The sequence below is a fragment of the Loxodonta africana genome, chromosome Y, assembly GCF_030014295.1.
Source record: "Loxodonta africana isolate mLoxAfr1 chromosome Y, mLoxAfr1.hap2, whole genome shotgun sequence".
NCBI classification, from domain to species: domain Eukaryota; kingdom Metazoa; phylum Chordata; class Mammalia; order Proboscidea; family Elephantidae; genus Loxodonta; species Loxodonta africana.
Window position 1 is genome coordinate 12,949,401 of NC_087370.1, and position 288,358 is coordinate 13,237,758.

The window sequence follows — 288,358 nt, forward strand, 5'->3', positions numbered from 1 at the left end:
TTGGAGGCTTGTAGACAAGGAAAAATAAAGTGTTAGAAAAACAAACAAAAATGTCAACGATAAATACTACATCTGGTGAGACCTGGTGAAAGAAGGTAGGTGAAATTAAGGCATTCCTTAGAACAAAAGCTGAGAGCATTCATATCCACCAGATCAGGCCTAAAAAAGTCAAACTTTTAGATTGGGTTGGGGGAGGAAGGGATGAAGAAGTGGAGAAGAGGAAAGGATGCTACAAAGTAACTTTAACCCATACACAGAAAAGTCTCCAGGATAATTGCACAGGCAAGTATAAGGACTAGTATTAAGATACATTTGCTTGATGAGTCTATTATTTTACAAAATTATTATTGTGCTTTAAGTGAAAGTTTACAAATGAAGTCATTCATACCAAAATTTATATACACTTTGCTATACACTCCTAGTTGTTCTTCCCCTAACGAGACAACACACTCCTTTACCTGACCCTCTATTTCCATGTTCATTCAGCCAGCTTCTGTCCCCCTCTGCCTTCTGAACTCCCCTCCAGATGGGAGCTGCCAACATAGTCTCATGTGTCTACTTCTTCCAAAAAAGCTCAGTCCTAACAAGTATCATTTTCTATCTTATAATCCAGTCCAATCCTTGTCTGAAGAGTTATCTTTGGGAATGGTTCCCATCTCGGGCTAACAGAGGGTCTGGGGACCATGACCTCCAGGTTCCTTGTAGTCTCAGTTAGACCATGAAGTCAGGTCTTTTTACAAGAATTTGAGGTCTTCATTGCACTGCTGTCCTGTGGTTCCTCAGGGAGTCTCTGCTGTGTTCCCTGTCAGGGCAGTCATCAGTTGTAGCAAGGCACTACCTAGTTGTCTTGTCTCAGGCTTATGAAGTCTCTGATTTATGTGGCCCTTTCTGTCTCTTGGGCTCGTAATTACCTTGTGTCTTTGGTGTTCTTCATTCTCCTTTGCTGCAGGTGGGTTAAGACCAATTGATGCATTTTAGATGGCTGCTTGTAAGCATTTAAGACCCCAGACTCTCCAAAGTTTTATGGAGAATGTTTTCTTAATAGATTTTATTATGCCAATTGACCTAGATGTCCCCTGAAGCTTGGTCCCCAAACCTGTACCCCTGCTCCTGCTGGCCTTTGAAGCATTTGGTTTATTCAGGAAAATTCCTTGCTTTTGGTTTAGTCCAATTGTGCTGACCTCTCCTGTATTGTGTGTTGTCTTACCCTTCACCTAAATTAGTTTCTTGTCTACTATCTAATCAGGGCCCCCACGTGTCTTTCAGTTTGTCAAGCGTGTTGCTGTGATGCTGGAAGCTATGTAACTGGTATGGTGATACCACAGGGTCACCCATGAATGACAAGTTTCAGCTGAGCTTCCAGACTAAGATACACTGGGAAGAAGGGCCTGGCAGTCTATTTCGGAAAAGCATTAGCCAGTGAAAACTTTATGAATTGCAGTGGAACACTGTTTGATATAGTGTTAGAAGATGAGCCCCCCAGGCTGAAGGCACTCAAAAGAGGACTGGGAAGAGCTGCCTGCTCAAATAAGAGTCAACCTTAATGATGTGGATGGAGTCAAGCTTTCCAAACCTTAATTTGCTGATCTGCCATGACTCGAAGAAACACCTACAAACATCCATTAATAACTGGAACCTGGTACGTACAACATATGAATCTAGGAAATGAAATAATCAAAAATGAAATGGAACACACAAACGTCAATATCCTAGGCATTAGTGAGCTGAAATGGACTGGTTTTGGCCATTTTGAATGGGACATGCATACAGTCTACCATGCTGGGAATGATAACTTAAAGAGAAATGGTGTTGCATTCATTATCAAAAAGACCATACCAAGATCTATCCTGAGGTACAATGCTGTCAGTGATAGGATAATATCCATAAGCCTACAAGGAAGACCAGTTAATACAACTATTATTCAAATATATGCACAAACCACTAAGGCCAAAGATGAAGAAATAGAAGATTTTTTATCAGCTGCTGCAGTCTCAAATTGATCAAACATATAATCAAGATGCATTGACGATTACTGCCAATTGGAATGCAAAAGTTAAAAACAAAGAAGAAGGATCAGTCATTGGAAAATATGGCCTTGGTGATAGAAACAATGCCGGAGATCCACTGACAGAATTTTGCAAGACCAATGACTTCTTCATTGCAAGTACCTTCTTCACCAACATAAACGGTGACTATACACATGGACCTCGCCAGATGGAGCTCACAGAATTCAAATTGACTACATCTGTGGAAAGAGACGATGGAAAAGCTCAATAATCTTCAGTCAGAACAAGGCCAGGGGCCACCTGTGGAACAGACCATCAATTGCTCATATGCAGATTCAAGCTGAAACTGAAGAAAATGAGAGCAAGTCCACGAGAGCCAAAACATGACCTTGAGTATATCCCACCTGAATTTAGAAAACATCTCAAGAATAGATTTGACACATTAAATGCTAGTGACTGAAGACCAGATGAGTTGTGGGGTGACATCAAGGACATCATCCATGAAGAAGGCAAGAGGTTGTTGAAAAGACAGGAAAGAAAGAAAAGACCAAGATGGATGTCAGAGGAGACTCTGGAACTTGCTCTCGAATGTCGAGCAGCTAAAGCAAAGGTAACAATTGATGAAGTAAAAGAAGTGAAGATTTCAAAGGGCGTCTCGAGAAAACACAGTAAAGTATTATAATGATATGTGCAAACACCTGGGGATGGAAAACCAAAAGGGAAGAAAACTCTCAGTATTTCCCAAGCTGAAAGAACTGAAAAAAAAATTCAAGCCTTGAGTTGCAATAGTGAAGGATTCCATCGGGAAAATATTAAATGATGCAGGAAGCATGAAAAGAAGATGGAAGGAATACACAGAGCCATTATATCAAAAAGAAATAATCGATGTTAAACCATCTTAAGAGTTAGCATATGATTAGGAACCAATGGTACTAAAGGAAGAAGTTCTAGCTGCTCTGAAGGCATTGGCGAAAAACAAGGCTCCAGGAGTTAACGGAATATCAATTGAGATGTTTCAACAGATGGATGCAGCCCTGGAGGTGCTCACTTGTCTCTGCCAAGAAATAGGGCAGACAGCTTCCTGGCCTACTGACTGGAAGAGATCCAAATTTATGCCTATTCCCAAGAAAGGTGATCCAACCGAATGTAGAAATTATGGAACAATATCTTTAATATCACACCCAAGCAAAATTTTGCTGAACATCATTCAAAAACGGTTGCAGCAATATATTGAAATGGAACTTCCAGAAATTCAGGCTGGACTCAGAAGAGGACGGGGAACCAGAGGTATCATTGCTGATGTTGAACGGATCCTGGCTGAAAGCAGAGAATACCAGAAAGATGTTTACCTGTGTTTTATTGACTATGCAAAGGCATTTGATGATGTGGATCATAACAAATTATGGATAACACTGTGAGGAATGAGAATTCTACAACACTTAATTGTGCTCATGAGGATCCTTTACATGGATCAAGAAGCAGTTCTTTGGAGAGAACAAGGGGATACTGATCGGTTTAAAGTCAGGAAAGGTGTGTGTCAGGGTTGTATCATTTCACTATACCTTTTCAAGATGTATACTGAGGAAATAATCCGAGAAGCTGGACTATATGAAGAAGAACGGGGCATCAGGATTAGAGGAAGACTTATTAACAACCTTCGTTATGCAGATAACACAACCTTGCTTGCTGAAAGTGAAGAGGACTTGAAGCAGTTACTAATGAAGATCAAAGAGCACAGTCTTCAGTATGGATTGCACATCAACATAAAAAAAACAAAAATCCTCACAAATGGGCCAATAAGCCATATCATAATAAACTGAGAAAAGATTGAAGTTGTCAAGGATTTCATTTTACTTGGATCCACAATCAACAGCCATGGGAGCAGCACTCAAGAAATCAAACAATGCATTGCCTTGGGTAAATCTGCTGCAAAAGACGTCTTTAAAGTGTTGAAAAGCAAATATGTCACCTTGAAGACTAAGGTACACCTGACACAAGACAGGGTATTTTCAATCTCCTTCTAAGTATGTGAAAGCTGAACAATGAATAAGGATGATTGAAGAATTGATGCCTTTGAATCGTGGTGTTGGCAAAGAATATTGAATATACCATAGACTGCCAAAAGAATGAACAAAGGAATGAAGAAGTGCAACCAGAATGCTCCTTAGAAGCAAGGACAGCATGACTGCATCTTACTTTGGACATGTTGTCAGGAGGGATTAGTCCCCGGAGAAGGATATCATGCTTCTCAAAGTACAGGTACAGCAGAAAAGAGGAAGATCCTCAGTGAGGTGGATGGACACAGTGGCTGCAACAATGATCTCAAACAACGATTGTGAAGATGGTGTAGGACGAGGCAGTGTTTCATCCTGTTGTCCTTAGGGTCGCTATGAGTTGGAACCGACTTGATGGCACCTAACAACATCTAATTAGTGAGTAGCCCTTTCCCTCCATTCCTCCTCACTCTCATAACAATCTAAGAATACTTTCTTCTGTTTAAACTATTTCTTGAGTTCTTATAATAGTGGTCTCCATTTTGTCATTTTGCAACTAATTTCACTCAGAATAATACCTTCCAGATTACTCCCTGTTATGAAATGCTTCACAGAATCATCATTCTTCTTTATCGATGTGTAGTATTCCATTGTGCGAATATACTATAATTTATCCATTCCTCTGTTGATGGGCACCTTAGTTGGTTCCATCTTTTTGCTATTGTCAACAGTGCTGCAACGAACATGGTTGTGCACATATCTGTTCATGTAAAGGCTCTTATTTTTCTAGGATATATTCTAAGGAGCAGGATTGCTGGATCATATGGTAGTTCTACTTCCAGCTTTTTAAGGAAGTGCCAAATTGATTTCCAAAGCGGTTATACCATTTTACATTTCCAACAGCAGTGTATAAGTACTCCAGTCGCTCCACAACTTCTCCAACATTTACTCTTTTGTGTTTTTTGGATTAATGCCAGCCTTGTTGGAGTGATATGGCATCTCACTGTAGTTCTGATTTTCATTTCTCTAATGGCTAATGAGTATTTGTCAGCTTTCTGAATGTCTTCTTTACTGAAGTGCCTACTCATCTCCTTTTTTAAACTTATTTTTTTAATTGGTTTATCTTTTTGTTGTTCAGTTTTTGCAGTACCTTGTAGATTTTAGAGATCAGGCGCTGATTGGAACTGTTACAGCTAAAAACTTTTTCCGAGGCTGTGGGTAATCTTTTTGCTCTTTTAGTGAAGTTGCTGGATGAGCATATAGGTACTTGATATTTAGGAGCTCCCAGTCATCTAGTTTCTCTTCCGCTGTTTGTGCATTGTTAGCAATGTTTTGTATACTGTTTATGCCATGTATTAGGACTCCTAGCATTGTCCCTATTTTTTCTACCATGATCTTCATCATTTTTTATATTTAGGTCTTTGATCCATTTTTAGTTTTGGTGCACGGTATGAGACATACATTTGCTTCTTTTTTTTTTTTTTGCAGATGGATATCAGTTATGCAGGCAGCATCTGATAAAGAGACTATCTTTTCCCCATTTAACTGACTTTGGGCCTTTGTCAAATATCAGCTGCTAATATGTGGATGGATTTATGTTTGGATTCTCAATTCTGTTCCATTGGTCTATGTATCTGTTGTTTTCCAGTACCAGGATGTTTTGGCTACTGTGGCAGTATAATATGTTCTAAAATCAGGAAGTGTGAGGCCTCCCACTTTGTTCTTTTTTTATAGTAATCCTTTGCTTATTCAGGGCCTCTTTCCCTTCCCTATGAAGTTGGTGATTTGTTTCTCCATCTCATTAAAAAATACCTGGAATTTGGATCACAATTACAATGTATCCGTAGATGCCTTTGGCAGAATAAACATTTTTATAACATTGAGTCTTCCTATGCATAAGCAAGGCATGTTTTTCAATTATGTAGGTCTCTTGATTTCTTGCAGAAGTGTCTTAAATTTTCTTTGTATAGGTCTGTTACATCTCTGGTTAGATTTATTCCTAAATATTTTATCTTCTTGGGGGCTATTATAAATGGTATTGATTTGGTATCTTCCTTTTTGGTATTCTTTTTCTTGGTGTAGAAAAATCTGATTTTTGTATGTTTATCTTGTATCCTGATACTCTGCTGAACTCTTCTATTAATTTCAGTAGTTTTCTTGAGGATTCCTTATGGTTTTCTAAGCATGACCATGTCAACTACAAATAGAGATACTTTTACATCTTTCTTCCTTACAAATCTGATGTCCTTTATTTCTTTATCTAGCCTAATAGCTGTGGCTAGGACCTCCAGCACAATCTTGAATAAGAGTGGTGATAAAGGGCATCCTTGTCTGGTTCCTGTGCTCAAGGGGAGTGGTTTCAGGCTCTCTCCACTTAGGATGATGTTGGCTATTGGCTTTGTATAAATCCTCCTTTTGTTGAGGCATTTTCCTTCTTTTTCTATTTTGCTGAGAGTTTTTATCATAAATCGGTGTTGGACTTTGTTAAATGCCTTTTCTGCATCAATTGACAAGATCATGTGGTTCTCTTTTATTTATATGATGGGTTACATTTATTGTTTTCTAATGCTGAACCAGCCCTGCATAGCTGGTATGAATCCCACTTGGTCATGGTGATAATTATTTTTTTGATATGTTGTTGAATTCTATCGGCTAGAATTTTGTTGAGGATTTTTCCATCTAAGTTCATAGGTTTGTAATTTTCTTCTTTTTTTTTTTTTTATGGTGTCTTTACCTGATTTTGGTATCAGGGATATGCTGGCTTCAGAAAAAGAGTTTGGGAGTATTCCATCCTTCTTATGCTCTGAGATACCTTTAGTAGTAGTGGTGTTAACTCTTCTCTGAAAATGTGGTAGAACTTTCCTGTGAAGCCATCCTGGGCAGGGCTTTTGATTGTTGAGAGTTTTTAAATTACCTTTTCAAGCTCCTCGATTGTTATTGGTTTATTTAGTTGTTCTACCTCTGTTTGTGTTAGTTTATGTAGGTAGTGTTTTTAGAAATTCATCTATTTCTTCCAGGTTTTCATATTTGCTCCAGTACAATTTTTTTGAAGTAGTCTGATATGTTTCTTGTAATTTCAGTTGGGTCTGTTGTAGTATCACCCATCTCTTATTTGGGATTTTCTTCCTCTCCTATTTTTCTTTTGTTCCTTTGGCCAATGGTTTATCAATTTTTTTACTTATTTCAGAGAACCAGCTTTTGCTTTTGTTAACTCTTTCAATTGTTTTTCTGTTCTCTATTTCACTTAATTTTGCTCTAATCCTTACTACTTGCTTTCTTTTGCTGCCTGAGGGTTCCTTTTGCTGCTCTCTATTTGCTCAAGTTGTAGGGAAAATTCTTTTCGATGTGTGCATTTTATTGACATAAACAGACCTTTGAGGACTGCTTTTGGTATGTCCCAAAGGTTCTGCTAGGAAGTATTTTCATTCTCACTGGATTCTATGAATTTCTTTATTCCATTCTTAATGTCTTCTATAACCCAGTCGTTTTTGAGCAGAGTATTGTTCAGTTTCCAATTTATTTTCTCTGTTTTTTTCTGCTACAGAGTTCTGCTTTTATGGCCTTATTGTCCCAGAAGATACTCTGCAATATTTCGATGATTTCAATTTTGTTAAGGCTTGCTTTATGACCTAATATGTGGCCTGTTCTACAGAATGTTCCATGTGTGCTGGAAAACAACATATACTTGACTACTGTTGGATGCTGTGTGTATGTCTAAGAGGCAAAGTTGATTGACTGTGGCATTTAGATCCTCTGGGTTCTCATTGAGCTTCTTACTGGATGTTCTGTCCTTCACTGAAAGTGGTTTGTTGAAGTCTCCTACTATTATTGTGGAGCTATCTCACTTTTCAATGCTGTTAAGAGTTTGTTGTATGTATCTTGAAGCCTATTATTGGGTGCATAAATATTTAATGTTTATATTCTTCTGGTATATTGTCCTTTTATTCATTATACAGTGTCCTCCCTTATCCTTTGTGGTAGACTTAACTTTAAAGTCTATTTTGCCAGAAATTAATATTGCTCTTGTTTGCTTGATACATATTCATTCCCCATCCTTTCAGTTTGTTTGTATGTCTAAGCTGTGTCTCTTGTAGGCAGCATATGTACAGACCATGGTTTTTTAAGTCCATTCTGCCACTCACTTTTTGTTGGTGTATTTAGTCCATTTACAGTCCACGCAATTACGGACAGGTATGAGTTTACTGCTGTCATTTTGATGTCTTTTTTTTTTTTTGTCTGTTCTTGATGGTTTCTTTTTCCCACTTAATTTTTTGTGCTCAGTTTATATGTTTTTTCCTCTTATTCTTTGATTTTGGTTTTACTGTTTTTTTCTTGTATTTTATTTTGATTTGTAGGATTATTAGTATTCTTTGTGGTTAACTATTTCCCCTGTTTTTCTAAGTTTAAACCTAACTTTCATTTTGCATTGACTTCTATGACTACATTTCTTAGTCCCTCTTTATAGTTTTAATGTTGTCTTCTTTTACAAATGATATTGACATTGCTGTTTCCCTGTTTTCAGCTTTTTTAGTCTTTATTTTTGTGATTTCCATATCTGTGTTGACATCTGGTTGCTCTGTCCTGTGTTCTAGTATTGGGTTGATATCCGAAATTCTTGATATGCTAACCAGAGAGCTCCTTTAATATTTCTTATTGTTTTGGTTTGGTTTTTGCAAACTCCCTGAACTGTTTATCTAGAAATGTCCTAATTTTACCTTCATATTTGGCAGTTTTGCTGGATATATGGTTCTTGACTAGTAGTTTTTTTTTTTTTTACCTTCAATGCTTCATGCAAGTCATCCCATTGCCTTCTTCCCTGCATGGCTTCTGCTGAGTAGTCTGAGATTATTCTTATTGACTCTCCTTTGCAAGTGACTTTTTATCCCTAGTGTTCTTAAAATTATCTTTGGTTTTGGCAAGTTTATGTCTTTGTGACTTTCTTTTAACATCTACCACCTTATGTGGAGTTCAACGAGCGTTTCGGATAGGTATCTTCTCATCTTTCACAATTTCTGCCAACGAATCAATTCTCTCTGTATTTTCTATTATTCCTCCCTGTTCTGCTGCTCCAGTCACTCGTAGGTTATTTCTCTTGGTAAGAGTCCCACGTGATTCTTAGCGTTTCATTTTTTAAAGTTTTTTATCTGAATATATTGCTGCCAAAGGTTATCTTCAGTCTCACTAATCCTGCCTTTCAGTTCCTCTTTCTACTAATTCTGTTAATTTTATTATTAATCTTCTGGATTTCTGATTGCTGTCTCTCTATGGATTCTTGCAGCTTATTAAATTTTTCATTATATTCTTGAATAAGCTTTTCTTCAGCTGCTTTATCGGCATGTTCCTTGGCTTGTTCTGCATTTTGCTGAATCACCTTCCTGATGTCTTAAACACTTCTGTATATTAATCTTTTGTATTCTGTATCTGGTAATTCCAGGACACCTACATCTGGAAAGTTCTTTATCTTGTGAGCTCATTAAAGCAATCATGGGCTACTTTACGTGATTTGATATTGACTGTAGTCTCTGAGCCATTTATAAGTTATTGTATTAGCTTATGTTTCCTTACTGTATCCTAGCTTCTTGCTTTGTTTTGTTTTGATAGGCACAAATAGGTTACTTGAGTGAGCTAGCTTATTTTCACCTTTGAAGCTCCGACATCCTGTCACCAGATAGCTAGAGCTGTTATCAGGCGTATCAGTCTACTCCAGTCATTTTTCTTGTATGAATTCAGCTCAAGCGTCCAGGTAGCTGATCATCAAGTGTGTGGTACAGGTTCTCTCCTACTGTCTTAAATCGGCAGGAGTGATTGGTGTAGGTACAGGTATCAGGTTGCAGCAGGGGGTCACACACTGAACAAGGCAGGGGGCTGACAACTGTCCTGAGTGTCCGTGAGGAAACAATGTCCCTGTTCTCTAGAGCACACTGGTGGTTGGGTCCTGCAGGCATACCATGGGCACCCAGTGTTTTTGGCTGTCAGGACAGAGATATCACTATCCCCGAGCCCATCCTGGGTGGCTAGAAGATGTGGGTGGAGCCACCAGTCATTAGGCCCCTGATGTGGGTAGGTGATGGCCCTGTTTAGTAGGCAATGTGGTGTCAAACATCAGATACCAACCTCTCCACCGAACAGCCGAATGGTTGCAGTGTGCCAACAAGGGCCTATTCCCTTCAAATGAGCCTACACAGGTCCAAGCAGGGATGAAAGGTATTCAAACTCTGTGGACTGTTATGCCTGGACTGGAGCTGATTCTGTCCTGATCTCCTCGGCTTAGTGGACCTGGCAGATTATCTTCTCCCCCAGTTGTGTATTTATTCCTTCTCCAAGGCTGGGGGAATGGCTCAGTGTGCAGCAGGACCTATCTCAGGTCCAGGGAAATTGACAGCCACTGAAGCTGGCTTGGGGGATGGAGGCATGGTAAAATAAACCCAAGTACTTAGCTTTTGCTAAGAGTGCCATTCTCTTTCTGAAGTTGTGAGCAGGCTGTGCAGCTCACTGTCCTCTCTGAGGCAACTGCATCTGGAATGCTACCGCCAGCCCTGCCACGGTCACTCCAGGGAATGGTGCCAGAGGCTTCTCAGCGGTTCAGGTCTGGCAAATCCTTGCCGCTTCTCAAAGGCTCTCCCTCCCTGACACTCAGTTTTCTCACTTTGCTCGTGATGTTCAGGGCTCCTAGCCTGTCATATATACATCTTTTCACTTGTTTATTTGGTTTTTACTGTAAGAGGGGTCGTCGGAAGCATCTGAGTAGTCTGCCATCTTGGCCCTGCCGTAGTGTGATAATCCTAATTGTTATGTTCTTCATACTTCATAATGACAAATGCATAAAAAGTAAGTATAAATGTACATAACAGGGCACATGATATATAAACATGTAACTGATAGAATGGTGGGATAGAATGGTATAGGTACAGAGTGTGCTGTATGTAACCAGAGTTGGGATCACTTTAATCTACAATGTTACTAATACAAGAAGTTAAATGTAAGATTTATAGTAACCACAATGAAGACATCTAATAAATAAGTGGAATAAAGAGAAATGAAAATGGATCACTACAAAAAAGCAAGAGTACACAAAGTTGGCAGTGTTAGAGGATGTATGAGACAAAGCTTCAAGATACAACAAAAACAAGTAACAAAATGGCAAGTGTTTGCTGTCTGTACTTACAGTAAATGTAAACAGACTAGACACAGCCATCAAAAGGCAGACAGTGGCAGAGTGAATTAAAAAAATCACCCATCTATAAGCTGTCTACAGCACACACATTTTAGACCCAAGGATACAAAGAAGTTCAAAGTAAAAGAAAAAACATTCCATGCAAATAACCAAAAGTAAGTTGTGGTGGCAATTTTAAAACCAGACAAAATAAAGTCAAAATGTGATAGAAGAGATACATGTTAACCCATTGTTGCTGAGTCAATTCCAATTCATAGCAACCATGTAGGACACAGTAGAATTGCCCCACAGAGTTTCCAAGGTGTGGCCAGAGGATTCAAACTGCCAACCTTTTGGTTGGCAGCCAAGCTCTTAACCATTGCATCACCAGGGCCGCAGAAGAGATAAGGATATTATACAATAACAGGGTCAATTCATCAAGATTTAATAAATATATATACACCTATCATTGGAGCCCCTAATATATAAAGCAAACATTGAATTAACTGAAGAAACAGTTCTACAATAATAGTTGGAGACTTCAAGACACCACTCTCAATAATGAACAGAACACCTAAAAATAAGATCAATAAGTAAACACGGACCTGAGTGACCAACCAGATCTAATGTACATATTTAGAGGACTCCACCCAATGACAGCACAATATACTTTCTTCCTTAGTGTAAACAGATCATTCTATAGATCATATGTCAGGCCATAAAGCAAGTTTTGATAATTTTTAAAAGATTGGAATTGTACGAACTATTTTCTCTGATCACAATGAGTGAAATTAAGAATAACAAAGAAAACTGGAGACTATACAAATACATAGAAATTAAACAACAGACTGTTAAACAAAAAATGGGACAAGAAATAGATGAAAGAGATATAAAAAAATATTTAGAGTCTAATGAAAATGAAAGCTTAACATATCAAAACTTATGGGATCCTCCAAAAGCAGTATTCAGAGGGCAGTTTATAGGTGTAAATACTAACATTACAAAAGATGATGAATCAATAACGTAATTTTACAACTTCAGGAATTAAAGAAAGAACAGCAAAGCAAATCTATGGCAGTCAAAAGGAAATAATAAATGAGAAATGAAAGCAGGGACATTACAACTGACACAACACAAATAAAGAGTCTGAAAAATGCTAATGAAAAATTGTATGCCAAAAAACTACCTAATTTAGATGATATGGACAAATTCCTGGACACATAAACTACTCACATTGAATCAGGAAAATATACTAGACCCATAACAAGTGAAGAAATTATATCAGTAATCCAAAACCTCCCAACAAAGAAATTATGGACCAGTTGGCTTCACTGGGCAATTCTAGCAAACATTTGTAAGAAGTGAGCCCAGTCCTTAAACTTTTTGAAAAAAGAGCAGGAAATACTTCCTCACTCATTCTGTAAACCTAGCATTGTCATGATACCAAAGCAAGAGTAAGACACCACAAGAATATGGCTGCCCAACATCCCTGATGAATACTGCTGCAAAAATCTGTAACAAAACCCGAGCAAAGAATTTGAAAATATATCAAAACAATAATATATAGTGATCAAATGGGATTTATCTCAATAACACAAGAGTGGCTCAACATTAGAAAATCAGTATTAACACACCGCATGAATAGAATAAAGGAAAAAGAACTACATAATCATTTCAGTCAGTGCAGAAAAAGCATCTGACAAAATGCGACACCCTTTCATGATAAGTACTCAAAAAAGCTAGGGATAAAAGGGAAACTCCACAAAACAATAAATGCCACTTATGAAAAACTCACAGCTAACAACATATTCCATGGAGAAGAACTAAAAAGCTTTCCCTGTAAGATCAAAAACAAGACAAAGATGCCTGTGCTCACACTGCTATTTAATGTTGTACTAGAAGTTCTGGTCAGAGCAACTAGGCAAAAAGAAGAAATACAAGTTCTCCACATTGTGAAGAATAAAACTATCTCTTTTTACTGATGACCTGATCCTACATATATAAGAACACACCTAAAATCCACAAGAAATCTGCTAGAGAAGATAAAGTGAATTGACAAAGTGGCAGGATACAATATCAACACACAAATACGAGCCAGGTTTTTATACATCAGCAATAATCAAACTGAAAATTATATTTAAAAAAAATTCCATTTACAATAACAACTAAAACAATACCTAGGAATAAATTTAAGCAGGTGGTGAAAGCCTTGTACAGTGACAACCATAAAACATTAGTGAAAAAAGTTAAAGGAATCCTAAATAAATGAAAAGACATGTCATTCTCATGGTTCAGAAGCATTACATTGTGTTAAGAGGTCAATACTGCCTAAAGCAATCTATAGATTCAAAACAATATTCATCAAAATTCCAACAACCGGGAGGTGAAGCCAAGATGGATGAATAAACAAACGCTTCCGGAGAGCCCTCTTAGCAACAAAGACCCAAAAAAACTAGTGAAACAAGTATATTTGTGACAAGCTGGGAGCCCTGAGCTTCAAAGGCAAGCTTAGAAAACGAAATGAGGGCAGGGGAAGGAAGAGACTGTTCAGAAGCAGAGAGGAGTTACCGGACCTGAATCACGGAGAGTCCTCAGGCACCATTCCCGGAGCATCGGCGGTAGGCTGGTGCTAATGTTTGGCCGCAATTTCCTAAGGGAGAAGCAGCCAGCCACACAGCCTACTCACACCTCCGGAACCTGAGAACGGCGCTCCCAGCAAAAGCTAAGTACTTGCATATAGTTTAACGCGCCCTCCCACCCCGAGCCGTCTTCAGCGGAGGAATCCCTGAGCCTGAGATAGGCCCTGTTGAACACCTAGAGCCATTCTCCCAGCCGTGTGGAAGGAAAAAATTTGCAATTGAGGGGGAAAAGATAATTTGCTAGCTCCATTAACCCAGGTTGCTTAGGACAGAAGCAACTCCTGTCCGGGTATAAACCGTCTGTGGACCTTGAACACCTTTCCCTCCTGCATGGACTTGAGTGGGTCTCTTTTGGGAGAATAGACCCTTATTGGCAAACTCCAACCATTTCATCTGTGAGGTGAAGAGGTGGGTGTTTGATGTTTGACATTGCTTTGCCTATTAAAAAAGGTCCACACCTACCCATATCAGGGACCTAAGGACCAGTAGCTCCACTCAGGTCACCCAGCCACCTGTGACAGGGGTTGAAAGACAACTGGTACGTCCCAGTCCTTACAACCAAAAACTTTGGGTGCCCATGATCTGTCTGCAGAACCCATCCACCTGCACACTCCAGGGAACAGGGACACATTTTCCTCAGAGACACTAGGGGGTCAGTTCTCAGCACCCTGCCTTGTTCAGAGCATGACCCCCTGCTGCAATCAGATACTGGTATATACCCCAATCACCCCTGCACCTCTAAGACTGTAGGACAGAGCCTGTACCACACACTTGATGATCAGCTACCTGGAAACCTGAGCTGAATTCATACAAGAAAACTGAATGGACTCCTAGACTGATATACCTGATAGCAACTCTAGGCAGCTGGGGACAGGACATCAGAGCTCCAAAGGTGAAAATAATCAAGCTAGCTCGCTCAAACCCATAGGAGTATACCAAAACAAAACAAAGCAAACAGCTATGACACAGTAAGCAAACGTAACCTAATACAATAACTTATAGATGGCTTGGAGACAACAGTCAATATCAAGTCACATTAAGAAACAGACCATGATTACCTCAACAGACTCTCAAAACAAAGAATCCGGCGATCTTCTAGATGAAAGTGCATTCCTGGAATTACTAGATGCAGAATACAAAAGTTTAATATACAGAACCCTTCAAGACATCAGGAAGGAAATCAGGCAATATGCAGAACAAGCCAAGGGAACAGAGAGAGCCACTGAAGAAATTAGAAAGATTATTCATGAATATAATGAAAAGTTTAATAAGCTGGAAACATCCACAGACAGGCGGCAACCAGAAATTCAGAAGATTAAAAATAAAATTAGAGAATTAGACAACTCAATAGAAAGTCAGAGGAGTAGAACTGAGCAAGAAGAAGCTAGAATTTCTGAACTCGACAAATCACTTAGCAGTAATATATTTGAAGGAAAATCAGATAAAATAATTAAAAAAAAAAAAAAAAGAAAAAATCCTTAAGAATTATGTGGGACTCAATCAAGAGAAATAACCTATGAGTGACTGGAGTACTAGAACAGGGAGGAGTAACAGAAAATATAGAGAGAATTGTTGAAGATTTGTCGGCAGAAAACTTCCCTGATATTGTGAAAGATGAGAAGATATCTATCCAAGATGCTCAATGAACTCCACATAAGGTAGATCTTAAAGTCACCAAGACATATTATAATCAAACTTGCCAAAACCAAAGATAAAGAGAGAATTATGAGAGCAGCGAGGGATAAACGAAAAATCACCTACAAAGGAGAGCCATTAAGAATAAACTCGGACTACTCGGCAGAAACCATGCAGGCAAAAAGGCAATGGGCTGATATATTTAAAAAACTGAAGGAAAAAAATTGCCTGCCAAGAATCCAGCAAAACTGTCTCTTAAATATGAAGGTGAAATTAAGACATTTCCAGATAAACACAAGTTGAGGGAATTCATAAAAACCAAACTAAAACTACAAGAAATACTAAAGGGAGTTCTTTGGTTAGAAAATCAATAATATCAGGTATCAACCCAAGACTAGAACACTGGGTAGAGCAACCAGAAGTCAACCAATATAGGGAAATCCAAAAAAAACAAAGCTATTAAAAGAAAAAAAGGGCTCAGAACAGGGTAACAGCAATGTCATTATATAAAAGAAGACAATATTAAAATAATAAAAAGGGACTAAGAAATGTAATCATACACTGTCCATATGGAGAAGAAGATACAGTGATACAAAGAAATAAATATTAATTATAAATTTAGAAAAATAGGGATAAATAATAAGGTAACCACAAAGGAGACAAACTATTCTACTCATCAAAATAAAATACAAGGGAAAAAAAGAGACTTAGCAGAAACAAAATCAACAACAAATATGAGGAAAGGAAAATATACAAAGAAAATCTACTCAGCACAAAAAATCAAGTGAGAAAAAGCTGTCAACACACACAAAAAGACATCAAAATGATAGCACTAAATTCATACCTATCCATAATTACCCTGAAAGTAAATGGATTAAATGCACCAATAAAGAGACAGACAGTGGCAGAATGGATTAAAAAACAAGATCCATCTATATGCTACCTACAAGAGACACACCTTAGAGACAAAAACTAAAACTTAAAGGATTGAAAAAAATATATCAAGCAAATGACAATCAAAAAAGAGCAGGAGTGGCAATATTAAAAAAGAGACTTTAAAGTTAAATCCATCAGAAAGAATAAGGAAGGACACTATATAATGATTAAAGGGACAATACACCAAGAAGATATAACCATATTAAATATTTATGCACCCAATGACAGGAACACAAGATACATAAAACAAACTCTATCAGCATTGAAAAGTGAGATGGACAGCTTCAGAATAATAGTAGGAGACTTCAACACACGACTTTCGGTGAAGGCCAGGACACCCAGAAAGAAGCTCAATAAAGACACAGAAGATCTAAATACTACAATCAACCAACTTGATCTCATAGACACATCTACATAACATTCCATCCAACAGTGACCAAATATCTTTCTTTTCTACTGCACATGGAACATTCTCTAGGATAGACCACATATTAGGTCATAAAGCAAGCCTTAGTAGAATCCAAAACTTTGAAATATTACAAAGCATCTTCTCTGACCATAAGGCTGTAAAAGGGGAAATCAATAACAGGAAAAGCAGGGAAAAGAAATCAAACACTTGGAAACTGAACAATACCCTGCTCAAAAAAGACTGGATTATAGAAGACATTAAGGATGGAATAAGGAAATGCAGAGAATCCAATGAGAATGAAAACATTTCTTATCAGAACCTCTGAGACACAGCAAAAGTGGTGCTCAGAGGCCAATTTATATCAATAAATGCATGCATCCAAAAAGAAGGGCCAAAATCAAAGAATTATCTCTACAACTTGAACAAATAGAGAGCAACAAAAACGCACAGGCACCAGAAGAAAAGAAATAATAAAAATCAGAGCTGAACTAAATGAAATAGAAAACAGAAACACAATTAAAAGAAAATTCCAACAACCTTCAATGCTGAAGTGGGAAGGCCAATTCTCAAATTTATATGAAACTACAAGAGATCTTGCATAGCCAAAGCAAACCTGAAAAACAACAAATTAGGACTCATGTCACAAACTCAAAACAGAGGAAGATACAGTAATCAAAAACAATGCTGGTGATACAGACATATAGAGTAATATAAGAGAACTGAGAGCGTAAAAACGAACCCACATGACTTTGACAAGCGTGCTAGGTCCACCACTGGGAAAAAAACAGTCTCTAATAAAATGGTGATGTGGAAACTGGATATTCACAAACAAAAGAATGAACCTGTACCTGTACTTCACATAATACAAAAAAAAGGAACTCTAAATGGGCCAAAGACCTAAACATAAAAGTCAAAATCCTAAAATATCTAAGAATATGGGGTAGCGCTTAAGACCAAATTTTTAACAACAGATACTTAGATATGACACCAAAAGCAAAAGCAACAAAAGACAAAAAGGATCTCATGAAAATAAAGCATTTTTAGTTATCGAATGAGTTTTGGTATCAAGAAAGTGAAGACTCAGTCCCTGATGTCTAAAGTCTACATGATACTGCAAAAACTCAAGAACAAAAAGACAAATAACCCAATTAAAAAATGGGCAAAAGATATGAATAGACACTTCACTCAAGAAGATATTCAGGTAGCTAACAGATATATGAGGAAATGTTCACAATCATTAGTCACTAGAGAAATGCAGATCAAAATCACAATGATATTTCATCTCACTTCAACAAGGCTGGCATTAATCCAAAAAACACAAAAGAATAAATGTTGGAGAGGCTGTGGAGAGACTGGAACACTTACACACTGCTGGTGGGAATGTTAAAATGGTACACCCACTGGAAATTGATTTGGCGCTTCCTTAAAAAGCTAGAAATAGAACTACCATATGATCCAGCAATCCCGCTTCTTGGAATATATCCTAGAGAAATAAGAGCCTTTACACGAACAGATACATGCACACCCATGTTTATTGCAGCACTGTTTACAACAGTGAAAAGATGGAAGCAACCAAGGTGCCCATCAACGAATGAATGGATAAATTACGGTATATCCATACAATGGAATACTATGCATCAATAAAGAACAGTGAACAATCTGTGAAACATTTCATAACATGGAGGAACCTGGAAGGCATTATGCTGAATAAAATTAGTTGCAAAAGGACAAATATTGTGTAAGACCACTATTATAAGAACTTGAGAAAAAGTTTAAACTGAGAAGAAAACATTATTTTGTGGTTTCGAGAAGGGGGATGGGGGGAGGGGGCACTCACTAATTAGTAGATAAGAACTACTTTAGATGAAGAGAAAGACAGTACACAATACAGCGGAGGTCAGCACAACTGGACTAAACCAAAAGCAAAGAAGTTTCCTGAATAAACTGAATGCTTCGAAGGCCAGTGTAGGAGGGGCAGGGGTCTGGGGACCAAGGTTTCAGGGGACATCTAAGTCAACTGCATAATAAAATCTATAAGGAAAACATTCTGCATCCCACTTTGAAGAATGGCATGTGGGGTCTTAAAACGCTAGCACGCAGCGATCTACGATGCGTCAATTGGTCTCAACCCACCTGGATCAAAGGAGAATGAAGAACACCAAGGACAGAAGGCAATTACGAGCCCAGCAGACAGAAAGAGCCACATGAACCAGAGACTACATCATCTGGAAACCAGAAGAACTAGATGGTGCCTGGCTACAACCGATGACTGCCCTGACAGGGAACAAAACAGAGAACCCCTGAGGGAGCAGGAGAGCAGTGGTATGCAGACCCCAAATTCTCATAAGACCAGACTTAATGGTCTGAGACTAGAAGGACCCCTGTGGTCATGGCCCCCACGCCTTCTGTTGGCCCAGGACAGGAACAATTCCCGAAGCCAACTCTTCAGATGTGGATTGGACTGGACAATGGGTTGGAGAGGGATGCTGGTGAGGAGTGAGCTTCTTGGATCAGGTGGACACTTGAGACTATGTTAGCATCTCCTCCCTGGAAGAGAGATCAGAGGGTGGAGGGGGTTAAGAGCTGATGAAATGGACACAAAAATAGAGAGTTGAGGGAGAGAGCAGGCTGTCTCATTAGGGGTAATTGGGAGTGTGTAGCAAGGTGTATATGGGTTTTCGTGTGAAAGATTGAGTTGATTTGTAAACTTTCACTTAAAGCACAATAAAAATTACTAAAAAAGAAAGAGAACTGGGATTGGAGAAAGGAGTGGAAATGGAGTGACAGGAACAAGAGGGCACCTGAGGACTGAGACCTAAGATCTGTCCTTGTTCCAAGGGTTTCTACTGTTTGGAGATAAAGGGCAGAATGATTGGTACAACAAGGTAAATTACTCCAAAGTTGAGCATCTTGGCTATGACTGTTAACTAAATGAACTTCTGTTTCTACATACGATTTCCGAATTATCTAGGCTATCACCTTCAATTCTTCCAAAGGACTTCGGTCTCAGAGAGATTTCCTCCTTTTATCCATCCCAAACTTTTCTGAGTTCTGTTAATGCACCCTCTATAAGAAAACCAACAGATAGTTGGTTTAGTCATGCCATTTCCATGTAAGCAAGTTCAGACAGTTGAATGTTACACACCCAGGTTTGGGGTAAGGGAGGGGGCAGGGTGTATGAGAATGGTGTCCTAGTAACACTCATTTTATCAAGTTGGGGCAGAGCAGTGCACAGGTGTGTGACAGGCATTGCAATATATTTGGAGCTTATGAACAATCTAATTATCCAGCTCAAGGTCCAGTTGACAGCCAAGTCCCAGAACTTATAAAATAGAAGGAAAAAAAAAAAATGAATGAAACATAACCCTTGTATAAATCTAATTATAAAAGGCTGATGAGGGAAAGAGTGACCTGTGAAAAAAAGCCGTCATAAAAGTCCACATAAGTAGTTTGGAACATGATTATATAAACTGGAACAGGAGTAAAACCCACAGGCTTTTACACCAGACAGAAATGACAGTGTAGGGAAAAGGAAGGCTGAATGAGTTTACCTTCCCTATTTATATTCCCCTGGTGTTCAGACAACTACTACCTGGTAGTTCTGTACCGATTTTTTAAAAAAGCAACTTTTTTAAAATTTTATTTTTGTGGTAGGGGAGGGAAAGAGGTAATTCTCTGCTTCTCTTTTTTAAAACTGCAAAAACTCAAACATATTTGGTTTGTCTGTTTAGTATTTCTCTCCAACCTGGGAGGTGAGTTCCAAAACCGAGATATTGGCATTGGCCACATTTGGATTCAGGAGAGGTATCTGGATCTACCAAGCCTATCTCCCAGAGCCAATTGTTCACAAGTCTCTGGTTGATTCTGGGTATGCAGTGTGTGACAGATGACAGGAAATAAAGAGACCAAGTCAAATCCTCCCCTTGTCTTCATGCATAAATGCCCAAGGAAGACCACAGGAGCTGTGTGTGCATAAATGAAGGACACAACTGGACACATTGATTATACAACCAAGGCCCTGCCTGGAACGTGACATTTGAAAATTATGCCCATTTAATCAAATATGACCAGATACTTTCAAGGAACTAAGATTGACTTAACGGAGTCATCGCTTACGAAGACATCTTGGGAATACTGCTCTGGTTCCTGACTTTGAAGGTGCCCAGTGCTGTAGCAACACTTAAAAAAAAAAAGTGGCATACTGCTGCTTAAGAAAATACCTCTCAAGGGGAGGGAATGGTTGCCAAACAAACTTAGAAGCAAGAAGAAAGCCGAGTAAAAGAAGCTTAATTGCTGCTTGGAAAGGAAAGTGAACTGATGATCTAATTGCCCATTTCCATCTCTACTATCCATACTCCAATTCATGGCGTAAGAACCAAAAGAACCCGGTTTTTTGCTCTGTGGCCAGCTCATCTTCATCTGTGTGGAAGGGTGATGGTCTCCCTCAATTTAGGAGCGCTCACTGAAAAATTAAAATTCTTTTCCACTCCAAAAGGAAAAAAAAGTGAAAAGACGACCTATAAATTGGAAGAGCATTATTGGAAGCCAGATGGCAGGTAAGGGCTTAATATCCAGATTATCATAAAAAAACTCCAACAACTTAACAAAAAAGACAACCCAATCAAACACTGTGCAAAGGACTTTAACAGACATTTGACCCCGAAAGAAATTCAAATGGACAGCAAGCACATACAAAGATGCTCAATGTCATAAGGGAAATGAAAATTAAAACCACTGTGAGGTATCTCGGTTTATACCCACTAGCTCACAACTGGCACAATACAATATATAAACTGTTCCACATTCCACTGTGGTGAGTAGCCTCTGGGGTCTTAAAAGCCTGTTAGTGGCCATCTAAAATATATCTACTGATCCTTTCCTGGCTGCAGCAAGGAAGAAAACCAAACACACAAGGGAAAAGATTACCCCAAAGGACCAATGGACCATAAGTACTACAATCTCCCCCAGACTGAACCCAGCTCAACTAGATGGTGCCCAGCGACCACCACTGATAGCTCTGACGGAGATCACAACAGAGGGTCCCAGACAGAAGAGAAAAATGCAGAACAAAATTCAAATTCACAAAGAAAACAAAAAATGCCAGGCTTGCTTGCCTGACAGAGGCTAGAGAAACCCCAAGAATATGGCCCCCATACTCAGTCCTGAAGTCACTCCTGACGTTCGCCTTTCAGAGCAAGCCCCCCAAGCATGTGTCAGTTTGTTGTACTGTGGTGGCTTGCATGTCGCTTTGATGCTGGAAGTTACTGACACCAGTATTCAATTACCAGCAGGATTACCCATGGTGGACACGTTTCAGCAGACTAAGACGGACTAGGAAGAAGGACTTTGCAATCTACTTCTGAAAAAATTGGCCAGTGAAAACCTTATGAATTGCAGAACACTGTCTGACAGTCCCGGAGGACGAGCCCCTCAGGTTGGAACGCACTGAAAATACGCCTGGGAAACACCTGCCTCCTCAAAGAAGAGTCAACCTTAATAATGTGAATGGAGTCAAGCTTTCTGGACCTTCATCTGCCAATGTGGCATGACTTAAAATAAGAAGAAACAGCTGAAAACATCCATTAATAATTGGGACCTGGAATGTATGAATCTGGAAAAGTGAAAATTGTAAAGAACGAGATGGAATGCATCTGCACTGACATCCTAGGCATTGGTGAGGTGAAATTGACTGGTATTGGCCATTGTGAATATGACAATCATTTGGTCTACTATGCAGGAAATGGTAAATTAAAGAGGAATGGTGTGTTTATTATCAAAAAAGAACCTTTCAAGATTTATCCTGAGGTACAGTGCTGTCATCATAGGATAATATCTATATTCCTACAAAGAAGACCAGTTAACACAACTATTATTCGAATTTACATACCAACCATTATGGCCAAAGATGAAAACGTTGAAGATTTTACCAACTTTTGCAGTCTGAAATTGATCAAATATGCAATAAGGATGCATTGATAATTACTGGAGATTAGAATATGAAAGTTGAAAAGAAAGCATCTGTAGTTGGAAAAATGGCCTTGGTGATAGAAATGACACCAGGGATCACTAGACAGAATTTTACAAGACCAACAACTTCTTGATTGCAAATACCTTTTTTTCAACAACTTAAATGGTGACTATACATGCAGACTTCACCAGATGGATTACACAGGAATCAGATCAACTACATCTGTAGAAAGAAACGATGGGAAAGCTCGGTATCATCAGTCAGAACAAGGCCATGGGCTGAATGCAGAATGGATGAATTGGTCACAAAATCAAGTTCAAGTCAAAGCTGGAGAAAATTACAACTGAAGGTTTTTACCAACTTCTGCAGTCTGAAATTGGTCAAACATGCAATCAGGATGCATCTATAATTATTGACAATTGGAATGCGAAAGTTGGAAACAAGGAAGAAGGATCAGTCATTGGAAAATATGGCCTTGGTGACAGAAACAATGCTGGAGATCGAATGATAGAATTTCGCAAGACCAAAGACTTCTTCATTGTAAATACCTTCTTTCAACAACATAAATGGCGACTATACACATGGACCTCCCCAGATGGAACACAAAGAAATCAAATTGACTACATCTGTGGAAACAGATGCTGGAAAAGCTCAATATCATCAGTCAGAACAAGGCCAGGAGCCAACTGTGGTACAGAACATCAATTGTTCATATGCAAGTTCAAGCTGAAACTGAAGAAAATCAGAACAAGTCCATGAGAGCCAAAATATGAACTTGAGTGTGTTCCACCTGAATTTAGAGACCATCTCAAGATTAGATTTGATGCGCTGAAAACTAATGACCGAAGGCCAGACAAGTTGTAGAATGACATCAAAGACACTGCTATTCAATATTGCGGTGTAATTTCTAGCCAGAGTAATCAGGCAAGAAAAGGAAGTAATAGTTATACAATTTGGCAGGACTAACTAAAACTGTCTCTCTTTAAAAATGACAAAATCATACAGGCACAAAACCCCTAAGAATCCACAAAAATGCTACTAGAGGTAATAAACGAATTCAGCAAAGTGAGGATGGCAAGGTCAGTGCACAAAAAATCAGTGAGATTTTTATACACCAACAATAAGCAATCTGAAGTGGAACTTAAGGATGTAATTTCTTTTGTGATAGCATCTAAAAAAAGAAAAAACCTAGGAATTAATTTAACCAGAGAGGTAAAAGACCTGTCCACAGAAACCATAAGAAATCACTGAAATTAAAGAAGACCTAAATAAATGGAAGGATACTTCATGTTTATAAAGCACAACACTTAATAGTGTCAAGATGTCAATATTACATAAACCAATCTATAAATTCAATGCAATAACCATTAAAATTTAACAGCATTCCCCGCTGTTCCCTGCAAAGGGCCCCATACAGCCAAAGTAATATTGAAGAAGAACAGCGCAGAAGTGCTCTCACTTCTCTAACTCAAACCGAAAACCACCAAGCCCACGGCCACTGAGTTGATTCCAACCTACAGGCACCTTACAGGGCAGAGCAGAAATGCTCGTTAGGGTTTTCAGGGAGATGCTGCAGGACTTCAACTGCCAACTTTTTGGTTGGCACCCATGCTCTTAACCACTGTGCCACCAGGGCTCCAAACATATTATAAAGCTAGAGTTATCAAATTAATCTGGAATTGGTATAATGATAGACACAAACCAATGGAATAGAATTAAGTGTGCACAGCTATGGTCAATTAATCTTTAACAAGGAAGCTAAGTCTATCAAATGGGAGAGTAGTCTAATAAATGGTGCTGGGACAACTGGATTTCCCCATGTAAAGGAATGTAGTTAGACCCATACTTCATACCATATAAAAAAACTAACCCAAAAAGGATCAAAGGTCTAAATGTATGACCTAAAACCATACAAGTCTTAGAAGAAAACACAGGAGACGTGCTTCAGAACTTAGTCTTCAACAAAATATTCTTCGATATGACACGCAAAGCACAAGCAACAAAAGGCAAAAGCAGGTAAGTGGGATGTCATCAAAATGGAAACTTCTATACATCAAAGGACTTCATTAACAAAGAGACAGCTTAAACAACGGGGGAAAATTCTGGGAAGCCATATATCTGATAAGGGTTTAATATTCAAAATACAGAAAGAATGTCTGTAACTTAATGAAAAAACAAAAAAACTCACTGAAAAATTGCAAAGGATCTGAACTGCAATTGTACCAAAGAGGATATACAAATGGCCAACAGGCACATGAAAAGATGGTCAACCTCAGTAAATTAAAAACCAAATCCTTTGCCACTGAGGTGAGATTCTTAATCACAGCAACATTATAGGGCAGAGCAGAACTGCTGCACAGGATTTCCAAGGAGCGGCTGGTGGATTCAAAATGCTGATGTTTCGGTTAGCTGCCTAACACTTAACCATTGTACTATCAGGGTTTGCAGACTGCCACATCTTTCTCCCTCCCATCAGAGCTGCTGGCTGGTGGGTTCGAAAGGCCCAACTTTCAGTTAGCAGCGGAGTGCAGTAACCCCTACATCACCATGGCTCTTTTATTAGATACTAAAACCTACTGCCGTCAGGTCAAATCCAACTCTTGGCAACCCTATAGGACAGGGTAGAACAGCCCCATAGGGTTTCCAAGGAGCAGCTGGTGGATTCAACCCGCGGACATTTTGGTTAGTAGCCGTAGCTCTTAACCACTATACTACAAGGGTTTCCTCATTAGATATTAGGGAGATGCAAATCAAAACCATAATGACATGCTACTTTATTCCTACTCAGATGGGTAAGATTCTAAAGATGGAAAATTAACACGTTGGTAAAAATGTGGAGAAACCGGAAACCTCATTGATCCACTGGTGGCGGGAATACAAATTGGTACTGCAGCTGTGGAAAACAGTTTGGCAGTTTCTCAAAAAGTTAAACATACAGCTAGCATATGATGCAGCAATTCCAGTCTTAGGTATTTTCCCAAGAGACCTCAAAGCAGCAACATGTTTCACAACAGCCAAAACGTAGAAACGACTGAAATGTGCATCAATAAATGAATAGATAAACACAATGTGGAATATAGGTACAACGGAATATTACTTAGCCATACAGAGAAATGAAGTCCTGATATATGCCACAATATTGAGGAACATAAAAAAAAAGTATGCTGAGTAAAAAATGTCAATCACAAAAGGACAAATATTATAAGATCTCACTAAGATGAAGAACCAAGAAAGGTTAAGTATATAGACATGAGAGTTTAGTAGAAGTTATCAGGGAAGAAGGAAGGCAGAATTGTTTAGGAGACATTTTTTTGTTTATGGCAATGGAAAATTTGGTAACGGATGTAAGTGATGGCTTTGCAACATGATGAATGTAATTGGTATCACTTAAGTCTATACATGATAAATGCTGAACTGGCAAATGTGGTTATCTATATTTTTATGACAAAAAAAGGAAAAAAAAGACTAGTTCTTCTAAAACCCAAAGAATACAATTTATACAGAATGTTTGGGGGTGGGAAAGTATGTGTATGTATATAAATATACATACATATTTCTAAGTGATTTTGATGGGTTTGATTTTCATTTCCTAGCCTCTCCTATTCTTGATAACATTAGCAGAGGAAATACAACTAAGTTATTCTCGAAGTCCAGATAAATTCAGGATGTTCAGTTTATATTAATTTTAGCAATAAATTATCTCAAAAATAGTCAAGACAATAAAATTTTGATTCATAATACAAATACAGAACCAGTTAAGAAAATTTTGGCTGTATTCTACAATTTCTAGTATTCTATGTAGAATACTATCATTTGTTTCCTTATGATTGAGTTGAGATTTTCATTTGACCAAAAAAAAAAAAAAATGCCATGTCTTTTATTCTCAATAACCTTTGGATAAGAAATTTATAAAACAATCACTTAAAAAGATTAGCTGTTAAAAGGTCTAAGTAGCACTTCTGTTCCTTAACAGAAATAGAAATGCAATTATTTTCTCCCAAAATTATACACAAGTGATGGTTAATGCTAGTAGATATCCAATATTCAATAAATATTACCTAATAAAGTATCTCCAGGCTTTCTGCCTTCCATCTCTTTACAGGAAGTCAACTCACTCCAGAATTGTTTGAAAAAGATGTTTCATCAATGTAGTCAACAAGATATTTCACCAGAAAGGATTATAACCTCTCTTTAGACAGTTACATAACTCCACTTACAGCACTTTATGAATCTTCACTAAAGCTCCCTGTAAAATTCTTCAAAAGAACCATGTAATGAAATGAGAAAATTAGACAAATTCTTCAGAAAGTAGAGGTAGAAAAGCAAAGTGTTGTTATGATCAAATGAGATAATAATTTCATTTGAAATAAAAGCTTTAATAGAACTTGTTAAAATTTACTAGTAATATGAAATTTGATTGCCCCCTCCAGAACTACGTGATACAAGTAGGAAACCACGGTATTTCAAAATCAGTTTAAATTTAAAAAACAATTCTCTTAATATATTTGCACTCAAAAATAGAGCCTGTTATTCTGAATCTGTTTTTTTCATAATAAACTCTAAATGATAAACAAGATTTATTAAGACTATATAAACGTATCCTTTGAAATCTTACCTTCATTCACTATTTCTTTTTCTATTATTTTAAAATACATTTACCAGCGATTGTTTATCATTGGAATAACTGCAACTTGACAATAAATCAGACTGAAAGACATATACTCAAAAAATAAGCATAGTTTTGTAAGCAATACTTTATGGTTGACACCACAGACCTAACTAACATAGATATGAAAATTTAAATCTTAATACAATTATGTATTTGGGCTTCTATATATATTATATATACATATCTAAATATATATAAAATATATGTAATCAGATTTGAAAGTTAACAAAAACTGGGCCTTTACATATTTTTTAAAACTCAAACAGTGGAAAACCCTTAAAACATTAAACAATTTTAATAAAAAATTTTTGTACAACTCTAAGCGGTTTTATTTACACATAGAAAACGTAAGGAGTAGTGTTTAAAATTACAAAACTCCTCAATATGTTAAAGCAGGTAAATCCAGAAAAAAAATAACAACATCCCATTCACAAATATTTCAAGCAATAAATATCTGTTTATAAATAGTGTAAATTTATATCAAGATTAGAAACAAAAATCACACAAATCTGAAGTTTATTCTTTAATCTATGTGCAATCCATTATTTTTGTGTCTTGTTAATTAATTTGTTTAAAGTTTTATTTCAGAACAAAAAATGGAAACATCGTGGCCTCAAAACAAAGAAAAACAAAGTGGTAAAAAAAAAAAACTTGTCTCCTAATTTTTCACATGGAAAAAAAAAGGTTTGTCAAAGAAAGACTTAAAATTATTGACTATCATACAAGGAAATGACCAGCTAGGGTAATATTTTTTCATAGGAAAACTCTTAAAGGACAAAATATTGATGAACACTAATTTATCAGCCCAGAGCAGAGAAACATAAAAAAAGTTTTCTTCAAGTCAGTAGTCAGTACGACATTGCCAGTTTTGTCAAATATATACAAAATACAGCATTTTTTTTTTTCTGAAGTTCGGCTGGATGAGCTTTATGAGAGTCTTGGAGCGGGGGCACTGTTTTCCCCTATCCAGAAGGCTGAACACGCTATACTTGGAAGGTTGCATAGAAAGAGCTTTTAATCATCAGTTTTAGGAAACAGTTACAAAGACCAGTGGTTCAGAACTTTTCTGAAGAGCAGAAAAGGTCTCATTTAATATTCATGAAAAAATATTAAGATGAGGAGGATGATAATGAAGAAGCCTAAAAATAAAAATAAGGCATGTTAATTGTTTTGGTATATAAATCCTTAACAGAGTTCTCTACCTCATGGCTACAACAACATACTTTAAACACCAACTTGCTAGAAAATTCTAAAACCCACTAAATGATATAAAGTACAACTGCCTTTACTGTCTCCATCTAGATGAACCCTGAAACTACTGCCCTGAGATAATCTTTAAACCTTAAACAAAAAAATATTCTCTGAAGCCTTCTTAAAACCAAAGAATAACTTAGCTGAATTTGTAAAGAACCGTTGAGCATTATGCTCTTTTAAGATTTATACATATGAGATGAAATTGACAACACCAAGTCGAAAGACTAATTAGGAACCTTAGGAGGCAGCGCAGTGAGTTTGTTAATGCGGGAGGAACAACTCAGGAAAGGAGGGTGACAATAGTGGTACAATGTAATCAATGTCACTGAACTGTACACATAGAAACTTGAAATGGTGATATTCTTGTGCGTGTTATCAACAATAGAAAAAAATTATTTTAATAAACAAAATGTAGAAAAATAATTTTAAAATTTCACTAGTGACTGGCACATTACATGTCTTAGCCAGATTATGTACGTACATACATGCTGTTGTTCTTTGGGGCCTTTGAGTACATTTTTGACTCACAGTCACCCCACGTGACAGAGTAGAACTATTTCGTAAGGTTTTCTAGTCTGTAATCTTTACCGGAGCCGAACGCCAAATCTTTCTTTGGCAGAGCACTGGGTGAGTTCAAACTGCCAGCCTTCTGGCTGGCACCCAAATGCTTGATTACGGTGCAGCCAGGGCTCCTTTGTATTCGATACAGCCCACGTATTTTTTTCCTTCTTCAAGTACTCTTGAGGATCATTCAAACAAAATTACAAAAATGTCGGACAACAGACATTGTAACAATAGCAACAGCTCATGAACTGTCTGTTTTCATTGACAAAGCTATCAATTGCTAGAATTAAATGATGTCCCAAGCAAGTTCTCTTTAAACTGAAAAACCATGCAATTCACCAGTTTCTGAATTTTATTTCATCAGTCTTACATGCCATATTCTTTGGTCAACCTCCAGCAAGTACTTTGACAGTTAATACTTTCAGTGAGGACTCTATAATTCTAAAAGCGTAACTACATTCAAAACAGTCACTTATTTTCTTTTATCCCTATTAAAAAAACAAACCAAACCTGAAGCTGTCCAGTTGATTTCGACTCATAGCAACCCTATAGGACAGAGAAGAACTGCCTTATAGGGTTTCTAAAGCATGGCTAGTAGATCCGGACTCTGCTATCAGGGCTCCATAATCTCTAGAGCAGGATTAAATAACCTCTATAGGAAAGGTAGCATGGTGGTTAAAAGCTATGGCTGCTAATCAAAAGATCGACAGTTTGAATCCACCAGGTGCTCCTTGGAAACTCTATGGACAGTTCTACTCTGTCCTATAGGGTTGCTATGAATCGGAATCGACTTGACAGCAACAGGTTTTATAGGGTTGCTATGAGTTGAAATAGACGCCATGGCAATGAGTTTTGGTTCACATACAAAAGTTTCTTTAGTCAAATAAAGACTTATAATAACTTAAAAGTAGCAAAGATTTAGAAATTAATTATTCTGACTATTGTTTAGTCCATTCTCACCCAGAAGGAAAAGTGATAATCTATACTGATTTCATACGATAAACTACTTGGAAAGGAGCCCTTGTGGCACAGTGGTTAAGCTGCTAATCAAAAGGTGGGCAGTCTGAATCTCAGTCCATTCCTCCGGAGAAAGGTGCAGCACTTTGTGTCTGTAAAGATCATAGCCTTGAAATCCCTACGGGGCAGTTCTACTCTGTCCTACAGAGTATGAGTCAGAGTTGATTCAACAGCATCAGGTAAACTACCTGCAAGTATGAGGCCGAATATGAATATATTCCTTCATACAGTATCTAATGAACCAAAAAAAAAATTATCATCTCCTAGTTACCAAGAGCAAGGAAAACACAGTTAACTATGTGCTCACATACTGAATTCACTTACTAATGTAAACTGGTCATAGACTTGCATCAGGTCGTCCATTTTGTACTGTTCTAGCACCACAAATTTTTCTAGATTTCCACTTGTTTTTCGTGCACAATCTTGGCAATGTATTATGTAGGTCTTTTGAGAATTGCTCTCACTGGTGACAAACAGCAGATCAAAAACTTCCACCTATTTTATACAAGAGGAAGACATTAAATAAAGAGTGGAATTCATTTTATCACTTTAATATAATGTAATATAAGGGTGTAATTCTACTTTATATGGAATTATGGAGCCTTTTGGTTAAATGAAGTATTTTGTTAAACAAACCAGGTCTGTATATTTGACACACTAGATTTATAACATATCCAAAGACATGGATAATGTTATTTATTTAGATATTAACATAAGCAGTTTAAGCACTGTAACAGCCAGCTAAAACCTATTTCAAAATTTGATAAAGACATCAGTACATAATCAGAGGAAAATGATCTTTATTTATTTTTACTTCTCTATGGCGGTACTCATAGTTTACTGTGTTTGGATGTCTGTGTTCTCCCCCAGATTGAGCTCCACAAAGATAGAGGTTATATTTTATTCATTTTCGGACATCTGGAGCATATCATAATGCTTCATGTTAACCAACACTAAAAGCAAAATCAACAATAACTTGTTCAGTGAACATAATCTCATTATTTTCAAGATTAGAAGATGAATACTAGGTGAATAACAAAAAGTGTTCTATTCAAAGCCTCATATATTAAGGAAGACAAGTACAAAAACAAATGTATTCATTAACACTGATGTATCTTAAGAGGCAATAAGTGCATCTTCTATGGCAAGAAAGTGCTAAAGGTTCAACCAGGATAATGGGTAATACTATGGGCTAGAGTAGTTTATGCCTATTCCCAAGAAAGGCGATCCAACCAAATGTGGAAATTATAGAACAGTATCATTAATATCACACACAAGCAAAATTCTGCTGAAGATCATTCAAAAACAGCTGCAGCAGTATATCGACAGGGAACTGTCAGAAATTCAGGCCGATTTCAGAAGAGGACGTGGAACCAGGGATGTCATTGCTGATGTCAGATGGATCCTGGCTGAAAGCAGAGAATACCAGGAGGATGTTTACCTGTGTGTTTTATTGACTATGCAAAGGCATTCAACTGTGTGGATCATAACAAACTATGGATGACATTGAGAAGAATGGGAATTCCAGAACACTTAATTGTGCTCATGAGGAACCTGTACATAGATCAAGAGGCAGTTGTTCGGACAGAACAAGGGGATACTGATTGGTTGAAAGTCAGGAAAGGTGTGCGTCGGGGTTGTATTCTTTCACCATACCTATTCAATCTGTATGCTGAGCAAATAATCCAAGAAGTTGGAGTATATGAAGAAGAACGGGGCATCAAGATTGGAGGAAGACTCATTAACAACCTGCATTATGCAGATGACACAACTGTGCTTGCTGAAAGTGAGGAGGACTCGAGGCACTTACTGACGAAGATCAAAGACTACAGCCTTCAGTATGGATTACACCTCAACATAAAGAAAACAAAATCCTCACAACTGGACCAATAAGCAACATCATAAGCGGAGAAAATACTGAAGTTATCAAGGATTTCATTTTACTTGGATCCACAATCAACAACCATGGAAGCAGCAGTCAAGAAATCAAAAGACACATTGCATTGGGTAAATCTGCTGCAAAGGACCTCTTCAAAGTGTTGAAGAGCAAAGATGTCATCCTGAAGACTAAGGTGCGCGTGACCCAAGCCATGGTATTTTCAATCACATCCTATGCATGTGAAAGCTGGACAATGAATAAGAAGACTGAAGAAGAACTGATGCCTCTGAATTGTGGTGCTGGTGAAGAATAATGAATATACCACAGACTGCCAAAAGAACAAACAAATCTGTCTTGGAAGAAGTGCAGCCAGAATGTTACTCACAGGCAAGGATGGCAAGACTGCATCTTACATACTTTGGACATGTTCTCAGGGGATCAGTCCCTGGAGAAGGACATCATGCTTGGCAGAGTACAGGGTCAGCAGAAAAGAGGATGACCCTCAACGAGGTGGACTGACACTGGCTGCGGCAATGAGCTCAAGCATAACAATGATTGTAAGGATGGTGCAGGACCCGGCAGTGTTTCGTTCTGTTGTGCATAGGGTTGCTGTGAGTCAGAACTGACTCGACGGCACCTAACAACAATAACATGGTAGTCTTCAGATATTAGAAAGATACATATTCATACTTCTAAAGTGTAACAGCTAATTACATTCTATTTGATCTCATAATGATTTATTTTGTTCATGTTATGTACCATTAAAATAGCCAATAAATTTAGTTAATCTCAGGATTACAAAATTTCAAGGGTTACAATGTACCTTCACTATCCCAGCCAAGTGATCCTTTGGTGTCTGCTTTATTTTTTCATTGACAAAAAAACTCATGTCATCTTCTAGTAGTTCTTTTAAATTACCTGACTTCACCATGTTCCCATTACTATCAATAGGGAGTAACAATATACTCATGTCCTGAGTGAAAAAATTTGGAAATTTTCAATTTATTCCCCATATGACCCAACTGCCCTCCTAATTTTACTAATGCTTTTGGACTTCTTCCTTTCTTTTACATTCCCACTGCTGGGTTCTAGGCCCTTATTTACATGTCTTAATTAAGACCATTCCAATAATCTCCCAACTGATTCCTTTGCTTTCTATATCCACTCTCTCCAATTATCAATCACTTCTCAAATATATCATCTTGACTTAGCTTCTTGCTCAAAAACTTTCAATGGCTTCTGTCACTTCAGAATAAACTTCAATTTTTTAAAACGAATTTAAGATGCTCTGCAAAGCTATGTATCACCTACCCTTACAGATAAAATAATTTACACTCTCTTATTTTCTAGCCAATTGGACTACTTTCCTCAATACACCACTCATTTCCCCACTTCCATACTTCTCCTACAGCGTAATGATGTTCTATAAACCTCCAATTTTTGCGGCCTACTGAAATCATACTCATTTCAAAAGGAGGAAGTCAAATGTTAACGGTTTTGTGAATGCATAGACCAAAAAAAAAAATCGTTTTCCCGGGCCCGTAACAGTTTCCATGTATGTGCAGCCTTCACATTCATCATCGCTCATGTGCATCACAATCAGTTATTTATAAACTTGTCTTCTCCAAGTAGAATGCAAGCTCCTCTAATGCAGGTGCCACATTTTTATTACCTTTTACAAGTCTTGGTCCCAAGAGAAAGTTGACAAGTACATTATAAAATGAAACAGAGAAAACTTAACAGTGGAGTGCTTGAGCTATACTGTACTAAATCTAATTCGATGGCATCTGTGTATTTATAGATTCAGTTTAAAATCTCAGGCTCAAATGATTATCTTCTGTTAAAGACCTATTAGATGAGTATCTCTGTAGATAATACTTCTGGGCTAACATAGTTAATAAAATATTTTACCATGAGATCAGAATTTAATATAACAGCTATAATAATAATTCTAGTAAAATGCATTATGTAGAATTACAGGCAAAAGTAAAATTTAAAACAAAAGCAAAAAATCTGAAGCCATCCAAACCAAAGGAACTGTCGAGAACAGTTACTCACCTCACAAATGCTACAATAATGAGCTGGTTCATCTTTTGTCCGCCCATGCCATATAATCTCTTTTCCTGAAGCAATAAGAGCTTCCCTCAATGTCTGACATTGCTTTAGAATTTTCAGAAGACAATACCTATTATAGGGAAAAATTATTTGTGACAGCAACTGAATATTCTCAGCACAAAAGTACACCAACTAAAAATAACTCTGAGGACCTTGGTTCTAGACTCCATATACACAATCATTTTTTTCTTATTTCTCATCTATATCAGGCCTGAAAATAACAATAATAAAACCTGAGAACTGATATTTGAATAAAAAAATACAATGACTTTAATCTATAACTCGCCTATAACTTAAAAATACAATCTTAATTTTGGGTGTGATTTGAGCAAATGAGATAGCCTCTTTAAGAGTCAATTTCCTCAACTTTCAAATAAAGGATGTGAATTCCAGGTCAGAAGTATTGTGAGTGTAATAAGGCAAGAAGGCACTGTTTCTATCTGGACACTCACAAACAGTGTTATTTATGTAATTGGCTTCGAAATTTTGAGACCATGAACAGAAAATTACTTATGGATTTAGTCACTACAAGATACAAAATTAGCTTAACAATAACACCACAGGAAAAAAGAGTATCATGTGTTTAATTTTAATTTCAAGGTTGTTGTTAGGTGCCACTGAGTTAGTTCCAACTGTCAGCAACTCTTGATACAACAGAACAAAGCACTGCCTGGTCCTGGACCATTATCACAATCGTTGCCATGTTTGAGCCCACTGTTGCAGCCACTGATTAAACCATCTTCTTATGGGTCTTCATCTTCTTTCCTGCCCTCTATTTTGAAGGTAGTATAGTGGAAATCTTCATTAAACTAACCGAAACCCTTCATGTAATTTATACCTTTCCTACCTATACTCATAGCTTGGATGCTATCAATATATGGAATTCTCACAATAGTGTTAACTTTTCTCTAATTTGCTGTCACTTAGCTAAAGTTTCTGTGCATCTTAAGTATCTCAGGTGTTTTGTTTCCTAAATAAAAGGAGGGGTGGATGAGATGATTTGTAAGGCACACTGTAACTCTAAAACTCCTGATAATGAACTAACCTAAAAACCAGGAAATGGATTTAACAGTTGAGTGTTTGCAAACAGTACAATCCCTGAGGATCTGGGTCAAACTATCTTAGAACTCTTTGAACAACGACACTGTTACTTACTTAGAATTAGTTATTATAATTATATAACTTAGTATTTGAAAGAACTGGTAACACATAATCAGTATTTAAAGGTGTCTTCCTTATCTGTAAGCTTCATTAGAACAAAAAAAGGCTTTATCTGTTTTGTTAACTGCTAGAGAGTAAGTACTCAATGAACATTTGATTATTAAAAACTAAGTAGTTTTACAATAGGTTTAAGTAACAAAAGATTTAATCTCCCTTAATTTATATTTCCTTGCTATTTGCTGTTCAAGTGGTGGTTGTTCATTTTTCACCAGAATACATGCAAATAAACCTAGAGGAAAATAGCTTTAATAACATACAAGAAACCCATTTTGTTAACAAGCACAAAACAATATCAAGTCTAATGCTGCATGATAAATTCCTTAAGTATCACCTAAAAAAACTCAATTTCAGTTTGGGATAAACAATTCTTGAGCTTTCACGTTGTTTAAAAACAAAGTCTTGCTTTAGTCTACATTTGGATTTTAAAGTGGAAAGCTTTGTTGGGTGTGTGTGTTTGAAAGAAGCTCCAGAGGCAGCAGTAATAACACAGTCCATGGCAAAAAGAGAGAAAATATAACAAACTATACCTATAGCTAGCTTCTGCTCCCACGCCTGTCCCATAAGATATCACCTCGATACAGGTATGTCACTGCATGTTTTCAAAGAAAGGATTCAAAATTTAATCTGTCACATGGAAAATAACACCTGAAGCTTCAAAAATGCTTTGGTACTTTTGTAAACTGCTCTATGTTTCTATGTAGGATGCTTAATACCATGCAAAAGACATGGTATCATGTACTTGATATAAATTATGCCACACAAGTCTTATAATAACTTAATTCTTGAATTTTCTCTTCAGTTCATTCAGTGTAAGAAATATCAAGCGTGTTCTTCCATTTTGGTTTTCTAATTGCAGATCTTCGCACATTTCATTATAATACTTTATTCTGTCTTTTGGAGCCATCCTTTGAAACCTGTTTAGCTTTTTTATTTCACCGTTTCTTCCATTTGTGTTGTCTGCTGAGCTACATTGAAGAGCAAGTTTCAGAGTCTCTTCTGGCATCCATTTTGGTCTTTTTTTTCTTTCCTGTCTCTTTGAAGACCTTTGGCTTTCTTCATGTATTATGTCCTTGATGTTAACCCACAACTCTTCTGGTGTGTGGCCATTGGACTTTAATGCATCAAATTTATTTTTGATATGGTCTCTAATTTAGGTGGGATATACTTAAGGTCATACTCTGGCTCTCACAGACTTATTTTAAGTTTCTTCAGTTTCAACTGTTCGTAAGCTTTACTCCATCCACGTCATTAAGGTCAACTGTACTTTAGGAGGCAGCTCTTCCCCAGTCATCTTTTGGTGCCTTCCCACCTGGGGGGCTCATCTTCCAGCACTATATCCGACAATGTTCCACTGCTATTCATAAGGTTTCCACTGGCTAATTCTTTTCAGAAGTAGACTGCCAGTTCCTTTTTCTGAGTCTTAGTTGGGAAACTCAGCTGAAACCTGTCCACCATGGGTGACCATGCTGGTATCTGAATACTGGTGGCATAGCTTCCAGCATCACAGCAACACACATGCCCCCACAGTATGAAAAACTGACATGTGCGAAGTGCTGAAAGATGAGCCCCTCAGGTTGGAGGGCACTCAAATGATAACTGGGGAAGAGCTGCCTCCTCAAAGTAGAGTCAACCCTAATGACATGGATGGAGTTAAAGCTTTTGGGACCTTCATGTGCTGATGTGGCACAACTCAAAATGAGAGAAAACAGTTGCAAACATCCATTGATAAATGGAATGTGGAATGCACCAAGTATGAAGCTAGGAAAATTGGAATTTGTCAAAAATTAAATGGAACACATATAGATTGATATCTTAGGCATTAGTGAGCTGAACTGGACTACTATTGGTCATTTTGAATTGGTCAATACTATGTCAGGAAAGGCAACTAGAATAGGAATGGCACTGCATTCATCATCAAAAAGAACGTTTCAAGATCTATCCTGAAGTACAATGCTGTCAGTGATAGGATAATATCCATATTCCCACATGAAAAGACCAGTAAACATGACTATCATTCCAATTTACACACCAACCAATGAGGCCAAAGATGAAGAAATTGAAGATTTTTACCAGCTTCTGCAGTCTGAAATTGAACAAACATGCAATCAGGATGCACTGATAATTACTGGTGATTGCAATGTGAAAGTTGGAAACAAAGGACTGGTAGCTGGAAAATACGGCCTTGGTGATAGAGATGATGCTGGAGATTGCATAACTGAATTTTGCAAGACAAATGACTTCTTCATTTCAAATACTTTTTTTAATGACATACACAGTGCCTATACACAGGTATCTCGCCAGATGGAATACACAGGAATCAAACTGACTTCATGTGGGAAGAGACAATGGAAAAGCTCAATATTATCAGTCAGAACAAGGCTAGGGGCTGATTGCAGATCAGACCATCAATTACTCATATGCAAATTCAAGCTGAAACTGAAGAAAATCAGAACAACTCCATGAGGGCCAAAACATAACCTTAAGTATATCCCGCCTGAATTTAGAGACCATCTCAAGAATAGATCTGACATGTTGAACACTAATAACCGAAGACTAGATGAGCTGTGGAATGACATCAAGGACATCATAAGTGAAGAAAGCAAGAGGTCATTAAAAACACAGAGGAGAAAGAAAGGACCAACATGGACGTCAGAAGAGATTCCGAAACTTGCTCTTGAACATTGAGGAGCTAAAGCAAAAGGAAAAAATGATGAAGTAAAAGACATGAACAGAAGATTCCAAAGGGTGGCTCGAGAAGACAATGTAAAGTGCTATGATGACATGTGCAAAGGCCTGGAGATGGAAAACCAAAAGGGAAGAACATGCTTAGCATTTCTCAGTCTGAAAGAACTGAACAAAAAATACTAGCCTCGAGTTGCAATACTGAAGGATTCTATGGGGAAAATAGTCAAAGACTCAGGAAGCATCAAAAGAAGATGGAAAGAATGCAGAGAGTCACTATACCAAAAAGAATTGGCTGACGTTCAACCATTTCAGGAGGTTAACATATGATCACAAACTGATGGTACTGAAGGAAGTCCAAATGACACTGAAGACATTGGTGAAAAAGGCTTTGGGAATTAAGGGAATGCCAATTGAGATATCTGAATAAATGGAGGCAGTGCTGGAAATACTCGTCTATGCCAAGAAATCTGGAAGACAGCTATCTGGCCATAAGATTTCCAGTGTAGTTTCAACCAACAAGGCCATATTTTCCAACTACTGATCCTTCTTTTGTTCCACTTTCAAATTCCAATCACCAGTAATTACCTATGCATATTGTTTCCATGTTTGATCAATTTCAGACTGCAGTTTGGGGAAAATCTTCAGTTTCCTCTTCTTTGGGATTAGCAGTTGGTGTGTAAATTTGAATAATAGTGGTATTAACTGGTCTTCCTTGAAGGCATATGGATATTACACTATCACTGACAGATTGTACTTCAAAATAAATCTCGAAAGGTTCTTTCTCATGAGACAGTGCCAACTCGACGGTAATTAACAACAGTAACACTTTTGCAATGCACTATGATGAGAAAAGTACATAAAACCACAGAAGATGGATTTTTTTTTGTATTTTAGGAAAAGTGTGAAAAAATGATTTCAGGAAGTAGAAAAAAGGAAACTATTTTACTTTTGAAAATAAATCTTATTTCAGGATATAAACATTTTTTCATGTGCTTGAACAAAAGGCTACATGACAAGGCAGGAGATAAAATGGTTTCTGGGCTGGGTAAACCACAAAAAAAGATTCTGATTGAGAACCTGCTACATTTGAAGTTACATAAAAGATTCTATGCTAGACAAATTCCCATTGTACAGACTGGGATTAAGAAAGACTGGAAGAATGAATCTTTTTAAGGAAGGATGTGATCATAGAGCATGATTTCTCTCAGGGTATATCCTGAAAATATGCTTGGAATATCAGAACAAGAAGATAATGAGAACAATGATGATGAAGATTATTTTCCATAGCAATGAATGCACAATACAGATTCAAAAATTATTTATATACACGTCACAAAAGATATAACAACTGTAACAGACAGTGTGCCATGGATGTTAAAAGGAGGAGGTCAACTTCTGGTAGTAATCTGGTAGGAGGTAATAACCCAGGAAGTTTTTATAAGCTAAACTTGTCATTTTACAAATGGGGAGAAGACAGTAGTTTACAGAGAGGACTCAACATAAGCAAATGTCTGAAGGCAGTAAATATCGGGATTATTTAAGGAGCAAACAAATGCCGACTTTATTCTGAGTCTAATGATTCTTATTTAATTTGATAAACACAGTCATTAATGATTTTTGGGGGTAGGTGAAAAATAGGAATAAAGCTGTAATAAAATAATTCAGTGGAAATTAGGACAACACTGGATTTTTCTCTCAACATTCTGTGGACAGCCTAAACTCTCAAAATGTTAATCTGGAGACAGATATTAGGTTTGATTTTAGATAGAAAGTTGGTCTGACTCCATGTGGTACTTTTTAAATCTTTATGACAATAATCTCAGTCTTGAAGTATTAGAGATGGTGTACAAAATTAAACAATACCAGAGATGCCTTTCCCAGTCTACCTTACTGATAGAGCTGTGAACTAAAGGTGAACCTGGTATGTTTTTGTGAGCTCACTAAGCTCTCCTGTCACCTGTTATACCAGGGATATGTGCACCAACATTGAGTTCCTGTATGTCAGTCATGCATTTAAAAGTACTATTTAAATGACCCACATGGGTGAAATATTCAACTGGTTTGTATTTTTTAATTGTAAAATGTATAATATATGGATAAAATAATACCTAAATATTTGCAAAAGTAAAAATTGAAGAAAAAAAAGTTTTAACTTTGAAAAGAGACCATCTAGCCTAGGATGTCCCTAATTGCCCAATGATAAGAATCATCTGGCCCATTATGAAACAGATTCCCCAAAGTCTTAGAATTTACTGGATATATATATATACAGCCTGGAAAATTAAAAAGAGAACTAGGTGATTAACATGATCAGGCAAATATGAACTAATCCAAATACCTTACTTTTTATATATGAAAACAGAAAACTGTATCTGAATTTTTCAACAGAAACTGATACTAGCTTTTATGAATCACCACATTTTTATGAATAAGGCCTCAAGAAACCAGAGAGTCAAGTATGAGGTTATGGCTACAAGTAGAGAGTTAAAAGCCAGGTTGCCTGGATTTAAATCCCAGCTTCTTTTTTTCTGTGCCTCGTTCCCCTCATCTGTAAAAAGGGGATAATGGTATATATCTTACAGTGCTGTTTTAAGACTAAAAATACTAGTATGTACGGGAAGCTGAATAATGGCCTCTCAAATACACTGACCAGTTTGTGCTGAATGTTTTCACTGGGACAGTATTTCTCAGATTTAAAGAATTTATTATCAACCACGAGTTTATATCTTGTCATTAATTCTTTGGCAAGTAATTGAGGATAGATTTACAATACTAGTATTGCATTTTCTACTTTATACCATTCAACTGATATGCTCCTCTTAAGTTTAAGTTTTTCTTAGGACAATGGGCTCCTTATGTTTTTGACATATTGTAATTTTTACCCAGACGATCATTATTTTTCTGCTTAAACTACGGGATAGCATTTTCACTATAACTTCTTTCCACATTTTTTTTGTTTAACTTAGATGCATTTATGTATTTATTTGTACTCAATTTCACCTGGAGCTCCCCCCCCTTTTTTTAATACTTCCTTGCAAAACGTGAAATTATTTTGAGATCTGATTGTATTTCACATTATTTTAAGATTTCTGCTCCTAACTTTAGGTGTCTGATGCTTAATAAGCATCTCTTTCATCAGTGCTCCAAAACTGTATGTTCACCAGCCAGTAATGTTTTTATTCGTAATTTCTTTCATTTAATGAATATTAGAGTGCTAATTATAAATCCTGTAGGTTTATAAATACTGAATGCAGATTACAAGGGAGACAGGGAGGACAGTGAGGTCTGAAAGATAAAAGACAGTGCATGCAAACTGAAAGATTTAAAAAAAATGTAGTTACAGATCTATTGGAGTCCAGAGTGTTAGGTAAGTTTTTGTGGGCTATGTTTTCTGTGAGGAATGTAGTTTTTATGAAGCGTGGAGACACACAGGAGAAAAGAGTAGAGAGGTTCCTCTAAGGGGAAAGAATGACTCAAATATCCCTTTGGGTTTTCATGTCAAGTAGGTTCTAGACAGTCCAGTACTGAACGCTTGGTACTTAAGACTAGTAAGCTCTATTCTAAAAGCTTTACAAACAATGTATTAGTTACCCTAACCCCAGACTACTCGTCTAGTTATAGGCCAAGCCAGGATTTTAAAATATCCACATTATGCAGTATGGAAACATCTGTTTATAGCTGTGACACTTCTTTGGGGCAGTACTAAGTGTGAGGAGCTGCAAACGCAGAACTACCCCAAAACAAATATTATCCCATGTTATTTTACTCCTGTTACTTGACAGTAACTTATTGACGTTCGGCGATTTGTCTGTTTGGCTCCACTAGAATTCAAATCTCACGAGAACAGAGACTGTGTCTTATACCCTGCTGTTATCTATCCTAAGTGCCTAGTATACTGTCTGGCATAGAGTTCTAAGTTCTTAAACACTTCTTAAATGTAATTTATTTTGAACAAGTCATCAGTAAATCTAGGGCACTGATGCTAAATAATACATTGTGGCTGATACACGTGAATAGTTTTCAAAGAGTTATAGCTGAAATAATAACCACAATGAACTTACTAAATGATCATAAATTTGGATACTCTGATTACATTAGCAGTTTTGAACTAAATGCTCTTTACTTGCTTCCCGTGTTCCCAGCCCTCCTACCCCACCCACAGTCCTCTCAACCCCATCCTACTCCTTGGCCCACTAAGTAGACACAGACTTATGGAGACACAGTGTGTGGCAGCTAGTATTCTGCTGCATAGGGTTTTGGATGGTCTTTCTTCCGAGGGACCTCTGGACTTGAACTCCCAACCTTTTGGTTAGCCAGAGGACTCCTCTAAATGCTCTTTAAAATCCAAATGTATACCCAAAAATGAATGAGTTACTAGATAAAACAGTGCATTATTAGAGTGGCCTCACAATTTCTGTTTGAGCATGTTTCTTAGAATAAAATTTTGAATTTAGATTCAAAATTATTTTTATTAAGCCAACGCTACATCCAAAAGTACCAGTCAAATAAATTTGGGAAACACTATGTATCTTGCTCACTCATTTACAAAATACATGAACACATATAGGCTTCGAAGGGACTTACCAAAAAAAGAAAGGCAAACAGGCTGGTTATTTTAAAATCTGTAATTTCCCCTATTTCTTCAACCAAAATTTCCCTTCACTGGGGATGTGGAGTGTGTGAAACGCAATTTGGGGAAACACTGCTATGTAGCACTATTTGAAAATATATACACTAACTAGATTTATAAAATAGGACAGAAACTATATTAGTAAATGGGAATTTAGTAGCATGTTTTTAAATTACGTGTATCTATTAAACTTTAACAAGTGCTTTAAAACACTAACAAAGGAAAGGATTTCATTAGAAAGGCTAGAAAATTTTACCATTTTAATCAAACCTCTATTTTAAACGCTAATTTCTCCGTACTCGTAACTACTACTGTGATATCATTACTACTCTGTTGCTGAAGGCAGACTTTCAATATTAAAACTAAAATTCTTCTGGGAAATCAGCCTGTTAGAGAGGAAGTGAAAGCACAGCTCTGTGAATCTACTGGTATAGGTTCATGCATGCCTTTAGTCTCCTCATACCATAGATAATCATGGAGTATTTCCAAAGGAAAAAAATATTTCTTAACATGTCAATTGCCTAATAATATTCTGCCAAGACTTAAGGGCGATTTTATCACTTGATGTCAATACAATTCTATGGGTAAAAAACATATTGAACAGTTAGTTAATATTCCACCCCCCAAATAAAGGGACTACAAAAGTTTTAGAAAGCACTTACTTAATCATTTCAAAAAGCTTTGGATCTGAGACTTTGATATTTCGTGCCATATTCCAGGAAAGATGAACCATGGGTACTACTGACTTCACACTCTGCAATTTGTTCCATTCATAGCGTTCCACTGCCAATTTATACTGGCAGGCTAGAGGGGAGGGAAAAAAAAAACACATACAAAGCAAGTCAAAGTACCAAAGAATATGAAAATAACCATTATCACCCTCTCAGGCGACATCTTCAACACCATTTATAAGAACGTCAAAACACTACAACATGGTTACATTTTATAACCATTATGAAAAAAGAAACACAAAGGCCAAAAGCCAAACAGATATGCTGTACAGACCACATACTACAGGCTAGGCATTACACTAGACTCTTTTTATACCTTATCTCATTTCGTCTTTTCAAAGCTTTATTGATTTTGAAATCTTCATTTTACAGGTAAAGAAACACAGTCTCCAAGAGGTTTTAAAAAGCACCCCCAAGGTCACAAAGTTAATACTGGCAGAGTCAACTTCCACTTTGTAGGTCTTTCTAGTTCCAAAACCCAGGTCCCTTACCTTAATGTACTGAATGGTTTGACATACTAGGGCAGCTGGTATCACATAGCAAACGAAATATTAATTCTGAAGAATAACTACTCTCCTTTGCTTTCTTCCATAAAAAGCTTCCTTTATAAAACAAAACACGCCTTCTAAATTACCAAAATTATATCCTTTATGTTTACAGAGAAATTAATATATTATTTGTCAAAATCAATCCTCTTGAATTTCTACTGGTTAACTTAAACTTACTGTCCATACTTACAAATAAGATTTTGTGCTAGGAGACACACTGAAAGTTTTTAATAAAAATATCAAAAATACCATTTGGAGACAATCCTTTAAAAATAAAGTTCATTAGTGTATGACTTAAAATACCTGTAAGTGGACCAACATTCCACGCAATATTGTTGCACCAGCCAACAGCCTGAACCCAATGCACAGTGCCTGCATTAATCCAGACCAAATCTCCAGGTCGCTGAATGAACCTATATACAGGAACATTTGCTTCATAAAGATCTTCAAGATTGGGCCACCAAGAACTCATTAGAAAATTCAAATTATTTCTGAAAAAAGAATGAATAATGCTATAGATCAAAGATCTTAAGAAGTCTCTTCAAAGATGAACAGATAATCTCAAAAGCTTAAAAAATGCTCTCAAATTTTATTTCACTTAAAAGTAACAGTACTGCAGTAAAAACTGCATCTATAAAAAGTGAGGGACTTAAAAGGTAAAGAAAGGTCAATCCTGAGGAAAATTAAGTACAGGTGAGTTATAGCTAACTCATCCAAAGATCAGATGTTGTTGTTAGTTCTGTGAAGTCAATTCCAACTCATGGTGACCCTGTACGCGCATAGTAGGATTGCTCCATGGGATTTTCAAGGCTCTGACATTCCAGAAGCGGATCGTCAGGTTTGTCTTTCGAGGGACCGCTTGGTGGGTCTGAATCACCAACGTTTTGACTAACAGTCAAGCACTTAACCATTTGTGCCACTCAGTGACTCCAAAGATCATTACCATAACAAACTTACTTTCACAAATTTCAACAACACCCTAAGTTTGAACTTGCTATTACATATACTCATTTTAACATCTGTTTTTTTTTTTTTTGGATAAAGATATTTTTATTTATCCTATCTGCCTGAAAAGCCTCTTAATATACTCAAAAAAACAAAACAAATTCCACCTAATCAATTCCAACTCACAGTAGACATATAGGACAGAAAAGAATTGGACCACAGGATTGCCACCCCCACTAGTCTGTCAGTTTGCAGTATCATGGCTGCTTCTGTGTTGCTGTGACACTAGAACATATGCCATTGGTATCAAATACCAGCATGGTTACTGAAGGCAGACCAGTTTCAGCTGAGCTTCCATGGTAAGTCAGACCAGGAAGAAGGACCGGACAGTCTACTTCTGGAAAGCATTAACCAGTGAAAACCTTATGAACAGTAACAGAAAATGCAGGGAGATGAGCCCCTCAGGTTGGAAGGCACTCAAAACAAGACTGGAGAAGATCTGCCTCCTCAAAGTAGAGTCGCCCTTAATGACATGGATGGAGTAAAGCTTTTGGGACCTGTGTTTGCTGATGTGGTGCAACTCAAAATGAGAAGAAACAGCTGCAAACATCCATTAATACTCGGAACCTGGAATGTACAAAGGATTAATCCAGAAAAATTGAAAATCATAAAAAATGAAATGGTAACACACAAACATCAATATCCTAGGCATTAGTGAGCTGAAATGGACTGGTATTGGCCATTTTGGATAGGACAATCACATCATCTACTACACTAGGAACAACAACTTGAAGAGGAATGGCATTGCATTCATCATCAAAAAGAACATTTTGAGATCTAACCTGAAGTACAACGCTGTCAGCGATAGGATAATTTCCATATGCTTATAAGGAAGACCAGTTAATATGGCTTTAATTCAAATTTACACACCAACTGTTAAGGCCAAAGATGAAGAAACTGAAGATTTTTACCAACTTCGGTAGTCTGAAAATGATGGTGCATGCATCGGGATGCACTGATAATTACTGGAGATTGGAATACGCAAGTTGGAAACAAAGAAGAAGGATCAGTAGTTGGAAAATTTGGCCTTGGTGATAGAAACGATACTGGAGATCACATAACTGAATTTTGCAAGACTGATGACACCTTCATCGTAAATACCTTTTTTCACTGACATAAACTGCAACTATACACATGGACCTTGCCAGATGGAATACACAGGAATCAAACTGACTACACCTGTGGGAAGAGAAGATGGAAAGGTTCAATACCAACAGTCAGAACAAGGTCAGGAGCCAACTGCGAAAGAGACCACCAGTTGCTCATATGCAAGTTCAAGTTGAAATTAAAGGAAATTAGAACAAGTCAAAAAGAGCCAAAGTACACCCCTGAGTATATCCCACATGAATTTAGAGACCATCTCCAGAGCAGATCTGACACACTGAACGCTAATGCCTGAAGACCAGACAAATTGTAGAATGACACCAAGGACATCACATATGAAGAAAGCAAGAGGTGATTAAAAACACAGGAAAGAAAGAAAAGACCAAAACAGATGTCAGAAGAGACTCTGAAACTTGCTCTTGGACATCAAGTAGCTAAAGTGAAAGGAAGATGATGAAGTAAAAGAGTTGAACAGAAGATTCCAAAGGGCATCTTGAGATGACAAAGAATGACAAAGGTAAGTATTAGGATGACACATGCAAAGACCTGGAGATGGAAAACCAAAAGGGAAGAAAATGTTCTGCATTTATCAAGGAGAACGAATGGAACAAAGAATCCAAGCCTCGAGTTGCAATACCGAAGGATTCTATGGGGGAAAACATTACATGACGTAGGAAGCATCAAAGGAAGATGGAAAGGATACACAGTCACCATACCAAAAAGAACTGATCAAGTTTCAGCCATTTCAGGAGCTATCATATCAGCAAGAACCAATGGTACTGAAGGAAAAAGTCCAAGCTGCACTGAAAGCACTGGTGAAAAACAAGGCTCCTGGAATTGACCAAATATCACCTGAGATGTTTCAACAAAAGGATGCAGCCTTGCAAGTACTCACTGGCCTATACCAAGAAATTTGGAAGACAGCTACCAAACTGGAAGGGATCTATGTTTATACCTATTCCCAAGACAGGTGACCCACCAAATGCAGAAATTATTGTGCAACATCATTAATATCAAACACAAGTAAAATTTTGCTGGAAATCGTTCAAAAGTGGCTACAGCAGTATATCGATTGGAGAAAGCCAGAAATTTAAGCCAGATGCAGAAGATGATGCAGAACCAGGGATGTCATTGCTGATGTCAGATGGATCCTGGCTGAAAGCAGAGAATACCAGGAAAATGTCTACCTGTGCGTTACCGACTATGCAAATGCACTTGACTATGTTGATCATAACAAATTATGGACAACACTGAGAAGAATGGAAATTGGAGAACACTTAATTGTGCTCATGAGAAACCTGTACACATATCGTGAGGCAGTCATTTGCACGGAACATGGGGATACTACGTGGTTTATGGTCAGGAAAGGTGTGCCTCAGGGTTGGATCTTTCACCATACCTATTCGATCTGCATGCTGAGCAAATAATCCAAGAAGTAGAACTATATGAAGAAGAAGGAGGCATCAAGATTGCAAGACTCATTAACAACCTGTATTACGCAGATGACAAAACCTTGCCTGCTGAAAGTGAAGAGGCCTTGAAGCACTAACTGATGAAGATCAAAGACTGCAGCCTTTAGTATGGAGTACACCTCAATAAAAAGAAAATAAAAATCCTCACAACCGGTACAATAAGCAACATAATGGGAAAAAGACTGAAGTTGTCAAGGATTTCATTCTACTTGGATTCACAGTCAAGACCCGTGGAAGTAGCTGTCAAGACATAAGAAGATGCACTGCATTGGGTAAATCTGCTGCAAAAGACCTCTTTAAAGTGCTGAAAAGCAAAGATGTCACCTTAAAGGCTCAGGTGCACCTGATCAAACCCATGGTGTTTTCAGTCGCCTCCTATGCACGTGAAAGCCAGACAATGAATAAAGAAGACTGAAGAAGAATCGACTCCTTTGAATTGTGGTGTTGGAGACGAACAGTAAATACACCATGGACTGATAAAAAATGAACAAATCTGTCTTGGAGGAAGTGTAACCAGAATGCTCCTTAGAAGCAAATATGGCAAACATAGGGTCTGACATACTATAGACACATTTTCAGGAGGGATCAGTTCCTGGAGAAGGACATAACGCTTGGAAAAGTATAACTAAAAACCAAACCAAACCCGTTGCCATCAAGCCGATTCCGATGCACAGCGACTCTACAGGACAGTGTAAGAACTGCCCCATAGAGTTTCCAAGGACAGCCTGATGCATTTGAGTTGCCAACCTTTTGGTTAGCAGCTGTAGCTCTTAACCACTACACCACCAGAGTCTGCAGGTAAAGTAGAGAGTCAGTGAAATAGAGGAACACCCTCAATGAGATGGACTGACACTGTGGCTGCAACAACGGGCTTAAGCATAACAATAATTGATTGTGAGGACGGTGCAGGACCAGGCAGTGTTTTGTTCTGTTGTACTTGGGGTCGCTGTAAGTTGGAAGTGACTCGATGGCACCTAACAACAACTGAAGAAAAACCTAGGGTTACCAACACTGTAAATCTTTACTGAGGCAGACTACCAGTTATTTTTCCCATGGAGTGCTGGTGGGTTCAAAATGCTGACCTCTCAGTTGGCAGCCAAACTCTTTAACCACTGAGCCAACAGGGCTCAATTCTTATTATCTAGGAATTAGTACAAAGCAAATTCAGGGAGGGGATTACATGAAGTCAAATTCATAATCAGAATCACTATGGCACATGTACAACTAGGACCATCCCTCAATTTCTGAGAGGAAATAAAAGATGGAAATCATCCTCTACTACTATTTCCAACACTAAGAAAGATAGAGGTGGAAAATGACTGTTTCTGTAAGTTTTCAGTAATTCACTGACTAAAGCCAGGCAGTTGAAACAAAATTTATCAAAAGAATATTCACACATGTACACACACTCACAAGCCACCACCATCACATCATTACCAAACACAAAGCAGATCAGATCACTATACTTTTACTTTAAATGATAGGTTTTTCCCCCCTCCTCCTCTCCTTCATTGAAAGGTAAAGAATTTTAAGAGAAGAACAAGTAGCCCTGGTAGAACAATAATTAACTGCTCAGCTGCTAACCAGAAGATTGGCTGTCTGAACTCACCCAGGAGCTCCTTGGGAGAACAGACCTGGTGATCTGTTCCCAAAGTATCTGGTGATCGGCTTTCTTAAAGATTACAGCCAAAAAAACCCTATGGGGCAGTTCTACTCTGTCACATGGGGTCTCTATGAGTTGAAATCTGCTAGACAGCACACAACAACAACAAGGTGGTTACACGGACAACATTTTCTACAAAGAATAAAATAAACCTTTAGTACTTTGGATTATACTTCCTCAAGAAATTCCTACATTTTGTTTTAAACAATATGATAAAGTTGATCTTATTGTCTATATGTAACCTTATGCTCATACTTATTTTCCCCTAAAAATGCAGGATTATAAAACTGATAATAATCGAGGAATAAAAAATTGCTCTCTTCAATGTCAGCTTTCAAAAGAATCACCAGTAAAGCATCTGCTCCCCAAAGAAAGAGAGTGCTCAAGGAGGAAAAGTCCTATTTCACTCATGCACTGGCAGCATAAACCTGGAGAAAGATTTCTATTAAAAAAGAAAAGGGAACACAAAGAGAAACCTGAATAATCAACAGCTAAGGCGAATAGAAAAGAGCCCTAGTGACACAGTGGTTAAGCATTCAGCTGCAAACTAGAAGGTTGCTGGTTCCAATCCACTAGCAGCTCCACAGGAAAATGATGTGGCAGGCTGCTTCTGTAAAAATTACAGCCTCGGAAACACCATAGGCCAGTTTTACTCTGCCTCGTAGGGTTGCTGTAAGTTGGATTTGATAAAGTTACAATGGGTTTGGGTTTAAAACAGATAAATGAAGCTTTTATTCATTTATTTTTTAAACAACTGAATCAGGGCTAATTTTGAGATATATTTTGCTAAGAGTCATAAAATAAACCATAGAAATTATCAGTATCAGAAACAATGATCTTATGCAAAATAAAATTAAGGGTGAAATACAAAGAGCAAGTTTGACTTCTGCAACTTAGGTAAATGAATGTACCCTTTCATTCTAACTTGATATTTTTATTATTTCCAAGTTCAAACTTATTGGATATCACTTATTTCCAATGATTTTTAACTGAAGACATCTCTCTACTGGAAAGGAAAGACAGCCAGACCCAGAAAACAGCCACTTCCCATTCTGAAGTAATGAACAAGGAACACTGAAATGGAAAAATAATTTTTTTTTTTATACAGCAAGACACAAAAATTACCATTTCTTGTCTGTAGATAAGAAAACTTTTGATTAGAACTATCATCATTTTGCCGCTCTGGTGGCACAGTGCTTAAAGAGCTTGGCTGCTAATCAAAAGGTCCGCAGTTCAAATCCACCAGCTGTTCCTTGGCTCCTCGGAAACCCTATGGGGCCATTCTACTCCGTCCTCTAAGGCTGCTATGAGTCAGAATCCACTCAACGGCAACGCTAATGGGCCGTCATATCCTTTTACAATCATGATGGGCACCTTTTAACTAAATAAAATACATTTACTGAAGACTCTCCAAAACTCTAAACCAAACTAAAAATTGTCAGATTGGTATGTGAAATAGTAATTCACAATTATTTTTTAAAATCTTACATGTGAATATATTATGAGCATTTTGTCCAATTTTTCATTATATCGTATGTGTAAAGTACCCATATATAATTTACACATGGTTGCAGTTTTCCACCAGTCTCTTTAACAGCTCAGAAAATAACATGTGATTGGTCTTCTTGTTAGTGGACACTTATATATGTAAACTGAATTTAAAAAGTTAACATATGCAAGCTGGAACTTAATTTTAGAATTCTTGCCCTTTCTAAAGCTAATTCAATAAACCTAATTTTTTCCTTAAGTCATCTTGCCAAATGACCATAGATTTATGAATCAAATTTCTTTCAATTAACAAAAAAACAATGACTTTGCATCCTACCACAATATTTCCTATTATGTACTTTGTATGCTACTATAGAATGGCTTCATGGCATTTTAAAGTATTTCAGGTAGCATAAAACATACAGTTTGCAATCAAGTACTTTAAAATAAAGTTTCTGCTGAACAATGATTAAAAGCTGACAACTCTTCAGGAAATTTCAGCATTGCATCTCTTTTATAAATACTATTTTCTTACAATTATGGTAAAGGGCAATTTAGTTCAGAAACCTACTTCTCACAGAAGTAATTCAGAACACCCCAGTAATCTTCAGGAACAACAAACCATTCACAATCACCTGGACCAATATTTATGTTAACAGAACAGAAGTTGTTATTTTCTTGGTGACCTGGAAAATAAAAGGAAAAGCTGTTATCACGCTATAAATTCTGTGGGAAAACGTATCTTTAAATCACTGGATTATTGGGAGGACTAAAAGAAAAATGAATGCTTAGATAGTGACTATTATATGACAAGCAACAAATACTAGTTACAATCATTACTACTTCTCCCTGTATACATGACTCCTCAATTGCCACTAACAGTATTAAAAGAGGTAAAGAGGTATGGTTTCCAAAACATAGCTGCTCCTTTAGCTGCCTGTGTACATCTCTGTTGTAGTATCCCAATTTAGAGTTGGCACAAACTGTAAACACTTACAACTCTATCTCCCACCACTGGTAGGTAGATTATATTGCCCATGGCACGCGGCTTTTATAATTACAATTAGAAATACTGGGAACCCACCACATATCTACTAAATAAAAATGTCTTAGCATAGGCTCTGAGAACATCTAAACTCTCCAGAATACACTTAAACATAATGTCAGGTTGTGAACTGTTACAGCAGTCAGTATTTATTTATTTATTTAGCTCCATGAATGAAACCCACTACTTGTCTGTCAGTTTGCCCTACTGTGGTAGCTTGAGTGTTGCTATGATACTGGAAGCTATGCCATCGGTATTTGAAAAACCAGCAGGGCCACCCCTAGTGGACAGGTTTCAGCCGTTTCCAGACTAAGACGGACTAGGAAGAAAGGCCTGGCCTTCCAAAAATGAGCCAATGAAAACCCTGTAACAGAGCACTAACTGATACAGTGCTGGAAGATCAGTCTCTTAGGTTGTAAGGCAGTCAAAATATGGCTGTTGACCGTAATGATGTGGGGAAAATAAAGCCTTCAGAATCTTCATTTGCTGATATGGCATGACACAAAATGAGAAGAAACACCTGAAAACATTCATTAGTAATCAGAACATGCAATGTATGAATACAGAAAAACTGGAAGTCAACAAAAACGAAATGATGTTAGCTGAATTGGATTGGTACCTGCCATTTTGTCATATATCCCACTATGCCAGGAATGGCAAAGTGAACACGAATGGCATTTCAATCTTCATTAAAAAGAACATTTGCAGGTCTATCCTGAAGTACAACTCTGTGAGTAATATCCATACACCTACATGAAGACCAGTGAGTATGATTCCTATTCAGATTTATGCACCAAAAATGAACGCCAAAGATAAAAATATTGAAGACTTTTATGACCTTCTGCAATCTGAAACTGTCTGAATGTGCAACCAAGATGTACTGATGATAACAGGTATGCCTTAAGTTATCTACTGCTCCTGTAACAAAAGTAAGTAGATGGCTTTAACAAACAAGTTTATTCTCTCACAGTCTAGTAGGCCAGAAGTCCAAATTCAGGGCATCAGCTCCAGTGAGAGGCTTTCCCTGTCAGTTCTGGAGGAAGGTTCTTGTCATGAGTCTTCCCCTGGACTAGGAGCTTCTCTGTGCAGAAACTCCAGGTCCAAGGGACATGCTCTGCTCCCAGCACTGCTTTCTTGGTTGTATGAGGTCCCTTACTCTCTGCTTGCTTCCCTTTCATTTTATCTCTTTTAAGGTAAAAGGTGGTGCAGACCACACCCCAGGGAAATACCGTTTACATTGGATAGGGGATCTGACCTTAGTAAACATGTTACAATCCTACCCTAAACTTTAATGCAAAATTACAATCACAAAATGGAGGACAACCACACAATACTGGGAATCATGGCCTAACATAGTTCACATATATTTTGGGGGACACAATTCAATCCATGACAAGGTGACTAAACTGGGAAAGTCTGAAACAAAGAAGAATGATCAGTAGTTGAAAATATGGCTTCAGTGATTGGAAGGACACCAGAAGTCACATGCCAGAGAAACTGTTTATTCATCAGAAACACTTTTTTGTAATAACATAATTTGACAACTATACACATGGACATCACCAGGCTGATTATACAGGACTTAAACGGGCTACAGCTGTGGAAAAGATGATGAAGCAGCTCAATATCATCATCAAGAGTAAGCCAGGAGACAACTGTGGACCAGACCATCAACTGCATCAGTTTCCAGTGAAACTGAAGCTGAAGAAAATCAAAGCAAGACCCACAAGAGCCAGTGTGATCTTGAGAACATTCTGTGTGAATTTAGATGCCGTCTCAAAAACAGATTTGAAGCACTGAACACTAACGACCAGAGACCAGTAGAGCTGTCGGAAGATATCAAGGACACTGTACATGAAGAAAGTAAAAAAACAGTCATAAAAAAGATGGGTGGGTCGGGGGGAGACCAAAATGATTGCCAGAAGAGACTCTGAAACTTGCAGGAGCACAGAGTAGCTAAAGGAAACAGAAGGATGTAGTAAAAGTTGAACAGAATATTTCAAAGGACAGTTCAAGAAGACAAGGCCAAGTATTACAAAATGTGCAAAGACATAAGGTCAGAAAACCAAAAAGGAAAAACACAATCAGCATTTCTGAAAGAACTGAAGAAAAAATTCAAACCACTAGTTGCAATATTGAAGGATTCTGTGGGCAAAAAATGAATGACACAGAAAGCATTCAAAAGAAGACAGAAGAAATACACAGTCACTGTACCAAAAACAGTTGGTCAAAGTCCAGCCATTTCAGGAGGTAGCATATGATCAAGAACCGATGGCACTGAATGCAATACCTAAAAACAAGGCTCCAGGAATTGACCAAATACCAACTGAGATGCTTCGAGCAACAGGCACAACACTGGAAGCCCATAACAAGAAAACTGGAAGACAGCTACCTGCCCAGCCTAAGAGAGAGCCATATCTGTGCTCATTGCAATTAGGAGCGATCAAGCAGAACACAGAAATTACCTAGGAACATCATTAATACCACACACTAGCAAAATTTTGCTGAAGATAACTTAAAAATGACTGTAGCCATACACTGACAGAGAACTGCCAGAACTTCAAGCTGGATTCAGAAGAGGATGTGGGAAGAGGGATATCATTTCTGACGTCAGATGTGTCTTGGCCAAAAGCCAAGAATACTAGAAATATGTTTATCTGTGTTTTATCAACTATGTGAAGGCATTTGGCTGTGTGAATCATAACAAACTATAAATAACTACAAATAATGGGAATTCTAGAGCACTTAATTATGCTTATGTGGAACCTGTACATGGATTAAGAGCTGGTTGCTCAAACAGAATAAGGAAACCCTTCACAGTTTAAAACTGGAAACGATGTGTAGCAGGTTTGTATCTTTTACACCTCACTTACTGAATCTATGTGTGGAACAAATAATCTGAGAAGCCAAACAATGTGAAGCAGAACATATCATCAGGGCTGGAGGAAGACTCATTAATAGCCTGTGATATGCAGGTGACACCACCTTACTTGCCAAAAATGAAGATGACTTGGAGTACTTATTGATGGAAGTCAAAGCGTTCAGTGTGGATTACCCCTGAATGTGAAGAAAACAAAAACCTCACTACTGGATGAATAAACATCAAGATAAATGAAAAAAAATGAAGTTACCAATGATTTCATAACACTTGGGTCAACAACCAGTGTCCACTGGAAGCAGCAGTCAAGTAGTAAAACACTGCATTGTACTGGAAAAGTCTGCTGCAAAAGACATCTTTAAAGTTTCAAAAAGCAAGATATTATGTTTTGACTGAAGTGTGCCTAACCTACGCCATGGTCTTTTCAATGGCTTCATATGCATGCAAAAGCAATACAGTGAGAAAGGAACACAGAAAAACTGATGCATTCCATTGTGGTGTTGGCAAAGAATACTGAATATACCGTGGACTGCCAAAAGAACAAACAAATCAGCCTTAGAAGGAACCAGAATGTTCCTTAGAAGCGAGGATGGCAAGTCTTTGGTTCATTTACTTTGGACATGTCACGAAAAACCAATCGCTAGAAATGGACATCATGTGTGGTAACGCAGAGGGTCAGCAAAAAATGAACGAATCTCTCAATAAAGTGGATTGATCAGGTTGAAGCGAACATACCAAAGATCATGAAGATGTTACAGGACCGAGCTATGGTTTGTTCGTTATACATAAGGTCGCCATGAGTCAGAGCACATAAACAGGAACTCAAAACTGCATTTCTCTGAATTAAATTTAGATCTTCAACACTGTCTGAAGGAATTTCTTGGAAAAAATATGGTATGTCTTAGTTTGTGCAATTTAATTCACCCAAATTCTTTTAGGCACAATTGACAAAGAGGCAATCTATTAAGTTTGGTTTTTTTCCTTTAGATTTTAAAGGAAAAAAAAGTAGGACTGCCCCCAGAGGGCCTCCAAGGAGCAGCGGGTGGATTCAAACTGCAGACCCTTTGGTGAGCAGCCAGAGCTCTTAACCACAGCACTGCCAGGGCTCCAAGTTTCTTTTGAAAAATTTCAAATTAAAGAATTTTCCAAATGAAATTAATTTTATTAGAGCAAGCCTTAAATTATGTATAAGAAAAACAACAAAGGTGAACTTTTTGCCCATTAGTAACAAGATATTAGTGACCGACAGGCACCGTATCTTATGACTTACCTAAATTAGTCCATTAATTATCCACATCTTTTTACTTTACCCAATTATTACTGATAAGCATCAGAGAACTTAACTTCTAATAATGGTCTGAGAATAAACATCTCAACCTTTGGGTTCTACCTCTGAATGTACATAACAATCTCGGAGGACCTTATTAAAAAATACTGATGCCTGGTCTCCAAACCCTAGACTTAATCAAACGTGTTTTTAAAAAGAATTCCAGGAGATTACAATAAGTAGATAGAGTTGGGAATCCTAAATTATCTAGAAACAAGCTCTACCTTGGTTTTTTTTTTCTTTTTTTAATAATTTAGTTCATTTTATTGTTTTCGTTGAGAATAAACATGGCAAACATACTACAATCCAACAGTTTCTACACGTACAAATCAGTGACACTGAATTTTTAGTTGTGCCATAATTCTCACGCTCCTATTTGAGTTGTTATTGTTGTCCCTATAGATCTGCCTAATCTTTTGATGAAAGATGAACCTCGGGAGTAACCTCAGTACTGAGTTAAAAGAGTGTCCAGAGATCTTATTCTCAGGGTTAATCCAGTCTTTGTCAGACCAGTACGTCTAGTCCTTTTTCATGAGAGTATTTCTGTTTCTATTTGGGAGCCACTACTGTGGGTGGTGGTAGCCAGGCACCACCTAGTTGTTCTGGACTCGGTCTGGTAGAGGCAGTGACAGATGTGGCCCATCAGTCCTCTGGACCAATCTTTCCTTTGGGCCTTTGGTTTTCATCAATCTCCTTTGCTCCAGCTAGGATGAGACCAGTAGATGTATCTTATACGGCCACTCACAGGCTTTTAAGGCCCCAGTTGCAACTTACCACAGATGGATATAGAACATTTTCTTTAGAGACTATTATACTAATTGAGCTAAATGTCCCCCCAGACCATGGTTCCCAATCCTCAGACCAGTAGCTTGGTCTCTCAGGGTTTACAATTTGTCCGTGAAGCTTCTAGGATTTTGCCCTGGTCAAACTGTTAAGTATATACAATCCCCAGGATCGTATACACAATCCCCAGGATTGTATATACTTCTTGCCGTTCACAAGAGTCACCACTCCTCTACCATCCAGCTAAGGTCTGTCCTCCTGAGACCTCCTCTCCCTCCTAACCATCAAAGATTGTTTCTTTCTTTGTGGAAACATTTTCATGTGTTTTATAACAGCGGCCTCATACAGTATTTGCCCTGTTGTGACTTACTTCACTCAGCATAATGCCCTCCAGATTCCTCCACGTTGTTGAGATTTTTCATAGATACCATGATGTTCTTTACCATTGTATAGTATTCCATTGTGTATGTACCGTAGTTTACCTATTCATCTGTTGATGGTCACTTAGGTTGTTTCCATCTTTTTGCTATTGTGAATACTGCTGCAATGAACATGCGTGTGCATCTATCTATTTGTGCAATGGCTCTTAATTCTTTCTCTAGGATATATTCCTAGGAGTAGGATTGCTGGATCCTCTGGTATTTCTAGCTTAAGAAAGTGCCATATTTTTTTCAACTGGTTGTACCATTTAGCCTTCTGACCACCACTGTATAAGAGCTCATATTTCCCCGCAACCTCTCCACCATTTATTTCCTGCTCTTTTGACTTGTTCCAGTAATATCAGAGTGAGATGGTATTTCACTGAAGTTTTGATTTTCTCTAATGGCTAGAGCAGTTCAAATGCACCAGATGCTCCTTGCAAACCCTATGAGGCAGCTCTGCTCTGTCTCGAGAGGGTCCTAAAAGTCTGAATCGACTCGATGATGGCAATGGGTTTGGCTTTTGCTTATTCTGTCCTTTCTTCTGGTGGCTGTAGGCTTCTTTTGCTGTTCCCTATTTGAGTTGCAGAAGTGGTGGATTGTCCTAAAAATTTTAGAGATTAGATCCTATCGAGTATGTCACAGCCCCCCCAATTTTTTTTCCAGTCTGTAGGTTCTCTTTTTTACTGATGTGGTGAAGTCTTTTGATGAGCTAAGTATTTAATTTTTAAGAGATTCCATTTATCTAGATCATCTCCTGGGTGCTTGTGTATTGTTAATTATGGTTTGTATACTGTTTATGCCACATATTAGGGTCCCTAGTGTTGACTCTCTATTTAACTCCTTGATCTTCATAGTTACTGGTTTTATATCTAAGTCTTTGATCCATTTTGAGTTAGTTTTTGTGTATGGTATGAGGTATGGGTCCTGTTTCATTTTTTACAGACAGACATCAGTTTTGCCAGCACTATTTGTTAAAAAGAGAGTCTTTCTCCCATTTAGTGGACTTTGTGCCTCTGTTGAAGATCGGGTAACCACATATAGATGCATTTATAACTAGGCTCTAAATTCTTGTTCCACTGGTCCACGTGTCTGTCATTGTACCAGCACCAGGCTGTTTTGACTAACATAACTGTATAGGTCCCCAAGTGTCTGTCAGTTTGTTGTACTGCGAGGCTTGCTAAGGCAAAATAAAGAAATGACAAACTAGAAGAGCTGAAGATTTCAAAGGGTGGCTCGAGAAGACAAAATACAGTATTACAATGACATGTGCAAAGATGTGGAGATGGAAAATGAAAAGGGAAGAACACACTTTCTGTTTCTCAAGATGAAAGAACTGAAGGAAAAATTCAAGCCCTGAGTTGCAATATTGAAGAATTCTGCAGGGAAACTACTAAACAACACAGGAACCATCAAAAGAAAATGGAAAGAATACACAGTCACTATACCAAAAAGAATTGGTCAATGTTCAACCATTTCAGGAGGTACCATTTGAGAAGGAATCAATGGTTCTGAAGGAAGAAGTCCAAGCTGCTCTGAAGGCACTGGCGAAGAACAAGACCCCATGAACTGATGGAATATCAATTAAGATGTTTCAACAAACCACTAGAAGTGCTCGCTCATCTATGCCAAGAAATTTGGAGGACAACTACCTAGCCAACCGATGAGAAGTGATCCATATTTATGCCTATTCCCAAGAAAGGTGACCCAACTGAATGCAGAAATTATTTAACAGTATCATTAATATCATATGCAAGTAAAATTTTGCTGGAGATGATTCAAAAGCAGCTGCAGGAGTATATCGACAGGGAACTGCCAGAAACTAAGGCTGGTTTCAAAAGAGGACGTGGAACCAGGGATACCACTGCTGATGTCAGGTAGATCCTGGCTGAAACCAGACAATACCAAAAGATGTTTACCTGTGTTTTACTGACGATGCAAAGGCATTCAACTGTGTGGATGATAACAGATTATAGGTAACACTGTGAAGAATGGGAATTCCAGAACACTTAATTGTGCTCATGAGGAAACTTTACATAGATCAAGAAGCAGTTGTTCAGAAGAAACAAAGGGATACTGATTGGTTTAAAGTCAGGAAAGGTGTGTCAAAGTTGTATCTTTCACCATACCCATTCACTCTGTATGCTGAGCAAATAATCCGAGAAGCTGGACTACATGAAGAAGAATGGGGCACCAGGATTGGAGGAAGACTCATTAACAACCTGCATTATGCAGAAAACACAACCTTGCTTGCTGAAAGTGAAGAGGACTTTCTTACTAATGAAGATCAAGGACCACAGCCTTCAGTATGGATTTCATCTCAACATAAAAGAAATATCCTCACAACTGGACCAATAAGCAAAATTATGATAAATGGGGAAAAGATTTTAACTTACCAACGATTTCATTTCACTTCAATCCACAATCAACAGCCATGGAAGCAGCACTCAAGAAATCAAAAGATGTACTACATCAGACAAATCTGCTGCAAAAGACCTCTTCCAAGTGTTCAAAGGCAAAGAAGACTAAGGTGCATCTGAACCAAGCCATGGTATTTTCAATTGCATGTGAAAGCTGTACAGTGAATAAGGAAGACAGAAAAACTGATGCCTTTGAATTGTGGTGTTGGTGAAGATTATTGAATATACCACGGACTGCCAAGAGAACAAACAAGTCTGAAGTAAAAACAGAACACTCTTCAGAAGCAAGGATAGTGAGACTGTATCTTACATACTCTTGTCAGAAAAAATCAGTCCCTGGAGAAGGACATCATGCTTGCTGAAGTACAGGGTCAACAAAAAAGAGGAAGACCCTCAATGCGGTCTATTGATACAGTGGCTGCAACAATGCACTCAAGCTAACAGTGACTGTGGCCTTAACAGCAGCAGCAGCTGGATATTAGGCTCTGAGATCAATGCAAGGCCTCCTACTTTGTTCCTTTTCTTCAATAATGCTTTACTTATCTGAGGCCTCTCTCCTTTCCAAATAATGATTAGTTTTTCCTTATTAAAGAATGTTGTTAGTATTCAGATTGGGATTGCACTGCATTTGTAGACTGCTTCAGGGAGAAGCGACATTTTCACAATGCTGAGACTACCTATCCATGAGCATAGTGTCTTCTTCCACGTACACAGGATTCTTTTCATTTCTTGTAGTAGTGTTTTTGTTTCTTTGTACGGATCTTTTACATTCCTGGTTAGATTTATTTCTGAATATTTTACTTCTTTAAGGGCTACTGAAAATGGTACTAATTTCCTTTTCACAGTCCTTTTTATCGGAATATAGGAGTCCAACTTTTTTTTTTTTTTTTTTTTTAATGTGTATCGTGTACTCTGGCACCCTGCTGAATCTATTAATTCCAGTACTTTTCTTGTGGGATCTTTAGGTTCTCTACCTACAGTATAATATCATCTGCGAATAAGATAGTCTTACTTCTTCCTCACCATTTTGAATGCCCATTAGTTTTTCTTGCTGTGCTGCTGTAGCTAGGGCTTCCAACACGATGTTAAACAGAAGTGGTGATAAAGGGCATCCTTGTCTTATTTCTGTTTTCAAAGGGGATGTTCTCAGCCTCTCTCTGTTGACAATGATGTTGGCTGAAGGTTTTGTAGAGGTGCCCTAACTATGCTGAAGAATTTCCCTTGTATTCCTATCTTACTGAGAATTTTTAATCAAGAATAGGCATTAGACTATCTACCTGCATCGACTGAGATGATCATGAGATTATTTACTTATGTGGTGAATTACACTAATTTTCTAATGTACCAACCTTGCATACCTTCTATGAATCCCACCTGTTTGAGGTATAACATTTTTTTATATGATGCTGAATTTTATTGGCTAGAATTTTGTTGTGAATTTTTGCATCTATATTCATGAAGGAGATTGGTCGGTAATTTCTTTTTTTTTTTTTTTGGTATCTTTGCCAGTTTTGGTATTGGATTATGCTGGCTTCATAGAATGAATTCAGAAGTTTGCCTTCCTTTTCTCCATTCTGAAATAGTCTGAGTACCACTGCTGCAACCTTTTACCTTTATGTTTGGTAGAATTCTCCAGTGATGGCATCAGGGTCAGGATTTTTTTGTTATTGTTGAGAGTTGTTTTTATTACTTTTTCAATCTTTTCTCTTGGTATGGGTCTGTTCAGATTTCCTACCTCAGTTTGCGTTAGTATAGATAGGTAGTGTGTTTCTAGATATTGTCTATTTCCTCCAGGTTTTCAAATTTGTTGGAGTATAGTTTTTCATAGTACTGTGTTATGATCCTTTTTAATTTGGTTAGGTCTGTTGAAATGTACCCTGTTTCATTTCTTATTTATTTGCATTCTCTCCCAATTCCTTTTGTCAATTTGCCCAAAGGTTTCTTGCTTTTGTTGATCCTTCTGAAGAACCAACTTTTAGTTTGGTTGATTCTATTGTTTTTCCATCCTTTTTATTTCTCCTCTAATTGTTATTGCTTCCTTTCTTCAAGTGGCTGTAGGTTTCTTTTGCTGTTCTCTATTGGAGTTGTGGAGCTAACATTTTAATTTTGTCCCTTTCTTCTTTTTTGATGTATGCACCGACTGGTATAAAATGATGGGAGCACTGTGTTATCTGTGTTCCAAAGGTTTTGGTATCATGTGTTGTCATTCTCACTTGATTCTAGAAATTTTTTTTTTTATTCCATCTTTGATTTCTTCAATATGCATTGGTTTTTAAATAAGGTGTTACCCAGTGTCCATGTATTTCAATTTTTCCCTTGATCTTCCAGTTACAAATTTCTACTTTTATGGCATTGTGATGAGAGAAGATGCTTTGTTTCATCTCAATGTTTTGCATTTTATTGAGGACTGCTTTGCAGCCTACGATGTGGTCTACTCTAGAGAATATTCATTGTGCATTGGAAAAGAACGTGTACTTTGCTGCTGTTGAATGGAGGGTTTTATGTATGTCTGTGAGGTCAAGATGATTGACTGTGGCCTTATGATTCTCTGTATCTTTGCTCAGTTTCTTTTTACATATTCTCTTCTTTACCAAGAGTGGTGTGTTCAAGACTCCTACTATTATTGTAGAATTGTCAATTTCTCTTTTCAGTGCTGTTAGGCTTTATGTATTTTGGAGACCAGTCACTGGATGCATATATATTTATTACGGTTATGTCATCATGATGGACTGTCCCTTTAATCATTATATAATATCCTTCTTCTTTGTCTTTTACGGTGGATTTTGCCTTAAACTCTAATTTCTCTGTGATTAATATTGCCATTCCTCCTCATTTTTGGTTGCTGACTGCATGATATATTTTCTTTATCCTTTGACTTTTAATATATTTATGTCTTTGTATCTGAGGTGTGTCTCTTGTAGAAAGTACATTGATGGGCCATTTTTTTTTTTTAATCCATTTTGTCACTGCCTGTGGGGCACATACATTTAAGCAGTTTACATTTACTGTGATTATCAATGGCTGTGAGTTTACAGTAGTAATGACATTTTCTTTGTTCTTCTTCCTTTCCTGAGTTCCTTCTGTTCATGAAATTTCTTTTTGTTTCTCTATGCAGATTTTGTGTTTACTGAGACTTCATGTTTTACTTAGTCTGATGTGTAGGTTTTTTAAGTCTTTGTGGTTAGCTTGAAATTTATCCTCATCTTTCTAAGTTTGCACCAGACTTTTATCACTTGATATTGCCCTGACTTTACATACATTTGAATATTCTACATTCATACTATGTATTCCCCCTTTTTTTGTTCTACCATTGTCAATTACAGGTTGACGTCTCTAGTTTTGTGTTTTGAATCTTTTACTTTTGTTTTATCCTTGAGAGTTCATTACCTAAAAGTGATTATTTGGATGATATTGACCTGTGTTCTAGTTTCAGCTTGTTGTCTGACGTTGTTGATTCTCTAACCGAAGGCCTCCCTTTAATAACTCTTCTAAGGCTGGTTTGATTTTTACAAACTCTCTTAATTTTCTGTTTATATGAAAATGTCCTAACTGTCCCATCATATTTGAGAGTTTTGAAGGATGTGTTATTCTTGGCTAGCAATATTTTTCTTTCAAGGTTTTATATGTATTCTCCCATTGCCTTCCTGGCTGCAAGATGTCTCCAAAATAATCAGAGCTCACTCTTACTGTTCACCATTTGCACGTCATTTTTCATTTTTCTCGAGCTTTCTGGACAGTCTTTCGTTTTGGCAAGCATGATTATGTCTTGGCGTCATTCTTTTAGAGTTTATCCCATATGCGGTTTGTTGAGCATCTTCGATGGCCAGTTTCTATCCTTCATGATATAAGGAAACATTTTTTAATCGGCAAACTTTCAATCACCCTCTGTTTTTCATTTTCTCCCTGCTTAGGAACTCCAGTTAGGTAGACATTTTTGCTCTTGATTGTGTTCTATACAGTTCGTAAGTGGCATTCATGGATTTGTCTTCAATTTTCCTTATTCTGTATTGGATTGTTTTAAATTTTCTCCTAAAATAGTCTATTACATGGTCCATTTTTTAGATTTTGTTTATCTTTTGGATTTCTAATTTGTTTTTTATGAATTGGACAATCATATAGTCTCCTACGCTGGGAACGAAAACTTGAAGAGGAATGGTGTTGCATTCATTGTCAAAAAGAACATTTCAAAATCTATCCTGAGGTACAATGCTGTCAGTAATAGGATAAAAACCCATACACCTACAGGAAAGACCAGTTAATAGACTGTTCTTCAAATTTACACACCAACCGATAGAGTGAAAGATGAAGAAAGAGAAGATTTTTATCAACTGCTGCAGTCTGACATTGATAGAACATGCAATCAAGATGCATTGAAAATTACTGGCGATTGGCATGCAAAAGTTGGAAACAAAGAAGAAGGATCAGTCGTTGGAAAACATGGCCTTGCTGATGGAAACAATGCCAGAGATCGAATGATAGAATTTTCCAAGACCAACGACTTCTTCACTGCAAATACCTTCTTTCACCAACATAAACGGTGACTATACCTATGGACCTCGCCAGATGGAACACACAGAAATCAAACTGACTATATCTGTGAAGAGAGATCATGGAAAAGCTCAATATCATCAGTCAGAACGAGGCCAAGGGCCAACTGTGGAACAGACTATCAGTTGCTCATATGCAAGTTCAAGCTGCAGCTGAAGAAAATCAGAGCAAGTCCACGAGAGCCAAAATAAGACCTTGAGTATATCCCACCTGAATTCAGAGACCATCTGAAGGACAGATTTGATGCATTGAACACTACTGACTGAAGACCAGATGAGCTGTGGAATGACATCAAGGGGATCACACATGAAGAAAGAGGTCACTGAAAAGACAGGAAAGAAAGAAAAGACCAAGATGGGTATTGGGATACTCTGAAGATTGCTCTCAAACGTCGATCAGCCAAAGCAAAATAAAGAACTGATGAAGCAAAAGGACTGAACAGAAGATTTCAAAGACAAAGTATTATAATGACGTGTGCAAAGAGCTAGAGATGGAAAGCCAAAAGGGTAGAATACGCTCGGCATTTCTCAAGCTGAAAGAACTGAAGGAAAAATTCAAGCCTCGAGTTGCAACAGTGAATAATTCCATGGGGAATATATTAAACGATGCAGGAAGCATCAAAAGAATATGGAGGGAATACACAGAATCATTATACCAAAAAGAATTAGTCAATGTTCAACCATTTGAAGAGGCGGCATATGATCAGGAACCGATGGTACTGAAGGAAGAAGTCCAAGCTGCTCTGAAGGCACTGGCTAAAAACAAGGTTCCAGAAATTGATGGAATATCAATTGAGACGTTTCAACAAACAGATGCAACGCTGGAGGTGCTCACTCGTCTACTCCAAAAAATATGGAAGACAGCTTCCTAGCCAACTGACTGGAAGAGATCCATATTTATGCCTATTCCCAAGAAAGGTGATCCAACCGACTGTGGAAATTATAGAACAATATCATTAATACCACACGCAAGCAGAGTTTTGCTGGAGATCATTCAAAAACGGCTGCAGCAGTACATTGAGAGGGAACTGCCAGAAATTCAGGCCAGTTTCAGAAGAGGACGTGGAACCAGGGACATCATTGCTGATGTCAGATGGATCCTGGCTGAAAGCAGAGAATACCAGAAGGATGTTTACCTGTGTTTTATTGACAATGCCAAGGCATTCGACTGTGTGGATCATGACAAATTATGGATAACACTGTGAAGAATGGGAATTCCAGAACACTTAATTGTGCTCATGAGGAAACTGTAAATAGATCAAGAGACAGTTGTTCGGACAGAAGAAGGGGATCCTGATTGGTTTGAAGTCACGAAAGGTGTGTGTCAGGGTTGTATTCTTTCACCATACCTATTCAATCTGTATGCTGAACAAACAATCTGAGAAGCTGGACTATATGAAGAAGGACGAGGCATCAGAATTGGAGGAAGACTCATTAACAATCTGCATTATGCAGATGACACAACCTTGTTTGCTGAAAGTGAAGAGGACTTGAAGCACTTACTAATGAGGATCAAAGACCACAACCTTCAGTGTGGACTGCACCTCAACATAGAGAAAACAGAAATCCTCATAACTGGACCAGTGAGCAACATCATGGTAAGAAAAGATTGAAGTTGTCAAGGATTTCATTTTACTCGGATCCACAATTCAGAGCCATGGAAGCAGCAGTCAAGAAATCAAAAGACACATTGCATTGGGTAAATCTGCTGCAAAGGACCTCTTCAAAGTGTTGAAGAGCAAAGACGTCACCCTGAAGACTAAGGTGTGCCTGATCCAAGCCATGGTATTTTCAATGACATCTTATGCATGTGAAAGCTGGACTATGAATAAGGAAGACCAAAGAAAAATGGACACCTCTGAATTGTGGTGTTGGCGAAGAATATTGAGTATACCACAGACTGCCAAAAGAATGAACAAATTTGTCTTAGAAGAAGTACAACCAGAATGCTCCTTAGAAGGATGGCAAGACTGCGTCTTACATACTTTGGACATGTTGTCAGGAGGGATCAGTCCCTAGAGAAGTACATCATGCTTGGCAGAGTACAGGGTGAGTGGAAAAGAGGAAGACCGTCAACAAGGTGGACTGACACAGTGGCGGCAACAATGAGCTCCAGCATAATACTGATTTTAAGGATGGCGCAGGACCGGGCAGTGTTTTGTTCTGTTGTGCACCTAGTAGCTATGCGTCGGGACTGACTTGACAGCACCTAACAACAACAATAGTCTATTTTGATGCTTTATCTGTGTTTTCTTTGACTTTGGCTATGTTTGGTTTTGTCTGTACTTTCCATACTTTTGTCTGTGTTTTCCTTGATCTCTTTCCTATCTCCTGGAGAGGCCTGGAGACTTCTGAATTCCCTCACAGATAGTTCCAGTGCCTCTTCTTCTACTGGAAGATCAACTGGTGCTTTATTGTAGCTACTTCCTAGAGCCATCTTGTCCTGCTGTTTCCAAGGGATTCAGGTATTTTATTTACTGATCATAGATTTGTTTCATCCTGTTTTTTTGCTGTTATGTCTGGACAGTTGGGCCAGGCATGCTTCGCTGCTTGTTCATCTGTGGGCACGACAGTTCTCACCACCTTGTCCTGGTGTGCAGGGCTGGCATCTCAGCTATGGTGCAGCAGAGTAGGTCCAGCAGGAAGGGAAAGGATGGAGATGGGTAGCTTCTCTTTTCATCTTTTTGGTATTCTCTTGATGAACAAAGGCTTTTAGTTTTTATGAGGTGTCATTTATCTATTTTGTCTTCTGCTATTTGTGTTTTTCTTATTATATTAGATATGTAGGAAGGAGAGCCAACATGGCACCCTAGGCAGACACACCATGCCATCACCCTGAAACAAAGATCTGACACACTAAATAAAACAGATATGAACATGAATCCTGGAACCCTATGCATCAAATGAAGGGAGAAACGACTAGATCAAACACCAAATGGGAGAAGAAAGCAATGGAAAACAGAGGAGGCGAGATATAAAATGGAGGTCCTTTTCCAATTAACACAGCACAGCACTGTCATCTTGGAGCACAACCAGCAACAACCCCACACAGGGAGTACTAGAAGGCAACTCCAGTGGGCTCCTACCTGGTAGAAACAGAAACACACTTTCCCACCCTGCCCCCTTCTTGTGAGCAGAAGCAAGAACTCTCCCATCTCACCACCAGGGTCCATATCACAACCGCCTCCCCCTGGCACTTATCACTGCTTCCCACCACACAGCTTTTTATTTCTCTTTCTCTCCCCACCCCCACCTAGCTTGTCTGTTACCAATCCCATTCCCATGAGCTCCCATCACAGCTAGAGAGCCACCAACCTGCTGCTGCCTTGGGTCCACTTCACTGTGCCGTTTTTCTTCCTTTTTTTTTCTCCCTCTCACTTAGCCATATACACCACCTCCACCCCTGTCAACTCCCACCACATCATCATTTATCTTTTGCTTCTTTTTTTCTCCCTCTCACCTATCCCAGTATACCACCTCTCCCTCATTTCTGCAGGATGCCACCACTAGACACCCACTGGCCCTCCATCTGCCCAGGCCCCAGCAGTCATGCCTTTTTTCCCCTCTATTTAACCTCGTATGCTATCTACCCTAGACTCCCTTTCACCTAGCCGAGTACATCACATCCACCCACTTCTTACTGGTCCCCACCATGCTGCCATGGCTACAGACCTTCTGGCCTGCTGCTCCCCTGCCCCTACCTGCCGGTTCCATTTTTTTCTTTCTGTTCTCCCCACCTCTACACCTAGCCCTGTAAGCAGATTCCCTTCCCTTCCCACTGGTCTCCAGGTCTACCCTGTCCCCTCTTGCTGGCTCTTGCCATGCCATTTCCCACCTTTTTATCTTCTTTGTTCTTCTGTCCTATCCCTGTAAGTCATCTCCCCCTGTAAGTCAGTAGCCTCTGCTGCGCTGCTGTGGATAAAGTGCTACCGGCCCACTACTGCCCTGGGTTGGCCCCGCCCTCACCTGCTACCTCTCCACTGCACTGTCATTTTTTTTTTTTAGATCTTTCTTTTCTACCTCAACCTAGCCCCATACTCCACTTCCTGCCCCCTTCCAGCCAACCCCTAGGTTGCCCACACCCACTCATCAGCTGCCCTTTTAACTAACCCCCTTCTCTTGCTTTTATTTTTCTCTTCCGCCCCTCACACCCTATCCCCATATACCACCTTTCCTGCTAACCCCTGCTGCACTGCTGCAGCTCAAGTGTCCCTGGCGCTCAGGGCCACAATGAAACCAGGACTTCACCATACCTTCCCTCCCACCACAAGACTGGCTGCTGAATGAAGGGAAGTGAGCTCATACCATTCCCTGTCCAACACCCTTGCCAATGTGGTGAGGGGCTAAAAATGCTCCCACATGCTGGACTAACATCAGGACGCAGTCAGCGTCTGCTCTGTCCACTCTCAGCCAGTTCACCAAACGGCATACAGTGAAGCAGTGTCATGTACCTACAGCTGCCCTGCCCACCCAGGAAAAGTACTAAGAGGTATCATGCCCACACACAAGCAAGCAGCAAAGCACACCTGGCCCACCCGCCCTGATGTATCAAAACAAAAAAGCAATGTAAACAAATGTACAATCGATAAATAAGGAAAGTAATATCTTAATGTGTCAGAGACAAAGACAATATCAAAACATAAAAAAGCAGGACATGCTCCCGCAAGGGACCAAAAAAAACAAAAACAAAAGGAAACAGATAATATTCTAGAAAAAGAAAATGCAGTAGTGGATTTACCTGATGTAGAATTCAAAAGATTAATACCTAGGGCTTTCCAAGAGATTAGGAAAGAGATTACAGAAAACACGAAAACAAGGGAAAAAAATTGGCAAAATCAAGGAAAACAGACAAAGCAATACAATAATTGAGAATAATACAAGAACAGAACAAAAAAATAATTACAGATCATATAAAGACAGTAAGTAGAAATCTAAAAGATAAACAAAATCTCAAAATGGACAACTCATGAGAAGGCTTTACAATCAAATCTGAAACAGAAGACATAGTAAGACTGAAGACAAATCTATAACCTCCCACTTAATGTTTGAGAATGATCCACTCTTAAAAATAGGCCGAACAATGTTGCACCTGCATTTTCTTCTAAAAATTCTATGGTTTTAGTTTGCTTAGTTACGTCTTTAATTCATTTTTAATTTGTTTGTGTGTTGTGAGACATAAATCCAGTTTCATTTTTATGTATGTGGAAATCCAATTCTCCTAAAACCATTTATCGAAGAGACTCTTCTTACTAATGGACTTAACACCATTGCCAAAAATCAGCTGATCATAATTTGTGGGTTTATATCAGACTTTTTTTTCTCTGTTTGTTCTTAAGCAGCTGTGGTTTTCAATCCAAAATGCTTAACACTTCTTCACTCCTTTATTACTGTGTATTAGGCAATTAATACTGCCACATGTATTACTACACTGTAACATTAAAGAAAAAAATTTTTTTCTTAATTACCAGAGCATATTCATTACATCATAACAAGAAAAGTAGCCTTCAAATATAGTACTTTGAAGGTTCAGTGGAAAGTGAATTATTTTCTTGAAATGACTACACAGCATTGTGGTTTTTATACAATGCCACTACTGCTGTCACAAACAACAGCAAGCCTGTTGCTATCGAGCTGATTCTAATTCTCAGGGACCCCATGTGAAAGAGTAGAGCTACATCATAGGATTTCCTAGGCTGTAATCTCTACAGGAGGAGGTTGCCACATCTTTCTCCCAAGGACTGGATAGTGGGTTCAACCTGCCAACCTTTCAGCTGCTGACATTACCACACTCAGCATTCATCACAATATTTCCAACTTGTAAGAAAACAATGAACAGTAAAATAAGAAAAATTAAAACGGTATTTCATAATGGCAATGTTTCTTCACAAAAATAAAAACAAAAAATAAGGCTGCAGCCAAAGTAAGCTGGCTAGGCAAAAAAAAAACTATTTACTGAGGTGAGTTAATTATGTTTGTTTGGTGGTAGTGAGTTAAGACATTTCTAACGAAATAAAGTGATTTAAGATTATTTAGTCTTTTGGCAAGAAAAGCAGCTTGATGAAGGAACTGGGAGCAATATCAAAAGTTGGGCAAATAATTTTGGTTGGCTTTATTTGGCTCTTGATTAGTCAACAGATATTAATTACTAACCCTAATCAATTGTTTTGTTTGAAGCATCAATGCCAAATGTAAAGTGACTGAAGAATGAGTTTCCAAAACATCTTGGGGCATGGATGAACCTGAAGGACATTATACTGAGCAAATTATGTCAATCACAAAAATTTAAATACCACATGTTCTCACTCTGATGAGACGAAATGCACAAAAACAGAAACAATCAAACATTTATTAGTGGTCATCAGGGCTGAAGAGGAGAGGATTTGCTTTCTATATAATAAAAATTTGCTATTTTTCGTGACAGGAAAGGTATTAAGAGTAGCATGTGCACAGATTGATGAAGACAAACATCATCAAATGGCACGCAAGAAAGACCTTCTGGTAATTGCTGTGGCATATGTAGTTCTGCAACACCTGCCACAAAAACTAAAAAATACATGTATAGGTATAAATGTGTACATAGGTATACGTATGTATACATATGCATATGTATGTGTATGCATTTATGTGACTGTATACATATATGTTGTTGCTGTTAGGTGCTGTCCACTTGGTTTCAAGTCATAGCGAGTCTATGTACAACAGAATGAAACACTGGCCAGTCCTGCGTCATTTCACAATCTTTGTTATACTTCAGCCCACTGTTGTACCCACTATGTGAATCCATCTTGTTGACAGTCTTCCTCTTTTTCCACTGACCCTCTACTTTACCAAGCATGATGTCCTTCTCCTGGGACTGATACCCCCTGACACGATGTCCAAATTATGTAAGATGCAGTCTCGCCATCCTTGCTTCTAAGGAGCATTCTGGTTGTACTTCTTCTAAGTCAGATTTGTTCATTCTTTTTAGCATCCATGGTATATTCAATATTCTTCACCAACACCACAATTCAAAGGCGTCAACTCTTCTTCAGTCTTCCTTATTCATTGTCCAGCTTTCACATACATGTGATGTGACTGAAAATACCATGGATTGGGTCAGGCGCACCTTCGTCTTCAGGGTGACATCTTCGCTCTTCAACACTTTGAAGAGGTCCTTTGCAGCAGATTTGCCCAATGCAGTGCGTCTTTGGATTTCTTGACTGCTGCTTCCAGGCTGTGGATTGTGTATCTGAGTAAAATGAAATCCTTGACAACTTCGATCTTTTCTCCGTTTATCATGATGTTGCTCATTGGTCCAGTTTTGAGGATTTTTGTTTACTCTATGTTGAAGTGCAATCCATACTGAAGGCTGTGCTCTTTGAATTTCTTAAGTAAGTGCTGCAAGTCCTGTTCACTTCCAGCAAGCAAGGTTGCATCATCTGCATAATGCAGGTTGTTAATGAGTCTTCATATAGTCCAGCTCCTTGGATCATTTGCTCAGCATACAGATTGAATAGGTATGGAGAAAGAATACAATCCTGACGCACACCTTTCCTGACTTTAAAACAATCAGTATCCCCTTCTTCTGTCCGAACAACTGCCTCTTTATCTATGTAAACGTTCCTCATGAGCACAATTAAAGTGTTCTGGAATTCCCATTCTCGCAGTGTTATCCATAGTTTGTTATGATCCACACAGTTGAATACCTTTGCATAGTCAATAAAACACAGGTAAACATCCTTCTGGTATTCTCTGCTTTCAGCCAGGATCCATCTGACATCAGCAATGATATCCCTGGTTCCACACCCCCTTCTGAACCCAGTCTGAACTGCTGGTAGTTCTCTGTTGATATAGTACTGCAGCTGCTTTTGAATGATCTTCAGCCATATTTTACTTGTGTCTTATATTAATGATAGTGTTCAAGAATTTCTGCATTTGGATGGATCACCTTTCTTGGGAATAAGCATACCTATGGATCTCTTTCACATATATTCAAACTTTGGTTAACTGCTCAACGCTTAACAACTATACCACCAGGGTTCCAAATAACAATTAAGGTAGTATTTAATTAGTGTTTTTCAATTTCTTTTTCCTTTTCAAATAATATTTTATGCTGTTTTTGGAGAAGGTTTAGAGAGCAGTTTAGGTTTCTCATTCAAATTCTGGACAGACTGTTCAGTGACACTGATTGCGTTCTTCACTATTTATGAACATGCTCAATATTTCCATTGCTGTTGTTCCTTTTCGATTAGTCTAGTTTTGCTGCCACCTGACACGTTTATCTTTATTTTAAAATACTTGTTTAACATTTGGATTGGCATGGGTGATTTTTTTAATGGAATTGGGAACTCACAGATGATACTCTTTGTGAGCCATACCCTGTTACTGTCACCTAGGGACAGTTTCTCAGTGCAGTCAGGGAATCCTCCAACCTCAACTGGTTCAGAAAGTCTAGTTTTTGTTTTGTCTTAGGAATTTGACGTATTATACCATATTCTCTCATTCTATCAGGATCTGTCCTTTGTGACCCTGATCAGAATGGTCAGTACTGGTAGCCAGGTACCATATAAGTTCCACTGATCTTATCTTAGAAGAAAACATGGTTTGTGCAGACTATTACTCCTACAAACTAGTTTCTTCTTTGAGTTTTTTTTTTCTTTTGCTGTAGACATGTGAACACTAGTAGTTGTATCTTAGATGTGGGCTTGCAAACTATTACATAATTTCAAACTATATTAATAAAAATGAATAAAGCCCATGGTTACTGACTGTATTATTCATCAGCTAATTCTTTATAGGAAACATGTAATCTATTGTGTGTCACTCATGGAGTTAAGGAACATCAGTCCCATTAATTTTTTTTAGAAACGGAAGCTGAATATACTGGTCTGCCTTACTACACAGCAGATCAATGGTGAAATTTTGTCATTTTTTGAGCTAAGGGCTGAAACTGAAATTTTTCTGAATGAGAAGAACCACCATCAACCACTGTTAACTGAACACTGACTGACCTTGGAAATTTTGCTCCAAGCTTAATGTGTCTTAATGAATTGAACCTAAACTTAAAAAACAAAATATGTAAACTTTCACTTAAAGCACAAAAATTATTAAAAAACAAACAAAAATCCAAAACCCAGGACTTATATGAGAAACTTATATTACAGTTATTTTGATAAGTATTATTTTTTGAATCTTAATATCAAGCTACTTTATACACTTCCCATGTTGTCAAAAGTTAAAGAAAGTACATCTTCTTTTCCACAAACATGTGAATCACATTTTATTTCCTCAATCTACAATTCCATCATATTTTCCCAAAATTCAATGCAAGTGTGGAAAAAATTTCTGCCTTTCAAAAGTCATTTGATGGTACCAGTAAAAATGATTAATCTGCAATGTAACGACACTAGAAAAGCAAGTTTCAAGTAAAGAATAGAACAGGACTCTACATATGCCTTCTCTATAAACTATAAACAAGTAATTAATATGCTGAATTAGAATATGCTGATAGATTGTTATCAGTAATTGTCAGTAGTTATCTGTGTGAAAGGAGAACCTGGTGGCATAGTGGTTAAGAGCTCAGCTGATAATCAAAAGGTCAGCAGTGTGAGTCCACTTCTTGGAAGCGCTGTGGGACAATGCCACTGTCTCACAGGTTCCCTCTGAGTCAGAATCTATTCGACAGCAGCCGGTTTTTGTGTGTGTGTCTGTGTGTGTCTGTGTGTCTGTGTGAAAAGACATTTTCAAGGACAAAATACATAAAACTCTCATTATAGAACAGTCTTAAGAGATGTACGTTTATAGTTGATTTTGATACGGAAAACAAACTTTCAATGACAGTTATGTAAAATGCCCTTCCTCCAAAATAAATATAAGTTTTCTGAATACCAGACCTGTGTTACACAAATGTAGTTAGTTATTATTTATTTTTAGTTTCATCAATAGAATTTCATGAGAATTAGTTTTCTTTTGTTATATAAGTACCTACATAATATCCTCAATTTGAACATAAAGCTTACTTTATCATTTCACCCTCTGCAGAAAAAGCTTGCCACAATCTCATTATGGAGTTGTGAATTATATTTTTTAAAAATGAAACCAAAAGGAGTAAGTTGGAAAACACCAGTGTGTCATATATTGTAAGTATAGCCCACATTTTTGTTATATACAGTAAGAACTGCAGCTCATGACATACTTCTTACTGTAATTGTGGTTTAAAATTTTTGAAATTTACTGTCACTTTGCAGTCAATGGAATAAAGAACAAAGATTTTAAACTGAACTAAGTTTCTCTTCATTCACTGGGTACCCTAATATCCTCTTTAATTTTTCCGACTGTCTTGAGCTTTACATATAAAAATAAATAAAAAACACATTGGAAAACAAATGAATACTCTTAAACTTTCACTTCAGACATTTGCATATAAAGTAATGAATCTAATGTTATGGTAGGAACAACCTTTTTGGCTTTATTCATTATAAATGGGGAGAATCTGATTCTCCATGCATGTTTCACATTTAATAAATTCTATTATTTCAGTTGAACAAACTGAACATGAAAATCACCTGGTGTTCTGCTCCCTGGAACTTTCATGTACAGTTGAACCGTATTCATGCCCACTATGGTATGACCAACATGACTTAGAAGATTTCCTGCTGATACCACACGTACAAAAGCAGGAAGTTTAGTGAGCTCGTGAAGCTGCAATTTCCACCTGCAATCAAATAGCAGAATGAGACTGAAATCTTGTTGCAAATATTTGCAGCTGGGCTGGGAAGCACTTCCTCAAAAACAATTTTATAAACATTTTACCTTTGCAATGACCAGATATTTTTTCCAAAGAAAATTTTCTAACAAGTAATGGTAACTAAAAAAATCATAAAAATTAATAATCTAATAAATAAAAGAATTTATCCTCTGTATTTAAATTTTTTAGATTAGCATGCAGTAGGATTTTGGTACTCTTAATCATCAGGGGTCGCCAGGAGTTGAAATTAACTCAATGGCAATTGGTTTTTGTTTTTGGTAAGAAGAAAAAAAATCTAATTATAAAACCCAGTTAAAATAATTTAGGACTGCTATGATTTTGAGCTAAAACTTGTATGTCTATATAAAATGAAAAAATAATAAATGATGGTGATAAATAACAGGAAAATCAACAATTACCAATTCAGCAATGTTCTTTTCAGTTCATGAAAACAGTATTGGCATACTTACTTTTTGTCATCTGAGAGGTCAATGTTGGTTCCGAACTTTATGGTTTTAAAAGGTACTTTCCACTTTCTTCTAGAACTTAAAAGAAGTGAAAATTAAATACATGTCTTTTAAACGAAATACTGAGTAGACATGAAAAGTTACTTACCTATCTGAAGATGTGGATTCATTATCTGAATAGTCTTTATGGTGAGTCTTTTTCTCATTTTCTTCCTACAGATTAAACAAAAAACACTCCTGTTTAGATTTCTGTGAACAGACTATCTCCCCATAATACATCTGAATAAAATGCTCACATATACCTGAGTGGCAGAGCTCTAGTGGCACAGTGGTTAAGTGATATGGCTGCTAACCAAAAGGCTGGCATTTCAAATCTACCAGCTGTTCCTTGGAAACCCTATTGAGCAGTTCTACTCTGTCCTATAGGGTTGATACGGGTCAGAATCAGGTCAAGAGCAACAGGTTTGTTTTGGTTTACACCTGAGTGCTACTTAATATGTTTTGAAACTAAGTTTCTCTGGGCATATTTCATAAGCAAGTATCTTCAAAACCACATTAAATAAAAAACCAAACCCAAACCCACTGCCGTCAAGTCAATTCCGACTCATTGTGTCCCTACAGAACAGAATAGAACTGCCTCATAGGGTTTCCAAGGACTAGAGCTGCCAACTTTTAGGATAGCACCTGTATCAAATAACCACTGTGCCACCAGAGCTCCACATAAGGCCCCAAGAAAGATAAAGTTCAATAACATATTATTCTGCATTCTCCATTAGCCACAAAATTAATAGTAATCAGGAATTACGGTAATTTTTAAGAAAAATGTATACCCATTCTAAATTTCATGTAAATACGGATTTAATTTAAAAATGATCTCAAGGTAATTTGAGGGAGAACTGAAAAATAAAAGACCAGGTTATGAAAAAATATAAAATTATAAAAAAGAATACCCTTTGAAAAATAATACCAAATACCTTACTTGAACAGTTAAAGCAATCTCTGTTTTTCCCTGTAAATGTTCTTCTGTAAAGGGGATCTTTTTGATTATAATCCTTACCCCCAATTCTACAAATTATTTAAGAAAAACTTACAGCAATTTTAATTATAAAGGCTAGGTAGAAAGTTATGGTACGAATTCTAAACTTGCAGAAAAGATGTATCTCCAAGTATATGCATTTTGTTCTTGTTGTTAGGTGCTGTTGAGTTGGTTCCAACTCATGGTGACGCTCTGAACAATGGAACGCAATGCTGCCTGGTCCTGAGCCACCCTTACAATCGTTGTCACACTGGAGCTCACTGTTGCAGCCACTGTGTCAATCCACCTCATTGAGGGTCTTCCTCTTTTCCGCTGACCCTGTACTCTGCCAAGCATGATGACTTTCTCCAGGGCCTGATGCCTCCTGACAACATGTCCAAAGTACGTAAGACGCAGTCTTGCCATCCTTGTCTCTAAGGAGCATTCTGGCTGCACTTCTTCTGAGACAGATTTGTTCGTTCTTTTGGCAGTCCATGGTATATTCAATATTCTTCGCCAACACCACAATTCAAAGGTGTCAACTCTTCTTCGGTCTTCTTTATTCATTGTCCAGCTTTCACATGCTTTTCACGTGACTGAAAATACCATGGCTTGGGTCAGGTGCACCTTCGTCTTCAGGGTGACATCTTTGCTCTTTAACACTTTGAAGAGGTCCTTTGCAGCAGATTTGCCCAATGCAATGTGTCTTTTGATTTCTTGACTGCTGCTTCCATGGCTATTGATTGTGGATCCAAGTACCATGAAGTCCTTCACAACTTCAGTCTTTTCTCCGTTTATCATGATGTTGCTCATTGGCCCAGTTTTGAGGATTTTTGTTTTCTCTATGTTGAGGCGTAATCCATACTGAAGGCTGTGGTTTTTGATCTTCATTAGTAAGTGCTTCAAGTCCTCTTCACTTTCAGCAAGCAAGGTTGTGTCATCTGCATAATGCAGGTTGATAATGAGTCTTCCTCCAATCCTGATGTCCTGTTCTTCTTTATCTAGTCCAGTTTCTCAGATTATTTGCTCAGCATACAGATTGAACAAGTATGGTGAAAAAATACAACCCTGGCGCACACCTTTCTGACTTTAAAACAATCAGTATCCCCTTGTTCTGTCAGAACAACTGCCTCTTGATGTATGTAAAGGTTCCTCATGAGCACAATTAAGTGTTCTGGAATTTCCATTCTTCACAGTGTTATCCATAGTTTGTTATGATCCACACAGTCAATAAAACACAGGTAAACATCCTTTGCATAGTCAATAAAACACAGGTAAACATCCTTCTGGTATTCTCTGCTTTCAGCCAGGATCCATCTGACATCAGCAATGATATCCCTGGTCCCACGTACTCTTCCAAAACTGGCCTGAATTTCTAGGAGTTCCCTGTTGATATACTGCTGCAGCCGTTTTTGAATGATCTTCAGCAAAATTTTGCTTGCATGTGATATTAATGATATTGTTCTATAATTTCCACATTTGGTTGGATCACCTTTCTTGGGAATAGGCATAAATATGGATCACTTCCAGTCAGTTGGCTAGGAAGCTGTCTTCCATATTTCTTGGCATAGACGAGTGAGCACCTCCAGTGCTGCATCTGTTTGTTGAAACATCTCAACTGATACTCCACCAATTCCTGCAGCCTTGTTTTTCACCAATGCCTTCAAAGCAGCTTGGACTTCTTCCTTCAGTACCATCGGTTCCTGATCATATGCCACCTCTTGAAATGGTTAAACACTGACTAATTCTTTTTGGTATAATGACTCTGTGTATTCCTTCCATCTTCTTTTGATGCTTCCTGTGTCATTTAATATTTTCCCCAAGAAATCCTTACTATTACAACTTGAGGCTTGAATTTTTTCTCCATTTCTTTTAGCATACACACCCGTAAACACACCTTCTCTGCTGAATACATGCACACACACAAACACATACATATATGCATTTACACATGATAGGAGGAAGGTTAAGACTATTTCTCATCATGCCTTTGTTTAGTTCTTATTTGTTAAACTCACGTAGTTAAAGACACAAGAAAGAATATTTTTATACGTTATCTGACACAAGTAAAAACATCTACATAACACTAACAAAAAAATTAAATGATAAATTAAAATGGGTGGTATTCTTCCAACAGGGTGCAAAGAATGGGAAATTCAATGGGGAAAGAATAGTCTGTATTAAAAATGTTGCTGAAACAACTGTATCTCCAAATTCAAAAGAATGAAGTTGGGCACTAACTCACAACTTATTAAAAAAACTAAGAGACAAAAAATATTTAAATGTAGTAGCTAAAGCTTGCCAGAACACATTCATGACCATCAATTAGGCAATCATGATAGATATGACACCAAAAGTACAAGGAATCAAAAACCATGGTTGCTGTTGTTGTTAGAAACCTTCTAACCAACTTGACTCATAACAACCGCATGTGACGAAGTAGAAAGGCCCCATCAGATCTGCTAAGCTGTAATCTTTATGGGTTTGGAACCCCAGGTCTTTCTCTCATGTAGGGGCTGGGTAGATTTGAATTGTCAACCTTTTGGATAGTAACCAAGTCTGAACCATCTGTACCACCCAGGCTTGTAATTGTTTCTGTTAGGTGCCACTTAGTTGGTTCTGACTCATGGTGACCCACGGGGACCTGAATGATACACTGCATGGTCCTGCACCATCCTCACAATCGCTGCTATGTTTGAGCCCACTGTTGTAAACCTATCTCACTGAGGGCCTCCTGCTTTTTCACTGACCTTCTATATTACTAAGCATTATGTACTTCTTTAGGGACTCGCCCCTCCTGATAACATGTCCAAAGAATGGGAGACTTCTAAGGAGCATGCTGGCTGTGCTTCTTCCAAAAAGGATTTGTTCATTCTTCTGACAGTCCAAGGTATGTTCAATATCCTTCACCAACTCCGTAATTCAAATGCATGATTTCTTCGTCTTCCTTATTCACTGTCCAGCTTTGCATGCATATCAGGCAACTGCAAATACCACAGCTTGGGTCAGGCACACCTTAGTCCTCAAAGTGACATGTTTGCTTTTCAATAGTTTAAAGGCATCTTTTGCAGCAGATCTGCCCAATGCAACGTGTCTTTTGAGTTCTTGACTGTTGCATGGATACAAGTAAAACAAAATCCTTGATAACTTCCGTATTTTCTGTTTATCATGATGTTACTTATTGGTCCAGTTGTGAGAATTTTTGTTTTACCTTGAAGTGTAAACCATATTGAAGCTTGATCTTCATTCTTAAGTCCTCTTCACTTTCAGGAAGCAAGCTGTTTCATGTGCATACTGTAGTTTGTTACTGAGCCCTCCTTCAATCCTTATGCCCTGTTCTTCTTCATATAGTCCATCTTCTCATGCTATTTGCTCAGCATACTGATTGAATAAGTATAGTGAAAGGACATAGTCCTGATGGACACCCTTCCTGATTTTAAACTCTGCAGTATCCCCTTGGCCTGTTCAAAGAACTGCCTCGTGGTCTATGTACAGATTTCTCATGAGTACAATTAAGTGTTCTGGAATTCCCATTCTTCACAATTTTATCCATAATTTGTTATGATTCACAGGCAAATGGCTTTGCATAGTCAATACAACACAGGTTTATTATCTTTCTGAAATTCTCTACTTTCATCCAGGATCCATCTGACATCAGCAATGTTATCCCTCATTCCACATCCTCTTCAGAATTCAGCTTAAATTTCTGGCAGTTGCCTGTCAATGTACTCCAACAACCATTTTTATATTATCTTCAGCAAAATTTTTTACCTGTACGTCATACTGATAGTGTTCAATAATTTCCACATTCCACTAAGTCACTTTTCTTTGGATTTGGCACAAATTAATTAGACTGCCAAAACTTAAAACTTTTTGTGCTCTAAAGGATATCATCTAGAAAGTGAAAAGAAAGCCCAGAGAATGAGAGAAAACATTTATAAATTAAAGCACCTGTCTTGGTCATCTAGCACTGCTAGAACAGCAATACCGTAAGTAGATGGCTTTATCAAAGAGTTTATTTTCTCACAGCCTAGGAGGCCACAAGTCCAAATTCAAAGCGTCAGCTCCAGAGGAAGGCTTTCTTTCTGTCAGTTCTGGAGGATGGTCCTTGTCATCGGTCTTCCCTTGCTCTGGGAGCATCTCAGCACAGGAACCTCAGGTCCAAATGACATGCTCTGCTCCTGGCACTGCTTCTTGGTGGTATGAGGTCCCCCTGTCTCTCTGCTTGCTTCTCTCTTTTGTATCTCAGAAGAGGCTGGCTTAAGACACTATCTAATCTTACAGACCTCATCAATAACTTTAGCTAATCCATCTCACTACATCATAGTGATAGGATTTACAACACAGAGGGAAATCATCTCAGATGGCAAAATGGTAGACAATGAAACAATACTGGGAATCATGACCTAGCCAAGTCGACAGTTATTTTTTGGGGGGGATATGATTCAATCCATGACAGCATCTGACAAAGGGGCTTGTACCTATATATAAAGAATTCTTACAACTCAATAATAAGAATGCAGATAGGCCAATTAGAAACAGGTAAAGGACCTGAACTGCCATCTCTCCAAAGAGACACAAAAAACTTATCAAAAGATGTTCAATATTAACACCAGTCACAACGGAATGCAAATCAAAACCATAATAAGGTCGTACTCACACATTTTACAGTAAAACAGATGGAAAATGGCAAGTGTTGGTGACTTGGTGACCTTGCAGAGAAAAAACCCTCATATTGAGAATTATCTTCCTAAACAAAAACATTCCAGAAATAGAAGCACTCTAGGAATTACTTTCTAAAACATTTTTTTAAGATAGTAATTTTATTTCTGTATAATATATACTTTATTTTAATTAAGCTACAGGTTTGTTTAAATGTCTATACTTAAGTTTGTAAGCTTATAGCACATAAAACTATATAAACTAAACAGATGGCTATAAAAGCAATGTGCATTTTTAAAACTCCAAACTAATCTAAAGAAATAAATACTTACCCTCAGTGATTCCTGGAAGGAGGAAGCCTGGTACTGGGCATATTTAGCAATTGTAGTGTGCGATCTATTACTTTCACAACGCCAAATTTTCTTTGTTCCAGTTGGATCCCAGTTTTCATCCGATGGCTGCAACAACTGTGTCCTCACTTCTACCACGTGTTCATTGTTGGCTTCTACCAAAGTTTTGGTAGAGAAAAGTCCAAGGTCTTAATAAACAAATAAGTTTTGTTAATAAGTAAAATTTTATTTGCTCTAATTAGTACTTCAAAAATACTCTTTTTTTTTTCTTTTAAAGTAACACTTTATGTAACTATACCTTCACCCCAAGAATGCTCCAAGCATGTGATGACAAATTTGCATTTGTATTTGCTGTTTCTGGCTGCCATGGAGTCTGCCCTGACTCACTATGATAAAACATATGCCCAGACCTGCACCATCCCTATGATCAGTTGTGGATAAGACCATTGTGATCCATAGGGTTTCACTGGCTAATTTTTGGAAGAAGATCATCATTCTGACTCGTCTTTCTAATTCATCTTAGTCTGGAAGTTTTGCTGAAACCTGTTCAGTATCATAGTGACTCATCTGCCTCCAATGACAGCATGCAGTGATTTTGTATGAGGTGCACTGGTAGGAATCAAGCCTAAGTCTCCCAAATTAAAGGGAGGAATTCTATCTCTGTACCATCTGAAACCCTGGATCCAATCAGCAAGCTACAAAGAGAGTTGTGGTACTTATGTTGTTGCTGTTAGGTTCCATGAGGTCTATTCTGACTCACAGGGAAACTACATGACAGAGTAGACCTGCCCCACAGGGTTTCCTAGACTGTAATCTTTACAGATGCAGATTGCCAGGTCTTTTCTCCTGTGGAGTTGCTGGTGGATTTGATCTGTCAACCTTTCAGTTAGCAGCTGAGCTGTAAACAAGCATTGTGCCACCAAGCTTCCACTGTTGTACTTATAAATAAGATCTATTTTCACCTACATTTTATATTAACAACTCCTTTTAATACCCAATCTAAATCGCTGATGCTATTGAATCAAATTAGCCAAATAAGTAAAAAGCTACCATAAAATTTCTGACAATTAATATCACCATCTATTTGCATCATGAGTTAAAAGTGTGCTAAATATATATTTATATAAATATACCCCATTAGTAGTATACAGAAAGCGAAAGCGTGAGTGCTCAAGCTTACATGCACCGGGAGAACATTTAGATAAAAACTCAAAAAAACTGGGGCGAAAAATCACATTGGATTTTGGGCACCGTCTTAAAAGTTAAAAGATCCTCATAGAAATGAACAAAATTTTCTCTACCCCCCAGCCCTCTCACTCTTTTTGAAAGCTTACCTAACTTAAGAGCTCCAGCAAGGCCACGTATTACTGTAACAGGGTTGTTTGGATTTATACAAAATTGATGTAATGGAGGAAAGAAGGCATCACGTTTATTTTCCAACTGTAAAATGAAAATATTTTGTTTATTTGAATAGAAAATGACTACTTAAATATCACCCTGCAAATTTATGTTCTTCATCAATCTGCCATGAAATTTGAAAATGTAAAAATTGTAATGCATTGTAATAACTGATAGTTTGTTTATTATTATGACATTTTATCACTACTCTTTCTGTGAAATTATAGTCGGTAGTAGCCATATTTCTCTCTTAAACAATACATTTTAAAAGTGATTCATTTTGCAATGTTACCCATCTCTTACATCAAACTAAGATTCATCAAATGATATTTAAATATTTTGGCTGTTCAAAAGTATTTTCCAAGTGTACTAGCATTATCTTGAAGTGACAGAGTAAGGTTTAAACTTCAGTATCAAAATGTTTTAAATACCATAAAATAAAAGCTGAATAAGACCTAAAAAAAAAAAAAAAATTAATTTTACATCTGTTCTTCAGTTTAAAAGATTTATTCTCATCTCTTACCAGGGCCTCCCTTACAAAGTAAGCTATCAAATGTTAATTCAGTAGAGGCTGAAAATAACATCTTACAAAAAAGGACAATAACTCCAAAACAAACTTACATACAGATGCAAGATTATTTTTATTCATTTTTTAGTACACAATGTTTTTAATTTGTTGTTTAGAGATGGGAGACAATGGATGGTAAGCAGAAACTATTTGTGAGAGACAAAGGAGTTATGTTGATTTAACTCATACCAACGTTCTGTATCAAATGCCTAAATTTCAGACTAGTCAAATAGTAGTTACATTCAAACTGGAAATTGAAAATACCTGTACTTATTTTATTTAATAAAATACACATATTTATCCTCTCAACCACTTTTTTTGTAGTAAGACAGAAAACATCCTTTTTGTGGGAGCATAAAAATTAATTTCAAGGTACATAAAATTAGTGGGTGGCAGAACGCAGATTTAGAACCCTGTTTACTAAAAAAAAAGGGCACAGAAAAAAGCCACTTGCTACACTCTTTCCTATGTCCTCATTTAATATTTGAGAAGACATTTTAAAAATGCTCTTCCCAAAATCTTTTCTAATATCACAGCGCTCAGCAAACTTTTTCTGTAAAGGTCCACATAAATATTTTCAGCTGACTACATGGTCTCTGCTGCAGTTACTCAGATCAGCTTATGTACCACAAAAGCAACTATAGCACCTACATAAAAATAAATGAGGTTGGCTGTTAAAATAAAGCTTTCTGTATAAAAACAGGGCAAGGGAAAAATTTAGCCTTTGTTTAAAAACTGTTGTCATTCCCTGGTATACAACACGTTTATCTGAAAATACTGAAGCTGTATCAATCAATTCAATATGCATGAAAGTGCACAGGCATTGATTAGTAATATATTTGCCAAAGACACACAATTTCAGACACTGGATCACTTCCACTTAGTCAATTTAGACTTACATAAATACTAGGTGTGGGTGGATTCAACTTGTCCTTTGGTAAGGGGGGATATGGTGAAGATGGTGGTTTTGGAGGTGGACATTTATCCAACAATATAGTACTATTTGACAAGCCATTTTTACCAAGATTCCTTAAAAAGAAAAAGTAGGACAAACAGATTAGCTGTTCATTTTGAAAATTGGAAGTAAAAACAATTTCAAAGCTCTAAATTAAGTACTAAAGTACAGAACACCTGCAAACTGACAGTCATTCTAACAAATTTGGAGCCGGTAGGTAAATAACTAAAAACAATTGTTAAACTCAACAAATATTCAGTTTGACATCTTATACTTTCTAAGAAAAAGCTAAACAAAATATATGTATCACATAAATTATAGTCCAAATTCCCCCTTCTGTTCAAAACTGACCTATTTCTCACCTGAAGAACAAACGGTACTTCAGTTTCCTCCCCAAAACATTTCACCATTAAATTTTCTCCATTAATTGTCAAAACAATAAGTAAGACAAACAAAGGCCTAGGTAGCAATATTATCGTAATAAGATTAAGTCTCTCTTCCTACATTATATCTTGGCAATTATTTGCAGAATACCTTGTGATAACTCTCATACCTAAAAAGACCTTTTATTTTCTCTTCTCAGAAATAATTTTCTGTACAAGCTTCAAACTAAGCTTTACAGCTAATTATAAAAATAGTTAAAGCATTGTATATAGTTACTATCCATTCCCACATTGCACTAATTGTTACTTAACAATCACAGTAATTTAATAGTATTTGATTTAGTTCTTTCCCTCTAAAACAATGCATCATATTTGCCAAATTATAAATTCTTAAAATGGGCTAAGACTACAAGAATACCTCACTGCACTTTGCTTTATCACATTTTTTACTGAGAGTTTGCTGCAACCCTGCATCAATTAAGTCTATCGGTGCATTTTTCACAGCATGGGCTCACTTTGTGTCTATGTCACATTTTTGTAATTCTTGCAATATTTCAAACTTTTTCATTATTACTATATGTGTTACGGTGACTGTCGTCACTGACCTTTGATGACACTATTTTAACTGTTTTGGAATGTCACAATCCACACCCATGTAAGACTTTATTGATAAATGTTGTATGTGTTCTAAGTGCTCCGCTGACTGGCTGTTTGTCTCTCTGCCTTTCTTTGCGATTCCCTATCGCCTGAGACGTGACAATACGGAAATTAGGCCAATCAATCACCCTGCAATGGCCCGTAAGCGTTCAAAGAAAAGGCTATGTCTCTCACTTAACATCATAAGCTAGAAATGTTTTAGTGAGGAAAGCATGTCCAAAGCCAAGATAGGTCAAAAACTAGGCTTCCTGCAACAAACAGTTAGCCAAGTTGTGAAACCAAAGGAAAAGTTCTTGAAGGAAATTAAAAGTGCTACTCCAGCGAACACATGAAAGATAAGAAAGCATAATAGGCTTATTACTGACATGGAGAAAGTTACAGTGTTCTAGATAGATCAAACCAGCCACAAAATTCCCTTAAGTCAAAGCCTAATCTAGAGCAAGTCTTCACTCTATTCAATTCTATGAAGTCTGAGAGAGGTGAGGAAGCTGCAGAAGAAAAACCTGAAGCTACCAGAACTGGGTTCATGGGGTTAAAGGAAACAATCCAATTCCATAACTTAGAAGTACATGGTGAAGCACCAATTTCTGATGCAGAAGCTTTAACAAATTATCTAGAAGGTCTAGCTAAAAGAACTGATGAAGGTGGCTACCCCAAACAACAGATTTTCAATGTAGATGGAACAGCCTTATACTGGAAAAAGATACCATCTACGACCATCATAGCAAGTGAGGAGAAGTCAATGCTTGGCTTTAAAGCTTCAAAAGACAAGCTGACTCTCTTATTAAGGACTAATATAGCTGGTGATACTACGTTAAAGCCAACGCTTATTTATCATTCCAAAAATCCTACTGCCCTTAAGAATTATGCTGAATTGACTCTGCCTTTGCTTTTTAAATTGAACAACACAAAGCCTGGATGACAACACATCTGTTTACAACATGGTTTACTGAATATTTTAAGCCCACTGTTGAGACATACCACTTAGGAAAAAAGATTCCTTTCAAAATATTACTGCTCATTGACAGTGTACCTGGTCACCCAAAAGCTCTGATGAAGATGTACAAGGAGATTAATGTTGTTACTATGCTCGCTAACATAACATCCATTCTGTGCTCACAGACCAATGAGTAATTTTGACTTTCATGTCTTATTATTTAAGAAATATTTTGTAAGATTACAGCTTCCATAGATGGAGATTCCTCTGATGGACCTGGGCAAAGGAAATTGAAAACCTCTGGAAAGGATTCACCATTCTAGATGCCATTAAGAACATCTGTGATTCACAGAAGTAAAAATAACAACATTAACAGGGGTTTGGAAGAAATTGATTCCAACCTTCATGGATGACTTTGAGGGTTCCAGACTTCAGTGGAGGAAGTAATACAGATGTGGTAGGAACAGCAAAAGAACTGAAATTAGAAGTGAAGCCTGCAGATATGCATGAAATTGCTATATTCTCATAATAAAATTAACAAATAATAAGTTGCTTCTTATCGGTGAGCAAAAAAAGGGTTTCTTGAGATGGAATCTACTCCTGGTATAGATGCTGTGAACACTACCGAAATGGCAACAAAAGATTTAGGCGATTATACAAACTCAGTTGATAAAGCAGGGTTTCAGAAGATTGACTCCATCAACATCCGGGCAACAACATCCACCAGCAAAAAGATGATGACTTGCTGAAGACTCAGACAATGGTTAGCATTTTTTAGCAATAAAAATTTTTTAATTAAGGTATGCACAATGGTTTTTAGACATCATGCTATTGCACACTTAATAAACTACAGTACAGTGTAAACATAACTCCTGTATGAGTTGAGAAACCAAAAAATTAGTGTAACTCACTTTATGTGATATATGCTTTAATGCAGTGGGCTGGAACCCAATCCACGCTATCACCAAGGTATGCCTGTATTCCCAAACTTGAATTCTTCTTTTAGTGTAACAATATAAGAAAAGATTTCTAAATCCTTCAAATTTTAACAAACTCAGAAAATCACCAAAGTATACTCTTAAATCTTTCAAACCATTCAAGGTACAACTAACTTGTCTCTAGTAATTAAATTAAAAAAAAAAAAAACAACCCCAATTTGTTAAAACAGAAAAAAAAAGTGCTCTTAAAATACTAAAATTTCAACACTATGCAGAATGAAATAATTCAGCCATAGACGGAAAAATATTGCATGATTTCACTGGTGTGAAACATCTAGACCAGACAAGTGTATCAAGACCAAAGTTTATTAGTGGTTATCTGGGCAGGTAGGAGGGAGGGGGCAAAGAACAGATTCATTGCATAGGGGACAGTGGGCTGCTGTTAAGGGTAATGTGAAAATCTGGAAATGGAAAATGGTAATATTTGAACAACATAATAAACCATTGTGATACAACCACTGTGGAACATTTAAGCCGATGCCTTTGAGTTGACTGCAACTCATATATGACCAAGCTTGGGTAACTGATTCGTACACATAAAGAATGTTGAAGTGGCAAAAGATTTGTTAAATATATATTTAACTCAGTAAAAAAACTAAAATTTCAGATAATCTAAAAACTACTCTGGAGAGTAGAAAATACACCAGTCTAACTGCATGTAGTACAGATGAAATTGTTTCATAACAAGTTATAGAATAATACAAGTTGAAGCAAAATTACTGTTCATGATTTTGATATATTGAAAAATTTTGTAACTCGGCCCTTTTTTAGTTTGTCTAATAATAACTAAATCTTGACATGTGATAGCTACAGACTTTAGAGACATATTAAATAGCACCAAGGGCATATCACCTTTTTTTTTTTTTAATAACTATGAAAAAAGTGCTTGTGACAGATTTTGAAGTTATAAAGAGAGAAATGCAATTCTCTATTTTTTAAGTAAAAGAACGAGAAAATATGACACTAAAAATTTTAGCTTAGATAAATATCTAATACCTAGAATATATATATAAGACTTCTACAGCTCACCAACGAAAAGACAACCCAAACCAAAAACTGGAGAAGGGGCATAAACAATTCATTGAATAGGATATTTAACCAAACCAACACATACATGAAAATATGCCTACCATCATTAGCCATCATCATTGTTGCTGTGTGCCGTTGGGTTTATTCTACTCCATGGTGACCCCATGTGACAGAGTAGAACTGCCTAATCAAAAAAAAAAAAAAAAAAGAAGCCTATTGTCTTTCCGTCAGTTTCGACTCATAGTGACCCTACAGGACAGAGCAGAACTGCCCCACAGGGTTTCCACAGACAGCCTGGTGGATTCGAACTGCTGACCTTCTGGTCAGTAGCCATAGCTCTTAATCACTATGCCACCAGGGTTTCTGAACTGTCCCACAGGGTTTCCTAAACTGTAATCTTTACAGGAGCAGATTGCCAGGTCTTTTCTCCTATGGAGCGGCTAGTGGGCTCAAGCTGCTGACCTTCTGATTACCAGGCGAGCACCTAACCACTGCACCAGAGAGATGGAAATCAAAACTACAATGAGATACCATCTCACCCATACTAAATGATGAAAAAAGCAAAAAAACAGCAAATGTTGGTGAGGATGTGAGGAAACTGGAACTCTTACCAACTGCTGGTGGCAATATAAAACGGAACAACCATTGTAGAAAACAGTACGATGATTCCTCCAAAAATAAATATAAAAATTAGAAATAGAGTTACCACATGACCCAACAATTCCACTTCTAGGTGTACACACTCAGAACCTAGAAGCAACAACGTGAACAGACACATGTACAATGATACTCCTTGCAACGTTATTCACAATAACAGGAAAGGCGGAAACAGCCTAAGTGCCTATTAACAGATAAATGGATATATAACAAAATGTGGCACACACATACAATGTCATAGTACTCAGCCCTAAAAAAAAATGAATTCCTCATAAATGCTACAACATGGATGAACCTCAAAGACATTATGCTGGGCAAAATAAGTAAATCACAAAATAACAAATACTGTACAGTTCATTTATATGAAATAACATGGATAGAAATTATATAGAGACTAATGGTTACAACTGGTTACCAGAGTTACGGAAATAGAGAATCACTCTCTGGAAAGTAGTAAACGTTTGTATATGGTAACAAGAAAACTGGCATCAACTAAAGGTAATAGTTACACAATCCGACTTATGCAGTTGTTATCACTAAACTGTACACACAGGAAAAAAAAAAAAGGCAAATGAACTGTTTTATATAATTTCACAACAGGAGCCAAAAACCACATAAATGCTACAGCTGTTGTTACTGCTAAGGTATAACTAAACATTACACAGGGTTCATTTTCTTGGTTCAAAGGTTTAGGTTCATCGTTTCATAGATCTATCCAGTCAACTGGTCTAAACTGTTCTAGCTCCTAGTTTGGTGAGTAGTTGCTCATGTTTTAAAAAGCTGCTGACAGCCACCCAAGACACAACTGGTCTCTGTTCAGTTGGAACAGCAGCAGCAGCAGGAGACTTGGGAATCAGATGAGGAAACAGCTGGCAGGTTTAATTGCCTCTGTGAACTACCACCTCCTCTGCCATGAGACCAGAAGAAACGGATGGTGCTTGGCTACCATTACTGAACATTTTGATCCAGGAGCTCACAGGTGGATCCTGATCAAAAGGAGATAACTTGCAGAACAGAACTTCAAGTTCATATGGAAACCAGACTTAATGAATCCACTGATACTGGGGAAACCTCGGAAATGACTGCCTGGAAATAATGTTTAAACCCTGAGCCAAAACTATCCTACAAAACTGCGATTAGGTTCAAGAATGGACTGGAGAAACCCCACAAGTATGGCTCCCAGGCACCCTTTTAACTCAGTACTGAAGTGACTCCTGAGGTTCAACTTTCAGCCAGAGATCAGGCAGGCCCATAAAACAAAACAAGACTAAATGCGCACACCAGCCCAGGGGCAAGAACAAAAAAGCAGGAGGGGACAGAAAAGCCTGGTAACAGAGAACAAGACGTCAAGAAGGGCAGAGTGCTGGCACGTCATGGGGTAGACAACCAACATCACAAAACGACGTGTGTATTAACTGTTTGATAAGAAACCAATTTGCTCTGTAAACCATCTACAAGTACAATTAAAAAAAAACTAAAGTTTATTTCAATTAATAAAATAACACTTTATAAAGAATTATCTACATGAGTTCATACGGACAACAGTTAATGTAAAGCACAGATAAAATTTTAAGGAGCAGAGATCTAAATTAATGGTGATGAAACAGTATGATTAGAGGTAAAATGGTGATACAAGCCGAAGTATGTAACCAACGTTATGGAATTACACATGCAAAAATTGTGAACAGATGTATGTTTAGTTATGTATATTGTCACCAGAAACTAAGTAAAAAACAAGATATTGATATTTAACTATCAATTAAGTTACCTAAGTTTCACCGTCTCTCCACAAACTGATGCCCCACATTAACTCCAAAGAGTTAGATCTATTTTAAACATTTAATTTAATATAAAACTGGTCCTAATTCATAAACACAACAGAAATTTTCCTTTTAAGACGTATAAAATATCTGGCTGAAGTTCATAAAGCAATGATTCGAATAAGACCGCTAAGCAAATGCAAGAGTCAATTATAATCTCAAAAATTTGATTCAATGTTTGATTTATAGATCTGTCACTTTATATTTTACACAAAATATAATTCAGATTACACGAAGTTTGCTTTTAAGCAGGAGATGGCATATTTTAAGAGATTTAAGATATGAGTCACGTATTAAAACTAATAGATATAAGCCAATATACAGAAATACATAAAAGCTTGCAAGCAGCCATCCAACAAGAACAAAACCCCAAATCCATTGCCCTTAATTCAATTCTGACTCATAGTAACCCTATATGACAAAGTAGAACTGTCCCAGAGGGTTTCCAAGGTTGTATCTTTATGGAGGCAGACTGCCCCATCTTTTCCCACAAATCAGATGGTAGGTTTCAATGACCAACGATCTGATAAGCAGCTGAGTGCTTAACCACTTTGCCACCAGGACCCTGTAGCTGCCATCCAACGTACAACAATTGGTCTGTATTCACCTGGAGCAAGAGAGGAAGGAGAGTTTGGAATTGAGGGAGGATATAGAATGTGTGGCTCCATAAATAACTCCTCCTTTCATGTGAGACTATAAGAACAGAATGGTGCCCAGCTGCCATTACTGAACATTTTAGTCAAAGATGCTACAGAAGAATCCTGATGAAAAGGGGGGAAAATGTTCCAGAAATGTACACTTTCCGAAGCCACTGAGGCTGGATGACCCCAAACTACTATCCTGAGATAACCTTTAAACCTTAAAGCTCTAAAGAAAAACATACCCTGAAGTGTCCCTTATTAAACTAAACATAGTTTCACTTAGTTAGGAATGTCTGCCTTGAGCATTGTGGCTTTTAAAGAACTATCTCCAAGGGGTCAAATTCGCATAGCAACTCAAACAGTTGGACAGAAAACTTACCCGTGCTTATGTTAATGGAGAACAACAATTTAGAAAAGAAGGCTGAGAATGCTGCATAGCTCAAAGAATATAATCAATGATAATGAATTGCGCATACAGAAGCTGTTGAACTGGTGCTCAGCAGCTTGTTGAAAGTATACTTTGAACAGTAACAAAAAATACAAAATAAATCACTTAAAAAAACTCATCAGTTTAGAAATTAATCAGGATCACAGAAATTGGAGGATGTTCACAATATCACGGACAAGTCAGATGACATCAGAATTTATCTGAAAGCACTTAAATGCATGTGTTTGACAAGGTAGGCATTATACATTTTTTTCTCTTAAAATATACTATCAAACCTAATGCAAACAACAGGGCTGTCTGAGTCAAGCACTGGGAGCCATCACAGTGAGGACCAGAACATCCTGCTCAGTGGTATACCAGGGACTGGAAAAACTACACTAGGCAAATAAGTTTTATCAAGGTTAAAACTGAAATACATTAATATGGGTGTTTTCCCTAAAGATGTCTGACAAGATGGCTTCTCCTAAGAATGTGCCAAAAGATGCACAGACAACAACACAAATCCTTAAGGTATGTGGATTACAGAATATAAGCCAAGTGATATGTATCAGATACTGAACTTTTCTTCTTATATGTAACTAAAATTCTCGATGATACAATTATTTATTCAAGTCATGCTAAAAAAGTTACTGTTTGATGTACATGATGTGCAACTTACAATTCAGCGTAGTGCTGATCTTTCCTCACTCCTCCCCTAATAGTTTTATTAGCTATTGCAAGGCAGAAAAACCAACCCCCTTTGACACTGATCAAGTCACTGAAGTGCAAGACTGCCACCTGAGAGCTACTGCTTAACTGCTCCAAATTACAGACTTACATCGTTACAATAAAAAGGCATTTACTTCTGCTGAAAAAATAAATTTTGTGGCTAAGTGTTGGTTCAGTTACTAGTAGATCTAAGTATTTCCATAATAGACACACCAACTCCCAAACCATATTTTTCCAACTAAAGTAGGCACTCCAATATCCCTCACAGGCTTTATAGTACAGATGCACACTTCACAGCCCCCAGGGGTAAATGCACCAATTCCCACAACACTGGCAGATCAGAAGGTTCTGACTAATCCATTACTCATTGATCCAAAAACATTCTTATTACCACTAACACAGTGTCATGGGTTGAAGTGTATCCTCTAAAAATATGTGTCAACCTGGTTAGGCCATGATTCCCAGTATTCCGTGGTTGTCCTCAATTTTGTGATTGTAAATTTACATTAAAGAGGGTTAGGGTGAGATGTAACACCCTTGGCTCAGGTCAGATCCCTGATCCAATGTAAAGGGTGTTTTCTGCTCCTATACCACATTTATCTTACAGGAGAGTTGGGGACCTTATAGGACCAAGAAAGCAGTGCCGGGAACAGAGCACATCCTTTGGACCCTGGAGAAGCTACCAATCTGGGGGAAAATTGATGACAAGGACCTTCCTCCAGAAATGGCAAAGACAGAATGCCTTTTCCTGGAGCTGACACCCTGAATCTGGACTACTAGACTGTGAGAAAATTAATTTCTTTGTTAAAACCATTCACTTGTGGTATTTTTGTTATTGCACACAGTGTCATAACAAAATACTATACCAGTGAATAATCAAATGCATTCAAAGGAAAATGTGAAGGTGACAATGATGAAGAAGGTGAGGATGATGACTGCTGATAATCTGTAATATAGCTTTGATGCACATACGATACATACTGGTTATGAATCCACCGAACTGAAATTAAACATGAAGAAGAATTCAACAACAGAAGAAGTGGAAGACTACTCATTAACAACTTGTAACATGCAGATTACACAGCCTTGCTTGCTGAAAGCAAGACGACTTGAAGCACTTACTAATGAAGATCAAAGACTACAGTCTTTAGTATGGCTTACTACTCAGTGGCTGCAACAATGGGCTGAAGCATAACAACGATTATGAGGATGGTGCGGCAGGACCGTGCACTGTTTCTTCCTTTTGTACACAGGGTCACTATGAGTCAGAACCTACCTGACAGCACCTAACAACTATCACAAGCTGCATGTTTTTAAAAAAACTTAATTAGTATTTAAAAAGGAAATACAGTTAGCATATACTTCAGCTCAGATATCGGATTATCTTTATAGGGTTACTGATAGTATTTCATCAGTCTTTAGGTGTAAAAAATAAAGTGGTCATTCAACAATTTGAAAAACAGTAAAACAAAACAGGATTATCAACCACAAAAACAGACTATCTGTTAAACACTTATGTATCCTATATTTTCAAAACAAATAATTAAACTTTACTGCAAAAAAACCCAAGGCTGGGGGAGATACAAAATTGAAGAAGCAGGTGAAAAGATAAAGCATTCTTCCTGCTACAAAATCCAATTCTCAACCTTTAGTTAGCTGTGTATTAGAGAAATCAGTCACTATTAAAACAGTAGTTAAAAAATAGCCTATTTTAATCCCAAATTCTTATAGAAATACCAGACTTAATGGTCTGACTTGAGGCTACAGGGACTCCAGAGGTCATGGTCCCCAGACCTTCTGTTAGCCCCAAACAGGAATCATTCCCGAAGCCAACTCTTCAGACAGGATTGGACTGGTCTGTAGGATAGAAAATGATACAGGTGAAGACTGAGCTTCTTGGGCCAAGTACACACATGAGGCTGTGTCGGCAGCTCATGTCAGGAGGGGAGCCAAGAGGGCAGAGGAGGTCAGAAGCTGACTGAATGGGGGTGAAAATAGACAGTGGAGGGAAGGAGTGTGCTGTCTCATTAGAAGGAGAGCAATTAGGAGAATACGGCAAGGTGTATATAAGTTTTTACATGAAAGACTGACTTGGTTTGTAAACTTTTATTTAAAGCACCGAAAAAATTTAAAAAGATGCCAAAAAGAGAAATAGCCTGTTTAAAAATAGCTTATATAAATTTACTTCCAATTTTACCCACATCATTTGGTAGAGAAATGAAAAGGTGCTGTATAAATAAACTCAGCTGTAATTCTTTAGTCATGAAGCTTCTTAACCAGGAACATTAAATGTCTTGTATCTACGTTCCTTCTTTCCACTTCCTTGAATTCTCAGGCTGCTCTCCAGTACAGGCTACTATCAACAGAACAGAATGACCCCCCACCTGACAATTATCATTTGCCATCCTCACTCCCTCAGTCTCAGAATAATTTTATCCCCAAATTTTCAAAACCTGTTTCCCCTCCCACTTTTTCCTCTTTCTCCACCCTCTCTGTTTCAAAAAATAATCTTCCAATGCTAAACTCAGAGCAACATTTACTGAGATAATCCATGGAATCACAGTGGTCTGCATTATTCTGAAGAAACTAGTTCCTTTTAGACACTTGAAGCCAAAAATAAATCTCTAAGAATGTATTTGACTAAGTAATGCTTACATATATTTCTAAAACGAGATGGAAAATTACAATCTTCAATTCACAAAGATTTATTAAAGATACCAGTTTCAATTTTTTTTTACACAAAAAATTCTTGGCATTATTCTATTCTAATGTTCCTACTCTATGCCACTGGAAAGCACACATTATATAAAAAGAAAAAAATTTAATTTCATCTTAGAAGTTCATCAGTAACATATATTTAATGCATGATTCATGGTATCTTTTAAAAAATACTCCAAATAGCTGAACATCTAAACAAAAAAAGAGAACTCTCAGATTGAAGAAAAGAATTAAGCAAGAATTGTTCTGAACTTCGAAATGTAAAAGCTATATTAATATTAAATAAATGATCGTGGTCGCAGATTAGAAATGATTTTTATATTTGTTAATATGATATTTACTTCATTGTTATTTCATTTCAACCTAAAACTAGAAAAATTTTCGAAAAAGCTAGTATGTCATTATTCAAACTTAAGATTTTATGTATTAAAATACTATAGAAGGCCAGGTAGTGAAGTGCTCTGTGGGTTTTTTGTTTTTGTCTTTCCCTAACCCATTCTCCTCACCTGAGAGAAGCAACTACTAAAAACCCAGGGACCAAAAATCCTTCCCTGACTTCCCTAAATTGGAATAAAAATACAGAACCAACTCCAACCAAGCATATGAGATCCACAGTCTTGGGCTTTCATCTCTGTAGGGAACAAGGTGACTATTATAATGCAAAGGCGATTCTGATGGACATCTGAGTGTAACTGTTTTAGCAGATTACTGGAAAGACAAGTTTCCCAGGTCTGATATCTCTACCTATTAAACAGAGCCCTCACTGACCCACAACGGGGAACTGAGGGCTGAAGCTCCACCCAAACCACCTGGCCTTCTGCCACAAGGGTCTGAGGATAGTGACACCTACCAATCTGTGGAAGTACATGCATTGGGTGCCTAAGGTACAGTTACAGAGAACACCCACTGAAGTGCTCAAAAATGAAATAAGGCAATCTACACAACAAGCCAAGGAACACACTGATAAAGCAGTTAAAGAAATCAAAAAGATTATTCAAGAACATAGTGGAAAAATTAATAAGCTGCAAGAATCCATAGAGAGACAGCATTCAGAAATCCAAAAGATTAACAGTAAAATTACAGAATTAGACAACTCAATAGGAAGTCAGAGGAACAGAATCGAGGAATTGGAATGCAGAGTGGGGGAGCTGGAGGATATGGCAATTGATACCAATACAGATGAAGAAAAATCAGATAAAAGAATTAAAAAAAATGAAGAAACCCTAAGAATCACGTGGGACTCTATCAAGAAGAATAACTTCTGTGTGATTGGAGTACCAGAACAGGGAGTGTAACAGAAAATACAGAGAGAATAGCTGAATATCTGTTGGCAGAAAACTTCTCTGACATCATGAAAGACGAAAGGATATCTATCCAAGATGCTCATCGAAACACATAAAAGATTGATCCAAAAAGAAAATCATGAAAACATATTACCATCAAACTTGCCAAAACCAACAATAAAGAGAAAATTTTAAAAGCAGCCAGGGATAAAATAAAAGTCTCCCACAAGGGAGAATCAATAAGAATAAGTTCAGACTACTCAGCAGAAACCATGCAGTCAAGAAGGCAATGGGATGACATATATAGAGCACTGATGGAGAAAAACTGCCAGCCAAGAATCATATATCCAGCAAAACTTTCTCTCAAATATGAAGGTGAAATTAAAACATTTACAGATAAACACAATCTCTAATTTGCAAAACCATACCAAAGCTACAAGAATTACTAAAGGAAATTGTTTGGTGAAAAAAACAGTAATATCAGATACCAACACAACACAAGGTCACAGGACAGAACACCCTGATACCAACTGAAATAGGGAAATCACACAAAAAAATTAAGATTAATTTTAAAAAGAAAAAAATTCTCAAAATGGAATCATTGAAGTCATTATATGAAAGATCACAATAATCGAAAAGAGGGACTAAACACAGGAGGCACAGATCTTCCATATGGAGAGGAAAACAAGGCTATATAGGATGATACAATTTAGGTTTTTACTTAGAAAAATGGGGGTAAATATTAAGGTAACCACAAAGAGTTCTAACAATTCCATAATTCAAAATAAAATAAAAACCAAGAAAATCATAACGACTCAGCAAACATAAATTCAACTACTATGAAAATGAGGAACACACAATTTACAAAGAAAAACGTCTCAGCACAAAAAAGTAAGTGGAAAAATGAAAGCGTCAACAACACACACAAAAAACCATCAAAATGACGGCATGAAACTCATACTTAGCTATAATTACACTGAATGTAAATGGACTAAATGCACCAATAAAGAGAGAGTCTCAGACTGGATTAAGAAACACGATCCGTTTATATACTGCCTACAAGAGGCACACCTTAGACTTAGAGACATAAACAAACTAAAACTCAAAGGATGGAAAAAAAAAATATCAAGCAAGCAATCAAAAAAGAGCAGGAGCAGCAACATTAATTTCTGACAAAATAGACTTTAAAGTTAAATCCACCACAAAGGATAAAGAAGGACACTACATAATGATTAAAGGGACAATAGACCAGGAAGATATAACCATATTAAATATTTATGCACCCAATGACAGGACTGCAAGATACATAAAACAAACTTTAATAGAACTGAAAAGTGAGATAGACATCTCCACAATTATTGTAGGAGACTTCAACACACCACTTTCTGGCAAGGACAGCACTTCCAGTAAGAAGCTCGACAGAGACACGGAGGACCTAATTGCTACAATCAATCAACTTGACCTCACAGACATATACAGAAGACTCCACCCAACAGCTGCAAAGTGCACTTTTTTTTCTAGTGCACATGGAACATTCTCTAGAATAGATCACGTTATTAGGTCATAAAACAAACATTTGCAGAATTCAAAACATCGAAATACTACAAAGCATCTTTTCAGACCACAAGGCCACAGAAGTAGAAATTAATAACAGAAAAATCAGGGAAAAGAAATCAAATACTTGGAAACTGAACAATACCCTGCTGAAAGAAGACTGGGTTATAGAAGACATTAAGGAGGGAATAAAGAAATTCACAGATTGCAACAAGAATGAAAACACTTCCTATCCAAACCTCTGGGACACAGCAAAAGCAGTGCTCAGAGGTCAATTTATATCGATAAATTCACACATACAAAAAGAAGAAAGAGCCAAAACTGTCCCGACAACTTGAACAAATAGAAAGTGAGCGACAAAAGAATCCATCAGGCACCAGAGGAAAACAGATAATAAAAATTAGAGCTGAACTAAATGAATTAGAGAACAGAAAAACAATTGAAAGAATTAACAAAGTCAAAAGCTGGTTCTTTGAAAAAATTAACAAAATTGATAAACCATTTGCCAGACTGACTAAAGAAATACAGGCAAGGAAACAAATAACCCGAATAAGAAATGAGATGGGCCATATCACAACAGACCCAACTGAAATTAAAAGAATCATATTAGATTATAACAAAAAATTGTACTCTAACAAATTTGCAAACCTAAAAGAAAAACACTACCTACCTAAACTAACATCATCAGACGTAAAACAACTAAATAGTCTTATAACAAAAAAAGAGATTGAAAAGGTAACCAAAACACTGCCCCCGCCCCCTCAAAAAGCCCTGGCCCGGACGGCTTCACTGCAGAGTTCTACCAAACTTTCAGAGAAGAGTTAACACCACTACTACTAAAGGTATTTCAAAGCATAGAAAATGATGGAATACTACCTAACTCATTCTATGAAGCCACCATATATCCCTGATACCAAAACCAGGTAAAGACACCACAAAAAAAGGAAATTACACACCTATATCCCTCACGAACATAGATGCAAAAATCCTCAACAAAATTCTAGCAAATAGAATTCAGCAACACATCAAAAAAAATAAATGAATAATCCACCACAACCAAGTAGGATTTGTACCAGGTATGCAAGGTTGGTTCAATATTAGAAAAACCATTAATGTAATCCACCATATAAATAAAACAAAAGACAAAAACCATATGATCTTATCAATTGATGCAGAAAAGGTATTTGATAAAGTCTGACACCCATTCATGATAAAAAAAACTCTCAGCAAAATAGGAATTGAAGGAAAACTCCTCAACATAATAAAGGGCATCTACGCAAAGCCAACAGCCAACATTATTCTAAATGGAGAGAGCCTGAAAGCACTTCCCTTGAGAACGGGAACCAGACAAGGATGCCCTTTATCATTGCTCTTATTCATCATCGTGCTAGAGGTCCTAGCCAGAGCAATTAGGCTAGTCAAAGAAATAAAGGGCATCCGGATTGGCAAGGAAGAAGTAAAATTATCTCTATTTGCAGATGACATAATCTTATACACCGAAAACCCTAAGGAATCCTCCAGAAAACTACTGAAACTAATAGATGAGTTCAGCAGAGTCTCAAGTTACAAGATAAACATAAAAAAATCATTTGGATTCCTCTACAACAACAAAAAGAACATTGAAGAGGAAATCACCAAATCAATACCATTCACAGTAGCCCCCAAGAAGATAAAACACTTAGGAATAAAACTTACCAAAGATGTAGAAGACCTATACAAAGAAAACTACAAAGTACTACTGCAAGAAACTAAAACGGCCTACGTAAGTAGAAAAACGTACCTTGCTCATGGATAGGAAGACTTGACATAGTAAAAACGTCTATTCTACCAAAAGCCATCTATATATACAAGGCACTTCCGATCTAAATTCCAATGTCATTTTTTAATGTGATTGAGAAACAAATCACCAACTTCATATGGAAGGGAAAGAAGCCCCAGATAAATAAAGCATTACTGAAAAAGAAGAAGAAAGTCGGAGGCCTCACTCTACCTGATTTTAGATATTATACAGCCGCAATAGTCAGAACAGCCTGGTATTAGTACAACAAGAGCCACACAGACCAATGGAACAGAACTGAGAACCCAGACATAAATACACCCACATATGAGCAGCTGATATTTGACAAAGGCCCAGTGTCAGTTAATTGGGGAAAAGATAGTCTTTTTAACAAATGGTGCTGGCATAACTGGATATCCATTTGCAAAAAAATGAAGCAGGACCCATACCTCACACCATGCACAAAAACTAACTCCAGATGGATCAAAGACCTAAACGTAAAGACTAAAATAATGAAGATCATGGAAGAAAAACTAGGGACAACATTAGGAGCCCTAATACAAGGCATAAACAGAATACGAAACATTACTAAAAATGACAAAGAGAAACCAGGTAACGTGGAGCTCCTAAAAATCAAACACCTATGCTCATCTAAAGACTTCACCAAAAGAGTAAACAGACCACCTACAGATTGGGAAAAAATTTTCAGCTATGACATCTCCGACCCATCTCTAAAATCTATATGATTCTGTTAAAACTCAACCACAAAAAGACAAACAACCCAATCAAGAAGTGGGCAAAGGATATGAACATGTATTTCACTGAAGAAGATGTTCAGGTGGCTAACAGATACATGAGAAAATGCTCTCGATCATTAGCCATTAGAGAAATGCAAATTAAAACTACGATGACATTCCATCTCACTCCAACAAGGCTGGCATTAATCCAAAAAACACAAAATTATAAATGTTGGAGAGGCTGCGGAGAGACTGGAACACTTATACACTGCTGGTGGGAATGTAAAATGGTACAACCACTTTGGAAATCCATCTGGCGTTTCTTAAAAAGTTAGAAATAGAACTACCGTACAACCTAGCAATCCCACTCCTTGGAATATACCCTAGAAAAATAAGAGCCTTTACATGAACAGATACATGCACACCCATGTTTACTGCAGCACTGTTTACAATAGCAAAAAGCTGGAAGCAACCAAGGTGTCCATCAATGGATGAATGGATAAATAAATTACAGTATATTCATGTAATGGAATACTACGCATCGATAAAGAACAGTGATGAATCTGTGAAACATTTCATAACGTGGAGGAATCTGGAAGGCATTATGCTGAGTGAAATCAGTCAGATGCAAAAGGACAAATATTGTATAAGACCACAATTATAAGATCTTGAGAAATAGCATAAACTGAGAAGAACACATTCTTTTGTGGTTACGAGAGGGGGGAGGGAGGGAGGGAGGGAGAGGGTTATTTACTGACTAGATAGTAGATAAGAACTACTTTAGGTGAATGGAAGGACAACACTCAATACAGGGAAGGTCCGTTTAACTGGACTGGACCAAAAGCAAAGAAGTTTCCTGGATAAACTGAATGCTTTGAAGGTCAGTGGAGCAAGGGCGGGGGTTTGGGGACTATGGCTTCAGGGGACATCTAAGTCAATTGGGAAAATAAATTCTATTAAGAAAACATTCTACATCCCACTTTGAAGTCAGGTGTCTGGGGTCTTAAATGCCTACAAGCGGCCATCTAAGATGCATCAATTGGTCTCAACCAACCTTGAGCAAAGGAGAATGAAGAACACCAAGGTCACACGATAATTATGAGCCCAAGAGACAGAAAGGGCCACATGAACTAGAGACTTATATCATCCTGAGACCAGAAGAACTAGATGGTGCCCGGCCACAACTGATGACTGCCCTGACAGGGAGCACAACAGAGAACCCCTGAGGGAGCAGGAGAACAGTGGGATGCAGACCCCAAATTCTCGTACAAAAATACCAGACTTAATGGTCTGACTGAGACTAGAAGAATCCTGGCGGTCATGGTCTCCAAACCTGTTGGCCCAGGACAGGAACCATTCCCGAAGACAACTCATCAGACATGGAATGGACTGAACAATGGGTTGGAGAGAGATGCTGATGAGGAGTGAGCTACTTGTATCAGGTAGACATTTGAGACTGTTGGCATCTCCCGTCTGGAGGGGAGATGAGAGGGTAGAGAGGGTTAGAAACTGGCAAAACGGTCACGAAAGGAGACTGGAAGGAGGGAGTGGGCTGACTCATTAGGTGGGGAGTAAATGGGAGTATGTAGTCAGGTATATATAAGTTTATATGTGAGAGACTGACTTGATTTGTAAACTTTCACTTAAAGCACAATAAAAATTACTTTTAAAAATATTATAGAAGTATTTTTCTGATATTTTAACCAACTTTCATTTAAGTTTTAGTAATTTTTGCAGGACATTTATGAGAAAATGTGTGAAATTAAATAAAGGCCATAAAATAAAAACACAACTTAAGGTAGTAAGGTGATGAAAACGGTCTAAAATTGACTGTGGGTGCACTTATCTGGCAATATGGTAAGCACCATTAAACTGTACACTTTAAATGGATGAATTACATGGTCTGTGAATTCCATCTCAATAACAATATTTTTTAAGTGGGTTAGTACCTGCACAAAAGAAATATATATATATATATATATATATATATATATATATATATATGTCTTCATAATACCAAAGAAAGACAATGTTTCTGATTCTTTGACTCTTATTTATTGAGTGAAGCGGACAGGGTGAGACCTTTCCTTATAAATCTCTGGGTTCTCGTTCTAAGACTAGCAGAATATGGCTAACTCACCAGAGTGGATTACAGTTAATCCCATCTCTCCATTTTCCCTGGCTTTCCTCCTTCCTCCTGCCCACTTTACAATCTCTTATAGAGACAAGCAAAGTATTTGCCTAAATGAAAGCAAATACAAACCTTAATAATCAATGAGATTCATTCCTATTTTCACATTCAACAGAGCTGATCAAACGTTAAACAGTAGAATTTCCCAAGCCTCGATATTTTCTACCAAATGTGATTTAATCCATTGTTTTGTTTCAATCCTCAGGATAAAGTAAATCACACTAAAGCTGACACTCTGGTAACCACTACAAAGAAGTAACAGTATATAGAGACTCTCATATTAAGTAGCTTATAAGAATGTTTTTCTTGGTCTTAATCACTGGCAAGCAGCCATCTAAGATGCATCAATTGGTCTCAACCCACCTGGAGCAAACGGGAATGCGGAACACCAAAGACACAAGGTAATTATGAGCCTGAGAGACAGAAAGGGCCACATGAATCAAGAGACTACATCAGCCTGGGACCTGAAGAGCTAGACAGTGCCCGGTTATAATCAATGACTGTCCTTACAGGGAATGCAACAGAGAATCCCTGAGGGAGCAGGAAAGCAGTGCGATGCAGACCTCAAAATCTCATAAAAAGACCAGACTTAATGGTCTGACTGAGACTAGAAGGACCCCAGAGGTCTGTAAGCCCAAGACAGGAGCCATTCCCAAAGCCAACTCTTCAGACAGGAAACGGACTGGACTATAAGATAGAAAATGATACCGGTGAGAACTGAGCTTCTGAATCAAGTAGACACATGATACTATGTGGGGAGATCCTGCCTGGAGGGGAGATGAGAGGGCAGAGGACGTGAGAAGTTGGCTGAATGGACACGAAAATAGAGAGTGGAGAGAAGGAGTATGCTGTCTCATTAGGGTGAAAGCAACTAGGAGTATATAAGCAAGGTTTACAGAAGTTTTTGTATGAGAAACTGACTTATTTGTAAACTTTCACTTAAAGCACAATAAAAAAATTTTTTTAATGTTTTTCTTACTGATACACTGATAAGTTACAAGGACAACATTCAAGTATTACAAAGCAATTTATTAAACTGTTACTTTAGATGACTGACTGTGTCACCTTTTACATATTTCCCATTTCTTAAAAGATCTAAATTATACGTCAGTTTCCCATCTGGTCAGTAGTTAACCATTTTCATTCTGTAATAAACTTTCCCACACTAACCTGCAAGCCTTGAGAACTTCAGCTGAGCTGGGGTATATAGACACAGACATTGACGGTATAATCTGACAGCTGGGTTTGTAGCTAACCAGAGGCAGGTCTGTTTTTATGGAGCTCTGTGAGTCCTTCAGCTCTCCTCCATTAATTGTGTTTAACTCATTGTGAGAACAGTTAAGGCTGGTAACATTGTGAGTTGCCTGCTCAGTGGATTTCGGAGAAGGTGTTGCCGTAGAGATGGCTGAAGATGGTGAAGAGGCAACAGAATTTTCAGTCTTTGTATGAGTAGGTGGGTGGATGTTATTGACTTTATCACAGGTTCCAGTATCCACAATGTCACTGGCTTTTCTAATCAACAAGGTAGGTAGCTGAGGATTGTCTGAAATTAGTAAATTTGGTGATGCAGAATCTCCATGGTCAGGACTGGAAACAGCACCTGCTGTTGTTACCTGATGGACATGATTAGAAAGTCCCTTGACACTGGCACGGCCATTAGGTGTCTCTCCAGCAAGCCTGTTTGTTTCAGGCAACAAAGATGTATTTCCAGGATGCTTGCTCTCTTTGGTAAAGGCAAGGCCTTGTTGTCCACCTGAGGTAGCGATATGAGAGGAAAGATGACTGACAGCAGCCGCCTGTGTTACTGCATTGCTAGGCACAGTAGGGTGTCCATTCTGAGTGTAACTGCCAACTGCCTGGAGATACTGGGAAGGCCCAGGGGAAAAGAGAGGTTGTTCACTGTTAGGACCTGCCAAACATGAACTCTGACATTTATGAAGCCCCTAGAAAAAGAAAAAAAGAAAACTTGGATTAAATCTAGTATTATGCAAGCTCAGAATGCACATACAAAAGTAAGGATTAAGAATATTAAATAAAACAAGTAAACCAAAAGTAAACATCTAACTATACAAAATACAAAAACTTATAAGCTATAACCATAAAATATCTATAAAGATATAGCAGATAATATTTGTAATTTTAGGTTTGGCAAGAATTCTTCTACATTACAGCAAAAATGAAATTAAAAAGTTGGTGGAAGAATTTCATTAAAATTAAATGTTTTTGTATTCAGAACATACTAGTAAGATAGCAAAAAAAGGCCAGATAATACATGATAAATGCAAATTCTATCTGAACTAGAATTTGTATTTAGAATATACAAAGACCTTTACATCTTAAAAACAAGCGAAGAAAAATCTCAGAAATAAAAATGGCAAATATGTATGTGGAAATCATTACTTATTATGAAATTACAAATTATAACTTAAAAAAAAAACTACGTAGAGTCATAAATTGGACTTTCAGCTTGTACATGGCACTCTGAACAGATGCACATCCCATTCCCCACAAAATCACCAAGAAAACAACCAGAAATTGGTAGATTCAATATTCAGAGGACTTCAGCAAACACTAAATCAAGAAAACTAAACTTTTAAATAGTAGGGAAGTTTTGAAATTCTAAAGTTTGCGTTTCTCCATCTCTCTGGTTCAATGCCTTACTCATCTTAAAAAGGCACTACCAGACAAAAGTGCTCCCAGACTGACACGATCTCTGTCTATGGAGTAAGCAGAAGAGACTTTGCTACTGGGTTATTGCGTGTACCTGTTCTGATCTATTCTAGAAAAGGATGCCCAAAGAGATGGAAACAGGGCATTCCTCTCAGTTTGGCCTGCTTGAAGCTCAATGCAAGTAGGGAAGGGGAATCAGTAGGTAAAACCCGAAGGCTATCACTGGCTCCAGCTACCTGGTACTGAACACTCTGACTGCAGTCTAATAGGTCAAGCAGAAGCTAGAGAGAAAGTTTCTTCAAAAAGCTGAAGCTTTCAGAAGCACTGTATATAGGTGGGAAGTGAGAAAAGAATATGTATGAGCAGGGCAAAATGATTGCAAAGATAATATCTATAAAAACCCTATACTTTATCTCTTGCTGATCCTTTAGCATACTACATGCCAGCCTAACTGCTGAATAAGAACACCAACACAGAGTCAACACACAAGACTGGGAGAAGGTTTCTTCACCTCCTGAGTACAAAAAATAATAAGGCTAGACAAAGAAACAGAAAAGTTAATACTATGTGAAAGAACACAATAAAGTAACAGAAAGTGCCACATGTTGACCAGCAAATGAACATTTAAAGAAAAAAACAAGATAAGTCATGCTCGAAAAACTAAGACTTAGAAGGCTTATTAATAACTAAGATGTCAATATAACACAAAGCAATCTATAAATTCAAAACAATCCCCACTAAAGTTCCAATAGCCTACTGAAAGAAATGGAAAAGGTTACCTTCAATTGAAATGGAAGGGCAAAGAACCCCCAAGAGCTAAAGCAATCCTAAGAATGAAGCAGAAAGACTCACACTTCTTGACTTCAAAATATACTCTAAAGCTACAGTAATTAAAAGTTTATAAATGGTATAATGGAGTCCAAGCAGCACAATGGTTAAGAGCTCAGCTGCTAACTTGCAGGTGGGCAGCTCAAACCCAGTAGCCATTCTGTAGGAATAAAGATGTGGAGATCTGCTTCCATAACCTTCCAGCCTAGGAAATCCTACCAGACACTTATAATCTGTCCTATAAAGTCACTAAGTGTCAGAATTTATTCCACAGCACTTAACAACCAGTATAATAATACAAACATAGAACAATGGAATAGAATTGTTCTAAACATCTGTGGTCATACATCTACAGTCAACTGATTTTTGACAAAGGTGCTATGTCCATTCCTAGAGAACGAAAACTCTCTTCAATAAATGGTTCTGGGAAAACTGAATACTCACATCCAGCCCTTATATAAAAAAAGAATCCAAAATGGACCAAAGTCCTTAAGACCATAAAATTCATAGAAATGTACGTAGGTACCAAGCTATAGAGTCTAGCTTTTTGTGATGGACTATCTGATAAGACAAAAAAAGCCTGAGTGGCAAAAAGCAAAGCAGATAAATGAGACTTCATAAAAATTAAATAAATATAAAAAAAGTGAAAAGACAGCCTACACAGTAGGAGAAAATCTTCGGAAACTATATATTTGAAAAAGTTCTAACATTCAAAATTCACAGAATACCTCCACAACTTAACAACAAATGACAAACAGCCCAATAAAAAAATGGGCAAAGGACTTAAACAGACATTTCACCAAGGAGAAAATCCAAATGGTCAACAAACATGAAAATACAATCAATGCCACTGTTGTTGGGTGCTGCTGAGTTAACTCTGACTCACAGCAATCCCATGTGACAGAGTAGAACTGTCTCAAAAGGTTTTTAGGCCGTAGTTTTTAAGACAGCAGATTGCTACGTTTTTCTCCTGTGCAGCAGCTGGGTGATTTCGACCACCAGCTTCTCGATTAACAGCTGAGGGCCTGACTGCTGCACAACCAGGGCTTCCTAATTAGCCATTCCAAAAACCAAACCCACTGCCATCGAGTCGATTCCACCTCATAGTTGACTCTACAGGACAGAGTAGAACTGCCCCATAGAGTTTCCAAGGAGTGCTTGGTAGATTAGAACTGCCGACCTATTGGTTGGCAGCCATAGTACTTAACCACTACGCCACCAGTGTTTCCAATTAGCCATTTGGGACCTACAAATAAAAACCACAATGAGGTACCATCTCACACCCATAAGAACAGCAAGGATCAAAACAAACAAACAAAACCTCAAAAATACTACATGTTGGTGCATATGTGAGAAACAGAAACATCATCCATTGCTGCTGGGACTGCAAACTGGGACAGCCATTCTGGAAAACTTTGGTGGTTCCTTAAAAAGTTGAACACAGAACTACCACATGACCCAGCAACCCCACTCTGTGGCATATGACCAAAAGAACTGGAAGCTGTGACACAAACAAACATACACGAACCAATGTTCACTGTGGCATTTTTACAACAGCTAAAAAGAGGACTGAAATATCCATCAACTGAGAAATGGATAAACAAAATGTGGTACATACATACAACAGAATATTCCGCAGCCATAAAGAGGGGCAAAAACAAAAACATGAAGAAAACAAAAATCCTCACAACTGGACCAATAAACAACATCATGAAAAATGAAGAAAAGACTGAAGCTGTCAAGGATTTCATTTTACTTGGATCCACAACCAACACCCATGGAAGCAGCAGTCAAGAAACCAAAAGGCACACTGCACTGGACAAATCTGCTGAAAAGGCCTCTTTAAACTGTTGAAAAGCAAAGATGTCACCTTGAAAACTAAGGTGCACCTGACCCAAGCCATGTTGTTTTCAATCACCTCATACGCATGCAAAAGCTGAACAATGAATAAGAAAGACAGAAGAACTGATGCCTTTGAATTGTGGTTTTGGAAGAATATTGAATATATGATGGGCTGCCAGAAGAACAAGCAAATCTGCCTTGAAAGTAGTACAACCAAGATGCTTCTTAGAAACAAGGATGGCGAGACAGAGTCTTAAATGCTCTGGACATGTTGTCAAGAGGGGTCATTCCATGGAGGACATCATGTTTGATAAAGTAGAGGGACAGTGAAAAAGAGGAAGACCCTCACTGAGATGGACCGACACAGTGGCAGCAACAATAGGCTCAAGTGTAACAATGTTTGTGAGAATGGAGCAGTACCAGGCAGTGTTTCGCTCTGTTGCACACGGTGTTGCTATGAGTTGGAAACGTCAACAGCACCTAATAACAATAAAGAGGGATAATTCCTAATGTACTCTACAATGCGTATAATCTTAGAGGATATCATACTGAGTGAAGTAAGTCAGACACAAAAAGACAGATATGGCATAATATCACTTACATGAAATATAAATTACATAGAAATCCTAAGTAATAAGTGGTTTTCAAGGGTGAGAGGGATAAGGAAAGTGGGGGTTTATGCTTGGAAGGCACTGCATGTATGTTAATGATGGTGAGATACTTTAGAACAAGTTAACAAGAATGATTGTACCACTTGAAGAATGTAATTACTGTCACTAAAGTGTATATGTAAAAAATATTTTATGTATATTGCTATAATGATAAAAAGAGAAAAGGAAAATCAAATAACTAAAGAAAAAGTACATGAACGAAATCAGAACACCAGTTAAGAGAAACACCGTCAAAAACAACCCAAATAAAATTGCTGGAGCTAAAAATTATACTAACTGAAATAAAAAATTCTCTGGAAGAATTAACAGCAGCTCAGACTGGGCAGAAGTAATAACCAGCTAACAAGTTGTTGAGAAAATTGAAATTGAGTCTCAGGAACAAAAAGAAAAAGAAAACAACAGTGAAGAGAAACCAAGGGATTAGTGGAAAACTAACAGGCTAATTAATATACACATTGTGGGTGTCCCAGATGACATCTAAATTATAGGAGGATTTGTGGAATTCTTCCTATCCAAGGATCCACGTACACAGCAAGCTCAACAAACTCGAACTTGGATAAATTCGGAGATTCACACTGAAACAGGTAATACTTAAACTCTCAAAAACAGTAAGAGAAAACCCTGAGAGCAAGAAAACCAAACTGTCACATAAAAGTGATTCTACTGCATTAAGTGTGTGTTTCCCCTCATAAATTCTGGAAGCCACGGGCTTACAAATTAAAAGTGAGTTCTTTATCAGGCAAAACAACCCTTCAAAAATGAGGGGAAAATTAAGACATTTCCAGAAAAACAAGAATTGACAGCCTTTCTGTCATCTAGACCTGATCTACAAAAAACGCTAAGGGGAGTCCTTCAGATTGAAATACCATGACTTTAAACAGTAACTACAGCCATATAAAGGGGAAAAAAAAAATCCCAAAGTCAGTTTCACGAGCAAAGTAAGGGCCACTGTTCTGTTACTTGTGGATTTATGTCACACATGATTTAAAACAAAACATAAAAAGTCATAAGAAAAATTAAAAATTTGTTATTTGGCACAATTTATAAGAATATAATATTGACAACAACAACATAACAAGGGAAAGGGGGCACAGGAATAAATTTTTCTTTGAAGTTGGATTCAATTTAAATTAGGATTTTATTAATTAACAATGTTAAAATGTAATCCTGAAAGTTGACAAAAGAAAATATACTTGAAAAGAGAAGGAATATAAATGAGTCATTATCAAAAAGTCAACTACAGAAGCTGCAAACGTAAAATGGCAGCATAAAAAACAGTGCACTCCTGTAATCCCGTAACAGATACAGATAACAACATGTAAAAACTGATGGAATTGACAATCTTGGAACACTGCCGTTGTTGTTCAGTACTGTCAGACTGGTTACCGCTCACAGCAATCCTCTGTATAACATAACCAAATGCTGCCTAGCAGAACATGTACTGCGGTTATGCTTGAGTCCTTTCTTATAGTCACTGTGTTAATCCACCTTAATAATGGTGTTACCCTCTTTTCTGGTAGCCCTCTCGCTACTCTACCAAGCATGACTGCTGCTGTAGTAGTCAGGTGTCCTTGAGATGGTTCCCACTCTTAGCGACTCTTAAGTAAAACAAAACAATACACTGCCCGGTCCTGCAACATACAGCTGTTGCCATGTTTGAGCCCATGGATGCAGGCACTGTGTCAGCCCATCTCACTGATGGTCTTTCTTTTTTCCTTGTTCCTCTACATTACCAAGCATGATGTCCTTCTCCAGGGACTGATCCCACCTGATGGCATGTCCAATAAATGTGAAACAAAGTCTCATCATCCTTGATTCTAAGGAACATTCTGGCTGCACTTCTTCCAAGACAGATTCGTATGTGCTAGCAGTCCATGGTATACTCGGTACTCCTTACCAACACAATAACCCAAGGGCATCAATTCTTCTTTGGTCTTCCTCATTTATTGGTAAGCTTTTGCATACGTATGAGGGAACTGAAAATACCAGGGTTTGGGTAAGGTACACCTCAGTCTTCAAAGTGACACCTTTGCTACTCAACATTTTAAAGAGGTGTTTTACAGTAAATTTGCCCAATGTATCATCTGATTTCTTGACTGCTGCTTCCATGGGCACTGACTATAAATTCAAATAAAATGAAATCATTCACAACTTCAATATGTTCACCATTTGCCATGATGTTGCTTATTGGCCCAGTTGTGACAGTTTTTCTTTACGTTGAGGTGTAATTCATACTGAAGACTGAAGTCTTTCATACTCATCAGTAAGTCCTTCAAGTCCTCTTCACTTTCAGTAAGCAAAGTTGTATCATCTGTATATCACAGGTTGTTGGGTCTTCCTCCAATCTTGATACCAAAATCATCTTCATATAATCCAGCTTCTTGGATTATTTCCTCAGCATACAGACTGAATAAGTATGGGGAAAGATACAGCTCTGATGTACACCTTTCCTGACTTTAAACCACACAACATCTTCTTGTTTCGCTCAAGCTACTGCCTCTTGGTCTATGGCCGATGCAGGTTTCGCATGAGCACAATTAAAATGTTCTGGAATTCCCAATCTTTGCAATATTATCCATAATTTGCTGGGATACACATAATCAAATACCTCAGCATAGTCAGTAAAACACAGGTAGACATCTTCCTGGTATTCTCTGCTTTCAGCCATGACCCACCTGATACCAGCAATGATATCCGTAGTTTCATGTTTTCCTCTGAATCTGGCTTGAGCTTCTGGCAGTGCCCTGTTATGTACTGCTGCAACCATTTTTGAATGCTCTTCAGCAAAATTTTACTTTTGTGTGTGTGACATTAATGATCTTTCCACTGGATCACCTTTCTTTGCAATGGGCACAAATATGGATCTCTACCAGTCAGCTGGCCAAGTAGTGGTCTTCCAAATTTCTTTGCACAAATAAGTAAGTGCTTACAGCATTGCATCCATTTGTTGAAAACATTTCAACTGGTTATCCGTCTATTCTTGGAGCCTTGTTTTCACCAATGCCCCCAGTGCAGCACTGACTTCTTCCTTCAATACCATCAGTTCTGTACCACATACTACTTCCTGAAATGTCATCCAGTTCTTTTTGGTACAGCAACTCTGTGTATTTCTTCCTCCTTCTTCTGATACTTCCTTCATATTGTTCAGTATTTTCCCAGTAGAATCTTTCAATACTGCAACTTGAGGCCTCAGCTTGAAAAATGCTGAACACGTTCTTTCCTTTTGGTTTTCTAGCTCCAGGTCTTCACACATTTTATTATAATACTCTGTCTTCTCAATTTACTCTTTGAAATCTTCTGTTTGGCTCTTTTACTTCATTTCTTCCATTCATTTACTTACTCCACATTCAAGAGCAGTTCTGTCTCTTCTAATATTCATTTTGATCTTTTCTTTCTTTTCTTTTTTTCCCCTGTCTTTTAATGACCCTTTGCTTTCTTCGTGTATGAAATCCTTGATGTAATCCCAAAACTTGTCTGGTGTTTGGGCATTAGTGTTCAATGCATTAAACCTATTCTTGAGATGGTCTCTAAATTCAGGTAGGATATACTCAAGGTCATATTTTGGCTTTCGTGGACGTGATCTAATATTCTTCTGCTTCAACCTGAGCTTGCATATTAGCAATTGATGGTATGTTCCAAAGCTGGCTCCTGGCCTTCTTCTGACTGATGATATTGAGCTTTTCCATCATCTCTTTCCACAGATGCAGTCAATTTGATTCCTGTGTACATGTACAGTTGCCATTTATGGTTTTAAAAAAAAGTATTTGCAAAGAGTTCCTGGTCTTAAAGAATTCTACCCATGTGATCTTCGGTATTGTTTCTATCACCAAGGCCATATTTTCAAACTACTAATCCTTTTTCTTTGTTTCCAATTTTCACATTGCAATCACCAGTGATTATCAATGCACGTTTGACCAACTTAAGGCTGCAGATTTTGATAAAAATCATCAATTTCATCATCTTTGGCATTAGTGGTTGGTGCATGAATTTGAGTTAATAGGCATATTAAGTGAGGTTTCTTATAAGTATACGGACATTATCCTATCACTGATGGCACTGTACTTGAGAGATCTTGAAATGTTATTTTTGATGATGGATGTGATACCATTCCTCTTCAATTTCTCATTCCTAGCATAGTAAATTGTATGACTGTCAGACAATGGCCAGTACCAGTCCATATCAGCTCATCTCAACCTAGGATATTAATCTTCATGTGTTCCATTCCATTTTTTTATAACTTCCATTTTTCCTAGATTCATACTTTGTACATCCCAAACTCTGATTATTAATGGATGTATACAGCTGCTTCTTCTGAGTTGTGCCACAGCAGCAAACGAAGGCCCCAAAAGCTTTACTCCCTTCACATCATTAAGGTTGACTCTACTCTGAGGAGACATCTCTTTCTCAGCTGTATTTTGAGTGCCTTCTTATCTGAGGGGCTCAACTTCTGGCACTATATCAGACAATGTTCTGCTGCTGTCCACTCGCCAATTGTTTCAGAAGTGGACTGCCAGGTCCTTTAACTTAGTCTGTTTTAGTCTGGAACTCTTCTAAAACCTGTCTATTATAGGTGACTCTGCTGGTATTCAAAATAGTGGTTACCTAGCTAGCTTCCACCATCATAGCAACACACAAACCACCATAGTATGACAAATACATGGTGGCAAGTGTAATGAGGTACCATTAATGACATGCTCTAAGTAAGTAATATGAAGTTTCACTATACTATCTTCTAAGGAGTAGTCTCGCTGTACATCCTCAAAGACAGGTTTATTCATTCTTCTGGCAGCCATGGTATAGTCAACATTCTTCACCAACATCACAATACGAATGCATCAATTTTTCTTTGGTTTTCTTTTTCACTGTCCAGTTTTTAGGTGCCTATGAAGCAACTGAAAATATGATGGCTTGGATCAGGCACACCTTAGTCATCAAAGTTACATCGTTTTTCAAAACCTTAAACAGGGAGAGGCGGAGCCAAGATGGCAAAATAACCACATGCTTCCTACGATCTCTCTTACAACAAAGACCAAAAAAAACAACTGAAATGATTATATTTATGAGAACCTAGGAGGCCTGAACATCAAAGCCAAAGTAAGAAAATAGACTGAGCAGCAAGGGGAGGGAGAGTCAGTCAGAAGTGGAGAGGAGTTACCAGACCTGAATCACTGGGATCCCTCAGGCACCATACCCAGAAGAGACTGCAGTGAGCTGCTGGTAGCATTCAGCCACAGTTTACTCAGGGAGAATCAATCAGCCACACAGCCTACTCACACCTCCGGAACCAAAGAAAAACGCCACTCTCAGGTAAAACCTAAGTACTTGTGTATATATTAACATGCTCCCAGCCCTCAAGCCAGCTTCAGTGGCTGTTGAGATAGGCCCTATTGAGTGCCCAGTGCATCCTCCCAGCCTTGTAGTAGCAATAAATTCACAACTGGGGAAAAGATAATTTGCCAGCTCCACCAACTGGGGGAGCTGAGGACAAAAGCAACTCCTGTCCAGGCATAAATGACCCAAGGACTTTGAATACTTTTGCCCCTGCATGAGTCTGTCCGGGCCTATTTAAAAAGAATAGGTCCTTGCTGGCAGACTGAAATTGCTTCAGCTATGTGCTGGAGAGGTAGGTGTTTGACATTTAACACTGCTTTGCATATTAAACAGGGTACTCACCTACCACATCAGGAGCATAAGGACTAATGCCTCCACTCAGGTCACCAAGCCACCCATGACAGGGGTCCAGGGATAACTGGTACCTCCCAGTCATTACAACCAAAAGCATTGGGTGCCCATGGTCCATCTGTAGAGTCCACCAACCTGTACGATCTAGGGAACAGGGACACCCTTTCTTCACAGACACTCAAGAGATGGTTCTCAGCCCCCTTTCTTCGTCAGAGCAGGACCCCTGCTACAACCAGATACTGGTACCTACACCAGTCACCCCTGCCCCTCTTAAGACTGTAGGACAGAGCCTGTACCACACAACTGATGATCAGCTACCTGGATACCTGAGCTGAATTCATACAAAAAAAGAGAATGGGATCCTAGACTGATATACCTCATAACAGCTCCAGTCATCTACTGACAGGACATCAGAGTTTCAAAGGTGAAAAAAACCAGGCCAGCTCACTAAAGCAACCCACTTGGGCATATCAAAACAAAACAAAGCAATAAGCTACGAATCAGTAAACAAACATAAAATAAACTAATACATTAACTTACAGATGGCTCGGAGCCAACAGTCAATATCAAGTGACATAAAGAAACAGACCATGATGACCTCAACAACCTCTCAAAACAAGGAACAAAGGAATCTTTTGGATGAAGATGCCTTCCTGGATTATCGGATGCAGAATTCAAAATACACAGAACTTCAAAACATCAGAAACAAGATTATGAAGGAGATCATGCAATATGAAAAACATGCCAAGGAACAAACACAAAAGGTAGTTGAAAATTAAAAAGACTATTCAAGAACATAATGAAAAATTTAACAAGGTGCAAGAATCCACAGAGAGACAGCAATCAGAAATTCAGGTGAATATAACACTAAAATTACAGAATTAAAAAACTCAGTAGAAAGTCAGAGCAACAGAATTGAGCAGGTGGAAGGCAGAATTGGTGAACTTGAAGGTAAAGCACGTATCACCGATATATTTGAAGAAAATACAGATAAAAGAATTAAAAAAAAAATAAAGAAACCTTAAAAATCACATGGGACTCTATCAAGAGAAATTACCTATGAGTGACTGGAGTACCAGAAAAAGGAGGGATAACAGAAAATACAAAGAGAATTGTTGAAGATATGTTCACAGAAAACTTACCTGATATCAAGAAACATAAGATATCTATCCCAGATGCTCAATGAACTCGACATAAGATAAATATTAAAACAAACTCACCAAGACATATTATAATCAAACTTGCCAAAACAGAAGATAAAGAGAATTTTAAAAGCAGCTAGGGATAAACGAAAAGCCACCTACAAAGAACAATCAAAAAGAATAAGCTCGGACTATTCAGATAAACCATGGAGGCAAGAAGACAATGGGATGACTTATATTAAGCATTGAAAAAAAAAAATTGCCAGCCAAGAATCACATATCCAGTAAAACTCTCTCTCAAATATAAAGGCAAAATTAGGACATTTCCAGACGAACAGAAGTTTAGGGAATTTGTGAAAACCAAATCAAAACTACAATCAGAGGTAAAGCCAGACAGGGAAATTATAAAAATAAATACAGATTAAAAAACACTCAAAACAGGGAAACAGCAAAGTCTATGTAAAAGAAGACTACATTAAAACAATAAAGAGGGACTAAGAAATGTAGTTGCAGATCTTTCATATGGAGAGAAAGACAAGGTGATACAAAGAAGTAAAAGTTAGGTTTAAACTTAGAAAAATAGGAGTAAATATTAAGGTAATGACAAAGGAGACTAGCACTCATCAAAATAAAATACAGGGAAAAAAAAGAGACTCAGCATGAAAAAAATCAACAATGAAGAAGAGGAAAAAACAATACATAAACTACACAGCAGAAAAAATTAAGGGGAAAAAAGAAAGTGACAACACACAAAAAAAGACATCAAAATGACAGTACTAAATTCATACCTAACCATAACTATGCAGAATATAAATGGTTTAAATGCACCAGTGAAGAGACAGTGGGGGCAGAATGGATTAAAAAACACAGTCTGTCTGTATGCTGCCTACAATGGGCACATCTTAGACACAGAGACACAAACAAAAACTCAGAGGATGGAAAAAAAAATGTCAAGCAACAAGAATCAAAAAAGAGCTTGAGTGGCAATATTAATTTCTGACAAAAAAGACCATCATAAAGTTAAATCCATCACAAAAGATAAGGACAGACACTATATAATGATTAAAGGGACAATATACCTCGAAGATACGACCATATTAAATATTTATGCACCGAATGACAGGAACACAAGATACATAAAACAAACTCTATCAGAACTGAAAAGTGAGATAGACGGCTCCACAATAATAGTATGAGGCTTCAACATACCACTTTTGGTGAAAGACAGGACATCTAGAAAGAAGCTCAATAAAGACAAGGAAGATCTAAAAGCCACAATCAACCAACTTGACCTCATAGACATACACAGAACACTCCACTTAACAGCAACCAAGTATACTTTCTTTTCTAGTGCACATGGAACATTCTCTAGGACAGACCACATACTAGGTCATAAAGCACGTCTTAGCAGAATCCAAAACACTGAAATATTACAAAGCATCTTCTCTGACCATAAGGCCATAAAAGTGGAAATCAATAACAGGAAAAGCAGTGAAAAGAAATCAAACACGTGGAAACTGAACAATACCCTGCTCAAAAAGACTGAATCATAGAAGACATTAAGGATGGAACAAAGAAATTCAGAGAATTCAATGAGAATGAAAACAGTTCCTATCAAAACCTTTGGGACACAGTGAAAGGAGTTCTCACAGGTCAACTTATATCAATAAATCCACACATACAAAAAAGTAAAGGTCAAAATCAAAGAATTTCCCTACAACTGGAACAAATAGAGAAATGAAAGAAAGCCTCAGGCACCAGAAGACAGCAGATAAGAAAAATCAGAGCACAATTAAGTGAAATAGAGAACAGATAAACAATTGAAACAATCAACAAGGCCAAAAGCTGATTCTTTGAAAAACTAACAAAGTGGACAAACCATTGGACAAACTGACAAAAGACAAACAGGAACGGAAGCAAATGATGAGAATAAGAAATCAGAAGGGAGGTGTGGTCAACATGGCGGAACAGACAGACGCTTCTGGCAAGCCCTCTTTACAACAAATACCTAAAAAAACAAGTGAAATGACTGTATTTATGACAAGCCAGGAGCCCTGAACATCAATGGAAAGCTTAGAATATGAACTGGGGTCAGGGTGAGGAAGAGATGGTCCAGAAGCAGAGAGGAGTTACCAGACCTGAATCACGGGGAGCCCCCAGGAACCACTGCCTGAGCGGCAGTGGCGGGCTGGTACCAGCATTTGCCCACAGTTTTCTCAGGGAGAAGCGGCCAGCCATGCAGCCTACTCACACCTCTGGAACCAGAGGAAAACGGCACTCTTGGCAAAAGCTAAGTGCTGTGTGTATTTTACCACGCCCTCCCCCCTCCTCAAGCCAGCCTCAGTGGCTGAATTCCCTGCACCTGAGATAAACACTGTTAAGTGCCTGCCTAGAGCCTTCCTCCCAGCATTGGAGAAGGAAAAAATTTGCATTTGGGGAAAAGATAATTTACCAGCATCACTAAGCAGGGGATCTCAGGACAGAAGCCGTACCTGTCCAGACATAAACGGTCTGCGGATGTTGAACACATTTCCCTCTGTATGGACCTATTTCAGGAGAACAGGCCGTTCTTGGCAGGCTCTAACTGTTTCAGCTGTGCAGTGGAGGTGGGTGTTTGATCTTCAACATTGCTTTGCCTATTAAAACGATCCTTACCTACCCATATCAGGGGCCTAAGGACTGGTAGGTCCACTCACGTCACCCAGCCACCCATGTCAGGGGTCCAAGGATAACTGGTACCTCACAAGCCTTACAGCCAAAAACACTGGATGCCCATGGTCCGTCTGCAGAACCCAGCCACCTGCATGCTTTAGGAAAGAGGGGCACGCTTTCCTCAGAGATACTCGGGGGTCGGTCCTTAACCCCCTGCCTTGTTCAGAGCGTAACCCCCGGCTGCACCCAGATACTGGTACCTACACCAATCAACCCTGCCCCCTGAGACTGTAGGACAGAGCCTGTATCACATACTTGATGATCAGCTAACTGGACATCTGAGCTTAATTCATACAAGAAAAGAGAATGGACTCCTAGGCTGATATACCCGATAAAAGCTCTAATCATTTCGGGACCAGATGTCAGAGCTCCAAAAGCAAATATAATCAAGCTAGCTCACTCAAGCAACCAATTTGGGCATATCGAAACAAAACAAAGAAAGAAGCTGCAAAGGAGTAAGCAAACATGAACTAATACAGTAACTTACAGATGGGTGGGAAACAACAGTCAATATCCAGTCACATCAAGAAACAGACCATGATCACCTCAACAAGCTCTCAAAACAAAGAATCCAGGGATCTTCTAGATGAAAGTGCATTCCTGGAAGTAGCAGATGCAGAATACGTATGTCTAAAATACACAACCTATCAAAACATTAAGAAGGAATTGAGGAAATAACCAGACCAAGCCAAGAACACATAGATAAAACAACTGAAGAAAATTACAAAGGTTATTCAGGAATATAATGAAAAATTTAATAAGGGGGAAAAATTTATAGACAGACAGCAATCAGAAATTCAGAAGATTAACAATAAAATTACAAAACTAGACAACTCAGCAGAAGGTCAGAGGAGCAAAATTGAGCAAGTAGAAGCCAGAATTTATAAACTTGAAGATAAATCACTTGGCACTAATATATTTGAAGAAAAATCAGATAAAAGAATGTTAAAAAATGAAGAAAACTTAAAAACCAAGTGGGACTCTATCAAAGGAAATAACCTGCGAGTGACTGGAGTACCAGAACAAGGAGAGATAACAAAATACAGAGAGAATTGTTGAAGATTTGTTAGCAGAAAACTTCCCTGATATCATGAAAGATAAGATATCTATCCAAGATGCTCATTGAATTCCACATAAGGTAGATGTTAAAAGAAAGTGACCAAGACAAACTACAATCAAACTTTCTGAAATCAAAGATAAAGAATTTTAAGAACAGCTAGGGATAAACAAAAAGTCACCTACAAAGGAGAGCCAGTAAGAGTAAGCTCAGACTAATAGGCAGAAACCATGCAGGCAAGAGGCAATGGGATGACTTATTTAAAAAGTTGAAGGAAAAAAATTGCCAGCCAAGAATCTTATATCCAGCAGAACTCTCTCTTAAATATGAAGGTGAAATTAGGACATTTCCAGATAAAGAGAAGTTTAAGGAATTTGTAAAAACCAAACAAAAACTACAAGAAATACTAAAGGGAGTTCTTTGTTAGAAAATCAATAATATCAGGTATCAGCCAAAGACTACAACGTTGGGCAGAGCAATCAGAAGACAACCCAGACAGGGAAATCAAAAAAACAAACCAAGATTTCAAAAACAAAAAGCTCAAAACAGGGTAACAGTGATGTTATTATATAAAAGAACAAAAAACTAAAATAATAAGCAGGGACTAAGAAATGTAATTATAGGTCTTCCATATGGAGAGGAAGATATGGCAACACAAAAAAATTAAAGTTAGGTTTAAATATAGAAAAATAGGGGTAAATAATGAGGTAACCACAAATAAGAGAAACTATCCTACTCATCAAAATAAAATACAAGAAAAAAACAGTGACTCAACACAAACAAAATAAATAACAACAAATAGGACAAAAGGACAATATATAAAGACCATCTACTCAGCACATAAAATTAAGTGTGAAAAAGAAACTGTCAACAACACACAAGAAAAGACATTAAATGATACCACTAAATTCATACCTATCCATAAATACGCTGAATGTAAATGGACTAAATGCACCAATAAAGAGACACAGAGGAGAAGAACGGATTTAAAAACATGATTTGTCTACATGTTGCCTACAGGAGACACACATTAGCTGTAGAGACACAAACTAAAACTCAAAGAATGGGAAAAAATACATCAAGCAAACAAAAACAAAAAAAAAAGCTGAAGTGGCAATATTAATTTCTGACAAAACAGACCATTATATAGTTAAATCCATTATAAAGGATAAGGAAGGACACTATGTAATGATTAAAGGGTCAATATACCAAGAAGATATAACCATATTAAATATTTATGCACCCAATGACAGAACACAAGATACATAAAATAAACTCTATCAGAACTGAGAAGAAGCAAGATAGACAGCTCCACAATAATCATAGGAGACTTCAACACACCACTTTCGGTGAAGGACAGGTCATCCAGAAAGCTCAATAAAGATACAGAATATCTGAATGACACAACCAACCAACTTGACCTTGTAGCCATACACAGAACACTCCACTTAGAGCAGCCAAGTATATATTCTTTTCTAATGCACATGGAACATTCTCCAGAATAGACCACATATTAGGTTATACGGCAAGCTTTCGCAGAATCCAAAACATTGAAGTATCACAAAGCATCTTCTCTGAACATAAGGCAATAAAACTGGAAATCAATAACAGAAAAGCCAAGGAAAAGAAATTGAACACTTGGAAACTGAACAATACTCTGCTCAGAAAAGACTGGATTAAAAAAGACGTTACGGATGGAATAAAGAAATTATTAGAATCCCATGAGAATGGAAACACTTCCTATCTAAAACTTTGGGACACAGCAAAAGCACTGCTCAGAGGTCGATTTATATCAATAAATGCACACATCCAAAAAGAGGAAAGGGCCAAAATGAAAGAATTATCCCTACAACTTGAACAAATAGAAGGAGAGCAACAAAAGAAACCCTCAGGGACCAGAAGAAAACAAATACTAAAATTAGAGCAGAAGTAATGAAATAGAAAACAGAAAAACAATTGGAAGAATTAACAAGGCCAAAAGCTGGTTCTTTGAAGAACTGATAAATCATTAGCCAAACTGAAAAAAGAAAGACAGGAGAGGAAGCAAATAACCTAAATAAGAAATGAGATGGGGCACATTACAACAGACCCAACTAAAATAAAAGAATCATATCGGATTACTATGAAAAATTGCACCCTAACAAATTTGAAAACATAAAAGAAACAGATGAATTCCTAGAAACACACTACCTACCTAACACAAACAGAGGTAGAACAACTAAACAGACCCACAGCAAAAGAAGAGTTTGAAAAGATAATCAAGAAACTCTCAACAAAAATAGCCCTGGCCTGGATGGCTTCCCTGCAGAGTTCTACCAAACTTTCAGAGAAGAGATAACACCACTACAACTAAAGGTATTTCAGAGCACAAAAAGTATGGAATACTACCAAACTCATTCTATGAAGCCACCATATCCCTGATACCAAAACCAGGTACAGACACCATAAAAAAAGAAAATTACAGACCTATATCCCTCATGAACTTAGGTGCAAAAATACTCAACAAAATTCTAGCCAACAGAACTCAACAACATATCCAAAAAATAATTCACCATGACCAAGTGGGATTCGTACTAAGTATGCAGGGATGGTTCAACATTAGAAAAACAATTAATGTAATCCATCATATAAATAAAACAAAAGAATCACAAGATTTTATCAATTGACGCAGAAAAGGCATTTGAAAAAGTTCAAGGCCCATTCATGATAAAAACTCTCAGCAAAATAGGAGTAGAAGGAAAATTCCTCAACATAATAAAGGGCATTTATACAAAACCAACAGCTGACCTCAACCTAAATGGAGAGAGTCTGAAAGCATTCCCATTGAGATCAGGAACTAGACAAGGATGCCCTTTATCGCCACTCTTATTCAACATGGTGTTGGAGGTCCTAGCCAGAGCAATTAGGCTAAATAAAGAAATAAAGGGCATCCAGATTGGCAAGGCAGAAGTAAAAGTATATCTATTTGCAGATGACATAATCTTATACACAGAAAACCCTAAGGAATCCTCCAGAAAACTACTGAAACTAATAGTTCAGCAGAGTTTCAGGATACAAGATAAACATACAAAAATCAGTTGGATTCCTCTACACCGACAAAAAGAACATCCAATAGGAAATCACCAAATCAATATAATTTACAGTAGCCCTCAAGAAGATAAAATACTTACGAATAAATCTTACCAGAGATGTAAAAGACTTATACAAAGAAAATGACAATACACTTCTACAAGAAACCAAAAGAGACTTACGTAAGTGGGAGAACATACCTTGCTCATGGAAAGGAAGACTTATCATTATAAAAACGTCTGTTCTACCAAAAGCCATCTATATATTTAATACATTTCCAATCTAAATTGCAGCAACATTCCTTAATGAGATGGACAAACAAATCACCAACTTCACGTGGAAGGAAAAGAGGCCCGGATAAGTAAAGTCCTACTGAAAAAGAAAAACAAAGTGAGAGGCTTTACTCTACCTGATTTTAGAACTTATTATATTGCCACAGTAGAAAAACAGCCTGGTACTGGCCGAACAACAGATACATGGACCAAAGGAACAGAATTGAGAATCCAGACATAAATGCATCCACATAAGAATGGCTGATATTTGACAAAGGCCCCAGAACAGTTAAATGGGGAAAAGACAGTCTTTTTAACAAATGGTGCTGGCATAACTGGATATCCACCTGGAAAAAAATGAAACAAGACCAATACCTTACTCCATGCACAAAAACGAGCTCAAAATTGATCAAAGACCTAAATAAAAAATCTAAAATGATAAAGATCATGGACGACAAAATAGGGACAACATTAGGAGCCCTAATTCATGGCATAAACAGTATATCAAACATTACTAACAATGCAGAAGAAAAAGTAGATAACTGGGAGCTCCTAGAAATCAAACACCTATACTCATCCAAAGACTTCACCAAAAGAGTGAAAAGATTACCTACAGTTTAGAGAGAAAGTTTTTAGCTATGACATTTCAGATCAGCACCTGACCTTTAAAATCTACATCATACAGTAAAAACTCAACTACAAAAAGACAAATAAATCGATTTAAAAATGGGCAAAAGATACGAACAGACACTTCACTGAAGAAGACATTAAGGTAGCTAACAGATATATGAGGAAATGCTCATGGTCATTAGCCATTAGAGAAATGCAAATCAAAACTGCAATGAGATTTCATCTCACTCTAACGAGGCTAGCATTAATCCAAAAGGCACAAAACGATAAATTTGGGGGAGGCTGTGGAGAGACTGGAATACTTATAAACTGCTGGTGGGAATGTAAAATGGTATAACCACTTTGGAAATCAATTTGGTGCTTCCTTAAAAAGCTAGAAATAGAACTTCCATACGATCCAGCAATCCCACTCCTTGGAGTATATCCTAGAGATATAAGAGCATTTACACAAACAGATATATGAACAGCCATGTTCATCACAGCACTGTTTACCATAGCAAAAAGATGGAAGCAACCAAGGTGCCCATCAACGGATGAATAGATAAATAAATTATGGTATATTCACACAGTGGAATACCACACATTGATAAAGGACAGTGAGGAATCTGCGAAACATTTCCTAACATGGAGGAATCTGGAAGGCATTATGCTGAATGAAATTAGTCAGCTGCAAAAGGACAAATATTTATAAGACCACTATTATAAGAACTTAATAGTTTAAACAGCGAAGAAAATATTCTTTGATGGTTTTAAGGTGGGGGGAGGGAGGGTGGGAAAAGGGGATTCACAAATTAGACAGTAGATACGGACTGCTTTAGGTGACACAAAAGACAACACACAACGCAGGCAAAGTCAGCACAATGAGACTAAACCAAAAGAAGTTTCCATAATAAACCAAAAGCTTCGAAGGGCAGCATAGCAGGTGCAGGGGTCTGGGGACCATGGTTTCAGGGGACATCTAAGTCAATTGGCATAATAAGATCTATTAAGAAAACATTGTGCATCCCACTTTGGAGAGAGCCATCTGGGGTCTTAAATTCTTGCAAGTGGCCATTTAAGATGTACCAGCTGGTCTCAACCCACATGGTCCAAAGGAGAATGAAGAATACCAAGGACACAAGGTAATTACGAGTTCAAGAGACAGAAAGGGCCACATAAGCCAGAGACTACATCAGCCTGAGACTAGAAGAGCTAGATGGTGCCTGGCTACTACTGATGACTGCCCTGACAGGGAACATAACAGAGAACCCCTGAAGGAGCAGGAGAGCAGCAGGATGCAGACCCCTAATTCTGGTTAAAGAAATCAGACTTAATGGTCTGACTGAGACTAGAAGGATCCCAGTGGTCATGGCCCCCAGACATTCTGTTGGCCCAGGAGAGGAACCATTCCCAAAGCCAACTCTTCACACAGGGATTGGACTGGGTAATGGGTTGGAGAGGGATGCTGGTGAGGAGTGAGCTTCTTGGATCAAGATGACACTTGAAGATATGTTGGCATCTCCTCCCTGAAGGAGAGATCAGAGGGTAGACGGAATTAGAAGCTGGTAAAATGGGCATGAAATGAGACAGTGGAGGGAGGGAGCGGGCTGCCGCATTAGGAGCAATTGGGAGTATGTAGCTAGATGTACGTAAGTTTCTGTGTGAGAGACTGGCTTGATTTCTAAACGTTCACTTAAAGCACAATAAAATTAAAAAAAAAAAAAAAAAGGAAATGAGATGGATGATACTACAACAGCCCCAAATGAAATTAAAAGAAAGAATCAAATCAGATTACTACAAAAAATTGTGCTCTAACAAATTTGAAAACCTAGAAGAAATGAATTCCTAGAAACACACTACCTATCTAAACTAATACAAATAGACCCATAAAAAAGAAGAGATTGAAAAGATAATCAAAAAGCTCCCAACAAAAACAGCCCTGACCCTGACGACTTCACCACAGAGTTCTGCCAAACTTTCAGAGAAGAGGTAACTCCACTACTACTAAAGGTATTTCAGAGCATAGAAAAGGACGGAATAGTACCTAACTCATTCTATGAAGCCACCATATCCCTGATACCAAAACCAGGTAAAGACTCCACAAAAAAAGAAAATTATAGACCTATATCCCTCATGAACACAGATGCAAAAATACTCAACAAAACTCTAGCCAACAGAATTCAACAACATATCCAAAAAATAATTCACCATGACCAAGTGGGATTCGTACTAAGCATGCACGGGTGGTTCAACATCAGAAAAAGAACTTCTGTAATCCATCACATAAATAAAACAAAAGACATGAACCACATGATTTTATCAATTGATGCAGAAAAGGCATTTAACAAAATTGAACACCCGTTCATGATAAAAACTCTCAGTAAAATAGGAATAGAAGGAAAATTCCTCAACATAATAAAGGGCATTCATAAAAAGCCAACAGCCAGCATCATCCTAAATGGACAGAGCCTGAAAGCATTTCCCTTGAGATCGGGAACCAGACAAGGATGCCCTTTATCGCCACTCTTATTCAACATTGTGCTGGAAGTCCTAGCCAGGGCAATTAAGCTAGATAAAGAAATAAAGGGCATCCGGATTGGCAAGGAGGAAGTATCTCTATTTGCAGATGACATGATCTTACACAGAAAACCCTAAAGCATCCTCAACTACTGAAACTAATAGAAGAGTTCAGCAGATTATCAGGATACAAGATAAACATACAAAAAATCATTGGATTCCTCTACACCAACAAAAAGAATATCGAAGAGAAAATCACCAAATTAATGCCATTTACAGTAGCTCCCCAAAAGATAAAATACCTAGGAATAAATCTTACCAGAGATATAAAAGGCCTATACAAAGAAAACTATAAGACACTACTGCAAGAAACCGAGAGACCTATGTAAGTGGAAGAACATACCTTGCTCATGGATAGGAAGACTTAACACTGTAAAAATGTCTATTCTACCCAAATCCATCTATAGATAACAATGCAATTCTGATTCAAATTCCAACGACATATTTTAATGAGACGGAGAAACAAATCACTAACTTCATATGGAAGCGAAAGAGGCCCCGGATAAGTAAAGCATTACTGAAAAAGAAGAACAAAGTGGGAGGCCTCACTCTACCATATTTTAGAATCTATTATACAGCCACAGTAGTCAAAACAGGCTGGTACTGGTATAACAACAGATACACAGACCAATAGAACAAATTGAGAATCCAGACATAAATCCACCCACACAGGAGCAGCTGATATTTGACAGAGACCCAGTGTCATTTAAATGTGAAAAAGACAGTCTTTTTAACACATGGTGCTGGCATAACTGGATATCCATCTGCAAAAAAATCGAACAAAACCCGTATCTCATACCACGCACAAAACCGAACTCAAAATAGATCAAAGACCTAAATATAAAATCTAAAACTCGGCATCTTCCCATCACAATTTCTGTCACATTTCATTGTAATTCATGGTGTTGAAGTTTTACTAGTCTCCTTTTCCCACAAAAATGAATACTTCACACTTTGCATAGTTCCAATCATGAATCAGGGGGAAAAAAAAAACCCAAATCCACTGCTATGAAGTCAATTCCGACTCACAGCAACTCTACAGGACAGGAGCACAACTGCCCCAAAGAGTTTTCAAGGAGCGCCTAGTAAATGAGAACTGCCGACCTTTCGGTTAGCAGTGCAGCGCTTGACCACAATGCTACCAGGGTTTCCAGCTCTGATCTTAGGCAAGCAATATTTGCAGATATTTTTAAAAATGAATTGATGATGCTTTAGTAAATTAGCAAAAGAATTTTGAAGAATTCTAAGGCTATGATTGTTTTTTTTCTTCCTTTCCTTTTAATTTCCATTTTATCTAATATTTGTGTTAATTTTATAATGGACAGTAAATGTACTCATGTAAATAAACTGAGTTACATTTAAATATTTAAAACATTTAAATGTCTTATAACATTTAAAATTCTTATATACAATTATTGTTTAAAAAATAGTTTCTAAAAATAAATAAAAATAAAACTGTTCTTCCTTCTTCTTTTCAAAATGTACACAAAGCCATAGAAAGATGTAATACGCTATTATATGATTTGCCAAGAAGCAGCTAGTCATTCCTTTACCTGAGTGGAGTTAGACAGCTGTTTTCTCCAAGGCTCCTCTGTGCTGCTGGTCAGGTTTGTGTGGTTATGAGGTAGAGTAAACGTGTTTTGCTGCAGGTAAGGCACATTTCCATTACTTCCTCCTCTTGTTACATAATCATTATCTATCAAAATAGTATCTGTACTCCCTAAGGTTTTTGATGTGCCACATGGAACACAGCCTGCAGAAAAAGGTCCACTGGACAAAGGCTGCCCAAGACAGGCAGGGCGAGTTCCAGGCTGAGAGACGACACTAGGTACTCTATGAAGAGCAGCATGTGGTAGCTGGTCAGAGATAGAATTTGTAGGCAGTGATGAGTCAGCTATTGGTCCGTTAGAAATTCCAGTAGACTGTACCTGAGCAACTCCTGTTTGTTTCATCTTCAAAAACAAAAAGAAAGTCTCCTTCTGTGACTTTGAAAATGTGTCATTGATCCAATTCTAACTGTATTACAATATGTCATCTCCTTAGATTAAAAAACATATTTAAAAAAATAAGAAACTATGTTTATTTTAGATACAATCGCTAGGTAAAGCAAAAGTCTCCTTAGTAATGATACAATGGCAAAAGAAAGTAGTTAAAATCTATATATAATAATCAGGAATTTATAGGTCTTTTGACCATCATAAAATGGGGGATTTCAAATTTCCATTCTATTGTGATTATGCTGAATCCTTCAAACCATATAATTCTTAAAACATTCCCATCTCAGTTTAGGATACTCTTAACTATTAAATAATAAGATAAGCTCTTAAAACACATAATATATTACAAAAATATATAGTAATACATCAAGTGCTTTGATCTTCATTATTTTTTGGCTATTTATCCTTTAAAAAAAAAATCTTTCCATTATCAGCATATGACACACAAAATAAATTCTAATAAATAAAAGCAGAAAAGAGAAGTGAGCATTAACATATTCTAAAATAATATTAGAGTCAAGAAAAAATATTCAATATAGTAATACATTTTTAAAAAATAAAAAGGCCATACATACTTGGTGTTGCTGCATTATGACAAACTGAGTTTCCAACTGTTGCAGCATCAGCTTCTGTGCTGAATTTAAATTATCTCTATTTGCACGTAGCTGTTCCAAGTGCTGGGAGAAAGAAAAAGAATACAATCAAAATTAAACACAATCAATTAGACACTATAAATCAGCTCCTCACTGAAAAGATTATAAACTCACAACCTCTGTGTTCAAAGATATTGAGTCCTGACCGATAGCAATCAATCCCAAATGAAGTCCTTTCAGAAATTAAAGAAAAACAGGTAAAAATTAAACATGCTTCTGGACAATTTCACTTTGTATAACCTAAATTAAATATATTGTATGGAATAAAATTTCAGTCTTCAAGTAGAAAGGTACATAATATTAAAATACATTATCACAAAACAGCTTAAAGCAGCACTGTTTGTAATAAAAAGAAATACTGGACGCAACTTAAATGACCACAAATAAAGGTCTGATTAAATAACAGGCACGCCATATACATAATGAGATACTGTGTAGCTGTACATGAACAAGGAAGTACTACAAAGAAGTGGAAATGTCTCCAAAATACACACTTAAGAAAAAAAAACAAGGCCTTGACCAATATATATATAGCTTTCAAACTACAGCATTTGTATAAAAAGATAAATATGAATATACAATAAAGAGAGACATATTTGTTTACATATGCATAACATGCATCTTTGGAAAGAAACACAAGAAAAGTATTAACACTGTCTTTGAGAAGGAGAAAATACCTGGCTACAGAAAGGCAGTGGAATGATATTTTATACTGTGTACTACTCTCTTAATACTCACTACATTTTGAAACAAATGAGTGTATTACTTCTTTAAAAAAAAAAAAAGTAAATTAAAATGAATTATGATCTGTGTTACTCTGGTAAATGCTCATTCATTTTTATTTATGTACATACTAGCTTAGTTTACTGACAGTTAATTTTAGGAATACCTAAAACAACTTAAAGCTTACTACCCTTCTGCTTTAAAAAAAAGTCAAAGAATACTTCATACCTGCAATTTCTGTGGTGTAAAACACCATGAATAACCTTGTTGCTGTACTGAAGGATGTGGAACATTATGGCCACTATTCCAGTTATCAGAACTATTCTAAAGAAAATTTAAAAAAATTAAAAGTATTTGGTTAAATCCATAAAGACTAACAATAATGACCAATGGGATGTAAATGATCATGAACTGGAATGTTCACATATATTTTTAATACTTGCATGTGTAAAATACCCATCCACTGCCATCAAGTTGAGCCTGACTCACAGTGTCCCTACAGGGCAGAGTAGAACTGCCCCATAGTGTTTCCAAGGCTGTAAATCTTTTCAGAAGCAGACTGCCACGTCTCTCTCCTGCAGAGCAGCTGGTAGGCTTGAACTGCCAACCTTTCGGTGAGCAGTCAAATACTCTAACCACTGCACCACCAGGGCTCCTACGTGTGAAACAGACTTATGCTTTCAAATCACTAAAAAAAAAAAAAAAAATACAATTTAGAAAATTATACATTTATAATGCACGTTTCCTTTAAACTACCCCCCAAAAAGGCCAAAACCTAAATTGTTGACCAAATAGCTAACCACACTGTGCATCATATCCAACATTCAACTTCTTTCAATGACAGCACAAAGCAATAGCGACAATTATGTTGTTTATAAAAGCAGGGAAATGAATAAAATGATTTTGATGAACATAAACTTATCCCTATCTTCTATAATTAATATGATTCTGGGATAGGAAACATTGCATATAAAAGAAGATTAACTGGAAAACTTCACTTCCTGATGTGCACAAGTTTAAATCACAGGTCATGTCACAGAAAATGCACAATTTTAGGAGAGTTAAGAGCTTCATTTTTTATTGTGATTTTCTATTTCTCTAAAATGTATATATATACCTTTGTTGGACTAGATGTTCTTTTCCTCTTGGCAGGACTGGATAGGCCATCTACTTGGCTAGCAGTAATCATGTGTAGTGGCAAAGATTGCTGTGAAACTGGTGTTTGACTGAGGCCTAATTCAGGTTCGGTATTCGCATGATGAGGTTTACAAGCCTAAGAATCACAGAAGTAGGACAAAAATGTGGTTCTATATATTTTTAATTCATTACTTCAAATTATAAAACTTAAGCTCAATACTTCTAAGGCTATGTGGGCATCACTGATTACAATTATTGAAAATCAAATAAATTTTCAATGGAGGAATGTGTACCTTCTTTCAAAAACTTTTTTGTTTAAAATAAACCACGGCAGAATTTTTATATAAGAAATTGCTTTCGAAATGATGAGAACATACAAAGGTTTTAAACTGTTACCCGAAGTTTTCTCCCATATAATGAGTTTTATTTTGATCTAAAATCCCTTTGTAATTAGATCAAAAGGATTCTTATTAATAAAAGTCAACCCTGCACTTGGTAACATAAGCTTGACCACTACAGATTGAAAAGAACCCTTAAAGCTGGGCACCTACAGAACATAACCCAACTTCTCACCTGCTGTGCTGTGTTCATGGCACCCTGCCTGGAGGTAAGCTCTGCGGGGATTGGTAGGCTCCATGCCTCCTCAATACTAGGAAGTAATTTAGTTTTATTCTGTAGACTACCTTGTGGAAGGTTACACAACTGAGCCTAGGAAAAATTATGTAAAAAGCAAATTTAACACAAACCTACTTGAGTAAGAGCAAGTATACTAAATCTTACTCAACGCTATAGCTGTTTATTTTGGGGTTTTAGAAAGATGGTAAGCATAAGAATCAGAACAAAACTTCCGACTCTCTGATTCCCACAAGTTTAAAATATAGGTTTATTCTCACAGGTATCATCTCACTAAATTGCAAGAAAGAATTAAAAACTGTTTTTTTTTTTTCCTCTCTAAAATGCTATGACAACTTAAAGTGTTGACAGTGAACAAAAAATTATTTAAATTCATACAGTCCATTCTTTTGGCAAATAAATAAAGTAAATATGCAAAAGAACAATTTTAAAATACTGCATATCTAACTTAAAATGAAAATGTCATCAAGTAATAAAAAATATAGAAACATAAATAATTATTAACATCAAAATACTACTAGACAAACTTCCAGCCACCCTCCTTCTTTCTGGGCATCATGGAAAAATGTTTACATGTTAAAACATGCTATTTAAAATTTTTACCTGTAAATACTTAATCCTTGCTGCAAGTACAGATGTATTATTACAACTTTTGCTTCTGGTTGCATTTAAGTAGCATTTAATGGCATCCTGAGGCTGGTTACAAGATTCATAGAGAGTGCCTAGATCCATCCATGCTGCGGCATGCCCATGATCCAACTGTACGGCACAAATATAGGCCTGTAAAGCATCCATAGGCTGATTTTGTTGCTGATAGAGCACACTGAAAAGATAAGTATAAAATGAGCTTTTTAAGATGAATGCTCTGTGTTATTATATGAATCACACAATATGTGTCCTTGATATATTAATTAAAACACTATAATTTTTATACAAACCCTTACCCTATTGAACACCATGTATCTGCACTTGCTTCTGATTTATCAATAGATTGCCTGTAAGATATAAAGGCATCCTGAACTTTCCCAATACTTGAATAGCACCTGAGAGAGAGTGGGAGGGAAAAAAAAATATATATATGTATGTATGTATCAAGAAAATTCCATTAATACTTTCATTAAATTTATTCAGCAAAAGGATGGACTGTGTATCAAAGATGAAAAGAACAAGCTAACACGTATTTGCATCAGTGCATTTACACGTACTGCATACAATGACTTTAATCCACTGTTATGAGCTGGAATCAACTTGATGACAATGGGTTTGGTTTTTTGTTTTGTTTTGTTTTTAAATAAGCCTTTAAATAAGCTGCCTATCTTAAAGGTGCTAAAGCACATTAAATTAATGAACTATCGAAACTATTACAGCCCAATTTTTTTCAGTACTATAATATTGAAGGTTAAACACATAAATGTCTACTTACAAAGTCTGAATTCAAGTTTCCTACATAGTAAGAATACAAAGTTAAAAATTAAGAGAAAAACTAAACGTTGATAATGGTTTCCACAAGACATTTCAATTTTCTATTTCCAACTAATAACACTGAGAATAATAATTTCTTGATTCATGAAAAATGCCATATAGCTAATGCCAAAGGGTTTTTTAAAATAGTAGAAACACACATAAAATACCTATTTTAATAGATACTTTAATACATTACAGTTGTGGTTAGCGTCTGAGCTCCTAACCACTGCACTACCACGGCCCCAACTGATAGTTTCAATGTGGCAATATTATTATACATGGCAGAGTTTTTGGAAACACAAGATGTAAAAAAAAGAGAAAGCACAAAAGGAAGGGATTTAAATGTAACTAAGTGTAAAATACCCATTGCCATGCAGTCGATTGTGACTCATAGCGACCCTACAGGACAGAATAGAACCACCCCACAGAGTTTCCAAGGAGCACCTGGTGGATTCAAACTGCCCACCTTTTGGTTAGCCACCACTATACCACCAATCAGAAACCCTGGTGGCGTAGTGGTTATGAGCTACAGCTGCTAACCAACAGATCAGCAATTCTAATCCATGAACCATTCCTTGGAAACTGTGGGGCAGTTCTACTCTGCCCTATAAGGTTGCTATGAGTTAGAATCAACCTGACGGCAACAGGTTTTGGTTTCTTAAATATAAAATACATACATAATTTTGATGGTAATTACAGTACGATGACTTTAGAAACCCATTAAACAAAACGACAAAATAATATATTGTTTGCCCATGGAAATGTTGTTGTAATTTAACTTATTAACTAATAGCAAAATACTATATTGAAAATAGCCAATATGTTTTGAGGTCTTATACAATCACTGACTGCTACCACCATTTATTGAAATTTTACTAATTCATATATTCCAATGTCTAGGAACCAGAGATAAGGCAGAGAAAATCAGAGAGGGCATTTTAAATGAACTGAATCACATAAGCAAAAATTAATTCATATAAAACATCAATGTCTCAGTCTATAAACAGAAAAAAAAAAAAATCACTAGCCAGTGAGCAACCTAATGTTTGCTTTTCTAAAAAAGACAACTGGCATGATATAAGCAGTTTATAGAAACATTAATCTACCAGTAATGTGTACAACAGAATGACATGAAAATAAATTGTGAACAGAGAAAAAAAGAGGCTAATACATACACTGAGTCAGAATTAGGACAGAAGTAATGGATGTGGTAAGAAAAAAAAAAGATTGAAGAATAAACCAAATGAATGGTAAAGACTTGGTGATGTATTAGATAGCAGGGGAAGGAGGAGGATACAGAGACAGGAGTCACAGTTCCATTTTTAAGCCTCGTTAACTAGAAAAATGGCAATATCACTGCCAAAAAATAATACAGAAGTAGCTATTAAAACACACACACACACACACACACACACAAAGGCATAAGAAATGTGGCTATAGAAACGCTGAATTTGATGTTAGGTGAAGACTTTGATAATGTTCAGTAAAAAGGAGTAGATATAGTACTTACCAGAGTTTAAGACACCTTAAAAATTAAAGACCTTAATGAGCAATGTATTCATGTGGAAGAGAGGCTTTAAAAATATAGGGCACATATAAAAGAAGAACAGACAAAAGCTTAAATAAAAAATGACTAACTAGTGCTTAGGGAGATACAAGAAATGTTAGTAATAGAGACAGAGAAGGCAGTTTAGATAGCACATGCAACCCGTATGAGAAAGAGATAATCAAAAACAAGAAGGACAATGCCAAAAAAGGACAGACATGAGAGAGACTATTTGTTAAAACAAAAAAAAAACCCTGTTTTTTAAAACATGACCAAATATTAGATTTATAAACAAATCTGCCACATGCTGGAAGAAATAGGCAGTACTTCTCAAAATCACTAATTTTCACATCCCACTTCTACAAAGTGAAAATAGGAAGCCAATGTGACCATATGTCCCAATCCAATCACTAGCCATTCTTCTTCAAAAGTAACTTGTTTAGTTTTTCTACGGCAAAACAAGCACTAGTCACGCCTGAGTTCTAACTCTCTTTCTGACAATCGTAAGTTATGTGATCTTGGGGAAAACACTTTCTCCTATGAACTCATTTCCCACATATGTAAAATGAGACAATGAACTAGACAGCTTCCTGATCCTTTCCAACTCTAACCATATATGGTGCTGTGATTCTGGGAAACTATTCACACAGTAAGTGAGTAAGCAATTTTACCACATCCCAGTTTCACTTTTACACATACAACTGAAAAGCAACCTATAAGTCAAACAATAGACAGGTCAACAAAATAAACAGTAACATTCTAAAAGAATAAGCTCCTTAGAAAAGTTAATTACATGAGGCCAAAGGGCAAAATCTGCCCAAAAGCCAAGACAAGAAGATAGGGAGGGGTAGGAAAAGTGGACAAAAGGTAACGGGGAAACCAGAACAGAAATGGGGAGAATGAGGACACATTGATGGGAATGTGGCCAATGTCTTCAAATATTCTGTGTAGAAAGTGTTGAACTGCAAACTATTTGCTCTGCAAACCTTCACCTAAAACACAATAAAGCATTAAGAAAAGCAACTTTCACCTTCAGCATAGCCCTGAATATAGATACAGCTAATTAAAAACCTCTAAAATATTAGGGTCATGAAATACCAATGCTTCTTATTGATGCCTGATTATCCTCTTAAAATAATTTGCAAAAATCTTATTTCTTCCAGCAATAACACAGGTTAGAAGCAATATATTAGAACACAGTGAATGAGAGTAAAAGAAATAAAAACAAAGAAACAACTTAACAAACAACAGATTAAAAATAATAGCTGTCTAAGGCAGTAATTCTTAAATCAAGACAGGTTAATATCCTCTGCTTGAGAATTCTAAGGACTTTTCTATATATTTGGAAAAACTTATCCAAAAGGGCTAAAAAAAAGCACTTCTCAATGCTTTAAATTCAGCTCATTGGAGAAAACAGCTCTGCAGAATACTGCTATCCTCAGAAGCTAGAAAAAATATGGAGTAACTAAAATAGGAAGTTTAAGCACACTTCATTTTATCATGACTGTTGATAGGTATGAACTAATAACAATAATGCTTTACATTAAAGAGATATGCACAGTGCAATATTATAATATACTATAAATCTTTATCATGTATCAAAAGCAAAAAACATCTTCTTATTCATTTGATCTACCGTAAGAATACCAAAATGACGAAAACACAAATCTGTTGCCACTGAGTCCATTCCAACTCACAGCAGCCAGAGAAGACACAGAAGTACCGTTTCATAGGCTTTCTAGGTTGTAATCTTTACGGGAGCAGACTGTTGCATCTTTTCGATGGAGGGCTGGTGGGTCTGAACTGCCGACGTTCAGGTTAACAGTCTAGTGCTTAATCACTGAGGTGCAAGGACACTGTAGGAGTGCTCATGCATAAATCCTAATACAGAGGTAAACTCCTACACTGTAGAGTTTAAGTGGAACATCAATGATTTCATAGATAACCGGCGGTAAAGCCAGCATTTGCTAATCCGAACCTCAGAGCTTCCAGCCGATTTGGAACTAAACTAATTAAAAACAAAGTTGACCAAGAACCCATATATAATCTGAAGATGATACAAGCACATTTTTTATCAAATACATATATTTTATATATATCCCTCAGTATAATTCAGATATTCAGTATTCAAAGTAAGAGGATGGAGAAAAATTTTTGGATTGCAAAAAATTTTTCTACAAGTTAATTTTCTTTTCCAACAAATCAGACAATAATGTATTCATTTTCTCAGTCTAAGATTTCAAGTAGAACTGTCATTTCCTATCCATGATTAATATAAATATTGCCAAATCAAGGTATAAAATCATTAATCAAGATTATAATTAGTAAGTTTCCATAGGTTACAAATAGTCAGCAAACAGAATACAAATTAATTCTCTATTTTGTTAGTTATAATAGAAGTCAGAGAAAAGCATTTAAATACATAAATGAAAAATAATGCCAGTGATTAATTTTTGATTAGATGCTTTACAGCCTTTAAGACCCTTAAAAGGTAAGCAGTAAGTCAACAGAAATGAACTAAATGTGAAAACAAAATCTAGTAAGCAAAATAAAAATGTATTAGTAAGAGCATATTAGGCTATAAGAAACCAACCATATTCAGAGCGATCAATTTTCCTTTCCCAAGAATCTCCGTTATAACTGTATTTAAAATATAAATGTCACTGCCAGATTATGTAGTACAAACTAATATTTTAGATTATAAATCCCTTTAGATTGTGAATATCTAGGCAGGAATAACAAAACCACAACACTAGTAACTGGCAAGTCTCACCTTCCAAGGAAATACCAAGACTGGCCAGAATTAGGGTCTGCCTCCAATGACTTTTGAAGATACTGGATAGCACAGCTTTCTTTGGCTGCTTTTTCTCCTAGATGATCTACATTATGATGCATCCAACCTGCAATAAAAAATTTATAAGTATTTACCCATGATTCAACTAATCTTATGATTTTAAGAATATAAACATATTAAAACATCCTTTTGGTAAATGTATTTATTTACCTTGGGTAACACTTCACCGAAGTTCAAAATTGCCATAACTGACTATATGAAAGTTTATTTCACACAAAAAATTACAGTTAAAGCTACCAATAACTCTTAAAGAACAGAGAGAAATTTAAATAACTTTAGGCAGTGGCTAAACACTTTTAGAGTATGTATCACAGATCAACTTTTCTAATCTTAATTTTGAGAAATGCTAAGTTATGTGTCGGAGAACACAGAGATGATGAATTTACAAATGTCACCTCACTGTGTTGAGTAAGATTCAATGTCTTTTCAATGGCCCCAAATGTATGTGAAAGGTAGACAATTGTGAAGATCACATAGGACTACGCAACATGTACGAACGTAAGATCACCTTGATTCAGTCAGAGCCAATTTGATGGCAACTAACATAATAAATTTACTTTTCACTTTGAATTCCAAGTGAACTGAAAACATTTCCAAAACAAACTAATAAATTGTTCATTCCCAAGTAACAAACAGGACCTTACATAGACAAAGGTAATTTATTTAATTTAGTAGGAGGAAAAAAAAAAAAAAATCTTGCAAAAGACTACATTTTAGTGGTACTGCTTACTTGTATTTATGTGCTAAACATAAGATCATTTGAAAACCTAAAAAAAGTAACACCTTCCAAGGTTCTATGAAAAGTTAAATGAGAAGTAGGTTCAAATAGCCATAGAGTGGAACAGAGGATACCCAAACATTCAGTTAAAACTAGAACTGAAAGCATGGCCATAGAGTCCATCAAAAGATTGATCACAAAGTACCATATGCTAAATATTCAAGTTAAATAGTAACTGGTATTTCAGTTATGAACCAACTCTAACACATAACAGTACCTTTATTCTTTGTCTTTAGGCAAGAGTATATACAACAAATAAGGACTTCTGATACGTACTTTATTTTGTGGTATTTATAATAACAGCTCTGCTCTAAAAGACAGTATTTTAAGAGGATTCCATTGGCTTAGTTAAGGAAACACAGGTTAACAATACATGTGTATCCATCTTTTCTATTCTCCTTTCTCTCCTGTTACTGCTAACAAGAACAGGCCCAGAAGAAGAAGAGAATAAGGGCTCTATGAGTCAGAATCAATCTGATGGCAATGGGTTGGGTTTGGTTTGGTTTTGGTTTAACTGTTGTAAAAGAAGTTGCTTAAGTGGTAACGATAAGAAGGTAAAAAGATTCTGTGAACAAGCATCAATCAGTATCAATCCAAGGGAAGCACAAATAAATATCTGAGGATGTATTTTACTTTTTTAGAAGTATGAAAGGTTTACTTTTACACTCTGAAATATGCTGTCTTAGCAAACTATGACCCAAACCCAGGCATAGATGAAACCAAGATTACATGAATTCATTCTTTAACATCAAAGGTGCATGTATTTTCCTTATTAATACATTCTTTAGTAACATCAGAATTCATAAAAACTCAATATAAAAATCTTAAAAATAATATTAAAAACACCCACTGCCGTCGAGTCAATGCCGACTCATAGTGACCCTACAGGACAGAGTAGAACTTCCCCAGAGCTTCCAAGGAGCACCTGGTGGATCTGAGCTGCTGATCTGTTGGTTGACAGCTGCAGTACTTAACCACTACGCCACCAGGGTTTCCAAAAATAGTATACATTCAAATATTTAAAAAATGAGCAAGCTATCTATTCTAAAGGCACGGATTTCATTGTTTTCTGAGGTCACAATTAACAGAAAAATGTTGCATCCTAATAAGCATTTCTAAAAGCTTAATTTTTTTGAAGTAATTTTACTTCAAGAAAGTATGTTCCTTCAATAACATACATGGCTCTTTTAAAACAAAATGTTTAATATCCCATAATTTCTGAAACTGTAACTCAAGAAAAACTGTAAAGAAATACATTTTTTAAAAATCTAAACACATAGGTTGTATGTGATGTTTAGCTCTAAAAACCATTTGATATATATTAATATCATTTAGAAAAATGACAAAATATTTTTACGTATTTTTGGAATTAGAAATAATCACATTATGAAAACATTCAAAGTGTCATAAACATGGTTTAAAATTAGGAAACAAATTATTTGCTCAGACCAAATACCACTCTTCAAAGAAAAAATTCTAGTAGAAAAAATACCAAATATAGATACAATAGCTAAGCAACAAAACTAACTACTGGAGACTATCCCCACTGTCTTCTGGGTAATAATGCCATATTACTTCAGAATATTAAGTTATTCCCCCATTTTCAACATGAGGAAATACATAGCTTGGAGAAAGTGTAATTTTAGATGCTCTATAATTTTGAGGTGAAATATTTCCATTAATTAATATTATGAACAGACTAGGAAAGCAATCTCACTAGCCATTTATTATCTATATGAGTGATCTTAATTTTATTAATTCCATGAAGTGATAAAACACATGGAAACTCGATCCACTCTGATGGACAAATATCAGGAGATAAATTTGAGAATTCAAAAGGATTTCTCGCATTGAAGTACTACATTTAAATGGATTGCAGAACAGAACTGTGCTTGACAAGGAGTATAGTTTGATGAACTCAATTAATTATGTCATACTGGTAAGGGAAGGTAAAGGCATATATTACTTAAGTCACAGATTTGGCACCTCTGACATGTAAGAAACACAGAAGTAGTTATAATGCAATAAATGTATTCATTTAAATATATCTCATTTAAAATATATCTCAAAATAATAAGAACATTTAATCCTAAAACCCAGGTTTCTAATGAAAACTGATTTATAAAAGCAGAAGAGCAAAAATAACTCCTCAAAAGGAAAAGCCTCTTCTAATAAACACAACGTATAAATAAATGTTTATGTACCTAACTGTTGTAATATAGTTGCCTTTACTTGTATAGGAAGATTTTCTGTCTGTAAAAGTTGTTCATAGGCATCCTTGGCAGAATGATACTTCCTCTAAAGAGCAAATGAAAAAGAAGAGATTTAGCAGAAAATAAAATTATTAAATAGTAGTATATAATTTTAACAAGGCATTGATGGCTATGATTTAATTAACTTTTCAAATAAGAACACTAAATAGAAGTTAAAAGAATATAAATTTGAAGAACTAGGTAGTATACTAAAATTAACACAACAGTGATATTTTTAAGTTTCAAATATTACAAAATAGAAGTTGCCAACTGCATCACTACATATTTCTTTAAAGAGTAGGCCAGACTTCAGAATATCTAACAGCTAATAAAATTAACATTTGATCTAACAAAGTGTCCTCAAAATACATTAAAAAAAAAACAAAGTCATAAAGTTTAAGGCAATTCCCCAAAACAAGGAAATCCTAAAAAAAAAAAAAAAAAAAACCAATAAAATATTATCTTTAAAACACAGTGGTCAAAACAAGTGTTTGAAGTGGCTTATACTCCTATCACTACAAGATCACAGCTGCCTAACCATCTTAAGTATTTCTTGAACAAGGTTGAGTAGAAATACAACACTTGCATGTGAAATACAGACAAATCACCTTAACTAACTATGATTCCACTTCAGTAACAAACCTGATGCCTGGTTTTCATGCTTATAACATTGTTTTAATAATCAAAGGAGGTAAATAAAGAGACTATAGGTAAAAAAAAAAAAAAAAAAAACTAAGATGCTGTATGAATACAGTTTGCAATACAGGGGAAATTTCTTACCAAGTCCATAGCAATAATCAGTAGTTGTTAAATAAACTTAAACAGCTAAATTAGTTTCCCCTCAAAAGTGAATTTGGTGAAAAACCAATTTACATTTTTGAAGCGGAAGCATCAAGCTTTTCAATGCGGCTCCTGTAGTTGATATTGATTTGTTGAGCACGTAATACGTAACAGGAATCATTACTCAAATTACAGGGCAGTGAAATATTCAGACAGGTAAGTAAAATATACATTGCAAGGTACAGAAGTATTCACACAAAAAAATAAAATATACATTGTAGGGTACAGATGTATTCAGACAGGTAAATGAAATATACATTGACATGTTTTGTACAACAGGATATTGTTTTCCAGAGGAAGAAAAGGCACATCTTTAGTGTAACAACTGAACAAAGCCTACTTCACAAGAACCTGCCTAAACACTGTGCTATTTTAAGTACAGACATAAAATGATCAGATTTACATTTTAGGAAGTTACATGGTGGAATCATTCTAACAAATTTGAAAATATACCCCAAAACAAGTAATAAAAGCAGGGCATTGAAGCTCTAAAAACTGATACTTTCTTGAGAAAAATTACTTCTCATTATATATAATATGAAAACAGCATAAAACCTAATATAAAACTAAAAAGAATGTTTCAGAATATTTTCTTGACACTGGAAAGAAACCACAGTAAAGAAAGATGACTGACACTGAGAATCATGTCAAATAGAGATTACCATAGGCCAAGTCAACAGGTAGTTGATGACGGACCAACAACCAACCAACTAGAAAATAAACTCAATCAGAAAATAGGCAAGAGATACAAGGTATTAACAAAAAGAAGGAGAAACATCAAAGGCTAGTGAGATAGATGCCCAACATCTCTAAAATAAAATATTACTAGTTTAAGCAAAATACTTTTACACTCATCAGATTGGCAAACATAAATAATTAGACAATTCCAAGTATTATGGGCATGCAGAAAAAAAAAAAACAAAACATTCTTGTTCTCCTGGGGGATTTACTTTGATAAATTACGTATGCAAATAATCTTTAATACAGTTAACTACAGCCTTCAATATACTGGAGAAACTCTCCCAAAGTAGATACTTTTGCTAGTAGTTTGTAGTACCAGGAACATGAGAAAAACTGTTATCTGTCAGAACAGGAATGGATACTTATTATGTGGGGGATGGTTTGAATAGAAGCAAGTAATGTATAAAAAATAAGCAATCCACAGATCTTAAAAAACGCTGAGTGGGAACTATACCTCTGACAATGCCAGAGAAGAAAGATTTTCAGAGATTATTTTAAACTGCGGAGAAAATAAAAACCACAGGAAGGCACTAAAGAGAAACCAAAATCAGGGAGAAACTGGAGGAAAGTCAAAACTTGGAAGAAGGAAATTGAACTGGATGAATTTTCCATTTATTTCTGGCTGATCAACTGAGGGCAGGCTCCAGTGGGTACCCTGGTGGCAAGAATGCAGATAGAAACAGAAAATTCCACTGAGAGAGGAAAAGACTCACTTCAGAGGGCAGACTTCAAAGCTTCTAAAGTAGATGTGTGGTAAGGAGATAAAGTTGCAAAAACAAGAGAGTTCCAAATTTTACATACTAAGTTCAACGCTCTAGATGACCCTCGAAGGACGCTTAAACAAGGCAGACTCTAAGCAATTTGGCTAAGAGAGAATTCAGCCTATTTCAGCCACTGACCACAACAGCCAACTCCAGAGGGTGTAAAAGAGCAAACTATGCCTACAGCCACCTAAAAAAAGAAATATTAAAGACGTGAACAGAATTTTTGAAGTTGGGAACAGAAAAAAAGAGAGACAATCAATGAAATCAATTATTTATTAAAAAAGACAAGATCAGTAAAATCAACAAAGCTTTGGCTACACTGACAACAGAGAGAGAGAGAGCTGCAGATATCCAAAATTATAAACAGAAGTGAGGACATTACAACCAATTTGACAGAAATTTTTAAGAAATACATGTTTCCCCTGCTATCCAAAAGTAGAGCATTCCTATGAAACCTTTTGAAAGCTCAGAAAGTGTGAAGCAAAGGAGAAATTACAATTATTTCATATGAGAAAAAATTCTGGGCCCTCCTAGACGCCTCCCCCTCCCCAGAAATAACTACCAAATCATATCAAGTATAACATACAAAACCTAAAATAACATTAACACAAAGTAAAACGCAAGAATGATATGATAAATACACGGCCTACATAAAGTAGAGCCTATGCCAAGAAAAACCAGCAGCAGTACATCGATACGGAGCTGCCAGAAACTCAAGCCAGAATCAGAAGAGGACGTGGAACCAGGGATATCATTGCTGATGTCAGATGGATCCTGGCTGAAAGCAGAGAATACCAGAAAGATGTTTACCTGTGTTTTATTGACTATGCAAAGGCATTGGACTATGTGGATCATAACAAATTATGGATAATATTTTGAAGAACAGGAATTCCCAAACACTTAATTGTGTTCATGAGGAACCTTTAAATAGATCAAGAGGCAGCTGTTCCAACAGAACAAGGGGAAACTGAGTGGTTTAAATTCAGGAAAGGTGTGAGTCAGGGTTGTATTCTTTCACCATACCTATTTTATCTGTATGCTGAGCAAATAACATGAGAAACTGGACTATATGAAGAAGAACGGGGCATCAAGATTGGAGGAAGACTCATTAACAACCTGCATTATGCAGATAACACAACCTGGCTTGCTGAAGGTGAAGAGGACCTGAAGCATTTACTAATGAAGATCAAAGACCACAGCCTTCTGTATGGATTACATCTCAACATAAAGAAAACAAAAATCCTCACAACTGGACCAATGAGCAACATCATGATAAACAGGGAAGAGACTGAAGTTATCAAGGATTTCATTTTACTTGGATCCACAATCAACACCCATGGAAGGAGCAGTCAAGAAATCAAATGACTTATTGCATTGGGCAAATCTGCTGCGAAGGACCTCTTCAAAGCACTGAAAAGCAAAGATATCACCTTAAAGGCTAAAGTGCGCCAGAACCAAGCCATGGTATTTTCAGTCACATTTCACATGCACGCAAATGCTGAGCAACAAAAAAGGAAGACCGAAGGAGTGACACTTCTGAATTGTGACATTGGTGAAGAATATTGAATACACCATGGACCGCCGAAAGAACAGACACATTTGTCTTGGAAGAAGTACTATCAGAATGCTCCTTAGAAACAGGGATGGCAAGACTGTGTCTTACATACTTTGGACATGTTGTCAGCAGGGATCGGTCCCTGGAGAAGGATGTCATGCTTGGTAAAGTACATGGTCAGAGGAAAAAGGAAGACCCTTAATGGATGGACTGATACAGTGACTGAAACAATAGGCTCAAGCATAAAAATGACTGTAAGGATGGTGCAGGACCGGGCAGTGTTTCGTTCTGCGGTACACAGGGTCACCAGGAGTTGGAATCAACTCAACAGCACCTAAAAACACAATAACATATAAAATAGAAGCAATGCATGTACAGTGTAGTTTCATTGGCACAGTTCAAAGCTATGGCGGCTTGATGCTGAGCGCAGTTTCTGAGAAAGGAGCCTGGTGACGCCACTTTTGGTGCTCAGGATGCATGCAGCCTCTTTAAAGACTCTTTGCAAAACAAACACTGAGTACTGTTTCCACTTTTCACCTTTTTTTTATAAATGCAAAAATCTTGTTAGGATTTCTTTTAATTGGCAAAAACACGTTACTAACGTAGGACTTCATTAAAAGGGAAATTGTGTGACACGAACTTGCAAAAAGCAGGGGATACCTGTACTACGAACAGCTGTAACCAACAAATTAGACAGGTTACCAAAAACGGTTTACTTAAGGAAAAGCTACTGGGGGAAGACAGGGAACCAAAAGACCAAACCGAACCCAGTGCCGGATTCAATTCCGACTCACAACGACCCTAATAGCTTATGAGTAGGAACTGACTTGACGGCACAGGATTTGGTTTTTTGATTCCCTGCATCCGCCCAGTAGGTTGTACTTTAGCACCCACTATATCCACAAGTAGTAACCTCTTTTTCTACAGGTCCTATTGCAAAACTGCCTGAGGCTATTGCTGCATGAATAGTGCCCTATGAACAACTTTCTGCTGACCAGCAGAGGGCTGCTTGGTTCAATGATAGCAGTTTGAGGGTACATGGAAAACATACAATGTGGAAACCTGCTGCATTAAGACCAGCAGGTGGAAGATCCTAAATGAAGAACGTAGAAACACATGAGCTAAACAGGCTGAGCTGACAATGATTACTGGGCAGTGGTCAATGCCCTAGCTATATCATCAGGCAAATGGGCAACTCAAAACTGGTATTAAGTGGAAATCTGTGTAGGGCATGAGCCTATGGAATGCAATTTGGGAATTCAGAGAATGCATTAGAGTAGGGCATACATACCAAAGCCCAAAAGAAGAACCCCCTTCCTGGATCAGATGGTGACTGGGTCAACAAGGTGGTCTGTTAGTGCACTCAGATGAGGTGACGAATTGGGACTAAAAAATGAGATGTGGGGGTGCCGCAGCAATGCAGAGAAAGGCTAAATTCAGACCCATCCCCCTTGCACCCTCTGAGGCACAAAATGCAAGTAAGAACTGCTCTGTCTGCCATCAAGGTAGACAGGGTTTACAGATGATTATGTGGCAAATTCCCTGAAGGGAAGGCCCTGCACATAGCTCTTAAGCTGACTGCACTGCACCAATGATGATACTGGCACCAGGTGGCTACTACATAGGGGTCCTCACAGGAATAGATACTTACTCTAGACTGGGCTCTGCATATCCCATGACAGATACCTGTCAGGTATCTGTCTGATATGCAAAAATCAAAAACACCATTAAGGAATTGAAACAAAAGATACTGTACCGATTTTGGCCACTGAGTTATATTTCTTCAGAACATGGAACACACTTTACAGCCTACAGGGTGTGGAAATGAGCCAAGAAACATCCTATTAAATAGACATACCATACTGCATACCACCCACAGAGTAATGGTTTGACAGAGAATTGGAATGGGCAATTAAAGTATCTGTTATGTAAAACGGGGAGATAAAGGCATGTGTGCTCACATTCAACATGAAAGGTGTAATGGGAGGATCATCATTAGACAAGTTCCTATGCTTTTCTGAATAATGTTAGAAAGAGAGAGTAGAGGATGACACTGGTACTACTATACAATTCTTCATCTCATCACCTCAAAGTGTTTTCTTCCAGATGCTGTGGTCCCAGGACCAGGGATACAGATTTGAGTGCCAGAAGCAGGACTGATCCCTAAGAAACTGTAACCATACCCCTAAACCTGTATACCAGAATTCCCAAGGGCCTGATGGGGTGGCCTGTACCTTCCTCTCATCTGACAAAACTGGGGTTGACAGTGAATACTGCCATACTGCCTAGTAATTGAAGAAAGGTCATAAGGTAGGTCTTATGGCTCAATAAGTGAATAATGAATATGCATTGAAATTTCATGCACTATGTTTTCTAACCACAACTAAGTAACAAAAAGATGACTAAAAAGTGAAAATTAACAACATACTTTTGAAAGATCCAAGACTCAAAGAAAAAAGATCACCAGGGAAATTAGAAAGTATTTCAAACTACATAATAAAAATGCAACTTACCAAAATTTTGTAGATTAAAGCACTGCTTTAAAAAAACTTTATTACTTTAAATGTTTTTATTACACAAAAGAATGTTAAAAAGTAAGTAACCTAAAGAATTAGAATAAAGGGCAAAGTAAACACCTTCAAAGTAGAATAATTAAGAACAGACCTGCATACAAACAACAGAGAAAAATTAGCAAAGCCAAAAATTGATTCTTTTAACCAATCAATAAAACTTAAAACACCTATAGGTAGGCCGTTAAGAGAAGGAAAAAACACAAGTTACCAGTATCTAAAAATGAAATAATGGGTATCAACACAGATCTTAAAAGTTATTAAAATCACAGTAAGGAATAGTGTGAACAAAATGCCATTCAACAATTTAAGATGAAATGGACAATTTCTTGGAAAATACAACTGACCAAAGCTGGCGCAAGATCAAAGTACGAAAATATTATGAATGGAAAAAACTAATATGGAATGAGATATAAGACAATGCAACTTTCATAAATTAAAAACACATACAGTAATTTTTTTTTTTAATAGACATTCAAGGATATAGAATAAGAGAACACGGTAGACAAAGCAAAAAGGGAGACAAAGTTTCATTTCAAAGACTCGTAATAACTTGTTTTATATAGGCTGAGCAAAATGATTAACTCAATGTTGTATAAATATAGAGGAAAAAAAAAGGTGAAGACTGACCGAGTCAGACAATGAAAGAACTGGAGAGACAGTCAACTCCACTCCTCACCACCCACACACAGATACAACTCCAAACACAGAGTATCCACATAGACCACTCACCCCAAATACAGAAGGATACAAACTTTCCAAAGACACACACACACACACACACACACACAAAATCCATGAAAACTGACAATAAAAGTGGAAGAAAAAACTCATCATGAAACGCCACATAAAATTTACATGTATTTTTAAATTAATAAATAAAACTGATGAGAATTTCTCAAGTGAAGACTACTGTAAAAATAAAAGGAGAAATTGTGAAGAAAAATAATCAAGATTTTTTAACTAAAACTGCAATTAAATTGATAAAAGATAATAAAAGCAAACAATTAACAAAAGATAATAAAAGCCAAAACGTAAAGCTGGTATAACCCACTTGCTGTCAAGTCAACCCAGACTCATGGTTACCCTACATATGTTAGAGAATTGTGCATTACAGGGTTTTCAGTGGCTGATCTTTAGAATTAGATACCCCAGACCTTCTGAGGCACTCCAGGTGGATTCTAATCCCCTACCTTTCAGTTAGAAGCCAATCGAATTAACTATCTGCACCACAACGTACTGCAGAATTGACACAGTTTTACCGTTACCTATAAAATTTTAAATATATGAGTGCATTGTTCTTTATTCAACACCTGCATTAAGTTATAAATGCTTAGAATTTTTAGAGGGTATTAATATATAAATGTGTTAAGGGAGGGGGCTGGGAATTTTAAGTATAGACAAAAGAACGAGGCTTTTTGTTTTTAGTGTTCTGTATTTTATTTTTAAATCCCATAATTTATCCATTAAAAATACTACTAAAAAAAACCCAGAAAAAGTCAAAACAAATATTCACCCAAATCACAGGCGGTTAATAATTTTATATAAAAATTTATATAAACACACACACACACAAAGCAAGCAGTATAAGTGTAATGTGAAGTAATTTAAATCCACTTATGGAAAAGGAGAAAGTAAAACTGATCAAGAAATTTTTAAACATTCGACCTTCACATATGCTCAAAGCCGTGCCCATTTTAAAATACATAACTTCTTAAAAATGAAATGAGAGATGAAAAACACTGTTTCATTAAAAAAGTCTTAAGAGAAAGTTATGCAGGTCAAATTGCATATCCAATGACTGAGATGGCCCATTATCAAGAATTTATCCTAAAAAAGTTTACTGAATATATATAAATAAATACATATTTTACTAAAAATGTTATTTATTCAAAGGGAAAAAAACAGGGAAGATTAGATGTCATACAATGAGAGATGCATGAACATGGTAAGAAAAAGGTAACTGAAAATTGCAAATATATTAAGACTCACATTGCAGAACTAAATTTAAAAACTGGAAAAGATGTTCAAATATACTGGCTCATAAAAATAAATATGCTGAGAAACGGACAATGACATATTATTTTAATATAAAGCAAATTTTTGTGATTTAATTTTCTAAAAAAGTACTTAAATTTAGAATAGCTTTATATTTAGCAAAAAAAAAAAATTCAAATACAGAAAGTTTTACATAGTCTTTACCTAATTCCCCTTAAAGTAAACCTTGATCAACCCACTGAGGCAGTGTTTGCCAGGTTTCTCCACTGTAAAGATAGGCGCCCCCTTAAGATACTGTAGTCTTTGGAAATAAGTCACTAAGTGAGGTCTGTAATCTGAGAGAAGAATGTTACATAGATAATCTGGAATTTTTTCTGTCCAGATTTTTCTGTTCATCTCATTTATTTAACCATTTATTTATATTAGTATGTAACCATGTATATTTAGTTTCTGCTTGGGGTTATAATCTGACTTTTTTCCTTTGAAGCGGGTGCTCAAATTCTATTGGGTTTGGCCATTGGGGGTCTTTACAATTGTATAGTGTGTTCCACTGATACATTCCTATCATTTTACTTTTTGAACACTTCCTTACTTTCTGGCACTACTTGATGCTCTATGTTTATTTTGTATATTCCCTGTTCCAGTCCTAAAAACAGTCGTTTTTCCAACTGGGCTCTATTTTAGAATGGTATTAGAAACCAAGATCTAGTTGCTGAGTTGCTACTGGAATGTCAGAGCTTCTAGGCCCACTCAGTAGAAACAGAGTTCAGATATATAGGTATACATACCTACCTGTGTACACATGTATTTATCTGCAATTGGTATGAGTCCAGTGTCTTTAGTATTGTGTCTACCCATCTAAGGAGATTTCTGACCTTCCCATTACCAAACATGATATCCTTTTCTAATGAATGATCTTTCCTGATAATGTGTCCTGGGTAAGTCTGAGGAAGTCTCTCTTTCCTCACTTCTAAGGAGCATTCTGGCTGCATTTTTTCTGAAATTGATTTGTAAACCAAACTGAAAATTTTCAGATATTTTTCTCACACTTGAGGGAATCTTCTAAAGGAGGTAGCATAGTGCTCCTGTAATAGAAGTGCCACAGTGGCTGGTTTTAACAGGCAGAAATTTCTGACAGTTTTGGAGGCTAGAAATCCAAATTCAGGACACTTTTTCTGTTGGCTCTGGCAGAAGGTCCTTGTCTCTTTTCCACTTCTGTTCCTTAGTTCCTTAGGGACTTTTAGGTGACTTATATATTCCCCTCCATTTGTACTTGCTTACTTCAGTGCCTAAACTGCTCCTTTTATATCTCAAAGATAATTGGTTTAAAACACACCCTACAACACTGATATTAATGTCATAAACATAACAGTGAAACCCTATTCCCAGATGTGCTCATATCCACATGTATAACCAAAAAACCAAAGTCTAAACCTGTTGCCACCGAGTTGATTCCAACTCATTAGGGAACGTACAGGACAGAGCAGAACTGCCCCATAGGGTTTCCAAGGAGCACCTGGTGGATTTGAGCTGCCAACCTTTTTGGCTAGTGGCTGAACTCTTAACCACTGAGCCACCAGTGCTCTTCTACACATATAAGGATTAGAATTTACAACACAGATTGGAGGAGGAACACAATTCAAGTCATAACATATAGAAATAAAAATTTTTAAAATTCTTCTCTGAGAGGATAATTACACTGAACATAAAGTTTTAGGGTGACAATTTATTTTCTTTTTTCCCCAACACTTTCTTATTGCTTGCATGGTTTCTGACAAGAAGTCTGCTACAATTTTTAGCCTGGTTCCTCTTTGAAAGTATGCTAATTTGTCTCTTGTCTTTTAACTCACTTTTGTTTCAAGATTTTGGTCTTTTGTCCCTCCATTTTTAAGTATTCATATTTATCATAGACAGTAACTCTTTGTCTCTCATATAAAATATGAGTATCTTCCACCAGTTTTGGGATGCCATTTGTCAAATAGCATCTGTGTTTTTTGGGGGGAGGTTTTAGAATACATATTTTTAATCTTTACATAGCCAAATTTATCAATCTTTTATTAACTATGGATTTTGAATCATAATTAGGTATTAGTCTTATCCAAAGAAGAATTCGCCAACATTTTCTGTCAATATCTAACATGGTTTCCTTTTTTCCAAACAGATTACTGAGGCATTTGTACTTTAGTTTTATATATAGGTAAGATAAAGATATAATCTTATTGTTCTAAACAGCTTCATAGTTTTTTCCAGTATCATGCCACATCACTTGTTAGAATGTCCATCTTTGCCCAGTACTATCATTTTTGTATGACAGATTTCCATATAATCTTAGGTCTATTTCCAGGCTTTCTGGTCTATTACACTGATGTATTTGTCTACTCATACACCAGTACCAAACAGTTCAAATCTTAAACTGCATAATATAATGTAACGGATGTAATTTAATATCTGAAAAGGCTAGTCCTTTCTGTTGTCCCTCCTTTTCTTTACGGATGAGGGCTCTCTGGCATATGTTCTTTTCAGTATAAGTTTTGCTATGAACTTACCAATCTCCATTAATAACAAAAACCCTTGATGTTACTTTACTTGAGTTGCACTAATTTTATAAAGTAATACTGAATGAACTGATATGCCCTCAGAATGCTGTCTTTCATTTTAAGCCTTTTTTTTTTTTTTTGCCTCTCAAGAATACTGTTTTAATTTCCTTTTATAAGTTTTACACAGTTCTTATTAGGTTTATTTCTAATTATTTAATATTTTTTGGAAACCCTGGTGGCGTAGTGGCTGCTAACCAAAAGGTCGGCAGTTCATATCAGCCAGGTGCTCCTTAGAAACTCTATGGGGCAGTTCTATACTGTCCTATAGGGTCGCTATGAGTTGGAATAGGCTCAACAGCAGTGTGTTAGTATTTTTTGTTTCTATTATAATTTTTTTCTTTATTGTTATGTCCTCTAATAGGCTACTTATGTATATAAAGGTTACTGTTCTGCATGTCAATGTGTGTCTCTAATTGATTTCCAATCCCTGAGTGGTATAGACAGTTAATACACTCAGCTGCTAACCAAAAGACTGGAAGTTTGACTCCACCCAGAGGCACGCTGGTAGAAAGGCTGGGTGAAAAAAATCAGCCACCAAAAATCCTATGGCACACAGTTCAACTCAACGGCAACTGCTTTGAGGGCAGTGGTGATTCAGTGGTAGAATTCTTGTCTTCCATGTGGGAGACCAGTTTGATTTCCAGCCAATGCACCTCATTTGCAACAACCACCCATATGTCAATGGAGTCTTCATGTTGTTATTATGCTGAACAGGTTTTAGCAAAGTTTCCAGAGTGAGACAGAGTAGGAAGAAAAGCCTGGTGCTGTACCTGCAAATATTGGCCAATAAAACCCTACAAATCGCCATGGTCTAATCTGCAAAACATCCTTAATTTATATTCTCGAGTTCTTTTGTTTTTAAAGTGTGGGTTTTAAATTTGCTGAAGGTTTGTTCAGCATCCATGGTAATAATGATATAATTTTTTTCCTTTGATACATTAACATCGTATACAGTATCAGTGGAATTCAAAATATTGAACCAACAGTCATTTCTGAGATAAATTTAATTGAGTACACTTATTATTTTCTTAACATAGCGCCAAATTCCCTGTACTAATGTTTTACATAGCAAATACACAATGGATATTCATCTGTAGTTTTATTTTCTTCTTTTTCTAGGGGCAGCAGAGTGTTGCCTTTTTGAGACTTAGGAATCAATGTTATATCTGCTTCCCCAAAATACTGACATTTTTTACTTCTAATTCTTTCAAAAATTACAGAGAAATGAGAATATCTGGTCTTAGAAAGTTTCATAGGCTTACCCTGTGAAACTATTTAGACTTGATAGTTTTTCAAGTTTGTTCCTTTATAGCTATCTCAATGTATTTTATAGAAACTGATACACTTAAGCTTTCTATCCCTAATAGTTCAATTTTGGTAATACATATTTTTGTAGGAAACTGTCCAATCCATCAAGGATTTAAATTTATATTATCTGCAAAGCAGACTCTTACGAGTTTTTAAATTTCGTTCATTAATGATTATGTCTCCTTTGAAAGTGCTTATTTTTTATAGTTTTGTTTTTTTATACTTCCATGCTCCCTTTTCTTCTTGATCAAGGGATTTAATGTTCTATGTATTTTATTTCAGAAAACAAAGATTTCTTATGACATACTTTTTTCCCAATTTTTTATCACTATTTCTGCCTTTACATTATTTCCTTCCAAATTTTTAAAAAGTTCTTATAATTTCCTTATGTTGAATCATCCTTGAGTTAAGTATTTATAATAATTTAGACAGAAAGTGGATCTGGTTTACAATTTGTCTATATACATGAAACTTGACTAATAAATTCGATACTAAACTTCATTCTAAAAGGTAAAAGGTTTGATGTGAGAAAGTAATTCCACTCAAGTTGAAAATGGCCTAATATAGGATTATTCATAGTAACTGTTTATAACTATCTGCAGCAGGAAACTTGTTAAATTTTGTAACACATATTATACCAGGGAATACAACAACACAGTTCCAGATGTACTGAAATAAAACAGCTTCCAAGATATACTATTAACTTAAGCCAACAAAAAGCTAAAGGAAAGTCAGAAGAGAACATGCATAAGGCACTATAATTGGAAGGAAATAAAGAAAACAAATATGTGTATAAACACACTGGTGAATTTTCGTATGTATTTAGAAAGTTTCTTTGGAAGAATACTCCAACTTCAGTAACACTGGTAGCTGACAGGGAGGGGAACAGTACCTAGGGAAAGGGAGAAAACAGAGAATTCACCTATATGTTTTAACGCCCTGTCATTTTAGATAACCCATATAAAGTTGCAATGAGTCAGAATCGACTCGACGGCGGTGGGTTTGGTTTTTTTGGTTTATTCAAGTAGTAACAAAATGAATTTTAAAAGTTTCTTAGTCTGTATACCTTATAGGCTAGTTAGAACCAAGCTATCAAATCACTGATCTATGTGCTTTTGTTTTTTATTATAAAACACTAATATTTCCGTGAATGAGATTAGAAAGGTAAACCATCCATTCAAATTTTCCGCTTCTTGAATAAAGTCTGGTAATTAACTACTATAACTTAATAAAAAAGGCCAACAACTCAAAAATGTGCAAAGAACTTCAACAGACATATCACCAAAAAAGATATACAAACCACCAATAAATAAAAGATGTTAAACCTCATCAATCATTAATTAGGAGAACACGAATCTAAACCATAGTTAAGATACACTTTACGACCACTGGAGCCTGAAAATTATAAAGAGAGAAAAAGATAAAGAGTTGGGGAAGATGTAGAAAAACTGAAACTCTTGGGTAGTGCTGGTGGGACTGTAAAACAGTGACACTGCTATGGAAATCAGTCTACTGGTTCCTCAAAAACTTAAAATGTAGAACTACCATATGACCAGCAATTCCACTCCTAGGTTTATACCCAAAAGACTTGAAAGTAGGGACTCAAGCAGATCTTTTACACTAATGTTTGCTGCAGCATTATTCACAATGGCCAAAAGGTAGAAACAACCCACTTTTCCATCAACAATAAACAGAAATTAAGTTCTGACACATGCCACAACATGAGTGAACCTTCAAAACACTAGCTGAGTGAAATAAGTTGGATGCTTATTTGACTCCACTCATATGAGACTCTAGAAAAGACAAATGCATAGAGATCAAAGCTTATTAGAAGTTAAAATGGGCAGGTGAGAGGATATAAAGCAATATTGCTTAAAGGGCACTACGTTTCTGTTAAGAGTATTGAAAAATCTGGAAACAAACAGCGGTGATAGCTGCAAAACATGGCAAATGGAATTAATGTCACTGGATTAATGGCTAAACTGACAAATGTCTTTATATGTTGTGTACATGCATGTATACACATATGCACGCATGTACGTATGCATGTATATTAGTCCTCCCTCGATATCCATGGGGGATTGGTTCCAGGGCTGCCACATGTAACAAAACTCACAAATACTCAAGTCCTTTTAAATAAAATGGTACAGTATTTGCGTATAACCTACACATATCCTCCGGCATAGATGAAATCATCGCTAGATGATTTATAATACTTAATACAACATAACTGCTAGGTAAATAGTTTTATACAGCGCTGTATTGCTTAGGAAATACAGACAAGAGACAAACAATGTTCAAACAACAACTGCTGGTGAAAGACCAAGAATCTTTGATATGGCAGGAGGTATACCAGGGGATGCCTACGCATCACTTCCTCTGTCTGGGTTCACTATAGTATTCAATGCGCAGCAAATTCAAGTTTTGCTTTCTGGAACTTTCTTTTTTCTTCCCAATACTTTCAGACCATGGGTGCTTGAATACAAGGCTGCACAACCCACAAATAGGAAGGCCAACACTATGTACATATGTACGTATAATACATATATACAGACACACATGTACATGCACGTACAGATGCATCCCAAAAACAAACTTTTCCTTAATAAGGAAATGCATGTCAATTACTATACCACATTTTTACTCAAATAACACGCCTTCTACGTATGTTTGCCAACCATTCCCTCCCCCAAGTGGTGCCTACAAAAATATGTAAAGGGAGCAGATGGGAAACTAAAAAGAATGCGCACATTATTTTCTTCAAGATACGGTAAAATGTTTAATAAAAATTATCATTATTTTGAGATAAAACATCAATAATTTTGTCTACAAAGCCAATAACCAGTTACAAATGTAAAGAGTAATAGGATATAACAGAATAAATTTAACCAAAAAGATAAAGGGCTGGTGTCACCAACTTTATACACTTAACTGTCCTTCAAAGTTTCAAATCTCTACCACATCAAAGCTAATACCTCTGGCATGACTCAACGCCCATACACACGCACAGACATTTTAGAGTAGCAATGAAAATATTACTACTAACAAAATGAGTACTAGAAACAATGTGATTCTTCCTCATCCTTAGAGTATAACTCATCGGGAAGGTGCAGTCAACTTCTTGTGTTGTAAAGCTATTTCGAATAATTTCTTTCTTTGTAGTTATTTCACCAAATCAAAGCATAATTCAGTACACTTTTTTATTTTACTATTTTTAGGAACTTTATTATTCTATCTACCGTTTTTGATGATGATGGCCATAAGGACTAGCCTCTATTCTTGTCCACTTAATAATGCTACCATCGTCTATGAATAATCACTTTTTTAAGCTCTATGCTTTACCCTTTAATGGTTTTCAATATAAAAGCAAATAAAGTCCCAAATAAATGACAGTATACTACACACTTTGTTTTACCTTGCAAATTACATTTAACGATATATATACCATGGAGATTCTTCCATAAGAGTATATAGATATAAATATTCTTCCTTCCTTTCAACACGTGAATGGTATTGAATAGGACAAAATAAACCATATTTCATTTAGCTTCTCCATAGTGATAGACATTGGAGTCATTTCCACTATTTTCCAGGAAATACCTTAATCTGGCGGACTTTTTAAAATTTTCTGCATTATACCCATCACATTACTTGATTATTGTCTCTTTTCCTATAATAAAATGAGGTACTTAACATTAGGTCTTTTTATCTTTACTTTTGTTTCTGTATGGCCTAAAAACTACTAGGTATGTATATAAATCATTTCTCCTTTATGACACTGGGCAAGTACAAAATTTGGAGTTCAGATATCCTCATGGAAAAAAACCACTTAAAAAACATTCCAGGGGTGCAGGATAAAATTTCCAAAGGACACACTCTTGAAAAAATGGTGAACTGGAATCATACCAGCCTTTATGACAAATGAAGACCAATTTAAAACCAAATTTAACTCCTCCATAACAACAATTTGTCTCCAATCCAAAATATTTGCTAGGGAGAAGAAAAAAGTACATTTTCTCTGGAAGAAGCACAAGTGCTCAAATGATTTCAATTGAGTTTTCAAGCACGATGTCTGGCATTCAGTAAAGAATTTCCAGTCATGCAAATTGACAAGACATAAATGAAAATCAAGAAAAAAAAAAACAGTAAAAACAGACACTTAAGATTCAGAAATTAATCATCAAACGGTGACTTTCAAATAACTACGATCAATATGTCCAAGAAAATAAATGATGAATAATTGCAGCAAAGAATTGGAAACTATGAAAAAAATCTATCAGAAATTTTAGGGAAAAAAATGGGATTCTGAACTCAAAAAGTAACTTAGTTGCAGAAAAGATACAGGTAGAGAGGTTAGTGTTACCTGGAAAATAAACAGAAGAAAAGAGATGAGGCAAGAAGTTGGAAAACAAAGGAAAATCATAGAAGACATAGTAAAAAGCTATACACCAAGCATACACTTGATGGGCCAAAATATGAGGACAGGTCGGTAAAAGCAGTTTTTGAAGAAAAATCTCCCTGAAAAATGCTGAAGAATATCAAGGCACAGATTTAAAAGAATACTAAAAACTACTAACAGAAAACCATGAAGAATTAGGATCAACAGCAAAATTTTATAATACCAAAGATAAAAAATTCGTAAAAAAACAATCAGGAAAAAGAAAAAAAAACAACCCAGAAAGAGGTATATATAACCTTCCAAGGATTAACAATGAGATCATGAGGAGATTTCTCATCAAAAAACAATGAAAATACGAAGACAATGGAACACAAATATCCAAGTGTGGTAATAAAAAGATTGCCACTTCCCCTGAACATAGTTGTCCAAAAAAATGTAAAATACCATACAATTCAGAATAGGATAGAGCTGGCAGGGAAACACCTATGCTCAAATCAAGCACTACAACTGAAAAAATTTCAGATATTATCATTTTGAAGACAGCATAAAGACACTGAGAACATCAACAAAAAAAGAGTAAGATTCCCAGGTGGAAAAAACTTTGAAGAAGTAGCTAACTTCTGTACCTGCTTTCATGAAGACATTTTCTGATTTTGGGTAGAGGGTAGAATGCTGAGAATCGAGGCTCTCTGCACATGCCAAGGATAGATGCTGAGGAAGAGAAAAACCAACACAGCAAATAATAAAGGCAATTCCTCATACAAAACTAAAATTAGCGCAGATGGAAAGACAAAAATGTAGGAAGAAACGCAGAGCAATGGAAAAAATAAATATGGATTAAAACAGCGTTTAAATTATGTCCTGTGGTGTTTATGTACACAGGATAAAAAATACAACATCAGCACAAAAGGAGAAACGATACAAATGGAACTGAAATTATCTGTTTGCATCGTCAGGCAAGGGTTAAGAATACTAATTTGTAAAAGTTTTTTTTAGTATGCCTTAAATTCATATTAAAATCTCTAGGGTTATCACTAAAAGTAAAAAAAAAAAGTTTAAATGAACAAGGTAATTAATAAACAGAATATTTCTAAAAAGAAAAAATAATATGAGAGGTTTGAACCAAATATATCAATTATTTCATTAATATATAAAGGAACTATATGTAGTCCAATTAGAGCTCACAGATGTTGTTGTTGGGTGCCAGCAAGTCGTTTTCGTCTCACAGCAACCTCATGTTACAGAGTAGAACTGCCCTACAGGGTTATCTTGGCCATAATTTTTACACAGCAGATTGCCAGGATATTTTCCCACAAAAGAGCTGGGTATGAACTGCCAATCTTTTGGTTAGCAGGATGGAGCTTAATCATTTGCACCCCAAGGGCTCCTCAGAAATGGTTCGATTTAAAAAAAAAAAAAAAAGCAAATATACAAACAATATGCTGTTCATAAAGCACATACCTTAAATATTGTAATACAGAAACACTGAAAGCAAAATGATGGCTAATGAAGGCCATTAAAACCCTTTTTAAAAAATGACTTACATATATAAGGTAAGCTTTAAGACAATAAGCACTGAAAAAGAAAAAGACACTTCATAATGACAAATAGGTCATTCTACGAGGAAGAGAGAGCTATTCTAAATTTAACTGCAAAGAAGTCTTGACAAATCTATAATCATTATTTAAATAAATAAAACCTACTGCCGCATAAAGCTGTTCCATAGGGCTTCCAAGGGGCAGCTGGTGGATTCAAACTGCTAACCTTTTGGTTAGCACCTAACATTTAACACTCTGTTACCAGAGCTCCATAATCATAATAGGAGGCTCTAATATTCTAATATCTTTCAGTAATTAATTTAACGGACAGGCAAAAATGAAAAAGTGAAAAAAAAAAAAAAAAGGGGGACACTGAAAACACCAATACAACTAACTCAACCTAACAGTATAGTGTGCCCAAGAGCAAGAGAATACATATTCTCTCCAGTTATATCATGGGTCATTAACCAAAACCCTCCATAAAAACTCATGGCAGACAAGATGGTTTTGACTCATAGCAATTCTACAGGAAAAGGTAGAAATGCCCAACAGGGTTTCCAAGAACAGCTATGGATTCAAATTAGTCAACCTTTTGGTCAGTTTCTGAGCTCTTTAACCACTGTGTCATCAGGCCCTCAAGACTGGCCACACAGTGAGCTAAAAAGCAGTCTCAAAAATGCAAAAGATTAAAAAGGCAGAAATAGTAAACAAGAAAATCAATAGTACAAAAATCAAAAACAAAAAGATAATCAGAAAATTCCTATATGACTGGATATTAAGTATCACATGTTTAAACAAACTTTATGTTGAAAATCTCACAGTGGAAAATAGAAAATATTCTGAAATGAATAATGAAATTATGACACACCAGACTTGTGAATGCAACAATGTATTTTACATAATTTTTAAAACAGAAATAAATTTTAGAAATATGTATTCAAAAGTTAGCAAAAGTAACATCAAATAAAATTAAATTCCAAAAAGTAGTAAGATAATGAAGTGGAGAAATTAATAAAAGAGAACACATATATGAGATAGAAATCTTTGAAAACCCCAGGCAAGATTAATAAAGTGAGTTGTAAATTACCAATGTAAGAATTGAGAAAAGGCTCTTCACAGTTCTCCATAAGCATTAAAAATGGAATACTATGAACAAATTTGCCAGTAAATTATAATGATTAGATAAAATATATAACCCTTAAAAAAAAAAAATACAACTTTACCAAAAGGGAGGTCCACAAAAATTCCTTCGAAAATCTCAACAGTGCTATGCTTGACTATAAAATCACCAGAGAACATTACATAAAAAAATAAAAAGAAAACACCAATGTCTTCATGAAGTTATATGCAAACAACTTATAAAAATATTAGCAAAGTAAATCAAGCAAAATGTCAACAAGGATAGTTAGTTTTGATCAAGTTACAGCTCTTTTAGGAATATAAGATTGGTTACAATTTAAAAGACTGATTTGATCTTTTATTCTCGATGAGACGTATCGGACAGATGTGTCCCTATTCCTCATAACTATTCCTGGACACTTACATAAAAAACAAACACAAGAAAACTCCAAAACGTGCAGAAAAGAAACCTAACAGTTATGGACCTTTGGACTCAAAGAACAACACAGAAGTGAATTCCACGGTTTTTTTGTTTGTTTTTACTATCAGTTTTAGTTTTGCCTCAGGTATCCCAGATTGAGTTCTGGAAAACCCAGAAACCTAAGAACACCAACAGAGTCCCAGAAAAAGAATGATCTATCACCAAAAGATCAAAAACTGTGGCTCCACCCTCACCCCAACATCCATCTATACATGCCATAAAGTGGCATATCTATAATCAGATATGAAATGCTCAACTATACACACATATTGTACCAGTATCAATTTCCTAGCTTTGACATTGTACAGTTTCTACATAAGATGTAACCACTGGAAAAAAGATAGGTTGAAATGTACACTGGTTAACTCTGTGCTATTTTTAAAACTTCCTGTGAATTTTAAATTATTTGCGTGGTGGGGATCACCTATTAAAGCAATTTGGCCTTTTGGTCCAAAACTGACCTGGTTCCCAAGACCTCATGGGTCTGACCTTCATCTGACTGGCTGGGGTTCCTGCTACATAATGGACCTTTACGTGGATTGGCTGTAGGGTGCTCCTACCCAGTAGCTGACCTTTGCCAAAATTAACTGGGGAGGCCCCTCCAGTGACTGATAAAAACTCTAGAACATGAAGGTTTAGGTGGGGCCTCCTGGTTGAGGTGAGCCAGGAAGGAAGCACATCCCTTGGATTCTGGGGCCCTCCGCTATGATTCTCCTGAAGCAAGTAAACATGACATAGCAACGGAAGCTGTGACGGTACCAGAAGAAACAAAGATAATAAGCAGACCCAAATGGTGGGGGCACAGTAGTACAGCATTAAGACTGAATCCCAGCCAAGATCTGAGAGGAGGTACCACAGGCAAGCCTGCCAGATCCTTGAGTTCCCTGTGTGAAAGTTTCCCGATGGGTGAAAAGGAACAACGGTTTTGGGGAAGAGTTGGCAGACCCTCTTTTAGACACTGAGGCCCATCTGGGACCTCTTCTGAACCTCACCCTTTACCTATCTTTGTTTGTTTTTATCCTTCTCTGCTACTAAAGTTGTTACTGCAGTTATGCTGTTTCCATCAGTTCTTTATAACCATTCCAAAGAACTATCAAACTCAACAGAGAAAGGCCCGTGGGGTCTATGACTGGTGTCAGATAAGAAGAAGCTGGAGAATTGGGGTTTATCATATGACCTCTCCTCCCAGGAACCAGCTTTGTGCTGATCCTTGTCAGTGTTATCACTTCAGCTGGTGTCCAAGAGAATCCTTCTACTACATTATTTCAAATTAAGAGTTAAAACGATCAACTTATAATAAAAATAGGAAAGGTATAATGTCTGAAACTATATTAAATTCTAGCAAACGAGGAGAAAGTAATTATCAGATTACAGAATAATGGCACGGTAAGGATATGAGAAACTCCAGTTTTTTAACATGAGTTTTCAGATACAGGTGAAAAATGAGGACAATCGAAAGACCTGCAAATCTATCAGTACAAAATTACCTCTTATGTTTCAGTCTATTTATCTCAACACCTCATTTATAAATAGGATTTCTAAAATCAAGAGTTTTCTTGTATTAACAAGAAAAAGATAAATACTGAGATAAAGATTTCTTATAGATACCATATAAAAGTATTATTGTTGTTGTTAGGTGCTGTCAAGTCAGTTTCAACTCACAGTGACCCTGTGTACGACAGAGCAAAACAATGGCTGGTCCTGCGCTAGTCTCACAATCGTTGTTACGCTTCAGCCCACTATTGCAGGCACTGTTGCAGCCATCTCACTGAGGGTCTTCCTCTTTTTCTCTGACCATCTACTTTACCAAGCATGGTGTCCTTCTCTAGGGACTGGTCCCTCCCGATATTTCTAATTTTCCTAGATTCCATACTTCACACATTCCACATTCCAATTAATGGATGTTTGCAGTTGTTTCTTCTCATTTTGAGTCATGACCCCCAGCAAATTCAAGTCCAAAAAGCTTGACTCCAACCACGTTCCATCAAGGGTTGGTTCTACCTTGACTAGACACTGTTATTTTGACTGCTTTCCAACCTGTTTTGACTGCTCATCTTCCGACACTGTATCAGACAATGTTTTGGGGCTATGCAGAAGGTTTTCACTAGCTAATTTTTTTTAAGAAATAGACTGCCAGGTCTTTCATCCTAGTCTATCTTAGTCTGGAAGCTCAGCTGAAACCAGGCCACCATGGGTGACCCTGCTGGTATTTAAAATACCAGTGACATAGCTTCCAACATCATAGCAACATTCAAGCCATCACAGCACGACAAACTGACAGGCCTATAAAAGCATAGTACCCAGATTTCCTTTCCTGAGATAGATATATTCACTCTATATTCCATGCCCTCACCCTATAATAACAAGTACCTGCTTCAAAAATCAGTAATGGACATATTCCAATTTTTTAAAATGCAAGTAACTGAATTCTAGAACACCAGTGACTAATAATGTTTGAAATCCATATTTCAAGTTTCAATGAAATGAGGATAATTTCAATGTGCTAAAATGCATAAATTCTTGTAATATATAAATCGTAGTTAAAATTGTTTTCTCTGCATAAAAGGATTAAGAAGATAAAAGCGGAGCTAACAAAACTCTACTAGATAGGCAGGTGGGCAGGCAGGCAGATAGATACATACACAGTTAGATATATCAAAGATTAGCATTGGCAGGTAAGAATTTTTATCCATGACAGTCACATTAAGAAGATCGTTAATTTTCAAAATAAATCTTCTAAAGCCAAAGAAGTACAGATTAACAGAATATGTCAACTTGAAGGTTTTATGAATTCTGATTCAATAATTATGGAAGGCATGTGTATGTTGTGTGAAGATTGGGAGAAGAAAGGGAAATATGTCTGGGAATCCAAGTTTTTAAAGTTCTTCATGATGGCTCCTATATAATATAGCTAGGTTCGGAAACAAGTTACTTAAACTCAGATTATCCTACTGCACCCCATATTAATACGAGTAATACTAGGATCTTTCGTCTTTTAGGTTAAGCTTAGATGGCATCTAACTCCCACAGAAGCAGCTTGCCAGATCTTTTCTACTGTGGAGTGGCTGGTGGGTTCAAACCACCTAACCTTCTGTTAGTTTAACCGTTGTGATGCCAGGGCTACTTTACAAATTATATGTATATACACATATGGAATATATTTTCCCTCTGAACACCTGTAATTAAATGTATGTTACATCTCACAATTAAAATACAATCATTAATATTGTACTGGGATAATCTGTTACTGATTTTTAGTCTCATAGTGACTTCTTCCTCACTTTTCACTACAGACTAATATAAATCTGTATGCTGTTATACTTTTTAATCATACAACCAAACAAACCCTGTTGTACACCCAAAGAAAATATTTTACAATGAAATTGAGATACTTTTAACAACAACCTTGAAAGTAGTGATTATAGTATCAAAGCATGATTCTAAAAGGTCTATCAAATACAGATATGCAAACAGTGTTTCAATTTTAGAGAAAACAAAAGAAGCTATTCTAAGATGTCCTAATAAAATCATGTATGAGTATTTTTAAGAGAAAATTAGTTATTACACATCAGGACAGCAGAAACCTTTTTAAGTACATTTAGTCTCCAACTTATGATGGGGTTCCATTCCAACAACTCCATCATCAGTCAATTCGGACATAAGTCAAATAATAAACCTTTTTTTTTTTTTAAATTGTCATTATTATTGCCTTTTACTATCAAAATCTTTATAAATCCCATCTTTAGTTGTTTTGGGGGATTGGTGTAAGAACGACTATATTAGCAAAGTATGCCCTGCAGCACTTTATTTGGTACATATAACTAACAATAAGATGTACTCCCCTTCTTGCCCCAAAAAAGGATGGTGATTATAAATATGGTTCATCATAACCCAAGTATGTCATAAATCAGGACTACACTGTATACGTATTTCAGCACAGGTAATTCAAGGTTAGAGACAAATCACATAAATGACATTCTGGCAAACAAATTAAATCTCACAGAATTTAAGGTACAAAAACTATGTATACATAAATATATACAGTAATTTTTGTACATATATATACACACATAAAATATATGTAAAATCTCAAATCCCTTCATTTCTCTTATAAACTTTATCACTAATAAACTTTCCAACATATACAATGAGTATAAAATATTAAATGTATGCTAGATTATTACCCAGCTTTCAAATAAATACCTGCTATATTTCATTTAAAGCATGAAGCCATTTCATATATTTTTACATCACTTAAAACACTGAATTTTGTTGCTTGTTAGTTTGTGTTTTTGTTTAAGAAAGTCAGTTAAAGCACTTACCTGGGTCTCATACAAGTGGGCAATATGAAATTTAACTGTAAGGATCAGGGAAAAGGACCAATTAATACAAAATATAAAACATCAGCAAACTGTAAATAAACTAAAGATTATAAATTGACTACTGTAACTTATTTTTTAATAAAATAGAATGTACAAACCTATGAAAGATTGAATGTATTTATTCATTTTAAGTCATTACCAAATAAAATTTCAATCCATTTAAATATAATTTGAATAAACATAAAAAACATACAGCAAACAGTACAAGTCAAAGTTTGAATTGGCAACATTAAAACAAAATATTTAAAATTTATATATTTTGGTACATGGTATTCAAACACTGAGTTCTACCTTTAAGAAATTAGTACAGTTACTATTTGATAAAGACATTTTTAAACGCATACCAGTTATTCTTTTATACTAAATCTCATGCAAACAACATTTTTGAAAAAGTTATAAACCAGCATAACACTAGTAACAACACAGAAAAGAAACGGATTGCTGACATTTCTCTTTTAGTTCTTCTGAATTAGGTAACTATTATTCAAAGAAGGAAAAAAAGGATCAAACTACCTAAAAAGCAAAATTATAAAACTGGTATATCTGGAAAATCAAATACAGGCAGATTGTTGTCTTCCAGTTCTTCTCCCTCCTTCCCTGGTTTTCTTTCCTTCCTTCCTCTCTGCTCTCTACCTCTTCATCACTCTTTGTTCCTGAATGCAGTAACTGCTAAAACTTACCTGTAAGGCTTGTTCAAATTACAAGTTAAAGATACTGACTGATTCAGTAAGCTGGGCAAAGATCTGGAAAGATGCCTTTTCACTAAGTTGCCCACAATGGAGGATATTGCAGTAGATAACATAACTTTCCTTCCAATAAAAAGTAAATAAATTTAAAAAATCCACTGCCATAGAGTTGATTCCAACTTCTACTGACCCCAAAGGGTTTCCAAGGCTGTATATCTCTAGATGAGCAGACTGTCACACGGAAGAATTTCAAAGACTAGTCAAGGCTGATGGAATATGTAAATTACTGGAGACATTTTATAAAAAGAGAAGAACAATGTTTACATTCAAAAAGATAGGCAATAGAAAAGACTGATACCTGGCACAAAGTAGGCATTCAATATTTATTAGTGCTGTATGAGACATCAGCACTTCCATAGCTATCCAAGTAAAGGGAACTATAACATCTCAAAGTCTCTTAATCAGGCATACATACTTTCCCATTCCTGTACTCAATAACCAACAGGAACAAATATACAGGTTTGAAAATTATTTATGGACATAATTCAAAATATACTATGGATAGTCTCCTGTTCAAACAAATACAACAAAACATTGATACTTAGTAATACTTACTTTCAGCAGTAGACAAAGAACAAGGATTACAGTCAACCAAAGCTAAATGAAAATGCTGCAAAGGAAAGTGAAAATGTTAACACACCGAGTTTACAGTTACTAAATTCTGATGTATATGTTGGATTCTGAAAGACTAACATACAGTAATCGGACTATGTCAAGTTATTTTAATGAAATGGTTAAGAATGGGGAATCCAGGGAAGAATCAACCTTATCGAGTTATCCAATGTGTATTTTTATTATGAAAAAAATTAGACTTCCAGAAAACAAAAATACTAAGTGACCAAATTTATTTAAATGCAACAGGTCTTTTAAGTCATTGTTTAAAAATCTGAAAAGTCCAGTAGTATTTACTGTAGAAAAAGGCTGCTATCTTAAAATAGGAGCTCAACTTCAGCATCTAAAAAATAAATATTGAGAATTATCATCAGGGATAAAATGCATCTGTTTTACTAGTTCTTCAATCATTACTCTGACTCGGAACATTTTAAAATCATAACCCTACATAGTCTACATCAAGTAGATCATGTTCAAATTGATCCTGAAAATTCAGCTGACCTTTTAAAATGTATGTAAGTTTTTATATGTAAAATTTGGAGAATTTCTCATAAAATATTAAAACACTAACTATACTATCTACTGTTAATTCTATAAGAGCCATGGTGGCACAGGCAGGCAGGCAGGCAGACAAATGATAAATGCTATACAGACTATTTTTTATCTGTGTAACCTTAATGTTTAAGAACGTAAATCAGTACGAAAAATGCTGGTTAATATTTGACGTCTACTGTTCATCAACATTAAATATGATAATTACATAAAGTACTTAATGGAAGGTAACAGGTACTAGAGCTCAAACTTATATTCTCTGAACTACTCTATAAGCTATTTCCACAATACACAATTTTCAGAGCTTTCACTAAAATATATCAACAAAAACACACACCTTATAATATCATTACCACTAAACAAAGATATTAAAAAATCAACTATAAAATGATCATTATCCAGAATATAAATATTTAAAACTGTGTTTTTTAAGTGTTACACATACTGATTCTTTTTATGTTCTTTAGGTGAACGTTTACAGCACAATTTCTCATACAAAAATTTACACACATAATGTTATATGACACTAGTATAATCCCCACACTGTGGTACCACGCTCCCCCTTTCCATCCTGGGTTTCTCATGTCTAGTCAACCAGCTCCTGTCCCTTCCTGCCTTCTCATTTTCCAGACAGGAGCCTCCAATTTGGTCTCCTGTATCTGCCTGAATTAAAAAGCACACTCTTCATGATAATTACTTTATGTTTTAAAACCCCATCTAATCTTTGGGAATGGCTTTAGTTCTGGCTTAAAAGAGGATCCAGGTGCCATAGTTTCTGGGTTCTTCCAGTCTCTGTCAGACCATTAAGTCTGGTCTTTATACGTGAATTTGGGTTCTGTGCCACGCTTCTCTCCCGCTCTGCCCGGGACTCTCTGTTGTGTTTCGTATCAGGGTGGTCATTTGTGGTAGCCAGGCACCATTCAGTTCTCCTTGTTTCCGCCTCATAAAGTCTCCAGTTTATGTGGACCTTTTGTCTCCTGGACTAATTTTCCTTGTGCCTATGGTGTTCTTCGTTCTCCTTTGCTCCAAGCGGGTTGGGACAAAATGATACATCTCAGATGGTCGCTTACTAGCTTTAAGACTCTAGATGCCACTCACCAAAGTGGGATGCAGAACACTTTCTTAATATACTTTGTTATACCAGTTGACCTAGACGTCCCTGAAACCATGGTCCCCAAGCCTCCGTACCTGCTACTCTGTCCCTGCAAGTGTTTGGTTGTATTCAGCAAACTTCTTAGCTTTTGGTTTAGTCCGGCTGTGCTGACTTCCCCTGTATTGTGCTTTGTCCTTCTCTTCACCTAAGATACTTCTTATCTATTTAGTGAATACTTCCCCATGTCTCTCCACCCTCATAACCATCAAAGAATGCTTTCTTCTGTATTTAAACCTTCCCTTGAGTTTTTATAATTGTGGTCTATATAAATATTCGTCCTTTTGCAACTGAGTAATTTCACTCAGCATAATCCCCTCCAGGTTCATCCTCGTCGTGAGATGTTTCTCGAATTTATCATTGTTCTTTATCATTGTATAGTATCCGTTTGTTTGTTTTTACTACAATTTGTTTATCCATTCATCTTTTGAAGAGTACTTAGGTTCCTTCCATCTTTTTGCTGTTGTGAACAGCACTGCAATGAACATCAATGTACATATACTTGTTTGTGTGATGACTCTTATTTCGCTAGGATCTGTTCCGAGAGTAGGACTGCTGGATTGTACTGTACTTCTGTTTTTAAGGAACTCACGAATCATTTTCCCAAGTGGCTGTACCACTTTACATTCCCACCAGCAGTGTATGAAGTGTTCCAGTCTTTCCACAACCTCTCCAACATTTATTCTTTTGTGTTTTTTAGATTAATGCCAGCCTTGTTGGGTGACATGGTATCTCACTGCAGTCTTGATCTGCATTTCCCTAATGGCTAATGATCGTGAGCATTTCTTCATGCATCTGTTAACTACCTGAACGTCTTCTTTAGTGAAGTGCCTCTTCAAACCCTTTGCCCATTTTTTAGTTGCGCTATTTGTCTTTTTGTAGTTGAGTTTTTGCAGTATCATGTAGATTTTGGAGAACAGGCACTGACTGGAAATGTCATAGCTAAAAACTATTTCCCAGTCTGTGGGTAATCTTCTTGCTCTTTTGCTGAAGTCTTTGGGTGAGCACAGGTGTTTGATTTTTAGGAGCTTCCAGTTATTTTGTTTCTCTTCTGGTGTTTGTGCATTGTTAGTAATGTTCTGTATACTCTTTATACCACATATTAGGGCTTCTAGTGTTGTCCCACTGCTCCACCAGGGTTCCCAGAACCTCAATTTCTTCCAAAAAGCAATGTTTCTGTCATGCAGGCAAGGCCTATCTCTATTTACAAAGTCCAGGAAAATATAAATGATGGCACAGACACACCAAGAAACTCTTTCTCAAAAAGAAAACATTTTTTGAGAAATATCAAATTCCACTAGAATTAAGACTGTTGTTGTGATAGTGCTGTCAAGTTGATTTTGAATTAAGGTACTAAACAAAGAATGTGTTCTTTCCTAAGGATGTTTTCTACTCACCAGCTGCCGACGTAACTGCCTTACAGGGACATTCTTTTATATAATTTTATTTCGAGAAGTTTCCTGGTAGTACAAGTACAGAGATTCCTAAAGACATTGTGACCCTGATACTCCCCAGCATATTTTCTTTTTTCCCAAAATGGGCGACTAAGAACTTGACATAACTAAAGCCATAATGAACCTATATGTTTTTCTCCTTCGTCTGTTTGCCTCCTCCCTCACATACCTTTGTTCATGACTTTGTTTTGACCTATGTTAATGACCTTGTTCTTTGTTTTAATCTGATGCAAATAAATTTGTTATGTTCTGTCGGACCACCTCTGCCTTAAGAACCCCCACAGGAAAATCAGAGCCCAGGTATCTGATACTATATGTTTGGTCTGATACAGTCTTTTGTCACTAACTTGTAATGAATAGCTCCTCAGGCCAGACCATCTGTGGGACTACGAAGACACTTGCAACCCTTGTAAGAGTCTGTATAAGCCCTAAAGTAAAACTGCTCTTTGGGACTCCATAGAGACAGGCATGTTGCTGCTGGGTCCCCAGTGATGTACGCAACCTCCTTAGTAAGCTTTCTCACTCTTTCTGACTTCAAGTATGTTTCATTGGTTCAACTGCTCCAAGGCCAGGACCCTAATCGGGTAACAAGATCAGTACATAAGGAAGGTCAATGAATAACAGGTGCAGTATCACTAACCAACTCTTTCTCATCTCTGTGGTGGTCAGTAACTTACAGGGAAGTGACTTGAAAGCTTAAATAAAATCAAAACTTTCATGCTCTCTTGATCAGAGAAAAATTAACAATTTAAAAAAAAAAAAAACCGTTAATGAAAGTTATCTTGCAAGTCTTAGCTCCTAACACTTTTACCCTGAACATCAACCTTATTTTTTAGTTCATATCTTAAATATTCAAAAAACTTTTTAAGTGCCAATAGAAATTCAATGCTCTTTAACATTCTAACATTTAATAAACAACAAACACACGCACCCACACAAATAAAATATATCCAGGAAAAGCCCAATCACCTACCTTTAAACTAGATTCATAGTCTGTATTCACTTTGAACATAAGCCCAAGACGTAAATGAATTTCTTTAGCTCTGCAAAAACCTGGATCAACGTAAAGCACCTCCTGGAATGCTTTAATTGCCCTGAAATAAAACAGATGTAAGAAATCATATGATTTTAACACATGTATTTTGTTTGACAGTATCACATAACATTCTGGTTACCACATTCTAATGGAAATGCCAGTCTTATAAAAATGTTATGAATAGTAAGAGACTAGAAAAGGAAAAGAAAGATCAGTTGAACTTTTTGTTTCCATTATTTCAACAATATTTCAAAATCGACAAAAATTTTCATTATAAACAACCAATTTAAAATTTTCTGAAACATCTCAGAGAAAGGAGTGGTTGTAAAGGTTTTAAAAGATGAAAGGGTAAATGACTGTTTCTAGGTGGTTCTGAGTAAGTTAGCTTTTTAAAAGTTTTATATTTTTGCCTTTCACATTATGGCTTGGAACTTAACATATATAGTATGAGATGGGTTCAATATTTATTATTTTCATGTGGATGCCCATTAGCCAAGGAGCCCTTATGGCACATGGTTAAGCATTCAGCTACTAACCTAAAGGCCAGCAGTTGGAAACCACCAGCCAGTCAACACAAGAAAGATGCAGCACATAAATCATATGAATTAGTCTTCGAAAATTTTGAGTAGCTGCACAGCACTAACAGTTAAGTACTGGACTTTTTTTAAAAATGTGAATTTTACCTCAAGTTAAAGGAAAAAAAATACAAATGTCTACAAAATTACAGAAATAAAGTCACTGATGAATTTCCTATCACAATCCCTTTGATCTACTCTAGATTACATATGTACATACAACCATCTGATAATAAATCCCCATTTTACATTTAAGATCTGTCACTGAAACCTATTCAAAACTATCCCCAGAGCTAGGACTCATTTATTGTTACCTGCTACTCTATTCCTTGAGGTCTATATTCTTCTTCTCTTTTTAATTAAATAACATAGTAAAAGGCTCAAGTTCAATAAGTGTTGACTGATAGGGGAAGAAGTGGTGTAGAATTGAGGAGGGGAAAGATACAGAGTGAGAATGTGAATGTGAACAGGTACCTGGGAAGAAATTCAGGCTCCCTAGAGAGGTCTGGACACCTGGTGGCACAGTGGTTAAGAAAGAAACCGGTTGCTAAACAAAAAAGGTCGACAGTTCGAATCCACCGGCCACTCCCTGGAAACCCTATGGGGCAGTTCTACTCTGTCCCGTAAGGTTGCTATGAGTCATAATCCACTCCGGGGCAATGGGTTTGTTTTATGGGTATTGAGAGGTAGGGCACATGTCCTCAGCCCCTGGGAGGTAACCTGGGAGCTAAACTCGGAACTTCCTAAGTGTAAGACGCCTTTGTTATTCATCGCAGCCCTCCCTTAGACCACACTTGATGCTTGATAGTTTATTCTAATAACTTGTCTCATGATGAGACTAGCCACATGCCAGAAAAACCAATCACATGATTTAGGGTTGGAGCTTTCAGACAGGAGCTACCAGGAGACTGAAAAACTGGGATCAACCATGTGGACAATAAATCATGCCTATGTAGTTAAGCCTCAATAAAAACTCTAGACTCAGAGCTGATTGAATACTCCATACATATTTTTACCAGGATAGTAATGGGCCCTAAGGAAAACAAAATTCCCACCTGCTACCCTCCCAGACTCTTCCCTATGCATCTCCCTGTTTGATTTTCTGTATCCTTTATAATAATGAGTTTAACAGTTTCAGTGAGTTGTATATGCCTTTCTACCTGGTTATCAAACCTAGGGTGGTTTTAAGAAATCTCCCACTTGAAGTTATTATCAGAAGAGAGGTCTTTTGTGGGGTCTTTCCTCTACCTTTGTAGTTGGACCCTAACTCCATGCAGGTGGGGTCGAAAGTCTAGGGCAGACTTGGCAGTAGGAGGACTGTGCCTTAGTGTCAACAGTTTGGATAACTCCAGATAATAGCACAGACCATGTTCTATTCAGTAAATAATTCTACTGCAATAAATCAAATCCAAGTGTGTGAGGTAAACATAGAAAGTGGTGTCAGCAATTTACTGACTGCCAAATACTGACTGACATCATATTAGAACATTAGAAATAGCCATAAAATATGATAAAGTTTTTGTGACACATGCAGACAGGTTTATAGTTTTCAAATATTTAAAGCTTATCTTACCAAATGAAAAAAATGCATATTTTGTGCATGACTATCACTGCCTTTAAGGAGACCTGGTGGTTCAGTGGTTAAGCACACAGCTGCTAACCAAAATGTCTTGAGTTTCAAACCCACAAGCTGCTCCGCAGGAGAAAGATGGCAGTCTGCTTCTGTAAAGACAACAGCCTTGCAAACTATGTGGCAGTTTTACTCTGTCCTGTAGGGTTCATTATGAGTCAGAACCAATGCAACAACAACAGGTATCACTGCCTTTAAGGAGACATGGTAGTACAATGGTTAAGTGCTCGGCTACTAACTGAAAGGTCAGTGGTTCAAACACAGCAGCTGCTCCGTGGAAGAAACTGCCTGAGGATTTGCTCCTATGTAAATGAATTCCCTGATTTAAACCCTATGGGGCAGTTCCACTCTGTCATGTGGGACTATGATTATGGTGTTGGAGAAGAAGAATGAAGACACCATGGAATGCCAGAAGAACACACAAATCTGTCTCAGAGGAAGTACAGCCAGAATGCTTCTCAGCAGCAAGTATGGTACTCTGGACATGTTACCAGGAGGGGCCAGTCCCTGGAGAAGGACCATCATGCTTGGTAAAGTAGAGGGGCAGTGTACAAGAGGAAGACCCTCAAGAAGGTGGGCTGACACAATGGCTGCAACAATGGCTCACAACAAGCAATTCTGAGAATAGCGTAATGTGACCCCAAATACTCCCCAGCATGTTTTTCTTATTTCTAAATGGGCAACTGAGAGCTTAACATAACTAAGGCCATGATAAATCTGTAAGTTGCTCTTCCTTTGCCTGCCTCCTTCACATACCTCTGTTAACGACTTTGTTTTCACCAAATGTTAATGACTTTGTTCTTTGTTTTAAAACTGATGCAGGTAACATTTTGTTCTGTCTGGACTACCTGTGGCATACAACCTCCACAGGACAGTTGGATCCCAGGTATCAGATATGTATACCTTTAGCCTAATAAATAAATGCCTGGCAGGGGACTACAAAGACATCTGTAACCCTTGTAAGATTCTAATAAGCTCTAATGTAAAACTGCTCTTTGGGACTCCATAGAGACAGCCTGTGTTGCTACCAGGTCCCCGGTAATGTATACATCTCCTTAATAAACTTTCTCACTCTTTCTGACGGAGTATGTTTCATTGGCTCAACTGCTCCAGGGCATGAACCCTAATTGGGTAACAGTAAGATCAGGTTTTTCCTTCAGTAACACATAAGGACTTTATAAGTAGGAACAACTCCACAGCCCTCCCTAACAACAACAAACAATCTTCACAGGAGCAGATGGCCAGGTCTTTTCTAGATGGCTAAATTGTTTGTATCCATATTCTCAGGACAACTATAAATAACGACTTAAAAATAGCCATCTTTCAGTATGCTGACAAGACAAAGTATAATTATCACATACAGGAATAAGAATACCAGGTCTGCCTCTTCCACTAAATGAATGATTATAGAACACTGGGTAAAATTAACACATCTCACTTTTCCCAACAACAAAATTAAGACACTAAAGTAATAGATCTCCAAGGCCTCTTCCAGTTCCGAAAGTTCAGAACAGTGAATTCCATCTTAAAGAAGTTTATAACACCTTAAAATATACCTAAATTGGCTCTTGGTTTTAAATACGATTCACTACACAAGAAGGTAGGTGGCTTAAGTTTAAGATCTCTCTAAAGCAATGTATAATTAATGAGAAAAAAAAGATGAGCATCTATCATCCACAGTTTACCCAACAAGCAATGCGGTGCTTGCAGACATGAGCAATAATTAATGGAACCAAAAGAAGACAATGAAGGAAAAAAAATGTAGGAAAAGCTATCCAAGTTAAAGTTAAATATTCTCCTATAGGGAAACTATATTAAATAGTTTTTAATACACATTTTAAAACTCTGTGTCTAATATTCAGGGTGTACTGCATGACATGATTTAAAAGTCTGGCTATGTATTTGCTCACCTTCCTCTGAGCTCTCATAGTACTCAAATGGAAAAAAATAAAATAAAAACCAAAGGAAGGAAAAAAGTAAAAATGGTTTTCATTTAGTCATTTCTGACTCAGGGCAACCACATTTCTATCAGAGTAGGACTGTAGTCTGTAGAGTTTTCACGGCTGATTTTTCAGGAGGAAATCGCTAGGAGCCTTTGAGTGGACTTGAACTTACAATTTTTCAGTCAGAAGTTGTGCTAATTACTAGCACCACCAGGCACAGGCCTAAAAAAGTTTCCTAAAATTTAGTTCACAAAATCTGATATTACTATCACAGTTAATCATCAAGGCTGAAAGAGGTATCATTACCTCTATTAGAAGAAACTGAGTATTTATCACTTGATTACTTGTTACTGGACATCAGAAGATGTTGGCTGATATTTTGAGTGGGAATGGGGCATGGGGATCAAATCTGATTAAAAGACAGGAAGAAAAACATGCTACTACTGCAAAATGTTTACTGCCATTGAAATATCTTATGTGCTTATTACACACACACACACACATACACAGAGACACTCACACACTCACAAAGAAACTAAATCCTTTACTGAAAACACCTGGTGTTGGTAGTTTTATGTCAACTTACCACTGAAATGCATTGTAGTAGAAGTAGACCAACCCAAGGCCATATAAAAAGGCAGCATTCTATGTTAAAAAAAAAGAAAAAACACAAAACTTTTAGTAAAAGTATTAAATATGCTATTAATATATTTACTACACAAGATGTTTTAAGTTCTAAAAATTCTATTATCTATTACAATACACTTCAAAAAAAACAATAAAGTCATTAGTTAACAAAGAACCCAAGCACACTGGAGACATACTTTTTAATCAAACCCACTCTAAAATATTCACCAACAGAATCCTTTGGAGCAAATGTAAAATAAATATTCAGTGATAAAAAAAAATTAAGATTATGCTCTCTCCACTCTGTCCTCTTTCTCTAGCTCTGCTTCATGAACTGGATTCAATTTTAAGTTCAGTCTTGTAGGAAGAAGTCAAGAAATGCAGAGTGTTACCCTCCAATATATTTTTGTACTAAAAACAAGCTTCCTCCTAGTCATTTCAATTTTAGGTTTTTAAATGTCACTAATTCTTTGTGCTACCACTCATCTGTTAGTTTATAGTACTGTGGTGATTTGTGAGATGCTGAGAAGCTGGAAGTTATTAAAAAAGGCAGGAAAGAAAAGACAGAACTCTGAAACTAGCTCTTGAACGTAGGTAGAGTAGCTAAAGTAAAAGAGGAATGATGAAGTGAAACTGCTGAGCAGAAGATCTCAAAGGGCAGCCCAAAAAGACAAAGTATTATAAGGAAATCTCCAAACACCTAGAGATAGAAAACCAAAAGGGAAGAACACACTTGGCATTCCTCAAGCTTAAAGAACTGAAAATTCAAGCTTCCAGTTGCAATACTGAAGGATTAAACAATACTGAATATTAAACACAATAAGCATGAAAGGAAGATGGAAGGAACACACGGAGTCACTGAACCAAAAAGAAATTGGTCGACATTCAACCATTTCAAGAGGTAGAATATCATCAAGAACCAATGGTAGTGGAGGAAGCGGTCCAAGCTGCACTGAGTACGCTAGTGAAAAATACAGCTCCAGTATTCACCAATTGAGATACCTCAACAAACTGATACAGCTCAGGAAGTGCCCACTTATCTATGCTAAGAAATTTGGAAGAGAGCTTCCTGGCCAACCAAGTGGAAGAAGATTCTTATTTATGCCTATTCCCAAGAAAGGTGATCCAAAAGAATGCAGAAATTATCTTACAATATCATTAAATAAATATCACATGCAAGTAAAATTTTACTGAAGAACATTCAAAAGGGGCTGCAGCAGTATATCAACAAGGAACTGCCAGATTTTCAAGCATGGTGCACAAGAGGATGTGGAATCGGGGACATCACAGCTGAAGTCAGACAGATCCTGGCTGAAAGCAGAGAATACCAGAGAAGGATGTTTACCTGTGTTTTGACTACGCAAAGGCATTCCAGTGTATGGCTCATAACAAATTATGGACAACATTATGAATATTGGGAATTTCAGAATACCTAGTTGTGCTCATGAGGAACGTGTATATAGACCAAGAGGCAGTCATTTGAACCAAACAAGGGGTTTAACGTTAGAAAAGGTTTGCCTCAGGGCTGTATCCTTCCACCATACCTAGTCAATCTGTATGCTGAGCAAATAATCCGAGAAGCTGGACAATATGAAGAAAAACACAGCATCAGAATTAGAGGAAGACTTATTAAGAACTTGCATTCTTACACAGAGGACATAACCTTGCCTGGTGAAAGTGAAGAGGACTTGAAGCATTTACTGAGGAAGATCAACGACCACAACCTTCAGTATGGATTTCATCTCAACATGAAGAAAACAAAAATCCTCACAACTGGACCAATATGCAACATCATGATAAACATAGAAAAGACAAGTTGTCAAGGATTTCAATTTACTCGGATTTATAATCAACAGCCATGGAAGCAGCAGTCTAGAAACCAAATGACATACACTGGGCAAATCTGCTGCAAAGACCTCTTTAAAGTGTTGAAAAGCAAACAGTCACCTTGAGGACTAAGGCGTGCCTAACCCAAGGTGTTTTCAGTTGCCTTAGAGGCATGTGAAGGCTGGAAGAAGTACTGATGTCGTTGAATTGTGGTGCTGGCAAAGAATATTGAATATACCATGGACTGCCAAAAGAATGAAAAAATCTGTCCTGGAAGAAGTACAACCAGAATGCTCCTTTAGAAGCAGAGATGACGAGGCTATGCCTCACATATTTTGGACATGTTATCAAAGATAGGCATATAGATCAATGCAACACAACTAAAAGCCAGAAATAAAACCATACAAACTGGAAGTCAGGAAATAAAACCATACATTTATGGTCAACCAATTTTGCCAAGGTTGTCAAGACCATTCAATGGGGAAATAATATTCTCTTCAACAAATGGTACTGGGGTCACCTGACAGTAACATGCAAAAGAATGAAGTTGGACCATGTATAAAAAGTAACTTAAAACAGATCAAAAACCTGTGCCCTTAGGGTTGGCAATGGATTCTTACATATAACAACAAAAACATAAGCAACAAAAGAAACAACAGATGATGAGCCATCAAGTCAATTCCTGCTCGTGGATATCCTATGAGACAGAGTAAAACTGCCCCAGATGGTTTCCAAGGAGTACCTAGTGGACTCAACAAACAGCTGTCCTTTCGGTTAGAAGCCTGAGCTCTTCATAACTTTGCCACCAGGGCTCCACTATTAGGAAAGTTAAAGATAAACATAAAAGATACGTTTCCTAACATTTTTACATATTATATCTGATATACCATAGGAAATCAAATCAAACACAACCATACCTCATTGTATTGCACTTCTATGTACTGTGCTTCACAGATACTGCACTTTTTACCAACTGAAGGTTTGTGGCAACCCTGTGTGGAGCAAGTGTGTCAGCTCTATTTTTCAACAGTATGTACTCACTTTGTAATCTAGGTCACATGTTGGTAATTCTCACAATATTTCAAATGTTTTCATAACAATTGTATCTGTTATGGTGATATATGATAAGCGATAGCTGATGTTACTATTGTAATTGTTTCAGGGCACCCATGTAAGAGACCAAACTTAATTGATAATTGTGTATGCTCTCACTGTTCCACCAACCAGCTGTTCGCTCATCTCTCTCTCTCTCCTAGGGCTTCCCTATTTCCTGAGACAAGACAACACTGAAACTAGGCCAATTAATAACCCTATAATGGCCTCTAAGTATTCAAGTAAAAGAAGAGCCTCACGTCTCTCACCTTAAATCAAAAGCTAGAAATGATTAAATTTAGTGAGGAAGCCAGGTCAAAAGTTGAGAAAAACTGAAAGCTAGACCTCTTATGCCAGTAACCCAAGTTGTGAATGCAAAGGAAAAGCTCTCCAAGGCAATTAAAAGTAGTATTCCAATGAACACAGGAATGATAAGAAAGCAAACTCCAGGGAACATGTGAATGATAAAGCAAAACGGTCATATTGCTAACATAGATAAAGTTTTAGTTCTCCGGAGAGAAGAACAAAGGAGCCATAGAATTCCCTTAAGTCAAAGCCTAATCCAGAGTAAGGCCTTCACTCTATTCAAGTCTATGAAGGCTGAGAGAGGTGAGGAAGCTAAAGAAGAAAAATTTGAAGGTGGCAGACGTTGGTTCATGAGATTTAAAGAAAGAAGCCGTCTACACAACATAAAAGCATAAGATGAGGCAGCAAGTGCTTATGTAGAGACGGCAGCAGCAAGTTACCCAAAAGATCTAGCTAAGATAAATAATGAAGGTGGCTCCACTAAAAAAGATTTTCAATGTAAACAGCCTTATAATAGAAGAAGGCTGTATCTAGAACTTTCACAAGTCAATGCCTTGCTTACGAACACAGCATGACTCTCTTGTTAGTGGCTAATACAACTGGTAGCTTTTTTAAATTTAAGGCAATGCTCATTCACCATTCTGAAAATAGTAGGGCCCTCAAGAATTATGCTAAATCTATTCTGCTGTGCTCTATAAATGGAACAGAAAAGCCTGGGCAACTGCATAGCTGTTTACAACATGGTTCACTGAATATTTTAAGCCCATAGCTGTTAGATGCCACCAAGTCAGTTCCAACTCATAGCGACGCTATGTACAACAAAAAGAAACACTACCTGGACCTGAGCCAACCTCACCATCGTTGTTATGTTTGAGCTCAATACTGAAGCCATTTTGTCAATCCAACTGGTTAAGGGTCTTCCTCTTTCTTGCTGACCATCTGCTTTACCAAGCATGATGTCCTTCTCCAGGGGCTGAGATCCCTCCTGATAAAATGCCCTAAGTATATGAGATGAAGTTTTGCCATCCTTGCTTCCAAAGAGCATTCCAGCTGTATGTCTTCCAAGGCAGATTTGATCACTCTTCTGGCAGTTCACAGTATGTACAATATTCTCTGCCAAAATCATACTTCAAAGGCATCAATTGTTCTTCAGTCTTCCTTACTCATTGTCCAGCTTTCACATGCATATGAGGCGAGTGAAAACACGCTGGCTTGAGTTGGGTGTACCTTAGTCCCCAAAATGACATTTTTGCTTTTTAACACTAATTCAAAGGGGTCGTTCACAGCAAATCTGTTCTCTCTCTCTCTCTATATATACACACACACACACACACGTATATAAAATATGTCTTTTGATTTCTTCACTGCTGCTTCCACAGCTGTTGACTATGGATCCAAACAAAATGAAATCTTTGACAACTTCAATCTTTTCTACATTTATCATGGTGTTTACTGGCCCAGTTGTGAGGATTTTTGTTTTCTTTATGTTAAGGTGCAATCCATACTGAAGGCTGTGGTCTTTGATCTTCATCAGCAAAAGCTTCAAGTCCTCCTCACTTTCAGCAACCAAGGTTGTGCCATCTACATATCGAAGACTGTTCATGAGTCTTCCTCCAATCCTGATGTTCCGTTCTTCATACAGCCCAGCTTTTCAGAGTATTTGCTCAGCATACAGACTGAGTAAGTATGACGGAGGGATACAACCCTGACACACACCTTTCCTGATTTTAAACCAATCAGTATCCCCTTGTCCTGTGTGAACAACTGCCTCTTGATCTATGTAAAGCTTCCTCATGAGCACAATTAAGTTTTCTGGGATTCCCATTCTTCACAATAACTTATTATGCTCCACACAGTTGAACAGCTTTGCATAGCCATTGAAAACACAGGTAAACATCTTTCTGGTATGCTCTCTGCTTTCAGCTAAGATCCATCTAACATCAACAATGATAAAGCCCTCACTCCACATCCTCTTCTGAATCCAGCTTGAATTTCTGGCAGCTCCCTGCGGATGTACTCCTGAAATCACTTTTGAACGATCTTCAGCAAAATTTTAACTGTGTGTGATAATAATGACATTGTTCGGTAATTTCCGCATTCTGTTGGATCACCGTTCTTTGTAATGGCAAAATACAAATCTCTTCCAGCCAGTTGGCCAGGTAACTGTCTTCCAAATTTCATGGCATATGAAAGTGAGCACTTCCAGCACTGCATCCATCTGTTGAAACATCATTAAGACCTCCTGCTCAGAAAAAAGGATTTCTTTCAAAATATTACTGCTCATTGACAGTGTACCTGGTCACCCAAAAGCTCTGATGAAGATGTACAAGGAGATTAATGTTGTTACTATGCTCGCTAACATAACATCCATTCTGTGCTCACAGACCAATGAGTAATTTTGACTTTCATGTCTTATTATTTAAGAAATATTTTGTAAGATTACAGCTTCCATAGATGGAGATTCCTCTGATGGACCTGGGCAAAGGAAATTGAAAACCTCTGGAAAGGATTCACCATTCTAGATGCCATTAAGAACATCTGTGATTCACAGAAGTAAAAATAACAACATTAACAGGGGTTTGGAAGAAATTGATTCCAACCTTCATGGATGACTTTGAGGGTTCCAGACTTCAGTGGAGGAAGTAATACAGATGTGGTAGGAACAGCAAAGAACTGAAATTAGAAGTGAAGCCTGCAGATATGCATGAAATTGCCACATTCTCATAATAAAACTATAACAGATGAGAAGTTGCTTCTTATGGGTGCGCAAAGGAAGTGGTTTCTTTAGATGGAATCTACTCCTGGTGAAGACACTGTGAACATTCTTAAAATGACCACAAAGGATTTAGACTATTACAGGAACTTGGCTGATAGAGCAGAAGGTTGACTCTAATTCTGAAAGAAATTCTACTGTGGGTAAAACGCTATCAAAGCAGTACAACATGCTACAGAAAAATCTTTCGCAAAAGGAAGTGTCAACCAATGAGGCAGACTTTATTGTCTTATTTAAGAAACTGCCACAGCCACCTCAACCTTCAGCAACCACCACCATGATCAATCTGCAGCCATCAATCCCAAGGCAAGACCTGTCACCAACAAAAAGATTGTAACTCGCTAAAGGTTCAGAAGATGGTTTGCAATTTTTTTTAAGCAATAAACTATTTTTTAATTAAGGTATGTACATTGTTTTTTAGACATAATGCTACTGGCATGCTTAATGGACTACCCATAAACCCACTGATGCCATCAATTACAACTCATAGCTGCCCTACAGGACACAGCAGAACTGTCCATAGGTTTCCAAGATGTGCCTAGTGGATTCAAACTGCTGATCTTTTTGTTAGCAGCCGTAGCTCTTAACCACTGCACCAGCCATACTCTTCATGGACTACCCACTAACCAAACCCACTGCCGTCGAGTTGATTCCGACTCATAGCAACCCTATAGGACAGAGTAGAACTACCCCATAGAGTTTCCGAGGAGCGCCTGGCACATTCAAACTGCCGGCCTTTTGGTTAGCAGCTGTAGCGCTTAACCACTACACCACCAGGGTTCCCCTAATGGACTACAATATCGTGTAAACATAACTTTCATATACACCAGGAAACCAAAAACTTCATGTCAGTCATGTTATACAATATTTGCTTTATTGCAGTGGTCTGAAACTGAACCTACAAATATTTCCAAGACATGCCTGTATCTGATAATGCACTTATATGTAGAATATATAAGAGAACTCTTAGACCACAATAATAGAAAGATAACTAACCATTTAAAAATGGTCAATTATTCTGAATAGATGTATCTCCAAAAATGATACACAATGGCCAACAAGTACATGAGAAGATGCTCAACATCATCCGTCATCAGGGCATTGAAAGTCAAAACAACAATAAGATACTACTTCACATTCAATAGGATGCCAAAAAAAAAAAATTAAAAGACAGACAATAACAAGTATTGACAATGATGTGGCCACATAAGATCCTTACACACTGAAAGTGGGAATGTGAAATGATGCTGTGACTTCAGAAAACAGTCTAGTAATTGGCCAAAAATTTACCATTTCACCCAGCAAGTCCATTCCTAGGTATAAATCCAAGAGAAATGGAAACATATATGCACATAAAATTGTGCATATACATGTCCATATCAGCATTATTCATAATGACAAGTGTGGAAACAAGTGAAGTGTCCATCAACTGATAAATTAAAAAAAAAAAAAAATGCAGTAGGTCCATTCAAATGAGTATTATTCAGACATAAAAAGGAATAAAATACATGACACACAATGAATGAACCTTGAAAAAATATGTTAAGTGAAAAAAGGAAGTCACAAAAGACCATATACCATATGACTCCATTTATGTCAAATGTCCAGAACAGGCAAACATTCTGAAACTATTTCATTTTTGGAGAAAAAGAAACTAGATTAATGGTTGCTTAAGACTGTGTATATAGGCAAGTAAGGAATTAAAGGATAGATGGGCATGGGGTTTGTTTTCAATGTGATGAAATGCTCTAAAATTTCCTGAAGTGATGACAGTTGCTCAGCAATGAGATGTAGACTATGAACAGGTGAACAGTATAAAACAACTGTATACTGTATCATATATTGTAGAGTATATAGTCTCTGAGTGGTGCGGACGGTCACCCACCCAGCTGCTAACCGAAAGGCTGTGGTTTGAATCTACAGATGTTCCTCATAAGGAAAGTCTGGCAATTTACTTCCAAAAACTCAGCCAGTGAAAACCATGTCAGAACATAGTTCTAGGTGCTATGAGTTCCAATCAACTCTACTGTAACTGGTGTAGAGCATGCTAATTATATGTCAATAAAGTTATCAAGGTGCCCTGGTAGCACAGTCATTAAGGGCTACAGCTGCTAACCCAAAGGCTGGCAGTTTGAATTCACCAGCCATTCCTCAGAAATCCTTTGAGGCAGCTCTATTCTGCTATGAGTCAGAAAATGCTGGACAGCACCTAACAACAACAATGAAGCTATCAAAATCTACATTTATGGATTCACTAATCTTCATTTCTTATTATACTTCTTTCCAAGCCAAGTAATTTACAAACAACAACCAAAAACACTTACATTAAGGATCAAAACACAGGCAATGTTGTTTGTGGCTAAACTACGATTTCTGCTCAGCCCCATCTATGGCTAATCCTCATAGCAGTTAGTATCAAAAAATTATATTATGGGTTACATCAAACACAAGATAAATTTTTTTGGGGGGGGCAAAGAATGATTACGCGAATCATTAAGCAGCTATGTATTTAGGTACTTGGGCAATACGTAAAAGTTTACATGCTGATCTGCTAACAACCATGTATTCCTTAAACTGCCCTAAAACATCATTAGACACAGTTCTTGATTTAAAAGGTCTTCCAGCTCTCCCCAGGGAACTAATAACAGAGAAACTGTAACAAGGAATAACTTTGGCCTTACTCCCCAGCTTTAGCATGGCCACCATCCATTCCTTCCTTTATTCCCAGATAAAAACTTACAAGAGGGATAGGTTTTGTCGTTTTGCTTGCTTTTAAGTACCACAGTTGGGATTACCTTTTGCCACTAAACTATAAGAAGGAAACCAAGAACAAAATACATCACAAAAAACTGAACATACAAATTTTTTTTGCCCTTTCCACGTCTCCCTCCAAAATTTATGTTTTCGTCACTGATTGAAAGACAGTACAATTTATTTTGAATACAATCTGCCTCAGAGAAAGACAAGAAGATTGGTAGGGGAATATGTACGAACCTTCCAGTAGTCAGACTGTAAATTGTAGTACTTCTGATATGCAGATAATGCTGAAAAAAAAAAATTACTAGTCAAATTATGTCCCATTTAAAAATTCATAATACAGATGTTAAAAAAAAAAAAAAAACACATTGAAACAAATTGCCCACAGTACCTACATCTCAGCAAAGAGTGAAATTTCTAAGACTAAACAATTTAAATTTACAGCCTCCCAAGCAAACCACCCATGGTAACAAATTACTGACCTAAAGAAGTTCAGACATAAAATCACGGTCAAATCCTACATATTCATTGAAATTTTAAGATAAAATCTAGGGAAATGGCTTGAACCAACTATACCTCCATCAGGAGCCCAACCTGGTAAGAGAACTGCCCCACAGAGTTTCCAAGGCTGTAGTCTTTAGGGAAGAAGCAGACTGCCACATCTTTCTTCCACAGAGCGGCTGGTAGGCTCAAACAGTAGACCTTTTGGTTAGCAGCCAAGCACTTAACTACTGCACTCTCAAGGTTCCTGGACCAAGAATACTGGGCCCTAATCACCCTCATGACAGCAGTGGAACAGTGTTCCACCGGTAGAATTCTCATCTTTTATGAGGAAAACCTAGGTTCCATTCCCAGCCAAGGCACATCAAGTGTAGCCACCACTTATCTGTCGGTGGAGGTTTGCATGTTGTTACGATGCCAAATAGATTTCAGCAGACCTGCCAGACTAAGACAAACTAGAAAGAAAAGCCTGACAACCTCTTCTGAAAATGAGCCAGTGAAAACCAATGGTTCCAATCCTGTTACATATGGGGTCACCACAGTTGGGGACCAGCTAAATGGCAACTAACAATGACAACCATCCTCACAGGGGAATGTTCCACAGAGAAAGAGAAAGGCAAGCCCCTATCCAGTGCCCCATTCATAAAGCAGGGTGTCAGCCCAAAAGAAGTGGGCTGCTATTCAAGCCCAATGATGCAGAGGTTTAACCCCGGAAAAGAGCAAGCTGGAAGAACAGAGTTCAGTAGTTCTCCTTAACAGAATGAATTCATATGGCAAAGGGCTTGGGGAAGTTCAAACCTAGCATGCTATTAAAAACAAGGGAGATTTTTGATACAATAGGGATTCTGATATTAAGTCATTAATAGGAAGCTGTAGCTCCATGGTAACAACAAGCTAAACTGTCGACCAATTAGATGCTTATGCGAGAGAACCAGGGAAAGATATAGCCAAGAAAAACCCTTCCATTGTCAGAAACAAGCCTCACATACTATACTAGCAAAGGAGTTAGATTTAACTGGATAAGGCTCTGAAGCAATTTATGCACCAAGCCACTGCTAAAAACAAGAACAATCAGCCAGCAACTGGTGCATACTAGAAGCTGGGTGTGATAACCAGTAGAGGCAGATCAAGCTAGAAACTTAACAAAGATCAATAAAAGAGACAGTGAAGACAATCCTGCTATAACCACATTCATCTCAAGATGAATGTGCATGTAACAAAGGCTGTGTATCCTTTGAGATGCAACATCAGAATCTACACACTACAGGAAATAAAGATTTCATAAAAATGTTCCAGCCATTAAACATAAACAAGCTAATAGCACTGTGACCCTAATACTCTCCACCATGTTTCTCCTTACAAAATTGTTAAGTGATAGCCTGACATAACCAATGCCAGGATGAACCTGCCAGTTTTTCTCCTTCCTCTGCCTGCCTCCTCCTTCTTAAACCTTTGTTAATGACTTTGTTTTGAACTAATGCTAATGACTTTGTTCTTCGCTTTGATCTGATGCAAAAAAAACTTGTTTTGTTCTGTCCAGCCACACACAGAGATCAGAGCCCAAGTGTCTGATGTGTGTATCTTTAGCCAGGTAAGGAGTTGTCTGACATGTATCTCTTTAGTCTGATAGAGTCTCTTGTCACTATCTCTAAATGAATAAATCCGCTGGCTACACCATCTACAGGCCCCGAAGACATTTCTAGCCAAAGACATTTCTAGCCGTTATAAAATTCTATACAGACCCTAATGTAAAATTCCTTTTTGTGACCCCCACAGAGACAGTCTGCACTGCTGCTGAGTTCCAGTAACTTACATCTCCTAAATAAATTTTCTTACTCTTTCTGACTTGGAATACGTTTCATCAGCTCGACTGCTCCAGGGCATGAAAGCTAATCAGGCAACGAGCACCACCAAGGCCCAGACAGAGTGAGGAAGAGGAATCATAACTGTCATAACTGGTACAAAATCTCTCTAAAATGTTCATGTTTCAACAACAAAAAATGACACATGGAGAGAGAATACAAGGTATGACTCATAAAAGACAAGAAGAAGTAAAAAGAAAAAAAGGCATGAATGCGCTTTAAGAGAGATCAGACATCAGACTTACCAGACAAAATCTTCAAATTACAAATATGCTTTAAGTAGTAAATAAATATATTTAAAGTAGTAAAGGAAACACCCTTAAAAAGAAAAAGAAATCATAAACACAATGTCTCTCTGGTAGAAAAATTACACAAAACACACCACTTTGTTCTGGAATAAAAAATATATAATACCTGAAATCCATAATTCCCTTCAACAGTATATTTAAGCCAGGAAAACAAATAAACAACAAATTCATAAACAGAAGGACACAATGGTAGAGATTATGCAATCTGACAAAGAAATTAAAAATGAAGAAAAATAAACAGGCCCCAAGAGAAACATGGGATGCCATTAAGCACATACAATGGCAGTACCAGAACAAGAGGAGAAACAAAGCAGCAGAAAAAACATTTATTTGAATAAATAATGACAAAAAGTTTAGAAAACCTGAAGGAAAACATCTCAGATCAAATAATTCTAAGTAGAATTAACACAGAGATCCACACCCAGATACCACAAAGTCAAACTAAAGTCCAAAAAAACAAAGAGAATTATGAGCGCAGCAAGCGAAGAATCAGGGAAAATGGTACCACAATAAAATAAACCATTTTTTCCCCACTAGGGACCACAGAGAAAAGAGAAGTAGGACTACATCTTCAACATACTAAAATAAGAAAATGTAACAAAGAATCTTACACCCAATAAAACTACATTTCACAAAGTAAGGCAAAATAAAAGCACTACTAGAGAAACAAACATTATGAGAATGGTCAATAAGCTGACCACCTTAAGTGACTAAAGGAATTTCTTTAGGCTGAAAGCAAGTGATACAGGATAGCAAATAGTATCAACAAGAAAAACCAAACAGTGCTAGCAAAATATTTATGCAGATAATAAAATTAGGTGTATCTGTCCTTATTGTTCCCTAAAAACTTTACACACACATTAAACAAACATGGAAGCCTCTGAAAAGTGGACAGAAAAAGGGACCCACTGTTTGGGACTTTGGAACCCAAGGAATAACATGGCAGTGAGTTCCATTAGTTTTCCTTTTGCCTCATGTATATTAGGTTTGAGGGTGAAGAAGCTAGTAACTCAGAAACACCAACGGACATAGGCCATAAAACCCTTAAAAAAAAAAAAAAAACTCTACCTGACTAAATGACAAAGAAAAAGGTAATCGTGGCAAGGCAAAAACTTGCAGACAGTAACCATTAAACTGTAGTCAAACGCCACAGAAAAAGAACTGCCCCAAACCCACCAACAACAGAAAAGGTCAAACGGAAAGAAAAGATTAAAGGGAACAAAGATTTTCATCCTCATTAACACGTTACAAGGTGCCTCAAAGCTCACTCCTTACACCTCCCTCTCAGCTAAGGGAGGTGTCAGGGAAGGTCAAACTCAGAGTAAAAACAACGCTTTTATCTCAGTTGCTTGATAATTAGGGCCTGGTTGGCACAGTGGTTAAGCGCTCCACTGCTAACCAAAAGGTTGAGAGTTCAAATCCACCAGCTACTCCTTGGAAACTCTATGAGGCAGTTCTACTCTGTCCTACAGGGTCGCTGTGAGTTGGAATCAACTCAAAGACAGTGGTTTTTCAGTTTTACGGAGTCAGAGGACTTCTGGTGGTACAACGCCTAAGAGCTACAAATGCTGCCAAAAGGGCAAAAGTTCAAATCCACCACTGGCTGCTTAGAACGCCTGTGGGGCAGTTCCACTTTGTCCTATAGGGTAACTATGAGTAGGAAGTGACTCAACAACCATGGGTTTTTACAGGGTCACCAGATGCCATGGTGCTAGAGTTAGAGTGCTCAGCTGCTAACTGAAAGACTGGCAGTTCAAACCCACCAGTGGCTCCATGGGAGAACAACGTGGCAATCTGCTTCTGTAAAGATCACAACCTTGGAAACCCTGAGGCAGTTCTACCCTGTCGTATAGGGTCACTGTGAGTCAGAACTGACTTGACAGCAATGAATTTGGTTTTTGGTTTCTGGTGTCGGCAGAAAACAGTGGGTCAGTGGCAGAATCCTCACTTTCCATCCAGGAGACGTGGTTCAATTCCTAGCCAATGCACGCCAGGTGCAGCTACCACACGTCTGTCAATGGAGGCTCGCATGCTGCTATGATGCTAAAGAGGTTTCAGCAGCGCTTCCTGATTAAGGTGGATTAGGAAGAAGGGCCTGGAAATATGAGCAAAAAAGAGACTATGGGCCACAACAATCCAATCTCCAACTCATGAGGGGAATGGCCCAGCCTGACAGCAGCTAACAACAACACAGTACCAGTGAAAATTATGTAATGAGCCTATATGCTGTAACGAGCGGCAAAAACAAGGTGTCTACCTCTCCCAGTTTGGGAGGACTCAGTGGAGCCTTGGTGGAGAGTCAGGACTTCTGCCACTGATCCACAGTCATAAGGCTATACCCAATGTCCTATAAGTGGAGACTACAGAGAAAGCAAAAAATCTCATCCTAGCACAAAAATAACAGGAATACCATACCACTCAGGTGTTGTCAACATGGACTAAGAAAAGAGTCTGAAGTTCCATCTGCCAGAGACATATCACAAAAAAAAACCTTCATAACACACCACATGAACATCCAGAAGTGCATAAAAAATCACTCTTAATATCAAAACAAGAAAGGCCTCGAACTGAATGAAAAAGGCAAGTGATGCTTACGATGCCGAGAGATATATTAGAACTACCTGACAGACACTGGTATTTCTGAACCATGAAAACAATGCCTCAAAGAGCAACTAAAAACATGCTTGAAAAGAATGTAGAAGTAGAAAGTCTCAGCAAAGAAACAGAAGATTAAAAAGAGGACAGGATATAAAGAGAACAAAGAAATTTTTAAACATCATTAATATCACATGCTAGCAAAATTTTGCTGAAGATATTCAAAAAGGACTACAGTCATACACTGACAAAGAACTGTTAGAAGTTCAAGCAAATACAAAACAGGACGTGGGATGAGGAATGCATCATTGTTCTTGTCAGATGGACCTTGGCCAACAGCAGAGAAAACCAGAAAGATTTTTAACTGTGTTTATCGAGTACACAAAAGCATTTGACTATGCAGAAAGAAGAATGGAAATTCTAGAATACTTAATAAAGCTCATGAAGAAAGGGTACACAGACCCAGAGGCAGTCATCTGAACAAAACAAGGATTTGCTACATAGTTCCAAATCTGTAAATGCAGGCAGCATGAAGTATCCCCTCACCTTACTTATTCAATATGTACTGTCAATGAATACCCCAAGAAGTTTTACTGTTTGAAGCACATGGCATCAGGACTGGAGAAAAACTTATTAACAACCTGTGATATGCATCTGTCAAAAATGAAGATGACTTGAAGCACTTTTTCATGAAGGTCAAAGACTACAGCCTTCAATATGAGATACATCCAAATATAAAGAAAATGAAAATTCTCATAACTGGTCTGATAAAGAATATCATGATAAATGGCAAAGCAACTGAAGCTGTCAACAATTTCATTTGACTTGAACCAATCAGTGTCCACAGATGCAGCAGCCAAGGAATAAGAAGATATATTGCCCTGGAAAATCTGTGGCATAAGACCTCTATAGGTTTAAAAAAATAAAGATGTCACTCTGATTACTAAGGTACACCTGACCCTAACCATGATCTTTTTAACTGCCTCATATGCATGGAAAAGCTGGACAATGAAAAAGGAAGCCAAGAAAAATTGGCAGTGTTGGTGAAGAACACTGAATGTTCCAGAAGAAAAAACAAATCAGAAATACAATCAGAAACGTCTTTGAAGCAAAGATGGTACGACTTCAGCTCCATTACTTTGGATATGTTGCCAGGAATGACCAATTACTAGAAAAGGACATCATGTCTGTAAAAACAGAGAGTCAGTGAAAATGAAGGAAGCCCTCAATGAAATGGACTGACACAATACCTGCAACAATGGCAAACATGCTAACAACCATGAACATGAAGCAGGACTAGGCAATATTTCATTCTGTCATACATACGGTCACTGTGAATGAGATGATTTGACAGCAACTAACAACAAAATAACTTTAAAACTGAAAAGTGCAATAACTGAAAAAGAGCTCACAGAATGGTTTCAACAGCATAATTCAGGGAACAGAAAAATCATTAAGAAACAAAGGAAAAGAAAACGCAAACTAAAAGCAGAGAAAAAAAAGAAACAGACTCAGGAGTTAATGACTAAAGGAGATTTGAAGGGAAAATGAGTATTTTCTCAAAAGAAGGAAAATTAAGAGAACATGTCATAAACATATCCTAAAATAATCGCTAAAACTCTGAACAGGAAAAAATTATAGAAGAAGGAACCTTAGCACATCAGAAAGGATGAAAATACATAACAAGCAAAAATCAAGTTAAATATAGTAGGCCTTGTTTCTTGAGTCTTCTGAATGATGTTTGACTTCCGCGAGTAAAAGAAAAACTATACAAAATATCAGCGAGAGTATAAAACACTATCAACCAACAGAATCTAGTCAACATTTCCACAACAATGTACCCCAAACAAAACAAACCTCAACAAGTTTCATAATAACTGAAATCACACACTGCATTCTGACCCAACCGATGCCAGTAAAACTAAACAACCCACTTCTATACAACCCATGAGTCAAATAAGTCTCACAGGAAATTTTAAAAAATTATTGAATAAATGGAAATACAATATATCAATTAAAGCAACATGAGAGGAAAGTTTATTGCGCACAAAAAAGCATACATTTGAAGTCTCCAATCAATGATAAAACTTTCCAACTTTAAACTGTTGCCCTCAATCAACTCACAGTGATTCCAACTTTAAAGTCTAGAAAAAGAAGAGCAACGTAAATCCAAACAATGCACAATGAAGAAAGACATAGCAGAAAATAATGAAACAGAAAACAGGATTCAGAAACAAAGAACTGGTACTTTGAAAAGATCAATAAAATCAACAAACCCCCAGAAATACCGATAAAGAGGGAAATAAATTACCAGTTAAGAGGAACGAATAGGGGAGTCAGGGCCCAAATGGTGGAGCAGTTAGAAGCCTCCTGTTATCCCTCTTACAACAAAGACCCCAAAAAACAAGTAAACCATTTATATATGACAATCTACTTTCTAGACGTACACATTTTTCACCCTGATAAAGTCTGATTTATGTCTCTTATCTTTTGTTGTTCATGCTTATCACATCATATAGAAGAATTCACTGGCAGAGTAAAAGGACAACCACCAGACTGGAAAAAAAAAAAAGCTCAGGAAATGTAACTGACAAAGGTTAATATCTAAAATACATAGAAAATTTCTCCAACTTAACAACAAAATGGCAAATAACTCACCCACCAACCAGGAAAAGTGTGGGAACAGATGTTTCACCAAACAGGGTATTCAACTGGCCAAGAGACACATAAAAAGATCCTCAATGTCATTAGCAATAGAAGAGATGCAAATAAAAACCACAAGGAAACACTGTTTCACTCCCAGTAGAATGGCCAACATGGTGGAGGGAGAACGGAAATAACAAGTGCTGGCGGGGTGGGAGAAACTGGACCCCTATCAATTGCTGGTGGAAAACACTCAGGTGGTTCCTCAAAAAACGGCAAGTGGAGTGGCCATGTGACCCAACAATTATACTCCTACATACATATCCTAGGAATCTAATAGAAGTGACAAGAACAGACATACATACACCTATGTTCACCTCAGCATTATTCACAAGAGCTAAGAGACGGAAACAACTTAGCCCATCAACAAACAAATGGGTAATTACAATGTGGTAATACATACAATGGAATACGACTCAGCGATAAAGAAAAATGAGTTCCTGAAACATCTTGGAATATGGATGAACCTGGAGGACATTATGGTGAGCAAATTAACTCAATCACAAAAAAACAAATACTGTATGTGCTCAATTTTATGAAATGAACAAGTTAACATACAGAAACTAATGCTCATTAGCAGTTACCAGGGATGGGAACAGGAGAGTGGGGTTTGCTCTTTAAATAGGTGACACTTGTTATTTTTGCTGACGAGAAAGGTAACACCAAATGCAGATAAAGTGTACACACCTTGACGAAGGTAAATGTCACTAAAAAATATGCAAGAAAAGAAGGACCTGTTGGTAATTGCTACAGCATACGTAATTTTGAAACAACAGCAAAAACATCTTTGCTTTTCAACACTTTGAAGAGGTTCTTTGCGGCAGATAAACCCAATGTAATGAGTCTTTGATTTCTCGACTGCTGCTTCCATGGCCGTTGATTGTGGATCCTAGTAAAATGAAATCCTTGACAACTTCAATCTTATCTCCATTTATCACTGGTCCAGTTGTGAGGATTTTTGTTTTCTTTATGTTGAGGTGTAATCCATACTGAAGGCTGTGGGCTTTGAATCTTCATTAGTAAGTGCTTCAAGTCCTCTTCACTTTCAGCAAGCAAGGTTGTGTCATCTGCATAACACAGGTGCTTAATGAGTGTTCCTGTAATCCTGATGCCCTGTTCTTCTTCATATAGTCCAGCTTCTCAGCATATAGATTAAATAGGTATGGTGAAAGAATACAACCCTAACGCATGCCTTTCCTGACTTTAAACCAATCAGCATCCCCTTGTTCTGTCCTAACAACTGCCTCTTGATCTATGTAAAGGTTCCTCATAAGCACAATTAAGTGTTCGGAATTCCCATCCTTCACAATGTTATCCATAGTTTGTTATGATCCACACAGTCGAATGCCTTTGCATAGTCAATAAAACACAGGTAAACACCCTTCTGGTATTCTCTGCTTTCAGCTAGGATCCATCTGACACCAGCAATGACATCCCTCATTCCACTTCTGAAACCGGCCTGAATTTCTGGCCGTTTCCCCTCAACGTACTGCTGCAGCCATTTTTGAATGAACTCCAGCAAAATTTTGCTTGTGTGTGATGTTAATGATATTGTTCTATAATTTCCACATTTGGTTGGATCACCTTTCTTGGGAATAGGCATAAATATGGATCTCTTCCAGTCAGTTGGCCAGGAAGCTGTCTTCCATATTTCTCGGCATAGACGAGTGAGCACCTCCAGCGCTGCATCTGTTTGTTGAAACATCTCAATTGATATTCCATCAATTCCTGGAGCCTTGTTTTTCACCAATGCCTTCAGGGCAGCTTGGAGATCTTCCTTCAGTACCATCGGTTCATCATCATATGCTACCTCTTGAAATGGCTGAACGTCGACTAGTTCTTTTTAGTACCAAAAAGTTTAATTTTTAGAAGATCAAAAAATGAAGGATGACTACATCATTTTGTAACTGCCAATTATATCATTATATAGTGCTGCCCATCTACATCATACCATAACTGCCAAATTACATGATTAAATAACTGCCAAACCACTGAGATTCATGGCTCAGCCAAGCTAACACACATTGCTAACCATCACAGCCAGCATTACTTTTGCCTCCCACTTCTGTGTCCATTACTGCCAGATGTATATTGCTAATGCACAAAACAGTGAGACAGTAGATTTTGTACCATTGTTCTAAATGTGAAATGTAAGATAAACAGATAGTGAATAAGTGAGGACTAGGTGTGTGTGTATGCATAGGCATTTGTGTATATAGGTAGGTACACAAGCATGTATATATATCTCTATGTATATGTATACATCTCTGTGATTCCGGGCACATATATTCATATACATAATAAAACACACAGGAGGCCCAGTTACAGATAACTCTTTGACATAAACACCTAGCACAACTGGATTTCTGGGTTTAATGATTAGGACCACAACATCACGGAAAATCTGATCAACTGGCATAATACGGTTGACAAAGTTATGTTTTAAATCCCAGTTTAGTATTTTCATAAGACCATACTTAATGGTCTGACTGACACTGGAAGGACCCCAGTGGTCATGGCCCCCAGACCTTCTGTTGCCCCAGGACAGGAACCATTCCCAAAGCCAACTCTGTAGACATGGATTGGACTGGACAATGGGTTGGAGAGGGATGCTGGTGAGGAGTGAGCTTCCTGGATCAGGTGGACACTTAAGACTAGGTTGGCCTGGAGGGGAGAAAAGAGGGTGGAGGGGGTTAGAAGCTGGCGAAAAGGACACGAAAAGAGAGAGTGGAGGGAGAGAGCAGACGGTCTCATTAGGGGGAGGGTAATTCGGAGTGTATAGCAAGGTGTATATGGGTTTTTGTGAGAGACTGACTTGATTTGTAAACTTTCACTTAAAGCACAATAAAAATTATTTTAAAAAAAAAAAATCCCAGTTTGGTGAGTAGTGTCTGGGGTATTAAAAGCTAATGAGAGAACATCTAAGACGCAACCACTGGTCTCTACCCATCCGGAGCAAAAAGGAAAGATGGAAACCATTCAAAGTAGAAACTAGCCTACAGAACAAAACAGTGAAAACAAAACACGGTTTCACCTATATAAGAATTAGCCGTTTCTCGGTTTCAACCACTGACCGTTCTAATCAGGGCTACAATTAGATGGACTCTAAGACTATAGGGAGGGACTAACACACTGGCTTCAACAATGGGCTCAAGCATAACAACAATTGTGAGCATGGCACAGGACTGGACAGTGTTTCTTTCTGTGGTACACAAGGTCACTGTGACTCAGAACCAACTCGATGGCACTAACACCATCACCACCAATAGAATTTAAGAAAAATGTGGAACAGAACCTCAAATTCCTAAAAAGCAAAACAAGACACCTTGACTACTGGAATGGTTGAGACTGGGCGACTCCCTGAGACCAATGCCCTGAGATACTTTTTGAAATTTAAAGCACAACAAACCCCTTAGGTTACCTTGTACCTAAATAACAAACTGGTTCTCAAAGAATGAATGTCACTCATGGGTACTGTGCCTCTTTAAAAAATCACCTATATGTGGCCAATCAAGTCAACAATTACTTTAAAACAAAGATGAGAACTTTGGAGAGCAAGAAAACTAGATTAACGTAAACTGAACCACTGGAATGAACATAATGAGAATGCTCACAAATTGTGAAAAATGTAACCGATGACAGTGAACCAAGTGTACAGAAATTGTTGAACAGGAACCTAAACTGCTGTATAATTATTCACAGAAAAAAAACAAAATATTATTTCAAAACTTAAAGAAGCACAACCATGATGGTGGCATGCTCAGGTGCTTCCTGTCATCTCACTTACAACAAAGGCCCAAAAAAAACAAGTTTACCGATATATGTATATATCACAATTCAGGAGCCCTGATCATCAAAGACAAAGCCTAAGAGTCGGAACGAGGAGCAAGGGGAAAGACAGACAACTGAAAAGCAGCACAGAAGTGTCAGTCGCAATGTTACCCATGTGCTGCTGGCTGAGGTGAGCAGTATAGCTCCATATGTGTCTCACCACATCAAGTGAGGCCAGTCAGCAAGAAGTCTCCACGTGCTGCCAGAGCCAGATGGAATCAACGCTGGACGAGTAAAAGTTAAGTGCAAATGTCTAACCTATGCTGGGGGGCAAATGAACAACAATGTTAAGTCCTCCTATTGAAAAGCATGATATGTTTTTCCACTTATGTCTCCTTTGGTTTCTCACGGTATTGTTTTGTAGTTGTCTTCATACAGGTCTCTGCTTAGATTTTTTCCTGAGTATTTTATTTTTTTAGGGGTTCCTATAAATGGTATTGATTTGGAGTTTTCATTTTCTAAGTTCTCTTTGTTGGTGCAGAGGAATCCAACTGAATCTTCTTGCATCCTGATACTCTGCTGAAATCTTCTATTAGTTCCAGTAGTCTTCTTGTAGATTCTGTGGAGGCTTCTGGGTGTAAGATCATACTTATATGAACAGGGATACTTCTACTTTTTCCTTACCAATTTGGATGAATTTTAATTCTTCTTTTGCCTTATTACTCTGGCTGGGACCACCAGCACAATGATAAAGGGTATCTTTGTCTGGTTCCATTCTCAAGCGGAACACTTTCAGTCTCTCTCCATTTAGAATGATGCCGGCAGTTGGCTTTGTAGAAACGTCCTTTAGTAGGTTGAGGAATTTCCCTTCCATTCCTAATTTGCTGAGATTTCTTCTCAGGAATATGTGTTGATTGGACTTTGTCAAATGCCTTTTCCGTATCAATTGGTAAGATCGTGTGGTTCTTGTCTTTTGTTTATTTACATGATGGATTACATATTGATTGATTTTTTCTAATACTGAACAATTCCTGCATACCTGGGATGAATCCCACTTGCTTATGATGCATCATGAGTTTTTTTGTTTTGTTTTTATATGCTGTTGGGTTTTATTGGCTACAATTTTGCTAAGGATGTTTGCACCTATGTTCATGAGAGAGAAGTGGTCTAATTTTTTTTTTTTTTTTTTTTTTTGGGCCTTGTCTATCTGTCTTTGCTATCAAGGTTATGCTATCTTCAAAGAATGAGTTCGGGTACATTCCTTCCTTTACAATGCTCTAAAATACCTTTAGTAGTACTGGTATTAACTCTTCTCTGAAGGTTTAGTACAATTCTCCAGTGAAGCCATTCACAACAAGTCTTTTCTTTGTTGGGAGTTTTTTTTATTACCTCTTCACTTTCTTCTTTTGTTACGATGTATTTACTTTCTCTACCTCAGTTCATGTTAGCTTAGATAGGTTTGTCCATTTCCTCTAGGTTTTCGAATTTGTTGCAGTATAATTTTTCATAGTATTCTGTAATAATCTGTTTTATTTCAGTTGGGTCTGTTATGATATTGTCCATCTTGTTTCTTATTCAGGTTATTTGCTACCTCACCCGTTTTTCTTTCATCGGTTTGGCTGATGCTTTATCAATTTTGTTGTTCCTTTCAAACAATCAACTTTTGGTCTTGCTGACTCTTTCAATTGCTTCTCTATTCTCTATTTCTACTCTGTATTATTTTCTATTTTCTGGTGTTCGAGGGCTTCTTTTTGCTGCTTCAGTTTGGTTGACCTGTAGGGTTAGTGTTTTTATTTTGCTTCTTTTTGGATGTGTATGTTTATTACTACAAATTGACTTCTAGGCCCGGCTTTTGTGGTGTCCCAAAGGTTCTGGTATGATGTGTATTCATTCTCATTTGATTCCATGAATTTCTTTATCCTTCTTTGATTTCTCCTATGACTAAGTTGTTTTTTCAGCAAGGTGTTCTTCAATTTCCATGTATTTGATTTTTCTCCCCTCGCTGTTTCTGTTACTGATTTCTACTTTTATGACTTTATGGTCAGAAAAGATGCTCTGTAGTATTTTGATATTATCGATTCTGTGAAGGCTTCCTTGATGGCCCAATATGTACTCTGTTCTGGAAAATCTTCCATGTGCATTGGAAAAGAAAGTATACTTGGCTGCTGCTGGGTGTTCTGTATATGTCTATGAGGGCAACCTAACTGATTGTGGCAGTTAAAGCTGCTATGTCTTTATTGAGTTTCTGGATATTCTGTCAATTCTCTGAAAAGTGGTATGTAGACGTCTCACAATATTATTGTGGCTTTGTCTATTTCTCTTTTCAATGCTGTTTTTCTCTTTTCAATACTGTTAGAGTTTCTTTTATGTATCTTGGAGCCCTCCCATTGGGAACATACATACTTATAATGGTTATGCCATCCAGGTATATCGGGCCTTTAATCATTATACCATCCCCTTCCTTATTCCTTCACGGTGGATTTAGCTTCAAAGTCTATTTTGTCAGAAATTAATACTGCCATCCTCCTATTTTTGGTAGTCATTTGCTTGATGTATTTTTTCCATCCTTTCGCTGTTAGTCTGTGTCTTTGAATCTAAGGTGTGTCTTCTGTAGGCAGCATTTAGACAGATCTTTTTTTTTTTTTTTTAATACATTCTGCCACTCTCTCTTTATTGCTGCATTTAATCCATTTACATCCAATGTAATTACTGATAGGTATGAGTTTACTGCTGTCATTTGGAAGAGTGTGTGTTGATAGTTTCTTTCCTCCACTAAATTTTCTATGCTGAGTCATTTTCCTTTGTGTATTTTCATCATTGATGATTTTGAGTTTGCTGAGTCTTTGTGTTTACCTTTTTTGTTTTGATGGGTAAGTTTGTTAGGTTCCTTTGTGGTTCCCTTAAAATTCATTTTATTTTTCTAAGTTTAAACTCATCTCTTATTTCTTGCTATCACCTTAACTTCCTCTGCATATGAAAGCTCTATGACTACACTGTTTATTCCCCTTTTTGTTTTATCCTTCTGATCAGTTTCATATTGACATCTCTGTTTCCTTTTTTTTTCTAGTTTTTTAGCTTTGACTTGCTTTTGCAATTTCCCTATCTGGGTTGGTAACTGGTTGATGTCCTCTGTTCTAGTCTTGGATTGTTATCTGATATTGCTGGTTCTCTAACTGAAGAACTCCCCTTAAATACTTCTTATAATTTTGGTTTGGTTTTTACAAAACCCCTTAACTTCTTTTTATCTGGAAATGACCTATTTCACCATTGTATCTGAGAGACAGTTTTGCTGGATATATAATTCTTGACTGGCAACTTCTTTCCTTCAAGGCTTTATTCATGTGTCCCGTATTCTTGCCTTTATGGTTTCTGCTAAGTAGGCACAAGTGTGAGTAGTCTTACTGGTTCTCCTTTGCAGGTGCCATTTCATTTATCCCTAGCCACTCTCAAGATCCTATCTTCGGCCATTGATTTGGCAACTTTTATTCTGGTATGTCTTGGTGACTTTCTTTTGGGATCTACCCTGTTTAAGATTCACTGAGCCTCCTGGATAGGTCTCTTCTCATCTTTCACGAAATCAGAGAAGTCTTCTGTCAGCTAATCTTCATTCTGTATTTCTCTCTCTGTATTTCCCTTAACTGCCTCCCCCATCCCCACCATTCTGGTACTCCAATCACTGGTAGGTTTTTCCTCTTGATGGTATCTACATAACTGTTAGGTTTTCTTCATTTTTTTTTTTAATTCTTTTATTTTTCTCAAATAAATTGGTGTCAAGGATATTCAATCTAATTCTGGCTTCCATTGCCTCAATTCTGGTCCTATTGAGTTGCCCAATTCTGAAATTTTATTGTTAAAACACCTTTTGAATTTCTAGTTCCTCTCTCTCTGTGGTTTCCAGCAACCTGTTAAACTTGTCATTTTGTTCAAGTATTGTTTTTCTGAATTCCACTACTGCACTGTCTGTGTTCCTTGGCTTGGTCTGTGTTTTGCCTGATCTCTGAGAGAGCTCTTGAATTCTATCTCAGGTAATTCCATTACCTTATCTTCCTCCAGGAAGTATCACGCTCCTTCATTTTGGTCACTTGCTGCAGCCAGCTTGACCTGCTGCTTTTCACGTGATTTTACAAAGACTGTTCCCTCAAGTCATCAATAAATTATTATATTTATTTATTATATGCACGTTTTCTGTGTCCTTCTTGTTTCATGTTTTGAAATGCCTAAGTAAGCTGGGCATGTGAGCTGCTTTGGTTATTGGCATCTCTGAAGTTCCCACATCCTGTCTCCAGGTGTTTAATACAGCTACGAGGCATGTGAGCCCAGGAGTCCGTTTGCTGTTCTTGTACAGGTGTGGTACAGGTGCCCAGGTCATCAGTCACTGAGTGTCTGGTACAAACTCACCTGCAGTCCTAGATGGAGAGGATTGCACGGCGGTATATGGAGCAGGCACACATATCTGCCTACAGTAGGAGATTATGTGCAGAGCACAGCAGGGAGCTGATGGGTGCCCCCTGGTGTATGGGTGGAAGGCACATCCCTGTCCCCTTGGGGGCATAGTAGGGGAGGTATTCCAACAGGTACTTGGGCACCTGGTGCTGTTGGCTGGAAGGACAGGGAGGCACCACTTATTCTCAGATCCCTGTCACAGGTGGCCAGAAGGAGTGGGTGGTGCTGCCAGCCATCAGACCCCTGATGTGAGTGAGTGAGGTCCCTGCTTAACAGGCAGGGTGCTATCAAATGTCACAAATCTGCAGCTTCTTTTGTACACACTCCTGTTTTATGCTATTGACAGGATGCGGTGTTGAACTGGCCCAAACAGGTCTAGGGAGGGGTGAAGGGCACTGCAAATCTGTAGAACCCTTACTCCAGTGACTGAACAGAAGGGTAGGACCTTCCAACTGGTTCTGAGCTCTGGCCTTGGGGGGTTGGCAGTTGTTGAATATCGCCAGACTGGTGTCAGAGCAGAGCGAGAAGGGGAGTGGATGACGGGAAGGAAGCGCTTCTCCACTGGGAATCTCTGTGGGGAAGGGCTTATTTTGTCCCCATGCAACAGGTTAAATGCTCTTAATTATCTTCCACAGATTCAGTGCATCTTCCATCTGGCTCCACACAGGTGTGCGCACTTGCTGCCAGTCAGTCTCAACAAACATGGTAAGATGTGTCCTGAAACCTACTGTTCATCTCAGCCCTTATGCACTGGCCTGACTCAGCCAGCAGGGTGCTGACAACTTCGCAACTGGCACCTCTCCACTGCTTTTGAATTGTCTCCCCTTACCCCGCCACTCGTTTCAACTCTTCAGCTTTGTTTTTGATAATCAGGGCTCCTAGAGTATAACATATAATCAATTTACTTGCTTTTTTGTGCTTTATTTTAAGAAGGAAGACAAGAAATATCTAACTATTCTACCATGCTGGCCCACCTATATCTATTTTTAACACTGCATTATTTTCCCTAAGTAATAAGCAAAGAGTCTACACTTTTAAAAATTAATTTTTTTAAATTGAGCACTACACTGGGGTTAGTCAGATAGTATTCCCTATACCAATCTCTAAAATATTCCTTTTGCTTGTTTACATACAAATTTGTTTACTCTCACAGATGAAGACAGACAGGCAGAAAGATCTGGTGATCTACTACTGAAAAATCAGCCAGTGAAAACTCTATGATTGCAACAGAGAATTCTCCGATATGGTGCTGGAGGATGAGCCTCTCAAGGTTGGAAGGCATTCAAGTTAGGAATGGGGAAGAGCTGCCTCTCCCCCGTGCAGAGTTGACCTTAATGATGCAAATGGAATAAAGCTTTCAGGACCTTATTGCTGATGAAGCACAACGTGAACTACAAAATAATGGCTGCAGAAAAGTTTTACCTGTGTTTTATCAACTAGGCAAAGACACCCAACTTTGTGGACCTAACAATTATGGGTAACATCAGGAAGAATGGGAATTCCAGAACAATAAATTATGTTAACGTGCAACCTGTATAGATCAAGAGGCACTTGTTCAAACAGAATAAAAGTATATTGCATGACTTAAAACTGGCAACAGTGTGCAGCAAGGCGGTAGCCTTACTGATTCAACCTGTATGCTTAGTAAATAATCTAAGAAGCTGGACTATATGAAGAAAAACATGGCATCATAACTGGAGGAAGATTCGCTAATAATCTTTGATATGCAGGTGACACAACCTTGCTTTCTGAAAGTGAAGAGGACTTCAAGCACTTATTGACAAAGATCAAAGACCACAGCATTCAATACGGATTACGCCTCAACATAAAGAAGATGAAAATCCTCACAACTGGACCAATAAGGAACACCATGGTAAATGGTGAAACAGCTGAAGTTGTCCAGGATTTCATTCTGTGTAGATCAAGAATTAATATCTATGGAACCTGCAGTCAAGAACTTAATGGATAAATCGCACTGAACAAATCTTCTGCAAAAGACTTCTTCTAAAGTTTTAAAAAGTAAAGATCTCACTTTGATGAATAAGACACACCTGAAAACAACGACAACAACAAAAAAAAAAACCATTGCTCTCCAGTTGATTCCAGCTCCCAGTGACCTACAAGACAGAGAAGAACTGCCCCCTAGAGTTTCCAAGGCTGTAATCTCTATCGAAGTAGACTGTCACATCTTTCCCCTGACAGAGTTATGGTGGGTTCAAAACACTGGCCTTTAGAATACCAGCTGAGAGTTCAACCACTGTGCCAGAAGGGCTCCTTGCTCCTGAACCAAATCACAGTATTTTCAATCACCTCATGTGCACACAGAAGCTGGAGAAAGAAAAAGGAAGACAAACGAATAACTGAATATTTCACATTGACAAAGAATATTGAGTATATACCGTGGACTGTTACAAGAGTGAAAAAATCGGTCTTAGAAGAAATACAACCAGGATGCTCCTAGGAAGTGAGAATAGTGAGATTTCATTTTGCTTACTCCAGACGTGTCATCAAGAAAGACCAATCGCTGAAGTAGAATACCATGGTTGATAGATGATCAGCAAAAATGAGGGAAATCCTAAGTCAGATGGATTCATGTAACAGCCACAATGATGGCCTCAAACACAGCAACAATCATAAAGACAGCACAGGTCTGGGCAATGTTTTGTTCTGTTGTTCCTGCAGTCACCAAAAGTCAGAGCCAGTGTAACAGCCAACTAACAACCACCACCTATATGAAAATTTATAATAATCAGCAGAAGGATCCCTGGGTAGCAAAAGCACTTTGCACTTGATTACTAACATAAAAGTTGGGCTTTAAACTCACTCAGTGGTGAAAGGTCTGGTGGTCTGCTTCCATAAAAATCACAGCCAAGCAAGGTGTATATGAGTTTTTGTGTGAGAAACTGACTTGATTTGTAAATTTTCACTTAAAGAACAATAAAAATAATAAAAAAAAGATTACAGCCAAAGACACCCTACAGAACAATTCCACCATGTTAACACTTGGGGTCTCGATTAGTCAGAATCAATGCAACAACAAGAAGTTTGGTTTGGTTTTTATGGTCATTACACATGCTTATTTTGGAATGAACGAAAGCCTCAATTTAAGTCAACATCTGAAGAACTGCTTTCACAAAGATCATACACAAAAAATCCTATGGAACAGTCATACCCTGTAAAGCATGGGGTAGTCCTGAGTCCTGGGAGAACTCATCAGCACCTAACAACAGACTACCAGGAAGCTTATTACTAGAAAAATTTTCAGCTCACCAGGAGATATAAAACTTAAATACATGCCTCTGAATCCATTTTCTTCTTTTCTCTACCATGACAACCTAACCTGTGCCTATCAACTTGCTAATTCTCTACATGGCAGTTGATGGGACTCAGAGCACATCTTCTCAAGAACTTAAACGCCTGTGTTATTTTCTCTCTCCTTGATGGAATATACCCAGTAACTGACTTATACATGCCCTGCCTACTCTCAACCAAAAAACATGACAAAACAGGACAAAAAACTTCCAAAAGAAACCCCTTGTTTTCTTAGTCTTCACAGCCTGATTTAAAATGCTATTTACACAGGGTCTCTTCTCTTCTTTTAAAGTGGAAACTGTAACTGAATACTCAGACTTACACTTTAAGGAATTAAAAATGCGTAACATTAAATGACTCTCAAGTAGCAAAGAGAGCAGAGCCCATATGCAAACCTAATTTGCAATTCCACATCTCTGATTATTTGGTCTCAAGTTTACATATGAAAACACAAAAAAAATCTTATATGCATTATAGAAAAATCTATATGTTTCTTTTCTTTATTGGTTTCATCGAACATTACAAAAATGTGAGTAGTTTAAGAGTTACTCCACTGGAGTGACGCCCATTTTTAACAAACAGAGTTTCATTTATTATGCATAAAATGCCTGTATTACTATTTCCTCTTGTATGGTTCAGGCGATAGACATTCAGGGAGGTTAAATAATACGCTAAATATAAAAAAATTTTAAAATTGTAAAATCGGAGTCAAAACAAAAAAACCTCCCAAAGCCTGCTGTACCATCTCAAACAAAAATTGTGCTTCATTAGTAAAGCGTCAGTGTGACCTAACAAAAAAGTGGCAGACAAGAAACTTGACCACTGTAACACTAATGCAACACACCAACACTTGAGTCATGAAACAATCAGCCAGTTTTTCTTTTCACTGAACACTTTTGCTGAGGGTAAGTATAACGTATTTATCCATTCCCCACCAAGAGGTTTACTTTTTATCAAAAGCTTAAAATTTTCTTGCTTATAAAACCAGTTTCTCTTTAGCACCGGGTGTTTGTTTGGTATGGAAGATGAAGCATATTGAGAGGGAATTTTAACTTAAGAGAGTAATGAATGATTTTGACTCAGTAACTTGGTACTATGAAAACGACATCTTAAACAACTATGTCATTTATCTGCACCTATTTCTGAGAAGACATATATTTTAAATAAATGAAAAAAACATTTATTTACGACTCAAACTCAAACGTTATTACCAATGTTTATTACTTGACTTTACAATAACATGATTATGGATTGCTTTTTAAAAATTTTCTGACTAAAATGCAAAATTTTAGAAAGAAAAAGAGCAAGGAAGAGAAATGCTGAGCTTACTTTGCTCTTTCTGAAATGTCCACATTTTTGTGTATATTTAGACAACGCATAGGTCCCTGTCAAGCAGACTAGCAAACTAAGGTCAGTCAGGTGCAGAGTTGGAGAACTGAAAGGTTTATTCGTAGTTTGAAAACTGGGATACAGGCAGGATCTCGTGCCAGCTCCCTAAACCAGGGCAGATTTGCTACTTTATAGCGAGTGACATACATATGCATGAACAGTAAGGGGAAGATCTTTAGCCTTGTGATGCGTGCCCAGTCTGCGTAATTTTACTGAATGCGTTTTTGGGCATGGCTCTAAAAATACTGTGCACAGCCTTAAAAAAAATGGTGACCACCTGCTACTGCCACCCCAGGAAGGTCATACAGCAGGTAGATGTGGTGGAGTCACTGCGCCTGCGCGCCTCGGCCTCCCTGCCACGGGAAGAGAAGAAACCTGGGGATTTGATCAATCATGGTGAAGTGCAATAAAAGCTATAAAAGAAATGTAGCAAGAGTAGACTCTGCTGAAAAACAACTATTATGGGATGGTTAATAACCCTTTCATGAGTACCTGTTTCGATAAAATTTTAAAGAAAATGGATTTTTTACAAGATCAAGAAAAGTGGCACTGTAAATTCAAGTTAAGAGTTTTATTCAATGATCAAATTTATTGAATATTTACATGAAATTTTCACGTTTCCATCTAGTCTACTATTCTTTCTCTTTATTTACTGTGTTTATTAGGAAAAAGTAAAAGCTGGTTACAAGTACCCGTGATGATAAGTAAAAATAATCACAATCATATACAATACAGACATTTATCGAGCAAAAATTTAAAAAAACAAAAAACATTACCTTTTGGATAATCTTCCAATAAGAGGTTGAAGTGACCTAATTGACAGAAGAAATCAGACTCCACTTTTCCTTCTGCTTTTAAAATTAAAGATTCGTAGCAGCGAACAGCCTAGAAATCAAAAATATAAATATTAAAGAAAGGCAAAGCCCTACATCATATTTCCTTTCTGGGAAAAGGCATTACACTACAGGAGATTACTCAAGAATCAAACCAATTAACATGTCACTTCTATCATAGACATAGGATTCACAAGGGCACTGCTGAGAAAAAGAAACTTTCCTAAGTTGATAATCATAAGTGCTTTCACACTTACACTACATTGTTGTTAGCTGCTATCAGGTAGATTCCAACTCACGGCAACTCTGTGTATGTCAAAGTAGTGCTGTGCTCCATAGAGTTTTTAAGGCATCTTGGTGGGTTTGAATGGCCAACCTTTAAACTAGTGGTCAAGCATGTAAACACTGCTGCCACCCAAAAACTCTTTTAAAAGATTATAATACCTAGCATACATGTGCTTTTCCAATTAAAAATTTAAAAAAGAATTATAATACTTGGTAAATAAGATAATCTATGAGTTCTTTGATAACCTTATACATAAACTACAAATACGGACTATTACTTTTGTCTTTGTTCATATAACAAAACTTTCTAATACAAATAATATCTATCTGCCCTATAGGCAGGCAGAATTTTACTGAATTAGGCAAGAAGTCATAGAATCAATAACACTGCATTGCCCAATATGGGAGTCACTGGCCACGTGTGGCTTATGAACACTTGAAATGTGACAGCCTAAATTAAGATGTACAGTAAGTGTGCAATATAAAATAGATGTCAGTATTTCATAAAGAAAAAGGTATACAATATTGTCTACAGACTAGAAGTAGAAGCCGCGGCATTTGTTTGGAAAATTAGGGAAAACTAAAGCATTACATATAAGGGTGAATTGAGAAAACCACACAATGCCCATAGCAAAACACATCTTCAGAAAACACCTAAGACCTAATAGTTTCAATGTGAGCTAGTAACTAGACGTAGTGCAAACCTCCTATGTACAGGAACAGCCCCAAAGCAGAGCCAATCTGCAAAAAACTGGGAAAGTTATCCTCCCCGCCAGCCACAACCCCCGCCAATCACTGTTCCGGAAAAATTTCTGTGAAAACAAGCTAAGAGGCAAAGACCTCAGTGTCAACACACCATCAGGCATGCAGTTTTCACAAAAACAGGGGAAGCCACTCAATAAATTCTTACTGCTTTCATCAACTGCTGAATGGGAACCTGAACTGCGGGTACACCTTTGCTGAAAACACAGTATCACTAAAAACAAAAAAGAATTTCAGTCCAGGAAACCCTATAGGGCAGTTCTACTCTGTCCTACAGGGTCACTAGAAGTCCAAATGGACTTGACATCACACAACAACAACAACTACAACACACGTGAAGGTTGCACAATGTGATTAATGTAATTAATATCACTAAATTGCACAACTGAGAAATACTGAATTGGCAAATGTGTTACATTTATTTTTACAGTAATAAAAATAATTGAGGGAAGGAATAGCTCTAAATCAACATGGTACTTTCAATAATGGATAGACAGATGATCAACAAGGAAACAGTGAACTTTCATGAAAACAAAAAAAAAGAAACTCTCAAATCAATAATCTAGCTTTACAACCTAACTAGAAAAAGAGTAAACTAAACCCAAAAATAGCAGAACAAAGGAAATAATAAATTCATTAGAGTCCAGAAAAATAGTCAAAGACACCAAAAGTTAGTTCTATGAAAAAAAAATCAATTAAACTGACAATTTTTTACCAATATGACAAAAAAAAAAAAACAGATGCAACTAAAATTAAAAATGATATGAACAATTAAGATACCAACAAATCAGATTATCCAGATGAAACTGACACATTCCTAGAAACAAATTACTTCAGGTGAGGACATTGAAGATATCAAGAAAAATTAATAATTATTCTCAAATGTTTCAAAATATAAACAGAAGGGGAAGGGAACACTACCTAACCTCCTTTTATGAGGCTACCATTATGCTGACACCAAAAGCCAGACAAGGACACTATAAGGAAAGAAAATTAGACACAATCCCTTATGAATATAAAGGCAATGATCCTTAACAAAATAACTACAAACCCAATCCAAGAGCATATTACAATGATTATGCACCATAGCTAAGTGGCACATCCTAGGAATCTAAGTTAAATTCACATAAGAAAAACAAAAAATGTAATACAGAAAATAACAGGAGGGGAAAAAGAACCACATGATCTTCTCAATTGACAAAGAAAAGACATTTGACAAATTCCAATTTGCCCACTCCTCATAATATAACCACTGAGCAAAGAGGAATAGGAGGAAAATTCGTCAATATGATAAAGGATTTTTACAGAAAAACTCACAGCTAATATACTGGAAACCCTGGTGGCGTAGAGCTAACCAAAACGTTGGCAGTTTGAATTCATCAGGCACTCCTTGGAAACCCTATGGGGTAGTTCTGTTCTGTCCTATAGGGTTGTCAGGATTCAGAGTCTACTCAAGGGCAACAGGTTAACATCATAGTCCGTGACTGAAGACTCAACCCCTCGACCCCCTAACATCAGGGATAAGACAACATTGCTTTCTTTTACCACTGTTATTCAACACTGTACTGGCAAAATGGAGAAATAAAACCCATCCAAATCAGAAAGGGAGAAATAAAAAACAATGTTTATTTGCGGTGATAAGATCCTAGATACAAAAAATCCCAAAGATTCCATGAGAAAGCTATTAGCACTAATAAATGAATTCAGCAGAGTTACAGGGGCAAGAGCAATACCCAAATATCTATACACCTGCAATGAATAACCTGAAAAGAAAATAAAGAGAACTATCCTGTTTACAACAGCACCTAAAAGAATAAAATACCTAGGTATAAATTTAAGCCAGAAAGTAAAAGGCTTGTACACTGAGACCTATAAAACATTGTTAAAAGAAACTAAAACCACGCTGCCATTGAGTCGATTCCGACACACAGAGAACCTACAGAACTAAGGAGAACTGCCCCGTAGGATTTCCAAGGAGGGGCTGGTGGATTCAAACTGTGACCGTACTGATACGCAAGTGTAGCTCTCCACTGTGCCGCCAGGACTAAAGGAGCCTGAAAACAAACAAGACATTCCACATTCATGTGTTGAAAGATGCAGTGTTGTTAAGATGTAGGTACTACCTAAGATGATGTATAGATTCAATATAATTCCTATCAAAATCCCAACAGTTTTTCAGAAATGGAAAACCTAAACCTCGATTTCATATGGAATTGCAAGGGGGTCCAAAAGGCCAAGGCAATCTTGAAAAGGAATGCTTGCGCAAAGTAGAGGAATTCATACTTTCTGACTTCAAAGCACACTATGACACTACAGTCAGCAAAACACACTGTGGTACTGGTATAAGGATATACATAAAGACCAATGAGATAAAACTGAGAGTCCAAAAATATATCCATTCATCTGTGATCAACTGATTTCTAGCAAGACACGTCCATTCAATGGGGAAAGAATATTCTGCTCAATAAATGATGTAAGGACAACTGAATCTGAACAAGTGAAAAGAATGAATATAAAGCCATGTCTCACACCACACACAGAAGTTAATTCAAAGGGAATCATGAAGCTAAGAGTTAAAACTCCTAGAAGAAAATGTAGGGGGTAAACCTTCATAACCTCGTATTTGGCAATGAACTTTAGATACACAGGGCAAAAAAAAAAAAAGACAAAATAGATAAACTTAAAATTATAAACTTCTGTTGCATCAAAAGCTATTAAAAAGAACTGGAAAAGACAATCTACAGAATATGAGAAATCCTACTGGTAACCATGCATCTGATAAGGGTTTAGTACCCAGAATCCAGAACATTAAAAGAATTCTTACAACTCAACAAAAGACAAGCAACCTAATTAAAAAAAAAAAAAAAAAAAAGAGACAAAGGACTTTAATAGACTTTTTCCCAAATAAAATATACAAATGGCAAAAAACCACATAAAAAGATGTTCAAAATCATCAGGCAATCAGGAAATACAAAACAAAACCACAATGACATAACTGCTTCACTCCTACACTAAACCAAACCCAATGCTGTCAAGTCTATTCCAATTCATAGTAACCTTATAGGACTGAGTGAAACCGTGCCATAGGGTTTCCAAGAACATAATCTTTATGGAAGTGGACTGCCACATCTTTCTCCAGGGGAGAGGCTGGTGGGTTCGAACTAGAGACCTTTTGGTTAGCAGCAATATACTTTAACCACTGCGTACCACCAGGCTCCTTTCAGCCCGTATTACTGTGGCTATTAAACGTTGTTGAGGCGTAAAGAAACTAGAACCTCGGTACACCGTAGGTAGGAACGTAAAATGATGCAGCCTTATGTAAAAGAGCTGGCAGTTCCTCTACATGTTAAATATAGAAAGTTTATTAAAAGCAGAGAGGTATTCAAACAGATACTAGCATACAGCTGGTCACTGTGGCTTTTTATTCACAGTACTCAAGTGTCAACAACATGAATGGATAAACAAAATGATAAACAATGGAATACCATTCAGCCATAAAGAGAAGTGAAGTCCTGATACATATTATGACACTATAAACCCTGGACACATTATATCAAGTGAAATAAGTCAGACACAGAGAACAAATACTACATGATCCCCAAAACCAAAACCTACTGCTGTCAGGTCAATTCCAACTCATAACAAACCTTATATGAAATACTACGTAGAATAGGCAAATGCACAGAGAACAAAGTAGGTTAGTAGTTACCAGGGTGATATCAGGAGAGAAAAATGGGACTCCATTGCTCAATGCGTACAGAGTTTCCATGAAAAAGTTTTGGAAATAGTAGAAATGGCTGCAAAACATTGTGAATTAATCAATGTCACTGAACCGTACACTTAAAAAAGGTTAAAATGGCAAATACTGTGTAGTATATTTTTAACACAAAAAGAAAAATTTTGTTTAATTGGGCAAGAGCAAGTAGAAAACCACATTTAAGAAGGATAAGACAAAGAAGAACGGGGAAGGAAGGGTTAAAAGTAGAACAGAAATCCAAATAAACACTGCCATTCAACCACTTCAAAAGCTGAATAATAAATTTCTAAAAAGGACAATTGTGTAAACAAGAAAACAGATATGATGATTAAGCACAAAATACATGGAAGTACTCTCAACCAGCAACAAAACTAACAAAGATCAAACAAACATGAGACATGTGCAGGCGCTTATTGTTCTAATTTGGCTGTGTGAGTCATAACAAATCCTGGATAACGTTATGAAGAACAGGGATTCCCGAACACTTCATTGTGCTCATGAGGAAACTTTACATAAATCAAAAGGTAGCAGTTCGAACTGAACAAGCAGATACTGTGTCGTTTAAAGTCAGGAAAGATGTGCCTCAGGGTTGTATCCTTTCACCATACCTATTCAATCTGCATGCTGAGGAAATAATCTGAGAAGCTGGACTATACGAAACAGGGCATCAGGATTGGAGAAGACTCATTAACAACCTGCATTATGCAGATGACACAACCTTGCTTGCTGAAAGTGAAGACAACTTGAAGCACTTACTAATGAAGATCAAAGACCACAGCCTTCAGTATGGATTACATCTTAACGTACAGAAAACAAATTCTCACAAGTGGACCGATAGGCAACATCATGATATACAGGGAGAAAAGTGAAGTTGTCAAGGATTTCATTTTACTTGGATCCACAATCAACAGCCATGGAAGCAGCACTCAAGAAATGAAAAGATGCATTGCACTGGGCAAATGTGCTGCAAAAGACCTCTTTAAAGTGGCAGGGATGTCACTTTAAAAAGTAAGGTGTGCCTAACCAGGCAATGGTGTATTCAATAGCCTCATATGTGTGTGAAAGCTGGGTAATGAATAAGGAACAAAGAACAAGAGTTGGCACCTTTGAATTACAGTGTTGGTAAAGAATACTGAATATACCACCAACTGACAGAAGAACAAACAAACCTATATGAGAAGAAGTACAGTCAGAATGCTCATTAGAAGCAAGCAGAGAGAGACTTCATCTCTCATACTCTGGACATGTTTATCATGAGGGATCAGTCCCTGGAGGATGGACACTATGCTTGGTTTAAAGTGTAAGGTCAAGGAAAAAGAGGAAGACCTACAACAAGATGGAGCGACACAGTGGCTGCAACAGTTGGACTCAAGCATAACAATGATCATGAGGATGGTGCAAAACTGGGCAGTGTTTCAACCAGTTGTACACAGAGTCGCTATGAGTCACAACCTACTCAACAGCACCTAACAATAACAACACAACCCTAATGAAGAAAGCTTATGTGCTAAAATAAACACATATGTTCCAGTGGAATTGAAGTCACAGTAGTTATCTTTGGGACAGTTGCTTATTGAAAATGGACTGAATGTGTCTAAAGTGCTGGCAAATACTTCTTCATCTAGGTGCTCTTTATCTGCTCATTTTGTTAAAATTCATTTAGAATGTTTTCACTTTTCCATATGTACATTAAACTTAAATGAAAAGTTTATAAATGGGTTTTAATGAATACTTTTTTTAGAGAATAAGAAGATCACACCAACCAAACGGTTAAGCACTGGGATATAACTAAAAATGTTGTAGTTCAAACCTACCCAGAGGAACCTAGTTTCACAGATCTTAAAGAACAGCTCCAACCCTCTCAGTTTGTCATACTATGATATCTTGCATGTTGCTGTGACACTTGAAGCTCTGCCTCCAGTACTGATACGTCACTTAACGTCCATAATACATTTAACATTCTGTGACATAGAACATTATGTGACTTGGACATTGTGCAAACATATGGGTCTACAGAGCGTAGGGCTCCTGGGGCACAGGGTCTGATGTGTGGCATGTGGCCTGGACAGCTCCCACTCCAGATGCCTCAGGTAAACACGCAGACCTTATATATAAAGAAAGATATCTCATCCTGTACCATCTTAATGATCATTACACATAAAGCCACTGTTTCAGCTACTGTGTCAGTCGAATTCAGTGGGACTGTCCCTAGTGTTCACTGACCATCCCCTTTACCAAACATGATGTCCTTCTGTAGCTACTACTGGCCTTTCCTGATATGTCCAAAGTAGGCAAAACAAAGTCTTGCCATTCTTGCTTCTAAAGACCATTAACAAATTAATTATCTTAAGCTTCCAAGGGATATTACTATTGCATACAAAAACCTTACGTGAACCGAAGAGATGTGCTAACTTAAAGCACACTGTTTTCATGCTCTTTCTCCTATGTGAGCTGTACTATAAATGGTAAGATCCAACCTCCACCATGCAGATTTTGAAACTGCTCTCAAGATGGCACAGCCACAGAAAAAGACAACAGGACTCTGTTTCAAGATGGGGAGAACAGAAGGGCAGGGCCAACATGAAACTATAGACAGAAGCACCACGTCGTCCCTCTATAGCAAAGATCCAAAGAACTAACTAAAACAGATACAAAAGTCAATCCTGGAGCCTCAAGCATCAAATGAAAGGTTGAAGAACTCAACCACGCTCTGGATGGAATAAACTGACAGAGAACAGAGAACAAGGAGAGGTACAGAGTAGCGTGGACTCATCATCTTGGACCTCAGCCACAAAAAACAGCTGACGAGGAATAAAGGAAGGCAACTACATGGAACTCTCAAGAGGAGACACAGCACCCACTTGACATATCACATCCTTTCCGCTCTCTCCCATCTTCACCGTGCACCGAACGCTGCAACCTCAGCAGGACAGGCGTGAACCACCCACCGAGACCCGCTGGTGTGAACCACCAGATCCCACAGTGTTGACACCAGTATGTCCCATAAAAGACCCATCCCAGGCCCTCCCCCTCCTCCTGGACCTGCCCTCTTACACCATAGTTGAGTGATTAACTCTGCCCATCTGTACAAGGTGGTGAGAAGTATTATGCCAACAGACAAGCAACAAATCACGCCCAACTCGCCTGCCCATACATAAGCAAATGAAACAAAAAAGCAGGACGAAAGAAACAAATCCACAATTACTAAACAAAGAAAATAATTCCTGAATGTACAAATCACAACAGGCAAAACCAAAACAGGCTTTAAAAACAGGACAGGACAGTACCAAAATAAAACACCAGATGACAATCCAGTAGGAGAAAATGCACTGGAAACTACCTGATCCAAAATTTAAAATTCTAATATTCAGGACTCTCCAAGAGACAAAGGGAAATGCAGACAAAAATAAAGAATAAATAGACAAAATCATGGAAAACACAAAGCAATGGAAGAATTCAGGAAAATAATACAGGAACAAAATGTAAACATAACCAACGAGAAATCATATACAAAAACAGCAAATAGAAATCCAAATGATAAAAAAGGTCTCAGAAATGCACAATGCAGTAGAAGGTTTCAGAAGCAAATGTGAAACAATGGAAGGAAGGCATGATCAGCAAAACTGAAAACAAATCATCAGGTACCACTCTGAGGAAAAATCAGAGAAAAGAATGAAGAAAAATGAACAGAGAAAATTTGGGATATAATCAGAAACAAAAATCTGCATGTGACTGGAGTTCCAGAACAGTGAGAAAATGGTAAACAGGATCATTGAACATTTACTGACAAAAAAGTTTGCTATTATCATGAAGATGAAATCTGACAATCCAAGACGCTCAATGTACTCCACGTGGGAGAGACCTCAGAGAACATCACCAAGGCATAGCATAATTACACTTGCTAAACACAAAGAAACATGAAACCAGCTCAAGAAAAAAGAAAAGTCATATGCAAAGGGCAACTCTGATTACTTAGTAGAAACCATGTAGGCAAGAAAGCCATGGGATGCCATATGTAAAACCCTGAAAGAAAAAAATTCCCAACCAAAAATAATATATCCTGCAAAACACTTGATCAAGTATGATTTTGAAATGAGGACATTTCCAGATACACAGAAATTAAGGGAATATGTAAAAACCAAACCAAACGTATAAGAATTATTGAAGGGGGTCCTTGGGTTAGAGAACCAACATTCGACAACAGCCTGAACACAGCACCTAAGACAGCATCAGCTAGATACCATCCTACGTAACAAATTCTCAAGGATAAAAAAAGACTAAAAGATTTACAACAGGGAAACAGGTCAATCTGTAAATGACAAAGCATCACAACAATAAAAAAGGGAATAAACTCTGTAGGTGCAGAACTTTCGAATGGAGATGAGGTCAAGGTGACAGTAAGTAATAAAAAAGACTGCTTTAAACTTAGTAAGATGGGTTAATTTCAAGCTAACCACAAAGCTAACAAACCTAGTCACCAAAATAAAGAAGAAAAACAAAAGCTCAGTGACAAAAACAGAAGAGGAAAAAAGAAAATGTCAGCACTTAAAAAAAAAGGGCACTACAAAATGACAGCAATAAACGCTCACCTATTAACAATTAGAGTGAACATAAAATAGGTATTTAATGCATCCATGAATTGACAGTGACAGAATAAATTAAAACAAACAGGACTCGCCAATATGCTGTCTACAAGAGACACACTTGAGAAAAAAAAGACATTAATATATTAAAAATCGGAAGATGGAAAAAAATTTATTAAGCAAACAGCAACCAAAACAGAGCAGGAACAGCAATACTAACCTCAGATAAAATAGATTTCAAGGTAAATCCACCATAAATGACAAGGTGGGACATTACATAATGATTACATGGACAACCCACCATGAGGGCATAACTTCAACACATACCACGCACTCAGTGACAAGGCTCCAAAATACGTAAAACAAACTCTAACAGCACTGAAATGAGAAACTGACAATTTCACAATAATAGTAGAAGACTTCAAAATATCACTCTTGGTAAAGCAAAGAACATCTAAAAAAGAATCTCAACAAAGATACCAAAGGTCTAGAGGCCACGGTCTTCCAACCATACCTCAGAAAGACACACATAGAACACTCCACCCAACAGAAGCAAAGCACACATTACTTTCTAACACACACGGCAAGTTCTGCAGAAGAGACCACATCCTGGGGCACTAAGCAACCCTCAAAGAAATCCAAAACACTGAGATAATAGTAAAGCATCTTCTCTGATCACAATGCCATGAAAGGAGAAATTAATAACCAGAAGAGCAAAGAAAAAAAAATCAAATACCTGGAAACTGAAAAACATCCTGCGTAAAAACGACAAGGTAACAGAATAGATCAAAGATGGAATCAAAAGATTTTGTAGAATCAAGCAAGAATAAAAACGTATCATACCAAAACCTTTGGATGCAGCAAAGGCAGTGCTCAAAGGTCAATTTATACCGATACACACATACATCAAAAAAGATGAAAAGGACAAAATCAAAACATCAGCTACACAACTCAAACACAAAGAGAACATGAAAAAAAGTTCACAGCCACAAGAGAAAAGGAAATAATAAAGATCAGACCAGAAACAAATGAAATAGATAACAGAAAAATGATAGAAAGAATATACAAAACCAAAACCTGGCTCTTTGAAAGGATCAATAAAACTGGCAAACCAGTGGCCAAAATCAAAAAAGAAAAAACATCAGAGGACACAAATAACCCAAGTAACAAAATGGGAGACACTACAACAGACTCAACTGATATGAAACAGATCACAACAGACTATTATGAAAACTGAACTCCAAAAAAATTTGAAAACCAAGAGGAAATGTACCAATTTATAGAAAAGCACTACCTATCTAAACTAACACAAAATGAACTCAAAAATATGAAGACTCCTAATAGGAGAAGAGATTGAAAAGGCAGTTAAAAAAGGAAAAAAAAAAAAAAACCGCAACCAAAAAAAAAAGCCCTAGGCCAGAAGGGGTCACTGAAGAATCATACCAAACATTCACAGAAGAGCTCCCACCACTACTACTCAAAACTATTTCAGAACACAGAAAAGGAAGGGATACTTTCATTCTATGAAAATAACCCTGATAACAAAACAGGCAAAAAAAGTAAAATTACAGACCAATATCTCTCATCAACACAGATTCAAAAGTTCTCAACAAAATACTACCCAACAGAATTCAGCCTCGTATCAAAAAAAATAATAAATCCCAACCAACTGATATTCACATGAGGTATGCAAATGGTTCAACATTAAAAAACCATTCAACGCAGTTTACCACATAAATAAAACAAAAGCATCACATGATCATTTCAATTAATGCAGAAAAAGCATTCGATACAGACCAAAAACCATTCCTGAAAAAAACTCTCAACAGATACAAAAGGGAAATTTTTCAACATAATTTAAGTGCATCTGTATGAAACAAACAGCCAGCATCATTCTTGATGGAGGAAGGCTGAAACAATTATCTGGGGAACATGAAGACAACAAGGATGCCCTTTACTGTCATTCCTATTTGACACTGGGCTGCAAATCCTAGCTAGAGCCATAAGACAAGGAAAAGAAATAAAGGGCACCCAAATTGGTAATGAATAAGTAAAACTGTCATTATCTGTGGATGGTATGATACCATACATAAAGAACCCAAAAAATTTCACAACAAAACTACTGGGACCAGGGGCCAAGATGGCTGACTAGGTAGAACCTACCTCGGCTCCCTCTTGCAACAAAGACTCGGAAAAACAAGTGAATCGATCACATACACGACAATCTACGAACCCTGACAATCAAACGCAGATCTAAAGAGTCAACCTGAGTGACAGAGACTGAGAACGAAAAACCACGGGGAAGCAGCGACTGTTTTTGGAGCCTGGAGCCAGCATCCAGTCAGGAAACCTTGGCGCCGGGCTTTGGACTGGGCGCAGGGGAGCTGAGCACGGCATCCTGAGACAGCGCAATCACAGGACACAGCCCTAGCCCCCAGACGTGACCTCGGGGGAAACCCAGCCAGTGCATGCAGGCAGCGCAGCGACACGGCTGACAGGAGGAGAAGTCACTGGGACACAGCGACTGGTTTTGGAGCCTGGAGTGTGGCGTCCCAGCCGGGGAACCTTGGCGCTGGGCTTTGGACTAGGAGCAGGAGAACTAACTGCGGCTTCTGAGACAGCACAAGCACAGGACGGGGGCCTGACCCTCAGGGGCAATCTCTACCCAGCCAGCACACATAGTCGATGCGCCCCTCAGGAATCTCAGATAAAACAGTCATCCCAAGCAAGATAAGTAACTTTGGCTATATTTCCGGGTGCTACTCTCTCCTATTTATCTGAACCCTCCCCTCCCTTTCCCAGGGGGCTTCATGAACATTGGAATTTCCTGAGCCAGAGAGTGAACTGCACTGCAGTTTTTCTTTCTTTTCTTTTTCTTAAGTTTTCAATTTTTTTTATTTTTGGTCTTTTCCTAACCCATTCTCCTGGCCTGAGAGAGGCAGCTACAAAAAACCCAGGGACCAAAAATCCTTACCTAATTGGACTAAAAACACAGAACCAGCTCCAGCCAAGCATATGTGATCCACAGTCTTGGGCTTTCATCCCTACAGGGAACAAGGTGGCTATTATAATGCAAAGACATTTCTGATAGGGATCTGACTGTAACCGTTTTAGCAGATTACTGGAAAGACAAGTTCCCCAGGTCTGATATTTCTTCGTATTCAACAGGGCCCTCAATGACCCACAACAGGGAACTAAGGGCTGAAGCTCCCCCAAGACCATCTAGCCTCCTGCCTTAAGGGTCTAAGGAGAGTGACACCTACCAATCTGTAGAGGTACTTGCACTGGGGGCCTAAGGTACAGCTGCAGAGCCCACCCACCAAAGTGCTTTAGGAATAGAGACATACCTACCTCACTGGCACTTGGGGGAAACCTGTCAGCATCCTGCCCCCACCAGAGTGTGAACCCCTTCTGCTACTAGAATCTGGTACACACAACTAGCACCACGACTTCTCTAGGTGGATAGGTGACAGTCTACACCACACACTTGATGACCCAAAATCAGATCCTACTCAAGAATAGTGAATGGACCCTTAGGCTTATGTATCTGGTAACAGCCCAAATCAGCCGGTAATAGGACATAACTGACTCAAGGGCTACAACAATCAAGATAGCACAATCTAGTAGCCCATCTACGTATACTGAAAGAAAACAAAACATGATACGACTCAGTGACCAAATATAGAATAAATCACTACAATATCCTGGTGATGGCTCAGAGACAGCAGTCGATACCAAACCACATAAAGAAGCAGACCATGATTGCTTCTACAACTCCCCAAACTAAAGAATCAAAATTTTTCCCAAATGAAGATACAATCCTGGAATTGCCAGACGCAGAATATAAAAAACTAATTTATACAATGCTTCATGACATCAGGGATGACCTCAGAAATGAAATAAGGCAATCTACAGAAAAAGCCAAGGAACACACTGATAAAGCAATTGAAGAACTCAAAAAGATTATTCAAAAACATAGTGGAAAAATTAATAAGTTGCAAGAATCCATAGAGAGATAGCATTCAGAAATCCAAAAGATTAACAATAAAATTACATAATTAGACAACGCAATAGAAAGTCAGAGAAGCAGAATCGAGCAATTGGAATGCAGAGTGGGAGATCTGGAGGACCAGGGAATTGACACCAATACAACTGAAAAAAATCCGATAAAAGAATTTAAAAAAATGAAGAAACCCTAAGAATCATGTGGGACTCTATCAAGAAGAATAACTTCCGTGTGATTGGAGTCCCAGAACAGGGAGGGATAACAGACAACACAGAGAGAATATTGAACATCTGCTGACAGAAATCTATCCAAGATGCTCATCGAACCCCATTTAAGACTGATCCAAAAAGAAAATCACAAAGACATATTATCATCAAACTTGCCAAAACCGAAGATAAAGAGAAAATTTAAAAAGCAGCCAGGGATAAAAGAAAGGTCTCCCACAAAGGAGAATCAATAAGAATAAATTCAGACTACTCAGCAGAAACCATGCAGTCAAGAAGGCAATCAGATGACATATATAGAGCACTGAAGGAGAAAAACTGCCAGCCAAGAATCATATATCCAGCAAAACTCTCTCTAAAATATGAAGGCGAATTTAAAACATTTACAGATAAACACAAGCTTAGAGAATGTGCAAAAACCAAACCAAAGCTACAAGAAATACTAAAGAAAATTGGTCAGAAAACCAATAATATCAGATACCAGCACAACACAAGGTCACAGAACAGAATATCCTGATATCAACTCAAATAGGGAAATCACAAAAACAAATTAAGATTAATTTAAAAAAAAAAAAGGCTCAAAACAGGGAATCATTGAAGTCAATATGTAAAAGAACACAACAATCAAAAAGAGGGACTAAACACAGGTGGCATAGAACTGCCATATGGAGAGGAATACAAGGTGATATAGGACAATACAAGTTAGGTTTTTACTTAGAAAAATAGGGGTAAATATCAAGGTAACCACAAAGAGATATAACAACTCCATAACTCAAAATAAAAACCAAGAAAAACATGACGACTCAGCAAACATAAAGTCAAATACTACGAAAAGGAGGAACACACAATTTACAAAGAAAAACGTTTCAGCACAAAAAAAGTAAGTAGAAAAATGAAATTGTCAACAACACACATAAAACGGCATCAAAATGACAGCACTAAACACATACTTATCTATAATTACGCTGAATGTTAATGGACTAAACTCACCAATAAAGAGACAGAGAGTCTCAGACTGGATTAAGACACACGATTCGTATATATGCTGCCTACAAGAAACACACCTTAGACTTAGAGACACAAACAAACTAAAACTCAAAGGATGGAAAAAAATATATCAAGCAAACAATAAGCAAAAAAGAGCAGGAGCAGCAACATTAATTTCTGACAAGATAAACCTCAAAGTTAAATCCACACAAAGGATAAAGAAGGACACTACATAATGATTAAAGGGACAACTGACCAGGAAGATACAACCATATTAAATATTTATGCACCCAATGACAGGGTTGCAAGATACATAAAATAAACTTCAACAGAACTGAAAAGTAAGATAGACACCGCCACAATTATAGTAGGAGACTTCAACACACCGCTTTCGGAGAAGGACAGGACATCCAGTAAGCTCAACAGAGACACGGAAGACCTAATTGCTACAATCAACCAACTTGACCTCACTGACTTTTACAGAACTCTCCACCCAACTGCTGCAAAGTATACTTTTTTTCCTAGCGCACATGGAACATTCTCCAGAACAGACCACGTATGAGGTCATAAAACAAACCCTTGCAGAATCTAAAACATTGGAATATTACAAAGTGTCTTCTCAGACCATAAGTCCATAAAAGTGGAAATCAATAATAGAAAAATTAGGGAAAAGAAATCAAATACTTGGAAACTGAACCATACCCTCCTGAAAAAAGACTGGGTTATAGAAGACATTAAGGATGGAATAAAGACATTCATAGAATGCAACAAGAATGAAAACACTTCCTATTAAAACCTCTGGGACACAGCAAAAGCAGTGCTCAGAGGTAAGTTTATATCGATAAATTCACACATACAAAAAGAAGAAAGAGCCAAAATCAGAGAACTGTCCCGACAACTTGAACAAATAGAAAGTGAGCATCAGGCACCAAAAGAAAACAAGTAATAAAAATTAGAGCTCAACTAAATGAATCAGAGAACAGAAGAACAATTGAAAGAACTAACAAAGTCAAAAGCTGGTTCTTTGAAAAAATTAACAAAATTGATAAACCATTGGCCAGACTGACTAAAGAAATACAGGAAAGGAAACAAAGAACCCGAACAAGAAACGAGATGGGCCACATCACAACACACCCAACTGAAATTAAAAGAATCATATCAGATTATTACGAAAAATTATACTCTAACAAATTTGCAAACCTTAAAGAAATGGATGAATTCCTAGAAAAATACTGCCTACCTAAACTAACACAATCAGAAGTAGAATAACTAAATAGACTCATAGCAAAAAAAGAGATTGAAATGGTAATCAAAAAACTCCCAACAAAAAAAAGCCCTGGCCCGGACGGCTTTACTGCAGAGTTCTAGCAAACTTTCAGAGAAGAGTTAACATCACTAATACTAAAGGTATTTCAAAGCATAGAAAATGACGGAATACTACCTAACTCATTATATGAAGCCACCATATCCCTGATACCAAAACCAGATAAAGACATCATACAAAAAAAAAATTACAGACCTATATCCCTCATGAACATAGATGCAAAAATCCTCAACAAAATTCTAGCCAATAGAATTCAACAACATATCAAAAAAATAATCCACCATGACCAAGTGGGATTTATACCAGGTATGCAAGGCTGGTTTAATATTAGAAAAACCATTAATGTAATCCACCATATAAATAAAACAAAAGACAAAAACCACATGATCTTATCAATTGATGCAGAAAAGGCATTTGACAAAGTCCAACACCCATTTATGACAAAAACTCTCACCAAAATAGGAATTGAAGGAAAATTCCTCAACATAATACAGGGCATCTATACAAAGCCAACAGCCAACATCACTCTAAATGGAGAGAGCCTGAAAGCATTTCCCTTAAGAACAGGAACCAGACAAGGATGCCCTTTATCACTGCTCTTATTCAACATTGGGCTGGAGGTCCTAGCCAGAGCAATTAGGCTAGACAAAGAAATAAAGGGCATCTGGATTGGCAAGGAAGAAGTAAAATTATCTCTATTTGCAGATGACATGATCTTATACACAGAAAACCCTAAGGAATCCTCCAGAAAACTACTGAAACTAATAGAAGAGTTTGGCAGAGTCTCAGGTTATAAAATAAACATACAAAAATCACTTGGATTCCTCTACATCAACAAAAAGAACATCGAAGAGGAAATCACCAAATCAATACCATTCACAGTAGCCCCCAAGAAGATAAAATACTTAGAAATAAATCTTACCAAAGATGTAAAAGACCTATACAAAGAAAACTACAAAGTACTACTACAAGAAACTAAAAAGGACCTACGTAAGTGGAAAAACATACCTTGCTCATGGATAGGAAGACTTGACACTGTAAAAATGTCTATTCTACCAAAAGCCATCTATACATAAAATGCACTTCTGATCCAAATTCCAATGACACTTTTTAATGTGATGGAGAAACAAATCACCAACTTCATATAAAAGGGAAAGAAGCCTCGGATAAGTAAAGCATTACTGAAAAAGAAGAAGAAAGTGGGAGGCCTCACTGTACCTGATTTTAGAACCTATTATACAGCCACAGTAGTCAAAACACCCTGGTACTGATACAACAACAGGCACACAGACCAATGGAACAGAACTGAGAACCCAGACATAAATCCATCCACATATGAGCAGCTGATATTTGACAAAGGCCCAGTGTCACTTAATTGGGGAAAAGATAGTCTTTTTAACAAATGGTACTGGCATAACTGGATACCCATTTGCAAAAAAATGAAGCAGGACCCATACCTCACACCATGCACAAAAACTAACTCCAAGTGGATCAAAGACCTAAACACAAAAACTGAAACAATAAAGATCATGGAAGAAAAAATAGGGACAACATTAGGAGCCCTAATACAATGCATAAACAGAATACAAAATATTACCAAAAATGACGAAGAGAAACCAGATAACTGGGAGTTCCTAAAAATCAAACACCTGTTCTCATCTAAAGACTCCACCAAAAGACCACCAGATTGGGAAAGAATTTTCAATTATATCATCTCCGACCAGCGCCTGATCTCTAAAATCTATATGATTCTGTTAAAACTCAACCACAAAAAGACAAACAACCCAATCAAGAAGTGGGCAACGGATATGAACACACACTGCACTAAAGAAGATATTCAGGCAGCTAACGGATACATGAGAAAATGCTCTCAATCACTAGCCATTAGAGATATGCAAATCAAAACTACAATGAGATTCCATCTCACTCCAACAAGGCTGGCATTAATCCAAAAAACACAAAATAATAAATGTTGGAGAGGCTGAGGAGAGACTGGAACTCTTACACACTGCTGGTGGGAATATAAAATGGTACAACCACTTTGGAAATCTATCTGGCATTTTCTTAAAAAGTTAGAAATAGAACTACCATACAACCCAGAAATCCCACTCCTCAGAATATACCCTAGAGAAATAAGAACCTTTACAAGAACAGATATATGCACACCCATGTTTCTCGCAGCAGTGTTTACAATATCAAAAAGCTGGAAGCAACCAAGGTGTCCATCAACGGATGAATGGTTAAATAAACTGTGGTATATTCACACAATGGAATACTACACGCATCGATAAAAGAACAGTGGCGCATCTGTGAAACACTTCATAACATGGAGAAACCTGGAAGGCATTATGCTGAGAAAAATTAGTCAGAGGCAAAAGGACAAATATTTTATAAGACCACTATAAGGTCTTGAGAAATAGTACAAACTGAGAAGAGCACGTATTTTTGTGGTTATGAGGAGGGAGGGAGGGAGGGAGGGTGGGAGAGGGTTTTTTTACTGACTAGTGAGTAGATGAGAACTACTTTAGGTGAAGGCAAGGACAATACTCAATACATGAAAGGTCAGCTCAACTGGACTAGACCAAAAGCAAAGAAGTTTCCGGGATAAACTGAATGCTTCAAAGGTCAGCGGGGCAAGGGCGGGGGTTTGAGGACTGTGGCTTAAGGGGACTTCTAAGTCAATTGGCAAAATAATACTATTATGAAAACATTCTGCATCCCACTTGGAAATGTGGCATCTGGGGTCTTAAATGCTAACAAGCGGCCATCTAAGATGCATCAGTTGGTCTCAACCCACCTGGATCAAAGGAGAATGAAGAACACCAAGGTCACACGACAACTATGAGCCCAAGAGACAGAAAGGGCCACATGAACCAGAGGCTTATATCATTCTGAGACCAGAAGAACTAGATGGTGCCCGGTCACAACCAATGATTGCCGTCACAGGGAGCACAACAGAGAACTCCTGAGGGAGTAGGAGATCAGTGGGATGCAGACCCCAAATTCTCATAAAAAGACCAGACTTAATGGTCTGACTGAGACTAGAGGAATCCCGGCGGCCATGGTCCCCAAAACTTCTGTTGGCCCAGGACAGGAACTGTTCCCAAAGACAACTCATCAGACATGGAAGGGACTGGACCATCGGTTGGAGAGAGATGCTGATGAAGAGTGAGCTACTTGTTATCAGGTGGACACTTGAGACTATGTTGGCTTCTCCTGGCTGGAGGGGAGATAGGAGGGTAGAGAGGGTTAGAAACTGGCAAAATTGTCACGAAAGGAGAGACTGGAAGGGCTGACTCATTAGGGGGAGAGTAAGTGGGACTATGGAGTAAGGTGTATATAAGCTTATATGTGACACTGACTTGATCTGTAAAAGTTCACTTAAAGCTCAATAAAAATCATTAATAAACAAACAAACAAAAAAAAGTACTAGAACCCATAGGTTCAACCGAGCACCAGGATACAACATAAACACAGAAAAACCAGTTGGAATCGTCTACGCTAATAAAACTAATCAGAAAAGCAATACCATTTACAATTTTTAAAAAATTAGGTCCAGTGCCATCAAGTCAATTCCAATTCAAAGTGATTCTACAGGACAGAGCTGAATGGCTCCATAGGGTTTCCAAGGAGTGACTGGTGGATTCCAGCTCCTTAACTTTTAGATAGTAGTCAAACTTAACTGCTGGGCCACCAGGTCTCCATCAGTTATAATAGCCCCTAAAAAATAAAATACTGAGGTATAAATCTAATCAGATATGTAGAAGACCTCTGCAGAAAAAAAAATAAACACTACTGCAAGAAACGAAAACCGACCTACAAAAATGGAAAAAAATACCACACTCAAGAATAGGTAGGCTCAACATTGTGAAGATGTCAATTCTACCCAAAGCAATCTAACAATACAATGCAGTCTTGATTTAAACACCAAGAGTATTCTTTAATGAGATAGAAAAATCATTAACTTTGTATGGATAAGGAAGAGACCCCAAATAAGTATACCACTACTTACAAAGAATAAGGTGTAAGGATTCGCGTTACCTAACTTCAGAACCTACTATACACCTTAGTCAGAACAACATGTTAGTGTTATGATGACAGACACACTGACCAATAAAACCCAGATGTAAATCCATCCATCTACAGTCACGTGATCAGCAACAATGGCCCAAAGTCCATCAAATTGGAAAAAGACAGTCTTTTGATGATGCTCTCAAAACTGGATGTCCACGTGCAGAAAAATGAAACCACACCCAAAAACAAATTTGAAATGGATCAAAGGTAATTATAAAACAAAAAACTGTAATGACTACAGAAGAAAAAAATGGGGTCAACACTAGAGGCCCTACAGACAGATAGCATTAACAGGATATAAACCTTAACTAACAATACAAAAACACCAGAAGGTAAGCTAGATAGCTGGAGTCTTACAAAAATTAAACACGTATGCTCGGAACAGGATGCTTGGCCATGATATGAACAGGACCTATACCATTTTTCTCTCTTCTAAACTTATTCTTTACTGCTCAGGTCCTTTTTCCCTAATGAATTTTTACTAATGACTAATGTCCTTTTCATACAGTAAAAAAAATTATACGATCTAAGAAAATCTTATGACCACAGAAATCATCCCAGGAGAACAGTCACCCCCTGGACAGATGAGATGATACCTTGGGACCATGATCACCGGAACCACCCAGGAGAGAATGGCATTCCACAAGTTCCTGAAACCTGTGATTTTGCCCTATAAATCTTTCACCCTATCTCCAATTTGGGGAGTCAGGCTTTGGAGGATCATTTCCCTCTGTCTCCTGTGTATCGATACACATTGAAGCTCTTGCTACTCACCTCACCCGTCTGAGGAATTGGCTATCTCCAGCAGGTGGTTCTGACTCTCAAAACTGAAGTAACATGCTCATCACAGACTTCACCCAAAAGAATAAAAACAGATCTAACAGATTGGGAAAAAAATCGGGACTAAGAAAAATCCAGCAAAGGTCTCATTTCTAAAATCTGTAAGAAAATCCAATACCTCTACAACAAAACGACAAATAATCCAATTAAATGGCCAAAGGATGCGAACAGACAATCCACCAAAGAAGACATTCAGGCAGCTAACAAATGAGCAAATGCTCCCGATCACTAGCCATTAGAGAAATGTAAATCAAAACTACAATGAGATGCCATCCCAACCTGACTTTAATGGCACGAATCAAAAAAACAGACAATAACAGATGTTGGAAAGGCTGCAGGGAGATTATAACTCTCATACACTGCTGGTGGGAATGCAAAATAGAAAAACCACTTTGGAAAACAATATGGCACTTCCTTAAAAAGCAAGAAATAGAAATACCATACAACCCATCAATCTCACTCCTATGACTATATCCTAGAGAAGTAAGACCCATCATATAAACAGACATACGCACACTCATATTCACTGTTGCATTACTCACAACAGCAAAAAAGATGGAAACAACCTAAGTGCCTGTCAACAGATGAATGGATAAACAAACTATGGTACATCCACACAATGGACTACTATTCAACAATTAAGAACAATGATTAAACTGTAGAGCCTCTCACAACATGGATCAATCTGGAGGGCATTATATTGAATGAAATGAGTCAACCAAAAAAGGACAATCACTGTATGACACCAATACAATAAAAACTCATGAAAAGGTTTATACACACAAAGAAACAATCTTTGATGGTTAAGAAGGACAGGAACGGTGGGGAAGAAAAAACACTAAAGAAATAAGCAGTAACTGTGTTTAAGGGTAAGACAGTAAGCAATACTGGGAAGCCAGCACAACTTTACCAAGAAAAGGTCATCCAAGTCTCACAGACATATCTAAGCTACCTGAGGGATCAAGTACTAGGGCTGAGGGCTGGAGACCATGGCCTCAGGGGCCATCTAGATCAGCTGGCATAACATAGTTTATAAAGAAAATATTCTACATTCTACTTTCATGCATAGCATGAGTGGCCATCTAAGATACTCCATCCCCGTTTGAGGCAAAGGAGAATGAAGAAAACCAAAGACACAAAGCAAAGATTTGCTACCAGTCTCCACTAGACTGAGTCAAGCACAACTAGATTGTGCCTGGCTACCATTATCGACTGCTCTGACAGGGATCACAAAAAAGGGTCCCAGACAAAGCCTGAGAAAAATGTAGAACAAAATTCTAACTCACAAAAAAGACCAGACTTAGTGGTCTGAGAGACGGGAGTATACGGCCCCGAACATATTTTTAACTCCGTACTGAAGTCGCTCCAAGGTTCACACTTCAGGCAAGGCTGAGGCAGGCCCATAAAACAGGACTAAATGGGCATACCAACTAAAGGGCAAGGATCAGAAGGCAGGGGTAGAGAGGAGTCGAGACGGGACGAACACTGACACACTGCAGGATTTGCAGCCAATGTCACAAAACAATGTTTATTAATTGATGAGAAATTAATTTGCTCTGTAAACCTTCATCTAAAGCACAATAAAAAATAAATAAAAGATGTCAGAGACAAACCTGTAACTTCCACCCTAGAGTGGTGTGTAAGAACAAAATCCTTTTGAGTCATTACACTTGAGAGTATTTTTTATAGCAGTACAGCCTGACAGTGGCAGAAACATGATCAAAATTAATCCTAACTTCAAATCCCAACTTCTTACCATTCCACGATGTTGCAAATTCAACTATTCACTTTAAATTTATTTCCTTAAGAAAATCCTTCTATCTATCCATTTCTAACACTTTCAGACAAGGTAACATGATCTAGATAAATTCTACCTGTAATTATGTATGCCAAGCAAAAAAATCAGAGAACCTGAACTATATGAACAAGAACGCAGCATCAGAATTGGAGGAAGACTTGCTAACAAATGCGATATGCAGATGACACAGTCTTGCTTCCTGAAAGCAAAGAGGACTTGAAGCACTTACCGAGTAAGATCAGAGGCTACAGCCTTCCGTATGGATTACACCTCAACATAAGGAAAACAAAAGTCTTCCCTACTGGACAAATAAGCCACATCATGACAAATGGAAAAATGACTGAAATTGTCAAAGATTTCATTTTACTTGGATCAATCAATGCCCATGAAAGCAGCCCTGAGGTAATCAACCTAAGTACTGCATTGGGCAGATCTGCTGCAAAAGCCTTCTTTAAAGTGTTAAAAAGCAAAGATGTCAATTACAAGGAGTAAGGTGTGGTGACCCAAGCCATGGCGTTTTCAGTCACCTCATACGCATGTGAAAGCTGGACAGCAACTAAAGAAAACCAAAGAAGAACTGACGCCTTTGAATTATGGCACTGGTGAAGAATACTGAATATACCATGCAGTCCCAGAAGAAAAAATTCGTCTTGGAAGAACAGCCAGAAGGCTCCATAAAAACAAGCACAGCAAGACTCTCACATACTTTGGGTGTGTCATTAGGAGGGACCAGTCCCTGAAGGAGGACATTGAACTTGGAAAAGTAGAAGATCAATGCAAAAGAAGACCTTCAACACAATGTATTGATACAGTGGCTACAATATCAGGCACCAGCGTAACAACTGTGAGGATGGCGCAAGCCTGGGCAGTGTTTCATTCGGTTACATGTGGAGTCACCATGAGCTGGAAATGATTCAACAGCACCTAACAACAAGAAATTAGGTATTTAATTAACCATAAATTCACAACTTTCTCTTCTGTATTTTCATTTCAAACCACAAGCTCTCCCATATTAACCAAAAACCAAACCAAACCCACTGCCACTGAGTCAATTCCAACTCACAGCAACCCTACAGGACAGAGTAGAACTGCTCCATAAGGTTTCCAAGGCTGTAATATTTATGGAAGCATATTGCCACATATTGCTCCCCCAGAGCACCTGGTGGGTTCAAAGTGCAGCCTTTTGGTTAGGAGCCAAGCACTTAACCACTGTGCCACCAGAGTGCCAGTTCCCAAAATATTGTTCATTACTAGTTGTTCTTCACAAGCAATGTACCAAGAATCAATCTAGGAAAATCAGAAATCATCAAAAATGAAACAGAATACATAAAAATCAATATCCTAGGTATTAATGAGCTGAAATGGACTGGTATTGGCCATTTTTAATCAGAAAATCATACGGTCTACTATGCCAGGAATGACGACTTGAAAAGGAATGGCACTGCATTCATCCTCCAGGAGAACACTTCAAGATATATCCTCAAGTACAACGCTGTCGCTGACAGGGTAATATCCATATGCCTACAAGGAAGACCAGTTATCACAACTATTATTCAAGTTTATGCACAAACCACTAATTTCAAAGATGAAGCAACTGAAGATTTTTTACAAACTTCTGCAGTCTGAAATTGATCATACATGCAATCAGGATGCATTATCATTACTGAGGACTGGAATGCAAGAAACTAAAAAAAAATGAGCAGTAATTGTAAAATACGGCCTCGATGATAGAAATGATGCTGGAGAGCGCATGGTAAGATTTTGCAAGACCAATGACTTATTGCAAATAGCCTTTTTCACCAACATAAATGATGACTATATCTGTGGAAAGAAACGATGGAAAAGCTCAACATTGTAAGTCAAAACAAGGCTAGGGCCTAACTGCAGCATAGACCGTCTGCTGCTCCTGCGCACGTTCAAGCTGAAGCTAGGGAAAAACAGAACAAGTCCACGAGAGCCAAAATAATTTGTTGAGTATATACCATCTGAATTTAGAGACGATTAGAATAGATTTGAAATACTGAACACTAATGACCTAAGACTAGATGAGCTGTGGCATGATACCAAGGACATCACATGTGAACAAAGGAAGAGGTCATTAAAAAGATAGGAAAGAAAGAAACGGCCAAAATGGATGTTAGAAGAATCTCTTAAAGTTGCTCCGGAAGAGGGCAATGTGTTTGGTAGAGGATCAGAAACAACATGAGAAAATCTGAATGAGACAGAATGACAAAATGCCTGTAACAGTGGACTCACATATACCACCAACAATAAAAAACAACTCAAGAATTAGGCAGTATTCATTCTGTTATTCACAAGATCACAATGAGACACAGCTGATTTAAAGGCACCTAATAGACAGTACACTGTATGAACATACCATCTGTCCAGTAATTCACCTATGTAAGGCTATTTAACCTATTTTTAATTTTTAACTACTATAAATAAAGCTACCATAAACATCAGCACACAGAGTTCTGGGTAGAAATAAGTTTCCATTTCTCCAGGATAAATGCCCAAGACTGCAACTGTACTTTAAATAATTAAATATATACATATTTTTTATAAGATACTAAGGAGGCTGGGTGATATAAGCAGTCTGTGATTGGCTAGTAAGTGAACTTACTAGCACTATGAACCCACCTTGAGTCTCTGCAGAAGAAAAGGCCCAGCAACATGCTTCTATAAAGATTACAGCCGAAATACCCTATGAACCAGTTCCACTCTATAACATGCGGGGTAGTCGCGAGTCGAGAGCTGACTGGACAGCTGTCTGTACCACACATACACCCAACGGCAAACTATGAAAGATTCAATTGCTCCACATCTTCACCAGTATTTGGTGTTGTCACTATTTTTCATTGAGCTGTTCTAATTTAAAAAAAAAAAAAAAAAAACCAGTTCCCACTGAGTTGATTTTGACTCATGGCAACCAGATGTAACAGCACATCTTGATTTTAATACACATTTAACAACAACTTATGTTGAACCCCATTTCATACACCCATCTGCCATCTGTTTCATCTAGAGAAATGCGTAGTCCTATATTTGCCCAATTTTTAACTAGACTGCTTATTGTTGCTAAGTTTTTAGTTTGTTATATATTGCAGATATTAAGTACTCTGTCAGGTATGTGATTTGCAAATAGTCTCTTCCACTGTGTATCTTGCTTTTCATCCTTTCCTTGCATGTCAAAAATTTTTATTTTTCAAAAACTCCAACTAACTTAGGACTTTCATTTATGAATTGTGCTTTCACTGTCACATTTAAGAACTCTTCGCACATACATAGGTCCCAAAGACTTTCTCCTCTGTTTTCTTATAAAAGTCTCATAGTTTTACATTTTACATTTAAATACAGGATCTGTGTTCACATGAAGTGTGAGATTAGACTCAGGTTCATATTTTTACCTGGAGATATGAACCATTTGTTGAAAAGATTTAGCTTTTCTCAATTAAATGGATGGGGTTTCTGTTTGTTTCATTTCATTCTGCACCTTTATAAAAAAAACTGGTTGATTTTACTTATATAGTTCTGTTTCTGTGTTCTCTTTTGTTTAACCAATATAAATGCCTATCATTCTGTCAATATAACTCTGTATTGTTTACTATACCCATCTTTTTTTCAAAAACCATTATAGGTATTCGAGTTCTGCTACCATTCCACACAAATTTTATAAGGTTGTCCATGGTTTAAGCACTGTGCATTAAACCAGTTAATTCAGGGAAAACATACCTTTATTATACTGAGACTTCCAGTTTTTGAACACAATGTGAAAAAAATTTTTTTACTTCAATTTTTAGGGAGCTGTCTTACCCATTAAACCAAAATTAACCATGAAAAGGGCCTGACTCCAAACGCAAAAGTATTCATTTGTGTCCTTCACAAGAACTGTTCTGCAGCATTTTAAATTTATCTTTCCCAACTTTAAAAGGGCAGTCAATAACAATGCCATTATCTCGTGATTTAACAAAAAAGATATGAGCTTCCTCGATTTTAATTTCAAGAGGTCTCATAGTTACAAATTGGTAAAGGGCCAAATTTTCAGGGGCTACCTTTTAATGTTAACTCAGTAACCATTAAGAATTTGGTTATCATGGAAAACTGTATTCATTAACCAAAAAGATTTGAGTTTGTGAGAAATACCCAATCCTCAGGAGTGTTTATTTCCTTCATGTAGGAAAACACCACTCCTCCAATTTGCAAACTGTTTATTCAACTACTTAAAAAAAAAAATCAAATATTCTTTTCAGTTAAGTAAAAGGTTTATTTTTTAACAACTGTAACTAGCCTACTTTCAGCCACTTGTTTTTAGACAGGAATGGATCTTCCTGCAACCAAATAGAACAAATGCTTGGAATAAACCTTATGCTTCAATTTCTTTGAGTTTTGAATTTTTTTTAACAGCAGCATGTCTCTCCATGTATGTATCTGCTTTTTATTTCTTTCTCAGTTTTTTACCTTTCAGCATAAACGCTCTGATGTGTTTAATTAAATCTGAATCTAGAACTTCCATTTTTGTTCAGATGATTATAAACGGTATTGTTAATTTCAGTTCCCACATGTACACTGGTAGTTCACAGAAGTAAAACTGGCTTTCATGTGTTGATCTTCCTGAACTCAAATTTTAGTTCTAGAAGGTTTTCTAGAACCCTAGGTATTTTCTGTTTACATCATACCATCATCAGTGAATATGGAGTCTAGATGCTTCTGTTTCCTTGCCTTGCCTCTGTGGGGGCTAGGATATCCAATACTATATTGAGTAGAAGTGGTGAGAGCAGGCATCCTTGCCCTGTTTCCAATCTTCACAGAAAAACATACAGTCTTGCACTATTCAGTATGATGTTAACTGTGGTTTTTTCAAATATGTTCTTTTTCAGGCTGAGATAACACCCCTCTATTTCTAGTTTTCTGCGAGTTTTTAATGTGAATGGGTGTTAAAATTCTGTCAAATGGCTTTCCTCCATCAGCTGACAAGATCTAAGTGATTTTCTATCGTTAGCTTCTTAATATAGTCGGTCATTTTTAAATATTTAACATCCTTGTACTCCTAGGATAAAAAACAAACAAAAAAATCATTGCTATCAAGTCCGTTCTGATTCACAGTTACCCTACAGGACAGACTAAAACTGTCCTATACAGTTTCCAAGGAGCAGCTGGTGGATACGAACTTTCAGCTTTTTGGTTTACAGATGAGCTCTTAACCAATGCGCCATCAAAACCAAACCCACTGGCATCGAATGCATTCCCAATTCGTAGCGACCCTACAGAACAGAGTAAAACTGAGAATGTGCATTTGTAACACGTTCTCTGCTGTGATTCTGTATTTCCACTCCAGACATACTGAATCAGAATCTATATTTTAACAAGATACTCAAGTGATTCTTATGTGTAACTTCCTGGGAACCTGTCAGAAAAGCAGTCTCAGCAGGGTATGAACCAGAACAAATCAGTTTGAAGCTCTTTATCAAGATAGTGCCTCAGAAAGTAAGTTGAGGAAATATTCACTTCTTAGTTTATTTTCTACAACAGATTATGTAGATTTGGTGTCAATTCTTTTTTAAATGTTTAATAGAATTCACCAATAGAACCACCTGGACCTGGAGGTTATTTTGGTTTTTCCGTTTTTTTTAGGTTTTAACCATGAAGTCACTTGAACAGTACTCAGACTGGAAATATTATCTATTTCATATGTGGTATATTTTAAAACTTGGTAGCTTTCCAAGAATTTGTTCCTTTCACCTAAGTTTTCAAATTTATGTGTACAAGTTTATACATAATATTCCTTTGCCCATTAAATATCTGTAGGGAGAAAAAACCGTGGGCCCATACTGATAATGTTTCATTCTTATAAATGGTATTCTACATCCTCTCTCATTAAAATTTTTGGTCTTTTCAAAAAACTATTTTTTTCTTTTGCTGGTATCTTCTACTGTTTTACTTTTTTCAATTTTGCAGGAATAAGAGACATACTTAGCACGATATACTGTCCCATACAACCTTCTGGGAATGTCTTCCTTTTTCCAACCAGTACGGTTTTTTTTTTCCCTGCGTGTTCACAGAATCATTCTTCTTGCCATGATTACAATTTCACATATCTCAAAGACTACATTAATCCCTTCTCATTCCAGAAAAAAAGGAGGTTCTCAGAATCGACGAGGGAGGAATAGTATCAGACAGACTTCACTTTTTCACAGCTATTCTGCCTTATTGTCCCTCGTACCCTAGTTCCCCTCCAGAATCACCACTGTGATGCTTTATTTGCTAACAGGAGTGTAACAAATACTTCTGGTATATTGGATATAAAACTAAAAAGCACTTCCTGACATAAACTTTTTTAAAATGATGACGTTTCTTTAAGAGTTTCTTTTTATCACTCTTGTGGTAACATATCACATATGGGCTACTTCTAACATCTAGTTCTTTCCAGGGCTCTAGGATGCTATTTACAGGCACTCAGACGTAAAAGTTACTGTGGTTATTAGCTGCCATCCTTAGATTCCAAATGATAGTGAACTCATGGGTGCAGAGCTCTATAAGGTTTTCTTTCAGAGGCAGATCACCAGGCCTATCTTCTAAGGAGCATTTAGGTCGGTTTAAACGTACCAACCTTTCAGCTAGTAGTCAAGCACTTAACTGTGCCATCCAAGGACTTCCAACACATAACTACTTGTCCATATTCCCGACAAGTAAACCAAAGCCTAAAATAAATGCATATTCTTTCCCTAATATAGGAAAGTCAAGAATAAATAAGAACTCAGAAAAGAAGGGTGAAAGTGGTTGCACAACTTGAAGAACGTAATCAATGTTACTTAATTGTATATGTAGAAGCTGTTATATAGGTGTATGTTTTCATGCTATATTCTCGAGAACAAAAAAATAAAAAAATTTTTTTAAATAAATATACACAAATTTAGTGGTTGCCAGGGATGGAAGAGCGTCTCTGAACAGTAGACACTTACTTCTGGTGACAGGAAAGGCAACGCCAAACTAAGGTGACATGTGCATAGCTTGAATAAGGCAAACCATGTCACTAAGATGGACACCAGAAAATAGGGCCTTTTGGTAACTGCTATGGCCTACATAATTTTGCAACAGGCAAAAAAAAAAAAATATGTGCGAGTATACATCTTCATATATGTATGCAGACATATATGTGCATAGGTATGTATATGTGATTATGAGTATGTGTACACGGGTTACATGTATGCATATGTATATGTATGCACGTGTGTGCGTGCATTATATCGATATATGATAATAAAACACACAGATGGACAGTTACAAATACTTCTTATGCCAAACCAAACACCTCACAGGATTGGTTTTCTGGGTTAGGACCTTAGTCTCATGAGACAACCTGGTCAACTGGCATTATATACTTCGTAACATTTATGGCCTACATCCTAGTTTGGTTAAGTAGCATCTAGGGTCTTGTTAGCCACTATCTAAGATACAATTGCTCTCCAACTGTCCAGAAAAAGGAGAAAAAAAGAAACCAAAGACTCAAAGAAGAAACTAGTCTACAACACTAACAGACTACACAGATCATGGCCACACCTACCATGAGACCAGAAGATCTAGATGCCGCCTGGCTACAACTACTAATCTTTCTGATTAGGTCCACAATAGATAAATCCTGATTAATGGGAGAAAAATGTGGACCATAACCTCAAACCCAAAGTTAGTGGACTGCCTGAGACTGAGGAACTCCTTGACATTCCCTGTGATACTCTTTTAAACCTTGAGCCAAAATAAACCCCTGAGGTCACTGTGATGGTTAAAATTGTATGTCAGCTCAGCTGGGCCATAATTCTCAGTGTTCTGGCAGTCATATAATGTTGTGATCACTGCCCTGTTGAGTTCTGCTATGTGGTCACCCTCCCTAATGCGATGTTATAAGTAGCCAATCAGTTGAAAGGGAGTTTCCCTGGACCTATAGCCAGCATCCACACATAAGGCAACATTCTGGCTTCTGCCTACGTGGATCCTGCCATTTGCTCCTGTTCATCTGACCTCCAGTTCTTGGGACTCGAGCTAGCAGTCTACCTGTGGTCTTGCCTGCCAATCTCAGGACTGTCAGTCTTCGCAACCTGTGAGAAAGATCCCTGCTGTGTGACCTGTCAATCTTGTGTTCACCAGCCCCTGCAGCTATGTGAATCAGGAGAAGCCTCTCTCCTGATCCACAGACTTGGGACATTCCAGCCTCCACAACTGCGTGAGCCACTTCCTTGATATAAATCTCTCTCTATATATATTTATACACTCTAGTGGTTTCACATCTACAGAGAACCCGGCCTAAATCAGTTATCATTTACCTAAATAAAAGACTGGCTCACAAAATCCTATCACTTATGAGTACTGTGCTCCTTTAAAAAACCATCTATGTAAGACCAAATTGTCAACGACTTTTAAAGAAGATGAGAGGTAAGGAGAAGGTAAGGAGACAGGAAACTGGGTTAACAGAAATGGAATAAACAGAACAGAAATAATGACAATGCTTACACACTGTGAAGAACATACCCAATGTCACAAAATAACCTGTGTAGAAATTGCTGAATAGGAACCTTATGCTACTGTGTAAACCTTCACCAAAAACACAATAAAATACAAAAAAAGCAGCAGCAGCCAGTTCAAAATTAATGCAGAAAAACGGAAGTAAAAATATAACAAAATTATACACAGAAAAGAATACACAGAGGACTCCTCGATGTATGAAAAAATATTCTACTTTACTTATAGTAACAGAAGAGCCCATTCAAAGTACTATGACACCCTCAAAGTTTATCAGTCTGAATCTAGGTAAGCCACACATTAAAATGAAACACTATGCAACAATTAATGAGGAGAAAGAACCCTTCTAAAAGATCTCTGATAATTAAAAAGTACAAAAAAAAAAAAAACTTACTGTCATCAGGTTGATTCTGACTCACAGCAATCCAAGAGGAGAGTAAAACTGTCCCAAAAGGTTCCCAGCTGGTAAATTTCAACTGTGGACCTTTTGGTTAGCAGCCATGCTCTTAACCACTGTGCCACCAGGGTTCCATCATAAGAACAGTATGATGCAAAAATGAATATAATGCAACTCAATACAAACTTAGTATCTAGTAAAAAAAAAAAAAAAAAAAAACACTATTACTAACCAATAGAATTCAACAACATATCAAAAAAAATTCACCATGACCAAGTGCTATTCATACCAGGTATGAAGGTATAGTTCCACATTGGAAAAACAATCAATGTAATCCATCACATAAATAAAAGACAAGAATCATATGATTTTTTCAATTGATGCAGAAAAGGCATTTGACAAAGTTCAACACCCTTTCATGATAAAAGCTCTCAGCAAAACAGAAACAAAAGGAAAATTCCTGAACATAGTAAAGGACATTTATACCAAGCCAACAGCCTACATCACCCTAAATGGAGAGAGCCTGAAAGCATTCCCCTTGAGATCGGGAGCCAGATATGGATGCCCTTTATAACCGCTCTTATTCAAGATTGTGCTGGAGGTCCTACCCAGAACAATTAGGCTAGACATAAAAAAAAAAAAAAAAAAAGGGCATCCAGATTGGTAAAGAAGTAAAAGGATCCCTATTTGCAGATAGCATGATCTTATTCCCAGAAAACCCTAACAAATCCTCAAAACTACTTAAACTAATAGAAGAATTCAGCAGAGTATTAGGATACAAGATAAACAAACATACAAAAACCAGTTGGATTCCTCTACACCAACAAAAAGAACATCAAGGAGAAAATCACCAAACCGATACCATTTACAGTAGCCCCCAAGAAGATAAAATACTTAGGAATAAATGTTACAGAGATGTAACAGACCTATACATAGAAAGTTACAAGACACTATTGCAAGAAACCAAGAGACACCTACATAATTGGAAAAACACACCTTGCTCACAGATAGGAAGACTCTACATTGTAAAAAAAATCTACCAAAAGGGACCTACAGATACAATGCAATTTTGATGCAAATTCTAATGACCATTTTTAATGAGATACAGAAACAAATCATCAACTTCATGTGAAAGGGAAAGAGGCCCCAGATAAGTAAAGCATTACTGAAAAAGAACAACAAAGTGGGGGTCTCACTCTACCTGATTTTAGAACCTATTATACTGCTGCAGTAGTCAAAACAGGCTGGTACTGGTACAACAGCAGATACATAAACCAATGGAAGAGAATTGAGAATCCAGACAGGAATCCATCCACATATGAGCAGCTGATATTTGACAAAGGCCCAGTGTCAGTTAATTGGGGAAAAAACAGTACATTTAAAAAGGGTTACATATGTTAGTTGGATTTTACTTTAGTTTTTAAAAAGGTAATAAAATAAAAACACTTTTCAGAAAACCCTACGTTAAGCCATAAAATAAACCTCAATTATTTTTAAAAAGCTTAAAATCAAGCATCAGATCGAAACTAAGAAAAAAAGTAAACAATAAAGATCAGAACAGAAATCAAAGAAACAGAAAACAACAATAAAAAATAATAAAACCAAAAGTAGGTTCTTTGAGCAGTTTAACAAAGTTAATAAACCTACAGCCTGACTGAAAAAGGAAAATGAGACAAGAGCCAAATTTCCAAGTAGGCTCTATAGAAAACTGTAAGAAAATACTACGTGGTTTAAAAGCTATAGCAAGGTACAGCTAGCTATGGCTGCTAACCAAAAGGTCAGCAGTTCTAAGTCATCAGCCACTCCTTGGAAACCCTACTTTTACTCCGTCTTTATGAGTTGGAATCAACTCTACAACAGACTTGGTTTTGCATTTTACTAATAACTTATGCCAATGAACTTGATAGATTGCTATAAAAGGCATCATTTGCCAAAGCTGACTCTAAAAGAAATACAGCAAATCAAACTAGTAATCAAAGCCTTCTCACAAACAAAAACCCATGTCCTAAAGGCTTTACAGATGAAGTCTATCAAACATTTATGGAGAAAAGTATATGACTCCTAAAGAAACTCTGGAAAAAAGATGAGGAAGAAACAATTCTCAGTTCATTAAGCTAGCATTACACTCGATATCAACCCTCGATAAAGACAAAAATCTTAAAAGAAAAATATTCCTCATGAACACACAGTAGTATTCCTAATCAATGCAATCTGCTGAAAGAGATGGCCAGTAAGGGTGAAGAAAACCCTGGGTAACTTGGATTGGCACTTACAGCCTCAACAATGGATTTGAACTTGCCAGTCATCATGAGGATGACACAGGACCAAACATATGGTTCTGTAATACACAGATCTGGTATGCGTTACACTCAGCCTGACAGCAGATATCTAGCTATGTACATAACCCTGTTTTAAAATAATTGCTGCAATAAACTTTTTAGCTACTAGTTCTTAAGAATAGGTTTTCCCTTAAATTTCAAAAACTATCCAAACAGACTCAAGTATCCAAGACTAAAAAGCAGCTAATGTTAAAAATGAAAGAGATGGAGAACAGAAAGTACCAAAAATAAATCATGAACTTTAGATACATTTCAAGAAAACTACTATGTGCATATACAAATTCTATTATGTCCTACGGATAGAAATTTTCTGTTTATTTTTTTAAAAATCACTTTAAATCTTGGTTTTACTCTGCAAGGACAGCAATGTTCTATGTATACATATCAGCATGCCAAGAAATAACAAAAACACACCGTAAATACAGCTCTTTAAGAAAACCATGTGCTATACCTCTATTGCAGAATCCTACCACAATTTCAAAATATTCAGACTATCATGATACACTGCATTGAACATCTGTTTTATTCACTACCCGATTACAGGCAAAAACACAAGGATTCATGAACAAATGACGCTGATGTTTTTACGTATGATAATGGCATTGTAGTTTTTTTTCGTTTTTACAGTTATGTTTTTATAAAGTGCCTATGTATCTGAAGTAGCCATGAATGCTAAGGGCTATCTGAGATTTGTGTTGTGTTTGGGGGCAAAAAGGGGAACAAAGGCAGACGGAGCTGAAACTAGACTGGCCAGCTGTTGAAAACTGTTCAAGCTAGACAAATGATGGGTACATGGTTTCACTATTCTATCTTCTCTACTTTTAAAGATGTTTTTAATTTTTCATAATAAACTTAAAAAAAAAAAACCCAAGGAATGTAATTTAACAGATCCAAAATCTGAATGTAACCTTTTGATTAAAGATGTTGTCTATCATACCAAATAGACGGTAACTTTACCATAAAATTTAAACCCAATACCACCTAACAGTTATTTTAACTGAAATCTAATATTAAACACCATCCACTGGAAATTTCTCTGAATGCCAGCATTTGGAAATTTAATGCCTTCAACCAGCATTTTCACGTTATCCACACAAAACATCAAATTACTTTTCTTTTTTCATTACCATAATCACAATAGATTTGGCCATTCTTTTTCAAATGACGTCAACACAAAAAACATCATCAACCACACGTTAAATTGTCAATTAAAAAAAAAAAAGTTGCCTTCCAGTTGATTCACATTCATAGCAACTGTACAGCAGAGTAAAACTGCCCCACAGGGTTTCAAAGGAGCGGCTAGTGGATTCAAACTGCCCAGTGTGAATAGCAGCGAAACGCTTAACCACTGCTTCAACCAGGGCCCTAAATCTCGAACAATCACTCCAAAATAAAACAGCATTCCCTTCAATCTTTTGTTTCATCTATCGGCATGAAACCTTTGATAATACTCGACTGTTTTAACATAAAACATAGTAAATTGTTGTTTGCGTTGTATCACAGTCACTATTTTGACAGTAATATTTTAAACAGCACGTACAAAATAAAGCTTCATTTGTTTCATCAATTAAATGGACTGAATTTACTTTAAAAAAAAACCGTATTTCGTGCTTTTTCTTCTTTTCAGTTTTCTGGTCATTCACTATCAAACAAATAAAAACATGAGAGAGCAGGTAAAAGAAACTAGCCAGTATCAGACTGTAGATTAAAACATAATGGCAAGTAAAAACTTTGGTGTGAGGAAACGTCGTGCTTTAATTATCTAATACTTCCTTCTCGACTGCAGCAACAAAACTGTCAGATGCACTCCTGACCTCAACTAGAAAATATCTAATGTAAGTACTATTTATTGCATAGTCCTAGTTTCTTGGTACCAAGCGACAAAACAGGAGTGTTAACCAGATTTCGGTCAGGAGATACAAATTGATACAGACACTCAAATTCATGGATCTTTATTCTATACTTTCCAGATGGGTAACCAAATATTCTACAGGTTGATAAGCATATACCAGAATTACGAATGCTGCTCCTAACTTGGGAATACAACAAGAGTTCTACTTTTAAATAATAATGGATAATTTTTACTAAGTACCACCCATGTGAGAGACAGCAGACAGAAAGGCCTCTTTGCTACTGTTTACTTCCCTGTTTATAACTGCTCCCTCCCTTCAGAGAGTCCTCTCTTCGTTTCTCCGCCCACTGCCGCCATCTTGACCCACAAAAGCAGCCATTACCTAAACGATAATACGAAGAAGTTTTCACATAAATAAACTGGAAATCTCCCCCTCCCCAAGTGGCCGGCCTCCTCTTTCAGGCACATAGGAAATGAGGATTCCGGAAGAAAAATTCACAAAATCATATTCGGAGCGATATTTCCGTGGTAGCTGGACCAAAAACGTAAACAAATCACTTAACCTCGGATAAAATACGTACCAATTAGGATACAGGTCAAAAGCCAAAGCAAACTTTCCACTGCCGTAAAATACCGGCAGCTTATGCCTTCTAAAAGCAGAGACACAAGCTTAAAACGTGTGGTTAACACCAGACTTCAGGAAGAAGCCACTGGGGGGAGGGGAGAAACCGTGGGAAGCTAATAAGCCGGAATCTTTGAAATATCTGCAAATAACCAGGAACCTCTGAAACTAAAATAGAAACAAAGAGATTCTCTGCCTAACTAAAAAGCTGTTCTCCCGGCCCCAAAGCGCTGCGTGTTCCTGAAGCTAAAATAAATAACGACTCTGCAAGGGAGTAAAGAGGAGCAAAAGCAAAAAAGAGTTTTCTGTAAGACCCTCTGTCACTGTTGGTGACCACTAAGAGTGCTGGCTGGACTACAGGGCTCAAGACAAGACGGACGCTGGACAAGGCCATGTCCCCGCTTGGGCCCGCGGCTGACTTACCTTGCCTAGTAAGATCTTCGTCCTGGCGCCATCTTCATGGAGCCTCACAAACCCGAAGAGGCGGCTAAAGGGAGAAGAAAGGCAGCTCGTTAAAGCTCCAGGAAATCCCCCATTTCGTCCCATTCTCGAGATGTGGATGACCTGGCGCCGAACGCAAAGCCCAAGAGTCTGCCCCGCAACCTCTAGAAGCTAAACTGTGTTGGGCCCTCTATGCAGAACGGCGCTGGCCCCGCCAGAGCCCACTAGACGAGTGACGGCAACACATACCTGTCCAGTTCTCCGATCGCCTCCCTCTCTTCAGCTGTCAAGCTGGGGGATCCCTCTTCGTCCTCGCCGCTCGTTTTTCCCGCCGCCATTTTCTTTTCCTCATCACTGAAGGCAGTGGCGGCAGTAGCAAGCGACACTCCGCACGATTTCATGGAAGGCAACGAATTTACAACTCAAATGTCCGCTCACTTCCCTTCCAGTTCGTGGCTTAGAAGGACGCCTGCAATGTCGCGGGGAAATGGCAAGCCAACTTTCTGGCAGAGGCGATTTAGGCGAGGGCACCGGCTGCTACAGTTGCGGAGTTCGGATACGGGGTCACATTGCGTGGGTGGGAAGGGATGGCTAAGAGAGAGACTCAAAAAAAGAGTGGAATTGCGCGGGACTGGGGAAACACGGGAAGATTTGTTAGATCCACAAACTTACACAGCACAGGCACAAAGTTGTTATAATAGTGTCAAAGAGCGAGCCCCACGCCGCAGCATTGATAACCCTCCCCTCCCCCGTTGAGGCACGGCCAATCGAAAAGACCAGCTTGAGCCACGTGACCTTTGTTGATTTACGTCGGCGTCAGCTGCGCTTAACTTGCAGGCTGCGGGTGTCGCTGACGCGTACGACGGACCGGAAGAACTTTTATACCGGACCGTTGTTGGTTGCTGGACACCTCTGTTAGTGGAAGGGCAGTAACCGGAAGGAAACACCTTGTTAGGCTGTTTTACTTAAATACACTTGGGCACAGAAGGGGGGACCGGTCCTTGTCACCACAGGAGCCGCGTTGATTTCCTAAGTAGCAGGGTACAGTAAGGACAAGCAAGACCACAAGCCAATAGAGGACCCTATGGACCGCCTGTCTCTGCCCGGAAGCTCTCCGGGGAGTCCAGACGGGGCTTCCGGCTCTGAGGGTCGCGTCACCCCGGAGCTCCACCCTTAAAAGGAGACTCGGAAGTTAGGCCGGTGTTGGAAGTAATGGCCTTCCGGGGGATCGCGTTTGAAGTGCGGCTGATCGCTCCGGCTCGGGCGCCATGTAGGCAGGCCGTGCGTGGGCGGCCGTCTTCTGTCAACTAAATCGAAAAAGAAGGGGAAAAACGTCCTTTTATCTTAGGCCGTGTACTCTGACAGCGAAGAGTCACCTTCGGCTTCGGCGGATTGGTCCGTAACCACAGCTCTAACTCCGAACTCAAGTTTACAACACTAGTGCCAAATTTTCTTGCTGTGTACGGTTCTCAGCAGTTCATGGTGTTATCTAGTGAACAATGACAATTTTTTCTTTTTTTTTTCCTCCAGAATGTTAATTCTTACTTATAAATTAGTAGCTTTTGTGGCACAGTGGTTAAGTCCTGGGCTTCTAACTAAAAGGTCAGCAATTCGAACTAGCCAACTCCTCTGTGAGAGAAAGATGTGGCAGTTTCCATGAAGATAATAGCTCTGTAAAGCTTATGGGGCAGGACCGCTAAGGTTCGGAATCTACTTGAGGGCAAGAGGTTTGCCTTTTTGTTTTTTATTTTTCTGTAATGTGTGAAAGATTGATAGTACATATTTTGATTTGATTTTGAGGTTTTCTTACAAAACCAAATTTTCATTTTACCTGACCCAGGTTAATCCTGCCATTGGTTCTCATCCAGAGTTGCTGATTTTTTCTTTTATGTTGGAAGTCCTCCTTGCTTAATTTTAATTTCAAACTGTGGATTGGTAGAGAAACAGAGACCAAGTTCTGTTAACCTGCACTAAAAGGGCAAGGGCAAGTTTCGGTTGCATACTCTATTTCACTCACCTTTTCTCTTTGTAAGTCTCATTGTAGCTAGCATTTTTGAGCCATATGCTTTTTCTGCAAACAAAATGGTCTATTTATATGCATGTAGAATAACTTTGGAATAAACCTTCCGGCAAATTTTCTTTCAGTTTTTATTATTTTTAAAGGCAGTGCTCCCCTCGAACAGTAAGAGCTGCTTTTGGACAGACCTAAGAGAAGGAATGACTAAGCTCTTCATTACAATTTGAAGCCTCTTCTACTCCAACAGCACTCAGTAATTCCTAGAAAGCAATGGCATAAGACGATTTTCTCGGTCTGACCTCCCGGTTGTAAATAAAAATCATTTATCTGGCTTTTAATCATAATTTGAAGGAAATTAGCTCTCTGTCCATCACCCTTTTCAAAAGACAACCAAAAACCAAAGTTGTTGCCGTGGACTCAATTCCAACTCATAACTACCAATAGAGTAGAACTGCCCCATAGAGTTTCCAAGGAGCAACTGGTGAATTCGAACTTCCAGACATTGGTTGGCAGCCAGCCTCTTAACCATTGAGCCACTAAGGCTCCTTTCGAAAGTCAAGGTTATGGTCCATGTAACATCACAAGCATAATGATCCTTAGGGTGGTGGAGGACCAGGCAGTGCTTCATTCTGTTGTACATAGAGTAGGTATGAGTCAGAATCGACTTGATGGCAACAGTAGCAGACATCTTTCATAGGGTCTACCTGCAGCCATTGAGGGAAGAAGTAGTTGCTCTGGAGTTTTTCCAGCTACCCTTAGTATGCCAGATGCTGACTTTTATCGAAGTAGATTGCCAAAGAGGCTCTTCTAGGTGGATTGGTACCTCCAGTCGTTTCATTGAAAGTCCAGCCTTTTAATCATTTCCACCACCCAGGGGCTCCTAGGTTATTAGAAAGAATAGAAGAATGCTAGTTAGTAATGGCCGTTTGAAAACAGTTACCTTTGAAAGTATGGAGTCTTGAAATTTTTTAGGTATTAAGTTGTCTTCCTTCTACCAGGAGACAAGATAACATTTTAACCTTAATCTATTTAAATATGAAGAAGACAATTTAGAACTAGTTGACTTAATAAATCCTAACAGTGCATAATAAAAATCTATGAAAATCTCAACTGTTTTGCCAACAATGGTCCTTTGAGACTATTAACTAAAAAAAATACACTTTTGGGAAAATGGCACGGGGCCAGTGTCTGATCTCTAACCTCATAAGGGGGACCAATGGCAACAACCCAATGCATATTGCTATGAGGCAGAGGTCAGACATGCCTCCTTTCTCCGCCATCTTTACCAATTCTGACACCAACTGTCTTCCCACAGCACTCTCTATTTCTCTGCTGGGTTTGATAATTCACTGAAGTGGTCACACAGAACTTAAAAAAATTATACTAAATGATTGCGGGGTTTATTAGGGAAGAAACAGGCTACGATTCAGGTTCAGGAACACTCAGGATATGGTTTTTCTGTGAAGACAACTTCACAGCCGTGCCACAGGCATGCCTGTCTCCAGTGCCTAAACCTCTGTCCTACCCCAGCAAGTGTCGAAAAGCTATTTTAGCTCTGCCCGTAAGTGCCCAGATGCACACCACTCCTGCAGTAAGCCTTACCCCAAAGGCACTCAGGTTTTTCATTCCATGGGCTGGGAAGCCCATCCCACTCTCTCCTGCTGATCTCTTCTGCCACTTTTCCTACCACTGCTTCTTGCAATCTTCAGTGTTACAGCTGTCTGTCTCTCTGTCCCTCTTAATCTCTTTCTCAATCTCTCTCTCTATGTCAGTCTCCTGGTTGCAGGAGCTTCTTAGCACAGGAATCCCTGTTCCAAAGGATGAGTACCATTCTTGGTTCTTCCTTGGTGGTGGTGATAGCCTCTTTTTCCCACATTTGGAAGCTCATTTTAAGCCTGTGAGGCTGGCAAAACTGACCAGTCCCCTTGGTGGGCAACAATTAACCTTATTTGCACCGTCTCACCCCATCACTTGGGTGGCTGTTATAAGACCATAGCAGAAGAGACCATACAAAAGTAATCCCTCACATTGAAAGTTTTACAGACTATAAAAACTCAGCCTATTGCCTATTTATTTCTTCTCTTTTCTGTTCTTACTCCATTTTACTTGAATGACTAAAGAGGCCTGAGAGTTTCAATAGCTAGCTTAACACAACTGTGTTAAGCACATAATAAGTGGTGACGTTCAAGACAGAAGTTTTTGATGTGTTTGCACAAGCAAAGACACAGCGTAGAACTTGCCTTTTCCAAAAATTTTAAGTATCCTCCCCATCCCCAGCACTTTCCTTCAACCAGATAAACATTACAAGGTGATAGAGTAGCAGAACTGAACAGACTTGGGGTGGAAGTTGGAGTCAGAGAGACTTGGATTTGAATCCTGTTTCTGCACAGTCTTTGAGGCCTAGGGCACATTACCTAACTTTCCATTCTTATACAAACTTCCCATGCACTTGAGAAGTTTTAAAATAGACAGGATCCAACAGTAAGCTCTTAAATTACCCTTATGGCTTGAATAATGTCCCCCAACAATATGTGTTGGAATTAAAGTTTTGGAAATAGAGGTTTTCTTTGTTATTAAAGAGGCCATAGCGGTATGTGTCTTAGACCTACTCACTTTTGAGATATAAAAAGAGATTAGGCACTTAGAAGTAAGTACAAACAGATGGAAAAATATATGCCAAGTGGAGATCACCAAGGAATCAAGAAGTGCAGTGCCTACAGAACCTGAAAGAGATCTTACCCAGAGAAGTCAGAGAACCTTTCCCTGTGGCCAGTGCCCTAAATTTGGATTTCTAATCACCTAAAACTTTGAGGAGATAAATTTATGTTCTTGAAAACCACGTGCTTGTATTTCTGTTACAGCAGCATGAACAGAGAAGTCTCCATAATTTGTTGGATCCTGTCAAGTATAATTTATCAAATCAAACCAAACTGGTTACCATCAAGTCAGTTCTGACCCACAACAACCCTATAGGACTTGCAAGGAGCAGCTGGTGGATTCAAACTGCTGATCTTTTGATTAGCAGTCAAGCTCCTAACCACTGTGCTATGAGGGCTCCATAATTTATCAAACATACATGAAGTAGGCATGATGCATCCAAAGATTTAGACCCTTTACTGGAGAGACAAAAGGAAAAATAAAATTAATGAGTTTATGTTATTTTTTACAAAAATTCAATCTGATCTGAAAACACTTGGAAGGCAGAGTGATGTACCAGGAGAAATTCAGAGAAGAAACATTTAATTATTGGACAATAAATGTACTGTATCTTTAACAAACAATACTTAACCTGACACATTTAATGTTTTCTTTTGTTTATTCTTAATGTCAGTATCTGTCTTAGTTTCCCAGTGCTGCTGTAACAGATAGGCCACAAGTAGGTGGCTTTAATGAACAGAAATTTATTTTCTCACAGCTTAGGAGGCTGTTATTACAAATTCAGGGCACTGGCTCTAGATCAAGGTCTTCTGTCTTCGCATATATCATGATCCTATACATACAAAATCCTAAAGAATCCACAGGAAACCATATAGAACTAATAGAAAAATTCTGTGACGTTGCCAGGAACAAGGTAACACATAAAACCATTTGGGTTTCTATACACCAGCAGGGAGAAGTCAGAAAAGGAAATCAAAATAATCACATTTACAAAAGCGACTAAAAGAATTCCTAAAAAGATAACACCTTACACATGCTAAAACCGCAGTGATTAAAACAAATGTTGGCAAGGATGTGGGAAGATTGGAACCTTGATCTGCTGGTGGGAATATTAGCTGGTATAGCCGTTGTGCAAAACATTGTGGTAATTTCTCAAAAAATTACAAACAGAACTACCGTATGACTTAGCAATCCCACGACTAGGTATATACCCCAGGAAGCTAAAAGGAATGATACAAATAGATGTGTGTACACTGATGTTTATTGCAGCTTTATTCATAAGAGCAAAAAGATGGAAGCAACACAGGTGCCTATCAATGTATGAATGCATGTTTAAAAACTGGTGCATACATAAAGTGGAATACTACTTAGCCTTAAAAAAAGAAGTAGTTGTCCTGGTATATGCTAAAACATGGACAGGACTTAAAGGCATTGTGCTGAATGAAATAAGTCAAACACAAAAAGACAATATTGTATGATCTCAAATGAAATGATATTGTTTTAGGGTACCATCAAGTGAATTCCTACTCATAGTGGCTTTATAGGACAGAGTGGAACTACCCTGTAGAGTTTCCCAGGCTGTATGGGAAGGAGCTCTGGTGTCACAGTGGATAAGAGCTCAGCTGCTAACCAAAAAATCAGTGCACCAGGCACCCCATGGGTTAAAAATGTGGCAGTCTGCCTCCATAAATATTATAGCCTTGAAAACTCTATGGGGCAGTTCTACTCTGTCCTAGGGGTCACTGTCAGTCAGAGTTGACAGCAACAGTTTTGATTTTTGACTCAGTCTTTATGGGAGCAGTTCGCCAGATCTTTTCTCCCACAAAGATGCTATTGGGTTCAGACTGCTGACCTTTCAATTAGCAGCTAAGCACTTAACGGCTGTGCCACCAGGGCTCCTTTTTGAAATGATAAACATAGGTAAATGAATAGAGACCAGTGATTACTAGTGGTTACCAGGAATGAAAGGGGTTGGGGAAAAGGTAAATCACTCCCTGGGAAGTAGTGAATGTTTATGGTGATGGAAAGATAGACATCAACAAAGGTTAATGGGTTACAAAATTTGACAAATGCAGGTGTTATCACTAAGCTGTACACCAGAAATAAAGGATGGCAAGCATTTTAAATAATTTACAAAATAGTGAAACAAATGCTGCAATTGTAGATACCATTTGGGTACACCTAAACACTTCATGGCATTAGTATTCTTTTTTTAAAGCTTTAGGATCATGGCCCAATGGGTCTATCCGGTCAATTGGCCTAGTATTGTTTATAGAATGTCTGTTCTATCTCTCAGTTTGGTGAGTAGGCCTTGGGGTCCTAAAAGCTTGCATGTGGCCACCAAAAATAAAACAATTGATCTCTTCGCCTTGAGCAGCAGATGAAGAAAGAAAACCGGGAACCAAAGAAGGAAATTAACTATAGGCTCAACTGTCTCAATGTATTACTGCCTCCTATGCCAACAGACCAGAAAAAATGGATGGTGCCCAGCTGCCATTGCTGAACGGCTCTGACCAAGGGCCCACAGATGGACCCTGATAAAAGAGGGAAATTGTCGTACAAAACCTCAAATTCATTTGGAGATCAGACTTCCTAGATCTGTTAAGACTGGGAGAGCCTCAGAATTTTTGGTCCGCGAATGCTCTTTAAAGTTTGAACCAAAACTATTCGTGAAGCCATTGTTAAACAACACTTTAGGTCAATAGCGAATGTTTGCTTTGAGTTTACACCCCTGTAAAGAACTGTCTATATGAGTTCAAATTGATAACACTTCATCTGAGGTGCAGATTAAAATTTTAAGGGGCAGGGAGTCTAATGGTGATGAAACAATATGCACAGTGATAGAATAGTAACACAATGTGAATTATGTAAACAATGTCACTGACGTACATGTAGACATTGTGAATGGGTATGTGTTTGGTAGTATACATTGCAAAACAACAACAACAGAAAAAAAAAAGACTTTCCTTGATGAAGAAATGCCATGGAATATGTAACCACCAGACTAGCCTCGTAAGAATTACTAAAGGGATCCTTCAGATAGAAAGGAAAGAACAGTAAACAACTACTCAAAGCTGAACATAGGGAGAAAAATAATAAATAAATGTGAGATCACAAGTAAAGGTAATAGCATGGGCAAATGAGGCCCAGTTTTATGGTATTTTCAGCTGGTAAATTTAGTTGCTGTGTTCTGTAAGTTTCATAACAAATGCATTAAAAATCAGTGTAAATACATCTGTCATGGACTGAATTGTGTCCTCCAAAAATGTGTATCAATTTGGCTAGGTTATGATTCCCAGTATTGCGTGATTGCCAACCATTTTGTCATCTGATGTGATTTTCCTGGAAAAACTGATGGTGTAGAGGTTACGTGCTACGGCTGCTAACCAAAGGTCAGCAGTTCAAATCCACCAGGCACTCCTTGGAAACTCTATGGGCCAGTTCTACTCTGTCCTATAGGGTCGCTATGAGTCGAAATCAACTCGACGGCACTGGGTTTTGTTTTTTGTTTTTTTTGTGTTTTTCTTATGTGTTGAAAATCCTATCTATGATGTTGATGTGATGTGATCAGCAGCAGTTATGTTAATGAGGCAAGACTCAATCTACAAGATTGGATTGTGTCTTGAGCCAATCTCTTTTGGGATATAAAAGAAAGAAGTGAACCGAGAGATGTGGGGCACTCACACTATTGAGAAAGCAGCATATGGACCAGAGCACATCTTTTGGACCCAGGGCTCCTGCATGGAGAATTTCCTAGACCAAGGGAACATTGATGACAAGGATTTACCTGGAGAGTCGACAGGGAGAGAAAGCCTTCACTTGGAGCTGGTGCCCTGAATTTGGACTTTTAGCCTCATAGGCAGAGAAAATAAACATTTGTTTGTTAAAGTTACTTATTTGTGGTATTTCTGTTATAGCAGCACTAGATAACCCACTTAATATCCTAACAGGATGAGGATGTATAATGATGTAAAAGATGACAACAAAAATAAACAGGGAAGGAAGAACAAAATAGAAATCGGTTTGTATATGTTGATGCTATGTGTAGCTAGTTGTATGTTAGTTGTTGTTGCTGTTGGTGGTGGTGTTACATGCCGTCACGTAGGTTCCAACTCGTAGCAACCCTATGCACAACAGAACAAAACACTGCCCTGTCCTGAGCCATCCTTACAATCGTTGTTATGCTTGAGATCATTGTTGCAGCCACTGTGTCAACCCACCTCGTTGAGGGTCTTCCTTTTTTCCGCTGACCCTGTTCTCTGCCAACCATGATGTCCTTCTCCAGGGACTGATCCCTCCTGACAACATGTCCAAAGTATGTAAGATGCAGTCTCGCCATCCTTGCCTCTAAGGAGCATTCTGGTTGTACTTCTTCCAAGACAGATTTGTTCATTCTTTTGGCAGTCCATGGTATATTCAATATTCTTCACCAATACATGATTCAAAGGTGTCAATTCTTTGGTCTTCCTTATTCAGTGTCCAGCTTTCACATGTTGGTATCAAGTGAAATTGTTGTAAGTGTAAGGAGTTAAATGTAATTTTTATGGTAACCACTAAGAAAATATCTATAAAAATAAACACAGAAGGTAAGGAAAAAAACCCAAAAGGTTCCACACAAAAAAGCAACTAACACAAATAATGACAAAATTACAGGAACTGTACAACAAAGAAGTTAAAACATACACAAAAACAATTAACAAAATGACAAACTAAGCCTGTTATGTTGATAATTACCTTAAACGTAAATGAATTGAATGCTCCAAGAAAAATGAAGAGAGAGAAACAATGGATTGAAAAACATGATCCACACTTACACTGCCTGCAAGAGGCAGATCTAAAGTCCAAAGACAAAAAGGATGGAAAAAATGATCCAACCAAACAGTAACCAACATAAAGGAGGTGTGGCAGTATTGATATCAGACAAAATAGATGTCTTAGGCTGGGTTCTTGAGAGAACCAAAACCAGTGTGCATTTATGTGTTGGTTGGTGGTGTTAGGTGCCATCAAGCTGCTTTCAAATTCTAGCGACTCTGTGTACAACACAACGAAACACTGACCAATTCTGCACCATCATTATTGTTATACTTGAGCTGATGGTTGCAGTCACTGTCAATCCATCTCATTGAGGGTCTTCCACTATTTCACTGACCCTGTACTTTACCAAGCATGATGTCCTTCTGCAGGAACTAATCTCTCCTGATAACATGTCCAAAGTATGTGAGACGTAGTCTTGCAGTCCTTGCTTCTAAGGAGTATTCTTGTACTTCTTTCAAGACAGATTTGTTCTTTTGGCAGTGCGTGGTATACTCAATATTATTCCACAACACCGTAATTCAAAGGCATCAATTCTTCTTCAGCCTTCCTTAATCATTGTCCAGCTTTCACATGCATATGAGGTGAAAACACCCAGGCTTGGATAAGGCATCTCTTAGTCTTCAAGGTGACATCTTTGCTTTAAAGAGGTGTTTTGTAGTAGATTTGCCCAATTCAATGTGTCGTTTGATTTCTTGACTGCTGCTTCCATGGGTGTTGATTGTGGATCCAAGTAAAATGAAATCCTTAACAACTTCAATCTCTTCTTTGTTTGTCGTGATGTTGTTTACTGGTCTAGTTATAAGGACTTTTGTTTTCTTTATGCTGAGGTGTAATTCATACTGAAGCCTGTGGTCTTTGATCTTCATCAGTAAGTGCTTCAAGTCCTCTTCAGTTTCAGCAAGTAATGGTGTGTCATCTGCATATCGAAAGTTATTAATGAGTCCTCTTCCAATACTGATGCCCCATTCTTCTTCGTATAGTCTGGCTCCTCAGGTTATTTGCTCAACATATGGATTGAATAAGTATGGTGAAAGCCTAAAACCCTGATGTATAGCTTTCCTGACATTAAACCACAAAGTATCCCCTTGTTCTGCTCAAACGACTGCCTCTTGATCTATGTACAAGTTCCTCATGAGCACAATTAAGTGTTCTGGAACTCCCATTCTTCACAATGTTATGATGCACACAGTTGAATGCCTTTGCATAGTGAATAAAACACTGATAAATGTCTTTCTGGTATTCTTGCTTTCTGCCAGGATCCATCTGATACCAGCAATAATATTTGTGGTTTCACATCCTCTTCTGAATCCTGCTTGAATTTCTGGCAGTTCCCTGTCAATATATGGCTGCAGCCACTTTTGAATGATGTTCAACAAAATTTTTCTTGCACATGATATTAATGATATTGTTCAATAAATTCTGTATTATTACAGTTCTTGGGAGTAGGCATAAATATGGATCTCTTTCCGTTTATTTGACAGTTAACTAGACTTCCAAATTTCTTGGCATAGATGAGTGTGCACTTCCAATACTGCATCTGTTTGTTGAACCATCTCAGTTGGTATTCCATCAACTCCTGGAGCCCTGTCTTGTATAAGCTGTGCTGTCTTCCCCCACATTGTGACTTGTCTTTACCCTTCACCAAAGTTACCCTCACTTGTCTATTTAGTGTTTGTCCTTTCCCTCTGCTCCCCTCTCTTGTAACCAGCAAAGATTGTTTCTTTCTGTGTATAAACCTTTTCATGAGTTTTTATAGTAGTAGCCTCATATAATATTTGTTCTTTTGTGATTGACTTATTCACTCAGCATAATGTCCTCCAGATTCATCCACGTTATGAGATGCTTTGCAGATTCGTTACTTTTTTTTTTTTTACCATTGTGTAACACTCCTTTGTATGTATGGACCGTAATATGTTTCTCCATTCATCTGTTGATGGGCACTTAGGTTGTTTCCATGTTTTTGCTATTGTGAACAATGCTGCAAAGAACATAGGTGTGCAAATATCTATTCATGTAATGACTCTTATTTCTCTAGGATATATTAGGAGTGAGATTGCTAGATCATAAGGTATTTCTATTTCTAGCTTTCTAAGGAAGAATCATATCATTTTCTGAAATGGTTGTATCATTTTGCATTCCCACAAGCAGTGCATAGGAATTCTAATCTCTCCATATTCTTTCCTACATTTTTTACTTGCTTTTTTTTTGATTCATGCCAGTAGTGCCAGGGTGAGATAGTATCTCATTATGGTTTCGATTTGCATTTCTATAATGGCCAGTGATCTGGAGCATTTTCTCAGTTGTCTGTTGGCCATTTTAATGTCTTGTTTGGTGAAGTGTCATTTCCTTTTCCCATTTTTAATTGGATTATTTGTCTTTTTGTTGTAGAGATGTTGAATTTTCCTGTACATTTTAGAGATTAGACCTTTGTATGATTTGTAACAGCCAAAAAATTTTTCCTACTCCGTAGTTTCTCTTTTTACTCTTTCAGTGAAGTTTTTTGATGAGCAAAAGTGTTTAATTTTTTGAAGATCCCAGTTATCTAGCTTATTTTCTGGAGCTTGTGTATTGTTTGTATCCTGTTTATGTCATGTATTAGGGCCTCTGGCGTTGATCCTATTTTTTCTTGTATGCACATTATAGTTTCGGGTTTTATATTTAGGCCTTTGGTTCATTTTTGAATTACTTTTTGTGTATGGTACGAGTCCTGTTTCAGTTTTTTGTAGATGTACATCAAGTTTTGCCATCACCATTTGTTAAAAAGACTGTCTTTTCCCTATCTGATGGACTTTGGGCCATTGTGGAAGATCAGGTGACCATAGGTGTATGGATTCACACCTGGTTCTCAATTTTGTTCCACTGGTCAATGTATCTGCCGTTGTACCCGTACCAAGCAGTTTTGACTACTGTGTACTTGTATAGTAGGTTCTGAATTCATATAATTCGAGTTCTCCTACTGTATTTTTCTTCTTCAATAGCGCTGTACTTATCTGGGGCTTGTTCACTTTCCATATAAAGTTAATAATTAGTGTTTCCATCTCTTTAAAGAATGTTGTTTGTATTGGGATAAGGATTGTATTGTATTTGTAAATTGCTTTTGGTAGAATTGTCATTTCCAAAATGTTGAGTCTACTGATTCATGACCATGATATGTTTTTCCATTTATGTAGATCTCTTTTGGTTTCTTGCGGTACAGTTTTGTAGGTTTCTTTCTATACATCTTTTACATCTCTGGTTAGATTTATTCCTAAATTTTTTTGTTTTTTTTTTAGGGGCTATTTTAAATGGTATTGTTTTCCTGATTTCCTTTTCATCATTCTGTTTATTGGTGTATAGGAATCCAACTGATTTTTGTATGTTTATCTTATATCCTGCTATTGTGCTGAATCTTTCTGTTAGTTCCAGTTGTTTTCTCCTGGAGTCTTTTGGGTTTTCTATATATAGTATCATATCATCTACAAATAGGGACCGTTTAACTTTTGCATTACCAATTTGGATGTCATTTATTTCTTTTTCTTTCCTTATTGCTGTAGCTAGAACTTCCAGCACAGTGTTAAATAGGAGTGATGATAAAGGGCATCTTGTCTTGTTCCTGTTCTCAAGGGGAGTGTTTTCAGCCTCTCTCCATTAAGAATGATGTTGGCAGTTGGTTTGGCATAGATGTCCTGTATTATGTTGAGAAGTTTCCCTTCTATACTTATTTTATAGACAGTTTTTATCAGGAATAGGTGTTGGATTTTTTTTTAATCCCTTTCCTATGTCGAATGAGATGATGCTGTGATTCTTTTCCTTCCTTTTATTTATGTAGTGGATTACACTGATTGATTTTCTAATGTTGAACCATCCTTACATACTTGATATGAATCCTACCTGGTTGTGGTGTATTATTTTTTTGATACAATGTTGAATTCTATTGGCTAGAATTTTGCTGAGAATTTTTGCACCTATATTCATTAGAGGTATCGATCTGTAATTCTTTTTTTCTTTTTTGCAGTGTCTTTGCCTGGTTTTGGTATCGAGGATTTGCTGGCTTCATAGCATGAATGTGGAAGTATTGCTTCCTTTTCTGTGTTCTGAAATAGTTCTAACAGTACTGGTATAAGTTTTTCCCTGAATGTTTGGTACAATTCCCCAGTGAAGCCATCTGGGCCAGGTCTGTTCTATGTTGGGAATTTTTTTTTTTTCTTAAACCTTTCAATCTCTTCTCTTTTATGCATCTGTTCAGATTTTCAACATCATTTTGTGTTAGTTTGGGTACGAAGTGTGTTTCTAGAAATTTGTCCATTTTCTCTAGGTGTTCAAATTTGTGGGAGTATTGTTGTTTTCTTAGATGCTGTTGACTTAGTTCTAACTCATATTGACCCTGTGTACCATAGAACAAAACACTGCCTGGTCCTGCGCCATGCTCACAATTGTTATGCTTGAGCCCAGTGTTGAAGCCACTGTGTCAGTTCATCTCACTGAAGGCCTTACTCTTTTCCACTGACCCTCTGTTTATCAAGCATGATTTCGTTCTCCAGGAACCGATCCCTCCTGACAACACGTTCAGAGTATGTAAGACACAGTCTCATCATCCTTGCTTCTAAGGAGCAGTCTCCTTGTGATTCTTCCAGGACAGATTTGCTCATTTTTTGGCAGCCCATGGCATATTCAGTATTCTTTGCCAACACCACAATTCAAAGGCATCATTTCTTCTTTGTCTTCCTTATTCATTGTCTAGCTTTTGCATGAATATGATGCAATTGAAAATACCATGACTTCAGTCAGGTGCACCTTAGTCTTCAAAGTGACATCTTTGCTTTCAACACTTTAAAGAGGTCTTTGCAGCTGATTTGCCCAATGCAATGTTCTTTTGATTTCTTGACTGCTGCTTCCTTAGGTGTTGATTGTGGATACAAGTAAAATGAAATCCTTAGCAATGTCAGTGTTTTTTCTGTTTACCATGATGTTGCTTATTGGTCCAGTTGTGAGGATTTTGTTTTTTGTTATGTTGAGGAGCAGTCCATACTGAAAGCTTTGATCTTTGATCTTCATCAGTAAGTGCTTCAAGTCTTCTTCACTTTTAGCAATCAGGGTTGGAGTATAGTTTTTCATAATAGTCTGTTATGATTCTTTTTATTTCAGTTGGTGTGTTTTAATGCACCCCATTTCATTTCTTATTTGGGTTATTTGCATCCTCTCCTGTATTTCGTTTGTCAGTTTGCCCAGTGGTTTGTTGATCCTTTCAAAGAACCAACTTTTCATTTTGTTTATTCTTTCTATTGTTTTTCTATTCTGTATTTTTATTTATTTCTGTTCTGATCTTTATTTCACTTATTCTGGTTTTGCGGGTTTTTTTTTTTTTTTTGGCTCTCTTTCTATTCATTCGAGTTGCATAGCTAATGTTTTGATTTTGTCCCTTTCTTATCTTTTGATCTGTGCATCTATTTCTATGAATTGAACTCCGAGGTCTGCCCTTGCTGTGTTCCAAAGGTTTTGGTATGATGTATTTTCATTCTTTTTTGATTCTAGAAATTTTTTAATTCCATCTCTGATTTTTTCTATTACCCAGTGCTATTGAAACAGGGTGTTGTTCAGTTTCCATATAACTGATTTTTTTCCTTGCTCTTCCTGTTGTTAATGTCTACCTTGATGGCATTGTGGTCAGAGAAGATATTTTGTATTACCTCAATGTTTTGGATATTCTAGAGGGCTGCTCTATGGCCTAAGATGTGGTCTATTCTGGAGAACGTTCCATCCATGTTGGAAAAGAATGTGTACTTTGCAGCTGTTGGGTAGTGTTCTATATGTGTCTGTGAGGTCAAGTTGGCTGATTGTGTCTTTTAGCTCTCCAAGTATCTTTGTTGAGTTTCTTTCTAGAAGTTCTGTCCTTTACTGAGAGTGGTGTGTTGAAGTCTCCTACTATTGTTGCAGAACTGTCGATTTCTTTTTTCAGTGCTGTTTTATGAATTTTGGAGCCTTGTCATTGGGTGCATAGATGCTTATTATGGTTATGTCTTCATGATAGGTTATCCCTTTAATCATTATATAGTGTCCTCCTTTGTCTTTTATTATGGATTTTGCTTTAAAGTCTATTTTGTCTGAGACTAGTATTGCTACCTGTATTGCTCTTTTTTTATAGCTGTTTGGATATGTTTTTTTTCCATCCTTTCATTTTTAATAAATTTATGACTTTGTTTCTAAAGTGTTTCTCTTGTAGACAGCATATTGATGAATCTTGCTTTTTCATTCAGTCCATCACTCTCTGTCTCTTTATTGGTGCATAGGCCATTTACATTCAGTGTGATTATTGATAGGTGTGAGCTTATTGCTGTTGTTTTGTAGTGCTTTTTCTGTGGTGCTGATGTTTCCTTTGTTCCTTTTATTCTGTTCTGAATTCTTTTTGTTTGTGGATTTTTTTTTCATATCTTTTGTTTCTTTAGATTTTTATTTTACTGAAACTTTATGTTTTTCTTCTTTATTTTGATGAGTAGGTTTGTTAACTTTCTTAGTGGTTACCTTGAAAATTACCTTTATCTTCCTAGCTTTGAATCAGTATATTACTTGATATCGCATTGCCTTCCTTTCCATTAGAAAGTCCTATACCTACATCGTTTATTCCCTTTTATTGTTCTGACATTGTTGTCATTTATGGATTAACCTCTGGATCACTGTTATGACACTTGTGACTCTGCATACTCCTAGAGAGTTAGTTTCCAACCTACAAAATTAACAGGTAGCTGGCTGCTACAGTCTTTTGTCCTAGATTCAGGCTGTGGTCTGGTGGTGTTTGTTCTCAAAACAAAGGGCTCTGTTTAATAATTCCTGTAAATTTGGTTTTGTTTTTACATAGTCCCTTAATTTTTGTTTATCTAGAAATGTCCTAATTTCACCATCATATCTGAACGAGAGTTTTGCAGGATGTATTGTTCTTGGTTTCAGATTTTTTTCTTTCAAGGTTTTATATATATCATTCCATCGCCTTCTTGACTGCATGGTTTCTGCCAAATAATCAGAGCTCAGTATTATTGTTTCCCCTCTGCATGTGACCCTTCTTTTTTCTAGAGCTGCTCTTGAGATTCTTTTTTTTTATTTTTATTTATTTATTGTGGTTTAGGTGAAAGTTTACAAATCAAGTTAGTATCTCATACAAAAAGTTATACACACCCCACTGTGCACTCCCAGCTGCTCTCCTTAATGAGACAGCACATTCCTCCTCTCCACCCTGTATTCCCCATGTCCATTCAGCCAGCTCCTGTCCCACACTTCCTTAACATCTCACCACAGACAGGAATCACCTGCATAGTTTCATGTGTGTACTTGAGCCACAAAGTTCGCTCCTCACCAGCATCATTGTCTATCTTATAGTCCAGAACAACCCCTGTCTGTAGAGTTGGTTTGGGGAATGGTTCCAATCCTGGAATATCAAAGGCTCCAGGGACCATGACAGTCAGGGTCCATCTGATCTCAGTCAGACCATTAAGTCTGGTCTTTTAACAAGAATTTAAGATCTGCATCCCACTATTCTCCTGCTCCATCAGGGTTTCCCTATTATGTTCCCTATGAGGGCAGCGATCTGTGGTAGCTGGGCACCACCTAGTTCTTCCAGTGTCAGGCTGGTTTATGTGGTCCTTTCTGTCTCTTGAGCTCACATTTAACTTGTGTCTTTGGTATTTTTCATTCTCCTTTGCTTCAGGTAGGCTGAGACCAATTGATGCATCTAATATGCTGGCATATAAGACCCCAGATGCCTCTCACCAAAATGGAATGCAGACTGTTTTCTTAATGTATTTTGTTATGCCAATTGACCTAAATGTCCCCTGAAACCACAGTCCCCAGATCCCCGTCCCTGCTAATCTGGCCTTTGATGTTTTTGGTTATATTGAGGAAATTTCTTTGCTTTTGGTTTAGTCCAGCTGTATTATCTCTGTGGTTTGTGTTGCCCTTCCCTTCACCTAAAAAAATTTTTTTCTACTATCTAGTTGGTGAATATCCCTCTCCCTCCCTCCCTACCCTTGTAATCATCATAGAATATTTTCTTCTGTGTTGAAACTTTATCTAGCGTTCTTATAGTGGTCTCATATAATATTTGTCCTTTTGCAATTGACTAATTTCACTTAGCATAATGCCTTCCAGATTTCTCCATTTTATAAAGTGTTTCACGGATTCATCATTGTTCTTAATCATTGCCTGTATTCCACTGTGTGAATATACCATAATTTCTTTATACATTCATCCTTTGATGGGCACCTTCATTGCTTCCAACTTTTTGGTAGTATAAATACTGCTGCAGTGAACATGGGTTCACATGTGTCTGTTTGTGTGAAGGCTTTTATTTCTTTCGGGTATATTCCAAGGAGTGGAATTGCTGGGTTGTATGGTAGTTCTATTTCTACCTTTTTAAGCAAGCACCATGTTGATTTTCAAAGTGGCTGTACTATTTTACATTCCCACCTAACATAGTATAAGTGTTCCAGTCTCTCTACAACCTCTCCAAATTTATTCTTTTGTGTTTTTTGGATTAATGCCAGCATTGTTGGAGTGAGATGGACTCTCGTTGTAGTTTTGATTTGCATTTCTCTAATTGTTAATGATCTTGAGCATTTCCTCATGTATCTGTTACTCGCCTGAATGTCGTCTTTGGTGAAGTACCTGTTCATATTCTTTGCACATGTTTCAATGGGGCTATTTATCTTTTTATTGAGTTTTTGCCATATCATGTAGATTTTAAAGATCAGACGCTGATCGGAAATGTCATAGCTAAAAACTTATTCCCAGTCTGTAGGTAATCTTTTTAACCTTTTTGTGAAGTCTTTAGATGAACATAGGAGTTTGACTTTCAGGAGCTCCCAGTTATCTAATTTCTCTTCTGGTGTTTGTACAATGTTGGTAATGTTTTCTATACTGTTTATGTCATGTATTAGAGCTCCTAGCATTGTCCCTATTTTTTCTTCCATGGTCTGTATCGTTTTAGATTTTATATTTAGGTCTTTGATCCATTTGGAGTTCGTTTTTGTGCATGGTGTGAGGTATGGGTCCTGTTTCATTTTTTTTCAGATGGATATCCACTTCTGCCAGCACCATTTGTTAAAAAGACTGTCTTTTCTCCATTTAACTGTTCTGGGGCATATGTCAAATATCAACTGCTCATATGTGGATAGATTTATGTATGGATTCTCAATTCTGTTCCATTGGTCTATGTGTCTGTTGTACCAGTACCAGACTGTTTTGACTACTGTGGTGGTATAATAGGTTCTAAAATCACGTGGTGTGAGGCCTCCCACTTTGTTCTTTTTCAGTAATGCTTTATGTTTCCAGGGCCTCTTTTCCTTCCACATGAAGTTGGTGATTTGTTTCTCCATCTCCTTAAAAAAAGTCACTGATATTTGGGTCAGGATTGCATTGTATCTGTAGATCGCTTTGTGTAGAATGGACATTTTTACAATTTTGATTCTTCCTATCCACGAGCAAGGTATGTTTTTTCACTTATGTAGGTCTCTTTTGGTTTCTTGCAGTAGTGTCTTACAGTTTTCTTTGTGTCTCTGTTTAGATTTATTCCTAAGTATTTTATCTTCTTAGGGGCTATTGGAAATGGTATTGATTTGGTGATTTCCTCTTCAACGTTCTCTTTGTTGGTGTAATGGAATCCAGCTGATTTATGTGTTTATCTTGTATCCTGATACTTTGCTAAACTCTTCTATTAGTTTTAGTAGTTTTCCTGAGGATGCTTTAGGTTTTTCTGTGTATGAGATCATACCATCTGCAAATAGAGGTACTTTTACTTCTTCCTTACCAATCTGGATGCCCTTTATTTCTTTATCTTGCCTAATAGCTCTGGCTAGGACATCCAACACAATGCTGAATAAGAGTATGATAAAGGGCATCCTTGTCTTGTTTCCATTCTCAAGGTGAATGCTTTCAGTCTCTGCTTAGAATGATGTTGGCTGTTGGCTTTGTATAAATGCTCTTTATAATGTTTAGGAATTTTCCTTCTGTTCCTATTTTGCTGAGAGTTTTTCTCATGAATGTGTGTTGGACTTTGTCAAATGCCTTTTCTGCATCAATTGATAAAAGCATGTGATTCTTGTCTTTTGTTTTTATATGATGGATTACATTGATTGTTTTTCTAATGTTGAACCATCCCTGCATACCTGGTATGAGTCCCACTTGGTTGTGGTGAGCTACTTTTTTGATATGTTGTTGAATTCTATTGGCAAGAATTTTGTTGAAGATTTTTGCATCTAAGTTCATGAGGGATATTGTTGTGTAATTTTCTTTTTTTGTCATGTCTTTACCTGGTTTTGGTATTAGGATTATGCTGGCTTCATAGAATGAGTTTGGGAGTATTCTATCCTTTCCTATGCTCTGACATACCTTCAGTCGTAGAGGTGTTAACCATTCTCTGAAAGTTTGGTACAATTCTCCAGTAAAGCCATCCGGGCCAGGGTTTTTTTGTTGGGAGTTTTTTAGTTACTTTTTCAACCTCTTGTTTTGTAATGGGTTTATTTAGCTATTCTGTCTCTGTGTTAGTTTAGGTAGGTGATGTGTTTCTAGACATTTGGTCTTTTCCTCTAAGTTTTCAAATTTGTTAGAGTACAATTTTTCATAGTATTCTGTTATGATTCTTTTAATTTCAGTTGGGTCTGTTGGGATATCGCTTATCTCATTTCTTATTCAGGTTATTGGCTTTGTCTCCTGTTTTTTGATTTGTCAGTCTGGTTTATCAATTTTGTTAGTCTTTTCAAATAGCCAACTTTTGGTCTTCTTTGAATTGTTCTTCTGTTCTCTGTTTCATTTAATTCTGTTCTAATTTTTATTACTTACTTTCTTCTGGTGCCTAAGGGTTTCTTTTGTTGCTCTTTTTCTATTTGTTCAAGCTTTAGGGATAATTCTTGGATTTTGGCCTTTTCTTCTCTTTGAATGTCTGCACTTATTAATATAAATCACCCTCTGAGCAACGCTTTAGCTGTGTCCCAAAGATTCTTATAGGAAGTGTTTTCATTTTCATTGGATTCAATGAATTTATTTCATCCATAGTTTGTTTTATAATCCAGTTGTTTTTGAGCAAAGTGTTGTTCAGTTTCCAACTATTTGATTTCTTTTGCCTCATTTTTCTGTTATTGACTTCTAGTTTTATAGCTTTGTGATCAGAGAAGATGCTTTGTAATATTTTGAAGGCTTAGATTCTGTTAAGTATTGCTTTACGGCCTAATATGTGGTCTATTCTAGAGAATGTGCCATGTGCATTGGAAAAAAAAGTATACTTGGATGCTGTTGGGTGGAATGTTTTGCATATGTCTATAAGGTTGAGTTGGTTGATTGTGGCATTTAGCTCTTCCGTGCCTTTGTTGAGCTTCTTTCTGGATGTTCTGTCCTTCACTGAAAGTGGTGTGTTGATGTCTCCTCTTGTTATTTTTCATTATTGTTGATTTTATTTTACTGAGTCTTTACGTTTTTCTTGTATTTTATTTCGATGTGTAGGATTGTTAGCCTACTTTGTGGTTACCTTAATATTTACCCCATATGTCTAAATTTAAACCTAACTTGTATTTCCCTATATAGCCTTGATTTCCTGTCCATATGGAGTATCTATGACTACTTTATTTAGTCCCTCTTTTTTGATTTACTGTTGTCGTCTTTTGCATAATGACATCACTGATTCCCTGTTTTGAGCATTTTTCTACCTTGGTTTATTTTTGCGATTACCCTATCTCGGTTGATATCTGATTGCTCTGTCCTGAGTTCTAGTGTTGGGTTGATATCTGATATTATTGATTTTCTAACCAAAGAATTCCCTTTAGTAGCTTGTGGTTTTAGTTTGGTTTTTGCAAATTCCCTAATCTTCTGTTTAGCTGAAATGTGTCCTAATTTCACCTTCGTATTTGAGAGAGAGTTATGCCGGATGTATAATACTTTGTTGGCAGTTTTTTTCCTGCAATGCTTTATATATGTCATCCCATTGCCTTCTTGCCTGCATGGTTTCTGCTGAGTAGCCTGAGCTTATTGATTCTCCTTTGTAGTGAACCTTTCGCTTATCCGTGCTGCTCTTAAAATTGTCTCTTTATCTTTGATTTTGGCAAGTTTGATTTTAAAGTCTTGGTGACTTTCTTTTGGGATCTACCTTGTTCGGAGTTTGATGAGCATCTTGGTTAGATATCTTCTCATCTTTCATGATGTCAGGGATGTTTTCTGCCAACAAATCTTCAACAATTCTGTCTGTATTTTCTGTTATCCCTTCCTGTTCTGGTTCTCCAATCACTCATAGGTTATTTTTCTTGATAGAGTCCCACATGATTATTAGGGTTTCTTCAGTTTTTTTTTTAATTCTTTTATCTGATTTTTCTTTGACTATATTGTTGCCAAGTGTTTTATCTTCATCTCGCTAATTCTGACTTCCACCTTCTCAATTCTGTTCCACTGACTCTACTGAGTTGTCTAATTCAGAAATTTTATTGTTAATCTTCTGAATTTCTGATTGGTGTCTCTCTATGAATTCTTGCATCCTATTAAATTTTTCAACATGTTTTTGAATGATCTTCTTAATTTCTTCAACTGCTTTATCTGTGCACTCCTTGGCTTGTTCTGCATTTTGGCTGATCTACTTCCTGATGTCTTGAAGAGTACTGTATATTAATCTTTCATATTTTACATCCGGTAATTCCAGGAATACATCTTCATCCAGAAAAGTCCTTGATTCTTTGTTTTGGGAGTTTGCTGCAGCAGTTGTGGTCTCCTTCTATATGTGATTTCCTATCAGCTATGTCTCCAAGCCATCCATAAGTTATTGTATTAATTTCCTTTATGTTTGCCCACTATGTCCTAGTTTCTTGCTTTGTTTTGTTTTGATATGGCCATATAGGCTACCAGAGTGAGCTAACTTGATTATTGGAGCCTTTGAAGTACTAATGTCCTGTTACCAGCTGGCTAGAATTGCTACCAGGTATATAAATCTAGGAATCCATTCAATATCCTTGCATAGGTTCAGCTTAGGTGTCCCAGTAATCAGTTACCTAGTTTGTGGTACAGGGTCTCACCTATGATCCTACGCTCTTAACTGTGAGGACTGGTAGGCACCACTTATCCCTGGAGTCCAGTCACAGGTGGCTAGGTGGTGTCCAGTCCTCAGGCCTCTGCTATAGGTAGGTGAAGGCCCTGTTTAAAAAGCAGAGAGGCATCAAGTGTCCAAAACCTGCCTCTCCACTGCACAGCTGGAACAGCTACAGTCAGACCTCGGATAGATTTGCGCATAAAATATAATTGCCAGATCCCATCTGCTGTAACAGGACCACCTGGATCTATGCAGGGGTAAAGACAAAGTATGTGGACTGCTTGTGCCTGGACTGGAGCCACTTCTGCTCTGAGTTTCCAAATTAGGGGAGTTGGCAGAGTATTTTTCCCCCTTTTGTTAATTTGTTCCTTCTCCAAGGCCAGGGCAATGGCTCAGGGAGCACAGCAGGACCTATCTCAGGCCTAGGAAAATCAACTGTTAATGAAGGTGACTAGGGCAGAGGGAGGAGGGATCAGATAGCAAATTTTTTCAAAAGAAGGAGCTATTAGATCCATGGGATAAATTAGACAAAATCACCTATCTTGTGCCGACAGCAGTGTTTTCTATCACATTCCAGAGGCATGTGCAGATTGTGTGCTCTGGCTCCACAGTCTCACCAGGGGGTGGGGCTGTGACACCTTGCTTGCCTTCTTTCACTGAAGCAGCCACATCCGAAACGCCACCTCCAGCCTCGCGGCAGTCACATCAGGGGGTCAAGGGTACGCCACTTCACTTGCCATTTTTGCTGAAACAGTGGCATCCTGGAATACTACCACCAGCCTCCCCGCAAGAGAATAAGAGCTGAGGTGCTGCCACAGACTTGGCAACTCCTCTCTGCTTCTGTACCATCTCTCTCTCTGCCTGTCACTTGGTCTGATTTCTTAACTTTGCCTTTGATGCTCAGGGTTCATAGTTTGTCATATATATAAATGATTCACTTTTGGGGGGGGTCTTTGTTGAAAGAGGCACCACTGGAAATCTCTGACTACCCTCACCATCTTGGCCACAGTCCCTCGGGGTTTTTTCTTTGTCTTTGGTTTTAATGAGTGTGATTATGATATGCCTTGTTGATTTTCTTTTGGGATCTAGCCTATGTGGGGTTCACTGAGCTTCTTGGGTGGTCAGCTTTTCATTTTTCATAATATTACGGAAGTTTTCTGTCAGCAATTCTTCAATGATCCTGTCTGTGTTTTCCATTTTCTCCCCTGTGCTGGAACTCCCGTTACTTGTAAATTTTTGCTTTTCAGTGTATTCCATAAAATTCTCTTTTTTCTGATTTTTCCTCCAAGTTGTATCCAAGTGTGTGTCTTCAGTTTTCCTGATCCTGTCTTCTATTGTTTCAAACATGCCTCTCAGCCCTTCTGTGACACTGTTTCTGAAATCTTGTTGTTTATCTTTTGGATTTGTAATTTTTTTGTGTGTGTGATTTCAGGTTGTGAATTTATTTTTGGTATTTGTTCCTGTGTTATTTTCCTGAATTTTTCCATTTTTTGGTCTGCATTTTCCATGAATTTTTCTATTTTTTCTTAATTTTTGTCTGCTTTTTGCTTCAACTCTTGGATAGCTCTGAATATTAGAGATTTGGATTCCTTATCAGGTAGTTCTAGTGCCTTTTCTTCTCCTGGAAAATAATGTAGTGTTTTATTTTGGTTGCCTACTGAAACCATTCTGTCCTTTCTTTTTATTCATTTTGATATTGTCTGTTGTCTTTGGGACATTCAGTAGTTATTTTCTTCATTTATTGATTGTAGATTTGTTTGTTTCATCCTGCTTTTTTGTTTTATTTGTTTATGTCTGAGTAGGAGGGCTGAGCGTTCTTTGTTGTTTGCTTGTCTCTGGGTATGATGCTTTTCACCTGCTTGTCCAATGGGCAGGGCCAGTCACCCAGCTATGGTGCATCAGGGCAGGTCCAGCCCAAGGGGAAGGGCTGGGACAGGTTGTTTGTGCCATGTCTTAGGGCCAACAGGGCAAGCCAGTTGTTAGTGTGGGGCAGGTTCCAGTAAGCTGTCACTGTGCTGCTCGGTGTGTTATGTCAGTGCACAGTGCAGGTAGGCAGGAAGGAGGGGGGAGGTTGTGATGCGTGAAGCTAAGATGTATATGGGAAAGATGAGAGAGGGGAGAGAGAAATGAGCCACAAACAAAAGAGAAAGAAAAGAGTGCTAAGGGAGCTTGCTGTGGGGTGGAGAGATGAGAAACCAAGAAAAGGAGAAAAATGAAAAAGAGAAAAAAATTGTTTAAATTTTTAAAATTTGAGGAAAAAAGGAAAAGCCCCCAGGGATCCCACGAGTGAGATTGTGAAGACTGGGGAGGTGATTCCCAAGCTATGTACAACTTGGCTAAAAGAGAGCAAAGATGTCATACAGCGCCAGGTATTCAGGAAACAGGAAAAGAAGGTAAGTGTAGAGAGACAAGAAACTGAGAAATGAAAAAAGACAAAAAAGGAAATAAGAGTAAAAAAAAGAAAGAAATGCCCCTAGGAATCCCACTGGTGTGGCTGCACGGACTAGGAAAGTAGGTCCCAGGCTGTACAGTATAGCCTGGCTAGAAGGGGCTCCCAAGCCATGAAAAGAAAAAGAAAAAAACAAACAGAACAAAACAAAAAAGACCCCAGGATGATGGCAAAGCCTGGGGAAGCAGTTCCCCAGCTGAGCAGTACTTTACAGCCTATCAAGAAGAAGCAAGATGGCACATGGAGCCAAGTGTTCAAGAGAAAGGTGGGGGAGGAGGGGAGAGGCAGGGAAGAAACCAAAAGAAGCAGAAAAAAAGTAACAAAGGAATGGCACTGGGGGAGCCAGCCAGTGTGGGTGGGGTAAATCTAAGAGGCATGGAACCAGAACTTATTCCTCCCACCCAAGGGACTGTGGCCAGCAGGAAGAGGTGGGGGCCAAGTAGGGAAAGGAAGGGTGGGTGGTGGGAAAGTATGTATTGCTGGTCACTGAATGTTCTGTCTTCTGCTGGGAGCTCCGTGAAGCTGCTTTCCTATACTCGCTGTCCATCTACCTTTACTGTGGGCAAATCCACATGGTGCACCTCTTGTGCCTCTAGGTAGCCAAGCAACTGCAGTTAGCTGGAAAGCGGTGGAGTACAAGCAAAGGGGTGAAGGGCGAGGGGTGGGAAGAGTGTATATCACTCATTACTATGTGCTCTGTCTCCTGCTGGAAGCTCCATGAAGATGCTTTCCCATACTGCCTGTCTGCCAATCTCTCGTAGTAGTCCAAGATAGTGCTGCTTTAGCTGATAGGGGACCGCTGCATGTATCTCTCCTCACTCTCAGTTCTCTGCCAGTTTCTTAATCCGTTCAGTGCTTGGATGAGTTCTTTATCTCTTCGTTTGATGTTTAGGTTCCAGTATTGATGTTTGTCTCTGTTTTACTTAGTTTTCCACATCTTTGCTCTGGAAGGATGGCATGGTACTTCTGTCTATAGTGCTATGTTGGCTTCACCTCCAAGGATTTCATTTTACTTGGATTCACCATCAATACCCACAAAGTCAGCAGTTAGGAAGTCAAACAATTTGTTGCATTGGGCAATTATGCTGCAAAAGACCTCCTTAAAATGTTTAAGAGCAAAGATATTACTTTAAGGACTAAGATGCACCTGCCATATGCATATGAAAGCTGTACAATGAATAAGGAAGATGAAAGAAAAATTGAAGCCTTCGAACTACGTTGTTTACAAAGAATATTGAATATACCATGGCCTACTAGAAGAATGAAAAAGTCTGTCTTGGAGGAAATACAGCCAGAGGGCTGCTTAAAAGCAAGGAACGCAAGACATGTTATCAGAAAGGACTAGTCATGGGAGAAGAACATAAGAGAAAAAAAAAAAAGACAGAGAGATAGTCAATGAAATGGATTGACACTGTGGCTACATAATGGGCTCAAACACAGCAATGATTGTGTAAATGGTACAGGACCGGCTACTGTTTTGTCTGTTGAACAAAGCATCACTATGGGTCAGAATTGACTTTATAGCTCCCTAACAACATAACAGTTATAATATACACCCACTCCTCATTTATGGACATAGGTAGGTTCCAAAGACCAGGTTTTTATGTGAAAATCAGCATTATACAAAAATGGAGGGTTTTTTTTTTTTTTTTTGTATTAAGACTATCCATTTGTCCAATTATTTTTATTTAGAAAATATGGTCATAGAAATAATAACAGCTAAGATTTACTGATGTGCTCATCACTGTGACAAGTCCAGTTCTGGATTGTTCCTCTGTGGAGATGGAGTCTTAGATAAGACAAAGCTGGATAAAGCTGAGCTGTGAGGTTAGATGACTCATGACTTAATCACTTCAACTTCCTCTCTGCTGGGTCTGAGCCCTGGAAACTCCAGGGCTCCTCTCCCACCCCTCAAGCTCTAAGTTGACCTACTCTGCCTTCTGGGTTTGGAGAGGCACAGAAGCAGGGCTTTCTGCAAGAGTTTCTGGGATCCTTGCCTTGGACCTGGTCCCATTTAGCAGAGGCTTCAGGTCCACTTTGGATCACTTTAGGATATCATTAAACTCACACATTTTCTTCCAGACACCCTTTCTGATGCCTCTTTCTTCCTTCCCCACCACACAGCAATTTTGAGCTTCAGGGCTTCAGGCTGCATAGGAGCTGGGACCCAGTCAGGTGATGGCTTGGTGCTGCCTGCACATCTGCCTAGAGGCCATGGCAATGGAGGAGGCTGGACCCACACAGCAACCAGACATGGTGCCCTGCTTTCAGAAAGGAGCTGGTGGAGTGGGACATCATAGCCCAGCTACACAGAGGCCACTAGAAGACACTCTTCAAGGGAATGGATGCTCCGCCACTGTTGCTTCCATGCCTGCCATATTGTTAATGTGGAAAATAGAAAATAGTAGACATTTTACTATTGCCAAAAATTGGAAATACCAGATAACTGAATAAGTGAGAAATAGGTGTATATGCACCTAAAGTCAGTGCCCCAAAATATGAGACAAGTATTGACAGAAAAGAGAAGTAGACAACTCTACGATAAAGTTGGAGACTTCAGTACACCACTTTTAGTACTGGAGAGAGCATCTAGAAAAGATTAGTAAGTAAATAAAGAACTTGAACAACACTATAAACCAATTTTATCTAAAGAAAGTACACATGACGTCCAGCCATCATCAGAACACTCCACATTCCTTTTAATGCACATGGGTCACTCTCTAGTACTGACCATATGATAGATCACAAACAAGTCTCAATAAGCTTAAAGAGATTGCAATAACATGAAGTATTTTCTCTGGCCACAAGGAAATAATTCTAGAAATTACTAGCAGAAGGAAAACTGCAAAACAGATAAAGTAGAAATTAAACAGTGCATCATTAAACAACCACCGAGTCAAGGAAAGGGCCAAGAGAGAAAAAAAAAAAAATTGGAGATGGATAAAAACAACAAAATAACATACTACAGCTTATGGAGAACAGTGAAGGCAGTCCTCAGAGGGAAATTAATAGGAATAAGTGTCTATATTGAAAAAGAAGAAAGATCTCAAGTCAAGAGTGTAACTCTACAATTTTATAACTAGAAAAACAAGAGCAAACTAAGCTGAAAACTTACAAGAAAAGAAATAACAAAGATCAAAACAGAAATAAATGAAATAAAAAATAGAAAAGAATAGAAAGAACCAACTAAACCAGAAGTTGGTTCTTTGAAAAAAATCAATAAAATTAACAAAACTTTAACTAGATCGACAGGGTAAAAAAAAAGAAGCAGAAAAAGGTGAATATAACTAAGAAACGAAAGTGGAGGCATTACTACTGATCCATAAAAGAATACAATGAACAACTGTATACCAACAAGCTTGATAAATTAGATGAAGTGGACAAATTCCTATGTAAACCACCTATCTAAACTGAGTCAAGAGGAAGCAAAAAATCTCAAAAGACCCATAACAATTGAAGATATTGAAAAAGCGGGGCCAAGATGTTGGAATAGTCAGACACTTCTTGTTATCCCTCTTGCAGGAAAGACCTAAAAAAAAAAGTGAATCGATTATATATGATAGTCTCAGAGCCTTGGTGGTCAAAGACAAAGTTCTGGAGTCAGACCGAGTGGCAGAGAAAGGGAGACACAGTTCAGAAGCAGTGAAGAAGTTCCAGTCATGAGGTAGCTGGCGCCCGGTGGGCTGGGTTGGCTGGCGCACACAGGCTTAGGCAAGCAGTAGTGCTCAGGACACATTTCACCACACAGGGAAAGACCAAGAGGCAGAGAGTCTGCCCCAGCCTCCAGAGCCGGGGAGAAGCTGTGCTGAATATGCAAAGTTAAGTGCAAACATCTACCCTACCATGTGGGGTCAAAATAACCCCTCCCCCAACAGGACTTTTAGAGTGGAGAAATGCCACATTCCCCTCACCCACTCCCTTCCCCACACTGTTCCAATACCAGTTTGGCAGTATGCAATGCTTGCCACAATCTCTAAGCTGCAACTATGGGCTGTCCATGCCCAAATCAGTCTCATGGCATTAGGAACAAAAAAAAAACAACAAGCACTGTAAGTCAGAAACTCAAGCGTACCCCCGCCCAAACAATGTTGCAGTTTCAAAAAATCACCACGCTCCCCTTAAGCCAGAAACTCGGGGCAGGCACTACCCCTTTGTCTAGGCACTGGCATAAGGGGTCCACAGACTTGTAACACCCTTCACCCCTGCCTATTCCTGTGTGTGCTGATTCAACACTGCAGGCCTTCGTTAATGCCAACCCCTCTAAGCCAGAAACCTAGGACTATCCCGGTCCAAAATGGTCTCACAGCTTTAAAAAAATCACCATTACCCCTAAGATGGGAACTCACAGCAGGCACTGTTGTTTTTGCTAGACACTGGCATAAGGGGACCATGGAATTCTAATGTTCTTCACCCATGTCTAGAGCAGTGTGGGCCGATTCAACAGCATAGGCCTTCATTAGAATAGAACAACAAGGTATGTCTCTGAAGCCTATTTTCAACTGTAGCAGCCAAAGGGGAGTTTCAGATTCGTGACATTTGACACCACTCTGCCCGTTAAGCAGGGTCCTAACCCCCCGACATCAGGGGCCGGTTGGGTGGTGGTATCACCTATATTATCCAGGCATCCATGACAGGGGTCCGAGAATAAGGAGTGGTGCCACCCAGTCCTTACAGCCAACAGCATTGTGTGCCCAAAGTCTGACTGCAAAATCCACCTATCTATTCACTCTAGGGGACAGGGACAGGACTCCCACCCAGGCACTCAGGGGCAGCGTCAGCCCCCTGCCTTGCTCAGCACATAGCCCTCTACTGCAACCAGATACCTGTGCCTGCTCCAAATATCCCCTGCAGCGCTGCATATCTAGGACTATATGTGACAGCAATGCACACTTGGTGACTGCAAATGGGGACACCTGAGCTGAATCTACACAAAAAAGTGAACAGACTCCTGGGTTCACACACCTAGTAGCTGCTCTAACCTGTTGACAGGACATGAGAGTTTCAAAGATGCCAATAACCAAAGTAGCTTACACAACAGCCTACTTGGGCATATCAAAACAAAACAAAGAACACAGTAAGCAAATATACAATAAAAAATTAAATAACTTATTGATAGCTAGGGGGCAACAGTAAATATCAAATCATATAAAGAAGGAGGTCAAGATGGCCCCAGAAACAACCAAAACAAAGAACCAGGAAACCTTCCAGAGGAAGATAAAGTCTTGGAATTAGTGGAGTTAGAATTTAAAATATTAATATACAGAGCTCTTCAAGAGTGCAGGAAAGGGATCAGGCAAAACTCAAACCAAGACAAGGAACAAACAGAGAAAGCAATAGAAGAATTAAGGAAAATAGTACAAGAAAAAAATGACCAATTCAGCAGGTTGCTAGGAGCCATAGTGAAACAGCAACTAGAATTCCAAAAGATTAACAATAATATTTCAGATTTAGACTACTCAATAGAAGGCTATAGGAACAGAACTGAGGCAATGGAAGTCAGAATTAGAGACTGAAGATATTTACACTAATTTATTTGAGGAAAACTCAAGTAAAAAGATTCTTAAAAATGAAGAAACTCTAAGAATTATGTGGGACACTATCAAAAGGAAAAACCTAAGAGTGATTGGAGTACCAGAACAGGTGGGAATAAAAGGAAATACATAAAGAATTGCTGAAGATTTGCTTACAGAAAACTTCCCCGATATCATAAAAGATGAGAGATATCTATCTAAGACACTCATTGAACTACACTCAAAGTAGCTCTTAAAAGAAAGTCATCAAGGAGGGCAGGAGACAAGGATGGCGAAAAAGCCAGATGCTTCTGGTGATCCCTCTTACAGCAAAGATCCAAAAAATCAAGTGAACTGATTATATTTATGACGAGCTAGGAGCCCTGAACATCAAAGGCAAAGTCAGAAAATGGACTGAGCAGTGGCAGGGGGAGGGAGCGCAGAAGAGTTACCAGACCTGAATTGCTGGGATCCCTCAGGCACCATTCCCAGGTGAGGCTGAGGCAGGCTGGTATTAGCATTTGGCTGCGGTTTCCTCAGGGAGAAGCATACAGTCTCGGAGCCCAGTCACACCTCCAGACACAGAGAAGAACGGTGCTTTTGTTAAAAGCTAAGTACTTGGGTATATTTTGCCATGCCCCCCACCCCAAGCCAGCTTCAGTGGCTGTTAATTTCCCCGGGCCTGAGATAGGCGCATTTGAGTGCCCTAGGCCATGCTCCTAGACTTGGAGAAGGAATAAATTAACAACAGGGGGAAAAGATATTTTGCCAGCTCTACTAACTGGGGGAGCTGAGGACAGAGGCAGCTCCTGTTCAGGCATAAATTGTCCGAGGACTTTGAATACCTTTCCCCCCTGCATGGACCTGTGTGGGCCTATTTCAGGAGAATAGGCCCTTGCTGACAGACTACAACTGTTTCAGCTGTGGGGTGGACAGGTGGGTGTTTGGTATTTGACACTGCTTTGCCTATTAAACAGTCCTGACCCACCCATATCAGGGGACTAAGGACTGGTGGCTCCACGCAGGTCACCAGCCACCCGTGACAGGGGTCCAAGGATAACTGGTACCTTCTAGTCCTTAACAACCAAAAACATTGGATGCCCATGGTCTGTCTGCAGAACCCGCCCACCTGTACCCTCTAGGAAACAAAGGCATGCTTTCCTCAGAGACACTCAGGAGATGGTTCTCAGCCCCCTGCCTTGATGAGAGCATGACCCCTTGCTGCAACCTGATATCGGTACTTATGTCAAACAGCCCTGTCCTTCTAAGACTGTAGGACACAGCCTGTACCACACACTCGATGTCCAGGTACCTGGACACCTGAGTTGAATCCACACAAGAAAAGTGAATGGGCTCATAAGTTAATACACTTGATAACAGCTGTAGCCATCTGGTGACAGGACATCAGAGCTCCAAAAGTGAAAATGATCAAGCTAGCACACTCAAGCAACCCATCTGGGCATATCAAAACAAAACAAAGCGAGAAACAGAATACAGTAAGCAAACATAAAATAATTTAATACAGTAACTTATAGATGGCTCAAGACTACAGTCAGTATCAAATCACAGAAAGAAATAGACCATGATGGCTTCAATAAGCTCTAAAAACAGAGAACCAAAGGATCTTATGGATGAAGGTACCTTCCTGGAATTACCAGATGCAGAATTCAAAAGATTAATATACAGAAATCTTTAAGACATCAGGAAGGCGATCAGGCAATATAAGAACAAGCCAAGGAACACGCAGATAAAACAGTTGAAGAAATTTAAAAGGTTATTCAAGAACATAGTGAAAAATTTAATAAGCTGCAAGAATCCATAGAGAGATACCAATCAGAAATTCAGAAGATTAACAATAAAATTACAGAATTAGACAACTCAATAGAAAATCAGAGGAACAGAATCGAGCAAGTGGAAGGCAGAATTGGTGACCTTGAAGATAGAGAACTTGACACCAGTATATTTGAAGAAAAATTACATAAAAGAATTTAAAAAAATGAAGAAACCTTAAGAATCATGTGGGACTCTACCAAGAGAAATAACTTACGAGTGATTGGAGTACCGGAACAATGAGGGATAACAGAAAATACAGAGAGAAATGCTGATGATTTGTTGGCAGGTACCTTCCCTGATATTGTGAAAGATGAGAAGATATTAATCTAAGATGCTCATTGAACTCCACATAAGGTAGATTTTGAAAGAAAGCCATCAAGATATATTATAATCAAACTTGCCAAAACCAAAGATAAAGAGAATTGTAAGAGCAGCTAGGGATAAACAAAAACTTACCTACAAAGGACAGTCAATAAGAATAAGCTCAGACTACTCAGCAGAAACCACGCAGGCCAGAAGGCAAAGGATGACCTATGCAAAGCACTGAAGGAAGAAAATTTGCCAACCAACAATCTCATATATACAGCAAAACTGTCTCTCAAATATGAACATGAGATTCAGACATTTCCACATAAACAGAAGTTTAGGGAATTCAAAGGAAAACCAAAACAAAACTACAAGATATGCTAAAGGGAGTTTTCATTTAGAAAATCAATAATATCAGGTATCAACCCAAGACTAGAACACTGGACAGAACAATCAGATGTTAACCCAGACAAGGAAATCACAAAAATAAATCAAGATACAAAAACTCTCAAAACAGGGAAAGAGCAATGTCATCACATAAAAGAAGACAACATTAAAATAATAAAGAAGGACTAAGAAATGTAGTCATAGATCTTTCATTTGGAAAGGAAGACAAGGTGATACAAAGAAATAAAATCTAGGTTTAAACTTACAAATGTAGGGGTAAATATTAAGGTAATCACAAAGGAGACTAATTATCCTACTCATCAAAATAAAATACAAGAAAAAAATAGAGACTCAGCAGAAACAAAATTAACAACAATGAAGAAGAAGAAAAGACAATGTATAAAAATAAACTACCCAGCACAAAAAATTACATCGGAAAAGAAACCATTAACAGCACACACAAAAAGACACCAAAACAACAGCGCTAAACTCACACCTATCCACAATTCTGCTGAATGTAAATGGACTAAGTGCACCAATAAAGAGGCAGAGAGTGGAAGAATGGATTAAAAAAATACGATCCATCTATATGCTGCCTACATGAGACACATCTTAGATTTAGAGACACAAACAAACTAAAACTCAAAGGATGGAAAAAAATATATCAAGCAAACAACAATCAAAAAAGAGCAGGAGTGGCAATATTAATTTCTGACAAAATTGACTTTAAAGTTAAATCCCTCATAAAGGATAAAGAAGGACACTATATAATGATTAAAGGGACAATATAACAAGAAGATATAACCATATTAAATATTTATGCACCCAGTGACAAGGCTGCAAGATGCGTAAAACAAACTAACAACATTGAAAAGTGAGATAGAGAGCTCCACATTTACAGTAGAAGGCTTCAACACAGCACTTTCAGTGATAGACAGAACATCCAGAAAGAAGCTCAATAAAGACACAGAAGATCTAAACGCTACGATCAACCAACTTGACCTTCTAGATATATACAGGACAATCCACCCAACAGCAGCCAAGTATACTTTCTTTTCTAGTGCAAATGGAACATTCTGTAGAATAGACCACGTATAAAGTCACAAAGAAAGCCTTAGCAGAGTCCAAAACATCGATACACAAAGCATCTTCTCTGATCACAACTTGATGAAAAATAGAAATCAATAACAGAAACAGCACGGAAAAGAAATCAAACAGTTGGAAACTGAACAATACCCTGCTGAAAAAAGACTAGATTAGAGAAGACATTAAGGATGGAATAAAGAAATTCATAGAATCCAGTGAGAATGAAAACACTTCCTATCAGAACCTTTGGGCCAAAGAGAAAGTAGTGCTCAGAGGTCAGTTTATATCAATAAATGCACACATCCAAAAAGAAGAAAGGGCCAAAATCAAAGAATTATCCCTACAACTTGAACAAATGAAAAGACAGCAACAAACCCTCTGGCACTATGAGAAAGGAAATAATAAAAATTACAGCAGAACTGAATGAAATAGAAAACAAAAAAAAAAATTTTTTAAAGTTAACAAGACCAAAAGCTGATCTTTTGAAAAAAATCAACAAAATTTATAAACTACTGGCCAAACTGAGAAAAGAAAAACAGGAGAGGAAGCAAACAACCCAAATAAGAAATGAGATGGGTGATATTACAACAGGCCCAACAGAAATTAAAAGAATCATATCAGATTACTATGAAAAATTGTATTGTAACAAATTAAAAAACCTAGAAAAAATGGTTGAATTCCTAGAAACACACTACCTACCTAAACTAACACAAGTAGAACAACTATATAGACCCATAACAAAAGAAGAGATTGAAAAGGTAATCAAAAAGCTCCCCCTCCAAAAAAAGTCCTTGCCTGGATGGCTTCACCACAGAGTTCTTCCAAACATTCAGAGATGAATTAAGACCACTACTATTAAAGGTATTTCAGAACATAGAAAAGGATGGAATACTCCCAAAGTATTCTTTGAATCCAGCAAATCCCCGATACCAAAACCAGGTAAAGATACTACAAAAAAAGAAAATTACAGCCTACATCCTGTATGAACTTAGAAGCAAAAATCCCCAACAAAATTCTAGCCAATAGAATTAACAGCATATCAAAAAACAATAATAATTCACCACAACCAAGTAGGATTTATACCAGGCATGCAGGGGATGCTTCAACATTTGAAAAATAATTAATGTAAACCGTCATATAAATAAAACAAAAGACAAGAACTCCACGGTTTTATCAATCGATGCAGAAAAGGCATTTGACTGAGTTCGACACCCATTCACGATAAAAACTCTCAGCAAAATAGGAATAGAAGGAAAATTCCTCAACATAATAAAGGGCATTTATAAGAAGCCAACAGCCAACATTATCCTAAATGGAGAGAGCCTGAGAGCATTCTCCTTAAGATTGGGAACCAGACAAAAATGCCCTTTATCACCATTCTTATTCAACACTGTGCTGGAGGTCCTAGCCAAAGCAATTAGGCTAGATAAAGACATAAAGGGCATCCAGATTCGTAAAGGAGAAGTCGAAGTATCTCAGTTCGCAGAAGACATGATCTTATACACAGAAAATGCTCAGGAATCCTCAAGAAAACTATTGAAACTAATAGAAGAGTTCAGCAGAGTATCGGGATACAAGATAAACATGCAAACATCAGTTGGATTCCTCTACACCAACAAAAAGAACATCAAAGAGAAAATCACCAAATCTATACCATTTACAGAAGTCCCCAACAAGAAAAAATACTTCGGAATAAATGTTACCAGAGATGTAAAAAACCTATATGTAGAAAACTACAAGACACTACTGCAAGAAACCAAAATAGACTTACGTAAGTGGAAAAATATACCTTGCTCATATACAGGAAGACTTAACATTGTAAAGACGTCTATTCTACCAAAGCAACTATAAATACAATGCCAGTCCAATTCAAATTCCAATGACATTTTTTAGTGAGATGGAGAAGCAAATCACCAACTGCACATGGAAGGTAAAAAGGCCCCAGATAAGTAAATCATTACTGAAAAAGAAGAACAAAGTAGGCGTCCTCACTGTACCTGATTTTAAAACATATTATACCACCATTGTAGTCAAAACAGCCTGATACTGGTACAACAACAAATACATAGACCAATGGAACAGAATTAAGAATCCAGACATAAATCCATCCACATATGAGCAGTTGATATTTGTCAAAGGCCCAAAGTCAATTAAATGGGGAAAAGACAGTCTTTTTAACAAATGGTGCTGGCACAACTAGATATCCATCTGGAAAAAAAATGGAACAAGACCCATACCTCACACCATGCCCTAAAACGAATTCAAAACAGGTCTAAGACCTAAATATAAAATCTAAAATGATAAAGATCATGGATGAAAAAATAGGGACAATGCTAAGAGCCCTAACACAGGGCATAAACAGTATATAAAACACACATCTTGCAAATAAGAAATGAGATAACTGGGAGTTCCTAAAAATCAAACACCTATGTTCATCAAAGACCTCACCAAAAGAGTAAAAAGACTACCTATAGACTGGGAAAAAGTTTTTAGCTATTAACTTTCTGGTCAGCGCCTGATATCTAAAATCTACATGACACTGCAAAAACGTAACTGCAAAAAGACAAATAACTCAATTAAAAAATGGGCAAGAGATATGCACGGACACTTTACTAAAGAAGACATTCAGGTGGATAACAGATACATGAGGAAATGTTCATGATCATTAGCCCTTAGAGAAATGCAAATCAATGAGATTCCACCTCACTCCAACAAGGCTGGTGTTAATCCAAAAAACACAAAACAGTAAATGTTGGAAAGGCTGTGGAGAGATTGGAACAATTATACAAACTGCTGGTGGGAATGTAAAATGATACAACAGCTTTGGAAATCAATCTGGTGCTTCCTTAAAAAGCTAGAAATAGAACTACCATACGATCCAACAATCCCACTCCTTGGAATATATCCTAGAGAAATAGGAGCCTTTACATGAACAGATATATGTACACCCATGTTCATTGCAGCACCATTTACAATAGCAAAAAGATGGAAGCAACCAAGGTGCCCATCAATGGATGAATGGATAAATAAATTATGGTGTATTCACACAATGGAATACTATGCATCAATCGAGAACAGTGATGAATCTGTGAAACATTTCATAACACGGAGGAACCTGGAAGGCATTTTGCAGAGTGAAATTAGTTGCAAAAGGACAAATATTGTACAAGACCACTATTATAAGAACTCAAGAAATAGTTTTAACAGAGAAGAAAATATTCTTTGATGGTTACGAGAAGGGGGAGGGAGGGAGGGTGGGAGGGGGCACTCACTAATTATAGATAGTAGATAAGAACTACTTTAGGTGAAGGGAAAGATAGCACTCAATACAGGGGAGGTCAGCACAACTGGACCAAACCAAAAGCAAAGAAGTTTCCTGAATAAACTGAATGCTTCGAAGGCCAGCGTAGCATGGGTGGGAGTTTGGGGGCCATGGTTTCAGGGGACATCTAAGTCAATTGGCATAATAAAATCTATTAAGAAAACATTGTGCATCTCACCCTGTAGAGAGGCATCTGGGGTCTTAAACGCTAGCAAGCAGCCATCTAAGATGCATCACGTGGTCTCAACTCACCTGGAGCAAAGGAGAATGAAGAATACCAAGGACACAAGGTAATTATGAGCCCAAGAGACAGAAAGGGCTGCATAAACCACAGACTACATCATCCTGAGACCAGAAGAACTAGATGGTGCCCGGTTACAACCGATGACTGCCCTGACAGGGAACACAACAAAGAACCCCTGAGGGAGCAGGAGAGCAGTGGGATGCAGACCCCAAATTCTCATAAAAAGACCAGACTTAATGGTCTGACTGAGACTAGAAGGACCTAGTGGTCATGGCCCCCAGACCTTCTGTTGGCCCAGGACAGGAACCATTCCTGAAGCCAACTCTTCAGACATGGATTGGACTGGACAATGGGTTGGAGAGGGATGCTGGTGAGGAGTGAGCTTCTTGGATCAGGTGGACACTTGAGACGATGTTGGCATCTCCTGCCTGGAGGGAAGACAAGAGGGTGGAGGGGGTAAGAAGCTGGTGAAACAGACATGAAAAGAGAGAGTGGAAGGAGGGAGTGGGCGGAGGGAGTGGGCTGTCTCTTTAGGGGGAGAACAATTGGGAGTATGTATTAAGGTGTATATAAGTTCTTGTGTGAGAGACTGATTTGATTTCTAAACTTTCAATTAAGCCACAACAAAAATTAAAAAAAAAAAAAAAAAAAATCTGTCTGAGGTTAGTATTGCCACTCCAGCTCTTTTTTGGCAGCTGTTTGCTTGATAGGTTTTTTGCTATGCTTTGATTTTTAATAAATTTTATAGCTTTGTGTTGTAAGATGACTCTCTTAGCATATTTGTGGATCCTGTTTTTTGTTTTGTTGTTTTTTTTTTTTTAATCCACTCTGTCACTTTATGAGTGCATTTAGCCCATTTACTTTCAATGTAATTATTGATAGGTGGGAGTTTATTGCTGTCGTTTGTACTGATTTATTTGCGGTGCAGAGTTTTTCTTTGTTCTCTTACTCTCCTGTGCTTAATTCCTTTTGTTTGTTTTTTTTTTTCGCACCTTTTGTTTTTACCAAGAACTTATGTTTTCTTCTTTATTTTGATGAGTAGGTTTGTTAACTTTCTTTGTGCTTATCTTGAAATTTACTCTTATCTTTCTGGTTTTGAAACAGTCTATTATTACTTGGTATTGTCTGGCCTTTCTCTCCTTTAGAAAAGTTCTATACCTACTCTGTTTATTCCCTCTTTTATTTCTCTGATGATGTTGTCATTTCCTGATTCACTTCTCTGTTTCCCTTTTGAAAATTTTTTGGTCTTGAATAGTCATTGAGACTTCATTTCCTAGGTTGGTATCTGGCTGGTGCAATCTTACATCCTAGATTCAGGCTGTGGTCTGATGCTCTTTGTTCTCTAACTGAAGGATTCTCTTTAGTAGTTCTTGTAAGTTTGGCTTGGTTTTTACCTAGGCTTAACTACTGCTTATCTGGAAATTTCCTAATATCCCCATCATATTTGAACAAGAGTTTTGCAGGATATATTGTTCTTGGTTTGCAATTTTTTCCTTTCAAGGTTTTACATATGTCAGCCCATTGCTTTTTTGCCTTGATGGTTTCTGCTGAAAAATCAAAGCTTAGTCTTATTGTTTTCCCTCTGTGTATGACTCTTCATTTTTCTTGAGCTGCTCTTTGGATTATTTCTTTTTTTCGGGTTTGAGCAAATGTGATTATGATATGCCTTGTGATTTTCTTCTGGGGCCTATCCCATATGCAGTTCACTGAGCTTCTTAGATGGTCAGCTTTTCATTTTTCATGATATTAGGGAAGTTTTTTGTCAGCGCTTCTTTAATGATCTTATGTTTTCCATTTTCTCCCCCTTTCCAGAACTCTGATCACTTGCAAATTTTTCCTTTGAGTTGTGTCTCACATCATTCTCAGGGTTTCTTTTTTTTTTTCATTCTTTTTTCTGATTTTTCCTCAAATTTATACCCAACTGTGTGTCTTCAGTTTTCTTGATCCTGTCTTACATTGTTTCAAACCTTGTATGACACTGTCCATTTCTGAAATCTTGTTGTTTTTTTTTTTTTGGATTTCTAATTGTTGTTTTTGTATGATTTCTAGTTGTGAATTTATTTTGACATTTTGTTTCTGTATTATTTTCCTGAATTCTTCATTTTTTGTCTGTATTTTGTCTATTTTTTCCTCATTTTTGTCTGCATTTTGCTTCAAATCTTAGCTCTGAATATTAGAGATTTAAATTCCCTATCAGGTTGTTCTAGTGCCTTTTCTTCTCCTGGAAAGTCATCTAGTGTTTTATTTTGGATACCTACTGGAACCATCCTGTCCTTTTTTTTTTTTTAAAATGTATGTTTTGATATTGTCTGCTGTCTGCAGGGCATTAATAGTAGTTTTCTTTTTTAATTAATTGTAGATTTGTTTGTTTCATCCTGTTTTTGTTTGTTTGTTTTATTTTGTTATGCGTGAGCAGTGCATTCTTTGTTGTTGCTCGTCTGTGGGCATGATACTTTTCATGGTGCCCTTTTTCTAATGGCCTCCTGGCTATCTGGAAATCAAGTAGAACCTGGAAACTACATTGCAGATTTTCTGTGTTGCCCCTAAGACTTGATGTAGCAAGCCAGCCTGGCAGTGTTGACACTCACCTAGGCAAACAAACTGGGAGGCTACAAGGTCATCCTACATTTTCAGAGTAATAAAGTGTAGAATTTGTAGCTTCTGATTTATGAAGAAATAGCTTATCTAACCCTTTTATAGTTTTGCCTGTTACCTCATATACTTAAGTTTACCTGTAAATTTTCCACCACTTAGTTGCATTTTCAAGAATTATAGTCATTCTATTAGTCTTGGCATCTTACTTTAAGACATGTCTTAACATATTTTATGTTTTCTATCTAAATAATGGCTATAGCAATCTCCAACATTAGAATTTCACTAGGAAAATCACCTTTTTCTAAGCACTGCCCTTGTTTCTAATATTAAAGTCAGTTACTTATTTATGGGAAAAAATTCCTAGTCCCACTGTGATTGAATTTTTATGAACTCTTAAATATCACAGAGAGGAGGGAGGAAGACCTTTTACTTAGACTTCCTCATAATGAAGAATGTCTGTTTTGTAATTGTTGCAGCAAATGTCCATCTCATTCTTCCTTTGGTAAAAACAAAATTCATGGACTCTGTTGTGATTCTTGAGTATGTATTGGCTTAAGTAGTCCTTGTTTATCCCACAGGGAAATGTTTTAACATAATTTTAGGTAAGATAATTGTTTTCCTTTACCACTTAGCAAGAATAGTCTTACCAACCATTTTAATGCAATCACTCCCTCAATGAATCTCCAAAGCTTCGATTTTATCAACCTTTGAAATCAATTTTAATTTTGAGCAGTCTCTCAGTTGTTTTAATATCTTTCTTTCCTTTTGTTTGCAATTAAGTAGATTCATCTTAGTCTGCTACAGTTCAATTCAAAACTTTTCCTCAACTTCATTAAAAGTGCCAAAAGTACCATACATCGTCTTCCTCATTAAAATCATATAGCATTAAATTTATTTGTTAAACATAGGTTAAAAACATACAAACGCTATTCAATACAGTATTAAAAGGATTGTGAGGGCTGGTGGGACCAAGATGGCTGACTAGGTAGACGATTCCACTGACCTCTCTTGCAACGAAGACTTGAAAAAACAAGTGAATCAATTACATACATACCAATCTACGAACTCTGACCATCAGACACAGAACTAAGGAGTTGATCTGAGTGACAGGGGAATGAAAAGCTGCACACTGAAGCAGTAACCATTTCCGGAGCCGGTGTGCCGTGCTACAGCTTGAGCCTCTGTGGTTTCTTGGTGCCAGAATGGTGGGGCTGATTGTGGTTTACTGAGATGGGGCAAGCACAGAACTCAGCCCTAACCCCCTGGAGCAATCTCAGCAGAGACCCAGCCAGCCATGCAGGCTGCACACTGACATGGCTGACGGGAAAGACAAGCCACAGGGAAGCAGTGACTGGTTTCGGAGCCCAGAGTGCAGAGTCCCAGCCAGGAGACCTTGGTACTGGGCTTTGGAATAAGCGCAGTGGGGCTGATCACAGCTTCCTGAGACAGAGCAAGCATGGGATGCAGCCCTAACACCCTGCAGCAATCTCGGAGGGGACCCAGCCAGTGCACACAGGCTACACACTCCCCTGGAATCTCAGGTAAAACAGCCCTCACCAAACAAGATAAGTAACTTTGTCTCTTTTACCACACTACTCTCTCCTATCTATCTGATCCCTCCCGTCCCTGCCCCAGTCAGCTTCATTAACATTGGAATTCCCTGGGCCAGAGAGTGAAGCGCTCTGCTAGGGTTTTTTTTTTTTTTCCTAACCCATTCTCCTGGCCTGAAAAAAGCAGCAATTTACAATCCGGAGAAAAAATCCTTCCCTGACTTCCCTAAACTGGAATAAGAGTACAGAACCAGCTCCATCCAGGCAAAAGAGATCCACAATCTTTGGCTTTCACCCCTACAGGGAACCAGGTGGATATTATAATGCAAAGACAATTCGGATAGAGATCTGACTGTAATTGTTTTAGCTGAGCAGTGAAAAGGCAAGGTTTGGAGGTCAGATACCTCTCTACCTATTAAACAGAGCCCTCACTGATCCACACCAGGAAACTGAGGCCTGAGGCTCCATCCACACCACCAGCCACCTGCTGAAGGGGTCTGAGGATAGTGATGCCTACCAATCTTTAGAGGTACAAACATTGGGTGCCTAAGGTACAGCTGCAGATCCCACCCACCAGAGTGCTCTACAGAATAGAGACACTCTGACCTCACTGGCACTTGGGAGAAGGCTGTCAGCATCCTGCCCTCCTCAGAGTGTGACCCCCTGCTGCTACTAGAAACTGGCACATACAACCATCACCACTACTCCTCTAAGTTACTAGGTGAGAGCCTGTACCACACACTAGGTGACCCTGAGGACTAGGACACCTGAGCTGATTCTATTCAAGAATAGTGAATGGACTCATAGGCTCGTATACTTGGTAACAGCTCAAACCAGTTGGTAACAGGACATAAGTGATTCAAAGCCTCCAACAATCAAGTTAGCACACTCTAGTAGCCAATCTGGGTGTATTGAAACAAAACAAAACAAGAAGATAAGACTCAGTGAGCAAATATAAAATAAATCATTACAATATGTTATAGATGGCTCAGAGACAGCAGCCGCTATCAAATCACATAAATAAGCAGACCATCATTGCTTCTACAAACCCTCAAATCAGAGAATTGAAATCTTTCCCAGATGAAGATACATCCCTGGAATTGCCAGATGTAGAATATAAAAAACTAATATGCAGAATGCTTCAAGACATCAGGGATGACCTCAGAAATGAAATAAAGCAATCTACAGAAAAAGCCAAGGAACACAAAGATAAAACTGTTAAAGAACTCAAAAAGATTATTCAAGAACATAGTGAAAAATTTAATAAGCTGCAAGAATCCATTGACAGCATTCAGAAATTCAAAAGATTAACAATAAAATTACAGAATCAGACAACTCAATAGGAAGTTGGAGGAGCAGAATTGAGGAATCGGAATGCAAAGTTGGGGAGTTGGAGGATAAGGCAATTGACACAAATACAGTTGAAGAAAAATCAGATAAAAGAATTTTTAAAATGAAGACACACTAAGAATGATGTGGGACTCTATCAAGAAGAATAACTTGCGTGTGATTGGATTTCCAGAACAGGGAGGGATAACAGAAAATATAGAGAGAATCGTTGAAGATCTGTTGGCAGAAAACTTCCCTGGCACCATGAAAGATGAAAAGTTATCTATCCAAGATGCTTATCAAACACCATACAAGATAGATCCCGATAGAAAACCACCAAGACATATTATCATCAAACTTGCCAAAACCAAAGATAAAAAGAAAATTTTAAAAGCAGCCAGGGATAAATGAAAAGTCACATACAAAGGAGAATCAATAAAAATAAGATTGGACTACTCGGCAGAAACCATGCAGGCAAGAAGGCAATGGGATGACATATATAAAGTACTGAAGGAGAAAACCTGCCTGCCAAGTATTATATATTCAGCAAAACTCTCTCTCAAATATGAAGGTGAGATTAAGACATTTACAGATAAACTCAAGCTTAGAGAATTTGTAAAAGATTGTGAGAACCAGCAATATATGACCAAGGGTTAAATCTTAAAAAACTAACAAAATGATGAAATGCAAGTTAAATTTATGTTTTATAAAGACAACAATTAAGGTTTGAATGTAGCTTCAGAAATGGAAGAAAGGAGAAGATGTAATTAATCATTCATTTTAATTTGTATTAAAATTAGTGCAAATAGAAGGAAAAAGATATAACAAGAAAATTATCAAGGAAATGAAAAAGGTAGTATACATGGTCACTTGTTCTTTAACTTCAAAGTTCAGATCTTTCAAATAAAAAAATGTGAAATATAAACTACTGCCCAATAGTGGTAATGATAATACCAAGCAGTGATAAGAGTTCAAGAACATAGGCGCTTTTATACACACTGCTGTGTGATTACAAACTGGTAAAACCTTTCCAGGGTCAATTTGGCTTTATATTACAAAAAGCTTACTTAAAAATGTATATGCATGTGTGTATGTGTGTGCATGTATCTTGAGGCAGAAAGGCCAATGATGATGGCTATGAGAGTAAAAAAGGTTTAGCTATAAGAATAGTCTGCACAGTAATTATGATGATAGAACAAAAAGAAAGAAGCAGCTTAAAAGCCAATGGGAAATTGTTTTATGTAAATAATAGAATATCACACACTTTAAATGTTTTAAATTATAAATGAAGCATGATAAGTATTTTAAACAGCTTGACACGGAAAAGTTACCATGCTCCAAGGAGTTCCTGGATGGCACTCAACTAGTAGGCAAAAGGCTGGAGATTCAAACCCATCAACAGGGGCCTCAGAACACAGGCCTGGTGATCTGCTTCTGAAATGTCACAGTTTTGACAACAAAAGGACAAGCAGCTCTACTCTCCACATATGGGGTTGCCATGTGTTGGAATTGACTCAACAGCAGCTAGCATATTGAGTCAAAAAAAGGTACTAAATATTTTGCAGAGTATAATTTTCCATATTTAAATGTCAAAAATTTTTATATTGCTAGAAAAGTCTATTAAGTTTTTTTTAGCAAGTATTAAAAGTGACAAATGGGTCACTGATGCACTCACACAATGTACACACAGAAATACAGACGTGAAAGAAACAACACGTATCATTGGATCTCAGGCTGTTCATTAATCTTTTGTTATCTATATTCTGATTATTTTTTGTGAACAATGAACAAGTTCACATTTTGTACTTTGTTTTTAAAAATAGGAGTAGTAAACACTGTAAAGTAGCAGGTAGAGAGGTAGCAGAATATAGTAGGTTAAGAAGTTGATCTAGAGTCAGGCTGACCTGAGTTCTAATCCTGGAGGCTGACCTCAATTATGACATTGAGTCCCGCAATCTTTCTTTAAAGGTCACAAGCAGCCCAAAACACTTTTAACACAAGAGTAAGGAGTAACCAGGGAGAGAGAAGCCATATGTTATAAGAAGTTTGAAAGAGAAATCTAGAGAAATATCCTGAAGAAAATGGCAGGGTCGAGATAAAGATTTAGAAGATTGGAGACCATAGCATGCTTAATTTAATCTACTAAAGAAGAATTTTTTATTGGAAACACAATGACCCTGAGTTAAGATTGTCAATACAAGAGAAAACGTACGAGTGCACAAGTCCATAAAACACTATAATTGGTTGAAACGGAGTCACAAGGCAGATGCAGCATGGTGCAAGTGAAGCATAATATCCTGAGATAAAAAGAAAAATTGCCTCTTTAGAAAAAGGCGTAAAAGAAAGATCCAAAAATCTACACAGCCTTGGCCTACTAATTTTTGACAAGGGTGCAAATCTATTCAATGGGGAAAAAGAGTCTCTTCAATAAATGGTGCTGGAAAAATCGAATATCAGTGCAATGAACATCAATGTTTATTACAGTACTTTCACACTGCAGAAGAAGGAATTAGCATTCAAGACTCATATCATCCATGAAAATTTAAAAAATTCAAAATGAACAGAGGACCTAAATGTGAAAATTAAAACCATAAAATGCTTGGAAGTAAATGAAGGAAAAAAGCTGTAGGACCTAGTTTTAAGCAACATGTTATCAAAAGCAAAAGCACCAGAGGCGGGGCCAAGATGGTGGACTAGGTGGATGCTACCACAGATCCCTCTTGCAACAAAGACTCGGAAAAACAAGTGAATCGATCACATACATAACAATCTACGAACTCTGAACAACAAACACAGATTTAGAGACGGAGAACAAACGAACAAATACGGGGAGACAGCAATTGTTTTCACAGCCAGGAGCCAGCGTACCAGTCAGGTGACCTCCAGAGCCCGATTTGGGGCAGAGCCCAGGAGGGCAGACGGCACAGTCAAGGGGCCCAGCCCTAGCCCCCGAACTCATCCCGGGAGGGAGCCCAGCCGGTTTGCGCGGGCTGTGTGGCCGCGCAGCCGGTGGGAGAAGTCCCCAGGAGGCAGTGACTGGTCTTGGAGCAGGGAGAGCAGAGTCCCAGCTGGGGAGCCGTCCTGCCGGGATTTTGGCGGGGAACGGGCGTGGCGCGAGCGCGGGTAGCAGCTACACTCCCCTGAATTGACCCCGGGGGGGGGTCCAGCCGTTCACGCAGGCAGTGCCCACACGGTTCACGCGAGCGGCGCGGCGGCACAGCCGGTGGGAGAAGTCCCTGGAAGGCAGTGACTGGTCTTGGAGCAGGGAGAGCAGCGTCCCAGCCG

General features: G+C 37.6%; 1 protein-coding gene and 1 pseudogene across 2 annotated transcripts; one reads left to right on the forward strand and one right to left on the reverse strand.

Moving 5' to 3' along the window:
* Positions 1 to 28,011: 28,011 nt before the first annotated feature.
* Positions 28,012 to 242,586, reverse strand: LOC135227249 (lysine-specific demethylase 6A-like). 2 transcript variants are annotated; one of them, XM_064278893.1, is made up of 30 exons: positions 242,195 to 242,586; positions 241,928 to 241,991; positions 205,084 to 205,192; positions 183,661 to 183,710; positions 174,628 to 174,686; positions 169,831 to 169,951; positions 165,645 to 165,699; positions 164,284 to 164,318; positions 140,004 to 140,097; positions 136,941 to 137,067; positions 132,102 to 132,200; positions 131,761 to 131,980; positions 131,098 to 131,232; positions 130,505 to 130,660; positions 129,616 to 129,711; positions 128,587 to 128,688; positions 127,568 to 127,966; positions 104,054 to 104,826; positions 84,290 to 84,419; positions 82,759 to 82,864; positions 81,407 to 81,612; positions 75,546 to 75,610; positions 75,401 to 75,475; positions 74,749 to 74,897; positions 51,357 to 51,471; positions 44,357 to 44,544; positions 43,437 to 43,578; positions 34,182 to 34,308; positions 30,569 to 30,739; positions 28,012 to 28,548 (listed from the first exon to the last, which is right to left on the reverse strand). In XM_064278893.1, the coding sequence occupies exons 1-30, from the start codon at positions 242,344 to 242,346 to the stop codon at positions 28,519 to 28,521; spliced, it is 4,350 nt and encodes a 1,449-aa protein (XP_064134963.1). In that variant the 5' UTR covers positions 242,347 to 242,586; the 3' UTR covers positions 28,012 to 28,518. The 2 variants fall into 2 exon arrangements, with proteins under 2 accessions (XP_064134963.1, XP_064134962.1); XM_064278892.1 differs by lacking the exon at positions 131,098 to 131,232.
* Positions 92,369 to 93,052, forward strand: LOC135229083 (transcription initiation factor TFIID subunit 9-like; annotated as a pseudogene).
* Positions 242,587 to 288,358: the final 45,772 nt, after the last annotated feature.

What these genes read in the sequence shown, in the direction of transcription:
- LOC135227249 (XM_064278893.1), bottom strand. Translation starts at nt 242,346, where the DNA reads ATGAAATCGTGCGGAGTGTCGCTTGCTACTGCCGCCACTGCCTTCAGT. An exon ending in TTCTTTGTCTACTGCTGAAA is followed by an intron (nt 164,319 to 165,644) that starts GTAAGTATTACT and finishes TGATCCTTACAG; the next exon opens with TTAAATTTCATATTGCCCAC. An exon ending in TCCAGGGAGCAGAACACCAG is followed by an intron (nt 51,472 to 74,748) that starts GTGATTTTCATG and finishes TTTATTTTCCAG; the next exon opens with GTCACCAAGAAAATAACAAC.